The 258,055-nt window shown below is 44.4% G+C and overlaps 3 protein-coding genes, 2 long non-coding RNA genes and 1 other non-coding gene across 11 annotated transcripts; 4 read left to right on the top strand and 2 right to left on the bottom strand.

Moving 5' to 3' along the window:
* Window positions 1-24,885: 24,885 nt before the first annotated feature.
* Window positions 24,886-144,531, bottom strand: LOC120939985 (telomerase protein component 1-like). Of its 2 annotated transcripts, none has more exons than XM_040352481.1 (54): window positions 144,404-144,531; window positions 136,935-137,796; window positions 136,715-136,852; window positions 121,241-121,375; window positions 119,473-119,634; window positions 119,073-119,237; window positions 118,372-118,443; window positions 115,356-115,483; window positions 115,103-115,260; window positions 113,313-113,422; window positions 110,936-111,026; window positions 109,673-109,847; window positions 109,384-109,591; window positions 99,434-99,586; window positions 99,254-99,337; window positions 97,744-97,871; window positions 96,287-96,349; window positions 96,073-96,213; window positions 94,561-94,737; window positions 94,315-94,435; window positions 92,853-92,980; window positions 89,642-89,755; window positions 89,442-89,559; window positions 87,564-87,761; window positions 86,958-87,121; window positions 86,579-86,732; window positions 85,983-86,162; window positions 72,111-72,203; window positions 71,508-71,640; window positions 71,260-71,413; window positions 70,996-71,132; window positions 70,812-70,900; window positions 70,615-70,729; window positions 68,939-69,224; window positions 68,464-68,581; window positions 66,744-66,868; window positions 62,834-62,933; window positions 62,581-62,736; window positions 61,400-61,609; window positions 61,160-61,316; window positions 55,254-55,466; window positions 54,047-54,201; window positions 51,167-51,277; window positions 50,160-50,267; window positions 49,932-50,070; window positions 48,129-48,196; window positions 46,671-46,803; window positions 44,782-44,918; window positions 43,537-43,655; window positions 40,185-40,317; window positions 40,000-40,102; window positions 30,618-30,706; window positions 29,740-29,844; window positions 24,886-25,110 (listed from the first exon to the last, which is right to left on the bottom strand). In XM_040352481.1, exons 2-54 carry the CDS (start codon window positions 137,778-137,780, stop codon window positions 24,967-24,969), a joined length of 7,941 nt encoding a protein of 2,646 aa, XP_040208415.1. In that variant the 5' UTR covers window positions 137,781-137,796; window positions 144,404-144,531; the 3' UTR covers window positions 24,886-24,966. The 2 variants fall into 2 exon arrangements, with proteins under 2 accessions (XP_040208415.1, XP_040208424.1); XM_040352490.1 differs by having other exon boundaries at window positions 136,715-136,807.
* A 15,081-nt stretch (window positions 144,532-159,612) lies between these two features.
* Window positions 159,613-161,949, top strand: LOC120945373 (olfactory receptor 6C74-like). Its single transcript, XM_040359538.1, has 2 exons — window positions 159,613-159,940; window positions 160,955-161,949. Exons 1-2 carry the CDS (start codon window positions 159,613-159,615, stop codon window positions 161,920-161,922), a joined length of 1,296 nt encoding a protein of 431 aa, XP_040215472.1. The 3' UTR covers window positions 161,923-161,949.
* Window positions 161,950-192,225: 30,276 nt separating this feature from the next.
* On the top strand, window positions 192,226-208,212 carry HNRNPC (heterogeneous nuclear ribonucleoprotein C). 5 transcript variants are annotated; one of them, XM_040352451.1, is made up of 11 exons: window positions 192,226-192,437; window positions 199,126-199,155; window positions 200,320-200,428; window positions 202,193-202,439; window positions 202,627-202,696; window positions 202,888-202,935; window positions 203,058-203,209; window positions 203,619-203,696; window positions 204,903-205,013; window positions 205,785-205,921; window positions 207,942-208,212. In XM_040352451.1, exons 3-11 carry the CDS (start codon window positions 200,423-200,425, stop codon window positions 208,020-208,022), a joined length of 930 nt encoding a protein of 309 aa, XP_040208385.1. In that variant the 5' UTR covers window positions 192,226-192,437; window positions 199,126-199,155; window positions 200,320-200,422; the 3' UTR covers window positions 208,023-208,212. The 5 variants fall into 5 exon arrangements, with proteins under 5 accessions (XP_040208385.1, XP_040208394.1, XP_040208367.1 ...); XM_040352433.1 differs by having other exon boundaries at window positions 192,227-192,437; window positions 202,627-202,702; XM_040352460.1 differs by lacking the exon at window positions 200,320-200,428 and having other exon boundaries at window positions 202,627-202,702.
* Window positions 208,213-221,547: 13,335 nt separating this feature from the next.
* On the top strand, window positions 221,548-221,620 carry TRNAK-UUU. The gene has a single exon. It is a non-coding gene; the product is annotated as a tRNA-Lys (tRNA).
* A 14,060-nt stretch (window positions 221,621-235,680) lies between these two features.
* Window positions 235,681-236,724, bottom strand: LOC120924865. Its single transcript, XR_005746459.1, has 4 exons — window positions 236,632-236,724; window positions 236,311-236,469; window positions 236,068-236,183; window positions 235,681-235,838 (listed from the first exon to the last, which is right to left on the bottom strand). It is a non-coding gene; the product is annotated as an uncharacterized LOC120924865 (long non-coding RNA).
* Window positions 236,725-237,018: 294 nt separating this feature from the next.
* LOC120924864 lies at window positions 237,019-237,619 on the top strand. The gene is made up of 3 exons (XR_005746458.1): window positions 237,019-237,093; window positions 237,256-237,414; window positions 237,542-237,619. It is a non-coding gene; the product is annotated as an uncharacterized LOC120924864 (long non-coding RNA).
* Window positions 237,620-258,055: the final 20,436 nt, after the last annotated feature.

Here is a 258,055-nt window from a genome sequence, read left to right as displayed (position 1 = left end):
TTGCATCACAATGGCCCCCCCTTTTCTCCCTGCTCCGGCAAACCCGGTTGGACCTTCCCTGGTCCAGTAGGGTTGACGGGTTCAGAGCTTTTAGTCCGAGGTTAACTCCGTTTGGCGTGACTGACCTCCCTTGGCAACTGCTTCAGACTCAGGTATGCCACCGGGTCTTCAGATCACACGTCGGTCAGTCCCCAAGTCTTTGTGCGATCTGCAAAGTCACCAGAAGTCAGTGTGAAGATGGCGAATGGGTCTGTGCGCCGCCATCTAGGTGTCCCGCTATGGGAGGGGCAGGTTATGGCTCTGAAGTGACAATCACAGGAGATTCATAAAAAGAAAAAGTTATATTTGTTGAAGTGCTGTAGCACTGGTGCTCAGAGTCCGGGGGGGGGGGAGAGAGGGGACTCAGAGCCCCATAAGGTCAGCCACCCCCTGCTCCCTCCGCAGCCGCCGGTTCTCCTCTTTGAGCTTTTCCAGCTCCATCTCCAGTTCATGGAGCCTGGGGGGGTCAGCCCGCTGTGACCTCAGGTGGTTGTTCTCCTCCTCCATGCGGCTTATGCACTCCTCCAGCTCTATGTACTCACGGATCAGATCCTGCTTGCTCATGTCCTGCAGGCTTTCAACGTGGTCCTTCATCATCAGGAACTGGGTGGTGGTGTAAGGGGCCACCGGTGGGCCCTTGGCGAACATCTCGGCCCGCATCTGGGGCGCCCGCTGCGATTCCATCTCCTCCAGTCGCTTCTTCTCCTCCCAGGTCCGCTGGTTATATGACTTCCAGGACCTCTTCTTCTTGGAGGGTAGCTGGCGGTGCCTCTTTCTGCCCAGCTCCCTCCAAGGCCCCTCCGGCTCATGGCTGTCGCCCATGACCAGCTGACAATGGTGTTCCCTGTTGTCCGTAATAACAGATTGTACCATGAGGGCTTCGTAAGGGGTGCCCAATGGTTCTTCCTGACCCAGCTCCTGGGGATCCCAAGCCGAGTCTACACAATGGGCTGCTGCTGGTGGGCGGTACCCAGGTTGAGACCAATTTGACCTGGTGTTGTCATTCATGGGGCAATTCTGCTTGAAGTGACCCAACTGTTTGCACCGGAAGCAGCGTTGTTCGTTGTCCTCCTGGCATGGGTAGCGAGGGCTATATGTCATCGGTCTGTTAGGCGGTTGGTATCTAGCGGCTGGTGGGTGTGAGGGCGCCATTGGTTGTGGGGGTTGTACCCGTGGTGTGACCTGGTTTGTCTTGCGAGTATCCGCATATTCATCCGCCAACTTCGCGGCCTCTGGTAGAGTCATGGGCCTGCGATCTCTCACCCAATCCTTGACGTCCGTCTGGATGTGATTGTAAAATTGCTCCAGGAGCATTAGTTGCAAAATGTCCTCTGCGGTGGTGGCCTGGCTGCTGTTAGCCCAGTTAGAGGCCGACCGGGACAATTGGCATGCCCATTCCGCATAAGAGTCTTTCGTGGTTTTGCGTGAGTCCCTGAACTTCTGTCGGTGGGACTCTGGGGTTACTGCATAACGAGCCAGGAGCACTTCTTTAACCCGGGCGTAGCTATGAATATCCTGATCTGGCACGGTCCGGAAAGCATCAGAAGCTTTGCCTGACAGTTTGCCTGACAATATTGCAACCCAGTCTCCTCTAGCTATTCGGTGCAGGTTACATTGTCGCTCAAAATCCGCCAGGAAGTTATCAATCTCACAGTCCTTTTCATCAAAAGCTTTAAAAGCGCTAAACGGAATCTTCCTTGCGTCTGCTGTGCTGTACTCACTGTTCGTAGAAGGTGCGGCTGCTTGTTGGACTGCTGCCAGTTTTAACTGTAGTTCTGCGTCTCTTATTTGTTTATCCTTCTGTAGTTCTGCGTCCCTTATTTGTTTATCCTTCTGTAGCTCCGCGTCCCTTATTTGTTTATCCTTCTGTAGCTCTGCGTTTACTAACATGTCCATCACTTTCAGTACCACATCTGGCGTTGGGTTCGGGCCGAACCACGCTAGCTTCTCTCTTATTAGCTTGTTGGCTGGCGATTCCTCCTCCTGAATCACTGGTGTCTCCATCTCTTGTACTGCTGGCGTTGCTGCAATCCCGTCCTCCTGGTCTAGCTCCATTGATTCTGCTATGATGACCCGCTTGGTTTTGTTGCTAGCAATCCTTCCACGAACTTCCAGTAGTTCTTCCAGTGTCTGCTTGGAATCCGGGTGTGAAGGGGAATAGAAGGGAAAAATCCCACTGCTACCAACCAATTGTGACGGTATCGGTATGATATCCCCGTCAACGTTCCCTTCTTCCCATAACGAAAATCACCCCAATCTTCCACGAGGAGGGATATCCCTGGAATCGCCCAGAAAGCCACACATGAGACCAGCTTACTGCTTGAACAACACAGCCTTTAATGGTTTTTCTTCTCAGCTTTTTATACAGTCCAAGACATTGAAGCAACAATGAAATCTCCACCCAACCCAATCACACACTAAGGCTAATTACTAAAACATTCCAGACAGGTCGGCACCGACCGACAATTATCATGTCTAATCACTGCACATTCCTTACGCAACAAACCACCTTCACACACTTGAGTTTCCTAAGCAGACGTTTCGTCTGCTTCCAGTTTGACACCTATTAACACCTCGGAGAATCACTAGGTTGTAGACAGGGTTATCACACAATTAAAGGCCTTTCAAAAGCTAGCCTTATTTAACATATGAACAGTCCTTACAGAGAGAGATGAATCACACATAAAACACCTGTTACCTGTAACCAACAGCATTAAGTTAGCAGGGAGATCATTAGACTGAAGCATATAGGCAATTGCATCACAGTGAGTATCAGCAAGTTAATGTTCTATCCCTTTTTTACTGGGCTGCAGTAAGATCTAGTGCGTAAGAACACAAGTTTTCACAACGTCATTCGGGGTGATTTGCATGTCCAGTTACCATTACCATGCAGTAAAGTAAATTGCACACTTTTTGACAGAGTAGCGAGAAGATAAAAAGGGAAGTGGCGTAGCCAGAGATATTGCATCCATGCTTACATATCAGGTGAAATGGGTCAAGCATATGCTTGTTTTTATTTCACCTGACATTGCCGGGAATTGGTCTACTAAGTGTTCTCCCATGCTTTCTGAAAAGATAGAGGTCACAATCTACTATGGGCACCATGTCTGAAATAATGAGTACAAGGTTGGAAAGTTTAAAGAGTAACTCCACTTTTGTTGAGGGAAAAAAAAAACATTCCCCCCTTTTGTAATCTATGTACATTACAAGGATTTTAACGAACTTTGTGGCAGATTCCTACCTTTTTGTTATTCTGAAGAAATGCAGGGCACGAATGAGGAACATTGCAAGGTCTGCATCCCTTTTAGATGCGATTTCCTTAGTGCAGACTTCTGGGAAATACCGTGAGCCTATCACACAATGAGGAAATTATGTTTCTAGAGGGCGTTCTGTACACATTCTGTGTACAGAACACCTCCAGGTAGCCATATTGGATTGCATTGCATTTTACAGAAAATGTATAGAGCTGCAGGTTGAAAGGAAAAGGTAATTTTTAATAACATTCCATTACAATTTGAGCTGAGTTACAATTTGTACAGCGGGGCAAAAAAGTATTTAGTCAGCCACCAATTGTGCAAGTTCTCACACTTAAAAAGATGAGAGAAGCCTGTAATTGTCATCATAGGTATACCTCAACTATGAGAGACAAAATGTGGAAACAAATCCAGACAATCACATTGTCTGTCTGATTTGGAAAGAATTTATTTGCAAATTTTGGTGGAAAATAAGTATTTGGTCAATATCAAAAGTTCATCTCAATACTTTGTTATATATCCTTTGTTGGCAATGACAGAGGTCAATGTTTTGCGGCTGTCGCTGGGCAACATGGACTTTCAACTCCCTCCAAAGATTTTCTATGGGGTTGAGATCTGGAGACTGGCTAGGCCACTCCAGGACCTTGAAATGCTTCTTACAAAGCCACTCCTTCGTTGCCCGGGCGGTGTGTTTGGGATCATTGTCATGCTGAAAGACCCAGCCAAGTTTCATCTTCAATGCCCTTGCTGATGGGAGGAGGTTTGCACTCAAAATCTCACGATACATGGCCCCATTCATTCTTTCATGTACACAAATCAGTCTTCCTGTTCCCTTTGCAGAGAAAGAGCCCCAAAGCATGGTGTTTCCACCCCCATGCTTCACATTAGGTATGGTGTTCATTTGTTGCAACTCGGAATTCTCTCTCCTCCAAACACGATGAGTTGTGTTTCTACCAAACAGTTATACTTTGGTTTCATTTGACCATATGACATTTTCCCAATCCTCTTCTGGATCATCCAAATGCTCTCTAGCAAACCTCAGACTGGCCCGGACATGTACTGGCTTAAGTAGGGGGACATGTCTGGCACTGCAGGATCTGAGTCCCTGGTGGTGTAGTGTGTTATTGATGGTAGCCTTTGTTATGTTGATCCCAGCTCTCTGCAGGTCATTCACTAGGTCCCGCCGTGTGGTTCTGGGATTTTTGCTCACCGTTCTTGTTACCATTTTGACCCCACGGGGTGAAATCTTTCATGGAGCCCCAAATCGAGGGAGAGTATCAGTGGTCTTGTATGTCTTCCATTTTCTAACTATTGCTCCCACAGTTGATTTCTTCACACCAAGCTGCTTGCCTATTGCAGATTCAGTCCTCCCAGCCTGGTGCAGGTCTACAATTTTGTTTCTGGTGTCCTTTGACAGCTCTTTGGTCTTCACCATAGTGGAGTTTGGAGTGAGACTGTTTGAGGTTGTTATCAGTATAAAAGACACCTGTCCACAACCTCAAACAGGTGCCATTAATACAGGTAATGAGTGGAGGACAGAGGAGCCTTTTAACCACTTGCCGCCCGCCAATGACAGATTGACGGCGGCAAAGTGGTTGTAGAATCCTGACCGGACGTCATATGACGTCCGGCGATCGTTGTTGCAGGGTGTCAGTCTGACCACGTGATCAGCCGTGTCGAATCACGGCTGATCACGATGTAAACAGGAAGAGCCGTTGACGGCTCTTCCTCACTCGCGTCTGACAGACGCGATTAGAGGAAAGCCGAACGGCTGCTCTCCTGACAGGGGGGGGTTCGCGCTGATTGTTTATCAGCGCAGCCCCCCCCTCGGATCGCCACATGGACCACCAGGGAAGGGCAGATCCAAAAAAAAGGCTGTAAAAAAAAAAAAAAAAAGGCTGTTAAAAAAAAGGGCAGATCAAAAAAAAAGGCTGTAAAAAAAAAAAGCATTAAAAAAAAAAAAGATGCCAATCAGTGCCCACAAATGGGCACTGACTGGCAACATAGGTTAATCAGTGCCGCCCCAGTGTCCATCAGTGCCACCCCACAGTGCCCATCCATGCCCAGTACCCACCTATCAGTGCCACCCATAAGTAGCCATCAGTGCCGCCCATCAGTGCCGCCTATGTGTGCCCATCAGTGCCGCCTATGTGTGCCAATCAGTGCCGCATACAAGCGCCGCCAATCAGTGCCACCTCATCTGTGCCCGTCAGTACTACCTCATCGATGTCCATCAGTGCCATCTCATCGGTGCCCATCAGTGCTGCCATATCAGTGCCCGTAATTGAAAGAGAAAACTTACTTATTTACAAAAAAATTAACAGAAAAAAATAAAAACGTATTTTTTTTCAAAATTTTCAGTCTTTTTTTAGTTGTTGCGCAAAAAAAAAAATCGCAGAGGTGATCAAATACCACCAAAAGAAAGCTCTATTTGTGGGAAAAAAAGGACGCCAATTTTGTTTGGGTACAGTGTAGCATGACCGCGCAATTGTCATTCAAAGTGCGACAGTGCTGAAAGCTGAAAATTGGCTTGGGCGGGAAGATGTATACGTGCCCTGTATGGAAGTGGTTAAAGAAGATTATACAGGTCTGTGAGAGCCAGAAATCTTGCTTGTAGAGGTGACCAAATACTTATTTTCCACCTTAATTTGCAAATAAATGTTTTCCATATCAGACAATGTGATTGTCTGGATTTGTTTCCACATTTTGTCTCTCATAGTTGAGGTATACCTATGATGACAATTACAGGCCTCTCTCATCTTTTTAAGTGGGAGAACTTGCACAATTGGTGGCTGACTAAATACTTTTTTGCCCCACTGTATATGCTATATTATATACTTTTTTTATTATTTGCCATTTTGTTTCCCACAAAAGAGGAGTTGCCTATTAGACCAGGGCTCAAAATTTCAAGTGCTGAGCTACTATACTTGCCATCAGTTGCCCCGCCCAACCCCTACCATCTCCCGCCCCTAGACACGCCCTCATAAATCTCATGAAATTACACTTAAATGTTACTTATGTAGAATTAAGTAATAAATATTAACAACAACTTAATCCGTGCCCAAAAAAAAGAGATTTTTAATACAGCTTACCTGTAAAATCTTTTTCTTGGAGTACATCACGGGACACAGAGCGGCATTCATTACTATATGGGTTATATGGAGTACCTTCAGGTGTAGACACTGGCAATCTTCAAACAGGAAATGCCCCTCCCTATATAACCCCCTCCCATAGGAGGAGTACCTCAGTTTTGTAGCAAGCAGTATGCCTCCCAAAATGGTCCTCAAAAGAGGGGTGGGAGCTCTGTGTCCCGTGATGTACTCCAAGAAAAAGATTTTACAGGTAAGCTGTATTAAAAATCTCTTTTTCTTTATCGTTACATCACGGGACACAGAGCGGCATTCATTACTATATGGGATGTCCCAAAGCAATGCTTACAATGAGGGGAGGGAGAACATCTCCAAGACAAAAGGATTTAATTTAGAGATATACTCAAATCATAATAAATCCAACTTATTTGAGAAAAATCTTAAATTTTAAATTTAACTCAAAAAAAGAGGAGCCCCCGGAATCCGAGGGTCTCAAACTGCAGCCTGCAGCACTGCCTGCCCGAAGGCAGTATCAGTATTCCTTCTTACGTCCAACTTGTAGAATTTTGTAAATGTGTGGACAGAAGACCAGGTTGCCGCCTTGCAAACTTGAGCCATAGAGATCTGGTGGTGCGCTGCCCAGGAGGCGCCCATGGCTCTAGTAGAATGAGCCCTTAATGATACTGGAGGAGGCAACCCTTTCAAGCCGTAGGCCTGAGTGATCAATTGCTTAATCCACCTAGAAATGGTGGACTTTGCAGTTGCCTGCCCCTTCTTGGGCCCATCCGGTAGAATAAACAGGACATCTGTTTTCCGGATCTTCTCTGTAGCTTTAAGATAGGCCTTCATGGCCCTGACAATATCCAAGGTATGCAGCAACCCTTCCTTTCTGGAAGTAGGTTTAGGGAAGAAGGATGGTAATACCAAATCCTGGTTCAAATGAAAACTGGATATGACCTTCGGTAAGAAGGAAGGATGAGGGCGGAGAACGACCTTGTCCTTATGAAATATAAGATATGGTTCCTTACAGGATAAGGCTGCCAGTTCCGAAACTCTTCTTGCGGAAACTATGGCAACCAAAAACACCAACTTCCTTGTCAGTAGAACCAAAGGAACTTCAGCCAACGGCTCAAACGGTTGTTTCTGTAAACTCGACAGAACAAGATTTAAATCCCACGGACAAAGCGGGGATTTAACTGGAGGTTTAATACGTAAGACCCCTTGAAGGAAGGTCTTAACCAGCGAGTGGGTGGCCAGTGGCCGCTGAAACCACACTGACAGGGCAGAAATCTGTCCTTTGATTGTGCTTAATGCCAATCCTTTATCCACTCCTAGCTGGAGAAAACTTAAAACTCTATCTATGGTGAACTTGCGAGGAAGCCATAGCTTGGACTCGCACCAGCCTATATAGGCCTTCCAGACCCTGTGATAAATCACCCTAGAGACCGGTTTCCTGGCTCTGATTAGGGTAGAGATTACCTTCTGAGACAGACCTCTACCCCTGAGAATCAAGGATTCAGCTTCCAGGCCGTCAAATTTAGATGCCGTAAGGCAGGGTGGAGGATCGGACCTTGCGATAGCAGGTCTGGCCTTAGAGGCAGAGTCCAAGGGTTTCCCACTACCATCCTTAGGATTAGTGAGTACCAAGCCCTTCTGGGCCATGCTGGAGCTACCAGGATAACTGGTATGTGCTCCACCCGGATCCTGCGCAGCAGGCGGGGTAGTAACTGGAGCGGGGGAAACGCATAAAGAAGCTTGAACTGATGCCAAGGGCAAACCAGAGCATCGGTTCCGCAGGCCATCGGATCCCTTGAGCGGGACATGAACCTGTCTAGCTTCTTGTTGAGTCTCGATGCCATGATATCCACGTCCGGCACTCCCCATCTTTGGCAGAGTGCTTGAAAGACTTGTGGATGCAGAGACCATTCCCCCGGCCATAGAGTCTGGCGGCTTAAGAAGTCCGCCTGAAAGTTGTCCACTCCGGGAATGAATACTGCCGATATGCAGGGCACATGAGCCTCTGCCCATAAGAGAATCAAGCTCACTTCTCTCTGAGCGGCCTGACTCCTGGTCCCCCCTTGGTGATTTATGTATGCCACTGCCGTGGCATTGTCTGATTGAATTCTCACCGGGAGCCCCTGCAATTTCGACGTCCAAGCCCTGAGGGCTAGTCGAACAGCTCTGAGCTCCAAGATGTTGATGGGTAAAAGCTTCTCTGGCTTTGCCCAAATACCTTGGCGAGTGGAACCATCCACAATCGCTCCCCAGCCCGTCAGGCTGGCGTCTGTGGTCACTATCTTCCAAGCCACTGGGCTGAAAGATTTTCCCTTCAGTAGATTCTGAGGGTCTAACCACCAACACAGACTTTGCCGGACTCTTGATGAGAGAGGCAACGGGATATCCAAGGCCTGTGGCCTTCTGCTCCATGCTGACAGGATGGCTGCCTGCAGGATGCGAGTGTGGCTCTGGGCGTATGGCACCGCCTCGAAAGTAGCCACCATCTTGCCTAGTAATCTCATACATAGGCGAATAGTCGGTTTTTTCTTGCTTAGAACCAGTAGGATTAATTCCTTGATGGCTTTGACCTTCCTCAGAGGTAGGAACACCCCTTGTTGTTCCGTGTCTAATCTCATGCCGAGATATTCCAACTGCCTTGTGGGCTGGAATGTTGACTTTTCTTGATTTAGGACCCAGCCGAACCTCTCGAGGTATTGGACCGTGAGGGCCACTGCTCGTTCCAAGCCGGGAGATGAGTGGTCTATGACTAGGAGGTCGTCCAGGTATGCTAGGATCGTGACCCCTTGGATCCTTAGCTTGGCTAGGATTGGAGCTAGAACCTTCGTGAACACCCGGGGGGCCGTAGCCAACCCGAAGGGAAGCGCCACGAATTGGAAATGACGCGAAGCCACCATAAAGCGTAGATATCTTTGATGTGGCTGATAAATTGGAACATGAAGGTAGGCATCCTTTATGTCTATGGACGCCATGAAGTCGTCCTTTTGGAGTGTGGCAGCTGCTGACCGCACGGATTCCATCCGAAATGAGCGGACTTTTAAGTATGCATTTACCATCTTTAGGTCCAAAATTGGCCTGACATCTCCATTGGGCTTTAGGATGATGAATAGGTTGGAGTAGAAACCCAGCCCCTGTTCCAGGACTGGTACCTCTACTATTACTTCCTGGGAAAGTAGATGATCTAGAGCCGACCTTAATGCGGCTCTTTTCTCCAGATCGTTTGGAATCCTCGACTCCTGGAAATGAGGAGGAGGAAACCTTAGGAACTCTAGCTTGTAGCCTGTGGCCACGGAAGACCGTACCCACTCGTCGGGAATGTTGGCTTCCCAAATCTCCGAAAAGAGTCGCAGCCTTCCCCCCACCTTCGTGGGTGGGGGCGCCCCTTCATGAGGTAGACTTGGGGGCTGGTTTTGCTGGCTTGCGAAACCACTGCCTCTTGCCCCTAACAGCCTGTCCTCGTGATCTGCTGTTGAAGCCGAAGTTTTTTCTTGCAGGAGGCCGTCGATACTGCTTGGCATTAGAGGGCCCCTGCCCAGGGGAGGACTGTCGTTTAAACGCAGGTCCCTGAACCCTCTTCTTAGTTGGCAAGAGAGTACTCTTGCCGCTTGAAATGGTCTGAATGTATTTATCTAAGTCCTCTCCGAAGAGCCGTCCTCCATGGAAGGGAAACCCTGCCAGGAGCTTCTTGCATGGGGGCTCAGCCTCCCAGCTTTTTAACCATAATAGTCTTCTCATATGGATAAGGGATAATGATAAACGTGACGCTTGTTGGATAGAATCCTTGATTGCGTCTACCGTAAAACATATGGCCTTAGGGACATCCGAAAATTCTTCTGCCTGCTCGGCAGGAATAAGTTCAAGCATTTGCTTAAATTGATCCGATAAAGCTTGAGCGACTCCAATCGCAGCCACGGCTGGCTGTACTACTGCCCCTGCAGAAGTGAAGGAGTTCTTAAGTAGGGCTTCCAAGCGTCTATCAACTGGATCTTTGAAAACCTGTACGTTTTCTACAGGACATGTTAACGATTTGTTAACACATGAGATGGCTGCGTCTACTGCAGGAGAAGCCCATCTCTTGGAAAACTTTTCTTCCATAGGATATAAGACAGAAAATTTCTTAGGTGGAAAGAAAACCTTGTCTGGTTTGTTCCACTCTTGGAACAAGACTTCCTCCAATAGAGGATGGATCGGAAACACAGCACTGCTTTGAGGCGCCCTCAGTGAGCCCAAAGCTGAAACCGTGGATACCTGGAGATCTGGTACAGGTAGGTTGAATGCCTTATGGACCAAGTCCGTCAAGCCCTGAATCCACCAGCTCTCCCTCAGGGAGACTGCCCCAGACTCCTCTGTATCCGGATCTTCGATCCCTGAACCTACCTGGTCTCTGTCCAAGAGGTCCAATTCCCCAGAGGAAAGGACCTCCTCTTCCGAGGGTCCGCGCACGGGTGACGGAGATCTATTCCGCTTACTACCCCGCATGGCTGCGGCTATCATTTCTCCCATGCTTCTCCGCATCTCATTTAAAGAGGCGAGTAACACCTCCTCCGTGACCACCTTAGGGTTGGGTTGACTCGCGTCAGCTCTAGCCCCAGACCCCGATGGCCCCAAAGGCTCCCTGTGGGGAAAGCAGCGGCATAGCTCTATCCGAGACCTCAGATTCTGCGGGGGAATCCCCACCTTTTGTACCCTCTGCTCTTGATGCCATGGTACAATACCGAGGTACACCTGCTACTTATTGGTACCTGGGACTTATAATAGTTAAATGCCCAAACACCTGTTTGGGGAATAAAAAATGTTTCCTCTACCCTAGATGACACCTTCTTTTTTTTTTTTTTTTTTTTCAAAGAAAAACTTTTCTTCTTTTTTTTTTTTTTTTTTTTTTTTCAATCTAGGCAAGAAAAAACATTCTATCCCCCTGAGTAGTATTGCCAAAGAAAAGACTATGAGATGGAAAAGAAAACCAGCCTATTCCTAGGCTAAACCACAATCTTCTGAAGACTGTAGTATTCTTTCTGGCCACTGTGTGTCCTCAGCGCCCCGTGCTTCACTCCAGTCCTTCCTCCCTTAAGCCAGAGAAATGAATGAGCTGTGGCATCTAAGGAAGGGCCGCCCCTTCCTTTAAACCACTGACCCGCCCTTCCCCCCCAGCTAAAACGGCGCCAAATGCGTCTATAACACGCGCACCGCGCGCGCGCCCGCCGACGGGGGGGGGGGTTGGGAGGAAGGGCCTCTCTGTTCCTGCAGCCGCAGGGCTGGAGCACACGAGGAGGTCAGCGTTTTGCCTGCCTTGCAGGCATGAGGGAGAGGACTGGATAGAGCATCGCCTGGAGGCTTGCAGGTAAGCATAGCTCTCTGACACACACATACACTTGTACATAAAAGGCCCCACTCACAGCTTTTGCAACACTACCAGGGAGGTCACTTTTTATGGGGAAATATAACATATAGAGCCATCCTATCTTCATGATATGTGACTGGTTTGCCAGATGCAATGCATAACCTTTAGGCATGTCCCCTGTGACCTCCCAGAAAAAACTTGCTAAGAGCCAAGCCCCGCAGGTTTTTTCCCCTTACTTACCTGCTCCATGCCGCAGGACTTTGCCAAGCAAGAGGTCCAATCTTCCCCCATCTCCGTGGGGATGTCTAGACCTTCAGGCCCTGGGAACCTTCTTCTTCCATGAAGGATCCACTGTCCTGGGCCCATACAGCACCCTGGCAAACAGAAAACATTAGGCGCCCCAAAGGTTTTCTAAGTTCTGGGCCCAGGGTCCAGCTCTCTTAAAAAGAAAGCATTATGGGCTATACCCCAAGGGTTTGGGGTCCGGTTACTGACCACTTTAGCGCGCAGGCTTTTTTGGACAGAACCGGTAGCTCACCTAATCCCAAGGATGCGGAGGCAAGCTAAACCATGACTAACACCTAAGACACTGGCGTAAAAACTGAGGTACTCCTCCTATGGGAGGGGGTTATATAGGGAGGGGCATTTCCTGTTTGAAGATTGCCAGTGTCTACACCTGAAGGTACTCCATATAACCCATATAGTAATGAATGCCGCTCTGTGTCCCGTGATGTAACGATAAAGAAAGCAGCCTGCACATGTCCCCATTTTCCAGCCAGAGCCCCCCCCCCCCACCCACATTGCAGCCAGAGTCCCGTCCCCCCACCCACATTGCAGCCAGAGTCCCGTCCCCCCACCCACATTGCAGCCAGAGTCCCCCCCCCCACCCACATTGCAGCCAGAGTCCCCCCCCCACCCACATTGCAGCCAGAGTCCCCCCCCCCACCCACATTGCAGCCAGAGTCCCCCCCCCCCCCCACCCACATTGCAGCCAGAGTCCCCCCCCCCCACCCACATTGCAGCCAGAGTCCCCCCCCCACCCACATTGCAGCCAGAGTCCCCCCCAACCCCCACCCACATTGCAGCCAGTGTCCCCCCCCCCCCCCACACCCACATTGCAGCCAGAGTTCTTCCCTCCTGTGCTGGGTAGGAGAGGAGGAGCCGCCGCCGAATGGTTCAAACCGTTAAACATTACAGCTTTCAATTCAATAGCTGTGTTCCCTGCAGTGCGCGTCTTATACAGCCCCTTCCCTCTTGTCCAGGATTGGATGGGTGATCGGTCTATCAAAATTTACTCGCAAAATGCGAGCGGCGAGTGTAAATTTCGAGGGCTGCTTTAGACTATTTCACACCAAGGTGCTTTACAGACATTTTTGCGCTAAAAATAGCACCTGTAAAGCGCCTCTCAAGCTACTACAGTGTGAAAGTCCAAGAGCTTTCACACTGGGGCGGTGCGCTTGCAGGACAGGAAAAATAGTCCTGCAAGCATCATCTTTGGGGTGGTGCGGGAACGGTGTATACAGCGTTCCTCCACCGCCCCTGCCCATTGGAATTAATGGGCAGCGCTGCTGAAGTGCCGCAACACGGGTGCTTTTAACCCTTTATGTGGCCACTAACGGTGGTTCAAAGCGGCCGAATATCGCTGCTATAACAGCGCTAAAGTGGCTTTACTGCTACTGCCCACACTGCCCCAGTGTGAAAGAGTTCTTTAAAGTAGGGAAAAAAGAGGCTTTGATTGTGGCACAGATTATAACATCCACCTAAAGTTCCACTGTTTTGTACGTTTTATTAAGTCAGCTGCTGACTTTTAATAAACAGACACTTACCTGTCCCACGGTCCAGCAATGAGGCCCCTCTCCCCTCTGTGGCATGTCATTGATACTGGGGCCACACAGCTGTACCCTGTATTTGCGAGTGCTTGACCGAAAGTATCCGTACCTGTATTTCCTGGTGAAAAAAACGGTATCCGTGCAACCCTAATCCAGAGTGTCTGGATTAGTAAATAGTTGATTCTACCATCATATATGTTGACTTACTTATGGTTAATGGCAACGCAATAGCACCCAGGCCTGTGTATGCTGCGTTGCCAGTTTCAGCGCACATGCTCTACAAGATTTTCACGTCCTCCTTTTATTTATTTTTCCTCTGTAGAGTCCTTACGCGACTCTATCACTCGATGGGTGGCTCCAGCACATTGAATGATATGTCCTCCTACCACACATAACCTTTTGTGTCTGCTTGCAGGTGGCCCTAGCAATGGATGATTGATGGAGATTCCCTGCTAGCTAGTCATCTCTTTGCAGGCACAAGAAAACACACTACAATTGACATGCACGCTCCTTCCTCAAATCGTACAGTGCGGTAGGGAGCAAGTAAGATGTCATGTGACCATGGTATATGAAAGAGACAAAACAGTATTTGGGGGAGCCTTTTCATGTGTGCTTTATAGGTATGGTTTGTTATACTTCTGTATTTAATGAGGAACCATGTGTAGTCCGTTCATATGAGTTTATTTACAAACTAAGGCCCAGATTCAGATACAAATGTGTATCTTTAGGCGGGCGTAGCGTATCTCCTATACGCTATGCCGCCATAACTTTGAAAGGTGAGTATGGTATTCAGAAAGATTATGCGCCTGAAGTTACCGCGGCGTAGCGTATAAGGGCCGGCGTAAGCCCGCCTAATTCAAATGTTGAAGATGTGGGCGTATTTTATTTTAATAAAGTGTAACCCCCACATAAATGACGCTTGTAACGAACGGCGCATGCGTTTTCCGCGAACGTATCCCAGTGCGCATGCTCCAATGTAAGCCGCAAAGCCTCATTGGTTTAGACGTGAACGTAATTACGCAAAGCCCTATTCGCGAACGACTTGCGCAAACAACGCAAAATTAGACGCTGGCCTGACGTCCATACTTAACATTGGCTACGCCTCATATAGCAGGGGTAACTTTACGGCGGAAAAAGCCTTACGTAAACGACGTAAAAAAATGCGCCGGGCAGACGTACGTTTCTGAATCAGCGTATCTACCTAATTTACATATTCTACGTGTAAATCTCCGGAAGCGCCACCTAGCGGCCAGCGTAAATATGCAACCAAGATACAACGGCGTAAGAGACTTATGTCAGTCGTATCTTAGCCAAATTTCGGCGTATCTTGCTTTCTGAAATACAGAAAGGAGATATGCCGCGTAAATTCTAGGATGCGCCGGCATATCAATAAATACACCAACGTAAATTCTTTCTGAATCCGGGCCTAAGTCTGGACACTGCCTGATTCACAATGGAAATTGTACCCTTTCGATGTGCATTTTGTGCAAAGCGATTGGAGGGGGTAAAAGCATTTATTAGGATATCTTTTGCCATCTCCGTAGAGCGTGGAAAAGGAAAGTCTTTGGGCCTTAGGAACTTTAAAGGACCCAAAATTGGAGACAGTGCTCATAGAAATAACAGACTGATCTTCCAATTTTAGAGTGGTGTGAACTGTATAAAAAAGAAATGAAATGATCTCCTTTAATTTAGGAGTAATAACAGTAGACTGCGACTCCTCAGTGGTCAAATCATCAGTTAAGGACTGAAAAGACTCAGAATCGGGCTCTGCAACCGAAGGCAATTTGATCCATAAAGTTCTGTATAACTGGTAATTTTTTTTTAATAAAACTCAGATTAAAAAAAGGGCAGAGGAAACGACCACACCCAATGGAGCTAAAAAAAATAAGAGATCCAGTGACAAGATGGATAACACAATTCTAGACAGACTGAAGTTCCAGCACTTTCGATATTGCAGCTAAAAGGCCTGGTCAGAGTCTTTTTCATGGCCCAGGGAAGAGGTAGCCTTTAAATAGGAACCCATACCCCTGAAGGGTGGCACACAAAGCCTGCAGAGATGGGTGAAGATTGGGACTGTCTGTAAAAACAGCAGTTAACCCTGCAGCGGGGATAAGGTAAGGGGAAAAGGAGCCTAACTTTTATTAGGACCTTTTCCATTTTTTTTTAGAGAGAAGTGTCTTCTCAAGTTTGCCCACCGGAGGGAGTAAAGAGCTGAACTTACTCACCTTAAAGCGGAGATTCACCCTAATAACATTTATGTCAGACCAACTTCCTTATACTTGTAACAAGTACAGTCCGCATTTTTATTTTTTAGGCTATACGTACCTTGTAATCTATCTTTGCAACCCCGCTTCCGGGCGCTTCCCGCGGGAGCAGGCGTTTCTGTACCGAGGAGGAATGTCATCTGGGAGGTCGCCCAGATGATTGACGTCCGTTCCCCCCCCCCCCCCCCGGCGGAAAAGGCCCCGCCCCCCGTATTAGGCACACACGAGTCACGGCGTTTTCGAAAAAAGCCGAACGTGCAGAGCTGTGAAAATAAAAGACGAACCTTTACAACCCCTTTAAACCACAGACGTGTCAGACCCACAAGCACGCTTTCTGCTGCAGAGCTCTGCACCATACCGCTCTTCTCTTCCTAAAGATGGGATGAAAAACGCCAGGAAAGGCACAGGGAAGGTTCCCCATGCCTCCAGGCAGCCGCCCCAGCAGTCTAGGTCGCGGGGGTGCGCTTTAGCAATTAAAACCGGAAGTAGCGGGAGAGCGCACGCCGAGTTTGAAAATGGCGCCCAGACAGGAGCCAGAGGCAGCAAGAAAGACAGCAGCTCTCCCTCGGGACACAGCAGCTTCTTGGGAACACGTAAGCTATGTGGTTGGTGGGCATTACCAAAGAAAGACACCTACTCTTTGCATGAAACTGTGTTTAAAGCGGGGGTTCACCCTTAGAGGGCACTTTTCCCCCTTCGCTTCCTGCTCGTTATTACTAGGGGAATCGGCAATTTATTTTAAAATATGTGCAGTACTTACCCGTTTACGAGACGCATCCTCTCCGTCGCTTCCGGGTATGGGCTTCGGGAATGGGCGGTCCTTCTTGATTGACAGGTTTCCGAGAGGCTTCCGACGGTCGCATCCATCGCGTCACGATTTTCCGAAAGAAGCCGAACGTCGGTGCGCAGGCGCAGTATAGAGCCGCACCGACGTTCGGCTTCTTTCGGCTACGAGTGACGCGATGGATGCGACCGTCGGAAGCCTCTCGGAAGAATGTCAATCAAGAAGGAACGCCCGCTCCCGAAGACCCATACCCGGAAGCGACGGAAGAAGATACAGCTCGAAAACGGGTAAGTACTGCACCTATTTTAATATAAATAGCCGATTCCCCTAGACCGAACGAGCAGGAAGCTAAGGGGAGATTTTTTTTTTTTTTTTAAATGGGTGAACTCCCGCTTTAAGTTGCATACTTAACCACTTTAGCCCCGGGCCTGTTTTTCAGAGTCGGTGTTTACGAGACAAAACCATTTTTTTTTGCTAGAAAATTACTTAAAACCCCCAAACATTATATATTTTTTTTTTCTAACACCCTAGAGAATAAAATGGAAGTCATTGCAATACTTTTTGTCACACCGTATTTGCGCAGCGGTCTTACAAGCGCACTTTTTTTGGAAAAAATTCACTTTTTTAAATGAAAAAATAAGACAACAATAAATTTGGCCCAATTTTTTTATATATTGTGAAAGATAATGTTACGCCGAGTAAAATGATACCCAACATGTCACGCTTAAAAATTGCGCCCGCTCGTGGCATGGCGTCAAACTTTTACCCTTAAAAATCTTGATAGGCGACGTTTAAAAAATTCTATAGGTTGCATTTTTTGAGCTACAGAGTAGCTCTAGGGCTATAATTATTGCTCTCGCTCTAACGATCGTGGCGATACCTCACTTGTGTGGTTTGAATACCGTTTTCATATGCGGGCGCTACTCGCGTATGCGTTTGCTTCTGCGTGCGAGCTTGTCGGGACGGGGCGCTTTAAAAAAAATTTTTTTTGGTTTTCTTATTTCTTTTTATTGATTTTATTATTTTTTACACTGAAATAAAAAAAAATTATTACTTTTATTCCTATTACAAGGAATGTAAACATCCCTTGTAATAGAAAAAAGCATGACAGGTCCTCTTAAATATGAGATCTGGGGTCAAAAAGACCTCAGATCTCATATTTAGACTTAAAAGCAAGAAAAAAAAAAAAAAAGGAAAATTTGTCATTTAAAAAAATGACAACAAAAAAATTGTCTCTTTAAGAGGCTGGGCGGGACTGACGTTTTGACGTCACTTCCGCCCAGCAGAGCTATGAGGACGGGTGGGGGCCATCTTGCCCTCAGTCAAGTCCTCGCACACGAGCTGGCAGCATCCGATCTCCTCCGCCGCTACCGACGGCTCCGGTAAGCGGCGGAGGGCGCGGAAGAGGGGGGGCCCTCTCCCGCCACCGATAACGGCGATCGCGCAGAGACCGCCGTTATCGTTTACACGGCCGCCCACTGTAAAGATGGATACCTCAGTTGTGGCAGCAGCTGCTGCCGTTACTGAGATATCCATCTTTAAAAACAGGACGTACATATACAGTGGGCGGTCGGTAAGTGGTTAAGGACCCTTCAGAAAAGAGGTTGGAATCCTTATTGAAATCCTCCTTCCTGCTGGCAGGTGCAGTTGCACAACCTGCTGTAGCTGCAGTGGGTATGTGTCAGGTCCTCAAGGACTAGGTAAAGGAGGGACTTAAGGAGTTGTCTCCAGAACAGGCCAAGTTGTGGAAATTGTTTCCCAAGGCCTTGTGTTTTACAATAGATGCTACGAGAGATTCGATCCAGCAAGAATCTCGTCTTACACTCCAGTTGGTACATATGCGCAGAGTTCTTTGGTTAAAGCATTGTGGAAGTGCCATGCAAAAAGCTTCTAGCGAGTTTTCCTTGTCATAGTGAACGCCTCTTAGGGGAAGACTTGGGGAAATATATCCAAAAGATTTCCAGCGGAAAGTCTACGCTGTTACCAGAGAAAAGGAAAAACAAGCAACCTTGTTTTAAACGTTCTCTTTCCCCGGCTCCTGGTAAATCTACCTCCAGCCAGTGGCAACGGCATTTTTAGCCAGCCACAAAAGCCAAGGAAGAGCAGCCCCAGTGCGACAAACAGTGGGGTTCTAAGGCTATTAAGCAAAACCCCAAAACCTCTGTATTAAGAGGCGCCCCGCTCGGCCGAGTGGGGAGACGGCTTTGTCAGTTTTCCATGGTATGGCAGACAGAGATCCAGGACAGATGGGTGGTATCCACTGTATCCCTAGGGTACAAGCTGGAGTTCTGATAGATCCCATCTTCTCAGTTCCGAAGCTCAAGCCTCTCCAAACATCCTCTAAAAAGAGCACCCTTCTTCAAGGGATTGGATACCTTGCTGTCCCAAGGGGTGGTCACAGAAGTACCCTTAAGGGAGCAAGGTTCAGATTTTTATTCGAACCTCTTTGTGATGCCAAACAGTGACGTCAGAACTATTCTGGATCTGAGATCACTAAATCAGTTTCTAAACATTGGCCATTTCAGAATGGAAACTATTCGTTCAGTAGTCGCCACCCTACTAGGCGGAAACATTCATGGCGTCAATAGACATCAAGGATGCCTATTTACATGTGCCTATCCATCCCGCTCACAAAAGGTTCTTAAGGTTTGTGGTAGAGCATCAACACTTCCAATTTTGTGGCTCTGCCCTTCGGGGTAGCCACGCACCCCTAGTATTTACAAAAGTACTAGCCCCTCTGCTAGCAAATCTCAGAGCACAGGGCATAGTGATAACAGCCTATCTGGACGATCTGCTTGTGATGGATCAATCAGTGGTAGGGTAAGATCACACTGTATCCACTACAATAGGATACCTGGAGAAGTTAGGATGGTTGGTAAACCTACAAAAATCCTCACTACAAGCCCAAAGAAGGGTAGAGAGTATCTGGGCATGATCATAGATACAGCCCAAAGCCGTGTGTTTCTACCAGAGTCAAAGATCAAATCGCTAAGGGATCTGATCCACAAGGTCAAAGCAAAGAAGAGACCATCCTTTCGCCTTTGCATGAGGCTATTGGGGAAGATGGTAGCCTCCTTCGAGGCTGTCCCTTAGGCCCAGTTTCATTCGAGACTGCTTCAAGGCGATATTTTAGCTGCCTGGAATAGGAAGATCCAAGCTCTGGATTTACCCATGCGCCTGTCTTCACAGAAGGGAACTTGCAGAAGGGAAGATCCTTTCGCCCAATCACCTGGAAGGTGGTGTCAACGGATGCCAGCCTAACGGGCTGGGAAGCCGTATTGGAAGAGGCTTCAGCCCAGGGAACCTGGACAAAAGCCGAGAGAGACATACCCATCAACTTACTGGAGTTACGGGCAGTATACTTGGCCCTAAGAACTTGGACAAGCAGGTTACAGGGCCACCCGGTTCGGATTCAGTAAGACAATGCTACAGCTGTGGCTTACATCAATCGCCAGGGCACCCAGAAGGAGGTGAATCGCATTTTAAGATGGGCAGAGGAACATGTTCCTTGCCTTTCTGCAATTTTCATTCCAGGGGTAGAGAACTGCCAAGCAGACTATTTGAGTCGCCAGCAGTTATCACCAGGAGAGTGGTCTCTCCACCCCGAAATCTTTCAGGCCATTTGCCAGAGATGGGGGACCCCAAATGTAGATCTACTAGCCTCCAGGTTCAACAGGAAGTTGGACAATTTTGTGTCCAGGACAAAAGATCCTTTGGCTTATGGATCAGATGCACTGGTAGTGCCGTGGAATCAGTTTTCACTGATCTATGCCTTTCCACCAATCTCCCTTCTACAGAGGCTGATTTGCAGGATCAAGAGGGAAGGAATTCCGGTAAACTTAGTGGCCCCAGAAGACCCTGGTATGCCGAGATCATAAAAGATGGCAGTGGGAACACCGTGGAAGCTTCCGCTTTGTCACGATCTGTTGTCACAAGGTCCAGTATTCCATCCTTCCTTTCAAGGGCTAAATTTAACGGTTTGGCTGCCGAGACCCACATTCTGAAGAAGAGGGGGGATCTCGGGTCCGGTACTTTCTACAATTATTAACGCCAGAAAGCCAGCTTTCAGACAAATCTTCTACAGAGTATGGAAAACATATGTTTCATGGTGTAAAACCAACAAATGGACTCCTCAGATATGACATAAGTAGGATTCTTGCTTTTTGCCAGTTGGAGTGGATATGAAATTAGCCCTTAGTACTTAAATGTTCAAATATCAGCTCTATCAATCTTTCAAAGACCACTGGCGGGCTTTCATTCAGGGGGTACTGTGGATAAATCCACCAGTTAAGTCTCCCTTGTGCCCGTGGGATCTAAATCTAGTGCCATCAGTGGTGTTGCAGAGGCAACCCTTTGAACCTATTCGCCACATTCCGCCGATTTGTTTTAAGCAGGAAGTTGGCCTTTTTTATTGCTATCTCTTCGGCTAGAAGAGTATCTGAATTGGCAGCTCTTTCTGGTAAAGAGCCTTGTTTAGTTTGTCATAAAGACACAATTGTACTACGATCCCATCCTGCCTTTTTACCTAAGGTGGTGTCGGCTTTTCATTTAAATCAGGACATTCTCCTACCTTCTTTCTTTCCGAATCCGCAGACAGCAGAGGAAAAGTTGTTACACTCTCTAGACCTTGTGAGAGCTGTAATGGTGTATCTGCAGGCAACCGCTCAGTTACGTAAAGACAAATATTTTGTTTATTTTGCCGGATGGTCCCAAGAAGGGACAAGCAGCGCCAAGATCCACTATCTCCAGGTGGATCCGACAGACAATTTTTCAAGCCTATGGTTTAAAGAACAGAACTCCTCCTTTTTCTGTTAGGGCACACTCTACCAGGGCGATAAGTGCTTCATGGGCAGTGCACCACCAGGCTTCGGTGACTCAGATCTGTAAGGCTGCAACTTGGTCTTCAGTCCACACATTTTCTAAATTTTATCAGATAGATGTGAGGGGACATGAGAATGCCGCCTTTGGGCGAAGTGTGCTGCAGGGGGCAGTATAGAGCTTCTTGTCCATGTGGGTCTGCCTGATCTGTGTCTCCCCCTCTTCATATAGGGCATTGCTTTGGGACATCCCATTATGTAATGAATATGGCTCTGTGTCCCATGGCGTACGATCAAGAAAACAGAATTTTTATAACAGCTTACCTGTAAAATCCTTTTCTTGGAGTACATCATGGGACACATAGGGTCCCCCCCTTCTTAAAGGGAACCTTATTGCTTTGCTACAAAACTGAGGTACTCCCCTGATGGGAGGGGCTATATGGAAGGAAACTGTCTCTGATTGGTTGTGCCAGTGTCCAATCACCTCTGGTGACCATACAACCCATTATGTAATGAATATGGCTCGGTGTCCCGTGGTGTACTCCAAGAAAAGGATTTTACAGGCAAGCCGTTATAAAAATCCTGTTTTTCGTCTGGCGTGGTTCTGCCTTCCGGCTGGTGTGGTGCCGGAGGATTCCACCTTCTGGAAAGCACGCCTTTGATTAAAACCAATTGGATGAAACCTGTCAAGCGGGCAGATGCAAGCACACAGAGCCGCGGTTTTACACATGACAACTATATCCTGTAACTAATTGTAGGTGAACTACAATAAATTCGCTTTTTAAACGTGACAGGCTTCACTAGTGCTGCCTTTTTTCTTTTTATTTAGATATCTCTGACCTATTTTTTGCTTTTCTTCCTCTCCCTTCTATCTGTTTCCCCTTTTTTCAACCTTTTCGGTACTTTTTTTTTATGGGTCTAGTCGCCAAGGCCGTTCCCTTACTGCGATATCTTAAACCATAAAATTATTCATGGAATTTACCAAAATCAGAGGTCGCCCATCCAGAATTAGATAAAGTGGTTTCAAGTTGAATAGGTTATTCTTTTAGTGGATATTATGGGCCAAATCCTCAGCCAGGCGGCGTAACTTAACTTTCAGCAGTTAAGTTACACTGACTTAAAGTTTTTACCTAAGTGCCTGATCCACAAAGCACTTACGTAAAAATTTCAAGCCGTGTAAGTTAAGTGCCGCCGTCGTAAGGCGTTCCTCCTCTCCGGGGGGCGTTTACAATTTAAATGAGGCGCGCTCCCGCGCCGGCCGTACTGCGCATGCGTGTGACGTCATTTTCCCGACCCATCGCGCGAACGTAATTGACGCCGGGCGGCTTTGTGGATTGCGACGGGACACTAAAGTTGCGACGGGTGAAAAAAAGACGCGCCGGGAAAACAAATAATTTACAAAAAAAATGACAGCGTCGCTCAGCATGCATTCCTGAGAGGGAGAACTCCATGCCAATTTTCAACGAAAAAAACGGCATGGGTTCCCCCCCCCAGGAGCATACCAGGCCCTTAGGTCTGTTATGGGTTGTAAGGAGACCCCCCTCCGCCGCAAAATCGACGTAGGGGGTCCCCCTACAATCCATACCAGACCCGTATCCAAAGCACGCTACCCGGCCGGTCAGGAATGGGAGTGGGGACGAGCGAGCGTCCCCCCCCCCTCCTGAGCCGTGCCAGGCCGCATGCCCTCAACATGGGGGGGTTGGGTGCTCTGGGGCAGGGGGGCGCACTGCGGGCCCCCCCACCCCAGAGCACCCTGTCCCCATGTTGATGAGGACAGGACCTCTTCCCGACAACCCTTGCCGTTGGTTGTCGGGGTATGCGGGCAGAGGCTTATCGGAATCTGGGAGTCCCCTTTAATAAGGGGGCCCCCAGATACCGGCCCCCCACCCTAAGTGAATGGGGTGCACGTGGGTAGGCACCCACCACGCACCCACCACGTGGGTACCTGCCGGAGCATGATGGGACGGTGATGCCTATATAAATGTGATGCAAGGCGCGCTTCCATCATTACAGCGACAACAGGCGACGAGGCAACATCGGAAGAAAGGAAGAGAAGACCCTGACGCCACAGAAGACCGCGCCGGCTGCCTGTTTGAAATCGAGCTAACACACAAACATAGCAGGCAGCCAGCGCTGAAGAAGAAGGCACCGGAGAGCTGCAGAAGAACCGGGGTTCGCCGAGTCAACAGCGGAAGAGGGGAGAAGATGGAAGAAGCCCCCCGGAGTCCGGAGAAGCCCCCCCCGGAGAGCGGAAGAAGAAACCCCCCCCGGAGAGCGGAGAAGACCCCCGGAGAGTGGAAGAAGAAGCCCCCCCTGGTAATTGAGCTAATAACGAAGACAGGGGGGGCATCCCGAGCAGAATAATAAATTATTTTAAAAACCCTTGTGTTGTGTGTTTATTAACTTTTACTTTTTGCCTACAGGTGAATGGATAGGGGTACGATGTACCCCATATCCATTCACTTAGGGTGGGGGGCCGGTATCTGGGGGCCCCCTTATTAAAGGGGACTCCCAGATTCCGATAAGCCTCCGCCCGCATACCCCGACAACCAACGGCAAGGGTTGTCGGGAAGAGGTCCTGTCCTCATCAACATGGGGACAGGGTGCTCTGGGGTGGGGGGGCCCGCAGTGCGCCCCCCTGCCCCAGAGCACCCAACCCCCCCCCCATGTTGAGGGCATGCGGCCTGGCACGGCTCAGGAGGGGGGGGGACGCTCGCTCGTCCCCACTCCCATTCCTGACCGGCCGGGTAGCGTGCTTTGGATACGGGTCTGGTATGGATTGTAGGGGGACCCCCTACGTCAATTTTTCGGCGGAGGGGGGGTCTCCTTACAACCCATAACAGACCTACGGGCCTGGTATGCTCCTGGGGGGGAACCCATGCCGGTTTGGAATTTACAAATTGCCGTGGAGTTCTCCCTCGGGAATGCATACCAAATGCCGTCGCTTGAATGGGCCTTTACAAGGTGTGACTAACTTTACACTTTGTAAAAGCAGCCCTAGTTTTACACCAGGCAAACTAACACTTACGGCGAAAAAACTAGGCACAAAAGCTTTGAGGATCGCCCTAAGTGCTAATTTGCATACTAGCAGAGGCATTTCGACTCGAAATGCCCCCAGTGGCGGATGCGGTACTGCATCCTAAGATCCGGCAGTGTAAGTCCCTTACAGATGTCGGATCTTCTGCCTAACTTAGGAAAACTGCTTCTGAGGATCAGTTCCAAAGTTAGAACCAGAGATACGACGGCTTACGCCGGAGTATCTCTTCTGTGGATATGGCCCTATGTTTTTAACCATGCTGTGATGTGCCTTTTATCTCCCTTGTGTACCCGATTATTGGTTTTGCAAGTGGTTTTGTACAATTCCTTAATCTCTAAATAAAGAATTAAAAATAAAGGAAAAAAAGTTCAACATATTGTGGCTGGTCAACATTTGCAATATTTAAATGCGACTAACAGTGCTTGAAGACTTTTATTTTTATTCTTTTAAGTTTTTCAAATCGTACACGTGAAGAACTATTATATAGGTATATTGTGTTTCTAAACTTGCAAAGAAGTCAGCAAGTACATATTTCCATACTGATCCCCACAGGCAATGCGACATGCTACTGATGGAGTATCACACTGAGCTACAGGACAAGGGGACAGGCAGGTGACCGATCCTTCACAATTGAATATTCCCACCTGCAAAGATACAGAAAAAAAACACTGAATGTACGAAAGCAGTTTAAGTGATGTTAGCTATAGATTAGATGGTGTTTCATCCAACAGAACAGCAGTAATGGGCCTTTACATAACCTTTGTACATGATCGGCAGCCCTTGAATGTTTACAACAACCAAAGAATTTCAACTGGCTTGGAAATTTAAAATAATCTGATAATTTTCTAAGGATTGTTCATACAGAAAACTTACATAACCTTATTGTAATGGATATGAAGATACAGGTTATGTTCCAACCTTCAGTCATTGGACACTAGCATCATTGGTGATGGTCACGTCTGTGCAATCTGCACACATTTCTCTTTTCAGCTACTTTTCTCAACATTGTTGGAAAAATTTACTAGCTTTTTCCCTCCTGGCTCAATTTCTCTGGTACCCCCACGGTGTTCACATGCTTATTATTAGAGCACCCTCCCTGTGACAGCAGGTGAGGGTTACTCTCATCTGCAGCTGCTGTCTCGTTTAAGATTGTGTAGCTATGCAGGGCTCTGCCCTCAAAACTGCATTATTAATTTACAGTGATCTGTGAATACACGCTGTGTCAGACAGCTTGTATTTCTCAGTGGATTACGAGACTGCTAATCAGCACCCCCATAGTCTATTGATACTTCCTGCAGCTATGAAACTGACAGCCTGTACAGAGGTATGGGCACAGAGCTGTAGGCAGTATCTGATCTGGAGGAGCCTGACATTGACCATGATCCAAGGATTGTGGTGAAATGATCTGCAGGCTCCTGTGAGAAAAAAAAAACGCAAATGTTTCCCCCACAACATTATGTGCATTTATTATTTTTTTTCATAAAGGTGAACTTGGCCTTTTAATAACAGGTTAAAAAGAAAAACCTAAAAAAAAAATATGATGTGCAAGATTTTTTAGATAATGCCATATGCAGAGCACAGATCACACCTTTGATGTACATATGAATACAATAATGTTACCTCAACATTTCATATGCCTGATATGTGTCTGTTGTATCATGTCACCACTTATATAAAAAGAAAAACATTTTTTTTTTTTTTTTTTTTTTTTGCCTTTCATTTCTATTTTAAACTGAATGGGTTATGTTACAGGTTGAGGGTCACATATACTTTAATTTATTTTTATTTTTTTTAAATTCGTTTCTATGCTATAAGGAAAACAAGGCGGTAGAATTGAAACCAATAAGCCAAATAAAATAAAAGTTTTTGAAGGAGTTTGCTTTTTAAGATTCCTTTTATAATTTGTCAACTATCACTTGATTGCTGTTTTAGGTAGGGCATACCTTTTATTTTGTTTGAAGTAGTGTTTTTCACCTAAATGGGCAGCTGGTTTTAATTATAAAATAGTATTATATTAGTATTGTATTAGAGACCATAATGAATACTTATTAAAAAAAAAATTGATAACAAAGACATCAATTAAAAACATATATCAATATAAATATTAGAAGGTCTAATTAAAGGACCCACTAGAAAATATCAACGCTTTTCACACAGTTCTGTTTGACTATGGTGGTGGAATGTCCCTTGTGGCCACCTGGGTTGTGTCTCCTTTGGTGCTTTGTTTACTGAGCTTATCTCGCCTGTCCATTCAGTTTTTTGCTTTCTGTTTTGAGTTTCACCCTGGAGTGTACCCCTGAGTTAAGATGGCTCCCATGATGTCACTTCCAGTTTGGCAGCCATCTTGTTTCTGATTTCTGTGTCTATTTGCAACTGAGGCTTAGTTTATGATGGTGTGTGCAGTAAGTGTAGCCTTTTTCTTATAAGGAGAACTACATGCTGCATTGAGTGATTTGTATGGTCCCACCAATGGGGAGAGCACCCTCCCTAACTCAGACGACACTCTCCTCCCCTCTGGTTGGTTGTAGAAGGATTATGGGAAGGCCCAGGGAATATATATTGGAGACAACCTACCATGTGTCCAGAGCTTGGAGGTATGTGGTGGCTGCATACATGGATGGATGTTATATTGTATTGTCTTAATGGTGAGTTCTACATCTTCCCTATGTACCTTAGAAATTATATCAGTTAGTGTTGGCTCTGGCACACTTTTCTTTTTCTTGTGTTCCAGTGCCAAAAAATGCTCCTGTGATAGGATTGGAGGATGTATGAAATATGCTGTTCATCTGATGTGTAGCAGTTTTGAAGTGGAAGATATATGACATCCTATGACTTAGATTTGCTCCCAACCCATACATCTGAGATATGGGTATATATACCTGATTGCAGTGCTATCATACACATGTTTTATTGGGCAAGTTAAAACGTAGTACTTTATTTCAGCTCAACACCATTTTAAAGCTTCAGTGATATAAGGTATCTGAGGTTGAAGGTTACACTGGTGTAAGGCATCCAAGACTGGAAACTAAATGAAAGGCTGCTTTGAGCAAGCCATTTAGGTTGCTCAAATATAGGAGTGGCGGTGGTATTATGGTCCCTGAATGATATGTTTGTCACTGTATGCGTCAGACACCTGAATGATCTGATTTATTAATTTCAGCTGCTTGGAAATACCTGATGTCATTTGACCACTGCCTTTGACACTTGTGTAAGTTTTTGTGATTTTTTTTGTTTGTTTTTTATGTGCATATTGGTCAGCCCCCTCCTGTGGGATACGTATACTGATATTTTTTGATGTTGTAAAAATTCATATTTTGAGTGTTCAATTTGCATCACCTTATAAATCATCAGTTATATGATGTATTCATTCTATATTATATGTTTAATAGATAAAACTAACCAGTATATGGCATTTTATTCTATGAAGAAATCTGATGTCCTAAAAAACCTGCATAAGACAGTGAAACACGTTGATATTTTCTAGTGGATTTTTGCCATTATACCTTCTGATCTTGACCTGTAATGTTTTTAATTGATGTCTTTGTTAATAATTTTTATATATATCTCCAAGTATTATACTAGAGACCATCATGAATAATTGAAACGCCTGTTTGTTTCTGGCTCCGTTTCCTTGTTGTGGGCAGATGACCAGTGCCATTCTAGGTAAATCTATTTCTAAAGGTGCTATTGACATGACATTTTCACCACATGAAGGTAACAACCAATGTAATCCATACATACAAAGAAAGCAAAACAAATAGGGAAAACAGATGGCACGCATGAAGAAAGGGGAGGTGCAAAAAGGCATGGAAAACTAAGACACCAGCTAAAATCTATCAGTAATTAGAAAGCAATCCTGCCCCTTGTCAGTGCAAATTAATATCGGCTGGTTCAGTCTCAATTGATGGCCTATAAAAAGGTGTCACACAAAAAACATCTCATGGTGAGTAAAAGCAAAGAGCTCTCTCAAGACCTTTGTAACCTCATTAATGCTAAACATATTGATGCCATTGGTTACAGAAGGATTTCTAAACTTCTAAATGTTCCAGTGAGCACTGTTGAACCATAATCCAGAAGTGGAAAAAACATAATTTCACCATAAACCAACCATGACAAGCTCCTCACAAGATTTCTAGAGTGAAAAGAATTATCAGAAGTGTTGTCCAAGAGCCAAGGACCACCTGTGGAGGAGCTTCAGAAAGCTCTGGAATTAACAGGCACAATTGTTTTTAAAGAAAACAAAGTTATGGACTCCACTGCCATGGCCAGTATGCAAGCACCACGCAAGTCTCCATTGCTGAAGAAAAAACATGTTAAAGGTAGTTTAATGTTTGCTGCACAACATTTACACAAGCCTGTGAAATACCGAGAGAATACCTCAGTTTCAGGGTCTTGGCAATCTTCCTGTAGCCTAGGCCATCTTTATGTAGAGCAACAATTATCTTTTTTTCAGATCCTCAGAGTTCTTTGCCATGTTGAACTTCCAGTGACCAGTATGAGAGAGTGAGAGCGATAACACCAAATTTAACACACCTGCTAACGGTTCACATCTGAGAACTTGTAACACTAACGAGTCACATGACACTGGGGAGGGAAAATGGCTAATTACCCAATTTGGACATTTTCACTTAGGGGTATACTCCCTTTTTTTGCCAGCATTTTGGATATTAATGGCTGTGTGTTATTAATTTGGGGGGGGGACAGCAAATTTACACTGTTATACAAACTGTACACTCATTACTTTACATTGTAGCAAAGTGTAATTTCTTTAGTGTTGTCACATGAAAAGATATAATAAAATATTTACAAAAAATGTAAGCGTTTTTGTGCGCGTTCACTGGGTAAGTTGGAGTATTTGCCCAGTGTGGAGGGTTCTAAGGGACCCAATGCCTCCTGATTTATACTGTGCTAACTTGCCTAGCTGAGGGATGTAGGGTGTGGGTCTTTGGGCCTACCCTGAAGTCTAAAAAGGGAAGGATGACTGGCCATCAGGTTCCTTTCCCACTTACCTAGGGGAGGAAGTCTGTTTGGGAGAACCCTCCACCTAGTACTTGTTGGTTGGTCTTGGATGATGACAGGGAGCAGGGTTCATCAGGTCTTTTGGCTAGGTGAACCGGAGTGTGCCTAACACCTGTCGGGTGTCTTGCATCCCAGGGGGTCAGGAAGGGGTCCTACACCTTAGTGCATGTGTGTGTTCACAGATATTTTTTGGTGAATTTTAGTGTTATGTGTTTTTTGCGCACTGTTGGCTTGAAGAAAAAAAAAGTGCATACTTGTCTGAAGGGGTTACATCTCCAAATCTTGACACTGCGATCGGTGGATGCCGTAATCACCAAATCATTCATCATGTTCAAACAGGAAATAGAAGCTGAATGGATCTGTAAAACAGTAACCATGCAAAATACCAGTAAAAGACTGAGGATGATACAGCATGAATGACAATTATTTGCGTGTCAGGAGAATACAAAACAGTTTACAATTATAATGTATGTACACAACCACGGAAGAAAAAAAAACCCATCATTCTATGTAGTGAATGTAATCTGAATGAAGAGAGAGTGCTAGAGGTTTAGGGTTGACTCAACAAAATATGGGATCAGAATATATGGAAACGACTACAAACGATCTTGTGTACTGATAATATAATAGAGGAGAGTTCAGGGGCAGCTGAAAAAAATGCCCAACTGCTCCTAAGGTCCCTTTCACACTGGGGCGGTGGTGGCGTCGATGGTAAAGCGCCGCTATTTTTAGTGGCGCTTTACCATCAATTTTGCGGCGCTATTGGGGCACTAGCAGGGCGCTTTACCCCCAACCCTCCTCTAGTGGCAGAGAAAGGGTTAAAACCACCGCAAATCGCTTTACCGCTCAGGGCGCTTTGCAGGCGCTTTTTTGTGTGTTAAAGCGCCTGCAAAGTGACCCAGTGTGAAAGGGGTCTAAACGTCCGTTTACCAGCAACGGTTTACATAAGGCCTTAGAATGTCAACAATGGGATCAACCATATTTCTCTTAGACAAGTTTACGGTCAGTCAGTGGCCTCCATCATCCGTGCCCCTTATCGACTGTCTGTGACCTCCTCCCCCCTTGCAGATCAGCTGAATCTGAGTGTTCCACCATTCATGATAGTGCTGAGTATAGGACATGTTATGCTTACCTGTTTTTGCTCCCATTTCCCAGATGATGATTTTTGGCTTGACTGTCGTGGGCTTTGAAGCCACAAGGCTCCAGTAGAGTCAGACACACCTTCATAAAATACAAATATGTTAACAGCTGGAAACTATTATAAAAAAGTCAATCCCATGTTTAATTAATTGCAATTGCAGATGACATAAAGCAGTGGCATAACATCCTTACTTGATGTTTTCAACTTACAAGCCAATCTGAATGCACTGTTTTTTTGGGCAACTATGAATGAAGTTGAATGTTGATAAATGTAGATTATGCACCTGGGGCATTGCATCACACATACTAGGAGAACAGCTAGGATGTTCTCGAAGATTATAGACTAAGGCCCCTTTCACATGTGCGGACCGTATGTCCGCATTTTCATCCATCCGTTTGCAGATGAAAACGGGACATACATGGGTCCCTATGTGATTGCAGGTGTCAGCGGATGAACATCCGCTGACACCCGTAATCACCTGCCTCCGCAAAGCTCCGATTTTGCGGACGGAAGAAAATCCTATTTTTTTTCTTCCGTCCGCGGATCAGATGGACACGGACACACGGTCCGTGTTCATCCGATCCCCCCATAGGGGAGAGCGGAGAAAAGACAGGGCGGTCCCTGCACAGTGTGCGGGGACCGCCCTGTCAGCCGACGGCTCAGCAGGGATTTTACGGAGGATCCCTGCTGAGCTGACGGACACACTGAGGCGGATCATTACTGATCCGCCCCGTGTGAAAGGGCCCTTAAGAGAGAAGTTTGGGATTTAAAAAAACAATTATCACCTAGGTGGATCTAGCATCGATTTCCCCTCTGGTTCTGCTGAAGCAATGCGCTGCGAGGGGGGGGGGGGCTCAGCAGATCGCCGAGCCCCACTCAGAGCGCTGAGTCTTAGCCAGGTGCCGGTCAAGGTGGCTATCTGGGTGGATCCTGAGCCGGGACTGGCTGAGTTCTGCACTCATGTGACCTGTTTTAAGCCGACAGAGGGCTAATGCTGATGTCAATCAGGCGGTCCATGCTCGGGCTCCACCCAGGAGCCTGGATGGGCACTTGGCTCAGCCTCTCAGAGAGCTGCTGAGAGGTTGAGCCAGCCATTCCCTCCCCCTCCACAGCCCAGTGCTCCAGAGAGCAATGGAGGGGACAGAGAGAACTGAGTGATCAATGGTGTTTGATCGCTCAGTTCTCAGCCTTACAGCCAATGGGGGACAGATGCAGCATCAATCCGAGGTAAGTAGAATTACATTTGTTTTTTTTTTTAATCCAATACTTCTCTTTTAACATTTGTAAAGGTGGTATTGGGAGTAGTTGATCCATGGAATATCCGATTTTCCCCTGGGGAATCAGGAAGAAATGGAGAAAATTGGATTATGCTTTATTGGAGTTTTTTTCGCCTCTATCTGAATCAACTGTGGGTATAGGATTGTGTATATGAAGGTTTTCCATTTGTGTGTATTTTATATTTTCTTTCTTTAGGTTAAACTAGATGGACTTGGGTCTTTAACGAACAACTAGTACATATGTTTATGGCATCAGGATGTATTGCAATACATTTTGTTTTGGGACTTTCAGTGCTTGAAACAGATTATACTGCTAGCATTAAAACCTTAAAAGGAGTTGTAAAGAAAAAAAATGTTTTGCCTAAAATTAATGTTTGCAAGGTAGACAGACAGAATAGTGTAATGATTCTGTTAAAAAACGAGAATACCTATTAAATTCCTTCATCTATATCACCTCCGGCATTCTAGTTTCTGTTCTCATTCACTTCCTGGTTTGCGGCGCTCGTTCATGTAAGAACTACATTTCCCAGTATGCATTGCGGAACGCCCAGTAATTCACACCTCCTTGAAGTCTCTCACACGTAGAGAGCATCCTGCCGCACAGATGTAGTTCCCAGGAGGGGGTGAGCACGTTACTGACCACCGCAGTAAAGCCTCCCATCACGGTGGTGAGTAAAATCAGACAAGCAGGAAGTGAACAGAACAGAGAAGAAATAGAGCAACTTTTGAGCAAAAACTAACAATGAGGAAGTGAAAATAGGAATGTCTGCAGGTAAAGAATGCTTATTATGAAAAAAATATTCTTTACAACCCCTTTAAGCTCTAATATAAAACCTAACTCTACACTTTCTACTTATCCTGTCCTCTAATATTTAGACTGCTCTTAAAGTGGTTGTAAATCCTTACAGACCACTTGGCCCTACAGGTAAGCCTAGATTAAGGCTTACCTGTAGGTGCAAGAAATATCTCCTTAACCTACAAGGTTAAGGAGATATTTGCAGAAAAGTCTGCACCGATGTCTACGGCACATGCGCACCATAGACAACGGCCAGCAGTGATAAGTGGGCATAGCGTGAAGGGATACAGCCGCGGAATCGCCAGTGACCCGGCTCCTGCTTCAGGGGGGCAGTGCATGTAGAAGCCACTTGCCTGGGAGGGGCGAGCTAATGTGGGCGCACACCTCCCGCAGCTTGTGCAGGGTGTTTGCTGCCTGTGCCACGAGATTTCAGCCTTAGCTCTTCACGGCAGCCCACATCGCTTCCTTCCGGCTGCCTCTCTCACTAGCAATGCACACAGTGCATGCCGATGAACCCACCCCTACCACGCCTTCTCCGATCTGACACCTTATGAGTACACAGACAGGAAGAGGAGCCGAGATGCTGCTGTGCCGCTCATCTAAAAAAACCGGAGTTAGGCTTACCGGTAACTCTGTTTCTAGGAGTCTTCCAGGACAGCCTCTTGAGACCTTGGGCTCCTCCCTCCGGGACAGGAAACACGTACACCCTTTTCTTTAAAGGGCAGTCCTCCAGGTCTCCTCCTCAGTTTGCCAGAGAAATAACAGAAGACTCTGAAAGACACAATCTACACATCGTTAGATCATTACCACACTACCAGTTCCTAAATTGACACCGGGTGGGAAAAACTCCGGCTGTCCTGGAAGACTCCTAGAAACAGAGTTACCGGTAAGCCTAACTCCGGTTTTTCTCTAGTCGTCTTCCAGGACAGCCTCTTGAGATGATAAGCAAGAAACTTACTCTTTTTTAGGGTGGGACCACTGTCTGTAGGACCCTTCGTCCGAAGGCCTGATCTTTATCTGACATAAGGTCCAACCGATAATGTCTTGCAAAGGTTGAATAAGATGTCCAGGCTGCCGCCTTACAGATCTCTTCCGGGGAAGCTCCGGCTCTCTCTGCCCAAGAAACTGCAACTGCCCGGGTAGAGTGGGCTTTGACAATCGGTGGTTCTTTACCCCCTATCTGATAAGCCTCAGTAATTAACATCCTCAGCCATCTGGCTATAGAGGATTTAGACGTCCCGTAACCTTTACGGGTACCAGAAAAATTAACAAAAAGGGAATCACTATGTCTAAACTGCTTAGTGGCCTCTAAATAAAATAAAATATTTCTTTTAACGTCCAGTAGGGACAACAATTCCCCCTCATCATTCTCTGACAAGGAATGCAGAGTTGGTAGGATAATATCCTGAGTTCTGTGGAAGGTCGATGCCACTTTTGGCAAAAAATTTGGGTCCGTCCTAAGAATGACCCTATCATCCAAAACCTTCAGGAAGGGCTCTCTAATAGAGAGGGCCTGAAGATCACTAACTCTCCTAGCCGAGGTTATGGCGACTAGAAATGCTGTCTTTAATGTCACATGCTTCAGAGAAGATTCCTCCAGCGGCTCAAAAGGTTTGTTGGTGAGAGCTTTTAGTACCAGCGAGAGATCCCACGTAGGGCATGCTTTAACCCTAACGGGCTTGGATCTTGCCAGGCTTTTGAAAAAGTTTCTAACAAAGCGATCTTGCTGAAGGGGAGTCTCCAAAAAAATGCTTAAGGCCGCAGCCTGTACCTTGAGGGTGCTTATGGATAAGCCCAGTTCTACCCCAGCTTGCAGAAAATCCAGCACTGCTGGAATGTTAGTTTGGAAAGACCCTTGCTCCAACCTCCAGGAATTTAACTTTTTCCAGATCTTGGAGTAGATAGCCCTTGTCACTGGTTTGCGACATTCCAGTAGGGTTTTCACTACCCTATCTGAAAAGCCACAGGCTTTTAAGAGTTGTTCCTCAGAAACCAAACAGTTAATTTCATGCTCTTTATCCGAGGGTGAAGAACCGGACCTATGGACAGTAGGTCCTCTCTTTCCGGAAGTGACCAAGGTGGATATAGAGCCAGTCTCTTTAGGCTGGTGAACCAAGGCCGCTTCGGCCAAAACGGCGTGACCAGAATCAGGTCCGTGCATTCCCTGATAAACTTCTGAATTACCCTGGGAATTAATCTCACTGGGGGAAAGGCATATGCTAGGTTGAAATGCCAGGGATGGGCGAAGGCATTTATGCCCTTCGACCTGTCCTGATGGTGGATAGAGAAGAACACTGGAACTTTCTTGTTCCCTTCTGCTGCGAATAGGTCCACTTCTGGTAATCCCCAGAGAGACACTATTTGCTCGAACACAACCTGGTTCAGACACCACTCGTCCTGATTTACCGACTGTCTGCTGAGAAAGTCGGCCAGGGTATTTAGAGATCCCTTCAAGTGGACTGCCGAAAGGTATATCAAATTCTTCTCTGCCCAGCTTAGAATTTGTGTCGCCGTGGCCTGAAGGGCTGGACTTCTTGTGCCCCCTTGTTTGTTTAGGTAGGCTACCGTAGACGCATTGTCTGTTCTTACTTGTAGGTGTTGTCCTACTAGGCGACTCCCGAAAGTCTGTATGGCTCTTAGGACGGCCAACAGCTCCTTTTGGTTTGATGACTTTAGGACTTCTGAAGAGGACCATTGTCCCTGGGTCCAAGTCTCCTCTAAGTGGGCTCCCCAACCCTTTCCGCTGGCGTCGGTGGTCAGCACCAGGGCAGTTGGGGGTTGCCATGAGAACCCTCCCTCTAGGTTCTTTTTGGACCGCCACCACCACAGATCTCTTTTGATTCTGTCTGGGATAGGCATTGGAAGGTCCAACCCCTCCTTCCTGCCACTCCAATGTTTGAGCATAAGCCCCTGTAGGGGGCGTAGGTGGAACCGGGCCCAGGGCACCGCTGGGAAACAGGCTGACATGAGTCCCAAGACTCTCATCACCTCCCTGATGCTGGCTTCTAAATTTGTTTGAAGCTGTGCAATTGCTTGTTCCAATTTGTGGAATTTTTCCATTGGGAGAAAGGTCTTTCTTTCCACCGAGGAAATTCTGTATCCCAAATACATGACTTCTTGGGAAGGTACCAGTTGTGATTTGTCCTTGTTGACCAACCACCCTAAGGAGCTCAGGAAGGAAAGGGCCACCCTTAGGTCGCTCTCTAGTTGGGGACCTGATGGGGCTAAGAAAAAGAGGTCGTCTAAGTATGGAATCACTGTGATATTCCGTGTTCTCAGGTGCGCCAAGGCTTCTGCCAGCACTTTGGTGAAGATTCTTGGGGAGGACGACAGTCCAAAGGGGAGAGCCCTGAACTGGAAATGTTTGATTGTCGACCCCATCTTCACTGCCAACCTCAGAAATTTCTGACTTTCCGGGCGAATTGGGATATGCAGGTATGCGTCCCTCAGATCCACTGTGGCCATAAAGCAATTTGGAAAGATAAGATTGGTCACTGAAAAAATCTACTCCATTCTGAAGCGCTTGTACCTGACAAACTTGTTCAGGGGGCGCAAATTCAATATTAGTCTGTATTTCCCTGAGGGTTTTTTCACCACGAACACGTGTGAATACACTCCTAGACCCTTTTCTGCTAGGGGAACCTCCACCAAGACTCTCTGGTCTAATAAGTCTCCTATGAGGAGGCTTAAGGCTTCCGCTTTCTCCCGATCTTTTGGTAGTTGGGTGATTAGAAGTAATGGAGGGGGAGGGGACAGGAATTCTAGTCTGTAACCGTTTTTTATTATATCCAAAACAAACGGACTGACTGTAGACTTTGTCCATTGCAGGAGGAACTCCCCCAGTCTTCCTCCCACGGGGACCTGAATGTCACTGGGTTTTGGGGGTAGCCTGAGGAGGGTTGAACAAGATTCCCCCTCGATCTCGTCCTTTCTGGTTAGCCCAGTGTTTTTTAGGACGGTTATCGTCTTTTTGGTTCTGCTTGAACCCTCGAAAAAACTTTCTATTCCCATCTTTTTTCTTTCTCTCGGGAAAAGCTTTCTTTTTATCCTGCGTCCTTTCTAAAGCCTCTTGGAGGCCTGGACCAAACAAATGGTCCCCCGAAAAAGGCAAGCCGCAGAGTTTCAGTTTTGACGCTGCATCTCCGGTCCACGTCTTTAACCAGACTGACCTTCTGGCCGCATTAACCAGGGCAGCTGATCTAGCTGCCAGCTTCACTGATTCAGAAGAAGCATCAGCTAGAAAGCCTACAGCTTTCATAAGCAACGGGAAAGACTTTAAAATCTGTTGCCTAGAAGTACCCGCTGTAATGTGGGCTTGAAGCTGATTGAGCCAACATTCTAGATTCCTAGCCACGCACGTAGCCGCCAGAGCAGGTTTTAGTGCAATGGTGGAGGTATCCCATGCTCTTTTGAGTAGTATTTCACCCCTCTTGTCCATGGGATCCTTAAGACATCCAAGGTCGTCAAAGGCCAGGTTGGTTCTTTTAGAGACCTTGGCTAGGGGTGCATCAAGCTTGGGGATTTTGTTCCAGGGCTGTGATGCATTATCCTCAAAAGGGAATCTCCTTTTTAAATTCCCCGCAAAAAAGGGCCTTTTTTCTGGCTGCTCCCACTCCTGCAAGATAGCCTCTATTAGCGACTTGTGGACAGGGAAGACCTTGGTCTTTTGAGCACCGCACCCTTGGTATAACTGGTCGTGCTTTGATAACTGGACCGGTTCCTCTCGGATCTCTAAGGTTTCGTAGATAGCATTAAGCAAATCTCCTACGTCCTCTAGAGATAACTTATATCTTGTCCCCCTGGAGGAATCTTCCTCTACCTCTGAGCCCGATGCTGAGTCCATCTGGGAAGAGGCTTGGGACTGTGTGGACCCACCAGCCTCCTCTTCCTCCTGCTCAAACACTCCGGGAGTGGCTACCAAGGATGGTGCACTAGAGGCTTTATAAATTGGGGATGGCATTTGCACCCTATCCATCATCCCCCTAAAGGAGCTGAAGGTGGATGCCAATTCATCCCTGACAGATGTCAAAACTTTATGACATTCAGCAGTGGAGTCGTCCTTAACTAGACTGGCGATGCACTCAGCACATAGAGGCTTTTTCCAGCTAGAGCCTAACTTCTCCCCACACACAGCGCACTTTCTTTTTGGGGCCTGGACTGCTGTCTTGTCCTGAGCTTTGACCTGCAAGCAAACACATAGCCAAGCACAATCGTCAGAAAAGCCCCTATGACCACACACCCCTGTGAGATAGTCAGAAAATAGGTGCGGGGGAGTCCCTCCACCAAAGTTCCCCACCCAGGGAGGGAGAAGTGATAGTGGTCTGCTTCCAGACCTAATCCCCCAGAGTAAGGCAGAACGGCCTCGCCCCCTTACCTGGGAGATGCCGGAGCCGGTAGCCCTCGCTTCCTCCATCAGTCCCTGTGTTGTAACAGCGCTGCTGCCGTGTAACACTCCGCTCCGGAGCCTTCGTTCCTCTGCTGCGCCTGTTGACGGACGGGACCACATCCGACGGCGCCCCTTGATGACTCGTTCCTCTGACGCACTTCCGCCCGAGGAACGAATCTGCCCCGCCCCTCAGCGCCGCTCCGGAAGAAGGAAGTAAGTGCCGAGCGGCATGGCTAAGCCAGCGTCACTCGCCGCCGCCATGCTGAGTCCCCTGCTGTGGAAAATCCACGCGACCGAGGTCCAGGTACTGGGGATAGGGGGGAGGATTTTAAGCCCCAAGGGTCCCCGCTCTCCCCGAGCGTAAAGGACAGCAGCAGGAACTTGGTGACCTCCTCTTCCGACCAGGAACAGAGGGGTACCAAGGCAGAGAGGGAAGTCCAGCATTCTCTAGTCCCTTAACGTGCTCCTTCCCTTCTGGCAGGAAACACAAATAACTGAGGAGGAGACCTGGAGGACTGCCCTTTAAAGAAAAGGGTGTACGTGTTTCCTGTCCCGGAGGGAGGAGCCCAAGGTCTCAAGAGGCTGTCCTGGAAGACGACTAGAGAAAGTCTGTTTCTATTACACACACACACACTATAGACTGCGTTCCTGTGCGATTCACATGTTTTCCAGGTGCAGTACAATTTCAGCCCATTCGTTCGAATGGGCTGAAATTGTGCTGAACCACACCAAGAGTTATAAGATGCACAGGAACTGGATTGCATGGTATTACTGTACCGTACGATTCAATGCAGGTAAACGCATTACATTTGGGACCTGCATTTATGGTGTTATTAAGTTAACATTGACACCCACTTCAGATCACAACTGTTGTGCATTTTGAATGCAGTGCGAGAAACACACATGGAACACAGGTTTCCAGGAATCCAGAAGTGTGTGAGGGGGGGGGGGGCTATGTAATGTAAAGGGGTCCAGAGGTATGGGGGTTGTGTAATGGAAAGGGGTTCAGAGGTATGGGGGTTGTGTAATGGAAAGTGTTTCAGAGGTATGGGGGCTGTGTGGAGAAAACATTCAGAAAAACGGAAAATATTTTTTTTTGAAGGGGGGGGGGGGGGTGATACCATGTTTTACTGCACCAGGTGACACCAACCCTAGTGACACCACTGGCAGTAGAACATAGTAAGTGTGCCGATGCCAGTTACATGTATTCCTGTTTGGCACCAGCTACCCAATGACAAACCTCAGGTCAGTCTGCACCGTTTTTGCAGAGGGGGGGGGGCCTGGCCGCCTGGGAAAGCAGAGGGTGGAGGATTCTTCAGGGTTCCAGGCCGCAGTTCACGGAGGCGCTACATGTGACGTCACTTGGCCGCTAGCGGGGGTTAAATGCGCCCGCTAGCGGCTGAAATGCACCGCAAATCCACCCACAGCGTCCGTGGTATAAAAAAAAAAATTACGATTTTCTGATAAATTTTATTTTAGTTGTCATGATATAAAAATAATGAATGTGGAGGCCTTTTGGTGGGCGTGATTTTTTTTGTTGGGGGGGCAGCATTTCATTCTTGGGCCCAGGCAGCACAATGTCTTGGGCCGGCCATGCTTGGCCCCATTCATTACTACTGGAAAGCCCTAGTCCATATAACCGCTAAAGGCCAGTGGGGGTACAGCTCTTCATAGAAATGACAACTTGCATGCAAAGAATGAAGAGGACCATACAGGGATCATTTAAGAAGAACGGCTGTGTGGTTTTGGGCAGGGTCACATAGTGAGGATGACCGAAATGGGGACAGAGGTAAGTATAAGATCAGTAAAGCTACACTCAGTAGGGAGCATGCCTTAAAGCAAACCTGGTATCAAAAGGTATTTTGTTCTTTATACTTTACAATTTATCTGGTTATGTGAAAGTGGTTATCTTACCAAAATCTCTCTGTGATGCGGTAATAATACAACCAGGGTTTAGCTCCTCATCTGGAGGTTTGAAATTAGGATCTGGCAACAACGCATGAACAGCATGGATATCCTACAATGAATGAACAAACCTTAGTAAGTGAAAAGCACATAATAGCTCTTCATCTCCTTTATAATAAACTCAGCCAACTTACTTGCATTGATCCCGTTTTAGGCTCCATGAGGAACACTTTCCCTGACAATGTGTGAAGCTGCACCTTTTGTGAGCCATTGAAAATTGCAGACAGCACCAGGGACTCAATCTCCACACTGTAAGCCTTCTTTGCTCTGTAGGAGAAGAAACAGAATTCCAAGTGCATTTGCAGTAAGTTTAGGACAAGCAAACTATGCAGAGGCCAGCCTTAGCTGCTTCTTTTATTTATGAATAATTATACCAATAAATGTCTGAACTCTAAATTCATTTCAATAACCTAATGACACTGGCGCGGGTAAAGCACCAACTGATGAAACAAGGCGTAAAGTACTGTACAGCAAACTCTCCCAGAAAACTGTCAGTACACAATGGAAACAAGTCTCTTACAAAAGGTCTTGGTGGTGAGAAATTAGAAGTGTCACAGCACACTTTTGTAGTAAATGTGACTTTCACTTCTGGGTTTTCCATCACATCTAACAGGTGAAGACAAGAGTCTGGCCAAATGAGAAGACGCTCCAAATAGTATAGCACAGACCTAATGTTTTATTTAAAACCCCATAATAATGGCTCATAAAGGGAAAAAAAACACACCAAGGCATACAGCCATACTACTGCTATGGTATTAAAGCATGGAGACTCACATTTTCCCATGAAGAAGCCAGATTGAGCAAATCATGTGCCCAATATTATACAAGTAATTATACATTATAGAAGTATGTAAGTATTACACATATAGAAGAATGTCGCTAGTGTTGGTGCTTGTCTATTTTTGTGAGTATTATAAGTGCCAATTTTAGGTAATCTTAAATCTGAATTTTGGTCACAATCTATGCGTCACTGAGAATCCCGGGTGTTAAACATTTTTTACAAAGCTCTGATCATCTTGTAAAAGATAAGTTAGTCTCCGAGAATGGATTTTTTTTTTTTAAATTATTACCAGTACTTATCTAGCACTGTCAATTTACACAGCACTTTACACATATTGTACAGTCACATCAGTCCCTGCCCTCCATGAGCTTAAAATCCAAGGTCTCCATCTTACATTAATACATACACATACCAGGGCCAATTTGGATAGGAGCTAATTAACCTATATTAGCATGTCTTTGGAGTGTGGGAGGAAACCCACGCAGGCACAGGGAGAACATTCAAACTCCAGGCAGGTAGTCCTGTGATTGGGATTCAAACCAACAACCCTAGTGCTGCTAGGCTGTAGTGCTAACCACTTAGCCACTGTGCTGCCCAAATTACTTTACACCACTCCTTTGGGTGGAGGATTGCACAAGACATAGGGGGACATTCGTCAATAAAGTTGCAGCCATTGGGTCCATTAAAGTGTAGCAGTTTGGTAATCTTTCGTAAAAAAAAAATTGACAGATTTGATATAATGCAATAAATGTGTTGCACCAGATCTTTGTTTCCATTATGTTAAACTGACAGACTTGCACAAAAAAAAGCTCTCTGAAAACCATTTAAACAGTCATTATCTGATCACTGCATCTGTTTAAAAAGTAGTTCACATCACTTTCTAATTGTACAACAGATTGCTTTGTTAATCAAAGAATACAAGTATGCTGCGAAGGGCTTGGGACTGGAAAATAGGTGACCCAGACAACGTGGTTACAACACTCCAGCTAAACATGGCTCTTTGGTCCACAACAACTAAGCTGGCAAATGTTGTGGAATGGACAGTACCATGGGAAAATATTGTCGAATAAGCTTTTAAAGAGAAAAAAAATCAAGTCCTCGGAACTGACAACTGAGTCGCTGGAAGATCAAGATTCTCCCTGCAAGAGTGGGATGCAGGAATTTAATTGGTACAACCAGCCTTCTGAAGAAGATAGATGCAAGGGGTCATTTCTGCCTACAATTAATTAATTCCTTTTCAAATGAAGCAGAAAAAACATAGCAAATGGATACATTGGGTCTAAAAGGAAATACATTAAAGCGGAGTTCCAACCACAATTAGCATTTTTTAAATGTATGTCCTTTCATCCTGCGTTTTTATAATATAAATCTGGTCACTTACTATTTTACAATCCGCCGCCGATCCGCATAGATATTCAAAAAAGATAGTTTATAAAACTATATCTACACCGTTGTCATTTTGCTTGTGGGCATTGTGAAGCCTACAAGCACTTACTTCCTGGAAGTCTTGGATGGGGAGTGATAATTGGACAGCACACTGCATCCTGGGAAATGATGACACACATTTCCCAGGAGCATTAGAGGGAGATGATGTCAGAATCCTAGGTGGTTTCAAAGGCAGATTTCGTGGGACCGCATAGCAACAGGCATTTCCAGATGTTTCTTTTTTTTTTTTTAGTCGTAAGCTACAGTTTAAAGCAAAATAGTTTTTTTGATGGAACCTCCACTTTAAGATTAGACAGGAAGGTATGGAACTGAGAGTGGTGTACCTAAAACTCCAAAATTCACCACTGAGCCCTCAGGAAGATGCCCACCTGATGACTCCAATGACATACCTACCCTTCCTCTTTTTACCACACCAATCCTAACATTAAGACTGCAGATTTTTCATAGGGACTGACATACCCACAATCTAGCACTTGTAACAAATATGCAAATACAGGCAGGCATTTACAAACCAGGAAGTGGCACAGCACTTGCAATGGTCAGCCAGAAAAGGAGGATACTGTAATAACACGGTGCAATGTAGAGCACGGCTGCATGTATTAATGTCCCTTAGTTTTATAAATGCTCTTTGGCTTTCTTTGTACAAACTTTTTGTTGGGGGTAAATTATGTTTTTATTTGAGGGAAGCCAATTCAGACACTTTTTTGATTAATATTTATATTGACTTCATAATAAGTACACCTATTTCCAAAATATTCCAAGTTGTTAATAATTTAGGTATATCTCACACTAAACCTTTTTATTGAGTTTTGGATAGAGTAGGGAATGGTTAGAAATCGCTCTTGGTGTTCGTGTTATAACCTCGCTAGAGAGATTGTCCTCGCTTCCCGCCTCGGAGACAAGGTTGTCAGAAATCTCTCTAACTAGAACATGATGGATATAAAAGACATTTTTTATTTATTTTGTAGAATGATTAGGAGGGCCAGAACCCTTTGTTTTATTACGGTTGTGTCTTCATTTTAACTTTTTTCTTACTCCCTGCCACAATGACACGGTTGTCACCAATGCAGAAAGTGAATAGAAATATTCCCAATGGAGTACCGACTGTTAAACACTGACACTTATTCTAACTGTTCTATACTCTATCTAAAACAAAAAAAAACATTAAAATGTCAGTTTATAGTAGTGCATATGATAAACTATCCCAAACCATTCAAAGTCTCATTAATAGTTCATACCTTCATTAAATTATTACTGACCTTAAGCCACCACCTTTACAAGGAAACAGGAGCCAACGAGAAATGGTCAGATCATTGGAGATAATGCAGAATGAACGTTGTGTAGTAAATACCACTGAGGAAATACAAAGCTCTCCACACTGCAATACAAGCACAGGCATCAATCTAGTTAGTTTGTAGGACTTCTACTAAGTAGAGGTAGTCAGTCAGTGTTCATTAGCAAATGGGTTCAAATAAGTGTGTGTGAGTAAACATCTATTCCCAAACGGTATAATTTACTGCATTCGGAATGCAAAATCATTTAAACGGGGTTACCAGACCTCATAAACTTTATAGATATACAGTATATTAAAAATATCAGATGGCGACGCCTGCACCCTGAGAAAAGGGACACTCTATTATGAACATTATGAAAATGTCATATATTACTTAAAAAATATTTCAGAACAAATATTTCTGCCCTTAGACATGCCTGGTGGTTGAAAGAGATATTACCTGAATCTACAATAAGATACTCAATAGATCTTTCAGCCAATGGAAAAGAAGTTACACCTTCTGGGCTAGGCTTATTATAATTTCCTGAGCCTTTTGTCTGAAATTGTATTTAGGATCAGGCTAGATGCCATGGACTGATTCAATCAGACACACACCTTTGAAACTCGGAGGTCGCAAGAAGCAATTCCTCTTTAAAAGTAGCCATCTTGAAAGCCACGGCAGCTATTCTAAAAACTCTGGTAACCAGCAGCCATTTTGGAACGGCTAATTATGTGGTGTTGATTGTGATCTGAACTGATAAGGCAGGAATGTGAGTAAAGCTGGCCATAGATGGATTCAAGGTGGATGAAGGAATCCTGCCCACTCTGCTATTGTATTCTGACAGCAAGACTCTTTCACTGTCAGAATACACTGATCGGCACTGCACTGATCAGATCAACTCCTGAATGGGAACAACCACAGATGGATCAAAATTCTTCCGGTTCCTGATGAAGCAGCCAAATTTCAATCCATCTGTGGCCAGCTTTATGCCTCCTTTTTATTGAGTTGTGCGCGCACACCTCAGCTCCAGCTATTAAGAGCTCTAAAAGCACATTTTTTTCCCAATAAAGCGGTTAAAAATTTTGAAAATGTCTAGAGTTGCACAAGCTGGTAGTATTATACCTACTAAACTTTTTTTTTCTTTGGAATTGTACTTATTAATCCTAAACATGATAAAGAAATCACATTCAAACAATATATATTACCCATAAAGAAGAATGAATGGTTTACCTGCAGATTGAGAACAGCTTTCTGTTCTTTCCATACGATCAGATCCCCAAACTCTCCAGCTGATACCACCAGCTCCCCATCTGGAGACCATGTAATGGCAGACACTGCACCCTTGTGACGGATTCCTTTAAGACCTTCTGTGGAGTAACAAACGGCCAAATAAAGTTTGTGCAGTACCACTGTATAGATTATTTGTTTATTAACCACTTAAGGACCCGCTCACGACTATATACGTCCTTTTTTTAAAGATGGATATCTCGGTAACGGCAGCAGCTGCTGCCACAACCGAGATATCCATCTTTACTGTGAGTGGTCCTGTAAACGATAATGGTGGTCTCCGCGGCGGATATATATAATGTTTAGGGGTTTTAAGCAATTTTCTAGCAAAAAAAATGTTTTAGTTTTGTAAACGCCAAATCTGAAAAACAGCCAAGGTCCTTAAGTGGTTAACTCAACTCCGTTTATTAACATTTACGGTCTGTAATTCTGAAAAGCAAATTATACAAGCATACTTAAAAACTAAAGCCTAGTACACACACACACACACACACACACACACACACACACAATGATATTATGGGACAAATGATCATCTATTTTTATTTTTTTTGCATGCTAGTCTCCATATCAAATGCCAATAAGGTTACCAAAGTATGAAAATTCTCGTACGACAGAAAAAAAATAAAAAAAAGTGCTGTAATGTATTTGTATTGTATTTTAGGGTGAAAACTGTGCTGATTAAACGAAAATCGTATGATCTGGTATTGTACGAGAAAAACGTTTGTGTTTGTCCCTTTGGAAAATTTTGGACGACAACTGTGTACCAATGATCAGATTATCGTACGACCGCGTCTAAAGCGGAATCTGGTTTTCTCATCGTTTGTACAAGGCTTAACTTTTACTTTCTCTGTCAGCTAATTCACTTACAGCTATAATCTTTCGTATCACTTGTCCCTCCCTTTTAGATTGTAAGCTCTCACAAGCATGACCCTCTAATTCTGTTGTCTTGAACTGTTTTGTAATTATACGGTCTCCCTTTTTCTTCGTAAAAGCACTGCACAAACTGCTAGAGCTACATAAATTCTGTATAATAATATTCATTAAGTAATTGTGCAATAAGAGGAATGTTAAAGTGAAACTGAACTATATCTCAGCACCACAAACGAAAAAAGCGTTATTAAATTAATTCAAGTTTCAACGCAAACTCACTTACCCATCCATTTATCTATGTCTCCATTTTTTATTGTATTTAGAAATCACTTTGAACCTCCCCCAAAAACATTTCTAGCTGTAGCCATTTAGAGTAAGGGTAAATGAATCATGTAACATTTACTTCCTGGAATCCATCTGCCCTTTCTTAGGCATGCATACAGGGGTGTGCTTAGCTGAGAAAACCCCTCCTCCAAATAAAATAAAAAAAAAATGCCCATGAAGAATCTTATGATGGATTAAATCATTTTGGCCTAGGGCAGAAACCAGGAAGTAACAAAGGAAATGTAAAAAAAAAAAAGTTGAAATCAAATAAAAATAATATACCTTCCTATCTATTTACTAATGCTAGCAGCATAAAGATTAAAAATAGTAAAACGTTGATTGTGAGAATTTGATTTTGCATTACAATACATGCTATACAAGTTAAAAAATGCGCACATACATACATGTTAAGACTGGTCATACTTTTTTACTATTTTCTTGTACAATTCTCCTATAGATTTACCAAAACCCTATCATGTGAGGTCAGACCTAAACACTTTTAATTTGTATGCAATCAGACAGGCCCTTGCACTACATAGTTGGAAGGTAAATGTTAAAGGAAATTAAATAAGAAAACTGTACAATGTATGGCCAGCTTAAGGGAGAACAGAACCCAAAACAATTAAATATCATACCATCCCTGCATGGCTTTCCCCAAAGCCGAACTGAACCATCATGGGCAGCGGTAACTGAAACCTCATGTCTGGAATTTGTTGCAGATGTCATCACTGCGCCTCCATGACCATACAATGTCTGTATTTGCTCCATCTGTAAAACAAATCTGATATGAGGGAGTCCGATAACCTGTTGCCACGCAGCCTATGGCAGAATGGCGCAGAGGCCAGCCTCTCATGCCTCTGGGTGGACACCATAGGACGTCCTCCCGGATTGGGCTGCGTTGGGATCTGTCACCAACTGTGTCCACAGGACACAGCCGATGACTGATCACTGTACCGGCCTGCTGCGGGTACCATGTTACAGATGTAACCAATGACAGTTGTAAACAATGGATGGCTTCCTATTAAGCCATCCAATGCACCTGTGCAATGTGGTCAACTATGGTCAATCACAGCTAATTACAAAACAAACTGAATGAATCGATTTCATTCAGTAAAATGGCTGCATATAACAATTGTTATAAGCAAACAATGTGCAAAAAAAATACTGATCACTTACCCAGAGTAGTACAATGTTACTTTGGTAACATATTGCTCTGGTCAAAGTGTGTTAATTTGAAAAATTTTATTTAGTTTGCGTAAGTTGTCCGTGAATCGGGCTGGACGTAATTTACGTCCACGTCACAAAAAATGACGTCCTTGCGACGTCATTTAGCGCAAAGCACGGCGGGAAATTTAGGAACGGAGCATGCGCAGTTCGTTCGGTGTGGGGACGCGCTTCATTTAAATGAAACACGCCCCCTACTCGAAGATTTGAATTACGCTCCGTTACGCCGCCAGAGATAGACTACGCCGCCATAACTTACGGCGCAAATTCTTTCTGGATTCGAAGCAAACCAAAGTAAGTTACGGCGGCGTAGCGTATCTCAGATACGCTGCGCCGGGGCAGATCTTTGTGGATCTGCCCCATACTGTATAACTTCCCTACAGACTAAATAACATACACAGATTTGGGTTATTTTTACCAAAGAAATGTAGCAGAATAGATTATTTAGTTGCAAAATTTTATAAACAGAAACAAATAAAAACTTGTTTTTTTTTTATAATTTTCATTTTTTTTTTTTAGTTTATTTTGAAAATAAATAAATTAATAATAATACAAATAATATTTTATTTTATTTTTTTAGTTCATTTTGAAAAAAAATAAAAACCAAGTGGTGAAAAAATACCAAATAAAGCTCCATTTGTGTGAATTATAAAAATTTAATTTGGGTACAGCATTGCATGACCGCGCAATTGTCATTCAAAATGTGACAGCGCTGAAAGCTTAAAATTGGCCTGGGCAAGAAGGGGGTAAAAGTGCCTGTTATTGAAGTGGATAATCCTCACCACTGATCTATAACAATACATGTTAAACATTATTGGCTGAACTCCTTAGCAGGTTCTAGGCATGTGTGATGTGCTGAATTAGTATACCTGTAGAGGACTCCATTTTAAAACTGTGCCATCAGACCCAGCTGTACAAACCACGATATCAGCATCAGCTAAAATGAAAAAATCATAAAAATAAGTGAAAAGCACACTCCCGTTTCATGTAATTGACTATGGAGGGGGCTGAGAAAGTAGATGTCCAGAAAGCCAGTCTTGTGTTTACAAATGAGTTCTGCCATTAAAGGGAGCGTGTAGTGCATTTTCAGTTAACATGCATTTTTTAATTAATATTACAGCGTTTATGTAAATTTGTGTTTCGATTTTATATGACTTTCACATTTTAATATACTTACAATTTCATTTACTGTATTAAATATACATTTGTAGGTTTGCTCACAGTGACTCACTGGGATGCTGAAAAATTGCTGAGATAGGATCAGCTATATGGGGAAGTTAGTAGAGAAGCCCATAGAACTCCATTGTGAGAAGGAGCAGTAAAGCACTACAAGATAATAAGCATAGCCAGGCTAGGCAATGAGCAAGAATAATTGCCGCCATGTACATATATAATAATAAACCATATATTTAGAAACATAGGGCCAGATTCACAGAAGAGATACGAATGCGTATCTCTGATACACCGTCGTATCTCTCAGAGTATCTATGTGGCTGATTCATAGAATCAGTTACGCATAGATATCCATAAGATCCGACAGGTGTAATTGACTTACACCGTCGGATCTTAGGATGCAATACCTCGGCCGCCGCTGGGTGGAGTTTGCGTCGTTTTCCTGCGTCGGGTATGCTAATGAGCATTTACGGCGATCCACGACGGTTTTCGCGTTCGTTACGTCGTCGCTAGTAATTTTTTCCCGTCGCAAATTTACACCTGCTTTAACATGGCTTAACTTTAGTCGAGCCATGTTAAAGTATGGGCGTCGTTCCCGGGTCGAATTTCAATTTTTTTTTGTTTTGGCGTAAGACGTCTGGGAATACGAATGGACGCTACGCACGTCGCCGTTCTAAAAAATGACGTCACATCGCGCAAAGCACAGCGGGAATTTCCAAACTGAGCATGCGCAGTACGTCCGGCGCGGGAGCGCGCCTAATTTAAATGGTACACGCCCCATTTGAATTGGGCGGGATTGCGCCGGACGTGTTTACGATACACCGCCGCAAGTTTACAGGTAAGTGCTTTGTGGATCAGGCACTTACACTGAAAACTTGCGGCGGTGTAACGTAAACGGGTTACATTGCGCCGCCGCAAAGGTACGAGAATCTGGCCCCTAGTTTCTGAAATATTACAAAGAAAAACAATATTCTCGTTTAACTGAGCTTTGACACTAAGCTATAATCACAATGCACTTGATGGCAGTGCTGGGGGGACTACCATGATTTATGATCCCGTCACCCAGCCCCACAGTTGACTGGAGATAAAAAACAAAAAAGCAGCAAAAAAATAGCAAAAAACAGGAACTAGAAAGCTCCATATCCTAACTTCTAAGACACTAGGCAATAACTGAATTCAGTGTTGCATATGGAGTGTTTCGACACCACCAGAGGGTCGCCCCCTAGGCATGCTTTTAGTATAGGTTGCATCTGCTTCTGAAGGTGGCTGCAACAAACCTATCTGTTGAGAAGTAAAGCTCTGTCCTTCAAAGAACGAAAGGGAAAGATCAATGTGATCTTTTTAACATAGATAAAAACATTTTTGATAAAACCTTACAAGACAAAAGGCCCATCTTTTCAGCTCACAACACAGCAAAGCATGGTCAAGTTTATATACAAAACTCCTTTACTGTATAAACCAACAATATGAAAGTTCTGATCTTATTAATGGTGTCTTACCGCGACTATCTTTTGGCTCCCAGTAGGCTGCACTCTGAGTTATCTGGTTATGGTCAGTACGAATATTTGCAACCTCAAGGCCAGTAAGACTCCATACTTTTAGGTAGCCATCCCTACTGGTGGAGATGACACGTTCCCCCTTGTAAAAGGACAGAATAAACTTAGATCTGGCAAACAGAGCATCACTGAAAAGAAAAAGTGACCCAAAGATGCAAGAGGACTACGTACCATGCAAGCAACACTACTGACTGCACTCTGATGTCCAGCAAATGTTAGAATCTGCTTTCCCTGCTGAATGTCCCACAGACACAGAGATCCATCTCCAGAACCTGAGATCTGCCCCACAAAAGATGCTTTATGTTACACATCCTGAAGAAATACACTGGCGTATATACACATTTAATGGCCCGGATTCACAGTCAGCTTACGCCGACGTATCTATTGATACGCCGCGTAAGTTCTAAGATGTGCCGTCGTACCAAGATACGCCTGAATTCTGGCTCCATCCGACAGACGTAAGTCTCCTACGCCGTCGTATCTTGGGTGCATATTTACGCTGGCTGCTAGGGGCGCTACCGTTGATTTACGCGTTGAATATGTAAATGACCTAGATACGCCGATTCACAAACGTACTTGCGCCCGTCGCATTAAGCTAAGGCGTACGTCCGGCATAAGTTTACCCCTCATAAAGTAGGGGTAAGTCAGTTAAGGTATGGACGTCGGAACAGCCATCGGATTTTACGTCGTTTAGTAAGTCGTACGTGAATGGGGCTGGGCGTAAGTTACATTCACGTCGTACGCATTGAGCCGACGTATCTTAGGGAATATATGCGACGTGATTCTGAGCATGCGTGCGCATGCGACGTTCGATCGGCCATTCATTTACATGGGGTCACGGTTAATTTCAATACATCACGCCCACTACCTGCCTACTTTGAATTACGCGGGCTTACGCCGGCCCATTTACGGTACGCCGGCGTAAATATGGGAGCAAGTGCTTTGTGAATACTCAGCTTGCCTCTCAATGTTACGTCGGCGTAGCGCATATGAGATGCGCTACTCCGGCACAAAGATACGCCGCTGTCTCTGAATCCGGCCCAATATATCCACTAATTACACCAAGTTACACAGATATTGATCAGCAAAAGTACAAGCATACAGTAACACAGTAAAAGCTGAAGGATCATCTGTTATTTTCATGTCAACTCAAGTAAAAAAAAAAATCTGAACCTTACCAGCATACCACTGTCCGTCCAGGAACAGCCAGTCACCCAGTCCTTGTGACATGATAGAAGCGAGCGTGAAAGGATAGGTGGGTCCACCGACACATCCCAACAAAGCACAGACTACAAGAAAGCAAAAAATCAAAGCCATTTTTTTTACAAATGCCATTCGGCTTATATAATAACATATATACAGCAGCCCACAGTGATATAAGCCATCAGAAGTTTAACCACTTAGCCCCGGACCAATATGCTGCCTAAAGACCCAAGGTGTTTTTACAGTTCGGGACTGCGTCGCTTTAACAGACAATTGCGCGGTCGTGCAACGTGGCTCCCAAACAAAATTGGCTCCCTTTTTCCCCCACAAATAGAGCTTTCTTTTGGTGGTATTTGATCACCTCTGCGGTTTTAATTTTTTGCGCTATAAACAAAAATAGAGCGACAATTTTGAAAAAAATGCAATATTTTTTACTTTTTGCTATAATAAATATCCCCCAAAAACATATATAAATTTTTTTTTTTTTCCTCAGTTTAGGCCGATAGGTATTCTTCTACCTATTTTTGGTAAAAAAAATCGCAATAAGCGTTTATCGATTGGTTTGCGCAAAATTTATAGCGTTTACAAAATAGGGGATAGTTTTATTGCATTTTTATTATTTATTTATTTTTTACTACTAATGGCGGCGATCAGCGATTTTTTTCGTGACTGCGACATTATGGCGGACACTTCGGACAATTTTGACACATTTTTGGGACCATTGTCATTTTCACAGCAAAAAATGCATTTAAATTGCATTCTTTATTGTGAAAATGACAGTTGCAGTTTGGGAGTTAACCACAGGGGGCGCTGTAGGATTTAGTGTGTGTTTACAACTGTAGGGGGGTGTGGCTGTAGGAATGACGTCATCGATAGAGTCTCCCCTATAATGGGGATCACTCGATCGATGCAGCGCCATAGTGAAGCACGGGGAAGCCGTGTTTACATACGGCTCTCCCCGTTCTTCAGCTCCGGGGAGCGATCGCGATGGAGCGGCTATAAACAAATAGCTGCGCCGTCGTCCCGGATCGCTCCCCGAGGGAACCCGACCGCCGCGTGTAGCGGGGGGGGTCCCGATCGGACCCCCGACCCACGTCTAGGCAGGCACGTACAGGTACGTTGATGTGCCTGTCCGTGCCATTCTGCCGACGTATATCTACATGCGGCGGTCGGGAAGTGGTTAAAGAGAACATCCAAGAAACAAGTGAAAGCATTTAATGAACTGAATGACATGGCTGATATTCTGATCCGCTGGCGATAAAACTGATGTATGTGTTCTCACAGTTGTATGTTTCTATGCTGCTGTCATTTAGTAAACCTTCAATAAAATGTATTGAAACAAGTATTTAATGAACTAATATTACAAAAAGACTACACAATTGTACTAAAGTCTGAAGGTTCACTCAATTTTATTTAATCTGAGCTATGGGATTCCCTGTAGGATAAGCACACACGTTTCTACACTAGATGAGGCCAGCAAGAGTGTTCATCCTGAACTGTATGACTTCTATTCCCTCTGCTTTCTATGTCACCAATGACAGATTCCAAGGTGAGCTTGAATCTATTAGGCAGCCATGAGATGTACTGATCTTATTTTACAGGTTTTGTGTGTGTAAAAAGCAAGGCTGTTACCCCTCAGTACTGGGTTTCTAGCAACAAAAAAGGTGCAAATCACAAAGCTCCCTTAAATGCCCTCAAGGTGAATAGCCATTTTCTAGGTATTAGGTATTCTCCAATTAGAGTGATAAACAATTTTAAGGTGTTGTCAAGGCAAGTTGGCATGTTTAATGTCCTTCAAACGTATCTTTTTTCAAAAAGTAAATGCAGCTGGAAATCTGTATCTCTCATGCATTCTGCTAGACAACAGTTTGTGGGGGAAGGGGTTGGAACTGAGCAGGGCTTTTACATCAACCCCCTAGCTCCTGCAGATAGCAGAATATGTTGTCAATCTAAAGGGCCATTAGTGGAGTAAAAGGTGGATATATTCACCTATAGAGCCATCGCTTGTAGCAAGGTCTAAGCAGCTACAGCAGCAGCAAGGGGAAATACGTATCAGTGATTTCACTGCAGAAGAATGAGTGTGGTTCCCCAATCAAAATAATTTGTTTGCTCTACTATCAAAATCAAAAGATATTAACAAAATGTTCCAACAGAGAGACCAGTTGTATTGGTATAGGAAGCCTATATCAAAAATGCAATTATAAAGTTCGATCATAGTTCTGCTTAAACTATCCCTTAAAATGTTTCTTTAAAGCGGTGGTTCCCCCTAAAACAAATTTCTAACAATACATTCGTAAGACCCGTTACACTGTGGGTAGGCTGGCTTTTGTTTTGTTTTTTTAGTACATACCTCGATATCGGCATTTCGTCCCTTGGCGGTGGGCGTTCCTAGTTGATTGACGTTCCTCCGACGGGCGCATACTGCGCGTCACGACTTTCCGACAGAAGCCGAACGTCATTGCGCAGGCGCGGTATAGAGTCGGCTCTATACGGCGCCTGCGCAGCGACGTTCAGCTTCTTTCGGAAAGTCGTGACGTCACGTATGTGCCCGTCGGAGGAACGTCAATCAACTAGGAACGCCCACCGCCAAGGGACGAAACGCCGATATCGAGGTATGTACTAAAAAAACAAAACAAAAGCCAGCCTACCCGCAGTGTAACGGGTCTTACGAATGTATTGTTAGAAATTTGTTTTAGGGGGAACCACCCCTTTAACTCTTGACCCCCTTGCCCTCCAACATCCTACCCTTTACTCTAACCCTAACACTTAACATAACACTTAATATTCACTATGAAGCGGCAATACCCAAATACCGATAATAAAAAGAACTGGTCTGTGCGCTCATCTTTTCTTACCCGATCTTGCCCCCCAGTAACCAGCAGTCTTCCATCTGGGCTGAAAGAACAGCAAGTGATTGCTGCAGTGTGACCACGAAGAACAGACACAGGAGAGACTGTGGGATCAGATGCCAAGAGACTTTCCACTGACCAGAGACACACTGAAACATCCTCTAAAAAGTACGAAAAATAGTTTAATTAAACTTACAGTCAATGAAATGTTAAAGGTATAGTTCACCTTTACCAAAAAATGCAGATACTGCGTGCACGTAGATAAAAACGAACTGTGCAGCTTTGGTCAAAGTTGAATAATGCCCTTGGTATAGGTGTAGGTTATTTACGCACCTCCTAAAGCATGACTGAAAAACTTCCAGGAACCGCATCATCCCATCCTGCCTTGTTGCTAGGACTTTGATAAGAGTCACAGCTGTTAACCTCCACCATCACAGGAGCAAGCTCTCAAGTTTGCTCTGAGTTTAGAGATACTGCATCATGCCAGGGGAGAGAAAGCACCTTGTGAGGGGGTCAGATTCACAGAAAACATTTTACTTCTGTGATGGTGGAGGTGACCAGTAGGAGCTAGGAGTCTTAGACCCCTTTCACACTGAGGAGTTTTTCAGCCGGTTTAGCCAATGTTAGAACACTACCATTCTGGGCTGAATCCACACTGACAGCCAATAAGACAATAACTATTTAAAGTGGATGTAAACCCAATTCATGAAATTTGAGCTGGGCACATATATCTGCAGTATTTTGTTATCCCTCATCAAAGTCCCATAGCTCTCTCCTTACCCATTCCTCTGTTATCAGCCTGATAACTCCTAACAAATTCTCGGACACATCAGATAAAAGCAGCCTGAAATTTCTGTCAGGGGAGGTTGCTATAAATATATTAGCAAGGAGCTGGCCCTGTTACAAAACACCTCTGAGAGTCTCTGCCTGTGATGAGAGGGGGTGTGTGCCTTTCCTCCAATCAGCAATTTTAGCTATCTTGGCTGCATGCCCAGACATCACACTTTGTGTTAAACAGGAAGAGAAAATTGTCTAACATGTTCTTAACTTTAACAGTATATAAATGTGAAGACAACAGATATACATGTAAAACGTATGTAGGGAGATTTGGTTCATCCCTGTGTATCATCTGAGGCTGTTCACTTCACTGCGTGTATGGAGGGTTTACGTCCACTTTAAGAAAAGTCAAAAACTGTGTGCAGTCACTTCCTACCTGATGCTGAAGCCAGAAGCTTGGAGGAGAGAGCCAGGCCCAAAATAGAACGCTGGTGTCCAAGGAGTGTGAGCCGACAAGCACTCGGCCCTGGGAACACATTCCACACACGAACCAAGCTGTCCGAGCTGCCACTCACTAAAACACTGTCAGAAAGCCACACCAGGCTGCTCACAGCCACATCTGAAAACATGCACTGTGTCAAAAGATCCCCTGAAATAAAAGAAAGCATATAATTAAGAATTGCTTGAAGTTGTTGTAGACAACCAATAGATTAAAAAAATATGTAAACCCAACATTTCATATTTCTGATGTGTGCCTGCTATACAATTTTCTTGTATGAAAATGTATCCTGCTCTCTTTATATTGCTTCCTTTGTATGAACACCCTGATGTTCATTCCAGTCCCTCTGCTTTCCTATTAAAAACTGACCACACTTAACATGAGAGCATAGCGGGCAAATCTCTAGCTCTGCTGGGAACTCAACCTGCTCTCCTCCAATGATCACACACCTGCACAGCCATTCACAGGGAAGATCAGTGTCCAGTAGTTTCTCCTCCCCTAGCTCTAATGCAGTTGAGAACAGAGGGTTTGTGATCACTTATAAAAAGGAGGAAAACATTTTTTATTTTTTATATGTATACACAAATGTTTTTCCTTTCATTTCTGTTTTAAACTGAACAGGTTGTTTTACAAAGTGAGGGTTTACAATCAAATAACATAACTATGCTGCTAGTTTTAGGCAGGCATTAGGAAACAAAGCTTAGACACTTGACTGGAGCTCAAAAATTCCTTTTTGATGATAAAATGTTGCTATATATGGGCTCATTATTTATTCATGGAGAATTCAACTTCACTAATATGTCTTATTTAGTGATGACAGCTGTATCCTATCCTTCTCTATGCAATGCAGACAAATCATAGCTGGCGACATTGCAACACCCTGCCTTAAAGGGGTTGTAAAGGTTAAAAAAATAAATTCACTAAGACCCCTTTCACACTGAAGCGTTTTTACAGCGTTAAAAATAGCGCTATTAAAATGCTCTCCATGCATCTCAATGGACCCTTTCACACTGCAAGCACCATCTTTGGAGCAGCTTTTGTGTGCTGAAAAAAACGCTCCAAAAACGCCCCTCTCTATTGAAATGAATTGAAAGGGCTGTAAAAACACCTTACCCTTTCACACTGAGGCACTGCAAAAACGCCCTAAAACGTTAGGGTCTTAGCGGTGCTTTACCAGCACATTGGAATTGCAGATGAGGCTTCGCTCAAAAAACGCACAAAAAACGCCCCAGTGTGAAAGGGGCCTAACTAGCTTCCTTTATCTTAGTGCAGTCCTCCTTCACTTACCTCATCCTTCCATTTTGCTTTTAAATGTCCTTATTTCTTCTGAGAAATCCTCACTTCCTGTTCTTCTGTCTGTAACTACACACCGTAATGTGAGATTTTCTTCCTGGTGTGGAGAAAGCCTCTTAGGGGGGAGGGGCGAGCAGTTGTGTCAGGATGCCCACGAACACACAGCTCCTTTCTCTATCTGCAAAGTAGAGAGTGTCCTGACCCTCCTCCTCGCCCCCTCCTCCCTCAAGAGGCTTTCTCCACACCAGGAAGAAAGCCTCGCATTACTGTGTGGAGTTATAGACAGAAGAACAGGAAGTGAGGATTTCTCAGAAGAAATAAGGACGTTTAAAAGCAAAATAGAAGGATGAGGTAAGTGAAGGAGGACTGCACTAAGGTAAAGGAAGCTATTTAGGGAAAACATTTTTTACCTTTACAACCCCTTTAATACTCCTGATTTACTGATAGTAAATAAGCTATCTAACCTGTTAACGGGATATTCACTTATTGATGGGTAATACATGAAGGGACATTGCCCTATTTTGCCCCTGGCTTTGCAAAATAGTATGCCTTGTCTGATAGAGATTATATAATATATATATATTATACACACACACACATATATGTTATTAAATGGTATATATCACAAACATATATAACATACCGTATTTATCGGCGTATACCGCGCACTATTTTGCCCTGAAAATCAGGGCAAAATCGTGGGTGCGCGATATACGCCGATACCCGCTTTCCCGCCATGAGTTTGAATACTGCGCCCGCATATAGCGAGCGCAGTACACTCGTGAATCTTCGGCCAGTCTCGGCGCCTCTCCTACTGACGTCCTGAGCGTACAGGACGTCAGTGCGAGAGGCGCCCGAGCCTGCCCGAAGATTCACGAGTGTACTGCGCTCGCTATATGCGGGCGCAGTATTCAAAGTATTCAAAGTCGTGGCGGGAAACGAGCGGGAGGACGCCACCGAAGGACGCCGGACCCGCCGAAGATGGACACCGGACCCGCCGAAGATGGACACCGGACCCGCCGAAGATGGACACCGGACCCGCCGAAGATGGACGCCCGACCCGCCGAAGATGGACGCCCTACCCGCCGAAGATGGACGCCCGACCCGCCGAAGACGGACGCCGGACCCGCCGAAGAGGACACCCGACGAGGCCGCAGAAGGACGCCGGACCCGACGAGGCCGCAGATGGACGCCGCGCAAGACATCAAAACTGTAAGTACAAACAACAAAAAATCTTTTTTTCCCACAGGATTGGGGGCCACTTTGGGGGTGCGCGGTATACGCCAGAGCGCGTTATACCGCGATAAATACGGTAAATAAACATGTGGGCCGGGATTCAGAGAGATCGGCGCATCTTTAGATAGGCGTAGCGCATCTCATATGCGCTACACCGATGTAACATTGAAAAACAAGCTGAGTATTCACAAAGCATTTGCTCCCATATTTACGCCGGCTTAACGTAAATGGGCCGGCGTAAGCCCACGTAATTCAAAGTAGCAAGGTAGTGGGCGTGTTGTATTATAATGAAGCGGGGCCCTCATGTAAATGCATGGCCGAACGAACGTCGCATACGCGCGCATGCTCAGAATCACGTCGAATTTACTCCCTAAGATACGCGGGGTCCATTCATGCGACGTGAACGTACGACTTACGTAAACAACGTAAAATAAGACGGCTGTTCTGACGTTTCCGACGTCCATACCTTAACATGACTTACCCCTGCTTTATGAGGGGTAAACTTACGCCGGACGTACGCCTTACGTAAACGGCGTAGCTTACTGCGACGGGCGCAAGTACGTTCGTGAATCGGCGTATCTAGCTCATTTACATATTCGACGCGTAAATCAACGGAAGCGCCCCTAGCGGCCAGCGTAAATATGCACCCAAGATACGATGGCATAGGAGACTTGCGTCGGTCGTATCTTGCCAAAATTCAGGCGTATCTGCTTTCCTGTATAAGCGTATAGATACGACGGCGCACATTTGGACTTACGACGGCATATCTGGAGATACGTCGTCGTAAGTCCTTTCTGAATCCCGGCCATACTGTATATTATTGAATTATATATGTATTATATTATTGAATTATATACAGTATGTATTATAACAAACTCATTTTCTTCTGTTCAAAGTAACAGATACATTTTCAGAGTACAGACTGAATATACATAAACTGCTCTATAATGGTAATAAGCCAGCTAAATCTTAATAAATGCCGACAATGATTTTTTGAATTCATGGCTGGGGGGGGGGGGGGGGTGCTACCCACTACAAAGGGCATGTCCAAAGTCCGGCCCGCGTTCCGGTTTAATGTGGCCCGTAATTTGGATATATATCCACCAGGGCCACAAAATATATATATATACTGTATCAGCACTGCCTCGGAAGGGGGTGGGACGAGCGCCGTCAGATTACATACAGGAGAAGCTTTATCTCCTGGGCTGCCATTGGACGTCTGTTCTGTCTATGATTAGAGGCTGGACTTTGTATTAAAGAGGCCGCCATGTGAACAGGACATCCTCCTGTATGTAATCTGTTTGTGCTCGTCCTGTCCCCTCCGAGGTTGCAGATGGGCATCGATCAGGCTGCACCGATGACAATGGTGAGGCTGCATTTAGAGGCTGCATTCATGGCACATGTAAGGCTGCATTGATGGGCGCTAACCCTTATTTTGCTTTCCAGTTCTTTATTTAAAACACGTTTTTTTCTGAAACTTCCCTCAAAGTGAAGGTGCGTGTTATACGCCGATAAATACGGTATAACCAAATAACACGCCCAAGCTCAACCTTAGTCTTGAGCAGCGCTCTGGGATTCGCTGGGGCCGCAAAAGATATCTATCACCACAAAGGCAAGGTAATTCTTGTTGGGCAGTGTATTAGTGCTCGGATGAACACATTTAGACCGAATTTTAATGGTTCAAAGAATGTCAGGCAAAATGGTCGGCCCTCACGCACGTTCACTTCATCAAATCTGAAGACCAAGAAAAATATCAGACAGAACAGCTCGCAGGATTGTGAGAAAAGCAATTCAAAACCCACGTTTGACTGCACGATCCCTCCAGAAAGATCTGGCAGACACTGGAGTTGTGGTACACTATTCCACTATAAAGAGATACTTGTACAAATATGGTCTTCATGGAAGAGTCATCAGAAGAAAACCTCTTCTACGTCCTCACCACAAAAATCAGCGTTTGAACTTTGCAAATGAACATATAGACAAGCCTGATGCATTTTGGAAACAAGTTCTGTGGAACGATGAGGTTAAAATAGAACTTTTTGGCCGGAATGAGCAAAGGTACGTTTGGAGAAGAAAGGGCACAGAATTTAATGAAAAGAACCTCTGTCCAACTGTTAAGCATGGGGGTGGATCAATCATGCTTTGGGGTTGTATTGCAGCCAGTGGCACAGGGAACATTTCACGAGTAGAAGGAAAAAAGGATTCAATAAAATTTCAGCAAATTTTGGATGGTAACTTGATGCCATCTGTGAAAAAGCTGAAGTTAAAGAGAGGATGGCTTCTACAAATGGATAATGATCCTAAACACACCTCAAAATCCACGGGGGATTACATCATAATTGAAAATCTATGGATAGACCTTAAAAGAGCAGTGCGTGACAGACAGCCCAGAAATCTCAAAGAACTGGAAGGCCCCGTACACACGATAGAATCCATCCGCAGATAAATCCCAGCAAATGGGTTTCTGCGGATAGATCCTATGGTGTGTACACGCCAGCGGATCTGTTTCCGCGGAGAAATCTCCTCTGGGATGGATTCCAGCAGATCGAATATTTGTTGTGCTGCACAACATATCCATCTGCTGGAATCCATTCCAACGGATGGATCCGCTCGTCTGTACAGACTTACCGGATCCATTCGTCCAAAGGGATTCCCCGCACGCGTCGTAATGATTTGACGCATGCGTGGAATTCCTTATATGACAGCGTCGCGCCCGTCGCCGCGTCATAATCGCGGCGACGGCGCGAAACGTCATCGGCAGAGGATTTCCGCGCGGATTTCAATGCGATGGTGTGTACACTCCATCCCATCGAAATCAGCGGATATCTTTGAGAGGATTTATCCGTGGAAACGGTCCGCTGGACCGTATCTGCGGATAAATCCTCTCGTGTGTATGGGGCCGAAGACTTTTGTAAGGAAGAATGGGCAAAGATACCTCAAACAAGAATTGAAAGACTCTTGGCTGGCTACAAAAAGCGTTTACAAGCTGTGATACTTGCCAAAGGGGGCAGTACAAGATATTAACTCTGCAGGGTGCCCAAACTTTTGCAGACGCCATTTTTTTGTTTTCTGTAATTTTGAAAATGTAAATGATGGAAATAAAATCTAACTTTTTTTGACATATTATAAGAATGTCTAATCTGTAATTTGATGACTTTTGGAGATTTTTCCATCTTTCCTTGGCTTCGTTATGCACATTAATACAAATTTTTACCTGGGGTGCCCAAACTTTCGATCCCACTGTAAATAGATAACTATTGACTCAGAGGATATTATTTTTATTCTGATATACAAGTAAGCTTTGTCTCTCTTACCAGTAGCCACACTGTAGACACCAACAGAATCAGAATGATATCCAACAGCCAGCAGTTCTCTGTTGGGGGACAGGGCTAGAGAAAGCACTGGAGACTGTGCATTATTTACACAGGCACGTCCATGGAATCTTCCAAGACCTCCAGATGATACCTGTACCTGTATATAAAAACACACACACTTATTATATACCCTAAGATTCCATTCCTAAATTAATTGTGAATCAGAATGTGGTTCATTACCTTGCCATCCTCTCCTCCAGTTAGAAGGTATTCCCCATGATGCAGAAAGTTAGCAGTCAGAGCTGAGCCACTGTGAGCTCTAAATCTAGACAATTCAACTTGTGTTTCCCATGACCAAAGTGACACCCAGCCATCAAGGTAACCAGAGACAACAACACTGCCTTCCATGGAGAAGGACACCGTTCTTACTGAAGAGGAACCTTGCATAACCTAAAACAGATTAGGACCATGTTACCAATCTTTCATACATAGTTAATGACGCTGAATAGTGGTTTGATATGAAAACATTTATAGAGACATTAAAAAAAATAAAAAAAAAAATAAATGAAGCTGAATAGTATATACAATAGGTTTTTTCAGAAGAATTCATAAAGGGTGTCGTATAATTCCATTGGGGCACAAAAGTCTTGGTGCTTGCACCTGATTTATGTTCACAGAGGACAAAGATACATGAACTTATCTATGGCTGCACTGTGGAGTAGTGTCCACACTGGAAATCCCTTCCTCAGTGAATTCCCTCCCTGGCCACTGCATCCATCACACAGACAGGCACATGGCCAAGAAGTTTTGTACTGGGGTGGGTGAACCCCATCGGGTCCCTTTTCTTTTGATTGACCATGCACATCAGTGGGTGGCTCCATAGTGCTATTCAGTCCAATAGCCACTTTTGAATCCACCCTCTGACGTATGCTGTCAATCAAAATGAAAGCAGACCGGATCAGAAACTTGTCACTCAGTTCGCCATCAATCTCCGCCAACCCAGTGAGTGGCAAGTCATTTGACATCCCTTGTATCCTCATTTACCTTCTGACCGAGGAATCTCCTGGCTGACAGCTAAATGGGGCCGGGCATATAGCATGGTGTGTAAAGCTGTCACATACAAGAGAGCTTCCCAGCACAGACATGGCCCGCTCTAAGTACTGTTTCAACGCTGTGTGCCAGATCAGAGTTGGTCTTAATTACCACCAGATTCCTAACTGGTGGCAATTCGTTGTCACTGCCATAGTAAAAGGTTCTGAATAGGACAGTAGTAAGAATTATCTGAATTTGCCACAGGAGTCAGTAGTGGTACCAACATTGGCACAAATGCTTGTCTGAGTGAGGTGCAAATAGTTCATCGAAAAACTACCACCAGAAAAGGGCTGTTAGGAATGTTTTGAATGCCCCTAATTGTGACTTACTGCACTCCTTTTCCAGTTTTCCAATCGCACCACAGATATTTTCCCATCCCAGGAACCAACTGCTACTTCATGACCTCTGGGGTGAAACGCAGTACAGTTAAGGGGGCTGGAGAAAGTGGTAGAACTTAACAATGAATAGCGGCTGGTATCCCATGACTGAAAAAAAAAAAGAGAAAAGGAGAAGTGTAGTTAGAAAAAGTACTGTTCACATAACATATAGGACATGAAAATACATTAAATAAGACTTAGTCACCTTCAGCTGACAGTCTAGAGAGCAGGTGATTAGCTGTTTGTGATCTGCACTGATACAGCATCCTGTGACCTGTCGCCTATGTGCTTCAATTCTGTGTAAACTGAAAGAAAAAAAAAAAAGGATTACAAATCGCATTATGAACAACATACATTGCAATACACATTGGTATGTATTTATTTTTTGATGGCTGCCAGAGTTAAAGAGCCTGACAGGAAATATATACAATGGCCACAGCAGGTGTACTTATAAGTGATTCCAATAACCCCTGGACTTTTTTAATGTTATGAAGAATGCCACAGAAAGTTCTGGAAGAAACTAAGATGGACAAAAATGTCCAAATTCTCCCACATGGACAGGAGTTAGGAGAATATGGTGGGGAGATATTGCTATTGTAAGAATCCATGATATATAAGAAAGCAGAGAACTGTTCAGGTATTCTGACGGCTGGCATCATAGCTGTCAGAATACAATGGATGGCAGGGATTTGTCCAAACCCTCTATAAGCGTGGATGGAAGGACCTGTTCCATTTCTTTTGTTTAGTCCACGGTCAGTTTTAGATTGAGTTTATTCGATTTTCAGTCAATTTTAAAGGTTATGCAGGTTTTATGCAGGTATGTATAATAGTGAAACAAAAGTACTAAACAGCTCATTTACATTATTTTCAGTCCAGTAAATATAAAACATTGCATAGCAATGTTATTGACTTCTCTGGTTATTTGCCTTCCCTGGTTATGCCATCCCCCTTATTAAAGTGGAGGTTCACCCGGAAATAACAATTTTTAACCTTAGATGGATGCTCATTTTGTCTAGGGGAATCGGCTAGTTGTTTTAAAATCGAAGCAGTACTTACCTTTTTAGAGAGCGATCTTCTCCGCCGCTTCCGGGTATGGTCTGCGGGACTGGGCGTTCCTATTTTGATTGACAGTCTTCCGACAGGCTTCCGACGGTCGCATCCATCGCGTCACGATTTTCCGAAAGTAGCCGAACGTTGGTGTGCAGGCGCCGTATAGAGCCGCACCGACGTTCGGCTTCTTTCGGCTACTCGTGACGCGATGGATGCGACAGTCGGAAGCCTGTCGGAAGACTGTCAATCAAGAAGGAACGCCCGCTCCTGAAGACCCATACCCGGAAGCGGCGGAGAAGATCGCTCTCTACAACGGTAAGTACTGCTCGGATTTTAAAACAACTAGCCGATTCCCCTAGACAAAATGAGCATCAATCTACGGGTAAAACATTTTTTATGGGTGAACTCCCGCTTTAACATGTGAATAAAATATTTAACTCAAACCTGGTGAGTGGGGCCGGCAGGGTGTTGTACACAGCTTCCTGAAAACAGCACCCAGTACTCCTTTCAAGAGCCTGCACGCAGTGCTGGTTGTGGGGAGGAGTTATGTAAATATCAAAATGCCTTAAAGGGTAGTTGCCAGTCTGAACTGAAATCCACTAAATAAAGGGGCGGATCAGAGAAACTAAGGATGGGGAGGAAGAACCTAGATCATGCTAGATGATCTTCAGCCAGGATATAAAATAAGCTCTGACATGCTGTCAGATTTTTATTTTGGTCTGTGTGCAGATTTCCTCACTTTATGCCGGGTAAAATCGCGGTCAGCAGAACAGGAAGCACATGGAAATGTCACCAATGGTTTTCAGGGTAACAGTAGAAACCCAACAGGAGTTCTAATGCTATCCAACTGTATCCAAACCTAGAAAACGTTTTTGACTTGACTCACTCAGCACAGGAAAGGAGTCTCTGAAAAAAATTGCAAGACTGAATGTAAAGCTGCCCATAGATGGATTGAACACAAAACCTCCTGCGCTCTGGTGTTTCGCCAAACCGGGTACAGCAGTGTAGTCTAACGACAAAAATCAGAAGTCTTGCAGCCCTCCACAGAACAAAGGGTGTTCATATGGCTAAAACGAAACAGAAAATAAAGGAGGGCGCACCGACCTTGTGCATTACCACTAAAATTTATTAAAACAGAATAAAAAGCAATTGTCCTACTCACAAACAATCATAAGTAAACGCTTTTCAGACAACTGGACTGGACCTCGCGGCACCTGCCAGTGGAACTTCAGACATCTGAACGGCTGACGTGTTTCTGGGGCGTACCCCCTTCTTCAAAGCCTGGATAGTCCGTGATACCTCTCTCCTACTGCGTGTCATCCTTTTATTTAGGTGCATGTGTGTATGTATGGGCGTCTCCCGACGCTACTGCCCAATGACTGCAAGTCCCACCTTTATCACGGGGCACCCCCTAGCTTGGCTGCCACCCCAGATTGTCAGCCACGACTATGAAGGACAGATAGTGCCGGGGCAATCACCGCACCTCTGTACAATCCCCAGTCCCCCTGTCAGTGCACGACAAGTGGCAGGAGTCACCAGACCCACCAATACATTAAACGGTGATCACAGTTCCCAAAACCACAGACACCACCCAGTCATTGGCCAGTAGCGTCGGGAGACGCCCATACATACACGCACCTAAATAAAAGGATGACACGCAGTAGGAGAGAGGTATCATGGACTATCCAGGCTTTGAAGAAGGGGGTACGCCCCAGAAACGCGTCAGCCGTTCAGATGTCTGAAGTTCCACTGGTAGGTGCCGCGAGGTCCAGTCCAATTGTCTGAAAAGTGCTTACTTATGATTGTTTGTGAGTAGGACCATTGCTTTTTATTCTGTTTTAATACATTTTTAGTGGTAATGCACAAGGTTGGTGCACCCTCCTTTCTTTTCTGTTTCATAGATGGATTGGTCATTTTTGATCAGCCAGTGGGCTAAAAAAAATAAATAAAAAAAAATGATTCATCCATCTACACAAATATAGGTAGACAGAGCAAACCTCCCTGCTGTGCTATTCTATTCTGACAATGCGGACTCCTCCACTGTTAAAATACACTGGTCAGAGCTGTAGCCGATTAGCTGCATGTGGTGATCAAATGAAAAGTTTACAACAATCCTGTTCGAGAGAAGTCGATCGTTAGATTGACTCATCTGCATCAGAAACAGCCATAGATAGATCTAAATTTGGCCAGTCCTTGCTAAACTAGACAATTAAAAAAAAAAAAATGTCTTACTTGAGAGAAGTAAAGGGCGTTTTTGTAGTGCCTCAGTGTGAAAGGGTAAGGCGTTTTTACAACGCTTTCAATTGATTTCAATGGAGAGGAGCGTTTTTTTCAGCGCCCAAAAGCTGCTCCAAAGATGCTGTTGCAGGACTCAGTGTGAAAGGGTGCATTGAGATGCATGGAGAGCGTTTTATGAGCGTTTTAATAGCGATATTTTTAATGCTAAAACGCTGTAAAAACACTTCAGTGTGAAAGGGGTCTCTAATGGGGACAGAGAGATGGGAATCCCCCACCCTCGAAAGTAAAGATAAATAGACACGGGTATAGATTTGGGGTAATGATGATTTTTTAGATGGCCTAGGAGAATTAAGAGTATATGCTGTAGTATAGATTCATTTTTGTATTTAAGTGCATGTTAGAGGATAGATCCATTTGTGTACCTATATGTATTTTCTATGTATTTATGTGTACCTTAAGAATGTTTTTGTATTTTTATGAATGACTTGCAAATTGTTTTGCAAAGTATGCAAGATTTTGTATCTGTAAAAATTTATAAAAAACAATTTAAAATTAAATGAAAGTCTCTACCTATGAGGAGAGGGGGTGTGTGCCTTTCCTCCAATCAACTGACTTGGCTGTATGCCCAGGCTTCACTGCAGAGTGATAAAATCTCCTAACATGATCTGAACTTTCTAAACAGTATATAAAGCTGAAGAAAGCAGATATACATGTAAGACTTATGTAGGGAGATTTGTTTCATCTCTGTGCATCATTTGAGGCTGTTCATTTCACTGGGTATATGTGGGGTTTACATCCACTTTAAGAATCTTAGAAATAGTTCTTACCGACAGCCATCTGTTATATTCCAGATCTCCATTATTCCATCATAGGAGCCAATACAGAGTAATGCTTCAGAAATGAACGTACAGGTAGATACTCCGTCACAGCCACTGTACAGTGTTCTGACTTCCTGCAACACAACATAAAGGGGGTAGTAGTCTAATTAAACAAAACACTCCTTAGGGACACAGTATAGGGACACAAAAATGTCCACACCACTCTTCTAATCAAAAGGAAATGCTGGTGAGAATTTAAGTGGAAGTTTTAAATCCAATGCTAAACCTAGCCTCTGCCACATTCTAAGCCTATCTACCTGTAAACAAACCTTGCTGTACTTATCTATTCTGTAGCTGCCTCGGTTGGGTCTCCAGGGGCAGATGCTGTGTGCAGGAGAAAACAGACAACAGCAGGGAAATGAATTGGGAGCAACGCCATCCATGGAGTTACTCCCAAGGGGGGGTTCCGTTGTCGGCTGCTTCTCCTGCACACTCCCACACACTAAAGCTGCTGCTGACAGCTCAGCATGGGACCAGCCTGGAGCGGCTGCAGAACATACAAGTATAGAAATTTTTTCTTTACAGGGTTAGATAGATTAGGCTTAGAATGTGTCAGAGAGTAGGTTTAAAGTTAGGTTTACCTGCCATAGCATATGCAATGCTGTATTGCCAGTCGTGTGATTTACACACCTCTGCCACAATGCATTTCCAGGCAGGTAATTCACTTAGTCCTGCATTATTAATCCTGCCTTTATACCTCTAGCCTGATCATTATACAATAAATCCGCATCATCACCTCTGTCCAATGAGCCCATTCTGAAAGTAGTAATACTGATCAACAGCAGTAACTAAACCAGGATATACCTCTTCCTAAGGTGAGTGTAAAACACTCTCATGCCTAAGCCTATTTCTGACATTTGTTAAAATCAGTATTTTTTGATAGATTACTTAGAATTTTTAGCAATCATTGGAATATTTTATGTTTATTTCATGAATTAAAAAAAACTAAACAGTAAAGTTAGCCCAATTTTTTTGTATAATGTGAAAGATGATATTACACCGAGTAAATAGATACCCAACATGTCACAATTTGTCACAATTTGAAATTGCACACACTGGAATGGCGACAAACTACGGTACCTAAAAGAAACTCTATAAGTGACGCTTTCAAATTTGTTTACGGATACCAGGTTAGAGTTTACAGGGGAGGTTTCTTATATACAGGGACTGAACGTGTTAGTAATCATGTCTTACAAGCCTGATGCTAATTAAAGTGCATTTGCATAATTTAAATGAATCATTTCATTGTATAATTAAGAATGTTATTTGGGAATTTAAGTGCATCTATACTAAATTTATTCCAGCTTCCCAGACATTAGATGTGGTGGCTGCATTCGTTTTTTTTTTTTCAGATCCTTCACAACACATTTCTTATCCTAGGGTTACATTAACTCACTATGCAATATCTATGGAGAAGCAGGATTGTTACTATAGGACAGGAAAAATGTTTTACAATTACAAAGTACCTCTCACTCTCCTTATCTACACTGCAGGCTTTTTTTTTCACTTATCAAACAGATATAACAAAACACATTCAATAGTATTAACAGAACAAAAAGGTAGAAAACAACAGAGTTTGTTAGCATTTACTTACACTTTAATTTAATATTAAATGGTTGGACTAATCTGTTATAATGAATGTGGACAAAGAAAATGACAAATCCAATACCTCGCCACTATTTGTATACAGGATGTGAAGTGAACCATTACTGGTGCCCAGCACTGCCATGTCTCCGTTTGCACTCAGGCCAACACAACCCGGAGTAGAAGGAACATCCAACGATTTACTGAGAAAGAGAAGACAACTCTGATTTAAAATGACTAAAGCATAGCGATTAAGCAGACTATCCTTGCATTTTTTTAATTCTCTTTTTGCTCTAGGCTATACGCTCTTGTGAGTATTATCATCATCATCATCTGTTGTGGTGTGTGCGTGTACATATATTGTTTTGGAGGTTCTAGAGTTTAGAACCAGTAGCATGCAAAAAATAAAAATAAAATCTATCAATATTAGCAAATGTCATGTACAGAGTGTGCATGTTCTCCCCAGACTTTGTGATATGTACATGAGTAATATAATAAAATAAAGTTAAAAAAAGTTTAAAAAATACGAGAGAGAGAGAATGAGAGAGAGATTTTCAGACCTGGAACAGACATTGGTGGAGTTGGGTTTATTGTTCCATGCTGTGATGAGCTCAGATGCAGGGCTCTTGAAGTCAGCCAAAATCTCTTGTGCTTGAATGCACACTGGTGATGTATCAGGCTCGTTCAAAGCCAACTGATAAAACAGTGAAGGATTCTGGGTAAGAATATACAAGGATCGCTCAATAAACTCCTTGAATTCCCTTACAGGTGGCTCTGAAATTTCATTCGTTTCCATCTCATCCTGAGCAGCTGAGAGGGAGGACGTCTCCTCTGATATGGCAGTTTCTTAAATGTAAAAAAGACCAAGACAAAATTATTGGAAACATTTTAATCCCGTAGGCTATATTAAGTATTGCGTCACCATTAATAATATTTCTACCATCATCAGGCCCTTTCTTTAGGGCCTGATGATGGCCCTAAAGCCATCAAAAGGTCCTAAAGCCATAGTGTACTAAGTACACTAGGTAGTACCCCTTTAATACTTAATTATATAGTGCACCTGTTTCTATTCCCCTGGTGAAATAAACAAAAATTGTCACCCAGTGGCAAAATGGTCCCTAAGCAGCACAACAGAAAGACATACTACCCCAACATATGCTTCGAAATCTGTCTGTCGCTCCCGGGGGCTGTCTATGCTGAACATAGTGCCACCCCTTCTGCCTGCTGCTCTGCTGGAACCTGGACCACACTAAACCGACAGGTGGGTCAGCAAAGGCAACACAGATGGCAACTCCTCCATGCAATCTTTCTATCTTTCTATCTACCTTCCAACTTCTACATTATGCTGCCACACTGCCATCCAACTCACCCCCTGGTCAACACCTTTCTTTCCCCCCAATGTAACTGTGTCTACTTGCCAATCAACTCACCTTCCCAAATCACCCCCATGCCATCACACTTGTAGCATCTATTACCCACCTCCCCAGATGCCAACAGCAACCTACCTCACTCCCCCCTTATAGTGCTTTCCCCACAGCCCACCTTTTGATTTCACAGTGCCAGCTCCCAAATACAGTGCATCCCTTCCAGCTCACTGTCTCCATTTTACTGTCATACTCCCCTTTACTTCATCAATGCATCAGTTCCTCTAATTTCCCCTATACTGCCTCTGTCCCTCTTCATCTGCATACTACACCCAGCTCTGCTATACAAACTTACAAAGTTTTGGAACAGGCACACTTTTGCTAGTATGAATATAAGACAAACAGCGTAACAGACAGATAACCAACATTGGAGAAGGAGAGGGGAGCAACTGTGCATGTTTATATGCACATTTTAGCATATATAGTACATTATCATTTTAAATATATCAATTACCATTCAAGAAAATGGTATTGTGGTATTACTCTTTCCAGTATCTTGTATTTCACAACAAAGGAACTAATCTGCTTTCACTGTATGCCTTGCTGTGTACAGTCAGTTAGATGCTTTACTACTTACTGATAACCAAGTAAGGTACTGCTTTTCAGTATTGTGTAGTTCTGTGTAAGTGGCCACATGAACAGGTCCACTAATGCGGTTTTGGTGAAAGGAGGAAACACATTAATACAACTAGTGTTTGATAAAAAAAAAATTTTTTGCATGTAACCTTCTGTTGCAATGCCAGTTCTTCAAAAACAAGAAAGATAATGCAATAGAGAATAAATGATTTATTTTTTATTTTTAAATAACTCACCATATCTACTGTAAACTTGGCACAGGTGAGACAAGAGTCCTAGGACAGCATGTGCCTTCAGGAAAGGAATCGATATGAGGAGCTTACCCATAGTATGGAACTGCCTGCCACATAGCTGAAAGACAAAGTGCATGCTTACTTCCATAAATATTAGAACATGAATAACAGTAAAAAAAATTGCATACACTTTAGCATACCAGATGATGGGACAGCTCACTCAGACATTCAGCATGAAGTGCAGGTGAAGATTCAGGGTCTTCAGGAGAAGAAACCGCCCAAAAATGAGCTGTAGGGAACAAAGAACACATTAAGTGTTTAAAATGAGAGCCTTATTGTAAAAACACACCATTAAAGTACTAATACATGGTTTCAATCACCCACCAGCTATAAGAAGATGTACAGTGTGGACAACATCAGATTTTCCAAAGTAACGCTTCTCAACAGCTTCCCGCAACAGACAACTAGAGAGATGCAGCCTTGGCTCACTAGTCATGTTACGATTCCACAACCCAAGAACACTGTAAAGGGAAAAAATAACAAAAAAGGGCTAGAACAACATTATCTGGCTATAAAACACATATAAAAACAAGAACACCAAACAACATGACAGAACAATGACAGAAAATTAAGCCAAAGTCTCTGCACCTTTTCAGCCCTGTGAGAAGCAGAGAGAATGTGGCCATAGGAATATTGTTTGCATTAATGGCTGCGCTTAGCATTTCATCCCAACTTGCTGTGTACACAGAGTTTATTTGCTGCATAGAGCTCAGAATCCTTAGCAGATCTCTCTCCCAAAGTCCTGAAATAAATCACAAGAAAAAAAGTAAATAAACAAAGCAAACAAAAGCAAAAAAATCAGTTAGTAGTTAATAGTACAGCAAAAAAGATACTACCTTTTCGGGAGATGCAGATGGCTGTCAAAGCAATGCCAACATTGTTAGCTCCATGTTCTTCTTCCAGCATTTCAAGTCTCTTCTGAATAAGAGGTGGAAGGGTTGCTGGCAACTTCTGTATGTCATCAGACAGCTATGTAAGGAATTAGAATTATATGAGGAATGCCAACATAATATTGTTGCATAGGATTATGATATAAACACATAGCTGTAGTAGATTACAACATAGTCTGCCATTTTATAAATACCATCTACTACTGTGATAATAAAATATTGTCTGCTGGAAAAGGAAAGAGCCGGGGGGGGGGGGGGGGGGGGCACAGGACTGCTTGTCAGGCAATTAGGCATTAGCATACAATGCTACTGAAGTAATTGTACTAAAACATACTATTAATCATCATATCTATGCTTCTGAAATTGCCATCTACATATCACAAATCTATCCATAGCCTAAGCAATATGGGGACTGATGCATCACTGAGGCAGGTGAAACAGGGAAGTATATTGGTAAATTTACATTGATAAAATTAAGGGAAAAGTTTGTCAAGAAATGACTAGGCAAGAAAAAACAATGCTTATTAAGAAAATATATAGTTCACCAACCTTCTCGAAGACTGCACTCATTCGTAGTTCCTCGCAGGCCATGGTTAGATACAGAGGATCACGTGTTCCCTTCTTGATCATCAGGAGGCGCAACTGGATGAGTAGAGGTGCATAAATTGTCCAATTATTGAGCAATATGGTAAATGGTATATATTTTTGGTCAATATGACTGGCAATGCATGTACAAATTGGTCTAGAGGGCAATCCATGTAAGGTCAGCACAGTTTGGGATAAAGATGTAGGGGCATTTGAAGAGGATCAATGGGAAGTCATGCTACAGTCTGTGCAGTTCATCTCCTTAAATGTATCTCACCAGCTTTCCCAACTCTATAGCCTTCTAAGAGTCCATTACACCCCAGTTAAACTTCATGCCATGGGGCGAAGACAGGACTCAATCTACAGCAAAAATAAAAGAGATCACAAAGATCTTATTCACATGCTATGGCAATGTCCCAAGCTACACCAGTACTGGGAGTCGGTCGTAGACACCCTCAATTTAGTTTTGCAAAAGACAATAAAGCTAGAACCGAAGCAATGCATACCGGGTATACGAGGAGGATAACACATCAAATTGAGGCATTATACAAAGCACTACTTCAGGCTCACAATTTGATTCTCCAGTATGGGAAATCAAAGACCCCTCCAACCCAGGAGGAGTGGTTATGTGCTTTGTGGATTACCTTTCAATATGAGATTCGCAAAACTATGGGAGCCCTGGTTGGCCACCCTGGGTCTTACAATCCGAGATCTTCTGCTACACAGATTGTTATAATCCCTCTAAACGATCAGGTTAAACCCATACTTCCTTGGCTGACAGGGTCAAGATAGCTTGCACTCTGAGCTGAGATTTAACAAGGTCTCCATTTGCTGATACCATTACTCTGTATGAGCCGAATCAATGTTTGCATTTCATGTAATTTTTCCATGTACTGTAGACTGTTTTCATTAGGCAGTTGGTTGTATACACTAATTTTTTCCCCTGATATTTGTATTGCACTGTATGCTGGAAAGTTAAATAAATCTTATTTTCAGAATTAAAAAAAAAAAAATTGTACTTTGTTCCATAAGGCTTAGCTGACTGACCCATTCCGTGGATTGCTGTATTTTGCACTGGAGAAGGCAAAGAGATGGCCAGCAACTAAGGTTTTTAAAAAAAGCATGCATCAAGTTTCCATTGAAATGGCTTATTTGTTTTTGCAGATTCAACATACACTGACTAAGTGATAAGGATAGCAGTCTTGCAGATTTAAGTTTTCTTTACTTGTGCTCAATGACCTAAAATACTTTAGCAGCTATAAATATTGCATACACAGAGCTTAATATCTGCAAATTCAGAGTGATTGATAATAATGTGAAGTATGGTAGCTGCGCTGTGTTTTAAGGTATCTGATGATACTACAATGAACAATACAGATGAAAGTGAACAAACACCTATAATCTTGTAAAGATTTAACAGTGAAAATACAAAGTAAAATGGCTACTACATATACAAACACCAAAAATAGCATAAAATAAGTGGGGGAAAAAAAAAATGTGCAAAACTATCAAAAATCACACATGTGATAAAGTCATGTCCATAAATAAGGATCAAATCTAGCAGTTCAGTAATTCCTCCACAGAACAGTGTCTAGATAAAACACCTCCACCAAAATTGCAATGTGTACAAATGAAATCTTCAGTGATGATACCTCTGATGTGCTGGCAGCTCACCTCACAGCTGCTTACCCAAACAGCTAACTGAGATCCTGATCGCAGCTGGATGTGTGGGTTGAAAAAACACCTCCTCCTGACTCCTAAGACAGCTCTCTGCGGGTAAAGATTTGAGAAAATGCACTCACATGAATGAAAGGACAGCGGGCATAAATCCATGAGTGCCAAACTCGTATTCCCCTCAGAGTGTTAGCTATACAGGTGAAAGTGTGAGCTCATCCTCATACGTCCAAATGGCAAGGCTCAATGTATCATGGGAGCATTAAGAAGAGCGAAAAAGAGACCATAGCGTGACTCCATATAATGGATACATTTAATAAAAAAAACTCAGGTAGTGAAGTAGTGAAGTAGAATAAAACATCCACGAGCGCCGAAAACGTATTAAAACTTCAGACTCAGACTCTGTCTGTACCCGGTGCTCCAATCCCTACGTATCGTCACATCACGTGACTTATCAGGGGATAACGGTTATGCCCGCTGTCCTTTTATTCATGTGAGTGCATTTTCTCAAATCTTTACCTGTTCGAGGTACCCTCACAGTGTCACGCTATATGCATTGCATATATCTTCTCTTTTTCATGACACACATTGGCCGCTGAGAGCTGTCTTAGGAGTCAAGAGGAGGTGTTTTATCAGCCCACACATCCAGCTGCGATCAGGATCTCAGTTAGCTGTTTGGATAAGCAGCCGTGAGGTGAGCTGCCAGCACATCAGAGGTGTCATCACTGAAGATTTCATTTGTGCACATTGCAATTTTGGTGGAGGTGTTTTATCTAGACACTGTTCTGTGGAGGAATTGCTGGACTGCTAGATTTGATCCTTATTTATGAACAGGACTTCATCACATGTGTGATTTTTGGATAGTTTTGCCCATTTTTTTCCCCCCACTTATTTTATGCTAGTTTTGGTGTTTGTATATGAAGTAGCCATTTTACTTTGTATTTTCACTGTTAAATCTTTACAGGATTATAGGTGTTTGTTCACTTTCATCTGTATTGTTCATTGTAGTATCATCAGATACCCTAAAAAAAAAAAAATGTATTTCACAGTTTAAGTTTACCCACAATCCCTTTACTTCGCATTCCCTTTTCACTTTCACCTTCCCATTCCCTCCCCCACAGCGCAGCTACCATACTTCACATTATTATCACTTTTTCTGTTAGGATCAGATCCACAGGTGCTGCTGCAGTCCCCCCCCCCCCCAATCCATCAGACAGCGCCAGAGTTCTCTATTTCTATCTCAGAGGGATTGATGGTTATGTGTATGGGACACAGTAGACCTCGGCACATATGTTCCAACAATGCAGTGCATATACCGTGCATTCTTTGCATAAAATGGAGACATAATTTGCACTGGGTTGCAATACTATGGGCCTGATTTACTAAGCTATGTGCGCTGCGCTGGTTCATGCATTAATTAGTACTCCGGGTGGAGGCTTAATCAGGCGCATGAACCAGCGTAGCAGCCGGCGCATTGAAACTAATATGTAAAGCCGCGCCGAACTCCCTATAGAAGTCTATGGGAGAAATCAAAAGTGTTCATTTTAAAGGCTAATCTGCAAGTTTTGTCCTAAAAAGTGTTTGGGGACCTCAGTCCTGCCCCAGGGAACATGTATCAATGCTTTTTTTATTTTTTAAAACGGCCGTTTTTTCGGGAGCAGTGAAATTAATAATTCTTAAAGTGAAACAATAAAAGTGAAATATTCCTTTAAATTTCGTACCTAGGGGGGGTGTAATGTCAGCATGTGAAATAGCGCATTTTTCCCGCACTTAGAACTCCCCCTGCACAAAGTGACATTCTGAAGGAAAAAAGTCATTTAAAAATTCACACGCGGCTATAATGAATTGTCGGCTCTGACAATTCTAAAGGGATTCATTCATAAAACAAACAAAAAAATGTGTAGGGGTTCCCCCAAATTAAATTACCAGGCCCTTCAGGTCTGGAATGGATATTAAGGGGAACCCCGCCGTAAAAACCAAAAAAAAAAAAGACGTGCGGTTCCCGGCAAATATCCATTCCAGACCCTTCAGGTCTGGTGTGGATTTTAAGGGGAACTCCACCCCAAATTGAAAAAAAAAATGGCGTGGAGTCCCCCTAAAAATCCACACCAGACCCTTATCCGAGCACGTTGACCTGGCCGGCCGCAGAAAAGAGGGGGGGACAGAGTGCGGCCCCCCCCCCTCTCCTGAACCGCACCAGGCCACATGCCCTCAACATGGGGAGGATGTCCCCATGTTGATGGGGACAAGGGTCTCATCCCCACAACCCTTGCCCGGTGGTTGTGGGGGTATGCGGGCGGGAGGTTTATCAGAATCTGGAAGACCCCTTTAACAAAGGGGACCCCCAGATCCTGACCCCCCCCCTGTGTGAAATGGTAATGGGGTACATTGTACCTCTACCATTTCACCCCAAAAAAAATGTCAAAGTGATAAAAATGACAGTAGCCGGTTTTTGACAAATCTTTTAATAAAGTCTTCTTTTCTTCTTTCCTTCGGGGTTCTTCCGCTGCTTCTTCTCGTCCACATCTTGCCCGACGTCTTCTTCTATCTTCTCCGTCCGTCCTTCAGCCTTCTGGTCCCGCATCTTGTGTCTTCTGCGGTCTTCTTCTCGGTCCGCCAGCCTTCTCGTCCGCATCTTGTGTCTTCTCCGGACCCAGCGTTTGAATTTGAATTGGCCGTCGTCTTCCCGCTCCTGGGACCCGCCCCCCTCTGACGCCACAAGTAAACTCCTTAGAAGGTCATGTGCGTCAGAGGGGGGCGGGGTCACATGAGTGTGACACGGCGGGAACTTCTTCTCCGGGCGGCGCGATTGAAATTGAATTCCCCCGCTGTGTGACGCTCTGCGACCCCGCCCCCCTCTGACGCACATGACCTTCTAAGGAGTTTACTTGTGGCGTCAGAGGGGGGCGGGTCCCAGGAGCGGGAAAACGGCGGCCAATTACAATTCAAACGCAGGGGACGAGAAGGCGGCGGACCGAGAAGAAGACCGCAGAAGACCCAAGATGCGGACGAGGAGGCGGACGGAGAAGACAACGGGCAAGATGCGGGACCAGAAGGCGGAAGGACGGACTGAGAAGATAGAAGAAGACGTCGGGCAAGATGTGGACGAGAAGAAGCAGCGGAAGAACCCCGAAGGAAAGAAGAAAAGAAGACTTTATTAAAAGATTTGTCAAAAACCGGCTACTGTCATTTTTATCACTTTGACATTTTTTTTGGGGTGAAATGGTAGAGGTACAATGTACCCCATTACCATTTCACACAGGGGGGGGGTCAGGATCTGGGGGTCCCCTTTGTTAAAGGGGTCTTCCAGATTCTGATAAACCTCCCGCCCGCATACCCCCACAACCACCGGGCAAGGGTTGTGGGGATGAGACCCTTGTCCCCATCAACATGGGGACATCCTCCCCATGTTGAGGGCATGTGGCCTGGTGCGGTTCAGGAGAGGGGGGGGGCCGCACTCTGTCCCCCCCTCTTTTCTGCGGCCGGCCAGGTCAACGTGCTCGGATAAGGGTCTGGTGTGGATTTTTAGGGGGACTCCACGCCATTTTTTTTTTCAATTTGGGGTGGAGTTCCCCTTAAAATCCACACCAGACCTGAAGGGTCTGGAATGGATATTTGCCGGGAACCGCACGTCTTTTTTTTTTGGGGTTTTTACGGCGGGGTTCCCCTTAATATCCATTCCAGACCTGAAGGGCCTGGTAATTTAATTTGGAGGGACCCCCCTTTTTTTTTTTTGTTTTAATGAGCAATGACTCTATTCTTTATAGCCATGAGTACTTTAACCACTTGCCCACCGGGTTAATTCTGGCACTTCTCTCCTTCATGTGAAAATCACAATTTTTTGGCTAGAAAATTAATCAGAACCCCCAAACATTATATATTTTTTTTTAGCAGACATCCTAGGGAATAAAATGGCAGTCATTGCAATACTTTTTGTCACACCGTATTTGCGCAGCGGTCTTACAAGCGCACTTTTTTTGGATAAAAATCACTTTTTTGAATTAAAAAATAAGACAACAATACATTTTGCCCAATTTTTTTCTATATTGTGAAAGATAATGTTACGCCGAGTAAAATGATACCCAACATGTCACGCTTAAAAATTGCGCCCGCTCGTGGCATGGCGTCAAACTTTTACCCTTTAAAAAACTCGATAGGCGACGTTTAAAAAATTCTACAGGTTGCATTTTTTGAGTTGCAGAGTAGGTCTAGGGCTAGAATTATTGCTCTCACTCTAACGATCGCGGCGATACCTCACTTGTGTGGTTTGAATACTGTTTTCATATGCGGGCGCTACTCGCGTATGCGTTTGCTTCTGTGCGCGAGCTCGTCGCGACGGGGCGCTTTAAAATTTTTATTTGGGGTTTTCTTATTTATTTTTATTTAGTTTTATAATGTTTTACACTGAAATAAAAAAATAAAAAAAAAATGATCAGTTTTCTTCCTATTACAAGGAATGTAAACATCCCTTGTAATAGGACTAGTGTGTGACAGGTCCTCTTTATGGAGAGAGGCGGGGTCAATAAGGCTGGAAAGCATGGTATTGAAAAAAAAAAAAATAGATCTCATGCTTTCAGCTGCAATCATGTTCGTTCACCACAGTGGTGTAGTGTATAGCACTTTGACCTAGCAGCAAAAGAGTCGTTGGTTCGAATCCCGCCCGTGACAGCATCTGCATGGAGTTTGCATGTTCTCCCTGTGCCTGCGTGGGTTTCCTCCCACAATATAAAAACACGCTGTAAATCGGTTCCGGTCTAAATAAGCCCTAATATGCAGTAGTATATTAAGGTTTGGTTCTGCCCTAGGCCTGACTACATATCTGCACCTCCTAATAGAAAAATGACCCACCCCTTCCTGTCAAGGTCACACCCTGTTTTTGTATAACCCCGCCCAGTAATTTTCAGGGGACCCACACACTAGTTCTGGGGGGGCACTGGATTCCCTTAACCACTTCCATACCAGGCACTTACGCACCTTCCCGCCCAAGCCAATTTTCAGCTTTCAACACTGTCGCACTTTGAATGGCAATTGCGCGGTCATACAACACTGTACCCAAACAAAATTGGCGTCCTTTTTTCCCCACAAATAGAGCTTTCTTTTGTTGTTATTTGATCACCTCTGTGTTTTTTTTTTGCGCAACAACTAAAAAAAGACTGCAAATTTTGAAACAAAAAAACCTTTTTCTTTTTTTAGGTTAATTTTTTTGTAAATAAGTTTTTCTCTTTCAATTACGGGCACTGATATGGCGGCACTGATGGGCCCCGATGAGATGGCACTGATGGACATCGATGAGGTAGTACTGACGGCACAGATGAGGTGGCATTGATTGGCGGCGCTGCTATGCGGCACTGATGGGCACTCATAGGCGGCACTGATGGGCGGCACAGATGGGCGGCACTTATGGGTGGCACTGATGGATACTTATGGGCGGCACTTATGGGTGGCACTGATGGATACTTATGGGTGGCACAGGTGGGCACTGATAGGTGGGCACTGTGCATGGATGGGCACTGTGGGGTGGCACTGATTTTCCCAGTCAGTGCCCATTTGTGGGCACTGATTGGCATCTTTTTTCTTATTTTTTAATGCTTTTTGTTTTTTTGTTCTATAATTTTTTTTTTTTTGCACACCCTGGTGGTCCAGGGTGGGCATCCCTGGTGGTCCAGTGTGGTGATCCGAGGGGGGGCTGCGCTGATAAACAATCAGCGCGAACGCCCCCTGTCAGGAGAGCCGCCGATCGGCTCTCCTATACTCGCGTCTGTAAGACGCGAGTGAGGAAGAGCCATCGATGGCTCTTCCTGTTTACATCGTGATCAGCCGTGATTGGACACGGCTGATCACGTGGTAAAGAGTCTCCGTCTCCGTGAGAGACTCTTTACCGAGATCGGAGATGCAGGGTGTCAGACTGACACCCCGCATCACCGATCGCCGCGCTGCGTGCCCCCACAGGCGCGTGCGGCATGAAATCCTGCAGGACGTCCTGTCAGGATTGTGTAACCACTTCCCGGACGTAAATCGGCCATAGGCTGGGCGGGAAGTGGTTAATTTGCATAGTTTTTCTCTCACTTCCTGTTTGGCTATGGGGCAGGAAGTGAAGGCAAATCTCCCCAATTGGACACAGATAATCCAAAATAAACTGACAGGGCCTATAACCCTCCCTCACTCTATCCAAAATGAAAGAAAATAAAACTTGTTGATTATAGTTCTTGTCAGGGGCGGACTGACCATTGAGTCACTCGGGCACTGCCCGAGGGCCCCATGCCACTAGGGGGCCCCATCCGGGTTGCCAGGCTCAGTAAAACCAGGGACAGTATGTAAAAATCTGTGTTTTTTTTAGATCTGTCCCTGATATGTCCGAAAATGACATGCTTTTAATGTGAATATCCCAAGATTTTAGCTGCCCGCCTCTGCACTACCTCCTGGCGTGGTGGTCATCTGTAAGCCAGAGGGGCCCCATAATCTTCTATTGCCCAGGGGCCCCATGAGTTGTCAGTCCGCCCCTGGTTCTAGTTTAAGCACAAATTTCATAGAGTTTTATTGAGAGCCTTAAGAAAATATAACCATGCCAATAGGCCAGGATAGAGCGTTGCTAATATGTAGGAATGTGTGTTAGAGCACCCCACCCAATGTTAACTAAAAAATTATTAATTTGCAAATAAGTATTATCTGCTCATTTTTTTGGGGATGTCTGCACCCCTGATAGTGACAACATTTGTGAGGTGTCTTCACCCTTTCTAATTCATTCACTTCCTGTCACATAGCCAAACAGGAAGTGAGGGTAAAACCTTACTAATATCTTTTCTTGGGGACACAGAGATCAATCTAAATAGTTTCCCATTATGTAAATTGCACTCTAGCATTTTGCTGTGTACACCCCAAATTATTAGGGATCTTGGACTTTGGGGTCCATTTACTAAAGGCAAATCCACTCCTACAAGTGCAAAGCAAGGAAGAAAACAAAACAACTTTGCTTCTACAGGATTGGATGTTAAAACCATCAGTGCTTCCTCTCTGATTTTCAGCAACTATGCTTGTACTGCAGAGTGGCTTTGCCTTTACTAAACCCCAAACTAAATAATCATTTGGGGCAGGGATCCTCAAACTACGGCCCTCCAGCTGTTGTAGAACTACACATCCCATGAGGCCTTGTAATGCACTGACATTCACAGACATGACTAGGCATGATGGGAATTGTAGTTCCTGAACAACTGGAGGGCCGTAGTTTGAAGACCCATGATTTGGGGTGTACACAGCAGTGCTGGAGTGCAATTTGCTTAATGGGGACACTAGTTAGATTGACCGGTGTCCAAGAAATGACACTGGTAGGGTTTTAACCTCACTTCCTGTTCAGCTGTGTGACAGGAAGTGAAGCCAATTTTAAGAAAAGGGACACAAAGCTCAACACAAAAATAAAAAAACACAAAGCAGGGGTTCTAACACTCACTTGGCTTCCCTCAAACACCCACAATTTGAATAGGATTGCCTTGCGCTAGATTTAAGCACAGTGCTGTAAATCAGCACGTCAAGCCTGTCCACCAATAGCAAACCCCCCCCCCCACAGGCCATGTTTGCAGGTTTTCCTTCATCTTGCACATGTGCTTTAAAATAGTCTGGACAGCAATTCTTGATAAGAGAAATCCCCAAAACATGTCCTGTCGGGGGTACTTGAGGGCTGAGGACCACTGCAGAATAAATAAAATACTTACCAGTTTTTGTCTTTAAAGTCAGGGAGAATAAACATGGCAAACATTTCATGATTACACACCAGGAAAGAAGCTTAGACAAAAATCACACATAATTTGTTAGGCCCAAACCTAGTTCAGCTGCAGCTGTCAACATATGTAGCATGAAAAAGTAACAAAAGACAAACTTAACAATTTTAAAGTAATTTTTATTGGTCAACAAAACAAGGAAAGCAAAAAAAGACAAACAAACAAAAATACATTTCAAAATTCTAATTAACCATAGCTTTACACATTTTTCATAAAATAAGGCCACATAGACAAATACATCAAAGTGAACATTATTTAAAAATAAACCAAAACCATTGGCAAAATAAAACAAAACCCATGCAACAAACCACATTTGTGTTTAGCAACAGCATTTCTGCCAGCCTGCCCCTTCTGAGGGCAGCTGAGGAATGATCGATCCAAGCTTTTTATAACAGTGCTAGTAATGAAGCAATTGAAATCACATGACCAAATTGCAGTCTCTAGTTTGGGTGAGCTTGTAATTGGGCACACCTGCAATTAACCCAAACCACGCTCTATGAGCATCCAATGAGTGTTTTTCACCTTTTAAAAGGAAAGGATATTTTTTTTCTAAGTGTTTGAGCATGCTCAGTTCATCACACATGTAGGAACCAAGCTGCAATGGAATGAGAGCTTTTTTTTTTTGTTTCCCCTGATCTGATGCTTTCCAGCCTGAAGGGGAGGTGTTAAAGACAGAAGTAAACACGCACATTTAATAATCTATTTGTGTGAAAAAAAAGGTTGCCAATTTAGTTTGGGAGCCACGTCGCACGACTGCGCAATTGTCAGTTAAAGCGACGCCGCGCCGAATGACAAAAACTTGCCCGGTCATTGACCAGAAATATGGTCCGGGCTCAAGTGGTTAAAAATTAACAAAACACAAAAGTGAGCCCAATTTTTGGGGATAATGTGAAAGATGATGTTACACTGAGTAAATAGATACCTTACATGTCACGCTTTACTATTGGAAACACTCCTGCAATGGGGCCAAAATGAATTCCGTGAATATCCCCATAGGCGACCTTTTATTTTTTTTTCCAGGTTACCAGTTTATAGTTACAAAGAAAGTCTAGTGGTAAAAGTATTGCTCTCGCTCTAACGCACGCGTCAATACCTCACATGTGTGGTTTGAACGATGTTTATATATGTGGGCGGGACTTGCGTAAGTCCCGCCCACATATGTAAAAATTCTTTTTACTTTTTGCTATAATAAATATCCCCAAAAATATATATTCAAAAAACTAAAAAACCCCTCAGTTTAGGCCGATACGTATTCTACATCTTTTTGGTTCCAAAAAATCGCAAATAGCGTTTAGTGTTTGGTTTTTGCAAAAGGTATAGCGTCTACAAATTTTTTTTTTTTGTTGTTTTAACTAGTTATTGGGGCGATCAGCGATTTTTATCGGTACTGCGACATTATGGCGGACACATCGAACACTTTTTTGGAACCATTGGCATTTTTCAGCGATCAGTGCTGTAAAAAATGCATTGCTTACTCAAAAAATGCCACTGGCAGGGAAGGGGTTAACACTAGGTGCGAGGGAGGGGTTAAATATGTTCCCTGGGTGTGTTCTAACTGTAGGGGGGGGGGATGGGACTGACATGTGTAAATGACAGATCGCTGTTCATGAAGGGGAACTCCAGACCCCCCCAAAAAAAATAAGGTGGGTTCCCTCCAGGTGCATACCAGGCTCTTAGGCTTGGTCTGGAACATAAGGGGTTAAACCGGGGCCCAAAAAAATAGCGTGCCCCCCCCCCCCCCAAGATCCAAACCAAGCCCTTATCCCAGGCACGCAGTCTGGTCAGACAGGAATGGGGGTGGGGACGAGCGAGCGCCCCCCTCCCTCCTGAGCCATACCAGACCACATGCCCTCAACATGGGGGAGTGTGTGCTGTGGGGGAGGGGGGCACTGCCCCCCCACCCCAAAGCACTCTTGCCCCCATGTCGATAGGGACAAGAGCCTCTTCCCGACAACCCTGGCCGTTGGTTGTCGGGGTATGCGGGCGGAGAGCTTATCAGAATCTGAGAGACCCCTTTAATAAAGGGGTCCCCAGATTCCGGCCCCCCACCCTATGTGAATGAGTATGGGGTACATCGTACCTCTACCCATTCACATGGGGGAAATGTAAAGTAAAAAAAAAACACCACACAGAATAAAATATTTTATTAATCTGCTCCGGAGCCCCCCCTTTCTTCTTTAGCTCTCTTAGAAGGGGGGGTTTCTTCTCTCCCGATCTTCCGCCGGGACCCTGGGCTTCGGTGATTTCTGCCGGGGGAGGGCGCCATCCCTCGGTCCTCTCCGGAGCCTTCCGCCGGATGCCCCCACCCCATTTAAGCTCTTTTTCATTAGGGAGGGGCATCCGGACTTCGGGGTCTTCTGCCGGGGGATGGCGCCTATCCCCCGGTCTTTCCGGTGCCTTCCGCCAGGGTTCCGGTCTTCCTGGTCTTCTGCCGGGGGTGCGCCAACTCCCAGGTCTTTTCTCTGCTCCCTCTTCTGCCTGGCTCCCCCGCGGAGCCAGGGCTTTCTTCCGTCTTCTTTCTTCTCTCTTCCTTCTTCTGCCTGTCTCCTCCGGGAGCACAGGGCTTGTCTGCGCTGTCTTCTTCCTTCTCTTCCATTCGATGTTGACACGACGAGGTTCCGCGCTGACATGCCGTGTCAGCGGCGGGCATGGACTTATATAGGGTAATGCCACCATGTGACCTCAACCCATGTGACATCACATTCCCTGGGCATGATGGGAATGTGATGTCACATGGGTTGAGGTCACATGGTGGCATTGCCCTATATAAGTCCATGCCCACTGCTCAGACGGCATTCCAGCGCCGGACCTCGTCGTGTCAACATCCAATGGAAGAGAAGGGAGAAGACAGCGGAGACAAGCCCTGTGCTCCCGGAGGAGACAGGCAGAAGAAGGAAGAGAGAAGAAAGAAGACGGAAGAAAGCCCTGGCTCCGCGGGGGAGCCAGGCAGAAGAGGGAGCAGAGAAGACAGAAGAGAAAAGACCGGGGAGTTGGCGCACCCCCGGCAGAAGACCAGGAAGACCGGAACCCTGGCGGAAGGCACCGGAAAGACCGGGGGATAGGCGCCATCCCCCGGCAGAAGACCCCGAAGTCCGGATGCCCCTCCCTAATGAAAAAGAGCTTAAATGGGGTGGGGGCATCCGGCGGAAGGCTCCGGAGAGGACCGAGGGATGGCGCCCTCCCCCGGCAGAAATCACCGAAGCCCAGGGTCCCGGCGGAAGATCGGGAGAGAAGAAACCCCCCCTTCTAAGAGAGCTAAAGAAGAAAGGGGGGGCTCCGGAGCAGATTAATAAAATATTTTATTCTGTGTGGTGTTTTTTTTTTACTTTACATTTCCCCCATGTGAATGGGTAGAGGTACGATGTACCCCATACTCATTCACATAGGGTGGGGGTCCGGCATCTGGGGGCCCCCTTATTAAAGGGAGCTCGCAGATTCCGATTAGCCCCGCCCGCATACCCCGACAACCAACGGCAAGGGTTGTCGGGAAGAGGCTCTTGTCCCTATCGACATGGGGGCAAGAGTGCTTTGGGGTGGGGGGGCAGTGCCCCCCTCCCCCACAGCACACACTCCCCCATGTTGAGGGCATGCGGTCTGGTACGGCTCAGGAGGGGGGGGGGCCGCTCGCTCGTCCCCTCCCCCATTCCTGTCCGGGCCAGACTGCATGCTTGGGATGAGGGCTTGGTTTGGATCTGGGGGGGACCCCCGCGCCGAATCGGCGTGGGTTTAACCCCTCACGTTCCGGACCAAGCCTAAGAGCCTAATGTAGCCCTGAAGGGGGACCCGCGCCGATTTCAAGTTTGAAATTTGGCGCCGAGTTCCCCTTCAGGGCTGAAAACAGCTCGGAGATTCCCGTGCGCCGCGTCACGCAGCGCATTCACGGGTACGCCGCTTGGTATTTACCAAGATTTTCACGGCGTACTGACAGGGCGCACGGGAATCCCTGACTTTTCTCTCTGCGCATGCCCAGTATGCAAATGAACCTCCCGAGGTTCAGGCGCACTGTGCAAGCGTACGGGGATCTGTTTTCAAAAAACACTTTCCCTTTCAATTCGGCCCGCCAAACACTTCAAAACACATGTCACTTCACTTCCCCTGCATCCCCCCACCTCCCCCCTTAATAAACTCCCGCCCAAACCCCCGCAATTTATAGTTTAATGTGCCGTGCGCCAGGTCTGTACTGGTGCACAATGCACCCTCTCCTGGGCGCACGGAGCACATTAGTAACTAGGGAAATACACTGCACTAGCAGCGTATTTCTTTAGTAAATGGCCAAACGGCTGCTACTCCTGCTTTTACTCCATGAGTCATGGAGTAAAGGCTTGGTAAATCAGGCCCATAGACATTAAACACATTTTTAATGGTCAGTAGACATATAGGGTCATCATACCTGATTATTGAAAGCAGACTCTTCCAGCTTTTTACCATACAAAGCTAGTTTCCCTCTCACCAGTTCAGCCCGCTCACTTGGTTCCAGCCTTCCTAGAGTAATTGGTATGGTGTCCTTTCGCTTCCTCAAGGAAGAGCAGAGAGAGGAGCCTTCTGTCACACTGAGAACTAAATTCACTTTCTGTAAATAAAAAAGGTAAGCAACTTGTCTTTATAACAAATGTATTTTACAAAAAAAAAATTAAATGATAAAACTGACAAAACAAAAACATGCCCCTTTGATATTTTTTCATTAAAAACTAACCAAAAATGCTTACATCATGCTACAAATATTTAAAAAACAATAAATACCAAGCTCTTACCAATCTTACACCTATAAGTTTTACAGGCTGCCCAATATATCACAGAGAATAATGAGGTCTGACAGATCTGAATCTACCAGAGCCCATTTCAACTGCTGCACTGGTGAAACCAGTTGCAACTTATATCCCCTTTCGAGCTGGCATATGAATGTAGCCCATGCATACAGAGGGGTCCATATCTGTTCTTATAGGGAAATAGTTTCATTATTGGGAGCAGTAAGAAGGAATTGCGTACCTGAGGAAGGAGGTCAGGGATCCAATCAGATGTAAATTCACCTGCATGTCCACACAGCACATCCGCCCCATCAATTAATAAGATCAATGTGTCACTCCGCTTCAGTGAGCGAGATGTTAACTGAAGGAGAGCTTGGAACTCAGCAAGATGGGACCTGTGTCAAAAACAGTGTTTATTAATAATGTAAGTTATAGGTTGTTTACTACCTTTTGTTTTACAGTTTTTAATTTATACAGTCAAATTGCTAATTACTGCTGTGGCAAAAGAAAACAGATTTTGGACATAATAGCTATGCATAATTTAGGCTGACGTAAAACTGTGGAAGGCTGTTATCAAATGAGTACTTTGGGGACAATCTAATGTAAAGGGACCCCCAAACCTGTATGATGTGGGGTTACTGCTCCTTCTCTGCAGTCTCTGGTTCAGTTGCTTGCAGACACTGTTTAGCATAGACTCTGCTTCTGTTGCCCTTGTGGTTGCCTCCGTAAAATAATAAATCACTGAAGATGAAGCTGCTAGACTCAGTTCCTTCACAAGGTCAGCCTGCCAGAGATAATAAGAAATGTATGACTACAATACATACTATGAAAGAATCATTACTGTATTAGTATGATACTGTGGCATGTATTTTGTGATTTTATAATAAAAGCAATTAATTTTTGGAGTGCGGCTGTCCAGAATGTTTTCCCTTCATTTTGTGTCACACAAGAAACATCTCATGATTGGTAACAGCAAAAAGCTCTCTCAAGACCTTTGCAACCTTATTGTTGCTATACATACTGATGCTATTGGTTACAGAAGGATTTCTAAACTTCTGAATGTTCAGATGAGCACTGTTGGGGCCATAATCCAGTGGAAAGAACATCATTTCACCATAAACTGCCCATGACTAGAAGATGGTGACATGTTTAAATATATATTTTTACCAGCTGTATACAATGGTATATGATTCGGTAACTTACTAAGGAGGAGAAAAAAAACATACCATGAAGACAGTCTTCCCTTGGCTTGGCTCCCCAACCACCAGGAACAACTGTCCATTTGTTGAGGATGTACGCCTCTTCTCCAGGATCTCTGCACATACATTTGTTACCAATTTGCTTCTAGCAAAGGAACGTTGCTCATGCCACTCCTGGAAACCCTCCTGTGCCAGCTGTTCTTCGTCTTCAAATGCATTCGACTCCTTTTAAAACAACAGACAGAAGAATAGTAAGAAATGATGGATGGTTCACAAGGCAAATGGTAAGAATAATTAAAGTTGTCATATACAAATTATTTATGAGCCATATTAGATCACTTTATATGAAGATCTAAATAGCATATATTGTCTTATCAGTTAGGTGAGCTGTTCATTTCACAGTGTCTTGTGGCCCAATTGCATAATTTCAGGTATGCAGGATGTGAAATCTGGATTTAAAGTAAAGAAAAACCCTTACCTTGTAAAACAACCAATTCAATTTAAAATAGAAAAATAAGGCATACAATTTGTGTAACAAAATGTTTCAATTGTCACTTTCTAATGCACATATATATATATGTGTGTGATTTTTTTTTATGGATTTATGGTTTAGGGGGGAGGGATTTGTAGTTTACTTCATGTATATACATTCATTTTAAGAATATTTAAAATGTTCACACCTTCACCACTGGATTTTAGAGTGAAGGTACTGTGATATATAAATCTATTCACACCCCATTTAGAGAGAGAAAGGTGTAGCTCGCAATATAAGTTTTCGATTTTTTGATTCATTTTCAAGGAGGAGGTTTTTTGTAGTTCATTATATTGTAATATTTGTGACATAAGGCATGGTCACATTATTTATTAGGAATACTTAACTTATATCACCATCACATTATTTTATAGTATTTTTTTCATAGTTTTTCATCAGAAAAAACGACCGTGTGTACGCAGCATAAGACTTTCCCTAGGAATTTCTATTCAAAATTCTATCCATCTATGGCCAGTACAAGGAGGTGTATTGTAGTTCTCCTAAACAGATTTGAGTATACACATTATATATAGTGGCGCCACACCACCATCTATTCATTTCTTTTTAAATGCTGCTACATATTAGCATTTAAAAAAATATGAAGTTTCAAGTAGGGAATTATGAGTAATGATATTAGCTACATTATGATATTAATGTTATTATTAAATTTACACTGAAGTAGCATAAAGGAAACCCAGTACTTTTCAGTAATAGCCTTGCTAATGGACTCATTAAGGGTGCCCGTTGTCCATATGCAAAGCAACAACACCCCCCTACACAAGTCACACAGCAGTGTCTGGCTTAAAGGAGTTGTAAAGTTTCAAGGTTTTTCACCTTAATGCAGCAGCAATGGGGGTACTCGATACAAGAGGAGCAGCCAGGAGTACCACGGGGGTACCCCAGAAAAGAAGGGTCGGGGTCACTCTGTGCAAAACCCTTGCACAAAGCAGGAAAGTATGACAGGTTTGTAAAAAAAAAAAAAACAACACCTTTACAATCACTTTAATATGGCCGAAGATGGATAGAATTTTGAATAGAAATTCATAGGGGAAGTCTTAGAAAAATGTGTACAACATTTCTCAGAACATTCTAATGTAATTTGAAAGATTTTATTTACTTTTAACATTTGATTTTGGAATGAATAATACTGAATGAAAGCCACATACACTGTTAGAAATTTGTTCGCTCGAAAAAAATGATTCCATCCTGCTCCTTCAAATTTTCTCTTCACTGCAGTTGAAAGTCAACATCAATTTGACCCCACGAATGATTAGAAAGGCCAACAAACTTTCAAATAACCTTTTTTTAATAAAAATTTCCTACGAATCTATAACCAGCTTTACTTATTTTCTTTATTACAGTTGCTTACATACCTTGATAAAGTCTCTCTCAATCACTTGCCAGATATCTTCTAATACTCTAGATGCAAAATCTTCTAATGCAGTTATGTGTGGTTTCTCATTATGTTCTCCTCCCCACTGGCAAGAGTATCTGATAAACACCAAGACAACAGTAAGTACAGCCTGTACAATTTACATTCTAATCTGCATCCCTCTCCGAACATGAAACTTACAAGTAGCTGCTGACAGCTCGGTGTTTGGCTACTTTGTTCTTCAAGTTCTTCACATGCTTGGCAGCTTCTTGAGACTCTGCAGCAAAGTCTGGGAGCCAATGACTAGGAACAGACCTAATTAACAAGAACAGAGGACAGTGTATACTGGAATGAACAACAAACATGCTATCAGCAAGAATGGGCAATTACAAATGATAAAGGTTATAAAAAGAAAGCTGGCTCAGAAGGTATGTTATCCTACGAGACAGCAATAAGGATGAGCTCAGGAGTGTTCGCAAGTCCATGTGCCTGCGCCTGCCAGGAAGCTGACACTCCACAGCGCTAATCACAGGCAGTGAGACATTTCCCGATCGGTGGCTGCACCGATCGGGAAATGTCTCACTGCCCATGATTAGCGCTGCAGAGTGTCAGCTTCCTGTCAGGCGTGGGCACGTGGACTTGCAAAAACGCCTGAGCTCATCCTTAGACAGCCACTTCAATAGCTAGATATTCTCCAGAAGTCTTGTAGCCCAATTTGTTTTCCTATGGACCTTATAAAATTCAGGATGTGAAGACAAATCATATAATCTTGCAGCTCTATAGTAAATCTTCTGTGCAACCGCTTGCTTTATGGAGACTGGATTTTAGCGAATGACAAGATTATTCCAGCTTTTAACCTCCGTTAATTTTCAAGATATCACACATTACAGCTTCCTAGAACTGGAGATGTAAAATTTCCAGAAATTCTTAAGCCATGGGAAAGAAAAAAATAAATAATAATTATAATCATTAATAAAAATTCAGTGTGGAGTAGTTTTGTAAATTGAAAGTCATTTTGTATATAAAAGGTAATATGCTTTAAAGCGGAGCACCACCCTAAAGTGGAACTTCCGCTCATCGGAACCCTCCCCCCCCCGGTGTCACCTTTCATGGGGGAGGGGGGTGCAGATATCTGTCTAAGACAGGTATTTGCACCCACTTCCAGGAATACACTCTGCGGGGACCTGAGGGCAGTACGCCACTTCCCCCCCCACTTCCCCCCATCCCCCACATTGTGTTCTGGGAAATACACGGCTCCCAGAACACAGCAGGGACCAGTGAGGATGGCGCAGCACGACTCGCACATGCACAGTAGGGAACCGGGCAGTGAAGCCTCAACGTTTCACTTCCTGATCCCCTCACCGAGGATGGCGGTGGGGGCAGCCGAGAGACAAGCGATCGCTCGTCTTCTGCTGCTGACGTCGCTGGACTCCAGAACAGGTAAGTGTCTATTTATTAAAAGTCTGAGCAGCTGCAGTATTTGTAGCGGTTGGCTTTTAATATTTTTTACGGCGGAGCTCCGCTTTAAGTAAAAGTACAACTTGTTCAGTAAGTAAACTAAACTTGCTTTTTAAAATTATATATTTTATTACAAATGGAATAACAAGGACTTGTAAACTCACCGGAGCCCTTACATCCCTAGGCGGAGACGCGCTCTAGCTCTCTGCCCAGGGTTCTCGGCTCTTGATTGGATAGATTGCAGAGCAGCCATTGGCTCCCGCTGCTGTCAATCAAATCCAATGACGCGGGAGGACAGGGCCGAGTCTGGCATTCTGTGTCTATTTATGCAAATGCTGGACTCGGTAGCGCGCCTGCAATGTAACCCCCCAGGAGAGCGCTTCTCCTAGGGGGTTAACCGATGCGAGGAGGAGCCGTGAGAGCCGCCGGGGGACCCCAGAAGATGATGATCGGGGACACACTGCAAAACAAACTGCACAGTGGAGGCAAGTATATGTTTGTTATTATAAAAAAATAAAAAAAAGAAGAAAACAAGTGTTTACAAACCCTTTAAGTAAATTTCAACTATACATGAGGAAAAGTAACCACCCCAGCCCCTCTCTCATAATAATGTAAAAGCTTCCTGCCTGTATGCATTCTCCGTTATTACCAATGCTGATCCAGAAGCATATACTGCTCTTGCAAGAGCTTGATCAGTTTTTCTCCATTGTTTCTATAAATGATGGTGATGTGTATTTTTGGGAGGCCATAGTTTGTAACACTTCCTTACTTAAAGATGCTGCTGGTGAAAAAACACTTTGTGATGATCCAGAAGCAGCAGAGTTTTCTGGAATGAGAACTCTAGATGAAAAAGCTACTTGCACTTTCATTCTGGTCCTCATTATATTATCCCATAAAGTGTTTTTAGTGTCTTTAGGACACCTCTGGTGCCAGGATGTGTTTTGTCATCCTTGTAGCATTTGGAAAAAAAAAATTCTTCTCATAATATTTTCAAATGGCAGCTTTGCTCTCAGCAGAAATTGCACTGTGGAAATGTTTCCAAACTCTAGATGTTGGTCTCACCATTTAACTGAGAGGAGGAAACGAAAAACCAATTTACTGACCGGACTATAGCTAAACACTATGCTGTGATGGAGAACATTAATAGGAACCATTTAAAGGTTAAAAAAGATAAACTAATAACAAGATGGAGCCCACAAGCAAACTAAACTGGAGCCTTTCCCCTGCAGTGCCCCCCAGTGGCAGAAATGCATATTTCTCTTGTTTGAGAACTGCATTGAGAAATAGTGTTACTTTAACTGAACTGTATTCCAGGATTTACTTGCCTTCAGCTGAGAGAACTTTCAATAATTTAAGACTTTACTTAAAGTCTCAGAAATCTTTAAAGGGGTTGTAAAGGTTTGTTTTTTATTTTCTAAATAGGTTCCTTTAAGCTAGTGCATTGTTGGTTCACTTACCCTTTTCTTCGATTTCCCTTCTAAATGTTTTTTTTCTTTGTCTGAATTTCTCACTTCCTGTTCCTCCTCAGTAAGCCTGCCCCCAATCATCCGAGTCGTTCTGGCTGGGGGTTAGTCAGCCAAAACATGTTAGTGAGGAGGAACAGGAAGTGAGAAATTCAGACAAAGAAAACAAAGAAAAAAAATTTAGAAGGGAAATGGAAGGAAAAGGTAAGTGAACCCAATGCACTAGCTTAAAGGAACCTATTTAAAAAACAAACCTTTACAACCCCTTTAAGGTCTATCATAAATATATTATTTATCATTGTAAAAAGAACATATTCCACACTTTTTTCCAATTTTTGCGGGGGAAAAAAACAAAATACGGATCTGGAGAAAAAAAAAAAACGTTCTTTCCCAATTTTTGCATTTTTTTCCCAGGTCTTCCCATCTCTAACTTGAACACTAATGTAAATCTCCTTTGCTACTTCTTCAGTGCGTTTTTTTTTTTTTTTTACCCGAGAACATCTGGATTCCTGAAGTAGAATAAGGCCTTTGGGTGTCTATGCTTCTGGGTGTTACAACCCTGCAAAAACTGCATGGCTTCCAACTCTGTGACAGATCGCCCAGCTGGATATGTATGGACCTGAGAAGATATATAGTTTATGTCAAAGTTTTTATAGAAAACAGAACAGCAAGTAGGGTGATAATGTTTTCCTGGGTAAAACTAGAAAATGAAAGGCTCATGTCATGGAACACTAATACAAGTGGTGTTACCCACATTACATCATACCGCCGTTTTGTCCTGAAGCAAGTTTTCACATATGCTTCCTTCATGGCACTAAAAAAACACTAAGGGGCAGATCCACAAAGAGAGTACGCCGGCGTATCTACTGATACGCCGGCGTACTTTCAAATTTCCCGCGTCGTATCTTTGTTTTGAATCCTCAAAACAAGATACGACGGCATCTGGGTTAGATCCGACAGGCTTACGTCTTCATACGCCTTCGGATCTAAGATGCAATTCTTCGGCGTCCGCTGTGTGGCGTTCTCGTCGTAATCCGCGTCGAGTATGCAAATTAGCTATTTCTGACAATCCACGAACATACGAGCGGCCGTCGCATTCTTTTACGTCGTCTCTAGTTGGCTTTTTCCGGCGTATGGTTAAAGCTGCTATTTGGTGGCGTACGCAATATTAAGTATGGTCGTCGTTCCCGCGTACAATTTAAAAAAAAATAATTTGTTTGCGTAAGTCGTCCGTGAAATCGATATGGATGTAATTTACGTCCACATCAAAACAATGACGTCCTTGCAACGTCATTTAGCGCAATGCACAGCGGGAAATTTAGGGACGGTGCATGCGCAGTTCATTCGGTGCGGGGACACACTTCATTTAAATGAAACATGCCCCCTACTCGCCGATTTGAATTACGCGCCATTACGCCGCGAGTGATAGATTACGCCGCCGTAACTTACGGTGCAAATTCTTTCTGGATTTAAAGCAAACAAAAGTAAGTTACAGGGGCGTAGCGTATCTCAGATATGCTGCGCCGGGGCAGATCTTTGTGGATCTGCCCCTAAAATGCCAAATACAATTTCACCTGCTGTCAGAGACATCAAAGACATCATTGGCCTGGAGTCACAACAAATACTGTAATTTGGAATTCATAAAATTTAAATTGTATTTAATCTGAGCCCTTTTCATTTACCAATATTCTGTAATCTTAAACAGTACTATAGGTGGAACACCTGTTTTTTCATAAATCATATTTATGCAATGCAGAAAAAAAGATTTGAGGTCTCACAGACATATTTACAGATATAATATTTTTTTTCACTCAGTCAGTGTTTCATAATTGTAATTGATATTAATCTAGCACTTCATTGTCACTAGTGTCACATTTTAGCCTACAACCGTGCAGCTCTTCCTTTGACCAGAAAAAAAAGATGCGTTTCCATAGATCTAGTATTGGTACTTACCCATTCATACTCAGGAAGGTGAGGCACTGAATATGTTTTTGGAGTATATCCATATCTCTCTCCTAGGATGCCAATAAAGATTTGACTCCGAACAACTTCAGAAAGGCACAGAGACAACTGCCTACATTGATACAATAAAAAAATATTAAATCAGAGAACTTAATGCTTATTTTACTAGCATTAACACTTTCCTAAAATGCCGCTATATTTTATACTGTCTTTGCCTTTATTTTGTAGTGATCTAACCTGTCTTTCTTTGTTTCCTCTTCTGTAATTCCCCAGCGCAAATCAACTTCCTCCAGGGACAGGAAGTGAGAAGCAGCCCGGAGACGCAGCTGCGGCATCACCTGCCCAATTAAAATGTCTCTTTCTGAGTGCATATCACGAAACGTGGAGGAAATGAAAACCCGAACACTGCGCCACCTGAAATGAATAGGAAGAAGCCAACTTAGGTCATTTAACATTTTTCAAACACTAAAAGCATTCGCTTCTCCCACTGACTCTGTAAAAAAACTTTTGATTATCTAATACGTACTGATAATAGTGACCTTCAGGGGCCCAGTCCCCCTTCCTCCCAGCCAACTATCCTTCATCAATCCCTCCTTTTCCTTTCTTACCATCTGTACTCCTCCCTAGCCCAAACCCTACACCCTGTGCAGTTTTTGCATACCCAGTCTTTTCCAAATTAACATTAATTTATATGCTCGTCTCCCTCTTTTTTGACTGTCATTAAACCCATCCAACTATGCAGAGCCATCTCCTGTACCTCCCCACAATGGGTACTTGTATTGTCTTTTACCATCCAGTGGGCAATCTGTCTTACATCTGCATATGAAGCAGTATAAACCTAAAACCAAAAGTATAATATATTGCAGCTTACCAATCATATGTGGTGGCTGCATTAGCTTTATTTTTGTAGGCTTTTCTCCCTCTGTTTTCATCTGGCAATTGAGCCAATAACAGCTTCTGTAATAGCATTCCTCCCCTTTTTTTTTGTATATTAAACCACTTCAATACTGGGCATTTTCACTCCCTTCCTGCCCAGGCCATTTTTCAGCAATATTGCACTTTGAATGACAATTGTACGGTTATGCAACATGCTACCCATATGACATTTTTATAATTGTTTTGAGACAGATAGAGCTTTCTTTTGGTGGTATTTAATCAGCACTGAGTTTTATATTTTTTGCTTAAAAAAAATAAAAATAGACCGAAAATGTTGGGGAAAAGAAACAGTTATTTCCTTGTTTCTGTTATAAAATGATGTAAATAAGTAATTTTTCTTCTTCACTGATGTGCGCTGACGAGAGTGGACTGATGGGTACTGATAGGAGTCACTGATTGTTTACACTGTTATCAGTGCAGCCTATGTGCTGACAGGCTTGGAGGTTAACAGCTCTTCTTTCCTCCCACAGACACAGCGTGGAAGGAAAAGACTGCTGATAACCGGCAAGTCTGATTACATGTGATCAGCTGTGATTTGACACAGCTGATCACATGGTAAAGGACCACTGTGGCCCTTTACTCTGATCTGTGATCAGCTGTGTCCGAAGAACACAGGAGGCGCAGAGGAGGTGGGGCTCTGGAAGGACATCTATGGATGCCCTGCCAGAACTGGACAACCATGCTGTAGCCATCTTTTGGATATAGCAAGGTTGGGAAGTGGTTAAAGATGTAAGAACTGATCATATTTAAATATACTGTATATAGTCTCATCTAATTTGGACAGAAGGTGAACAGTGATTACATAAAGCTTACCTTTGTTTTGGAATTGTTGTGAGCAGACCCTGAGATGATTGACTCTTCTTGACCTTGTCTGGGTCTTCTGGAACCTTGAACCTTTCATTTACCTTCTCAACATGATCCAGGAGTCGGTCAGTACCCCTCTCTGACACATACCTAAAACAATAAAACTTAATAAATAATGGCTACATTAGAAATGGTGAAGTAACACAAAGACTATATAACTTACTTCAACACCTGTTCGGTGAAGCCACATAGTGTCACGTCTTTGCACTGCTCAATGGAGCCCTCACTGTGGGCAAACAAATAGGAATGTTTTAGTGATTAGAATAATTTGATCAGGATGTAAATAATCACATGCATACATCAAATGAGCCTTTAGTGAAGAGTCTGAAAATATGTGCTGAAAATTGAATTGTTAGCCAATTTGCACTACAAAAATTGCATCTCTGTTTCTTTGTAGCAGAAAACACAACCCTTTCCACTGTTCGAATGTATCCATTTACAGATATAAGGAACACAAACATTCACCTTATTTAAATATGTTTACATATTATCTCCTCTACCAAAGAAAGACATTAAAGAGCTCTACACTAAACCTGGCCATACATGGGTCAGTTTTTTTGTTGAAGCAAGAGATTGAATGACAAAAAAAGAAACGCACCCAATTTCCCCATCCACACATTACAACGTAGATACAGGAATCCTCCCCACTATGTCATTGCATCATGAGAGTCGAACATCCTCGTTGTCAGAATACACTGATCAGTGCTGCAACCGATTGGCTGTAAGTGCCAATCGAATTAAAAATTTCTAGCAGGATCGTTCATGATAATTCAAACGATAGATCTCATGAGTAGGAATGGCCATAGATGGAAAAAGTGGTGCGGTTCCTGCTGAACTGGTTGAATTATGGCCAGTCTAACAATGGGCTATTAATACACTCATGAAATTGTCTAAAACTGCATAACCTGCATAATAATTGTCCAGAGCATGAGGAAATAAGAATTAAAAGACACAACATTTAGCACTGTAAAGATAATGTTCTCTACACTATTATCTGCACAGAGCTTGAGAGAACATTCCCAACACTGCATTGTATACAGCAGGTTTACAGAACTCCAGTGTTTTTCATATTACAATTCTAGAACTTGCTATGCGATGGTAGCAAGCAGTTTAAATAAGAATTCCAGTCACATTGCTTTCATCCTAGATTGGTGGTGAGGAGTTACAACCTCCCTGTCCCTTCTGGGGTGTTCCAACTGCAATTTTTGTCCTTATGACCATTGTCACAGGTGTAGACATTGGTGAAGGAAAATCGAAAATGCTATTGTTGTCCCCAGCACATGAGTTGAGGAATTATCTTCCAGTGGAGACATGTGTCACAAATGAAACTTTCAAAAGGTGGGACTATTTCTGAAGCAAAAGGAAATCCACACAACAGCGACAGAAGGCAATAAAAAAAAAAAATCTGTCAGGTTTTCTAATCATTCCTTGATTTATGCAGAACAAACAAAAATCAGGGCTGGAGTTCTTGCAATGGCATGTTCAACTACAGACTAGAAGCAGAGAAGAAACTCTATGATGTTTGCTAAAATTCTTGCAATGTATCTAAACTCAGTTAAAGAATAGAAATGTCATAGAAGAAAATTAACATAAGCATTTTTTACATATTCATTTGTGTACCTCTTAAAGCCATGGGGCAGTACTGTCACACAGAGGCATTCCATATTCACAGCCCGCCGGTACTGCTTCAACACGGTTTGGAACTCTTCACTAGGTGGACTGTCTGTGAAAACCAGGATATTATCCACCTGTGTATTGAAAGAACACGTGTCTCCCAAAGTATGTAATGAGTATCATAGATGCCGATTTAGGTCATGGTTTTAAACACCATGCCCACATTAACATTTGACAAACATTATATGTGCTCCTGTGAAGAATATACCTTAATGCACTTACATCTAAACAATGGACTACTAATGACTACTTTCCGAATAATCAATGTGTTAATTTAAGATCCAATGTGGCCCACTGAAATATATTTACACTTGTAGACACAAATGGTCTTAAGAGTAGTTACCCATTACATGGACACTTGTTCTTCCTGGCTCTGCCTAAACTGTGCTCACATGCTGCAATGGCTGTAGCATGTGGGCAATGTTTATGCAGAACCTAAACTACAGTCCAAAAACTCTAGTGGCATAACAAACAGAAGTTGTCCTTGAAGTGGTAATCTTGATTTGAATGCCCGCCCACAGATTATCAGGATCTGAATTTGAATTCTGGAAGATTCTATGCAGCATCATGTGACCCAAATTTTAAGAAATTAGATCACTGATCTACTCTGTAAAACATTTATTTCTACAGATTTTATATTACTGCCTAATGCTGGAGCTCAGATTTAAAGATTAAAGCTAGAAAGATGTAGCTATAGCGCAGGTATGTATTTCGCTAAGACAGCCCTCAGACCTGTAGCAACAGATTTATAAGCAGAACTTGGATAATCCAAATGATGTTTCTCTGGTACATACAGTAAGAGAGCGAAGTTTGGCAACACTGGCCTGCTGAGATCAATAAATTGCTCATTATATGTAACATGCCACAAATTCAAAATAGGTGAATGAAATGAGTTCAAAGAAACACGAATGAGAATTTATTGTTTACCTTTGGAAACATGTTGCACCCTTTTTTAGGGTGGAACATGCGATATGGTTCAACGGTTGCAGCGCCTTCCCAATCCACTGCCTGTAGTGAAAGCGAGCCAGGGACCATCTCCCGAACTCACTGTCAGAATTAAAAAAACAAAAACAAACACACATGGTAGTGTGGGGCTCTGCCCACCCAGCCATGTCATTCATTCAGAGGGTTCTGTGAATGGGAAAATTACAAGTACAGACAGCCTTTGCAGCTATCAGCTTGTAGTTCTCAAAGAACTACCAGAGATCTAGATAGTTCACTGATGCTTCCTGCCAATGTTTTACTACCTGCCGTATGAGGTACAAACAGACAGCCTACACAAACAGTCTGCACGTGTCCTGCATTGCAGGTTCCTAAAAAAAACAAAAAACACATGCACATTTTTTTTACCTGCTTTTTAAAAAGCAAAACTATCCTATAATTTTCTATGTTTTACTTACAGAAACTTGCGTGATCAGTTACAGATGCAGCCATTACTTGACTTGCTTCTGCTTACCTTTGTTTGTTTTTTGAGAAGCTCCAACAGGTACTCTGCTTGAGGATCTCTCTCTTCATAGGGTAGGATTGGGCACTCTGCCGTCTTTAAAAGAAAATGAAAGAACTCTGTAAAAACCATCAATGACAGCTTAAAGGAAACATGTACTGGGAGAAATATAATAATGTATTTCTTCCTCACTGTTCTTTGTTCCTTGATCTCTTCCAGACGCTGAAGAAGAGGACTACTGGAGTGTTCCACCAAAGTATAATCATAATCGCTGCATAAGACAAGTTGAGCGCTTTCTGCTGTTTCTTTCACCATAAGACTCAACAGCAAACCCACATCCATAAGCTGCAGAGTAAAAATGATGTGATTAAGGCAAAGCAGATGAAAAAACATAGGATCAATGTGTATACTTATTCTATAAGAGCAATGCGAGATGTAGTAAACCTTAACACCCAAGTCCACCTTTTGCAAAAAATAGGATTTTTGTACTCACCGTAAAATCCCTTTCTCTGAGTTCATAGCCGGCACGGCATTCTTTGACATTAGGGTTATATCCGCTTTCACTAGGAGGTTATATCCGCTTTCACTAGGAGAGTTTTAGGCAGAAAAAAAGCACTTAAAGTGTTAACAAAGACAAACCTCAGTGCAGCTCCTCCCAGGGGGCATGGCCCCCCCGGTATAACCCACACCCTACTCTAGCAGCCTCAGTTCGTAACAAGCAGTACAAACAAAGGAGGGGTGGGTGCTGTGTCCGTCTATGAACTCAGAGAAATGGATTTTACGGCGAGTACAAAAATCCTATTTTCTCTTTCGTTCATAGACGGACACAGCATTCTTTGACATTAGGGACGTCCCAAAGCAGTGTAAAAAAAATTCGAGGGGTGGGAAAATAACACAGCAAAACAGGTTACACCCCAAACAAAACCGGGAGTTGCTCAACGGAGAAACTCCTACCATAAAACGCCGCCTGTAACATCTGCGGCCGAAGGAGGCATCAGAAGATGCACATACATCCACCTCGTAAGACCTTGAAAAAGTTTGGATCAACGACCAGGTCGCTGCCATATACCCCTGTAACACAGAGGCATGATGCCAGAAAAACCAAAGAGGCTCCGATCGCCCTGGTCGAATGCGCCGTAACCCAAAAGGGAGGCGCCAGCCCCTTCAGGGCATAGGCCTGAAGCACAATCCGTCGGATCCACCCCGCAAAAAAGAGTGGCCGACGAGACTACCAGGCCCCCTTGTAGGACCAGCCAGCGACAGTGAGTCCGACTTTCGGAACGGAATCGTAGCAGAGAAGTACACTCGTAGGGCCCGAATCACATACAGAGGATGTAAAAGAGGCCGCCTCCTTGCATTTCGGCCGAGGACACAAGGATGGAAGAACAATGTCCACATCAACGTGAAAATCCGAAACAACCTTGGGGAGAAAAGACGGCTGCGGCCGCAGCACCATCTCATCCTCATGGTTGACCAAGTAGGGAGCCTTGCAAGACAAGGCCGCCAGAACAGACAGACACTCGTCTGATCGAGGTAATCGCTACCAGAAAAAATTACAGTGGAGATGCCCACGCTGAGCCATGGCCACGTGACAACGCAGACCTTCCTGGGCTTGAACCCAGAGTCAAATGCATGAAGGGCAGGTACTCTAGCGCCGAGCTAAACCTGCTCCCTTTTTTGTGACAGTCAACAAAAAACCTCCCGAATGTCCACAAAGGGAGCATCCAGAAGAACCGAAAGGACTAAATACAAGTCCCATGGGGGTAGTGGAGGGGCCACATGCCAGACCCCCAGAACAGACGTACGCACCAAGGAGTGCGACGCCAAGGCTCAATGAAAGTAACCGCCGGAGCAGAAAAACTGACTCCTAACTGTACTGAAGGCGAGAGCCTGATCCACTCCCTGCTGTAAAAAACAGCAGAATCCTGGACACCACGTATGTACGAGAGTGCCATTTCATCTCCTCACACACAGAGATGCAGGCCCTCCACGTATGATGTAAAATCCTACGTGAGGTAGACTTCCGTGCAGGCAGCACGGTAGAGACCACCGAGCCCAATAGGCCTCGGACCTTCAGCCCCAGGCTCTCAACAGCCACGCCGCTAAGCCAGTGGCTGTAAAAACAGGGTGGAAAATCGGACCCTGTAACAGAAGATCAACCCCCAGGGGAAGACGCTAGGGGGCGTCTGCCACCAGACGCACCAGGTCCGCGTACCAGGAACGACGCGGCCAATCTGGGGCAATCAGGATTGACAGAATTCCCTCGGCTTCCACCCTGCGCAGCAGGCGAGGAAGAAGCTACCGAGGAGGGAAGGTTTAAAGTAGGCGACAGTGACCCCAAGGAGCCACCAATGCGCCTGACGCGTCAGCCCACGGGTCCCTTGACCTGGCCAAAAACATGGCACCTTCCGGTTGAGGCGGGACGCTAGCAGGTCCACGCCTGGAGTGCCCCACTTTCGGCACAGACACTGAAAACCCCTATGGGTGGAGAGACCACTCTCCTTGGTCTAGCGCAGTCCGACTTAGGAGTCGGCTCGCCAATTCCGTACTCCCGTAATGTACACGGCCGATAGAGCCAGAAACGGACCTTGCGGCCCAACAAAGGATGTGCGCGACCTCGTCGCTGCAACAGAACTCTGTGTGCCTCCCTGATGGTCGACGTACGCCACAGCGTTGTCGGACAGGGTCCTGAATGGTCGGCCCTGTAGATCCAGGGACCACCAGGCAAGGCAAAGCACGATCCAGAACACCGATTGGTAGGTGGGGACTCCACCGGAGTCCAGCGCCCCAGGGCTGACTGGGTGCCCCAAAAAACCCCTCCCCAACCCGGAGAGGCTGGCATCCGCCGCGACCACTGTCCAGTGACATGGCAGAAAACGACTTCCCGGCCTGAACCACCGGAAACGTCAGCCACCACACCAGGGACCAGTTGACTCAACTGAACCTGGTAATCCAGAGATGACGGAAGCTTGTCTGACAGCAGTTCCCTCTGTAGCACCCTGGTGTGGAATTGGGCATACGGAACCGCCTCGAAAGAGGCCACCGTCAGACCCAGAACCCTCATGCAGAATAGCAGAGATGACCACCACTAAGTCGACAACTGCTGCCCAGCAGATTGCAGAGTCTGAATTTTTTCCGTTAGGAGAAAAAAAACTCCCGCCCCGGCAGAACCCAGGACTAGTCCCAGGAATTCCAGTCCCTGAGACGGGACCAACACTGACTTCTGGACAAAAACAGAAGCCAGCCAAACTCTTGGAGAGTCTGACACGTGACAGACGCGGCTCCACCAATTCAGAGCTCGAAGAAGCTCGCAGGAGAATGTCGGCCAGACATCCCCAATAACAAACTACCGCTGCCAAAGCAGGGCCAGTATCGGGATGAGCACCTCGGTGAAAACCCGTGAGGGCGACACCAAGCCGAGCGGGAGGGCCACAAAATGAAAATGGTCCTCCCTGACCGCAAAGCCCAGAATCTCTGGTGCTTTGAGCATATGGGAACATGTAGGTACGCGTTCATGACATCCAAAGACGCCAGAAAAAACAAACAAGGGCCTGAGGCCCAGGATTGGACAGACCCCGTCCTCCTTTGGGGACTACAAAACAGATTGGAGAAAAAAACCCAGAGCCTGTTCCACGAAGGAACTGGCACAATCACTCCCCTGACCAGAAGATCCTGGACAGCCCCTGACAGAGCCACCCGGCGAGCCAGAGGATGGAGAGAAAAAAACCTGTCTGGTAGACAAGAGAGAAAACAATCTCGTACCCAGAGGAAACTACTTCGCAACCCCAACGGTCAGAGAGGAGAGACCTCAACCGAGCCGCGAATTTGCAGAGCCAGCCCCCCACCCGAGATGTGAGCGGAGGCGAACCTCCAAGCGGAAGCAGGCTTGCGGCACCAGGGGCGCCTGTGTCCTCAGTGGACGTCCTAGCCCCCGCACTTGGCGGGCGAAAACAAAACCGCATGGGGAATAGTAAATGAGGGCCCTTGCCTACAGTGAGGCACCTACCCTTTTTCAGATAGCGGGAGCAGAGTGCTCACACCGCCCGTGGCATCTTTTAAGATGACATTCAGAGACATACACCCCCACAGGGTAATACCACCAGGGACTACTCAAAAGACCGTCCGCAGACCAACCACCAGCCATACAAGGCAGGGCAGAAAACATGGCGCAGGCAGAGGCCCTGGAGAGCAAGGGGAGCATATACAGGGTCGACACACAGACAAATATCTGACCTAGTACCAACTAGTCGGTCAGGACCACGCAGGTCACAGAAGCATTCTGCGCCTCCAGCTCCCCGTCCGGGAAATGTCTGCGACACCAGAGTCCCGGCCAAAACCGGACTCACCGCCGCCCCCCACCGCTATGAATATGGGGCGACCACATCCACAGCACCCCCATTAGCGGGGTCCCCAAAAGCGGGAGCCCCTTCCACAGGTAACGTGGCAGCCGTGTATCAAAACAAGCTACCCAGCAGGGGGGGGGGGGACACAGACCGCAAAGTATTTTGTACCCTGCGACTGAACCCAATCCTTGCACAACATATTCCAGACATGGAAGCAAGGAAAAACACATATTGCGATGCGGGGCAGCACGGAACCCAAAAGGGACTGACACCACTGATGCCACCTGCCAAATCCACCATAGCTATGGTAACCGCAGTGTCAAGAGCCCCAACAACAGCACCATCAAGTGCTGACCCTGAAACAGGGCCATCCTCACAGTCCATGTGGTCTTCAGCCAGCAGCTACTGACAAAAAAACGGAACCAGAGCCAGACGCCTCAGCGAGGCCCGATTCCCTGTCAGAAAAAATAATAACATCCCAGAGGGAGGCAGAGGGGGGAATGAATTGTAACTCCCACATTCCTCCAACACCCCCATCCTGACCCAAACACCCCAGGGACTGCCAGCACAGCATCCCTGGAGGCCGCAGGAATAGGGACACCAAGGGTTAACATCCCCTAGTACTGGCAGGCTCCACAGGACATCCCCCCAGCCGCCACAGAGAACAGGGAAAACCCCCCCCCCCCAGAGGACTCACCGTCCGACCAGACCGCTGCTGCCGAGAGCCAAAAACGCTGCCCGTGCCGCGCCATTCAAAGGAAAAAATGCAGAGCCGCACGCGCCGACATCCTAGGCACAAGAGCTGTTCAAGATGGCCACCGATATGTCTGCGGGCTCCGAGAAAATGGCCGCTGCAATTACAACTGCGCCATATAACACCGCCGTCAGCGGCAAAATGGCGCCCGAAAACTGCGTTTTTTTTAAAGAAAAACACACAGCCAAGCCCAGTGACACATGCAGTACACAGGCCCACAGGACCCCCTCCGCACATATGGCAGCACATAAAAACACAGCACCCACAGCAGTAGCAGCTCCCAGGTCAGACTGAGCCCCCCAAGCGGGGCCCCCACCTCACGGCCGTCACCCAGAAACTGGGAAGGAGGGAGAGGAAAAAAGGGAGAGAGGAAAGCAGGGCAAACCCTCAGTCGACCTCCCCAGGGGAAAATTCCAGCCAGACCACTTACCTGAGCAAGAGGCCACTACTTACCCGTCCTGCGACTACCCGGCTGGAGGTATCCCAGACAGATCCAATGTCCGCTAAACGGCATGGCTGTCGGCCAGACACACCGTGACAAGGCCATAGAGACCGGTCATATGTGTGCCCTAGAACAAAAAGTTCCCCGGCCGCCCCTGGAGCAACGGGTCCTGTCGTGGACGTCCCAAAGCTGAGCTGAGGGCCGGCACACGCTCGATGGCCGAACATGGGGGGACTACAAGAGTCGAGGACCCAGCCTGTCACCCAGTCGGCTGTTGATAGAAGAATCACAGGATTCCAAAAATGCATGAACAAAATAATAAAAGCGAGAAAATCGCAAGAAAAAAGTCTCCAGAGTCCAGGAACTCCAGAGTGCCTGACTCTCCTGACGGTTAGGCAGGAAAAAACTGAGGCTGCTAGAGCAGGGTGTGGGTTATACCGGGGGGCCACGCCCCCTGGGAGGAGCTGCACTGAGGTTTGTGTTTGTTAACACTTTAAGTGCTTTTTTTCTGCCTAAAACTCTCCTAGTGAAAGCGGATATAACCTCCTAGTGAAAGCGGATATAACCCTAATGTCAAAAAATGCTGTGTCCGTCTATGAACGAAAGAGAAAAATAAATAAATGAATACAATAAATACAGCCATATGAATTAATACAAAAATTTTATTTATTCATGGGTGTTTCTGAAAGTAGTGGGTCTCTGTGCAAGACTAAGTTGGGCCCCTGGGAGGTGAATGATAAAATGTGGCGGCTGACCTCTGAGTCACTTACTACTCACCTCTGACCTATGGGTCACTTACTGCAGAGTATTGGGGTCAAAAATAAGAAGTGATGCAGAGTTCAGAGGTAGGTAGTGACACAGAGTTAAGCAGTAAGTGACCCTCTGTCTCACAGTATAAACAGCTATCCCCTGCTCTGCTTACCTCTGCTCTCCTTTTCCTTGGACTCTTTATAGCGCTCAGGAGCTCCAGCTCTTTTTCCCCCCCTTCTCCTACTCCCTGGTCCAGTAGGCAGGGCTAAATTACAGCTAACCGGGGGAGAAGAGCCGAAGTTGCAGTACCCCAAGTGTTGTGAGGAGTCCAGTGAGGAGTACAAAGGTAAACCAATACCCCTTCTGTGTCTCCACTGCAGCTGCACCCATCACAGGGAGTTACAAAAGAAACACTGTATGTTTATGTCGGGAAGGGGGCAGGTGCTAGAGTCGACACAGGGATTAGGGGGGGGGGGGGAAGGACTATGATTGGCTTACCAATCAAGTAATTCATAGCTCCATGTACTCCCCATGCTGGCCTTTAGCACCTGCCCCCTCCCCTGCATAAGCAAACACTGTTTCTACTGCAGGTGTCTGTGGAAAGGACAGTTGCAAAAGAGATACAGAATGGGAATGGAATAGTTTTCCCCACATTGGTTGTGCTATGTGGGAGGGCACAGTGGGCCCCACCTCCTTTGGATTACCACTAAGTGGAACGCGGGTAGAAATGGTCTGACTCTTGCAGACTAGCCCTTAAGACTGCTGGTCTGTACCAAGGTAGGGACCTTTGGTTACAGTGCCAGAGGAAAATGTCAAAGGGCTACAAGCATGGATGTCATCACGCTTCTTACAATCCCTTTGTTGCTGTGGCAGACTGGGGGTTAGAGTTTTTTCATTCACATATTCATGTAAAAGAATGACATGCCAATTTCAAATCTGACAAGAACAGAAAGAAGAACCCCCTGAATCTGTAAGGGGGCGGATGACCATTTGAGGGTGCCGAGCTGAGGAAGCATGAAACATGCTCAGAAAGGTGAACTTAGCCTGTAAGGCCTCATACACACGATAGGTTAACCAGAGGACAACGGTCTGAAGGACCGTTTTCATCGGTCAAAACTGATCGTGTGTGGGCCCCATAGGTTATTTAACCATAGGTTAAAAAAAAAGCCAACTTGCTTTAAAATTAACCTATGGATTCCTAACCGATAGGTCAAAACCGATCGTTAGTAGGCACGACCGTCGGTTAAAAATCCACGCATGCTCAGAATCAAGTCGACGCATGCTTGGAAGCATTGAACTTAATTTTTTTCAGCACGTCGTCGCGTTTTACGTCACCGCGTTCTGACACGATCGTTTTTTTAACCTATGGTGTGTAGGCGTGACGGACCATCAGCAAGATCCCATTGGTTCCAACAGGTTTTGACACTTTGCCCATGTGTGTGTTTTTATTTTACCTAAAGGTAAAACAAATGTAAATACACAAGCACAATTTTGCAACTTACTATCACAACTACTTTGTGCATTTAAGTGGATTATACCTTGTATATTTTCCAGGACAAATTGGGCTTTCTTTTGGTGGTAAATGGTAACCGATATCTACTGAATTTTGTTTTATTTTCATAGGAAGACTGACCCAAAATCATTAAAATATATATATATATATATATATATATATATATATATATATATATATATATATATATATATACACATACATATATATACACATACATACATACATACATACATACACACACACACACACAGTGCCTTGCGAAAGTATTCGGCCCCCTTGAACTTTGCAACCTTTTGCCACATTTCAGGCTTCAAACATAGAAAACATTGAAGAATCAACAACAAGTGGGACACAATCATGAAGTGGAACGAAATTTATTGGATATTTCAAACTTTTTTAACAAATAAAAAACTGATAAATTGGGCGTGCAAAATTATTCAGCACCCTTAAGTTAATACTTTGTAGCGCCACCTTTTGCTGCGATTTCAGCTGTAAGTCGCTTGGGGTATGTCTCTATCAGTTTTGCACATCGAGAGACTGAAATTTTTGCCCATTCCTCCTTGCAAAACAGCTCGAGCTCAGTGAGGTTAGATGGAGAGCATTTGTGAACAGCAGTTTTCAGTTCTTTCCACAGATTCTCGATTGGATTCAGGTCTGGACTTTGACTTGGCCATTCTAACACCTGGATATGTTTATTTGTGAACCATTCCATTGTAGATTTTGCTTTATGTTTTGGATCATTGTCTTGTTGGAAGACAAATCTCCGTCCCAGTCTCAGGTCTTTTGCAGATTCCACCAGGTTTTCTTCCAGAATGGTCCTGTATTTGGCTCCATCCATCTTCCCATCAATTTTAACCATCTTCCCTGTCCCTGCTGAAGAAAAGCAGGCCCAAACCATGATGCTGCCACCACCATGTTTGACAGTGGGGATGGTGTGTTCAGGGTGATGAGCTGTGTTGCTTTTACGCCAAACATAACGTTTTGCATTGTTGCCAAAAAGTTCGATTTTGGTTTCATCTGACCAGAGCACCTTCTTCCACATGTTTGGTGTGTCTCCCAGGTGGCTTGTGGCAAACTTTAAACAACACTTTTTATGGATATCTTTAAGAAATGGCTTTCTTCTTGCCACTCTTCCATAAAGGCCAGATTTGTGCAGTATACGACTGATTGTTCTCCTATGGACAGAGTCTCCCACCTCAGCTGTAGATCTCTGCAGTTCATCCAGAGTGATCATGGGCCTCTTGGCTGCATCTCTGATCAGTCTTCTCCTTGTATGAGCTGAAAGTTTAGAGGGACGGCCAGGTCTTCGTAGATTTGCAGTGGTCTGATACTCCTTCCATTTCAATATTATCGCTTGCACAGTGCTCCTTGGGATGTTTAAAGCTTAGGAAATCTCTTTGTATCCAAATCCGGCTCTAAACTTCTCCACAACAGTATCTCTGACCTGCCTGGTGTGTTCCTTGTTCTTCATGATGCTCTCTGTACTTTAAACGGACCTCTGAGACTATCACAGTGCAGGTGCATTTATACGGAAACTTGATTACACACAGGTGGATTCTATTTATCATCATTAGTCATTTAGGTCAACATTGGATCATTCAGAGATCCTCACTGAACTTCTGGAGAGAGTTTGCTGCACTGAAAGTAAAGGGGCTGAATAATTTCGCACGCCCAATTTTTCAGTTTTTTATTTGTTAAAAAAGTTTGAAATATCCAATAAATTTCGTTCCACTTTATGATTGTGTCCCACTTGTTGATTCTTCAAAAAAAAATTACAGTTTTATATCTTTATTATGTTTGAAGCCTGAAATGTGGCAAAAGGTCGCAAAGTTCAAGGGGGCCGAATACTTTCGCAAGGCACTGTGTGTGTATATATATTTTTTTTTTTTTTTTTTTTTATTTAGCTGTACATTTCATGTTACTATCATAACCTACCACCAAAGAACAACCCAAAATAAATTCTCATTGCAGCATTACCTGGAAATTGCAGCAAAGAGCAGGAAACTGTTTTACATTTTTTTGCTGAAACAGCTATAACTACTTTGACAATTGCAACAATTTTCAGCAAAAGTCCAGCTTGAAAGTCTGGGCAAGTCTGTATTGCCCAATGCTTTTGCAATATACATAGACTTGTGTTGTTATATGTACTTATTAGGGAATTTGCAGCACATAGCCCAAACAGTGGATTTGCATGTCAGGTGACAAACTGATATTTCAAGGGTTCCATCATATGGAAACAATCAGAAGCCCTTGTATGTTGGCCACACCTTGTATTTGCATAAGTATTATTTAAACAAGCGTTCCACTGAAGTCATTTTAATGTGTGAAGCAACTTACTGATGGTGAACTTCTAAAGGCATCTGCAGTTGTGGAAACAGCTAGTTCTTTTGCTCCATGGCATGGTAGATACATGCTATTACCAACATGCATCAGGATGACAGTACGCCCAGGAATGGGAGGGATGTTGTAAACGGCTGATATCCGAATAGATTCCTCCAGTGATTTCTTATAGCTCTGAAGGATATCCTCATCAAACGTTATCATTCTGCATCATAAATCGGCAAAGGAAACATAGTAAATATCATGAACTTAATTCACTTTCTGGTAATTGCTTTATTTTCCCCACCTGGCTTTTCTGATTGCCTCTTTCTCTCTTCTTAGCAGTTGATGAACAACGGGAACAGCCAAACATGCTCGGAGTTCATGCCGTTGGAAACGGTTGCGTGCAATCGCCGGAATATTCTTTCCTTCCCGGCGAAATATACGTCGGAGAAGGTCAGCATTGGAGGGGAATGGTTCTCCTGTGAGGGAAGAAGATTTACTAAGCTCTATTAACCCCTAACTTCAGCCAAAACATTTTATTTAGCTTTAGGCAGGTCAGAGCCTCTGTTGGGGTTTTATTGTAGTCTGTATCCTTGTTAGTAAGATCCTCCCTCACTTCTCATTAGGGAAGGCAGTGATGGCTTACTTCTTTAACACAGATACATACAAAAAATAGATTTTTAGTAGACTGGGGTAAACTTAGGACTGTGAATTCCTGCCACAGTGACATCTCCTTCCCCCATTTCTTGCCCTGTTGTCAATGGGTCAGGAAGACATTGAAAATAACAGACAAAGCTAAAAAAATTCTTCCAAGCATTAGCAAAACCACATAATGAAAAGTACAGTGTGTAACACATTTGTGCGCAAAAATAAGAAAACACCCTGACAATATTATATTTTTATAGCCAACTACATTGGAGCTTAGAGTACAAGGCCATCTCACCCAAGAAGAGGCACTGTGCCTTTTAAACTAACATTTATTTCCAATACCTCTCATTAAAATAACTTTCACTGCCCACAAAAGTACGACTTTAGAAGCCCTTTCACACTGACAGCATAGGGGCATCAGCGGTAAAGCTCCTCTAAAGGCCGTATATAGGGTTTAGCAGTGCCACCGAAGTGCCTCGGCAGGGGAGCTTTGCGGGCGATTTTAACTCCATATTCACCCACCTGCGGGGGTTAAAAGCGCCCACAAAGCTCCGCTACCAAGGCATATTGATTTCAAAGAAGCTGTTTGCAGGATTTTTTTTGGACGTCCTGCCAGCGCAACGCCCCAGTGTGAAAGCATTCTGGCTTTCACACTGGGATTGCAAATGAAGCTTTTTTTCAGGCGCTATTTTTAGAGCTAAAGCACCTGAACAACGCCTCCAGTGTGGAAAGGGGTCTAATAGTTTTTATCATCAGAACAGATTTCCCTCCATTATGTGTGTGTACTATCACTCATTCTGTGTTTTGATTCACAGCTGGAAATCCAAAGGGCAACGTTCTAGAAATGCTAGTAATATACAAATAAAAGAAAATTATAAAAGTACAAGACTAGTAAATCAAATGGACATAAACATCCCACCTGCTCTTTCAATTTGACGCTCCAGATCTTGAATGACTTTGTATGCAGAAAGGAAACGGAATGGGAAAAGGCGGCTTTGGATCACAGCGTGCTAAACAAAAAAACACCAAAATGTAAAAGCATGTTTATAGGATGGTTGCAGGTAGACATACACCACCAACAATACAATTGCATGATAGTTTTCAAACCTGGTGTCTCACAAAAGGAACATCTTAACCACTTGACCTACGGAAGATTTGCCCCCCTTCATGACCAGGCCACTGCAATATGGCACTGCGTTACTTTAACAATTGTGCGGTCATGTGACGCTATACCCAAATAAAATGTATGCAATTCTTTTCCCCACTAAGGCTTCTTTCGCACATGCGGATCAGTTTTTAGACATCTGCTTTCTCAGCGGGGATCACTCCGTTGATCCCCGCTGAGCCGACTGATGATTAGTCCGTCTCTGCACAGTGTGCATAAAACGGAACTGTCAGATCTCCGCGTTCCTCTATAGGGGATCGGATGAAAACGGACTGTCTGTCTGTTTTCATCCGATCCGATCAACCAGACGGATGAAAAATAGGGTTTGCATTCGTCAGACTTTTGCAGAGCGGATTGGGGGGATCGGATGTCAGCGGACATGTCACCGCTGACATCCGTCGCTCCATAGAGATGTATGGAGCGAGCGTTCAGGTCTGCCTGAAAAAACTGGCAGGCGGATCTGAACGATCCGCATGTGTGAAAAGGGCCAAATTTTGGTGGTATTTGATCACCACTGCGTTTTTTATTTTTTGCACTACAAACAAAATAAGATCAATAATTTTGAAAAAAGAAATAAAAAAAAAACACAATATTTTTCCGCTTTCTGCTATAAAACAAAAACAACAATCTAATTCCTTTATAAATTTAGGTCAATATGTATTCTGCTACATGCTTTTGGTAAAAAATCCCAATAAGTGTATATTGATTGGTTTACACGAACGTTACAGCGTCTACAAACTATGGGATATATACTGGAATTTTTATTTATTTATTTATTCTTTATACTAGTAATGGCGGCAACCAGCGATTTTATAGCAGGACTGCGTTATTGCAGCGAACAATCGGACATCTAACTGACACTTTTAGGGCACCAGTCACACTAATACAGGGATCAGAGCTAAAAATGTGCACTGTTACTGTACTAATGACTCTGGCTGGGAAGGGGTTAAACATCTAGGGCAATCAAAGGGTTAATGGTGTGCCTAGCCAGTGTTTAGGTTTACCATGTGTGCTGCTTTTTCTAGGGGAAGAGATGAATATGAGTCCCTGCTTTGTAGGAACACAGAATCCATCCCTTCCCCCCTGTCAAAAAGGAAATCTGCCTTGTTTATATAGGCAGAGCTCTGTTCTGAGTCTCTGACCGACGATCGGTAGGTGCTGATAGATATTGAGTGCCCAGCGCATCCGCAGATCGGCTTCTGCTGTGAATAATCATGGGATAAGTGCGCGATCATGTATATATACATAGCTGCCGCCCTTTAGCAGTAAAACTGCTATAGGGTGGTCAGTAAGTGGTTAAACAAATAAAATATAGCATACCCCCTTTTCTGTGTTTCTAATAACCATGATTTCGGCCTAGATCTAGTTCAGATGATGTAGTTAGCACAAATGGTCTGGCCTGTTAGAAATGGATCTCTCCACTGGCTTCTACGCTCCCAAATTCAAGATACTAAAAACAACATACAAAGCCATCCACAACTCCCCAAGCAACATCATCAGTCTTGTCTCAAGACGTCACCTAAATCGTCCTCTTCTCATCTTCCGAGACTTCCTGCTCTCTAGCTCCCTCGTCACCTCCAGAACTTCTCCAGAGCCCCTCTCCTCCTCTGGAACTCCCTACCCAAGTCTGTACATCAAATTTGTAACCCTACTCTGTCTTGTTTAGGCAATCCCTGAAAACTCATCTCTTCAGAGAAGCCTCTCCCCACCCTGCCTAACAAATTAACTTTTATTTTCTCCGTCAACTTATCTCTACATGGTTATAACCTCTTATATCACTAGCCCTTCCCTTTTAGATTGTAAGCTCTCATGAGCAGAGCCTTTCTAACCCTCTTATCCTGAATTGTAACTATACTGTCTTCATTTATATTATAAGGCCCTGGGGAAAATGTTGATGCCGACATAATAAAAATAAAATTGGTTATTTTCAGTTGAATTTATATTTATGTAAGCTGTAATGTTCTGTATCGTTACATCCTGATTACACTTGCTACTTTGTATTTTTGGTATTTTAGACTTGTTATGTTTGCTGCATAGACTTGTATATTTTTGCCCTTTAAAAAGCTAAAAAGTTTAAGATTACAGCTTACAAATGAGCACATCAAAATGAAAGGTTGAGGTAGAATAATACCTGATTGGTTAGCCGTGCATTCACTGCCGTATGATGCTTCTTACTAATACCTGCTTTTATCATATTTCTTAGATTCCTCAATAAAGCCATGAACGGGACTTTACGGTTGTCTGTGTGAGAAGAGAAAGAACAATATGAAGGAAACTAAAACCATGGCTAGCTGTAACTCGCCCAACATCTATTTTTTCCTGAACATAATAAACGAAAAACTCCATTATCCCCAAATCTTGCAAATTTGTATTTTATTAGTGCACTGGTGTAATAAAGTATCATGTAGGTATAAAACCAGTTAGGATTTCTACACGGTACTGGCTGACATACATTACAGATAGAGGTGTCGGATGAGGCAGGCCAGACCATTATAAACAATGCAAACAGTGTGCCTTTTTTTTCCTATTGCAATCCTTATCAATGTCAGTCTACTCTAGTGGATGGGAAGAGAGAGGGGAAAAACAACAAATTTTAGTCTGACAAAAAAAAAGGATGTTATTTTGTTTTTTTCTTAAGAATCATACTTACCTAGATGGATGCAGCACCCGTCCAAGGCTGCATCTGTCCCCTGTGCCTCTAACTCAACGCGATCAAACACAGCCAATCACACGGTTCTCACAGCTCCGCGAGCAGAGAGCTGGTGACTGTCAGTCTTAGCTCTCTGCTCTGCCTTCTCTTTGCTCACTGGAGCGCTGGACTGTGGAGGGGGTGGGGGCGGCCGACTTAGGCTCCCAGCGGCTTACCAAGAGCCTGACCAGGTGTCAGGCCCAGGATCCTGGACCGACTTCTGTGCTGTCAGCAGAGAGTGGACTTAAGCCCGCTCTCTGCCAAAAATTGGTCACAGGGGTGCAAAATTAACTGCACTCCTGTGATCCAAAGGAGACGTACAGCCAAACAAGCTTTGCCTGTACTTCTCCTTTAAGCTGGCCGTACACTATTATAATTTAATTTAAAACTTTTTATTTTTATTAAAGTTTGTTACATTTTCTACATTTCTAAAGGTCAAATCAATGTTTTGATTTTGACTGTAATGATAATAAAATTTGAAGAAGCAGGATGGAAACATATATTTTTGAACAAACATTTCGAACAGTGAATGTCGTTTTCCATTCCGGAGAATTTAATTACTCTAAAATTTAATTTTAAGTGCAAACATTTTTTGAAATACTTTCAAAGGACATTCGTCAAGTCAAAAAATGTGCTTTGAGAATTTTTTAATGAATGCTCATATGAATATTCATACAAATGTTGCCTCAAAATCCGCTAGTGTATGGCCTTAAAGGGGTTGTAAAGGCAGAAGGTTTTTTTATCTTTCTATGCATTAAGATAAAAAGCCTTCTGTGAGAAGCAGCCTACCTCAGGCCCCCTAATACTTACCTGAGCTCCATCTCTATCCAGCGATGTTTACTAGTGCCTCAGCCGTCCCGGACTCTCCCTTATGATTGTCTGAGAAACAGCAGCAGCGCCATTGGCTAACTGAATTTGACAGCAGTGGGAGCCAATTTAGGAGAGAGGGGGGCAGGGCCAAACCACAGCTCTGTGTCTGACTGGATACACAGAGCTGCAGCTCGGCTTGGGTGCCCCCATAGCAAGCTGCTTGCTGTGGGGGCACTCAACAGGAGGGAGGGGCCAGGAGCTCCAGCCAGGAAACGGAAGAAGAGGAGGATCTGGGCTGCTTTGTGCAACTGCACAGGGTAGGCATGTATAACTATTATATTTTAATAGAAAAAAAATTGAGACTTTACAATCACTTTACTCTGACTCTGCCCTTACCTGCAGTACTTTTGTGTGTTACTTACCTAGCAGACTCTCCCATACAGGGCCACTGTTGCCTTTCTGGCTCAGTTCTCTTTCCCAGGTCTCCGGCTGTTTAAGCTTCATTCTTTGCCCTGACAAATGTGACTGCCAGGGACCCTCAATACCACTACGTGAGAAGGATGTCAAGTCTTTAGGATACCTGTCCATACAATAAAGAAGCGATATGTTGAATTAAAATGAGTGATACAAATGAGATACAAATAGATTTTTAAAAACAGAAGAAAAACTGCTGACCTGCAACCGAGCAGGCTCATGACATGATAAGCTGGCTTAGATATATGTAATCTCTGAATTAAACTCTTCAAAGAGAATTTATCTTTTTTCTTTTTCTTCTCATTAGAAGCAGAATCTGCCTGATCGGGCTGAAAAGAGACACAACTTATTCACAGTATACATCGTTAGATATATAATTGTGTTAAGACAGTTACAAAGTTAGTCTGGTTGAAAAAAAGACAAGTCCATCTAATTCAACCAATAAAAGGGCAAAAAAAAAAAGTGCAATCCTACCTATAGTTGATCCAGAGGAAGGCAAAACAAAACCAGCAAAGCATGACCAATTTGCTCCAGCATGAGAAAAAATAGCAATCAGATATCCCCTGGATCAACTTTACCTATAATGTGTTAGTATTAATTTATATTATGTACATTTAGGAAAGAATCCAGGCCTTTTTAACCTCTTAAGACCCGGACCTCTAGGCAACTAAAGGACCTGGCCAGTTTTTGCGATTCGGCACTGCGTCGCTTTAACTGACAATTGCAGTCGTGCCACGTGGCTCCCAAACAAAATTGGCGTCCTTTTTCTCCCACAAATAGAGCTTTCTTTTGGTGGTATTTGATCACCTCTGCGGTTTTTATTTTTTGTGCTATAAACAAAAATATAGAGCCAATTTTGAAATAAATGCAATATTTTTTACTTTTTGCTATAATAAAAAAAATTTAGGCCGATACGTATTCTTCTACCTATTTTTGGTAAACAAAAAATCGCAATAATCGTTTATCGATTGGTTTGCGCAACATTTATAACGTTTACAATATAGGGGATAGTTTTATTTTTTTTATTTTTTTTACTACTAATGGCGATCAGCGATTTTTTTCGTGACTGCGACATTATGGCTGACATTTCGGAATTTTTTTACACATTTTTGGGACCATTGTCATTTTCACAGCAAAAAATGCATTAAAAATTCATGGTTTACTGTGAAAATGACAATTGCAGTTTGGGAGTTAACCACAAGGGGGCGCTGAAGGGGTTAAGTGCGACCTCATTTGTGTTTCTAACTGTAGGGGGGTGTGGCTGTAGGTGTGACGTCATTGATTGTGTTTCCCTATAAAAGGGAACACACGATCAATGACAGCGTCACAGTGAAGAGCGGGGAAGCTGTGTTTACACACAGCTCTCCCAGTTCTTCAGCTCCGGGGGCCGATCGCGGGACTCCAGCAGCAATCAGGTCCGCTTATCCTACGGAGCTTCGGACCGGGTCGCGGGCGCGCGCCCACGACTCACAGCTGGGCACTTAAAGAGGACGTACCTGTACGTGCTTGTGCCCAGCCGTGCCATTCTGCCGACGTATATGTGCAGGAGGCGGTCCTTAAGTGGTTAAAGAAATCTACTGAGCTGGACAGAACCAGCTCTTGAGGGAGTATATTCCACATTTTTACAGCTCTTCCATATTTGGTGATTAAGTCTCTCCTTGTCCTCTGTGATGACCTTAAAGTGAATAACTCAACACCAAATTCACTATATAGGCCACTTATGTATTTGTACATGTTGATCATATTCCCCCTTAATCTCCTCTTTTCAAAAGAGAATAAATTCAGTTTCTCTAATCTTTCCTCATAGTTGAGCTCCTCCATGCCTCTTATCAGTTTGGTTGCCCTTCTCTGCACTTTCTCCAGTTCCCCGATATCCTTTTTGTGAACTGGAGCCCAAAACGGAATTGCATATTCCAGATGAGGTCCTACTAATGATTTGTACAGGGGTAAAAAGATATCTCTCTCTATCTCTGGAGTCTATACCACTCTTAATATAAGAAAGGACTTTGCTTGCTTTGGGAACCACTGCTTGGCATTGCCTGATATTATTAAAGTGACACTAAACCTTTTTTTTTTTGTCTTTTAAATAACAAACATTTCATACTTACCTCCACTGTACAGTTCGTTTTGCACAGTGTGGTCCCGATCCTCGTCTTCTGGGGTCCCCTGAAGGCGCTCGCGACTCCTCCTCGCATCAGTAAACCCCCTGGGACATGCGCTCTCCCGAGGGGTTACCTTGAGGCCACGCTCCCGAGTCCAGCATTTGCGTCTATAGACACAGAATGCCAGACTTGGCCCGCCCCCTGATGTCCACATCATTTGGATTTGATTGACAGCAGCAGGAGCCAATGGCTGTGCTGCTTTCAATCTATCCAATCAAGAGCCGAGGACCCTGGGCAGAGATGAAGAAAGCGTCTCCGCCAAGGAATCAAAGGGCTCAGGTGAGTAAAACGGGGGGGGGCTGGGGGGCCGATCAGTGTCAGAAGTTTTTTCACCTTAATGCATAGGATGCATTAAGGTGAAAAACCACAAGGGTGTACAACCCCTTTAAAGGGGTTGTAAAGACAAAAATATTTTCCTCTTAAATTAAAGTCTGACAGTAGCTGATAAAGTAAAAAGTAATGTTTTGCATTATAACTAGTTTGATACCTGTTGAAATCGAGCTGTTTTATTCACCTCCATCACTCCTGAATCATTATTGTCACTGACTTCCTGGTTTGCGGTGCGCATTCATTCTTGCTACATCACGGCCTAATGGGAACTACAGTTCCCATTAGGCTTAGCCTCCATGCCTGTGAGGGATAAGAGAGCATCTTCACGCAGGGCTGTAGTCATAGGGAGGGGGTGAGCACATTCTGCTTTCCACCATGCAAAACAGCTCAGATGCTGGTGGAAAGCAAGAAGAGGAGTGACAGGAAATGGCATTTTCAAACCTGGATTACTGTACTTTGGAGGTCAAAAGGAAAAACGAGGTAAGTGATATTTAAATGCTCTAGCTTACAGCAATCAATTGATCTAATAAAAAACGAACCTTTAGTGTTCCTTTAAGCTTATGATCTATCAGAACACCCAGATCCTTCTCGACCATTGATTCCTACAGCTGTATTCACCTCTTATGTATGATGCATGAATATACTTAGCCCCCAAGTGCATAACTTTAAGTTTATCAACATTAAATCTCAGTTCATACATGGTAACATGCTGTGGAAGAACCAACCTGTTTCTGGAGAAGCTTTAAGGAAGACTCCACCGCTCTTAATTTTCTACCAAATTTCAAGACTTTAGAAACCTGAAAAAATAGATTTTTTTATGTGACCCATATACAAAAACTAGGAGCTCAAAGCACTGCAAAACTTCACCCTGCAGTCAAAAAGCACAGATCGGGTGCCAATGTTCCAAAAAAGCTCATCCGGGCTAAGTGACAGATAAAAAAAAAAGGTAAAAATGCTGCACACCAGAACCTGGCCACTGTATAGAAAAGGTGAAGCTACAATTTTAACCTAAACTCCTCCTTGATATGCTCCTCTGACATGTTTAGCCCTGCTTACGGGGCTTAATCGTTCCCTATGACAAGCCACATCTCTACCTTTCTATATATTGTCTGGGTTCCGTTGGCATTTAGCCAACATAAGAGAAAGTGGGCAAACACATATACAGTAATGACCTCTATGTGCCATTTCTTGGAAATATATACACCTCAACAGGTAAAGGGCAAGTATAGCCTAGTTTTATTGGGCACATAGTTTCAGGTAGTATTGCACTTTTAAAGTACCTTCCACATCTTTAATGTCCGTTTCCTAGCAAAACATTTGCAGTAAGAACACGCGTCCACAGCAAACGTACATGAATCTTAAAACATCCAGTAAATACGTTCTCACGCTAAGAAGCTGTAAAAATTTCCGACAAAAGCATTCTTACTTTGACTTCTTTCTCTTTCTTTTTCTTGGCATCACGCTTCCCTCTTTGTACACGTGTATTGTATTTTGCCAGCTGAAATTCACTAAATTCTTTGAACTTGAGTGCAAGAGCTCGGCGGAGACAATGTGGCAGGGAAGCCAGGTTATCTCCCTTTCCTGACAGACTCTAAGTCAAAAATCACACAGAAATAATGTTAAACCCACCAAAACTTCAATTCCAGACAGTTACTGGCAACTAATAAAAGCTTAATTAGCAATTAGTTCAACAAGCACCATTATATTATGTTTAAGAACAAGCATTATAAAAGTCTGAGTAGTTATTATATTGGTATTATAAAAAGACAATATAGACTTATATAAAAATAATAGATGAGAACTACATTAAGATGTCAAGGACATACCTGATACAATCGTGGTACTTCCATCCAATCACTTGGAAGCTGAACAGAAGGGGAAAAATACCTGCGCAGGTGTGGGCGACAGGCTGGCAGGAATGCAGCCACAGCTAGCAGGAAGTTTGCAGTGCTACGAATATTGAGTTCCTGGCGAGTGTACAATGCAATCTACAGTGCAAACAAAGTACATGTAAAAGGAAAAGAAAAAGCATTATTAGCCTAATATATATATATATACTTCCTGTGTCCCCCCTCTGTGCTGACCACGATAACCAGGGCTGAGACCTGACCACTGTGGGCATTGTATGTCCCTCCATCATCCACAGCTCTCCTCAAATCTCCTCTTTCCCCCTCATTCCCTTCCTGCCTGTCAGCTCCGTGTCTCTGCCCCCCCCCCCCCTTTAGTAAAAATAAAGTATTATAAATGGTCACTGGCAGCACCTCTATTATAGATAGGCATACCACACTGTATAAACCTTTTTAAAAACGGGAATGTAAATATCTTTTTAGAGAGATCTTCAGGCTGGTCACAACTCTCGGTTGGTCCCCAGGGCTACTGCAGGAGGGGCCAAGTTATGTGACCTCCTTGGCTGACGTCAGAGAGATCTCAGCCCCATCATGCAGTATACATGTATCGAAAGTGTTCAGCAGCCGCGAGTCATGTGACCGGCCTGAGCTCTAAAAAAGGTATTTACATGCCTCTCTATAATAGAGGGGCTGCCAGCCATTTAACAATTTGTGTTAACCACTTTAAGAATTCCTTATGCACCAAACTGTATAGCAGTTACCAAAAGTTAACGCAAGTATTTGGCCTACTTTATGGATATAATTGGTAAACACATAAGTATTCAGGGCCGGTTCCCACCATGAATTGCACAGGAAAGCGGTGTGCGTTCCTGTGTGATTCACATGCGATCAGAGTGCAGTGCAGTGCAATTTCAATTTAATTTAAATGAGCTGAAATCATGCTGGACCACACCAAAAAGTAGTGCATGTGCTACTTTAAAAATGCATAGCAACCAGATTGCATGTACTACTGTACCATGCAATCTGGTGCAGGAAAATGCACTGCATGTGTTTGAGGTGTCCTAATGTTAAAACTGACACCTGCTGCAGATCGCAAGTGCAGTGCATTTTGAACGTGGGTTGTTGAAACGTGCATGGAACATGGGTTTTCTGCATCATATACTTGTGTGAACTGGCTCTTATGCCGCGTACAAATGACGTTTTTTTGTGATGTGAATAATTACATTTTTTTTAAAGTAATTAAAAACGATTGTGTGTGGGCTCCAGAGCATTTTTCGCAACGTTAATAATAGCCTTTAAAATTTAGAGCATGCTCTAAATTTTCACGTCATTTTTCCACGTTGTCGTTTTTAACGTTGTAAAAAATGGTCGTGTGTAGGCTTTCACGACGTGAAAATAACGCGCATGCTCAGAAGCAAGTTACGAGACGAGAGCACTCGTTCTGGTAAAACTAGCGTTCGTAATGGAGATAGCACATTCATCACGCTGTAACAGACTGAAAAGCGCAAATCGTCTCTCACCAAACTTTTACTAACACAAAATCAGCATCCGAATGGAACTTCCCCTTTATAGTGCCGTCGTACGTGTTGTACGTCACCGCGCTTTGCTCTAGCATTTTTTTTTAATGATCGTGTGTGGGCAAGGCAGGCTTAACAATAATCGGGTTGAAAAAATAACGTTGTTTTTTTCTAGACCATTTAAAATGGTCGTGTGTACGCGGCATAATACCTTTTGCTGATCCTCTTACCTTCAGAACAAACTCTGGGTCCATTCTTGCTATGTCTTCACACAAGGTCTGAATTTCAACCCTGGTCAGATCTGAGGGGTCCGAGAAGGCTGGTGAATTGACCAATGAACAGCAAACTGCAGATATTAAAGCCATCTAGAAGAAAAGGCAAAGAAACATTTTTGCTGCAAAATAGGAAATGGACATTGAAAGGTCAGCGCATTATTTTTAAAGGGAAACTAGTTTGGGCCATTTTTTTATTTGCACTTTTTAATATGCAAGGTTTTAAATTTATGTTTTATTTCACCTTTGTACAATTTTAGGGATAATAGTTAAAACAAATTGACCTTAGGGTACACCTATATGACGTAGTTTGACCTTTTTCAGCAGCATAAGCCATTTACTGTACGTTTAAGGCTCCTAGTCTACGGAGTAGAAATGCACCATGTTTGTATATAAAAAAAATTGTAATATTAGACTTACACACACACTGCCTACAGCTGTTACCCGTACCCCTGTATGGACTGTTATTGGAGGTCTATAGGCATTGTGAATGAACTAAGAGTGAATGAACTGCAGGAGCGCTGATCAGTACAAACTAAGTCCATCTGCTGCTCATAGTTTATTCATTCACAGGACAGCGGATGCAAGGAGAAAAAGTGACAGCAGGGGCACCCTGCTGTAACAGGGAGGGGGCTATTGGAGAAAGAGGGGGCAGGAGCTGGAACATGTTGCATGTTTCCCCCTAAGGGCCAGTTCACACCATAGAAATGCAGTCCAGATACGTTCCAGATGAGTTTTAGATGTGTTCCAGTGCCTTTGGGATGCGTTTCCTCCTCTTTTTTCTTACATAAGGACATGTATGTTCCAGTGAGTTTTTGGTGCGTTTATGTACGTTATAGTGCGTTTTACAGCGTTCCAGGACAGTCCAGTGCAGGAAAAATGCAGCATGTTCTACTTTTTCTGGAACTGCAAGCACTGGTGTGAACTATGCCATTGAAAACCATGTAACCTACTTTCCATGCATTTTTGATGCAGAAAAAAAAAAACGCACTGGACTGCATGTGGTGTGAACTGGCCCTAAATTTTTCTGTAAGCCCAGGTTCACACTGACAGTGGGAATGAAATTTCTACTTTTCGTAATTTAAGCACAATATGCCCAAAACAGTGTAGGCTAGTTTACAGTGCAGAACATTTATTCAAGAGAACTTTCCACTTTAACAAATGTTATCTCAGGTATAATACTAGTATATTAAAAATAGTTAAAAACAAGCCCCCTCTCTTTGAGAAAGCCCTTTTGGGTAAGACATGTCAGGTGGAGCCTGATTGAGTGACGTCACCCCACACACCTATACTCTGTGGGCCAGATTCACTGAAAAAGTACGCCGGAGTATCTGCTCATACTCTGGCGTACTTTAAAATTTGCCGCGTCGTATCTTTATTTTGAATTAACAAAACAAAGATACGATGGCATTTGGCCAAAAAAAACGACAGGCGTACAGCTTCGTACGCCTTTGGATCTTAGGATGCAATACTTCGGCGCCCGCTGGGTGAAGTTTGGGCCGTTTTCAGCGTCGGGTATGCAAATTAGCTGTTTACGGCGATCCACGAAGATACGCGAGTTCGTCGCATTCTCTTACGTCGTCGCTTTTCCCGTCGCAAAGTTACGGCTGCTATTTAGGTGGTGTAAAAATAGACAGCCCATGTTAAAGTATGGCCGTCGTTCCCGCGTCGAATTTCAATTTTTTTTTATTTTGCGTAAGTCGTCCAGGAATACGAAAGGACGTAACGCACGTCGCCGTTCAAAACATTATGTCGGGGCGACGTCATTTCACGCAAAGCACGGCAGGAAATTCCAAAACGGAGCATGCACAGTACGTTCGGCGCGGGAACGCGCCTAATTTAAATGGTACACGCCCCATTTGAATTAGGCGGGCTTGCGCCGGACCGCTTTACGCTACGCCGCCGCAAGTTTACAGGCAAGTGCTTTGTGAATCAAGCACTTACGCTGAAAATTTGCGGCGGTGTAACGTAAACGCGATATGTTACGCCAACGTAAAAGTACATGAATCTGGCCCTGTGTACCTTACTTCTGCTAGTGTAAGTGAATTATCCCATTATTAAACATGTTTTAGTGCTTCCTATACTATGAGGCTAGTTACATCTCCAGTACTGAGATCTATTATATTTGGTAAGCAGCTTTGCATGTCTGGTTTCACTCAAACACTGGAGAACTTTACTTGAATTTTTTTTTGGTACTGTGAACACTTTTCTTCATTGGATATTGATTATTAATTGGGACTTTTATTTTGTGGGACCATGTTACCTACAAGTTTATTCATGTTTTGCTTGATTTAATTTTTGTGACCGAGTTACATATTTCCCGCACTTTTTTGGACATTTTGTTGCATACCGTATATTTTTATTGCATTGTTTGTTTATATTAGTAATAATATAAAGTAATAGTAACAGTTGTTCATTGATAGTATTGTGGTGTTGGAGGTCCTTAGAATTTCCGCAGACACTCGGTGGAGATAAAATTGTTGATACTAGGAATCACTTGTTTGAATTCTTAGTCTGCCTAGAGAATTACTCATATTTGTTTTAATGTACCATTCAGTATACAAAAAAAAAAAAAATGGTTCCACAAATGTTTGCCATTGGTAAAAAGGTTTTGTAGAGTTAAGAGCTTTTGTTATTGTGCCCAGTTTTTCAATATACAGCAAGGATTTCATTTCTTTTTTCTCCATAGTTAATTTGGGAGCAATAGGTGATGTCAAAGATTTTAACTACTTCAGCCTCAGAAGATTTTACCCCCTTCATTACTAAAGCACTTTTTACAATTTGGCACTGCTTCGTTTTAACTGACAATTGCGCAGTCATGCAATGCTGTACCTCATTTGCATCCTTTTTTTCCCCAAAAATAGAGCTTTCTTTTAGTAGCATTTGATCACCTCTGCAGTTTTTATTTTTTGCGCTATAAACAAAAAAAAGCAACAATTTTGAAAAAAAAAATATATATTTTTTTTACTTTTTGCTATAATAAATATCCCCCAAAACGTTCTAACTGTATGGGGATGTGACTGACTGGGGAGGAGACATATTGTTGTTCCTACTTAGTATGAAAAAACAATATGTCTCCTCTCCCCTGACAGAACAGAGAATTGTGCGTTTACACACAGAAATCCCTGTGCTGGCGCACGCGCCCTCTGGTGGCTCTTAAAGGGTACAATGTACCCATACAGGGTTCCGCCCAGGAGAGCCATTCTCCCAACGTATATCGGCATGAGCTGGTAGGCAAGCGGTTAATATGGTTCTGCGAGCCGTCAACAAACATAGTGAAGACTATGGTATTGTAACTGGTGTTAAGGATGTTGATGAGGAGGAAGGGCCAAAACATTCAAAAAGGCAGATCTTAGGATCTTTGTCGATTTGTATCCTCAATATACTGTAGTATTTATGTAGTTTAGAATTTGGTCCCAGAAGGTAGATATCTTGGCACATTCTTCGAAGTTGTGTGGGTCATATGGTGCCACACCAAGAACAAGTTAAGGCTGAGGGATCTGCATTATCAATCAAGATGGGCATGAAAGCTCGATGTACTAGCTTGAATTGTGTTTCACTCCAATTTTCGCTAGTTGTTAAACTGTACATTTTTTTTATATCCTCCAAGAAGTTTATCATCTAGTGCAGTGGTTCTCACCCTAACAGAAAAATTATTTTCGTAACGTGGGTTGTCAGCACCCAAGGCAAAAAGGGATTTTTAATACAGCTTACCTGTAAAATCCTTTTCTTGGAGTACATCACGGGACACAGAGCGGCATATTCATTACTATGTGGGTTATATGGAGTACCTTCAGGTGATGGACACTGGCAATCTCAAACAGGAAGTGCCCCTCCCTATATAACCCCCTCCCATAGGAGGAGTACCTCAGTTTTGTAGCAAGCAGTATGCCTCCCAAAATGTTCCCCAAAAGAGGGGTGGGAGCTCTGTGTCCCGTGATGTACTCCAAGAAAAGGATTTTACAGGTAAGCTGTATTAAAAATCCCTTTTTCTTTCTCGTACATCACGGGACACAGAGCGGCATATTCATTACTATGTGGGATGTCCCAAAGCAATGCTTTTAATGAGGGGAGGGAGACATCTTCCCAAGACAAAGGATTTAATTTAGAGGTATACTCAAATAATAAATCCAACTTAGTCGAGAAAAATTAAACTTAAATTTTAACTCAAGGGTGCCCCCGATTCTGAGGGTCTTAAATTGCAGCCTGCAGCACTGCCTGCCCAAAGGCTGTATCAGTATTCCTTCTTACGTCCACCTGGTAAAATTTAGTAAACGTGTGGACTGAAGACCAGGTTGCTGCTTTGCATACTTGAGCCATAGAGATCTGATGGTGTGCTGCCCAGGAGGCGCCCATGGCCCTGGTAGAATGAGCCTTTACTGACAAAGGAGGAGGCAACCTCTTCAAGCCGTAGGCCTGAGTAATTAACTGTTTAATCCATCTCGAGATGGTGGATTTTGCAGCTGCCTGCCCTTTCTTGGGCCCATCCGGTAGAATGAACAACACATCTGTTTTCCGAATCTTCTCTGTAGCTTTAAGATAGGCCTTCATGGCCCTGACAATATCCAAGGTATGCAGCAACCCTTCCTTTCTGGAAGTAGGCTTCGGAAAGAAGGATGGTAGTACCAAATCCTGGTTCAGGTGAAAACTGGATATAACCTTTGGTAGAAAGGAAGGATGAGGACGGAGAACCACCTTGTCCTTATGCAAAATAAGATATGGCTCCTTACAAGATAAGGCTGCCAATTCTGACACTCTTCTGGCGGAAACTATTGCAACCAGAAATACCAACTTCCTTGTCAGTAAAACCAAAGGAATCTCAGCCAACGGCTCAAAAGGTTGTTTCTGCAGAGTTGACAGAACAAGATTTAAATCCCACGGACAAAGTGGTGACTTAACCGGAGGATTAATATGTAAGACCCCCTGTATGAAGGTCTTAACCAGCGAGTGGGTGGCCAACGGCCTCTGAAACCACACTGACAAAGCTGAAATCTGTCCTTTGATTGTGCTTAATGCCAGGCCTTTATCCACTCCTAGCTGGAGAAAACGTAACACTCGATCAATGGTATACTTGCGGGAAAGCCATTTCTTGGACTCACACCAGCCTACGTAGGCCTTCCAGACCCTGTAATAAATCACCCTGGAGACCGGCTTTCTAGCCCTGATCAGGGTAGAGATTACCTGCCTAGACAGCCCTCTACCCCTGAGAATCAGGGATTCAGCCGCCAGGCCGTCAAATTTAGACGTCGTAATGCAGGGTGGAGGATCGGTCTTGCGAGAGTAGGTCTGGCCGTAGAGGAAGCGTCCAAGGGTCTCCCACTGCCATCTTTAGGATTAGTGAGTACCATGCCCTCCTGGGCCATGCTGGAGCTACCAGGATGACTGGTTTGTGCTCCACCCTGATCCTGCGTAACAGGCGGGGTAGCAACTGTAGCGGGGGAAAGGCATATAGGAGTTTGAACTGATGCCAAGGGCAAACCAACGCATCGGCTCCGCAGGCCATAGGGTCCCGAGTCCGGGACATGAACCTGTCTAGCTTCTTGTTGAATCTCGATGCCATGACATCCACGTCCGGCATCCCCCACATCTGGCAGATTACCTGAAAAATTTGCGGATGCAGAGACCATTCCCCTGGCGACAGAGTCTGACGACTCAAGAAGTCCGCCTGCAGGTTGTCCACCCCGGGAATGAATATTGCCGATATGCAGGGCACATGAGCTTCTGCCCACAGGAAAATCAAGCTCACCTCTCTCTGAGCTGCCTGACTCTTGGTCCCCCCTTGGTGGTTTATATATGCCACAGCTGTGGCATTGTCCGATTGTATCCTCACCGGGAACCCCTGCAATTTGGCTGTCCAAGCCTCGAGGGCTAGCCGAGCAGCCCTGAGCTCCAAGATATTGATGGGCAACTGCCTCTCCGCCTGTGCCCAAGTACCTTGGCGAGTGCAACCATCCAAGATCGCTCCCCAGCCCCTCGGGCTGGCATCTGTGGTCACTATCTTCCAGGCCACGGGGCTGAAAGATTTTCCCTTCAGTAGATTCTGAGGATTTAACCACCAGCACAGACTTTGCCGAACTCTTGATGAGAGTGGCAAAGGAAATTCCAAGGCCTGTGGCCTCTTGCTCCATGCTGACAGAATGGCTGCCTGTAGGATGCGAGTGTGGCCTTGAGCGTAAGGTACCGCCTCGAACGTGGCCACTAGCTTGCCTAGTAGTCGCATACATAGGCGAATAGTTGGTTCTCTTTTGCTTAGAACCAGATGTATCAAGTCTTTGATGGCCTCGACCTTTACCAGAGGCAGGAACACTCTTTGCTGCTCTGTGTCTAATGTCATGCCGAGGTATTCCAACCGTCTTGTGGGTTGGAATGCTGATTTTTCTCGGTTTAGGATCCAACCGAACCTTTCGAGGTACTGGACCGTGAGGGCCACTGCTCGTTCCAGGCAAGGAGACGAGTGATCTATGACTAGGAGGTCGTCCAGGTAGGCTAGGACCGTGACCCCTTGGATCCTTAGACTGGCTAGGATCGGAGCTAGGATCTTCGTGAATACCCGGGGGGCCGTAGCCAGCCCGAAAGGGAGCGCCACAAATTGGAAATGACGCTGGGCCACCGTGAAGCGGAGAAATCTTTGATGTGGCTGAAAAATTGGCACATGAAGGTAAGCATCCTTTATGTCTATGGACGCCAGAAAGTCGTCCTTCTGGAGTGCGGCGGCTGCAGACCGAACAGATTCCATCCGGAAAGAACGAACCCTTAGGTAAACGTTTAAACCCTTTAGGTCCAAAATTGGCCTGACATCGCCGTTAGGCTTTGGAACGGTAAACAGATTGGAGTAGAACCCTAGCCCTTGCTCTTGGGCTGGTACCTCTACTATCACGCCCTGGCAAAGCAGATGATCCAATGCCGCCAGTAAAGAGGCCTTTTTTGTTGGATCGTTCGGTACCCTTGACTCCTGATAATGAGGTGGAGGAAACTCTAGAAACTCTAATCTGTAGCCTGTGGCCACGGAAGACCGGACCCATCTGTTGGGGATATCGGCTTCCCAAACCTCCGCAAAAAGACGAAGCCTTCCCCCCACCTTTGTGGGTGGGGGCGCCCCTTCATAAGGCAGATTTAGGGGCTGGCTTTGCTGGCTTACGATACCACTGCTTCTTGCCCCCAGAGGCCTGTCCCTGCGACTTATTGCTAAAGTTTGATCTCGCAGGAGGCCGTCGATACTGCCTGGAATTGGAGGGCCCCGGAATAGGGGAGAGCTGCCTTTTGAACGCAGGTCCCCGAAACTTCTTTTTGACTGGTAAAAGGGTACTTTTGCCACTCGATATAGTCTGAATATATTTATCTAGATCCTCTCCGAAGAGTCGACCTCCATGGAAGGGAAAACCTGCCAGAAGTTTTTTGCATGGGGGCTCAGCCGCCCAGTTCTTTAACCATAAGAGCCTTCTCATGTGTACTAAAAATAGTGACAAACGAGACGCCTGCTGAATGGAGTCCTTTATAGCATCCACCGCAAAGCACAGGGCTCTAGGAATATCCGATAATTCTTCTGCCTGCTGGGCAGGAATGTCTTTAAGCATCTGTTTTGTCTGGTCTGTTAACGCCTGACAAACCCCAATAGCAGCCACTGCTGGCTGTATCACTGCACCTGCCGTAGCAAAGGATGCCTTTAAAAGTGTCTCAAAACGCTTATCCACCGGTTCTTTAAACACCGGGCAAGTTAAAGATTTATTTACACAAGAGATGGCGGCATCCACAGCTGGGAGAGCCCACTTCTTGGAAAATTTTTCTTCCATAGGGTAGATGATGGAAAATCTTTTAGGTGGTAAAAAGATTCTATCTGGTCGTATCCAATCCTGAAAGATCAGTTCCTCTAAAAGAGGATGGACCGGAAAAACAGCGTTGCTCAAAGGCGCTTTCAATGAACCTAAGGATGATACCGCCGAAGCCTGAGGCTCTGGTAAGGGCAACTTAAATGCCAGGCGGACCATGTCTGTCAATGACTGAATCCACAAACTTTCTGCCTGGGAGGCCGAGACTGGCTCCTCATAAGTAGACTCCTCATTCCCTGAACCCTCATGGTCCTGGTCTGAATGATTTTCCTGAGCTTCTAATTCTCCACGGGAGAGAACCTCAGCATCTGGGGGTACACCCCCAGGTGACGGAGACCTAGTCCGCTTCTTGCCCGACATGGAATTGACTATCATAGTTGCCAATCTCTTCTCTAGTCCCCCTAAGGAAAGGGCTAGCATTTCCTCTGTGACAAACACAGGGTTGGGTGGATCTGATCTAGCCTCAGCACCAGACGCCCCTAATGGCTCAACCAAGGCACCCACTACTGGAATAATTTGTGGGGAGAGTACAGGCATATCCCGACTCGAACCTTCAGAATCTGAGGGGGAACCCTTTTGTCCTCTGGCACCTCTTGCCATTTCCCCTGATCCTGATGCTTTGGAAGCCATGGTACAATACCGAGGTACCCCTACTTACAACAACCAACTGATGTAGGTAGGAGAAAAAACTATGCGGTTTTAAGGGGACAGTAGTGAACAACTAATGCCCAAAAAACCCAATGGGGAGACCAGTATGTGTTCCCCCTTTTTCTTGTCTTTTTTTTTTCAATTATGCATATATTTTTTTTTTTTTTAATTTTTTGGGATTTTTGGATCCTGAGTCCCTTTTCCCCCTTTTCAATGGAATCACATTGTCTCCCCACAAGAGAAATTGCAAGAATCCACCTGCTGTAAGGAATTGTTTAGGCTAGATTGAAAAGCTAGTTCTGTTTGTCAGAACTGCAATACTCCCTTGCGCCACCGGGTGCCACTGTGCATCAGGCTTGCACTGCTGCCGCTCTGTGTCCTCCTCTCCTGAGCTCAGAAACAAACTGAGCTAATACAGCATAGAGGAAGGGCCGCCCCTTCCTCTTATGAGATCCAACGTCCCGCCCCCCCCCCCTCTGAAAAACGGCGCGAATTTCGTTTTTTTTTTATATATATATATATATCGCTGTGCACGCGCCCGCGCGCGTGCCCGTGTCACGGGGGGGGCCATGGTGGAGGCAGCATGCTGCAGAGACGCTGGAGAAATGGACAGGACACAGAGGAAACATCCGCACGGCACCCGGCCAGGTAAGAACTTCCAGGTAGGCCCAGACACCTCCCTAGTTCAGGGTAAAGAGTAGGCACACACTAATACCCCACCTAGCGCCCAGCCATATAGAACCTGCAACACATAGACCAGGGAGATCACACATATGGGGAGTAACAACACAGACCATCCTGTCTTACACAGACATAGTGGCCCCAGACTGCCAATGCAGGAGCATACTCAGGCAAACTCCCCCAAAAGATCCCCCTGGAGAGCCTGCTGACGAACCAAGTCCCGCAGGCCCCCCCTTCTTACCTGCTCCATGCCGCAGGACCTTGCACAGCAAGTGGTCCAATCTTCCCCCATCTCCGTGGGTGGCGTCTAGACCTTCAGGCCCTGGGGTCCTTTGAAGGAACCCACTGTCCTGGACCCATATAGCATCCTGGCAAACAGGGACTTTAGGCACCCCAAAAGGTTCTAAGTCCTGGGCCCAGGATCCAGCTCTCTGAAAGAGAAGCATTATGGGCAAAACCCCCTAGTTAGGGGCCTGGGTACTGTCCACTTTGGCTCTGAGGCACCTTGGACAGATCCGGTTAGCCTGCCTTGATCCCAAGGATGTGGAGGCAAAGCTATTCCATGACCAACACCTAAGACACTGGCGAAAAAACTGAGGTACTCCTCCTATGGGAGGGGGTTATATAGGGAGGGGCACTTCCTGTTTGAGATTGCCAGTGTCCATCACCTGAAGGTACTCCATATAACCCACATAGTAATGAATATGCCGCTCTGTGTCCCGTGATGTACGAGAAAGAAACAAGTCATTTGCACTCTTAACCCACGGACATTCAGCGCTCCGAGTCCCCTCCACTTGTACAGTATTAAAACCCCTTATGGTACATTTAAGGATGTACCACTCTCTCTTTGTTCTCCTTTCTTTCCCTTTTATCTCTCTCTATCCTAATTTATTAAATTTTTTCCCCCCACCCCCCTCTCTAGCCGTCTTTCTTGTTCTTTCTCTTCCTTTTTCTTTGTTCATCCCCCTCTTTTCCTCTCCCTTCCATGTATTCTCTATTTTTATTCCCGCTCCTACTTCTTGGTGGGGGGGTGGGATGCGTTGCAATACTGGCGGGGAGTTGGGATGAGTGGCAATGCTGGGGGGAGTTCTGATCAGCCAACTTAGGTGCTCTTGATCAAGGTCATCTGTTGATCTTGGAACTGTAGTGGGGACTTTTAATTGCAACTATAATCACAGGTAGTGTTACACACTGCGTCTCTGGCTTCACTGTGCCTCTGACTTTGTGGTGTCTCATAGCAGTGACACCTATGCTGAAATTAGGAGATGGGGTCTCCTCCAGCCCCTCCCACTTCACATTCCTCACCAGTGAGCTGACCTCTAGTCTCTGTCCCTCAGCCATGCCGTGAACAGGATGGGCGGCTGTGAAGAGGCTGAGTGGGCGGCCGCGGGTTCCAGGGACAGCCCTGCTGGGCGGCCACAAAAAGGCTGAGAGAGCGGTGCAGGCTTCAGGAACAACCCAGGATTCGGTGACCCCTGGCAAATCATCATTCGACCCCCGAGGGGGTCCCGACCCTCAGGCTGAGAACCACTGATCTAGTGCCTCGTTTGGAAATTCCTTGGTCCATCCTTTTAATAGCAAGTGTCTCTATGATGCAGTTAATTAATAGTTTGATGGAGAATACATGTCAGATATTGAGTATCTTTGCCGTTGTACTGCATGGTCTATTAGGAGATTGCTGAGAAAGATCTTTTGTTTTGAACTATAACAAGACTTATATAGATATTTTTAGTCATTTGGTTGTAATAGTATGCATGGTCTTCTGATAGTTAAAATTCTGTAGATAACCCTCTAAAATATGTTATTTAATTTTGATGGTCTTGATGGTAAATGGACATCACTGTTTGTATTCCTTTTGCTATCCATATGTTGGAAACTTTGGCATTGGTTGCCCCAACCATTTTCGAGTTTCCATGCAAAGGAAAAATATTTACAGATCATTAATGGCAATTTTAGAGATCTCTTATTGTACGCCAGGCGACAAGGGTGTCCCGTAAAAGTAGATTACTTTGTAGCTAACTAGGCTTGAGGAGATTGTAGTTGTATTATTGCACTTGCGACAGAGAATTGAGTACTTTCCATGATACTTTTTTTATTTGCACTAACATACAATGTTTCAGGACAAGCTTTTTTTGGGTACGTCCCCTTCTTCAAGGTCCCAGAGGATGAATTTGCACAGACACACAATCAAGGAAGCTAGTAGGGACATCATTTCTCACAATCATACTACAATGTAGAACACCTAATGCCACATACAGACGGTCGTTTTTTGTGATGAAAAAAAACGACGTTTTAAAAAACGTCATTTAAAATGATAGTGTGTGGGCAAAACGTTGTTTTATGTCTTCAAAAAAACGACAAAAAAAATTCGAACATGCTTGAATTTTTTGTGTCGTTTTTCAAAACGTTGTTTTTTACTTCACATAAATTGACCGTGTGTAGCAAAATACGACGTTTAAAACGACGTTTTTACACCCGCGCATGCCCAGAAGCTAGTTATGAAGCAAGCTTCAATGGAAAAAAGTGGTGAAACGTAACCTCGCCTTGCTAGAGCATTGTGAAAAAAGGATGGTGTGTAGGCAACTTCGTCTTTGAAAATGATGTTTCAAAAACGTCGTTTTATTTCATGATTTAAAACGTAGTTTTTTTTTCATCACAAAAAACGACCGTCTGTACGTGGCATTAATGTTTTAGTTCTGAAAGGGAATTTCAGAACTATCCAGGAAAGGAAAACTTTTGAACCAAGAATGATACTTCTATTTGACACAAAAAATATAATATTGTTTTATGGCCCACTCTGTGACTATCATCCCCCCTGTCTATAGCTCTCCCTCTGTTTTATCTCACAAGCTATGCTAGCTTTATTACCCTTGCCATGTACATTTGTTTGTGTGTGTGTGTGTGTGTGTGTGTGCGCGCGTGTTTTTTTTTCCCCCCCCCCCCCCCCTTTCCCTTTCACATTCAGCTAAAACTTTTGTGAATCAGTACTGCTGGGATCTTGAAAAAGGGGACATACCCCGAAAGCTTGTCCTAAAAAATTGTGTTAGTGCAAATAAAAAAAAAGTATCACGGACAGGACTTAAAGCAGAGGTCCGCCAAATATATATATATATATATATTTTTAAAGTCAGCAGCTACAAATACTGCAGCTGCTGACTTTTAAAATAAGGACACTTACCTGTCCAGGGCGCCCGCGATGTCAGCACCTGAGGCCGACCCGTCCCTCGGATACTGCTAAATTTATTTTATGATCTTTTACCTGTTATGGGACTGCCTGCTTCTCCAACCCATTGAGCGCTGGATTGTTTGGTTTAGTACTGTTTTGATCCGTATCCTCCAGTTATGGTTTTTATCCAGCTGCACTAGGCTTCCAATCTATAACATTTCTCAAAAAACATGCCAGATTATAAATCCTAATCTTAGAAAAGACCTAATCATCCTTCACTCTCTCTGAGGTATAGCTTGTATTGTGAAATGGAGAGGTGTGAGATCCCCTAGCCACACCCTATTGGATAGGAGTGGCTGAGGGGAAAGTGGGCGTTTTTTTTGGCCAGTTGGGGGCTGGCCTATGGTCTGGCGTCTCCACACATGCTCACTTGTGTGTATAAATATTTGAGAGCTTCTACATGAGGGAGCAACTACGGACCACCAAGGCTCTGATGAAGGAGGTTCGCCTCTGAAACGCGTAAGCCATATCGCCGGTCTGATGCCATCTGACCCGAGCTGTCACTGTGTTCGTTTGGCGATGCTGTGTACCAGTTCTATTGTCTGTTAAGCGCTGTTTACAACTCCTTTTGTGAGTATGACCATTGTTTTAATCAATTCAATAAAATCGATTGGAAGACTCACCCATGCTTCCAACTCTGATATAATTTTAGAAATAAGTGGTGGGCAATTAAAAAAAAAAAAAATAGTGATGAGGGCTCTCTTCCTATTTTTTTCCCTGGGTATGTGATACAGTTGTGCTCATAAATTTACATAACCTGGCAGAATTTATGATTTCTTGGGCATTTTTCAGAAAATATGAATGATAACACAAAAACGTTTCTTTTACTCATGGTTAGAATTTGGCTGAAGCCATTTATTATCAATAAACTGTATTTACTCATTTTGAAATCATAAGAACAGAAACTACCCAAATGACCCTGTTTAAAAGTTTACATACCCAACATTTTAATACCATGTATTTCCCCCTTTAACATCAATGACAGCTTGAAGTCTTGTGGTATTTGTGGATGAGGATCTTTATCTTTTCAGATGGTAAAGCTGCCCATTCCTCTTGGCAAAATTGCTGTTAATTCTTGGGCTGTCTTGCATGAACTGATATCGAGGTCAGGAAACCGAGATGGCCACTCCAGAACCTTCACTTTATTCTGCTGTAGCCAATGACAGGCCGGCTTGGCCTTGTGTTTTGGAACATTGTCATGTTGGAATGTCCAAGTATGTCCCATGCGCAGCCTCCTGGCTGATGAATGCAAATGTTCCTCCAGTATTTTTGATAACATACTGCATTCATCTTGCCATCAATTTTGACCAAATTTCCTATGCCTTTGTAGCTCACACATCCCCAAAACATCAGAGATCCACCTCCATGTTTCACAGTAGGAATGGTGCACCTTTCATTATAGGCCTAGTTGACTCTTCTCCAAATGAAGCATTTATGGTTGTGACCAAAAAGCTACATTTTGGTCTCATCACTCCAAATTACTTTGTGCCAGAAGGTTTGAGGCTTGTCGCTGTGCTGTTTGGCGTATTGTAAGCGGGATACTTTGTGGCATTTACATAGTAATGATTTTCTTCTGGCGACTCGACCATGCAGCCCATCTTTCTTCAAGTGCATCTTGAAACAGCCACACCACATGTTTTCAAAGAGTCCTGTATTTCACCTGAAGTTAATTGTGGGTTTTTCTTTGCATCCCAAACTATTTTCCTGGCAGTTGTGGCTGAAATTTTAGTTGGTCTACCTGACCGTGGTTTGGTTTCAACAGAACCCCTCATTTTCCACTTCTTAATTAGAGTTTTAACACTGCTGATTGACATTCTCAATTCCTTTGATATCTTTTAATATCCCTTTCCTGTTTTATACAGTTCAACTACCTTTTCCCACAGATCCTTTGACAATTTTTTTGCTTTCCCCATGACTGAGAATACAGAAATGTCAGTGCAGCACTAGATGAAAGATGCAAGGGTCTGTCAGGAGTCCAGAAACTCATTGACCTTTTATATACACACACACCAATTACAAGCAAAGAGATCACAGGTGAGGATGGTTACCTTTAATAGCCATTCAGGCTGGGTTCACACTTGTCCGACAAACGCCCCTACATTGGGAGCTAATGTAGCATGACGTGTGAAAATCAATGTTTCCCTATGAGAGCTGTCTTAACTGGTCCTACACAAGTCGGTCCTACTTTAAAAATGCTCCCTGTACTACTTTGGTCCTACATTGATCCTACTTCAGCCCATTGAATATCATTGAAGTCGGACCAAAGTAGGAGCCTTGTCCTAACGATCCGACTTTTGACATCTGACATGTGATTACAGCAGCAGTAAAAGGAATTTATCTCACTCTGGGATTGTTTTGAGTGGTCAAAGAACAAGTCAGACTATCACAAAGTCGGATCAAAGTAGTATCCTGTTCATGAAAGTAGGATGGATGTAGGACCAATGTAGGATCAATGTAGGACCAATGTAGGACCAAAGTATTAGCGCAAAGTAGGATGAAAGTCGTGTAGTATAGTGTGAACCCAGCCTCAAACCCCTTTGTATCAACTTGTGTGCATGTTATCGGGCCAAAATCACCAGGGTATGTAAAGTTTTGATCAGAGTCATTTGGGAAGTTTCTGTTGTCATTATACATATAAAAAAAGAGTAAATACAGTTGATTGATAATAAATGGCTTCAGAAAAACACCAACCATTAGTGAAAGAAAAGTTTTTGTGTTATCATTCATATTCTCTGAAAATCGGCCAAGAAATCATATTCTGCCAGAGTACGTAAACTTATGAGCACAACTGTATTTTGAATAGCTATTTTAAATGTAAGTCGATGCCCCTACTGATTATGTACTTAAATTGCAAAATTTGGCTTTTAGAACTATATTTGCACTTTATATATTTTTGCACCTTTTTGAGTCATGTTTATATCACATTGATGCCATTTCTTAATTTTTATTTATTCATATGGTTGATTTATTGGGTGAGCACATCTGTCTGTCTTTCTTAAATACTTGTACATTTAAATGGAAGATGCCATACATGATTAACTGACCACTGACCTTCTTTTTTTTGAGAAGAGTCTCTGATTTTTGGCTCTTGAGAGCTTCAGATGCCTCCTCCACAGATTTTTCCTGTGCAGATGGTTCACTATCCTGTGCAGATGAAGTAGGTTTCAATAAACCGTTTTCCATGACAAACTGTTGGATAAAAGCAAAAATGTATAGACATAGTATACATTAAAAGAGACTAAATTGTGTGCACTATGCCTGCAGCTTGTACCTCTGTATCTGAAGACTCCGACTCTCCCTCAGATGAATTTACCAATATATTATCTTCTGGCAAGTCATCTTCCTGTGACTCAAAAACTTCAATTTTGTCTTGTCCAAACTCTAGAGTAGACTGTACATTTGAAGCTGAGTTTAGGGGTTCAGTTTTAGGAGCAAAAGAAGATTTAAGGCTAAGGCCTACACCAGAGGAAACAGCAGATACTGAGGTCACTGCCTGTTTCGCTGAATTTGAAGGATTAGAAATATCAAACTGGTTATTAACACAGAAGCTATGATCGCCTGCTGAATCAGCAAACACTGAGGATCGCAAAGTTGTGTTTTTTTGGGACAATAAACGATTAAAGGTTTGATTTTCAGTAGACAAAGGTGTTCCACCAGAAGACAGAAAAGAGGAAGACGTTATTGCACAATTAGGGGAAAGGGAAACATTAGAGGTAAGTGCAGAAAAGGCTGTATCTAAATCTGAAGGTTTGTTGGATATCAGAAAATTTGTAGACATCAGAGATGAGTTTAATAAGACTGAAGGTGAAATGGATGTTGACAATTTATTAGTTAAATGGGATTGAGAAGACAGGGAAAGAAGAGGATTGCTGGTTGATAAAAGTTTTGAGGACAGATTTGAATCAGTGGTCAGAATTGAGTTAGTAGTCATAGTGGATTTGTTTTCCATGGAAAACTTTAGCAACTTATTTTTAGGGCCACAAAATTCTGTGCAAGGCTGACTAGCAGTGCCTATGCGATCAACACCAGGCAAAGTCAAAGCCAGTTTGCAGCGAGGCTGCTTTCCTCCACGTAATCCAGTGTTCTCCGATTGAAGGCCAGGACCAGGTAAAGGCATGATGGCAGTGCTGAACCTACAACAAAAAATAAGTACTTGATAAGGTAAAAGTCTCATATAGCACATTTGCAGTAATGCAGAGCTCAACCACACTTGTATTTATTTTTCAAATGTTTTACACTGGCCTCACCACCTCTCAAAGATAAAAACTCTGACTCTCACTATGCTCATGTGTGAATGGGGCCTTATTAGTGTTTGTCATTTGATAAAAAGGCTCTGTCCAGGACTCATTATTACTGTTTGGATCAAACCCGACAGGAGGCAGGCACTGCACACTGCCAATCATAGGCAGCGTGTGTATGTACAGCTGCCAGTCAGGAAATGCCTTACTGCCTACGATTGGCAGTGGGTGCAGTTATGGCTTGCTGGCGGGTTTGTTCCGAACATGCCCGAGCCCATCACTATTACCTACATGTGTAAAACATGGGTACAATTAATTGTTATTTACGCTTTTAAGCAAACTATAGATCATGTTTTCATGTCCATGAGGTTGCAGTTTTGCCTCCAGAAGTCATGCATTTAAATCTTATCCGTTTACCTGTGATTTTTAGGCGGATATGAATAATGACAATGATACATGTAACCGTATGCACAACCACAGCTCCAAAGGACATGGTGTAAGGAGTTTGGTGTGAAGCAACTTGAGTGGCCAGCAGCGGGTTCTGATGTCAACCATATTAAACATCTTTGGAATGAATGGCAATTGCAAGTCAAGTCTTCCAATTCTACATCAGTACTTGGTCTCTTAAAGTGGTGAATGCTCAAGGTTTTTTACCTTCATGCATTCAATGTATGAAGGTAAGAAACCTTCTGTGTGCAACACCCCCTAGCCCCCCCAATACTTACCTGAGCCACATCTGGATCCAGCTATGTGCACAGAGCAGCGGCTCTCTTTCTCCTCATTGGCTGAAACGTTAGTGGGAGCTGCTTGCTATGGGGGTACTTGGCAGAATGGAGAGGCCAGAAGCATCAGCAAGGGACCCGAGAGGAGGATCGGAGCTGCCCTGTGCAAAACCACTGCACAGAGCAGGCAAGTATGACATGTTTGGTATTTTGTTTTTAATTTACCTTTAATATCACTTTAAAGCGGAGCTCCACCCCAAAGTGGAACTTCCGCTCATCGGATTCCTCCCCCCCTCCGGTGCCACAATTGGCACCTTTTGTGGGGGGACAGGATACCTGTCTTTGACAGGTATCCTTTCCCACTTACAGAGTCCGGCCGTGGCGTTGCCGCAGGGCTTCCTCCTCTTCCTCCCCTGGCCGCTGGGCTAATAGGAGAGAGGAGCAGGGCCTCGCACATGCGCAGTAGGGTTTCTCGGAGTGAAGCCGAAAGGCTACACTGCCGGGTTCCCTTACCCGCCATGGCGGCGGCAGTGTAGCCTTTCGGCTTCATGCTGGGAACCCTACTGCTGACATCGAGGGACAGCAGGACAGGCAAGTGTCCATTTATTAAAAGCCAGCAGCTGCAGTATGTGTAGCTGCTGGCTTTTATTTTATTTTTTTCCCTGGACCTCCTCTTTAAAATACTTTTTGGCTGAGCGAAAACAAATTCCCACAAACTTCAGACTCCACAATCCTGTGGAAAGCCTCTAGTCCACATTACTGCCCGATTTTGGCTAAAATAAAGATCTTTTTTTTTTTCTTAGAATAAAGATCACGATTCTCACAGTGTAACATCTTCTTTCACATTATACAAAAAAAATGGGCTAAATTTACTGTTAAATTTTTTTTAATTCATTAAAAAGTGTATTTAAAAAAAAATATGCATTTGAAAGACCGCTGAGCAAATACAGTGTGGTGTAGATATTGCAACAACCACAAAAAAAATTATAAAAAATGATATCATGTTTGGGTGTTCCAAGTAATTTTCTAGCAGAAAATAATGATTTTTACTTGTAAGCAACAAATGTCAGAAAAGGTTTGGTCTTTAAATGGTTAAATACATGCCGGAGTTCTTTCGTTTGATGAAAGAACGAAAAGATACTTGGTTTCTACTTATACACTGGTGTGATTAAACTTTTTCCAGCTGCGAGAACTCTCTGAACTTGCTAGAAAGAATCATGACATGCTGTTTTGAAACTCGAGAAGGGAAAAAGATGACAATTTTGATAACGATTAATCGTGCAGCTCTACTGCCCATACTTTTGAAATGGGATGTAAAAAAAAAAAAAAAAATCTTACATGGGTGTGATAGTCAAGTGGCTTTAAACTTTTAGCTGTATAGTGTATGTGGAATAGGTTTAGTACAATGTTAAATTAAAGTAACAGACAATTATGTCATAAATCTTAGTGTAGTTCTCAGTTTCTCGAGCACCGACGGGTCAGTGCCTACAGCAGAAAACAAAATTTACATCTACAGTCTTCATTGTCTGCCCATTATCGAATGTTTGCAGGTAAATCCAAAAGCAAAAGGGTAGACGAGGGACTACAAAGAAAACGAGAAGGCGCAGATATGACACCAATTGTATGTACACACACAGTATCTCACAAAAGTAAGTACATCATTTTTGTAAATATTTTATTATATCTCTTTATGCAACACTGAAGAAATGACACTTTGCTACAATGTAAAGTAGTGAGTGTACAGCGTGTATAACAGTGTAAATTTGCTGTCCCTTTAAAATAACTCAACACACAGCCATTAATGTCTAAACGCTGGCAACAAAAGTGAGTACACCCCAAGTGAAAATGTCCAAATTGGGCTCAAAGTTAGAGCTGGGCGATTTTCTCCTCCAAAAAAATCTGCGATTTAAAAAAAAAAAACATGATTCACGATTCAAATCGAGTTTTTTTTTTTTTTGATTGACACTGCGGTCCTGAGGTGCAGCCTCGCCTAAAAACTCCTGACGGCAGCTCCTCAGGACCGGCGCGGTGTCAAAAATAAATATAGATTTGCTGAAAATCTTTATCTATTTGACCTTGCAACTCGATTCAAATCGATTTTTTCCCCCAGCCCTAGTCAAAGTGTCAATATTTTGTGTGGCCACCATTATTTTCCAGCACTGCCTTAACCCTCTTGGGCATGGAGGTCACCAGAGATTCACAGGTTGCCACTGGAATCCTCTTTCACTTCTCCATGACGACATCACGGAGCTCGTGGATGTTAGAGACCTTGCGCTCCTCCACTTTCCCTTTGAGGATGCCCCACAGATGCTCAATAGGGTTTAGGTTTGGAGACATGCTTGGCCAGTCCACCACCTTTACCCTCAGCTTCTTTAGCAAGGCAGTGGTTGTCATGTTGGAATACTGCCCTGTGGCCCAGTCTCTGAAGGAAGGGGATCATGCTCAATATCTCATAGTACATGTTGGCATTCATGGCTCCCTCAATGAACTGTATATATCTTGGTCTCATCAGACCACAGGACATGGTTCCAGTAATCCATGTCCTTAGTTTGCTTGTCTTCAGCAAACAGTTTTAAGGCTTTCTTTTGCATCATCTTTGGAAGAGGCTCCCTTCTGGGACAACAGCCATGCAGACCAATTTGATGCAGTGTGTGTCATATGGTCTGAGCACTGACAGGCTGACCCCCCAACCCTTCAACCTCTGCAGCAATGCTGTCAGCACTCAAACGTCCACTTCCCAAAGACAACCTCTGAATATGACACTGAGTACGTGCACTCAACTTCTTTGGTCAACCATGGCGAGGCCTGTTCTGAGTGGAACCTGTCCTGTTAAACCGCTGTATGGTCTTGGCCACAGTACTGCAGCTTTGTTTCTGGATCTTGGCAATCTTCTTATAGCCTAGGCCATCTTTATGCGGGAAAATTATATTAAAAAGGATGAGGCGCTAGTGATGTTCAGTGATTCAAAAATGCAAATACAAATAAATAGCAAGCTAAAACTCCATATATGATAAAGCCCAACACCAAATTGTGACGCTCAAAATCGGATTCCTAGTTCTTCACCACAAGTGCTCAAGAGATGGGTGGCCACTTTTTACAGGAAGGTCAAACAGCATTCTGGAATACCAATTGATTCTACTGACAGCACAGTTCCACTCCACTGGCCCGTCGAGATGAAACTAGGATGGGAAAAATTACTCCGCAAGAGACAGTGGGTGGTCTCATAGTGTAGTACTTTTAATAGATAAAAGCAAATGACAACAAGAAATGCCGATTACACTCAAATGTTACAGTGTCGATCCGGGCAAAAGGTGTAATCAGCATGTGCAAGTCGGGTAGTCCTAAAGGGATAGCGTGAAGTCAGCGTGTCTCCTGAAGATGCAGACTTCACGCTATCCCTTTAGGACTAGGCGACTTGCACATGCAAGGGGCCAGTGGAGTGGAACCAGTGTCACCTGTCAGTGGAATCAATTTGTATTCCAGAAGTGCTGTTTGAACTTCTTGTAAAAAGGGGTCATAATTCTCTGGTTAATGGTCACCCATCTTTTAAAGGGGTTGTAAAGGTAAAAAAAAAATCCTAAATAGCTTCCTTTACCTTAGTGCAGTCCTCCTTCACTTACCTCATCCTTCCATTTTGATTTTAAATGTCCTTATTTCTTCTGAGAAATCCTCACTTCCAGTTCTTCTGTCTGTAACTCCACACAGTAATGTGAGGCTTTCTCCCTGGTGTGGAGTGTCACGCTCGCCCCCTCCCCTGGAATACAGGAGAGTCAGGACGCTCTCTACGTTGCAGATAGAGAAAGGAGCTGTGTGTTAGTGGGCATCCTGACTCTCCTGTAGTCCAAGGGAGGGGGCGAGTACGACACTCCACACCAGGGAGAAAGCCTCACATTACTGTGTGGAGTTACAGACAGAAGAACAGGAAGTGTGGATTTCTCAGAAGAAATAAGGACATTTAAAAGCAAAATGGAAGGATGAGGTAAGTGAAGGAGGACTGCACTAAGGTAAAGGAAGCTATTTAGGAAAAAAAAAAAATGTACAACCCCTTTAAGCACTTGCGGTGAAGAACTAGGAATCCGATTTTGAGCGTCACAATTTGATGTTCACTGAACATCACTAGCACCTCATCCTTTAAAGGGGTTGTAAACCTTCATGTTTTTTCACCTAAACATCTGCTACTTACCGCCTCCCCAGCCCCCCTGTTTACTTACCTGAGCCATCGAAAGTCGCGTGTCGAGAACTCGCTTGCTTCTCGGCCCGGTCTTCTTGGCTCTTCATTGGATAGATTGATAGCAGCGCAGCCATCGGCTCGCGCTGCTGTCAATCAACTCCAATGACTAGTGATGAGCTCCGGCGTGTTCGCACCGTGCACGTGCAGAGCCCGCCAGGAAGTCTGCATGGCGCTGCGATAATCACAGGCAGGGAGACATATTCCCGATGCTCAGCTGCAGAGATCGGGAAATGTCTCCCTCCTTGTGGTTAACGCAGCGCCATGCAGACTTGCACGAACTGCACGAACGCGCCGGAGCTCATCCCTACCAATGGCACGAGGGCCGGGGGGCAGGGCCGAGTCCAGGATGCCGACTACCAAAAGTAACTCAAAAGGACAGGGAAGAGCTAAAGCAGGCCCCTGGCCTTTTACCAAAAAGACATACACCTAGAGCTGCACAATTAATCGTTAAAAGATATGTTGATCTCGATACAACCCCCAATGCTGATTCTTTCATATAACAAGTGGAGAGACTTTATCTGCTCACTCAGCTGTCAAAAGATAATGCTTCCTTCTTAGATCAAAGGGGTGTGTGTAAAAAAAAAAAAAAAACGGGCAGTCTGCCAAGTTTGTAACAACATGAAACATTGTAACTAACTTGCTTCTTAGAGCAAACTTAAAGTCCAATTTCTGACACTTGTTTCTTAAGTTAAAATCAATAGCAGGGCAGCGATCAGTATGTGATCTGAAAGACAGCGATCACTCAGGTATGCAATACATATTAATAAAAAATACTTTAAAGTGATTGTAAAGCTTATTTTTTTTTTATAACAAACATGTCATAAAATGGTTTTACATAGAGTGGGCCAGAACCTTCTCTTCTGGGGTCCCCCACTAGTCCTCTTCTTCTCCTTCTTGCCCTCATAGTAAACCACTTGCTATGGGGAAAGACACGCAGGCACGATCCTGAGCCGGGCTGTGTGCATCCATAGACACACATAGCACAGCTTGGCTCCATTCCCTCCTTACTGGATCTGATTGACAGCGACAAAAGCCAATGGCTCCCAGTGCTGCCTCTGTGGAGTGAGAAACAGGAGAAGATCTGATAAAGATGTGCACAGCGCTGGCTCCGATACGTGTTTATTGGGGGAGCAACAAAAGTGTTTTTTTTTTTGTTTTTTTTACCTTAATGCAGAGAATGCATTAAAATTAAAAAAAAATAAAAAAACTTTTGCCTTTATAAGCACTGTAATAACTGAGAATCTAAACTTACTAAATATAGTTGACATGATCAGTTTTCAGTGTGAAAGTTTCTAGATATGGAAAGTGTACCGAGCATACTAATGGTGACACTTCAGAGCCCAGCCCAGTGACAACTGGACAGATCAAGGCGCGCCACTATTACACAGTTCTGCCAGTAGATGGCGGCAGGGGTCACATTCACTGCCATCAATAACAGCGCTTCGAGGGGATAAAATGCCCGGGCTGTCTGCTTACTGCCTGCTCCGCACAAGGCTGATCTGGCCCCTCTGTCTCTACCAACCTGACTTCAGCTGCTATGAGATATTACCTGCTTTATACGAGCTTTCCTTATAAGAGGCTTGTTCCACAATGGAGAGCAATGATTCGGCTTCTCGTGCTCAGATTACCAGCTGACTGGATCGCCTATAGTTACTCTTCCTACTTCCTGCTTTCCTAACCACCAATCACAGACCTGATAGCTGACACCAGTGATCGAACGTCGCAGTAACAGGACCCTATGAGGAAGTGTTTGACTTCACTTCAGGGATAAAAGAAGTGACACATCCAGATTACTCATGTACCAAAATATCTAAAACTACAGGCAAACAGTAGCAATCACAATGTAAAAGTTGCTAACCATTACAACGGAATAGTCACACTTTATTCATGTATACAATACTTGGTAATCCTGCCAGTCCACATCCCTACTTCTCTAGGGTGGCAACACTGTAGTGTTGACTCCCAGGCTTGCCACCCATTCTGAATTATCGTGCAGTAGGATCATCCAGGTTGGCATGCTGTGTCATGTATGGACTATATAACAGACACAGTTTGTCCCACGTTTCCTGCCTCCTTCCTAACTCCAATGGGTGGCATGAGGTGTCCCTCACTGTGAGGGCGGCCCCTGTGACACAGGTGGCCAGGGGGCAGTAAAACAGGTGCTATTTTAACACCACCCACCTACAACCTACCATGCAGCTGGAGGTGGCTGTACACAAGCTACAGCCAGAATGCTCTGCATCACAGGTGCAGCAAATTTAATGCAGCCAGGCCCAGTCGCGACAAGGCAAGCAAACCAAGCAATTGCTTGGGACCCCGAGCTGGCCTGGGGCCCCAAGCAGGGCCCTTGCTGCACTTCCTATAAATGCTGCAGCCGCCTGAGCGCTCTATAGAGAGCCTCGGGCGGCTGCAGCACTGCTGCCTCTCTCATCACTTCTTCCCCTTCCCTGTTGCATGGCCGAGCTCCTCTTCCTTCCTCCTGTCAGTCCGGCCGGGTACCGCGCGGTACAGGAGATTCAGTTTCCTGTTCCCAGCCGGACTGACAGGAAGTGCACACTGAGTGTTGGGGGGACTCCATGTCCATTTTGCTTGGGAATCCCATGTTCCTTTAAACGGCCCTGAATGCAGCTTGTTGAGTTGACGGGTGTCACAGCTTGTTAATAGGGCCACGCTCATGGTTGCAGCAAGAAAAAAAAAAAACAGGCATTCAGGTGGCAGACTTTACTGCTGCACCTCTTAAATACGATTCAAGACAGATCGCTTTTTAGAAGACAGGTGCTGGGGAGGCGATATGTTGCCTGCTCACAACCTGCTTTAACTCTTAAAATGTTGACATTTGGTGGTGGTGGTACCGCCTGCCAAAGGCAACATGCATATTCATTTTTGTCATGGCTGCAAAGCATACTGGATTACAGTATTCAGCCCCTCCCTTCTCGCTGCCTCCCATCTTCTCTCACTTCCCTCTCGCTCTCTCCCATCTTCTCTCTCCCCCTCTCGCTCTCTCCCATCTTTTCTCTCCCCCTCTCACTCCCTCCACCTCTTGTCTTGTGCCCTCTCTCTCCTTACTAACATCCCCTCTCTTTCCCTTTTGCACTCTCTCTCTCCCCCTTTCTATCACCCCCCCTTGCTATATCCCCTCTTCCTTTCCCCCCCCTCTTACAAACCCCTCTCCCCCTTGCTCTCCCTCTCCTCATCTTGCTATCCCCCTCTCTTCCCCACTTGTAATCCCCCCTCTCTTCCCCTCTTGCTATCCCCTCTCTCTCTCTCTCCCCTCTTGCTATCTCCTCTCTCTCACCCCTCTTGCTATCTCCTCTCTATCTCCCCTCTTGCTATCTCCTCTCCCCCCTTGCTATCTCCTCTTTCTCTTCCCCTCTTGCTATCCCCCCTCTCTTCCCCTCTTGTAATCACCCCTTCTCTCCCCCTCTTGCTATCTCCTCTTTCTCTCCCCTCTTGCTATCTCCGCTCTCTCTCCCCTATTTCTATCTCCTTGTTCTCTCTCTCCCCCTCTTGCTATCCCCCTCTCTCCCTTTCTTGCTATCTCCTTTCTCTCTCCCCTCTTGCTATCTCCTCTCTCTCTTCCTTTTTTCTATCTCCTCTTTCTCTCCCTCTCCCTCTTGCTATGTATCCCCCCCTTTATATCTCCTCTTTCTCTCTCCCCCCTCTTACTATCCCCCTCCCTTCTCCTCTCCCCCTCCCCCTCTTGCTATCTCCTCTCTCTCGCCCTTCTTGTTATCTTTTCTCTCTCCCCCTCTTTCTCTCTCTCCCCTCTTGCTATCTCTTCTCTCCCTCTCCCCCTCTTTCTCTCTCTCCCCCTCTTTCTATCTCCCCTCTCTCTCTCCTATCTTTCTATTTCCTCTTTCTCTCTCCCCCCCTCTTACTATCCCCCCTCTCTTCCCCTCTTGTAATCCCCCACTCTACCCCTCTTGCTATCTCCTCTCTCTCTCTCTCGCCCCTCTTGCTATTTCCTTTCTCTCTCCCCTCTTGCTATCTCTTCTCTCCCTCTCCCCCCTCTTTCTCTCTCTCTCCCCCTCTTGCTATCTCCCCTCTCTCTCTCCCCTCCTTTTATCTCCTCTTTCTCTCTCTCTCCCCCTTGCTATCTCCTCTCTCCCGACTTTCTATCTCCTCTTTTTCTCTCTCCCCCTCTTACTAACCCCCTTCCCCTCTTGTAATCCCCCACTCTCCCCCTCTTGCTATCAACTCTCTCTCTCGCCCCTCTTGCTATCTCCTCTCTCTCGCCCCTCTCTTTCTCTCTCTCCCCTCTTGCTATCTCTTCTCTCCCTCTCCCCCTCTTTCTCTCTTTCTCCCCCTCTTGCTATCTCCTCTCTCTCTCCCCTCTTTCTCTCTCTCCCCCCCCCCTTGCTATCTCCTCTCTCCCACTGTATATCTCCTCTTGCTATCTCCTCTCTCCCACTGTATATCTCCTCTTTCTCTCTCTCCCCCTCTTACTAACCCCCCTTCCCCTCTTGTAATCACCCCTCTCTCTCTCTCTCCCCTCTTGCTATCTCCTCACTCTCTCCCCTCTTCCTCTCTCTCCCCTCTTGCTATCTCCTCTCTCTATCTCTTCCCCTTTCTCTCTCCCCCCCTATTGCTATCTCCTCTCTCTCTCCCCTCTTTCTATCTCCTCTTTCACTCTCTCCCCCTCTTACCATCCCCCCTCTCTTCCCCTCTTGCTATCTCCTCTCTCTCCCCCCCACTTGCTATCTCCTCTCTCTCTCCCCTTTTTCTCTCCCCCCCCTCTTGCTATCCCCTCTTCTCTTTCCCTCTTGTAAACCCCCCCCCTCTTTCTCTCTTTCTCCCTATTGCTATTCCCTCCTCTCTTTCCCTCTTGTAAACCCCCCTCTCTCTCCCCCTCTTGCTATCCCCTCCACTCTTCCCCTCTTGTAACCCCCCTCTCTCTCTTCCCCTCCTCTCTCTCCCTCTATACCCCTCTCGCTCTTTCTCTCCCCCCTCTAGATATCCCCCCCACACACACACACTTTATTCCCCCTCCCCCACACCCATACACTCTCTCTCCTCACTCGCCCTCTTTTGCTCACTCCCCACCCTATTTCTCTCACACCTTGAGAGAGGTAACCTGGGTTTATCTACCCAGATGAATGCAGCCTCACACTTGGAGCAACTAGAAAACAATTATTTTAGATATGCCCTGTTCCCACCACAACATAAACATTGCCTTCCATTGTAACAACACAAGGCACCACCCCTCTGTACAACAGACACCAGTCCACTCGCTAAAATGGCTAATTTCAGCAAGCGTCTGGTGTGAACAAGGCGTAAATACAGTTCAGCATGGCATGACACTATTAGCTCTTCCCCTGTCTGCCCCTTAGGTGGCAGCTCTAGCCACACTATGCAGGTGCATCCTAAGAAAGAAGGAAGAAATTGACTGCACACCGATGTGATTGAAGTCCATTTATTGAGTATTCAATGCAAACAATGATACACACCACGGTTGCAGTAGCTGGAGCTGCAAGAGCGTTCCCGCTGGCCCAGCGGACTCGATGTCTGCCGGCGACCCGTGATCGCGGTGTACAGAGGCAGAACAGATTCAGAACGGGGAAAGGGGATCGAGGTAAACACTTGATCGCCCCCTAGTGTTAACCTCTTTCCTGCCCGTGTCATTTGTGATTAGTGGATTTTTATAGTACTGATCAATGTAATAATGTCACTGGTCTCGAAAAAGTGTTATTTAGGGTCAGATTTGTCCGCCGCAATGTCACAATTCCACCAAAATCGCAGATCGCCGCCATTACCAGTAAAAACAATAAAAAATAAATAAAAGTCCCTAAATTTATCCCACAGTTTGCTGACGCGATAACTTTTGACCAAACCAATCAATATATACATATTGTGATTTTTTTTGCCAAGAATATGTAAAAGAATATATATCGGCCTAAACTGATGAATAAATTCGTTTTTTATATATTTTTGGGGGATATATATTATAGCAGAAAGTAAAAAAAATAGTTATTTTTTTCAAAATTGGCACTATTTTTTTGTTTATTGTGCAAAAAATAAAAACCACAGAGGTGGTCAAATACCATCAAAGGAAAGCTCTATTTGTGGGGGAAAAAAACGTAAATTATGTTTGGGTATAGCATCACACGACCCCGCAATTGTCATTTAAAGCAACGCAGTGCTGTATCGCAAAAAATGGCCTGGTCAGGAAGTGGCTGAAGTGGCTAAATAGCCCCCCCCCCCCCCGCACACAGCTGTGTCCACAGGTGTGGGTAGGTATCAGTAGACACGCCACCTGTCCCAATTACATATAGAGCTGCATATTCAGAACCAGATGGGGGAAGGAAAATTACACACTTTGGGGTTGATTTACCAAAGCCAGATCCACTCTACACTACAACTGCACTGCAAATGCCCTTGGAAGTGCAGTCGCTGTAGATCTGAGGGGAAGATCTGAAATGAGGTGAAGCTCTGCTGATTTTATCATCCAATCATGTACAATTATAAATGCTGTTTTTTTTATTTTCCTTGCCTGTCCCCCTCAGATCTCCAATGACTGCACTTCCAAGTGCACTTTTAGGTGCAAAGTGGATTTGCCTTTAGTAAATAAACCCCATTGTTTAATTTTGTTTAACAAAAATCTAAAGAAAAGGATTTAACTTGAAGTATCAAATGCACATCAATAGAAGCTGATCACCCCCTACCAATCTGAAAACGCCCATATGCAAATAAATACCAACAGACAATTAACCATGACAGTACATGTAAAACCATCAAATATATATAAATATAACCATATAAAGACATTTGAACAAAAAAAGAACTATACAGTAGCATATATATATATATATATATATATATATATATATATATATATACAGGGCTCAAAATTTCAAGTCCTGAGCTACTAGCCAGGCCTCAAGAGTTACTCGCCACCAGTTGCCCCACCTAATTCATACACTGCCCTGCGCCTAATTGCACCCGTAAACACGCCCTCGTAGATTATCTCATGGAATGACAATGTTTTATGCAGAATCAAGTTACAAAATTAAATATTACCAACAACATTTTAACAAAATGGGACAGGGCACTGGGGGCAAACCAGAGGGACAGGGCACTGGGGGCAGATCAGAGGGACAGGGCACTGGGGGCAGACCAGAGGGACAGGGCACTGGGGGCAGACCAGAGGGACAGGGCACTAGAACTGGGTCTCTTCCCCATTCTCTTGCTGTCTCCTCTGCAACTCCCATCCATCCATCCTCTCTCTCTCTCCCATTCATCTCATCAGGAGTCTGTGTGTGCGGCTCCATGCTTGCATGTCCCCACTTCCCCCTTTAATTCAGGCTGGCAGAGAGGAGAGGAGCTGCAGCACAGCGGGAGGGATTACAATCCAGCGCTGAGATCCACACAACTGCACAGCCATTGACACCATAGCACAGCGCACACTGACAGCGCACAGCACACATTGAGACCAGTCTGTTCACAGTGCTCAGGCTAAACTGTTGGACACTTACATGGAATTGTAAGGAGAGCACCTGTGTACTGCTCTGCCTGTGCGCGGCTCACCAGACTACTTTTCCCGAGCATGCACCTTTCCTCTTCCGCCGCCAATCTCATCGGGACTCTTAAGTGTAGGCACAGATTGGAGGGAGATTGGTAATGCAGCCCTGGCATCACTCGCCCCCAGCTTAAATCCACTCGCCAAATGCTAGTAGGCGAGTGGAAATTTTGAGGGCCGTATATATATATATAATAAAAGGACAAACTTCAATTGATACACAAAAAGGAAAGGAAAATAAGACCAAAAATTGCATATAAAATCATGAATAATCCTCTGTATATAGAGAAAAATCATGAGTGCACATATCAGCATCATATACTAAAATAAGCCAAATGTGTTTTTAGAAGCATGGAGAGCATAAGAAGCTTGGACAGTGGTTAGATAAATAATTATAACCTTTAGTTCTTAAACTACTGGGTAATTTAAAAGATACCAATCATTTGCTGCAGGTAGTAAATAATTTGAAATGGGCAGACAATTTCTCCCGGCTAACCTGTGATGTATGCAGCTTGCAATCTTTAATACCTCATCATCTAGCTATAGAGGCGATCTCATTCTATCTAGAACTTTTGACTGAACTATCTGTGGAGCATTGTTTGTTTATTTTGGATATTTTGAAGTTTCTTCTCTTTCATAACTTTTTAACAGTCGATGGGGGGTTCTATCTCCAAAACATGTGGTGCTGCGATGGGGGCAAAGTTTTCACCTTCCCTTGCCAACCCACATGGGTCCTGCATCTTTGGATCAGAGAACCCCTTAGACCTCTCATTAAACTATATCTCAGGTACATAGACGATCTATTGATAGTTATGGAGGATGGTGTTGCACACCTAGATTCCTTTCTTGTGTTCCTAAATTCTAACAACAAAAATCTGTCATTTACAGGACAGGGGGACAACATAAGCATCTGTTATTTAGATGTGACCTTGATTGGAAAGTAATCGGGTGTCAACACTTCCCTCTACAGAAAGCCTTTATAGGGTAATACCCTCCTTTTTGCCCAATCAGGCCATCCGTTGGCCAATTTATGAGAGTCAGGCCCCGTACACACGACCGAGTTTCTCGTCAGAATTCAGCCAGAAACTCGGTTGGAGCTGGATTCTGCCGAGAAACTCGGTCGTGTGTACACTTTTCAGCGAGGAAGCCGACGAGGAACTCGTCGGGCCGAAAAGAGAACATGTTCTCTATTTCCTCGTTGTTCAATGAGGAAAGTCGGCCCGCCGAGATCCTCGGCGGCTTCCACACTGAACTCGACGAGGAACTCGATGTGTTTGGCACGTCGAGTTCCTCGGTCGTGTGTACGGGGCCTTAGACTTATCTGTAGCAATGATACTACTTTTGAATATAAAGCTTACCCGAGATGGATGCTCAACAGAGTGCTGTCTAATGCAAGGGGGAAGAGGAGTAGATTTATTATCTAAAAAGAATCCCAGCAGGGTCAGCAATCTGAATAAAACTAGAGAGCAAGATCACAGACTCACTATTTCTACCCCCTTTAGTGCAGAATTTGACTCCATTAGGAATATTATTCTTAAACGACTACCGATTTTATGTACTGAGAAGATTTGAGCAGAGATTCTAAAGAAGGGCCTGAATGTGGTATCTCGTTGGGCACCTACCCTGGGACGCTCCCTGTCCCCCAATTTCTTTAATAAGAAACCAATTAACCACTTCAATACCAGGCATTTTCACCCCTTCCTGCCCAGGCCAATTTTCAGCTTTCAGCACTGTCACGTTTCGAATGACAATTGCTCGTGCACAGCTTTTCCCCGCGCCTGATCCATCACCACTCCAAAGATGCGGCTAGCAGGACTTTTTTTTACCGTCCTGCTAGCGCAACGCTCCAGTGTGAAAGCCCTTGGGCTTTCACACTGGAGACAATGGTGCAGCTGTTTGAGGGTAGAATGCAGGCGCTATTTTTAATGCTATAGCGCCTGTGAAAGGGGTCTTAAAGTCAGAGATAAAATTAGGGTCCCAAAGAGAGGTGGAGATGCCTTTCGCCTGCTGTGCCACAGAGATGTATTCTGGATATTCCATCTCCAGACTCGCTTCCCTTTGGGTTTGACCTTTGAATAGGATGTGAGTCATTTTTATGAATAGGTCCCGGCCCATCCCTGTGGCCCAGCAGCATACATCTTTTATGCAGGTGGTTTATAATACACTCTATTTTGCTTTGTTTTTGCCTTTTGCTCCTTGTTTGTTTACTAGTTCATTCTTCCATCCCTTCCAGTATCTGTATTTGTGTTTTTTTTTATGGAGATCATTTATGAATCCATATACCATTTTGGTGTAATGATCTGGAGGGTGGGAGTTCACATGTATGGTACACACATACATGGCATGGCATTGCCGCCATGTCTGGATCAGTGTGAGATAGTCATGTTTACAATTTGTTATTTACAAATGAGTCCTTCCATTGGTTCTTTTATAACCTTAAGACCTACCGTATTCCTTTTTTTAAATCTTTCAGGTAAATGTAATATATGATGCTGATATGTGCATTTTTCTCTATATACAGAAGATTATTCATGATTTTATATGCAATTTTTGGTCTTTTTTTCCTTTTTGTGTATCATTTGAGGTGTGTCCTTTTATTATATATACATGTATAATACTTTTTCTTCTCTATTGTTCAAATGTCTTTGTATGGTTATATTTATATATGTTTGATAGTTCTACATGTACTAGTCAATTGTCTGTTGGTATTTATTTGCATATGGGCGTTTTCAGATGGGTAGGGGGTGATCAGCTTCTATTGATGTGCATATGATACTTCAAATTAAATCTTTTTCTTTTGCTTATCGTTAAACAAAATGAGATAAGGTGTGTAATTTTCCTTCCCCCTTATCTGGTTCTGAATATGCAGCTCAATATGTAATTGGGACAGGTGGTGTGTCTACTGATACCCACCCACACCTGTGGACAAGGGTGAGTGGGGGGCTATTTAACCACTTGCCTACAGGGCACTTACTTATTTTTTAGCTTTCAGCGCTGTCGCACTTTGAATGACAATTGCGTGGACATGCTATACTGTACCCAAATTAAGTTGGTGGTATTTAATCACTGCTGGGTTTTTTTATATAAAAAAAATGAAAAAAACATTTTATTTACTGATAGGCTGAACTGGTGAGCATTGAAGAAGTGGCAGTTATGGGCACTGATTAGGTGGCACTGATGAGGACGCACTAATATGCCACACTTATGGGCACTGATAGGTGGCACGCACTGATGAGCATTGATTGGTGGCACTGATGGGCACTGTTAGGTGGCACTGGTGGACACTGATAGGCGTCATAAATAGGCGGTGCTGATGAACATTGATGGATGGCACTGATGGGCATTGATGGACAGCAGTGATGGGCATTGAGGGCAGCACTGATAGGCGGGACTGATAGCCAGCTCTCACTGGCATCACTAATGGGCACTGATTGGGGACACTTGTAGGCAGTGGTGGGCACTGATTGCTGGCACTGGAGGGTACTGATTGCTGGCACTGGTGGGCAATGGTGGGCACTGATTGGTGACACTGTTGTCTCTGTAATGTAATCAGGGCCCTGATTACATGTTTTGTTGCCACACAATTTCCCCCAATCTACTGTGCACAGCAGAGAGGACAGGACCTGTCATCCCACTGCTCAGCGGGATCAGCAGAGCGATCCACCCGCTGTGCAAGCAAAATACGCAAGACGAAGATATACGTTCGGCTTCTTTCGGCAACTCGTGACGCGCTGTATGCGCCGGTCGGAAGAACGTCAATCACTTACCCTGTGAATAGGAACGCTCACTCCCGCGGGGAATCCGGGGAGAAAATACAGATAAAACGGTATGTACAAAAAAAAAGACCAGCATAATGTCTGTGTCACAGGTCAGCTCATGTGTTTAGGGTGAACCCCCGCTTTAATATGACATTACCCTGAGCGCTCCAACATAAGCATTGGGCCCCAACAAGCTGGCCAGTGGAAAAATGGGAAATAATATTACAGACTGCTGTTGTTGTGGTGTAGTATACACCTGCATTAAATATTCCCCACCCAGCCTGGTGTGTCAGAGGAACAGAGGAATCAACACATCACAGGGCTCTTTCAGGGGTAAGTGCTACACTGTGAAGAGTGTTCTACAATGGGCAGAAAGGTCCTAAACATTTTGTATCAAATTTTGGAATGTTTAAATGTTGAAGTTACAAATTTAAGCACTTTTTAAAAATTGCAAATAGCCAGTGAAATATAATTTTTTTGAAAAAAATCTAATTACCACTATATGAATAGGCCCTTGGAGTTAATTGGTAAAATAAAAACGTTGGACCAAAAATTAACCTCAGTGCTAAGGGCCAATAAAACACAGACCCAATTTTTTTTTTAGTTAATGATCTATTTGTACTATGAGATATTGTTTTTGTTCTGACAGTTGCCCCTGGGTAAACGGCAATTAGCAATAAATGGCCCCCAAGGCACCTAAAAAAGAATATAAGCTTACATCAAACATATATTGGTAATGAACAATCTAGTTCTGTAAGGTATGTGTATGTTGCTATCCCATATTTAGAATTCAGTTTGTATACATTTATTTAGTTCTTCATAAAGGTTCACAGTGTTGGAAACATATGTGACTTGTTAAGCAAAAAGGTTCAACTAATACATTTCATCGGGGTAGACTTCCATAGACCACCATTTGCCAGGCTACGGGCCAGTTGCACTTTAAATTTCAGTTCAGCGATATGGACTTTAGTTCTGAAAAATTGTCATAGTCACTTACCAGTTTAAAGGCAAGTATTCTGTTCTAAATCTGATATCTCATATCAAGAGATTTAATTATCATTATGAAATTTCAACAACTGTAAAATTTACAGGAAAATTGACCTGTTGAAATGCCTAAAGCACACCTTTAACTTGTTTTTAACTTATTTTTAACTTCTTAGCATCACTTTTTCCTCCCTTAGTATTTAAAAAAAAGCAAATAGTTTTTTTTTTTGTTTTTGTTTTTTCTAAATATCTTATACTTTCATCTCCCCCTTCACACTTCCCCCCTTCTTGCCTAGGTGAGAATGACACTTCCCCCGCCACCTACAGTCTCGGAGATCCATATCATGCATCCTGAAAGGCTGTAGGCATGTAAGTCCAAGGCATTGCGAGAATATAACGCAACCTTGCGCTGACTTTGCTGACCGAGGAGCTATCCGAAAATAATAGCTGGCTCCTAATATACCAACCAGGGGCCAAATTGGCAGCCCAGGACTAGCGAGACGGGGTGGGGACTTCAGCTGTCAGTAAAACATGGACTGGTAAGTCTTTTTTCATTTTATGTCATAACAGTTATTGTAGTGCCCTAAAATTTATTTGGCAGATAGGTAAAAGGTCCTCTTTAATATCAGGAGATAAGCACAGAGAAATCAACTTGTCGGAACAATAAAAATGTTGTTACTAATGCATATGCTCTACTCATGCCCATTATTCATTATTGAATGATTTCTACAGATACTGTATTTTAAAGTGCTTGAGTAATCAATTCTAAACCTGTAGCCAGTGTTGCTATAGCTGCCTTAAACACTTCAGTACAGGGCACTTTCACCCCCTTCCTGTCCAGGCCAATTTTCAGCTTTCAGCGCTGTCACTTTTTTAATGACATTGTGTGTAACGTGTACCTATGCAACATGTACCCAGCTCTCTTTTGGCAGTATTTAATCACCACTGGGTTTTGTTTTTTGCTAAATAAGTAAAAAAAACATGTTGTCACCTTTTTTGGGAAAATTAAGAAATTACAAAAATGTAATGTTTTTCACAATATTTTTTTTTTTTTTTTACATTCTGTCACAAGTTCAGTACAGGGTCATCATATAATTGGTGTGGTGGTGATCAGGAACACTGACTGGTGACAATATGTAAAACATTAAAATAAATTAACATATATATTAAAAAAAAATTAAATTTCCTTTTCTTTTTTATTACATTTTTTCTTTTATTTATAAATTTTTTTTACAATTTTTTTTTCAACACATTGTGACCAGGGCAATACTCTGTGAAAGTGGTCAGGACTTTTTTTTTTACACATTATGATTGCTTATACCAGTGAATTTCATTGGTATAAGCAAGCATTTTTACTTAATGAAGCCGTTTCATTCAGTGGAGTATTGCTGGCCACAGCTAATCACATGGTACAGATGGGCTGTGATTGGCCCTGTCTGTATAATGTGATCACTGTGACTAGGAACACAATTGCACACAATGGAAGGCATGAAAGGAAGCCATGCATTGTTTACAATTGTCATGTGATCTGCAGTGATTGGTCACAACGATCACATAGTACCAGAAGCGGGCCACTACAGTGAGCTGTCATTGGCTGTGTCCTGTGGACCCAGCCGGTAAAAGATCGTGGCCGCACACCTACGCGAGAGGTGTGTCATATGACGTCCACCCAGAACGATGAAAGTCCTGCCCAGGCATCATTTTGCAATAGGCCAGGTGGGAAGTGGTTAAAGTGTAAGGTGACTAATGTTAGTGAAAAAAAATTACACAATGTATTCTGTCACTAGCATTAATACAGCCATTTTTTGTTTTTCAGAGGTGGGGGTGTGGAGACTTCCAATGACGACACCTGTTCCAGTGACAGCCTTCTAAGAGGCCGTTTACCTTCATAAAGATTTCCTATTACTATCTGCTGTGTCTTTGAAACAAAGTCTCATATAAACACAATGTTCAACTTGGTGTCCCCTCACTTCTTTAGATTATATGAATTTGTATACATTATATTTTGCAGTACCAAATAAAGTTATGCCCATGTACGGCCAACCTGACTCCTGTGTAACTGGTCAAAAATAACAGTAGATGACACTAGTGGTGGATGTAGGCTCTCTCAAAACGCAAAGTACTGTGCAGTTCCTACCAGTGGTGGATGACGTAACCAGCAACAGGTGAGCAGATAACGTAACAAATCACAGTCAAGAACATAGTAATATTCAGATAAAAAAGGTCAAATGGCTACCCGAAAGAATCCTAATGTCTGCAGAAAATTATGTAATGCCACGTACACACGACCGTTTTTCGGGTTCTAAAAAATGTCATTTTAAGGGTCTAGAAAAAACGACGTTTTTTTCAACCCGATCATTAAAACGGCCTTGCCTACACACGATCGTGAAAAAAAAATGCTCTAGCAAAGCATGGTGACGAACCTTTAAAACATTGTGAAAAAATATAGCATGTTCGAAATTTTTAATGGCCATTTTTTAGATCGTGAAAAATGCTCTGAAGCCCACACACGACCATTTTTAAAGACATAAAAAAAACTTAATTTTTTAGAACCCGAAAAACGGTCGTGTGTACGCGGCATAAGTGTTATCTTTAGCCTGCCCTACACATAAATGTTGATATATGATGGTAAAAAGGTAAAGGAGTGGATTTACTAAATAGTAATTTTGCTTGCACATGATTGGATGATGGAAGTTAGCAGAGATTCTGCTCATTTACTAAGCTCTGGAGCAACTGCTCTTGCAGAGTACAAAAACCAATAGATGCGCAGTGCTTAATGGAGGTATTTTATTAAAAATATAAACATATAAATAGTTTATACAAAAGGGGTAAACAAGAACCGAATGTCCTTCAGGTATGAGAAATGTCAAAACAATAGTCCATATAAGAGAATCTTTTCCCTCTCCCTCTGTGATAGGCAGTAATCAGTTCCTATATATTTTAGAGCAACAACCCATGCATAGGAGAAAACCTATCAACATATAATTGGCAGTAGTCTTATCTCGCCGGATGCAGTAATTGAAAGCATAAAATTAAATAATCCATCCAGCATCACCACGTGCATAGGGACATCTTCACGTGTGAGCCTTCGCCCAAATACGCATACCAGAAATACATTTTGTATGAGCATCAATCCCTGACAGGAACATAAACCTCTTCAGTGGATGTTGCAGGATAAATGGGAATGATATCCAGATCACCACACTCGATAAAAAAAGCTCACCAGACACCAGCCAGGAGCAAGAAGTCAGCAAATGGGCCTTTCGTGATGCCCGTGGTGCACGTTTAGGAGAAATTCATAGTACCTACAACTAAGTCTTATTATAGGCTTACCTGTAGGTAAAACTCCAGAACATGAGCATGGAGAAGAGTCACCTGGAACCCACCCCGTGGGTCACAATAACCATGGATGCCAGCGATATAGACTGGGGCACCCTCTGCCTATCAGAGATAGCACAGGGCAGATGGAACTTCCCTGCTCATGGGATAGTCTTGAACGTTCTGGAGCTCCGTGCAGCGTTCCAAGTATTACAGGTCTTCTGTCACCTAACATCAGGGTCTCTGGTGATGCTCAGATTGGCGCTACTCAGTTTCTGGGATCCAATTCCCCTGCCTTTCAAACCAGACCTACTGTCTAGGGCGCTACCTTACATCCATGCCCAGCTCACTTGCACTTGAAGGCCTAGTTCTTATGCCGCATACACGCCATCACTTTATGTGATGAAAAAAACTGACATTTTCTGTGAAGTAAAAAACTACGTTTTTGAAACTTCAATTTTCAAAGACGAAGTTGCCTACACACCATCTTTTTTTCACAATGCTCTAGCAAAGCGAGGTTACGTTCACCACGTTTTTCCATTGAAGCTCGCTTCATAAGTAGCTTCTGGGCATGCGCTTGTGTAAAAACGTTGTTTTAAACGTCGTTTTTTGCTACACACGGTCAATTTCTGTGAAGTAAAAAACAACGTTTTGAAAAACGACACATGAAATTGAAGCATGCTTCAATTTTTTTTTGTCGTTTTTTACAAGACATAAAACAAAGTTTTCCCCCACACACGGTCATTTAAAGTTTTTCATTTTTTCATCACATAAAGTGATGGTGTGTACGCGACATCACAGTCGTGCCTAGATTTGGTCCTGTCATTCAGTTCTCTCCGGTTACAAGTTTAAGCCATATCAGTGTTCACTTGAGTGTTCTGTGCCAGATATGCGCTTATTCTCCAGTTCCTCAGCGGGGCAGTGAGGCTTAGGCCCCAGAGGAAACCAAGATTCCCCAAATGGGATCTTCTGTTGGTTCTAGACTTCTTCTCAGGGCTCCAGTCAAGTCGTGACAAGCCACGCTCAATCAAGGAACTTGCTCTCAAAACTGTCTCCTTGGTAGCTATAACATCAGCAAAGAGAGTATCCAAGATCTGCGCTTTGGGCTCGAAAGAACCATTTCTAACCTTCTTCCCGGACAGAGTAGGCCTAGTTCCCATGCTGGGATTAACCCTAAAGGTCATGTCTGGGTTTTATGAGAACCAGGAGATTGTTCTCCCCACGTTTAGATCAGTCGAAGACTCCGATGTCCACCCACTTGACGTGGGAAACACCATGAAGCAATATCTGGAGGCCACGGCTCCATTTCGACAGTCTGATTACTTATTTGTCCTTTCACAGAAGAATAAGAGAATGTGGGCCTCACCTAGGTCCATTGCTGCTTGGATCATTCAGGCCATCCAGTGGGCTTACAAAGAGAAGGGCTTGGCACCTCCGGAGGCAGTGACTGCGCACTCAACCAGAAGTGTCAATACATCCTGGGAAGCCTTTACAGCATGTTGCTCTCGAGGTGATCTGCAGGGCAGCTTTCTGGTCTTCAATCAATACGTTTATGACTCATTACTGTGTGGAACCAGCTGCCTTATCCTCTGTTAATTTTGATTTACAAATCCTGTAGGTTAACGGCATCATATAAAAAAAAATTGTTGCTCAGCATCTGCCCACCGGGATGTGTATGGCGAGTTTTTTCTCAAACGTATGCTGCAATAGGGTCTGTCAGGAAAACAGAAAAAAATACAAAAAAAACACTTACTGTAATTTTCCTTTCCTGATGGACACCATGGCAGCAGGAGTCCCCTCCCAGTGTCTGAGTAGGCTAGTTACAGAACCCAGCTGCTGGCTCAGAGCAAAGATTTATGGGAGTAGGGTCCTATAGGGTAGGAGAGGAGGCGAGTCTAAACCCAAACGTATGCTGCCATGGAGTCCACCAGGAAAATACAATTTTCCATTTTTTTCAGTGTTTTTAAGCTTTTAGCAAAGCTAGAACATTTTTACAGCTGAAAAACTCCTCTTAAAACCCACTAGTTCTGGGGGGTTTTTCCAGCCAGAAAATGCCCCTGCCAAAAAATGCTGATTACAGCTAAGACCCCATTCACACCTAAGCGACAAAACGCCCGACGCGGGACGCTTCTGTCGCTAGAGGGGAGAATTCCCATTGCCGTCTATGGAGATAGTTCACATCTCATAGACGCGCAACGCCTGTCGCCTGAAAAAAAGTCCCAGACCCATTTTTTCACGCGACAGGCGCGTTTTCCCATAGACAGCAATGGGAATACTTTAGGAAAAAAAATAATCGCGGCAAATCTGCAGCTACACGCGAACGCGGCTGTCGCTTAGGTGTGAATGCAGCCTTAGTGTGCAGGGACACATAGGATAACATGAACGCCAACAACAGCAGCTGTAAAAACATCCAGTGTGCATAAGGCCTAAAGTGTGGGCTGGAGTTTGGCTTCAATTTGTTAGTGTATCTAAATCTGCCAACACATTACATAACACTATACTACTTCACGTCTCTTCATTACAGGATCATCATCACAGAAAAGAAACGGATATTTCAAAATGTACAGTAACCACACTTTAGTAAAAAGTTTTATTCTCTTAGGTTTCTCTCTTGACAGAAGCACTCAGTTGTTTTTATTTGTCTTTTTTCTAAGTATTTACTCTATGACTTTAATGTCCAACCTGCTAATAATAACCCTGGTGACATTCCAGAGATCACTTCACAAACCAATGTATTTTTTCATTGGAAATTTCTCTTTCCTTGAAGTGTGGTACACAACAGTTACTGTCCCCAAAATGCTAACAGGCTTAGGCACGGGAAATAAAACTATCTCCACCAGGGACTGCATTTCCCAGTTCTACTTTCTGTTCTTCCTCGGAGCCACACAACATTTTCTATTGACCATAATGGCCTATGATCGATTCTTGGCCATCTGTTACCCACTACGTTACACCACCTTAATGAGTAGATCTATCTGTGGAAAACTTGCAGCTATGTCTTGGTTTGCTGGCTGCTTATCCATCTCTCTGCCCGCTGTTATGATGACACGGTTAGTGTTCTGTGGTCCAAACACAATAGACCATTTCTTCTGTGACTTCAGTCCTCTACTTCAGTTGTCCTGTACAGACACTTGGCTGAATGAGATAATCTTTTCTGCAGTAGCTTGGGCGGTTATTCTTGGATGTTTCACCTTCACATGTATGTCCTATGTTTCTGTGATCATTACTATCTTAAGGATACCATCTTCTCTTGGCCGCCAAAAGGCATTTTCCACTTGTGCATCTCATCTTGCCGTTGTTGGCATATTTTTTGGGACAGTTATTTTTATGTATATACGTCCAAAAGCAAAAAAATCTTCCCCAGTTGACAAAGTAGTGTCTGTATTTTATTCTGTTATTGTTCCCCTTCTCAACCCTATGATCTACAGCCTGCGAAACAAAGAAATTAAAAATGCACTGGTTAGAGCTATATCCAAGTTAAAAGGAATATAACTGCCATATGCCATTTTTTACATGAAAAATTACTTAATTACAACATAATGGAAAATATATTATCTGTTATTAATACACAATACACAAATATATTAGCTGTTATTAATACAGCAAGATCACACTTTGTCCATTGTTTGCACTTCCTGCATATTGTATTATGAAGAGGAAATCAGTACATATTGCATATTAAATGGACGTTCCACTGAAGCACTGGAAAACCTGAAAAAGAGGAGTCCTACACCCTGGTGACTTTTCAAATATTGAACCTTCACTTTAGAGCATCAATGGTCCTATAACAAAAGGGCTTAAGCAGAACTCCACCTAAAATTAACACAATAAATATGAATAGCCCAAATTAATAAAATCAACTTTCGCTGCAAATATTCATCTTCCGTCCAGAGCTTCCCACAGTATTTTTTCAGCCAAAAGATTTCTTTCATTTTATGGCCAGCATTCAAACCTTGTCATATGAGCTCCAGTAACTGAAAAGTAGACAGAGAAGCAGTGCAGTGATGGGGAATATTTCCCTAATATTCTGCCTTCTCCTCCTATCAACATGTTTCTTGTCTGCATATGAACCTATTGACTCCTTATACTGCTTCTCTCTCTCATACTCTCCAGCCCTGCTGTACGGAGACAGGATAAGGCTGACAGCAGGTCAAATTCAGGTACTTACACTGCTTGCATTTTAAAAATGAATTTAATGATGTATTAAAGCAGTTCTAAAGGCTGCAGTTTTTTTTTTTTACCTTACTGCTTTCTCTGCATTAAAGTGGATGTAAACCCAGTCTCATCCTTTCTAAACTACTGCCATAGTGCTGATCTATAAGGATATACATGCCTCCTGCATGTATCCTTACCTGTCAAATGTCTCTCCTCTGTCTGTTATGAGACCTGAAAAACTGCAGATTCTGTGGGTGGATCTGTTGTCTGGAGCTCGGTGGGTGGAGTTGTGATGTCAGTAGACTCTCTGCCCACCTCTACACTCCCCCTTGTCAACATGCATTTTTCCTGTGTATTTCTTACACTGAATTCTGCTATGATCACTAACATCCAGTCAAAATCCAGAAAAGTAACCACATGACTTCAGAAAAGGAGTGGGGTGGGAATTAAAAAAATAATGCCTGCCTGAAGCTAGTGCATGAGATATGTAAATAACCTGTCATTCACAGCAAGGGAGCGGAATGGACCAAGGTTTTTCTCTGTAAGTCTGTTTTATTTCACTGAACAATAAACGAGGATTGCTCAGAGCTGGATTAACTCTGTGTGGCAAGACTGGGCACAGATGCTAGGAAATCTTATACACTACATTGTGACATCAAAAAATAAAAATAAAAATTTGGGGTTTACATCCACTTTAAGGTAAAAAACCTTTTGAGTACAGTTTACCCCCAGACACCCCCCCTTATACTTACCTGAGCCTGATCTCAATCCAGCGCTGTGCAGAAGAGCAGAGGCTCTATCGGCTCTCTCTCTACTTGAAGGCTCTGAGACAGGAGTGGAAACCATTGGCAAGTGGTTTGCCATAATTGGCACTAGGCAGAGGGGGGGGGAGCCAGTGGAGACCTCAGAGGAGGGCTGCTCTGTGCAAAACCATTGAAAAGAGAAGGTAAGTATGACATGTTTGTTATTAAAAAATAAATAAAAAATCTTGGGTTTAAAATCACTTTAATAATTACAGAGCTGCATTATTTTTTTTTAATAACTGCCTGGAATTCAGCTTTAACTGAGTGGCTTTTCTCTTATGCAGGGAGAAATCTGACAAAGGAGCCTTGGAAACAATCTACCAAATGCAACAATTCTAAAAGGCAATACCCCTTATGTTGTGTATAACAAACAGATGGAGGAAACCTACCGCTAGACTGGTTCAATTAATATGGTAGGGTGTCTTGATTATTTTTTTATTTAAATGTTTTCTTGTCTGTATTTGAAGGAATACACAGCCCACTTCATTTCACTATCAATAAGAATCATTGTACAAAATGTGTAAACGTGTTTTAATTTATTTTTAATAAACCTCAATTTTTTATGGAAGATAGAGGTCATGTGTTTCACTTTTTGGATTCCATATTTAAGGCGAGTGTAGTTTCAAAAACAACTGCATATTGGTAGGTGTATTCTGTAGTACCAGAATGCAAGTATAAATAAGGTACATTTTTCCAAAAATAAGCATGCTTTGTGCATCCTGGGTCTGGTTTCGTTTTTAAATGTACCTATCATCATATCTATGTAGTCAATTAGGAGGTAAGACAGGGGGGGTCTATTTCAAGTTGGCTCATATAGCCAATAAAGGCCCACATTACAACATGATGTATCTATGGTTTTTCTTAAGGGCACACAAGTTAATTTCTTTGAGCAAATTAAAAAACCCAGTGCCCCTTCTCAATGAACTCACATAGCAGTGCACCGCAGCTTACAAACGACAACCATCTGCGCATTGTGGTAAGGTGCATTGGCATAAAAGCGTTAGGTCTGGTCTGAGATGCAAGGAGGTGCATTGACAGCCCATTTACATTCCACCATAGACATGGGCGTCCGCTCCATAGGGCAAGGGGGGTCAATTGCCCCCCCCCCTGGAAGTCAGAGTGGACTGCACTTTTCAGGCTTCACATGGATGCATTCCACACACACACACACCATATCTTATTAAAAAATATTATTTTTAATAATGTGGAATACTTTCTATGTAGAACCTGAAAAGTCCCAGTATATTCCTGACATTGTCATGAGTATAAAGAGACATACAGAATACAGCCCACCTCCAGGAAAGGGAAAATTCCACCCTTGCACTGCTGGGGGGAAATTACCACTTGTACTTCTATGTTTCCATGTTCCAGCCAGCCACACTGCTCTCCTCCTCAACCCAAAGCCTCAGCATCATTGTATACCATACAGGAACATTAACCCTGTATGGTACAATGAGGATGTTGGAGTGCCACCACAGCCTGTCAAAACTTTCACAGAAGCTGCAGGGGACCAGTCACAGCGATTAAGGGAATCAGCAAAAGTTCTGACACCATCCATCCTATTCGGCTGCTAGGGGGGGGGGGGGGGGGTTTAAACCCGAGCTAGTGGTCAAAGACAGGGTTAAATGTGACTGTGTATTGCCGCTGCCGAAGCGCCCCCCCCTTGAAAAAATGTCAGTGGACGCCCATGACCATAGATTCTGTGCATTGGGATGACTGCATACACAGAAGAGACATCATCCCACACCAGCCAATGAAGATGGTCACAGCCTGGCACCAAGATAAAGAAACAAACATCCACATGTACATTGCTACAAGTAGAAATGGAAAATAGCTGAAAATTTTAATAATTTTGCTTAACCACGTCCCCTCTGGAGCAATTTATTCTTTATTTTTTGTACACAATAAAATCTGCATTTTTGCCCAAAAAAAACTTAAAGCCCCAGAATATTATATACTTTTTTGAAAGCAGAGGCCCTGTAGAATAACAAGATGGTGTTACAATTTTTATACCATTATGTTTATGCAGCCGTTTATGAAATCAATATTTTTAGTAAAAAATACACTAAGATTAATGCACTTTTTTCACATGTGTGTGTGTGTGTTGACAGGCCTTTCCAAAATGTCTTATTTCTTATTTTTATTCATAATATTTACATATTGTATCAAGTTTTTAGCCCCTTCATGACCACAGCATTTTTGTTATTCAGCACTGTGCTAACTTAAAGTGGAGTTCCACCCAAAAGTGAAACTTCCGCTTTGAGCACTCCTCGCCCCCTTACATGCCACATTTGGCATGTAATTTTTTTGGGGGGGGGGGAGTGGGTGACTACTTTAAAGAATGACTTCCTGTCCCACTTCCTCCTTCTGCCTACGGGCCACCTAGGCGACTCCTCTACTCCCCTAGTTGGCCCCTCCCACTCTTCAATCTTCTGGGACAGGTCCCAGAAGGTTGCCTGCCCACTGGGAGAGCGCAGCGTGACTCACACATGCGCAGTATGCGCCCAGCTGTGAAGACGCAAACTGTCATGGTCGGGTGCCCACAGTTTCAATGGAGGCGCCGAAGAAAAGAAGAGGGAGAGGACCGTGGAACAGGTGAGTGTCTGTTTATTAAAAGTCAGCAGCTAAACTTTTTGTAGCTGCTGACTTTTAATTAACATAAAAAGCCTGGAACTCTGCTTTAAGGCCCGGTTCACATAGGTCGCATGATGTGTACAAATCAATGGTTCCCTAAGAGAGCCATCCTAACTGGTCCGACACACGTTGGTCAGACTTTGAAAAAGGTTCCTGCACTACTTTGGTCCGACTTTGGTCCGTTTTCAGCCCATTCAATATCACTGAAGTCGGATCAAAGTCTGATCCTCGTCCTAACCATCTGACATGTGACATCCGGTGATTACAGCAGCAGTAAAAAAAAATTATGTTACACTGGGATTGTTTTGATTGGTCAAAGGACAAGTCTGACTAGCTCAAAGTTGAAGCAGGACCGATTCAGGACTGATGTCGCAGGGCAAATTCGGATTGACAGTCCTACAACAGTCTTGTCGTACTGGTGTGAACCCGGCCTAGCTGGCAATTGCTCAGTCATGCAACACTGTAGAGCTTTCTTTTTATAGTATTTAATCACCTTTGGCCCGGATTCAGGTAGAATTGCGCTATTTTTACGGAGGCGCAGGGCAACGTTTTTGCGCTGCCCTCGATTCACGGAGCTGAAGCTATGTAAATTGCGCGGGCGCCCCGGCAAAATGCCCGGCGCAAGCGCGCGCAATTTAAATGATCCCGTAGGGGGCGGGAATCATTTAAATTAGGCGCGTTCCCGCGCCGATCGTAGAGCGCATGCTCCGTCTGGAAACTTTCCCGACGTGCATTGCGGCAAATGACGTCGCAAGGACGTCATTTGCTTCGAAGTGAACGTGAATGGCGTCCAGCGCCATTCACGATTCACTTACGCAAACTACGTAAAATTCAAATTTCACGATGCGGGAACGACGGGTATACGTAACATTGGCTGCCCCTGCTAATAGCTAATAGCAGGGGCAGCCTTATGCAAAAACCGCCATACGGAAACAACGTAAATTGCGTACGCAGGGCTCGCGCAACGTTGTGCATCGGTGTTAGTATGCAATTTGCATACTATACGCTGAGCACAACGGGAACGCCACCTAGCGGCCATCGCAAGAATGCAGCCTAAGATATGCGGGCATAAGAGCCTTATGCCGCGCAGATCTTAGGCTGCAGTCGGCGTAACGAGGTTCCTGAATCAGGAGCATTCGTTACGCCGGGGCAAGTAAGCAATTGCGCTGTGTAACCTATGGTTACACAGGCGCAATTGCTTCTTGAATCCAGGCTATTGTTTTTTTTAAATAATGTTTTTGCTATATAAACAAAAAAATACAGAATTTTTCTTAGTTTCTGTTATTCTATTTTGCAAACAAATTGTATTTTTTCATTAGTTTAAGACAAAATGTAGTCTGCTATATTTCTTTGGTAAAAATAGTGTGAAAGTTATATAGTCCACAAACTATGGTATATATCTGAAAATTTTGTTTAAATATTTTTATTGGTATTTCAGAAAAAATCATATAATAAAGCAATACATATGTAAAAATACATCAAGACAAACAGTAGATGAAATGGAGTGGATCTACAATATCCACAGAACAGCATATGCCATTTAAATATATATCATATTATCATATCAATGGATCAATATCTGAAAATGTATCAATGAATTGACAGCCTCTTATTTCTTGATGCTTTAAAATGCCAGGAAATTACAATGCCCCCCCCCCCCCCCCCCCATGATCCCTTTTTGGAAAGCAGACAGTCCAAGGTATTTATTAAGAGGCATGGCATGAGGAAAATGGAAAATTAAGAAATTAGGTATACTTTTTTTTTCACATTGTTTTTTTTACATATTGACACCAGAGCAGTACAGCATTATCATATGGCTAGTGTGACCGGAATACTGACTGGTGACAGTTATTCAGTTTTTAACTTCTTTTTTTAATATTTTTTTTCTCTTACATCCTGTAATCACTATTGTGATTACAGGATGTGACATTGTACTACACTGGGGGGTGATCAAGGATTTATTTTTATTTTTTTTACACCAGACACAGTTGTCACAGGATCACACCGCCGCAACTAACATTCACCAGCACACCATGGATCATCAAATATCGTCTGAAGCTTTTCCTGCAGAAAGATCACATCACAAAGGACTAAGTGGAATGTTTCAGAGCCACACAGGACCCCTTCTTCAGGCATGTACAGATACATTGCCGTGCCTTGGGGATGCTGCTCGCCAGCAGTTAATGTAGTGCTGGCAGGTGGCAAGTGGTTAATTTACTTTTTCATTTAATTGTATTGCTATCACTAGGCCCCTATGTAATAGCATTGGGCAGGTGACCGGTACCATTTGTGGAGATATCAGAGGTCCTGCCCTCTGCTTCAATGGATCAAACACAGAACTGTGCTTGAACCCCTGTATACCTGACTTTTTAGCTAACAACTGTGAACCTGAACAATACTCCCGGGTTCACACTCAGCAGAGGAGATTGGGCGTTGTTGTTCCCTGATCTCCTCCCACTCAACATTCTGAAGCAGTTTATTTTTGTGTAAGTAAAGGTTTTATAAAGACCTGTTGATCCTGGTAGTTTTTGTTTTCTCTCAGGCATTTTTAAAAGGGTGACCAGCAGCTGTCAGTTCTGCAGGATGGTGGTCTCCCTGTGCTTTTATCCAATCTGATACAGTCAATGCCAATGCTGGTTGATTTACATTTGCTCCGAGTTTTAAGCAGGGATTGGACTGCATCTTTTTTGTTTGGACAGCTTGGTACTGTATAATACAGCTAGTGAAAAAATACAGGGAGGGGGACTCATAAAAAAAAACACTGCTGTGTTTATGCTAGTGACAGATTGCATCATATATGTCATATTCTTTAATTGTGCCTCTAGTTATACATTAACCCATTTACTGGCATGTATATCACCCAGTGCCGGCCCAAGACATTGTGCTGCCTGGGACCAAGAATGAAATGCTGCCCCCCCCCCCCAAAAAAAAAAAATCACGTCATGGCTCTATACATGTGATAAAGACAAAATTGCTTAAGGAAAGCAACCAATGGTCGGACTTTATAGGCAACACAGACAGGAATAGCAAAAAATATATAATTTTATTACAAAGTATTTACATAAAACAACATTAAAAAGAAAACCATACAAGATGTCAGGTATGTATGTTGCCTATAAATGTCCCCTATACGTCTACGCGTTTTACCATGAGGCTTCTTCAGGACAGACAAGAGAGGAAAATAGTCAAAGTCATCCGAACTACATAGGCATAGGCATAGATATATCCTGTACACAGGCTGTCTCCGGGGGGGAAAAGCTGCTATCCTATCTGCCATAATGAGTAATTACATTGTACCGGGGACACGCACGGGGACGGGGCGGTATTAGGATCATAAGAATTTGTGGGTAGAGTAGGAGGGAGCGGCAATGCAGAGGGCTGGAGAGGCCAAGTTCCGATCGGAGCCGAGAGCTAGGGGTAACAGATTCCGACGGGCAACCATTCTTGGCACAACAGGTTCCTCAGAGGGAGCGGCGCCTGCCTTTCTCACTCGCAGACTGCTCCTCTCCGGCTGTGAGTGACCTCACAGGCAGCGCAGTGGGCTGTCTGGCAGGCGGCAGAATGCTGCCCCCCTAAAAGTGCTGCCTGGTACCCATGGTACCACCCGGTCCCATCATAGGGCCGGCCCTGATATCACCAGAAAACTGCTTAAAGCGGGCCCGCTCTGTAACCCATCCACTTCAGTCTCTGAGTCTATGGGTTTGATTTGCTGAAGGTAAATAAATTATGCACTTTGCAAAGGAAGTTGCTTTTTTTCAAGAAAATTATCCTCAGAACAGTGAATGCATTTTTTTTCTTTCCACTTGCACATTATTTGGTATTCTTTGCAAAGTAAAATGTTGCTGTATTTGTAGCAAGGTCCCAGGTATCCTTTGGTCTAATGAGAACCTCCAAGGCCAGAGATAGCTGACATCTTTCTGTATATGGTGGGTTGCATGGCATAGTGGGTGTGATGCAAGGTAGATTGATTGGTCAAAAGACACTTCTTGGATGCAAAAGAGATTTTATTTATCTTAACAGAACTTATGGAGAGAGGGTAATGCCTCGTACACACGAGCGGTTTTCCCGTCGGAAAAAAAACACGGATGGAATTATTCCTCCTCCTACTGACCCGAGGTGCAATATACCGTATTTATCGGCATATAACACACACAGGCGTCTAACACGCAACCTAACTTTAAGAGGGAACTTTCAGGAAAAAAACTATCCACAGCCCCCTGCGTATAAAACGCAGGCACAGTTTACCCTCTATTTTCAGGGTAAAAAAGTGAGTGTTATACGCCAATAAATACAGTAATTGTTTTACTCCCACAGACCACCAAACCTGAGACATTGGGGTTGATTTACTAAAGGAAAAAGACTCCAGAGCTTAGTAAATTAGGTAAGGCTTCACTTCGCAAAGAATACCCAATTACGTGCAAGGGAAAATAAATGCATTTTTGCTTGCACATGATTGGATGATGGAAGTCAGCAGAGCTTCTGCTCATTTACTAATCTCTGGAGCAAGTGCACTTAGTAAATCAACCCCAATGTCTACTCCAAATGGTCACAGTCCAGCCCTCCTAAAGTCTGATGGACAGTAAACCAGCCCTTTTTCAGAAAGTTTAGAGTCTCCGGCTCTATAAAATCACTTTATAAGTATATGTTCAAATTACAGCCATCTAGTGCCCAGGACTGCCCACAAGGGGTTGTAAAGGTAAATGTTTTTTCACCTTAATGCATTCTATGCATTAAGGTGAAAACACATCAGAGTATTAGCTGCCCCCCAGCCCCCCCGATTACTTACCTGAACCCTCGAAAGTCCCCTGCCGTGAAAGCAATGCAGCCATTGGCTTGCCCAGCTGTCAATCACATCCAATGATGCGGCGCACCAGGGGGCGGGGCCGAGTGATACAGTGAGAAGCTATGTCCGCCGGCTGTATCACAGGAGCGCGCCCACAAGCACTCGACACCATGCAAGCTCGCATTAAGGTGTTGAGTCCTTGCGGGGGAGCCGAGACAGCCGCCGAGGGACCCCAGAAGACTAGGTTCAGGGCCAATCTGTGCAAAACGAGCTGCACAGTGGAGGCAAGTATAACAAGTTTGTTATTTAAAAAAAAAAAAAAAAAACCTTTAGTGATCCTTTAATAATTGTGATTGTCGGCTAACAGGCCACCAGTCACATATATTCATAAAAGTTACATTACTCCCCCATGCTGCTGTAGTCATTCCCAGGGAATATAACAAAAAAGCAGTGGCCAGTGAGCATCTGTAGTAGCATGGAACACCTTTATGAATGGATGTGACCACGTGTTTACAGATCTCCTGCAAAGAAAGGCCTTGTTAACAAGGGCGGCACTGTTTACCGACCCTCCACAAAGGGAGGTAGAACAGTAGCTGCCAGGCATTCAGGAGGCAATACTGCCATATTCCTGAATGTCTATTTGCATTATTGAAAGAAAGTTTCAGTCAAATGGGGATTTTGCATAGAAATACAATGCCAGGTGTCATGTTTAACAGTGATACTGCCTGCTTCCGTGACCTGCTGTATAACTTTTAAACATTTTGGCTGTGGCAATACACATTGCCCTTCCTCCCCCAGCCGCCATTGCACAGTAGGTGGGCGGAGAAAGTGGCCCAACAAAGCCTTCAGAAGTGCTCATGCATAGTGTTGAAAATAAGGCTTGGAGACACCACAAAATTACTTTTATAATTCAAATTTGTGGAGCTAATACTGAGTAGTCATGATCAGAAATTCATCAGATCTGTGCATCCAGCACAGAAATACAGAAATTATGTGGGCGCTATATCCTCCAAGAAGAGAAAAAATATTCCACTGGCATACAGACAGTCTGTAAAGGTTTTTTTTTTTTTTTTTAAAAGCCTATGGCGTGTAAACACACATAAAGAGTGTTCACAAAAACGTGCAACGGGTGCAACATCAAGTGGTCCTCCTGTGAAGAAAGGACCCAAAACTCTGATCCCCCGGGACGAGGTACTGTGGTCCGAGCAACCGAAGCCGACACGGACCCAACTTCCTCGGAGGGACTGCCGAAACAGAACCCTCCCAGACAGTCTGTAAAGGTGGGGTAAGGATCTCACGCCAAAATATATATATATAAAAAAATGTAATAATAAAAAAGCTGCTCCCCAAAAAATTTAAATAAGAATAAGATGTGGAAATGTGGGTAGGGGGCGCTGATAAACAAACATGAAAATCCAAAAGAACAGTGAACATGTAAAAGTGTATAAAATCACAATAAAGTGCATGTGCAATAAAGTGCCAAGAAGAAAAATGTGCAATAATGCTAAAGAGACGTGATCTCATCCAAAAAATGAGTGTGCAAAAAACGCACACAGAGAAAGTCCATAGAATAAATAAATTAAATAACTAGTGTCCATATGATCCTGGTTGTCACTGTGCATATGATGAGATAAAATAAGATGATAAGCAGGTTTCCACCTTCACCGATCTATATCACCCAAAGTGCATAAAGGATGGCCCCTTACCGCATGGAGTTGACCTAATTCGCTAGAAAGAGGTCAATTACAGCTTGTTGTCACCATTGGACAATAAATAGGCACCTGAGATTCCTGCTGGTCAGCTGATTAGAGCGTCATAAGGGTATAAACACAGAGAGATACTGCCATAGCATGATACCGTTTATTAAAATGTTAAAAACAGACACATAATGCCGAGTGGAGGCTTACTTGGATAGTGGAAGCGCTTCCTGATGACGACATATTGAAACGTACGTCGAGGCGGCACGCAGACCACGCACAGCATCTCCCTGTCCGGCTGGCCTCTCAGTTCTGCGAGGTGGAGCGCACGCTGCAGATCTTTCCAGCGCGGACTTCGCTCTCTATTGTGATCGTTTCCCACGATCTTCTTTCTGATTGACAAGCCTAAAGCCTCAGTGCCGGGATGCGGGCACTATCCAAGTAAGCCTCCACTCGGCATTGTGTCTGTTTTTAACATTTTAATAAACGGTATCATGCTATGGCAGTATCTCTCTGTGTTTATACCCTTATGACGCTCTAATCAGCTGACCAGCAGGAATCTCAGGTGCCTATTTATTGTCCAATGGTGACAACAAGCTGTAATTGACCTCGTTCTAGCGAATTAGGTCAACTCCATGCGATAAGGGGCCATCCTTTATGCACTTTGGGTGATATAGATCGGTGAAGGTGGAAACCTGCTTATCATCTTATTTTATCTCATCATATGCACAGTGACAACCAGGATCATATGGACACTAGTTATTCAATTTATTTATTCTATGGACTTTCTCTGTGTGTGTTTTTTGCACACTCATTTTTTGGATGAGATCACGTCTCTTTAGCATTATTGCACATTTTTCTTCTTGGCACTCTATTGCACATGCACTTTATTGTGATTTTATACACTTTTACATGTTCACTGTTCTTTTGGATTTTCATGTTTGTTTATCAGCGCCCCCTACCCACATTTCCAAGTCTGTAAAGGTGCTCAACCCAAATGTAAGTTAAGCTTATCAGATTCAATTATGGCAAACTGTATCAGAGAGGTAGGTCAGTCTGTACATATGGTAAGTTTATGGAGAAAGCAGCTGCCAATGACGTTCTGGGCTCCTATCCACAGATCTCTTTGGCTTGTGTCCTGTGCATTACCTTTCAATATTATGAGGGAGATCATGGAAGACACTCAGAGAACTGCCACTGCAATCTTCACAAGTGGCTGTTCTCCTTGTACCCAAAACCATTGACTTGGATGGAAAAACATGTTTCAATATTTATTAAAACAACAAGGAATACAACAGTCAAAAAAGAAATCACTGGTATGAGAAAGCACAAACTCAATGCTATTGCAAACAGGTTGTGTAGTGATGTCGCACACAAAACTCTGCAGTACATTTTGCTGTATTGTACATCATGCAGGGACTTATGTGTGGATGTTGCTTTGCGACTTAAAGTGGAATTAAATCTCTGCAAAAAAAATAAAAATATTAAAATGGACCCCAGGAGCATTCTCATAATTTGCTAGCATGAAAAGCATATTAGACTTACCAGACTAGTGACCCCTCCAGCGCTGCTCTGTCAGTGCTCCTGTTGGTCACAAACTTTTCTAACTTCTCCGAGTATCCCTTCCAGGTTCTGACTCTTTGACTGCTTGGTTGGCTGGAGCTGCGATGATGTCACTCTCACGCATGCGCACAGGAGCCATATAGAGCCATGTCGGTTGAGCTGCAAATGTGTGGCTCAGTGTAAGGCAGGGAGAATGGTTTATGACAGAAGAGACCGAAAGGGTCTCAGTTGCCATAAAAATCCTAGGCCGAACTGAGAGATCATATGACTGCTGATCACCCAGTTCTTGGTCAACTCTGAATAGAAAATGGTGACTGTCAGTCACCGCTGTCTGCTCTTCCCCTCCAGCACTCACTGGAGCATTGGGCTGGAGAGGAGGTGGGTGCAGTTGGCTTAAATCTTGATTGAGCGCTAAGAGAAAGAGACAGCTGTCAATCATGCAGCGGCTGGATCCTGGCTGGTTCTGGGTCACAGGAGAGCACAAGTAAGTGCACTCCTGTGACCCACAAGATAAATAAGGCCCAAAACTCTTTGGCCATACTTATCGTTTAATATACACACTAATTGAAGTGTTACTAAACCCAGGATGCTGCATTCACTATATCTGGTCTCCCACAGTACACAGAACATGGAAATACAATTATTTTAGTAAAGAGATGGATTGGGGACAGTAAAAGAAGGGGAGGATCAGAGAAGACAGTATCAAACAGCCTTTTTTCACAATACGGAGGATTAACACCTTAGGTTTCACAGTGAGTATAACAAGCATGCTTTACTGAATATACAGACCGATTTTACTGTTGTGGGTTTAGTAACATTTTAATGCTCACTTTCATTAATTCTCATTCAAACTCAAACTCGTTCAAGCAAACACACCCATCCATCCATCCACGTCTTTATGTTTTATTTTGTTGAGAAATCAATTTCAAAAACACTCTCTAGCATTTTTAGCCATTACCATCCTGAGTATGAATAATGAACAGATGAATAATGTAGCATTTACTTCCTGACATCTATCTGCCCTTAGTTCAGACATGCAGGTAGGAGGACATGTATAGATGAGAAAGCCCCTCCTCCCAACACCTAGATAAAAGAAAAGAAAAAATGCCCATGAAGACTCATGGAACTGTATGTATGACATCATTTTGGCCTAGGTCAAGAACTAGGAAGCAAGAAATGTAAAAAAAAAACAACAACGTTAAAAGAAACAGGACATTGGGAATGTTCTTGTATAAGAGCAGGGATTTTAGGTGCCAATAACTCAAGTCAAAATCATATGCTAAAATTAAATCAGTTTATTTATATCATGTTAAAAAGTAAAGAAAAAATGCAAACATGGAAATAATTCATGCTTGATATCCATAAGGTAAATTTGTTACAGTTGCTTGACATTGTGTAACAATCCTGACATGTTTCACCATCTGATAGGCTTCCTCAGGGCATGTATGCTAACACATCTGAACAGGTAAATCAAATACAGAGGTAAGTATATGTACATGAAAATTGTACATCCATGTTAATATACAATTGTATTTATATAGTAGTTTGACAGGTTTAACAGAGTTTAATCATACAGGGATATCAAAATCAATAAAGTAAACACAAAGATTGTTATGGGGCATCTTACCAAGGTTGGCAAATGGTTGCAATAACACATAATCCACAAGGATTGTTCAAACAGGGGTTAAAATCCACATTTTACACTAGAGAGAAAGGAGAAGACATGGTATCCCTCCATATGGGCCAAGATGAAAGCTGGTGTACAGTTAGCTGCAGGAGGGGCAATCGAAACAGGCTGAGAACTGGAAAATGGAGGTAAATTGCATAAGGCTCACTTAAAGCGGGGGTTCACCCTATTAATAAAAAAAAAAACAAAAACATTTTTTTCCTCTAGCATACAATGAGGCATAGTAGCGCGAGCTACAGTATGCCTGTATTTATTTTTTTAGTCCGGTACTCACTGTGCAATCCTAGCGAGACGATTCCGACTCCTGGGCGTTCCTATCCAGAGGCAGCATGATTGACGGCCGGCTATGGCGCGTCACGCTTCTCCGGAAATAGCCGAAATAGGACTTGGCGCTTCACGGCGCCTGCGCATAGTCTGTGCGCAGGCGCCGTGAAGAGCCGAGACCTACTCCGGCTATCTTCGGGGAGCGTGACGTGCCATAGCCGGCCGTCAATCATGCTCCCTCTGGATAGGAACGCCCATTCCCCGCGGGGAGTCGGAATCGTCTCGCTAGGATTGCACTGTGAGTACCGGACTAAAAAAATAAATACAGGCATACTGTAGCTCGCGCTACTATGCCTAATTTAATGATGGAAAGTTGTCAATAAGGGTGAACCACCGCTTTAATACTCAATTAATTTGCATATAGCAAGAGGTAAATAACTCTCGAATATGCCTCGTACACACGGCCGGACTTTCCGATAAAAAAAGTCCTACAGGCTTTTTTTCGGGCAAAGTCCGGCCGTGTGTAGCCTTCATCTGACTTTTTTTGTCGGAAGTCCGACGAACCTTAGATAGAGAACCTGTTCTCTTTCTTTCCGTCAGACTTCCGACGGACTCACAGCAGACCTTTGCACGGTCAAAAGTCTGACCGTGAGTACAAGGCATAAGAGAAAACCAACAAATGCACACATTTAGGAGAGATAACTATAGTAGGTGCAGTATATACAACTGTAGTAAGGTCTAAACACAGACCCAACAAGAAGCCATAGTTTTTAAACACCCCTCACTTGGAGAGTTTGATCCCAGAGATACCTTCAGAGGTAATAAAGCAGATTGTACTGATACACTAAAAAGATAAGGCAGTAAAAAATAGATGTATAAGGTACTTCAATTAGTCTGTTAGATAAGGAGTGCCTCCCGCCAACACTATCAAACGCCGGGACTCACTCCTAATATACTTCTGTTTCAAGTCGTTTTTTGGAAATAAGTGAAACATGATCTTGGATGCGTTGAAAGAAAGCACTCTTTGTCTTTCCAACATAGAACGCACCACAGTTGCATTGCATGAGGTATACAACACCCACAGTCTGGCAATTAGCAGAGAACTGTGGTGTGTATATACGGCTATTGAGTAATCTGATGGTGTCGGTATGCGGGAGGAAACTACAAAAACTGCACCTGCCACAAGGAGATGTACTCTTTTTGGGCAGGGGCAGTTTGCCACCCACTTATACAAATATAGTGACTTTGCACCAGTTGATCCTTTAAAGATTTGGGGCCAAATCCTCAAAAGAGATACGACGGAGTAACTGCTGTTACTCCGTCGTATCCCTGGTCCTAACTATGGAACTGATCCACAGAATCAGTTTCCCATAGTTAGGACGAAGATCCGACATGTGTAATTGAATTACACTGTCGGATCTTAGGATGCAGTACCGCATCCGCCGCTGGGGGCATTTTGCGTCGAAATGCCGCCTCGGGTATGCAAATTAGGACTTACGGAGATCCACGAAGCTTTTCAGCTTCGTTTTTTTTCTCCGTAAGTTTTATTTTGCAAACGCAAAATTAGGGCTGCTTTTACAAGGTGTAAACTGTTTACACCTTGTAAAAACACACCTTTCTTGCTCGCGACGCGATTTATTTAAATTAAAAAAAAAAAAAATGGCGCCGTATCTTTTTTTTTACCCAACGCAACTTTATTGTCCCGTCGCAATCCACAAAGCTCGACGTAACGTAATTTCGCGCTATGCACGTCGGGAAAATGACGTCACGAGCATGCGCGGGAGCGCGCCTCATTTAAATGGTAATCGCCCCCTGGAGAAGAGGAACGCCTTGCGCCGGCTGGATTTAAGTTACACCGCTCAAAATTTCTAGGTAAGTGCTTTGTGGATCGGGCACTTAGTTAGAGATTTTGCGGCGGTGTAACTTAAATGGAAAAAGTTACGTTGCGCCAGGTTTTTGAGGATTAGGCCCTTAGATCTCTTAACCACTTACTTACTGGGCACATATACCCCCTTCCTGCCCAGGCGAAATTTCAGCTTTCGGCACTGCGTCGCTTTAACTGACAATTGTGCGGTCGTGCGACGTGGCTCCCAAACAAAATTGACGTCCTTTTTTTCCCACAAATAGAGATTTCTTTTGGTGGTATTTGATCATCTCTGCAGTTTTTATTTTTTGCACTATAAACAAATAAAGAGCGACAATTTTGAAAAAAACACTATTGGGCAGATCCACAAAGAAGTTACGACGGCGTATTTATTGATACGCCGCGTAACTTCTATTTTGCCCCAGCGTATCTTTGTTTTGTATCCACAAAACAAGATACGCCTGAAGCTGCGCTAGATCCAACTGGCGTACGTCTCAGTACGCCATCGGATCTAAGGTGCATATTTACACTGGCCGCTAGGTGGCGCTTCCGTCGAATTCTGCGTCGAGTATGCAAATTAGTTAGATACGCGAATCCACGTATTTTGTAAACGCTATAAATTTTGCGCAAACAGGGGCGTTGCTAGGTGGCAAAAAGACCAGGGGCTTCAGCCCGAAGCCAAGCTGGCACCGGGGGGGGGGGGTAGCGCGGTCGAAGGAGTGGCGCGGCGCAGGGTGACCTACCTGACACATACCCTGACCTAAGTGAGTGTGTGTGTCAGTACACACTGACATAACCTGCATACACTAACACGACCAGACTCCACTGACCAGACTCCACTGACCACTGACCAGACTCCACTGACCACTGACCAGACTCCACTGACCACCAGACTACACTGACCACTGACCAGACTACACTGACCAGACTAACCAGACTCCACTGACCAGACTCCACTGACCAGACTAACCAGACTCCACTGACCAGACTAACCAGACTCCACTGACCAGACTCCACTGACCACTGACCAGACTCCACTGACCAGACTAACCAGACACCACTGACCAGACTCCACTGACCAGACTAACCAGACTCCACTGACCAGACTACACTGACCAGACTAACCAGACTCCACTGACCAGACTACACTGACCACTGAGACCAGACTACACTGACCACTGAGACCAGACTACACTGACCAGACTCCACTGACCACACTACACTGACCAGACTCCACTGACCACTGACAACACTACACTGACCACTGACCAGACTCCACTGACCACTGAGACCAGACTACACTGACCACTGAGACCAGACTACACTGACCACTGAGACCAGACTACACTGACCACTGAGACCAGACTCCACTGACCACTGAGACCAGACTCCACTGACCAGACTCCACTGACCAGACTACACTGACCACTGACCAGACTCCACTGACCACTGACCAGACTCCACTGACCACTGACCAGACTCCACTGACCAGACTACACTGACCACTGACCAGACTACACTGACCACTGACCAGACTACACTGACCACTGACCATACGCCACTGACCACACTACACTGACCATACGCCACTGACCAGACTCCACTGACCAGACTCCACTGACCACTGACAACACTACACTGACCACTGACCAGACTCCACTGACCACTGAGACCAGACTACACTGACCACTGAGACCAGACTCCACTGACCAGACTCCACTGACCAGACTACACTGACCACTGACCAGACTCCACTGACCACTGACCAGACTCCACTGACCACTGACCAGACTCCACTGACCAGACTCCACTGACCAGACTACACTGACCACTGACCAGACTCCACTGACCACACTACACTGACCACACTACACTGACCATACGCCAGACTACACTGACCAGACTACACTGACCACTGACCAGACTCCACTGACCTGTGACCAGACTCCACTGACCTGTGACCAGACTCCACTGACCTGTCTACACTGACCAGTGACCTGTCTACACTGACCTGTCTACACTGACCGGTGACCTGTCTACACTGACCGGTGACCTGTCTACACTGACCGGTGACCTGTCTACACTGACCGGTGACCTGTCTACACTGACCAGTGACCTGACTACACTGACCAGTGACCTGAATACACTGACCAGTGACCTGACTACACTGACCTGACTACACTGACCTGTGACCTGACTACACTGACCTGTGACCCGACTACACTGACCTGTGACACGACTACACTGACCTGTGACCTGACTACACTGACCTGTGACCTGACTACACTGACCTACATACACAATCACTGGGTGGCCTACCTCAGCCGTGGTACAGATGCAGCCAGGACTCGAGGAGGAAAGGAGAGCCGATCAGCGATGAGGCGAGCTGGGATGTGGGGTGCAGGCAGCGCTGTCAGGGCCAATTTGCCTGGGGTGACCATGACCCTGTACATATCACCCTCCGGAGCCGAGGAGGAGAGCCGCATTATGACGCGCCGGGCGGCATTGTAATTGCCGCCTTCTGAGCTTGCAGAGCCTATGATAGACGTCACACGTCCCGCGGTCCCGGATTGGACGAGTGGGACGTCCATCATAGGCGCTGCAGGTTCCAGAAGGCGGGACCTGCTGTGTCTCTTCGAGCAAGCTTCGGGTCCGTGCTCGGTGGCGCTCGGGTGCTCAGGGCTACTAATGATCTTCGGCATGCCCGAGACTCGGGGCTTTTCGACCACACATTCGGGGCTCCAGCCTCCTTAGCCCACCCCTAACGACGCGCCTGTGCGCAAACCAACTGATAAACGCTTATTGCGATTTTTTTTACCAAAAATAGGTAGAAGAATACGTATGGGCCTAAACTGAGGACATTTTTTTTTATATATATATATATTTTTGGGGATATTTATTATAGCAAAAAGTAAAAATATTGAATTTTTTTTCAAAATTGTAGCTCTGTTTTTGTTTATAGCGCAAAAAATAAAAACTGCAGAGGTGATCAAATACCACCAAAAGAAAGCTCTATTTGTGGGGGAAAAAAAACGCCAATTTTGTTTGAGAGCCACGTTGCAATTGTCTGTTAAAGCGACACAGTGCCGAATCGCAAAACCTGGCCGGGTCCTTTAGCTGCCTAAAGGTCCGGGTCTTAAGTGGTTAAAGGAACCTATTTAGAAAATAAAAAACAAACCTTTACAACCCCTTTAATCTGCAGGGATTTCCTCTCACTTCCAGTTTGGCTAGTTTGGCTATGAGACAGGAAGATAAGGGAAATCTCTGAAATGGGACACAGATGATAACAAAAATCTGAGAGACGTTACAACCCTTCCTTGCTCTATCCAAAATGAAAAAAAAAGTTTGCCTATAGTTCTACTTTAATAACTATTCTACCAAAATTAGCGTGTGCTGTAAATTGTCTCCAGCATTGCTCCTGTGTCTTCTTGCCGGAGGCTGCCATTTTGCTGAAGCCCTGAGCCCCTGAACAGCAGTAAATCTTTAGGCTGTCAGCTGATCGGACTCTACAAATGCCCTAAAATAGAAAGCAAATGAGCATGTGCAGAGCAGGATGAGAGTGTATTAGTGGATTTTTTAACAGTACAGGCACTTATTTTTTTATGTTTTACATAGCTATACCTTCAAAAGGGGCCAGCCTGAAGTGATGTAGCAAGACTTAAATTTCGGACTAAAGTTCAACTTTAAGATGACCTGTACTCTGTACCTTTAGCTCATTGGGAAAAATAGGCACACTTACGAAATTGTTGCACGCTTTGATACATTTTTAAACAATTGCGAAATACCAGTGGAAGCACTGCTAATATTAACACCCACATCTACAGACTGGCATCAGAATCACAGATGGCTGTCTCTGTTTTAATTTTGGATGACTCTCTCTCTCTTTTGATGTGGCAGAGAAAAAGGATTTACTTATGTCATGGAAATTTAAGGTTCAGGAATGGAAGTTGAGCCCAATCTTTAATCAATAGAACATCTATTATAGCAGATTCAGATACAGACACCAATATAATGTAGCCTGTTCTTATTTAATCAGCAAAAAGAAAGAGCTTATACACATGTGTATTGAAAAAAGAACAATAGAACAATAGCTGAATATTTACACAATAATAGGCTGTACACCAAGAGCCTGTAGTCTCATACACATGATGAAAAAAACGGACGAAAAATTCCGCTTTTGACACGATTGTACTGTAAGCTGATCATTGGTACACAGCTGCCGTACAAAATTTTCCAAAGGGAAAAAAAATTGAAAGTTTTTCTCGTTTCAATCAGTACAGTTTTGTCCAAAAATACACTACAAACACATTACAGCATTTCCGATTTTTTTTCTGACATACGAAAATGTTTGTACTTTATTCGCATTTGATATGGAGCAAAAAAACAAAAAAACAAAACAAAGGATCAGCTGTCGGATAATCTCATTCTGTGTGCTTAAGCTTGCAATCACACCAGGGTGGATAAAAATCAATGATTTAAAAAAAAAAAAAAAATTATATTTAAATTTGATTTTTTTTTTATTTAAAATCGATTTTTTTTATTTTTATCAAATGTATTTTTAATAAAATGCTTTTGGAGTAGAAATCTATCTAAATATAGTTTTCTATTTAAGATACATTAATAATTTAGTTTATTCGGCATGGAATGGAGCCTAGTTATGTAGCAGGAGGCTATATATTCTGCAATATTTACATTTTTGGTAAACTCATTCAAGGAATCCAAGCTCTGCAAGCTGAGATAACATGCACTGCATTGATGCACTCACACAATTTGACAGTAACGTGAGATAAAACAAAGTTCAGGAATATTCCTTTATCCCATTGTTTTGCAAATCTATGTACATTACAAACTGTATGATTGAATTGGTTCCGATATCGCTGTTTTACTAACCTGACAGCTTATTATTCTAAATAGGAAACCTTCATTTTGTTTGCAAATATTAAAGATTCTAACTACCAGCAAGAATGAGTCCTTACATTTAAAGAGCACCTGTCATTTCAGATCCATCATGGCAGCGGCTGTTAGTGGGCATCCACTCACCTGCTGCCGCCACGTCCCTCACCATGTTGTGTCACTGCCACATCACCAACCGTCCCATTAAAGTGAAATGGGCTGTTGGTGAGTCAACAGCGGGTCAGAGGAGGAGCCGCTGTGGGAGAGAAATGACAGTTAATTTTTTTAAATTATGATTTAAATCAAGTTGATTTAAAGGCGTTGTAAAGGTTTGTCTTTTATTTTCTAAATAGGTTCCTTTAAGCTAGTGCAATGTTGGTTCACTTACCTTTTCTTTCGATTTCCCTTATAAATGTTTTCTTTTCTTTGTTTGAATTTCTCACTTCCTGTTTCTCCTCAGTAAGCTTTCCACCATCATCCGAGCGGTGGAAAGTCATTTAGAACAGCTTACTGAGGAGGAAGTGAGAAATTCAGACAAAAAAAAAAACATTTAGAAGGGAAATGGAAGGAAAAGGTAAGTGAATCAACAATGCACTAGCTTAAAGGAACCTATTTAGAAAATAAAAAACAAACCTTTACAAACCCTTTAAATCAAGCCTTTTTACTAATGATTTAAATCATGATTTCAATTGTGATTTAAATCAAATTGATTTAAATTAGGGTGACCAGACATCCCCAGTTTCAGGGGACAGTCCCCTGATTGAGGACACTGTCCCCGGACCAAGTCTGTCCCTGGTTTTGTCCCCAGATTGGATTTAATAGGGGGCAATTTCAAAGACAGTCAGTGCAGAATTAAAATAAAAAGATTATAATTACACACCCCCGCTCCTCCGTGCCTACTAGCATAGGGGGGTTGTATTTTTCCCATTATCTGTGCCCCCTTTCTGATGATCATGTTCTGGTCGGAGCGGTGTCACAATTGACACCTTTCAGGGGGAGGGGGGTTTGCACCCACTTCCGGCCACACGCTACGGGCGAAAGATGGGTTTTTCTGACTTCCCGTCTGTCGCCCGTTGTGTGCTGGGAACACTCGGCTCCCAGCACACATCGTGTGAGCCAATCGGCGGGCGCAGCGCGACTCGCGCATGCGCCGTAGGGAACCGGGCAGTGAAGCCGCAGCGCTTCACTTCCTGGTTCCGTCAGCGTGGATGGCGGGGGGAGCAGCAGTGAGACGAGCGATCGCTCGTGCTCTGCTGCGATCAGCGCTGGACTCCAGGACAGGCAAGTGCCCTAATATTAAAAGTCAGCAGCTGCAGTATTTGTAGCTGCTGGCTTTTAATATTTTTTTCCCCATGGCACATCCGCTTTAAATCAAATCCACCCTTATTCTCACTAGTGCAGAGAGTGAGCAAAGTATATTTCTGGTGATTTCTGCGTTTTTATTTTTTTACATTTTTGCACGCATAAAGCGTTTTACTGGGCTAGGCAGGGGGACTGTTTTAGAGAAATAGAGCAGTTCTTCAAGCACGAAAATGCATGAAAACCTGTCACACATTTACAGGCACTCCTGTTGAAGTCCATGGGGCCAAAAATGCCTAACTATGGTGAAAATATAGCATATGGCCTTCTTTGAGCATAGGGCGTCGAGCTTCAAGCAACTAAGCATTGAAATGTAAACAGGCACAATTACAAACAATGGGATGTGTGTGTGGAGCATAGTCGGGTGTAGAGAAACACACTACAAGGCACTGAAGTATGAATTTGGGTTAACAGAAATAGGATATACAAAATACTAGGGCTTCATTCATTCAATACTTAGAATGACAGAGTGCAAGGAAATGGTGTACTCCCGAGCCTTAGGGCTCGTTGACACTTGCAGCCAGAGGGGCAGTAAAAATTAAGGTGGTTGAGCAGCAGTTTTACCAGCCCCTGACCTGCAAAGGCAGCAGAATAGGGTAGTACACATGCTGAAGGTGCAGGAAAGATGATACCGCCTGTCACATTTGGTGGGCAATCAATTCATATGAATCGAGCTGCTTTGCAACCACCCTGGTTGAGGTGCAGCGGTGTGGGCTTTTAGGGCAGGTTCACACTGGCAGGAAAACTGCTGCGTTTAGCATATCGTTTTGCATGCTTTTAAACTAGGGTTGCCACCTTTTCTTCAGGTCAAAACGCAAAAAACTTTAGCAGCACACAGCAATTTTTTTTATAGTATAAACTATACATATATTTTGCAATTAAATAACATTTCTAATCATATGATGTTAAAGTGGTTGTAAACCCACATTTTTGACCTTTGCCTACAGGTAAGCCTATAATAAGGCTTACCTGTAGGTATAAAGAATATCTCCTAAACCTGTACGGTTTAGGAGATATTCCCCTCGCAATGCGCCGCTGATTGCAGCGGCGCATGCGCAGGGGGGATCCTCGGCTGAAGGGCCGGCCCCGCCGACCCATGCCGGAAAGGAAATCTCCCGCGCGCATGCGTGGGAGTGACGTCATCGCCGCTCCAGCCAATCACAGCGCTGGAGCGGCGATACCCGGAAGAAACGCCAAGGCTCGGCTCGGCGTGGACCAGGTAAGTTACCTACCTCGTTCCGAGGTAAGTATTTCATAATGAGCTAATATGCGGTGCATATTAGCTCATTATGTCTTTTTCCTTGCAGGTGTAAAAAAAAAAAAAAAAATATTATATGCGGGTTTACAACCGCTTTAATCACAAGAGTCCCCCTTTACATCAGAGTCCTAAGAGTTCCCCTTTTACATCTGAATCTGCAGATTTCCCTTACACTGTAAGGGGGGACTCTGCAGACTCTGATGTAAGGAAGGGCTCTGGGGGCTCTAACATAAAGGATGCTTTGGGAACCCTGATTTAAAGGGGAAACACTGAATACTCTGATGTAAGAGGGAACATTGTGGCCTCTGGTGGGAACTCTGATGTAAGGGGTGCTCTGAGAACCCCGATTTATCTTAGTATACTCACTCAAAGGCAGGAAAGCGAAGCAGGGGGGGGGGGGGGGGACTTCAGTCAGAGACAGGGACGGATGGTGTGCTCACTCATCCCTTTGCAGTCAGTACCTCTCATCCAGATGTATCTGAGGATGCTGGACTTCAAATTTACGGCCCCCCACTTTTCTTTTCTAAGGCACAGCGCCAGGGATGGGAGTGTGGGCAGGAGCAGAAAGAAGAGGAGCAGATCGCGCAGTCTCTACTCTCCCATCTGTATGTGGGGGGAATTGTTAGTGTTGGCTTTGGGCAGTCTGAAAGAGAGTGTAAAGCCTTGTACACACAATCGGATTTCCATCGGACAAATCCGTGGATTTTTGTCCAAAGGGCGTTGGCCGTGAACTTGTTCTGCATACAGACGGCAGAACTTTTTCAGCTAACATTCACGAAACTACATGGTTTTTCTGCTCTTTAGCGCCACCCTCTGGGCAACTCCTGCTAATGTTGTCTTATGGTTAACATTGTTTCGGAGCATGCGTGTTTGTACTTTGGATTTTGAGTCTGAAGGACTTGTGTACACACGATCGGATAATCCGACGGAACACATTTGTTGTCGGACAATTTGAGAGCATGGCCTTTCAACATTTGTTGTCGGAAATTCCGACAATTGTCCGATGGAGCATACAAACGGTCGGATTATCCGACAAAACACGTCCATCACACAATCGTTGCAGACACTCTCGGCTTAGACAACTGGACGCAGCAACCCTGCTGGGAGGCCATAGTCCAGTCTGAATAATGTGTCCGGGTTTCAGGCAGAAAGATGTGTCTGGGTTTTAGGCAGTTTGAAAACCCAGACAAATGATTCCAAACCCAAACTGTCCTGGTGAATCCCTGACAGGTGGCAACCCTATTCTAAACACAGCGTTAAAGTAATAAACTAATCCTTGCACACAGCATGCAAAAATGTGCCTATGTTTGAAAAAAATTGAAGACATATCTGTGTTCATTAATAAAAAGATATGCAGATTTTATAGGTGTACGTGCATAAACCTGTGTAATTGTGCAGAAACACATCTATGCATAAGCCATTAGAAGAATTGTGTGTTTCCATCTAAATGCACGTACTTTAGGCACGCCATTTATGCAGGATCTTCTGCTAGCTTTTCCAGCAATAACCTGTATGTTGTGCAGAAACTACACATGTGCACATTAAAGGGTTAAAATTAGGTCCTGAGGTGCAAACCCCCCCCCCCCCCCAATGCTGCTTGAATGTCAACTGCTCCTTTCAGGGGGGTGGCAAGGAGTGTCACAAATATAAACGAGTACCTTAGTGAATAGTGCATGCGCATGTCTTTTGAAAGTTACCATAAACAGGTCTGATCATTTGTTTCTGAACCCCTCCCCTTTGTGTATGGCCATCTTAGGCAGCAATTGTCCCACTCCATGATTACCCAGTGTAAACAAAGAGAAAAGACTTGCAAAATATCTTCTGCTAAAAACAAAAAAACAACAACATTTTTTTCCCAAAAATGATCTAAAGTTCCACTATATGGCCCATGTCACCATGGGACTTGCTAACAGACCACTTCCTGGTTGCTATGGAAGTGGGACCACTAAAATGTCGCTGTTTTCTAACAGCATCTCAGGCCAGCCAGAGAATGATTCCATTAAGACCCCTTTCACACTAAAGCAGTTTTCATGCATTTTAGCGCTAGAAATAGCGCCTGAAAACCACCTCCCATTCATTTCAGTATGTCTTTTCACACTGGGGCGGTGCGCTTGCAGGACATTAGGAAAAGTCCGGCAAGCAGCATCTTTGGAGCGCTGTATACAGCGCTCCCAAAACGCCCTGCCCATTGAAATGAATGGGCAGCGCTTCCAAAGCGATTCAGAAGCGCTGCACTATGTGCGTTTTTAACCCCTTTTGGATTAAAAGCGCCCCACTAGCATCCGAAAAGCAATACTCTAGACAAAACAGTTCTTATTGCTGCCCACGTCCACATCGGGGAGATTCACATCTCTGTGGGCACTAGTGACCATTATAATCATGAAGGAATGTATGGGAATATTCAAAAGTTTAGGCCCCATTCACACCAGAGTGTTTTGTAGCTCGAAAACTCCCTTGTCCATTAAAGTGAATGGGCAGCGCTTCCAAAGCGCCTGAAAAAGCGATTTGGAAGTGCCGCAACACGACCGGTTTTTACCCCTTCTTTGGGGTTAAAAGCGCCCTAATAGCGGCTGAAAAGCAGCACAAAAGCACTGCTAAAACAAATGATAAATGAATAAATTCTGATGCGCTCGTATTAACTCATGTGCAATGTGAATCGTACATATACAATCAAGCAAAAAAACCTGGTGAAGAAACTCTTAATGAGTAGATCATGAAAAAGTCCTGATGATTGAATCAGCCAGTCTGCAGTGATCCTTCCCCAATTGCCAAGATCTCACTTCAATGTGATCAGGTTACAAAAACCTCCAGCAAGCGATCAGATGTTTCCAGTTTCATTCAATGACATGTAAAAGAGGAGGAAAGGAAACATAGCGCAATATTGTACCATATAGATGTGGATAAAGGCTGCACTAAGGCCCCTTTCAGACTGGGGCGGGAGCTGCGGTGGCGGTATAACGCCGCTAAAAATAGCGGCGCTATACCGCCGGAATTGCCGCGGGTATCAGCCGCTAGCGGTGCGGTATTAACCCCCGCTAGCGGCCGATAAAGAGTTAATACCGCCCGCAATGCGCCTCTATAGAGGCGCATTGCGGGCGGTATTGCCGCGGTTTCCCATTGTTTTCAATGGGAAGGAGCGGTGAAGGAGCGGTATACATGCCGCTCCTCTCACCGCTCCAAAGATGCTGCTGACAGGAGATTTTTTTGTCTCCCGCCAGCGCATCGCCTCAGTGTGAAAGCCCTCGGGCTTTCACATTGAGTCTGCAGTGAAGGAGTTTTTCAGGCGCGATAGCAGCGCTATTTTTAGCGCTGTACCGCCTGAAAAACTCCTCAATGTGAAAGGGGCCTTAGTGCACTCACGTATCCTTGCTTATGTTATAGACAGGGTATATTGCAGCTCAGTTTAAATGGACTCCTCACTCAGGATAGACATCTGATGGTCCGTCACTGTAGGCTCCTCCCCCACATGTATCGTCACTCGTCACGTGACTTAGTCATGGGTATTCAATTTTTTGTGCGGTTTCTTGGAGATTATTTGTTAGTAGCGCTGTAGTCCTTTTCACTAAGGATGAGCTCCAGCGTGTTCGCACAGTCCATGTGCAGAGCCCGCCAGGAAGTCGGCACCGCGCTGTGCTAATCACAGGCAGTGAGACATTTCCCGATCTCTGCAGCTGAGCATGGAGAGATGTCTCCCTGCCTGTGATTGGCACAACGCGGTGCAGACTTCCTGGTGGGCTCTGCACATGGACTGTGCGAACAGGCCGGAGCTCATCCTTGCTTTTCACTGCTAAAACAAGCGGTACTTTAGTGCTAACGGCCGGCGCTCGCAGTGTAAAAGGGGTCTAGGCAAAAACTTTTGTTTTAGATTTTTCAACAGAGTTTAGAAAGGTTAGATCCTGTGTCAAGTTCCTATTGCTGCCCACGTCGGGGAGATTCACGTCTCTGCAGCCATTATCCCCAAGGGAAGTATGTGAATATTCAAAGGTTTAGGCCCCATTCACACCAGAGTGTTTTGTAGCTCCATAACGCTCCACATCCAAAATCCCATGGTTTTCAGTTGTGGCAGGTCATACCTGAGTGTAGCGTGACTTGAAAAAGTACATGACCTTTTTTTTGAGCTCCAAATTTAAAGCCTTTTTGTCTTGGAACTTTGCATTGACACCCACTGGAGCTCGTGAGGGAAGTGCGTTTGGAACGCAGTGCGGGAAACATACAGGGAACGTGGATTTACCAGACCGCGTACCAATGTGTACAGGCCCTGAGAAAGTTACCCTGCTTCACTATCCCGGGCTGCATAGGCCTGCCTCACAGATTTAGGGTCTTTCACACTAGAATGTGGTGAGGTAAATCCACTTTCTTGTGTGGCTTGCTGCATCGCATTCCAGTTGCACTGCCCTTGCAATCTGCTGCAGTTATCAGTGCAAACCTCAAACGCAGGTTGCAAAAACTAAAGGGGGGGGGGGGTTGAAACCATGTTTTACACCATCAGGTGACACCACTGCACATCTGCACCCACTAGGGTTGCCACCCGTTCGGGTTTCACCCGGACAGTACGGGTTTTGAAACATGTGCCCGGGTCTCAGTTTTTGCCATTCTAGCATTTCAGTACTTTCACCCCCCCCCCCCCTCCACCTCACCATACACTATACATACAGTCTACACCCCCCCCATACACCATATATACAGTTCTGCCACCCCCCTCTCATATACCATCCATCCATATAGTTCTCCCCCCCCCCATACACCATCCATATATACAGTTCTCCCCCCCATATATACAGTTCTCCCCCATACACATCCATATATACAGCCCCCCCATATATACAGTTCTCCCCCTATATATACAGCCCCCCCATATATACAGTTCTCCCCCATACACATCCATATATACAGCCCCCCATACATATATACAGTTCTCCCCCCCCCCTCATATATACAGTTCTCCCCTCCATACACCATCCATATATACAGCCCCCCCATATATACAGTTCTCCCTTCCATACACCATCCATATATACAGCCCCCCCCCCCATACATATATACAGTTCTCCCCCCCCCCCATATATACAGTTCTCCCCTCCATACACCATCCATATATACAGCCCCCCCTATATATACAGTTCTCCCCCCCCATACATACAGTTCTCCCCTCCATACACCATCCATATATATAGCCACCCCCATATATACAATTCCCCCCCCCCCATAAACCATCCATATAGGTAGTTCTCACCGGGTGACACCGTCCACTGCCCCACTGACACCGTCCACTACCCCACTGACACCGTCCACTGCCCCACTGACACCGTCCACTGCCCCACTGACACCATCCACTACCCCACTGACACCGTCCACTGCCCCACTGACACCGTCCACTACCCCACTGACACCGTCCACTGCCCCACTGGCTAACAGTGTCCATTTTTAAGGTAGGCTAGTTTCATATTTTAACTGACATTTATTTTATTAATCGAATCATATTTTATGGTAACACTAATGCTTTTGTTTTATTTAACCATGGCCCCTTTAAGTCCCCCCACTGTTAATGCAATTTGGCCACAGCCACTGTTCACCGTAGCACACCTCTCTTTTGTAAAGCAAGAAGATAGCAAAAACCTATAGTACAGTACAGAAGATAGCAAAAAACGGCAGGGGTGTTAAAGTGGTTGTAAACTCTTTTTTTGACTTTTACCTACAGGTAAGCCTAAAATAAGGCTTACCTGTAGGTAAGGAGAATATCTCCTAAACCTGTACAGTTTAAGAGATATTCCCCCCTGCAATGCGCCGCTGATTGCAGCGGCGCATGCGCAGGGGGGATTCTCGGCTAAAGGATGCCGGACCTTGCCGAATTTAAATCTCCCGCGCGCATGCGCGGGAGTGACGACATCACCGCTCCAGCCAATCACAGCGCTGGATCGGCGATACCCGGAAGACACGCCAGGCAAGAGGACATCTCGCTCGGCGTGGACCAGGTAAGTTCCCCTCACCTCGTTCCGAGGTAAGTATTTCATAATGAGCTAATATGCGGTGCATATTAGCTCATTATGGCTTTTCCTTTGCAGGAGTAAAAAAACAAATAAAATTTATGCGGGTTTACAACCGCTTTAACCCTCCCGTACTCGATCCAAAACAAAACCATTTTGGCTTTATGTAGAATTTCTGCTCTCCTCTGTGATTAGGCTAGCAGCTGAATGGTTCATGTGACCAGGACAGCATGTCTGCAACAGACTGCTGCTTAGGATTGCCACCTCATCCCTTCAAGCCCCCAAATTACACAGGTTCTGAGGCTAATTTATTGCAGATAGGAAACCCAGTGAGTTTAATTACCACCTTAATCAACCACCGAACCTGTGTAATTAATATGTGTTCGATTTAAAAGGATGAGGCTACAAAATAGCTTATATGACTTGGCTGTAACCAGCCCCTGCAATGTTCTGGAACTGTATACAGCAGCCATGCGCAGAAACACAAGCATGGCTGACAAACGACCGTCCTAATGAATGTACCTTCATGGCGGCCAGGAAAAAAAAACCCGCGTATACGCCTGCACACAATAGGCTGCTCACAAGCCCGCTGAAACCACTCAGCAAGCTACTTGCCAATTAGGTTACTACGCCCTACTTTGCCTTCTCCATAGCAACCCACCCACGTCACTTCGCTAAAGAAAAGCCGGTTCCCATCCTTTGTTCTGATTGGTTGACTTTGTTTCCAAGGAGACCATTCTCCCACTTAAGACCCGCCCTTTACTTTTTATTGGCGCGGCTCCGCCCGTCGCGCTGTAATTGGTCGCTGTGCCGTCCAGTCCCCTTTCGAGTAGTCTTGCGCCTCTGATTACGTCTATCTCTTGGTGAGCTGCGCAGGACGTTCACTCACCGCCATTTTGTGCCAGAGAAGGAACAGTCGCCTCCGTCGTCGTCCTCCTTTAGTCGGTGCTCCCTTGTTTATTTATTACCCCATTTCTTCCGCGTTCCTTGGTGTAAAGTCACCGTCGTCGTTGTCGCCGCCGCGTCAAGCATTTAAGGCAGGTTAATAACCTAAAGAAAAGAGGTAAGTGGACCGCGCCGGCAGTATGTGAAAATGGCCACCTAGGGAGAGGCCGCAGTGTAGGCCTGAACGTCTGCGACGCATCCTATGAGCGCTTCTCATGTGTCTGTAGAATGTCCGAGCCCGCCATTTCCCATTCATCGAGATCATATTTTTTGTATTGTTGTTTTTTTTCCCCCGTCTAGTATTTCCTTTTAACCCCTTCCTGACCTAGCGATTTTAGAAGCCATGTGCGGCAGCACTTCCTACTCGTACATTACAATGGGATGGCTCCCAGGATCACACGTTCATGTGCTTTTTTTCCATTACATTTGTTCCTTTTCTTGTATATCCCCCCCCACCGTTCCTTACATTGCTACAGTCCTCTTTGTAAAACTGTTTGAAGGGATCAGCTATGCTCCCATACATTAGGGCCCATATGTAACTGTGTGTCCCAGGCACTAGCAAGTGTTTCTCGTTGGCTTAAAGCTGGATGCACACTATACCATTTTCTTTAGTATGTCCACTCCCCCCCCCCCCTTCAGATTTATCAAAACCATATAATTAAAAAAAAAAAAAAATCTGTATGCAATCGGGTAGGCCCTTGCACAAAATGTTTTTGTAAATCTTAAATCGGACACCAAAAGTTGTATAGTGTGTATGGGATCTTTATCTGTTTTGGCCTGCATCCTTATACATAGCCTTGCTTTCCCATGTGCTGAATTGCTAGATCTAATCTTTAAAGCTGTATTAAACCATACATGTAATATAGGGCAGCTTACTAATCACTAGATGTGATGGCTGTCCCCCCCCCCCCCCTCAATTTTACCTGGCCAGTAACCCCTCCTGTAATATGGTGGCTACACTCTAGATGAGAGGGCATCTTTGTCTGTCTTGGGGGAGGGGACTGTTAGGCCTCATGCACACAGGATGTCTTGTAAACCTTCCTAAAAGCCTTTCCTCCTGGCAGCAGTTTGACTGAAAAAAAACACCCGATGCTTGTAAGGCTACACTATAAGTTGGAAAAATGCTGGATGAAAAATGTTCATTAGAGCCCTTTCCCACTGGGGTGTCGGTGCTAGCGGGGTGCTTTTAACCCCCCCCCCAGCATCCAAAAAAGGGGTTAAAAGCGGTTTGATGGCACTGCCCAATTAATTTCAATGGACAGGAGTGGTGTATACACTGCTCCTACAGCGCCTCAAAAATGTGTCTGGCAGGACTTTTTTTTTTTTTTTTTTTACTGTCCTGCCAGTGCACCGCTGGAGTGAATGGAGCCGCTCCTTCAGGGTGCTATTTTTATCGTTATATTGCCTTAGTGTTAAAGGGGTCTAACAGTGTTTTATGTTCCAGCAGTTAGAAGCGTTTAGCTTTTTTTTTTCCTGCTGGCAAATTGCTCCCAAAAACACGCTCCTACCGTAGATGCTGACTCTTCAAAAATGCTTCTAAAGTAGTGTGCATGGACACATAGGATAACACTGTTTGCTTCTAGAAGCAGAATAAAATGCTCAAAAGCTTCTGCTAGAAGGGTTTTTCTTTAAGCTAGTGTGCATGGAGCCTACAAGAGTGTAAAGCAAGCATTTAGCCGTGTTTATAGGCATCAGGTGCAATTCAGTTCATTGTCCAGACTAATAATTCTGGCGATTTAAATAAATTACCACTTTGAGAAGTATAGCCAAAGCTCGTTTGGCTGTACTTTTGCCCTCCGTCCAGTTAGTAATAAAATGGCATATAAGGGATTAAAGAGGAAGTAAACTCTTGTGGACCCACACACACAAAAAAAACCCTGCAAGGCAAAGGCCTAATGAGCTAGTATGCATAGCATACTAGCTCACTATGATTTACTTGCCTTAGATCAAAGCCATCCTCGTCTCCCCCTCCAGCCGCAGACCTCTCTCCCAGGGTTACATCTGGGTTTCGCGGCTCCGGCTCTATAATTGACTGGATACGTAGGTAACGGGACGCAGACTGATGCAGTGTACATAGGTACCATTGCGTCAGTTTGCTCTAGTGCGCATGGCACATGCAGGGGGGACATCTAAACTGTGCAGGTTGCGGAGATATCCTGGTTATCCTAGCCTTATTGTAAGCTTACCTGTAGCATAAAGTGGTTGTAAAGGGTTTATACATTAAAGTGAGTCTTTATAAATATAAAACACGCCCTAAGCATTTTCAAAGACTCACTTTAACGTGTAAACCCTTTACAACCACTTTATGTAAGCTTACAATAAGGCTTACCTGTAGCTACCCAAGATATCTCCTAAACCTGCACAGTTTAGGAGATGTGCCAATGTCATTGGCACATGCGCACTGGGGCAAACTGAGGCAATGTCAGTCTGTGTGCCGTCACCAAATCTGTGCACTTCATACATATCTGTTTAGATTTATGTGAGTCTCAATAAAATGAAGTTACCAGCAGTGTTCTACATGTGCTTCGTTCACTCCATATACAGACGGAAGCCTGTTCTGGGACAATTCATACTATTGCACTGAATGGCACCGTAACACCATTTTGCTCTGTTTTTTTGGTATGTAGAACTCATTAACATGATGATGTAGTGCAGTGGTATGAGTTGGCTCTTAAAGTTTACTTTCCGAGCCTGAAGCCACTTCAGGCTCGGAAAGATTCTCTTGAAGGGTTTGTATAGTTATTTATGGTACTTTCAATCAAATTGGGCATTAACAATATTTAGAGGTTAAAAGCAATGACATTTTTAAACTTGATTATGCGTACCCTGGAACATGCAACAGGCTTTCCCCTTTCCTTTTTGGTGTGAAGGACACTGTACTGTCTTTCCATCTACTACCTAGATACCAAAATTATGGGTCCTAATACTAAGGGACCTTTTACACGGTTAGTCCGATCAGGTCTGCTTGTCAGTTTTTCAGGCGGACGTGATCAGACCCTCCATTCACCCCTATAGAGCGACGGATGTCACCAGTTACCTGTCTGCTGGCACCCGCTGCTATCTTGTCTGCCAAATACAGATGGCTGGTGACCCGATTTTATATCCGCTTGGCAGATCGGATGAAAATGAACAGACGGTCTGTTTTCATCTGATTTCTCCATCGAGGAGAGTGGGACTGTGACAGGTCCATCTCTGCACAGTGAGTGGAGATGAACCTGTCATCTGCCTGGTCAGCAGAGCTATCTCTCGCCGAGCGGACCACCTGTGTGAAAGGACCCTTACACTGGCAGGATGATTGTCAGAGGCTAAGTTCCAGAGACTGTTGGAACAATAGAAATTATCAGAAAAAAGGGTAGCGGGTAACATCTCCAAATGCCATAATACACATTTCAGTTGTAATACTCTCCTAATTATTATGCATATAAGTGTAAATTGCTATATTTTTTTAATGATTTGACCCTCAAAGAAAAGGATTGGGGGGGGGGGGGGGGATTATCCGGTAAGCATTTTTAAACTGCCTCTTAGGTGTTTGTTCTTCCTCACTGTTTTTTTTTTTTTTTGTTCTTCCCCTCTCGTGACTACGTGACTGAATAGGTTAAGTGTGACCTCATATGTGTTTCTAACTGTAGGGGGCGGGGCTGGACGTGTGACGTCATTGATCGCATTTCCCTATATCGGGGAACAGACGATCAATGACAGCGCCACAGTGAAGAATGGGGAAGCTGTGTTTACACACAGCTCTCCCCGTTCTTCAGCACCTGGGACCGATCACGGGACTCCGGCGGAGATCGGGTTCCGCGGTCATGGAGCTCCGGGGCACGCGCCTGCGACCCACGGCTGGTCACTTAAAGAGCAGGTACGTGCTTGTGCCCAGCCGTGCCATTCTGCCGTCGTATATGTGCAGGAGGTGGTCCTTAAGTGGTTAAAGTGGATGTAAACCCGCACATATACCCTGTGAAATGAACAGCCTGAGATGAAACAAACCTCTGTACATAAGTTCTACGTGTATTTCTGCTGTCTTCAGCTTTATATATTCTTTAGAATGTGCACATCGTGTTACAGATTTTCTTTTTCTGTTATACACTGAGTGTGAAGTCTGGGCATACAGCCATGACAGCTGATTGGAGGAAAGGCGCACACACCCCCATAGGAAGAGAATTGCAGAGCTGTTTTGTGAATAGTTTAGTTCTCTGCTAAATCCATTTATAGCAACCTCTCAGACACAAATTTTAGATCATCTTGTGTCAGAAGTTATCATGCTGATAACAGAGGAATGGAGCAGGAGAAAGTTATGGGACTTAGTGCTTTGATGAGCGATAAGAAAACACTGCGCCCAGCTCGAATTTCATGAATCGGGTTTACATCCACTTCAATGCAGGATGGTAAGAAATACCCAGCGTTTAGCATGAATTTAATGTGGAGTTCCACCCAAAAATGGAAATTCCGCTTTAAGTTTAGGTGACCCCCTGACACGCCACATTTTGCATGTCATTTTTTGGGGGGGGGGCGGCTTATCCTGTTTTGACAGGCACCCAGCTCTCCCACTTCTTCCCTGCTGCTGGAAGGAAGATCACCTCTTCCTCCCTGCAATCTTCTCGGACATGTCACAGAAGATTGCCCGGCCAATCTCGGCACGGCTCTCGCAAAGCGCCTGGCTGTAAAGCAACAGCCGGGCGCCCACAGTAACAATGCCGGCATCGCGGAGAGGAGCGGGGTTCTGTGCGCCCGCATTGCTGGGCCATGGGAAAGGTAAGTATCTGATTAAAACGTCAGCAGCTACACTTTTTGTAGATGCTGACGTTTAAATGGGTGTAACTCTGCTTTAACCGCTTAACCGCTTAACCCCGGACCATTTTGCAGCTAAATGCCCAGGACAGATTTTGCGATTCGGGACTGCGTCGCTTTAACAGACAATTGCGCGGTCGTGCGACGTGGCTCCCAAACAAAATTGGCGTCCTTTTTCCCCCACAAATAGAGCTTTCTTTTGGTGGTATTTGATCACCTGCGGTTTTTATTTTTTGCGCTATAAACAAAAATAGAGCGACAGTTTTGAAAAAAATTCAATATTTTTTGCTATAATAAAAATCCCCCAAAAACATATATAAAATTTTTTTTTTTCCTCAGTTTAGGCCGATACGTATTCTTCTACCTATTTTTGGTAAAAAGAATTGCAATAAGCGTTTATCGATTGGTTTGCGCAAGATTTATAGTGTTTACAAAATAGGGGATAGTTTTATTGCATTTTTATTAATTATTTTTTTTTTTACTACTATTAGCGGCGATCAGCGATTTTTTTCCGTGACTGCGACATTATGGCGGACACTTCGGACAATTTTGACACATTTTTGGGACCATTGTCATTTTCACAGCAAAAAATGCATTTAAATTGCATTCTTTATTGTGAAAATGACAGTTGCAGTTTGGGAGTTAACCACAGGGGGCGCTGTAGGAGTTAAGGATCACTGTGTGTGTGTGTTTACAACTGTAGGGGGGTGTGGCTGTAGGATGGACGTCATCGATCGAGTCTCCCTATATAAGGGATCACTCGATCGATGCGCCGCCACAGTGAAGCACGGGGAAGCCGTGTTTACATACGGCTCTCCCCGTTCTTCAGCTCCGGGGAGCGACTATAAACGAATAGCCGCGCCGTCGTCCCGGATCGCTCCCCGAGGGGACCCGACCGCCGCACGCAGCGGAGGGGGTCCCGATCGGACCCCCCACCCGCTAGAAGGCAAGGGCGTATATATACGCCCTTGTGCCTGTCCGTGCCATTGTGCGGACGTATATAGGCGTGCGGCGGTCGTTAAGTGGTTAAAGGTGTTGTAAAGGTAAAAAAAATATTTTCCCTAAATGGCTTCCTTTACCTTAGTTCAGTCCTCATCCTTTCATTTTTGCTCTTAAATGTCCTTATTTCTTCTGAGAAATCCTCACTTCCTGTTCTTCTGTCTGTAACTACACACCGTAATGCAAGCCTTTCTCCCTGGTGAAGCTTGACTTTACAAGTTGAAGGTGATTGGTTACCATGCACATCTGTTCTTGTTTTAGTAAATTCCCTGCAATGTGTATAGTGCCTGTCAGAAGTGGTATTACTTTTTTATTGGAGCACTATAACTAATCTGTGTGTGATCTGTTCACCTACCTTCTGTGCATTTTTGCTATTTTATGTTGGTGTAAAAGTAACCTGTACTGTTGGTTGGATTTTTTTTGCACATATGTTTGAGTGGTGGAAATGATACATGTTTGGCTTGTTTCTTCTACCCCAGTATTCATCATTCCAGTTTCCCTCAATCTGAAACTATTCTCCCCTTCTCCTTTCCACAGGACAGAGATCTGAGCAGTTCTCCAACCCCCCCCCCCCCCCTCCTTTCCTGACGAATTGAGATGATAGCCACCTCATTGCCCATCATTTAGTCTTTCAAAGTGCACATGTAGCAGTTCAATTACTTTTTTATGTGAACGGAATCTAAATTGTTATACAACAGTGAGGCTGCATTAAATACAAGCCAAATCATTTAAAATTAAATTTTTATTGGGCACAGAAGCACAAAATGCTGCACTTGTCAAGTGCTTTGAACAGCCTTTCACCTCCTCCCCTCTTCCCACCCTCCCTCTCCCATCCCTTCAGTGCAGAATTTTTGGGGTGTGTAACCTGATGGTGATAATGACGCTTTGACATGACATGCTACTTTTTTTTTTTTTTTTTTTAAAGAATGGCTAGAATTTTTAAATGGACTTTTTAAAGTACTCTACATTTTTTTCTGATTTGGATGATTTTCATAATTTTTTCCCCTTTTTTATTTTCACAGCGAAGAATTTTTTTTGAAACGTCAACTACAGTAAGTCTCGATTTTCATCTGTTTTTAAAAATTGTTTTTTTTTTTATTTTTTTTTTTTTTTTTTTTTTTTTTTCAAAACCATTTTCCTACCTTACTGGTCTCCTTTTTAACATTGCTGTATTTCTGAATATTTTTTTTTTAGTTTTTTTATAGTTTTTGTTTTTATATTTATATGTATAAATGTTGGTACTGATGCTGATTTTTCTCAATGTTTTTTATTTTTTTTTATTTTTATTTTTTTCTGGTGGGGGGGGGGTTGGATTGGGAAGGAGTCTTTCTATACATATTTTTGGTCCAGGGCATACATTTTTCTCCCTGTTGCCAATGTGATGTCAGTATTTTTCTTGCTTTGTTTAAAGCTAGAATTAAACTGCATATAAGGTTTTGGATTTGTCAATAGTAATACTGTTGGAACCCTTTGCAATGTTTTCCTACTGTGCATTACCACTTGTGGGCAGTGGAATTTTTTACAGTTGCCAGTTAATGTCCCTTCATTTAGGCCCCTTCCCTGCCACCACCACCCCCCCCCCCCTCCCATTCCACATCCGTTCCTTTGCCCCACCGCTGACAACCAGCATCAAAGAAGGGAGCAGGACCTCTGGCATTCCATTCCTCTGGCGCATGGTAAGGCCTGGTTATTGAAGGTAAAATGAACTGCATTCAGCTCCTTGTATACATCATGTGGATGTATAATTGTATTTTAGTGTAACTGAGTTTCATAGTTGCTAGCTGTGCTAGGACCATCAAAATCAGATTTTACCTGAAGCACTGCTGCAAGTGAAAACTGATCTTGCCTTATTCAGATATAGTTGTACCCCACATGCAGTATTATATCAAAATGCATGGGCTTGGTCCAGCTCAATCAAAACGTTTGCATTGATTTTTCAGACTTGCTTAGATATACTGAACAAGTCAGATTCCTGCATGAAAGTCATGTGGGCGCTATAAGCCATTTGATTTATTAAAAATGGCTTTTGGTGAGAGTTCCTTCAAACAGGTCTTGGGGGAGGGAGCTGTGGTGGTTTTAAGGGTTATAACTGAAGCTGGAGTGGCCAAAAACTATTTTTGTACATTTTAGCACAGTAAAAATAGCCGCCCTCTAACTAATGAAGTGTGTGCCATCTCTGGCTTCTGCATCGTTTGTTAAAACTTACTTTTTTTCAGCCCGTAGTCACCTGTTGGCGCTAAACATCCAGACGTAGGACAGAGGCCCCACCTTTTCCATTCAGAAGAAGCCTTGTTTACTTTTCATAGGCTTGCTGTAAACATGGAGGTAACTAATTTTACTGTGCAAATGTAATCAAAATATTGTTTTTGACGTACTTTAGATTTTAAGTGGTTGTAAACCCTTGCATATACCCAATAAAGTGACTAACCAGAGACAAAACAAATACTTCTACATGAGTTGTACCTGTTTATATGCAGCAATCTCTTCTCTACAGCCGTTCAAACTGGATAATTTATACAGCCTGTCTTAGCTTTCAGAAAGCAGGGGCAGTGAGCCGAGGTTACTCTGCAGTGCTTGGTGAGAAGAGCGGATTGGAGAGAAGTGACCCCCACCACACAGGAACAGAGCTGTGACTCAATCACATACTGTGTGCAGGAGCTCGCTCCCCTGTCACCTTTTATTTCTTGGTGTCAGAGTACACACTATAGAAGGATATGCTTTGTTCATACTTCATGTTAGAGGTTTACAACCACTTTAAAGCGTACTTCCACTTTTGCAGCCAAATTGAAATAACACCTACTTTATATTTGTTACATGTCCCCACAGAGCATAACGTAAAAAAAAAAAACATATTTACAAAATGGAAATGCGCTAAGGCTGGCCATGCATAAAATCATGTTTGTGTGTGGGGGTTTTTTTTTCTGGATTTGATTTCCCCTATCCACACACTCAATGTGAATGGGGGAATCCCTTCCTATGCACTTTTGTGTTCTGATGGAAGAGACTTTCCCGCTGTCGCGATACAATAATCGGTGCTGCCGACTAGAGCCGACGGCACTGATCGTTCAGGAAAAACCCAAGACTGTGCACCAGTTTTAGATTTACTTACAACCAGCTTGCCATACATGGATCGAAACACCCTAATTCTGGCCATACACTATAGTAGATTTTTGGGCGAAAATATTCGTACAAACATTCATATGAAAATTCTCTACGTTCAGTTGACCATAGTGCCGAGTGCATGCTATAACAGACTTGCTCAGTTTTTTTCAGTCTAGCATCGTTCATGCTTCTGTGATGGTAGAGGGCAGTGACATAAATATGCTGAACAGATTCTCCCCTGCGAAGGACTGCAGAAAGTGCAATCCCATTGAGAAAGTTTTTTTATCAAATTTGCAAGGTGTTTTTTTTTTTTTTTTTTTTTCGCATCCCCCAGAGGTTTACACAGATCTGGGAACTGCTGCGGGTGTCAATGTAAAGTTAACGACACCCCCCAGATAGTTTTGCAGATCACAGCGCTAACTGAGATGGTGCAGGGATCGGATTGCATAGGTGTGAACACCCATGTGATATGATTCCAGTGCGGACCAAAAAAGGGTTTTAATGCGATTTCAGCCACACAAACTGGTTGAAATTGCATTTGCTCCAAAATGGTGCTGGACCCTTTTTTGGTACGCAACTACTTATGGGGACCATGTGGATATTAATTTTGCTTTGTGCAGAAGTATTATGTTTTATAAGAACATTTAATGTATACACATACAGGTTGCATGGACTTTTTATGCACAATTTGAGTTTTTAGAAGCACATTTAATGCATATACATACAGATATGTGCCAATTTTGATTTGCATGTATATATTTATCGTGATATACTCTTTATAGTACAAACTTTATCTGGTGTCAGGACGTAGTGCTAGCAGCTACACGTATAAACAGGTTTTTCCCACGCGCGGATTCCTTTTTTTTTTTTTTTCACATTTTTGTTTTGGGTGTATGCTTTTTAATTTTTGACAACTTCGTTTTTTTTTTTTTTTTTGGTTGTTTCCTATGTTTCATAATAGTTTGTCCTCTCCTCTACTTTGTTTAGGACATGATGGCCAGCAACATCACTAATAAAACAGATCCCCGTTCTTTGAACTCCCGAGTGTTTATTGGGAACCTAAACACGTTAGTGGTGAAGAAAGCAGACGTAGAAGCAATCTTTTCTAAATATGGAAAAATTGTGGGCTGCTCCGTACACAAGGGTTTTGCATTTGTACAATACAACAATGAGCGCACTGCCCGTACAGCTGTAGCGGGTGAAGATGGACGCATGATAGCTGGGCAAGTCCTGGGTAAGGGACTTAAAAGTTTGTTTGTTAAGTAAAAATTCCGATTATCAAAATTTGAGGATTTTAGTCCTACAAAAATTGTGTTATTTTGGGTTACAGCTTACTTAATGTTTATTTGCTTCTTACCCACTTGTACATTTAACTTTTTTTTTCTTTTTTTTTCCCCCCCTCTAACATGCTCTCATTTTAGATATTAACCTTGCTGCTGAGCCCAAAGTAAACAGAGGAAAAGGAGGAATGAAAAGATCAGCAGCTGATATGTATGGGTAAATTCTTTTTATTTTTTTTCACAAATTTATAGTGTCTGTAAAAAAGTAGCATTGACCTTACTTTGTAAAAGACCATGTGCTTCCCTTTTTTTTACTTTACGATGGCCCGGTTAGGATACATGTATCCCCTTGCACTTTTTTTCTTCAATAGAAGTTTAATTATTATTATTTTTTTCTACTAGGTCTTCATTTGAACTGGACTATGATTTTCAGCGAGACTACTATGATGGGTAAATATGTACCAATAAACTGTGGAAGCGAAACTCTCTTCAAACAATGTAACCCACGTTAAACGCTCAGGCTCTTTCTACTTCTACTAACAATGCTAATGATGAATTCTTATTGTTTACAGATATTCTGCAGCCAGAGTACCCCCACCACCACCTATTGCCCGAGCTGTGGTACCTTCAAAACGTCAGAGGGTTTCTGGTAACACTTCACGCCGTGGAAAGAGCTTTAACTCCAAGAGTGGTCAGCGGGGTGGATCATCCAAGTCTACCAGATGTAAGTTTCTTATCAAGGTTTATAAGATGAGCGCCAGTTTAGAACAGAAATTAAGTGTTTGTCTTTTCTAACAAAATACTGTTTATCCACTTGCATATTGGACAAATCATAGTCGTAAAGATGGATTTGAATTTAAGTGCTTGCTTCTTATGATGTGATTTATCTGTGTTTTGGATTACATTTCCTGCTTGCTATTATCCAACTAGCTCAATGGAGGGTATGTTCTTCTAAAACAAATTTTCCATCTGCTAAGCGTATTGTTTAAAGCAGTCTAAAAGTAAAAGGCACAAGGTGTTTAAAAAAAATATATATGCAGTTTTGACGATCCTGTACATACATGCTATTATATGCAGTTAGTTCTGTGCTTGTTAGAGATTCACTTTTTTTTTTTTTTTTTTGTTTTGTTTAGTGAAGGGAGATGATGATCTTCAGACAATTAAAAAGGATGTCAGTCAGATCAAACAGAGAGTAGACTCTCTTCTGGAAGGTAAAAAACCTGTGTGCACAGCCCACCCTAATACTTAGCTGAGCCCCCTCTCGATCCAGCGATTCAACAAGAGCCTTGCTTCTCCCAGGACTCGCGCTCCTGATTTGGTTTTGGCAGCAGTGGGAGCTATTGTCTCCCACTGCTGTCAATCACAGTTGGTGAGCCAATCGGGGGGCTGTGCCACGGCACGCTGCTTGGGAGTGCCCCTTTGCAAGCTGCTTGCTATGGGAGGCACCTGGCAGGAAGGAGGAGCACCGGCATGGGACCCGAAAGAGAATCTGAACTGCTCTGTGCAAAACCTGTGCACAGATCAGTTAAGTATACATTTTTTTTTATTTTAAATAACAATCACTGTACTGCATTATAAGGGTAAAAAAGCTTCTGTATGCAGCTTGCCTGAGCCAGGTGTCGATCCAGCACTGCACAGGGGCAGCGTTGGAGTTCCTCTCCTCATTGGCACAGACATAGCAGCGGGAGGATGGAGTGGAGCCAAGCTGCAATGGACACACAGAGCGCAGTTCAGAAACGGGCCTGCATGAGTGCACCATAGGGCCCTTTCACACGGGGCGGATCAGTAATGATCCGTGTGGCCGTCAGCTCAGCGGGGATCCTCCGTAAAATCCCAGCTGAGCCGTCGGCTGACAGGGCGGTCCCCGCACACTGTGCAGGGACCGCCCTGTCTTTTCTCCGCTCTCCCCTATGGGATGATCGGATTAACATGGACCGTGTGTCCGTGTTCATCCGATCCGCAGACGGAAGAAAAAATAGGATTTTCTTCCGTCCGCAAAATCGGAGCTATGCGGGTGATTACAGGTGTCAGCGGATGGTAATCCTCTGACACCCGCAATCACATAGGGACCAATGTATGTCCCGTTTTCATCCGCAAACGGATGGATGAAAATGCGGACATACAGTCCGCACATGTCAAAGGGGCCATAGCACGTGGTGGTTGGAGCAAGAAGAGCAACTGGGTGACACCAGAGGAGGATTGGGACTGCTCTGTGTAAAACCATTGCACAGAGCAGGTAAGTATACTATGTTGACAAAATTATAATTTTAATAGCAGCATATATCATTTAACAGATTCTTTGATAAATTACCACCAGTTTTGACGATACTGCATATAATAGCATGTATGTACAGGTAGTTGTTCTGTGCTTGTTAGATATTCACTTTTTTGTTTTTGTTTTTGTTTTTTTTGTTTAGTGAAGGGAGATGATCTTCAGACCGTTAAAAAGGAGCTCAGTCAGATAAAACAGAGAGTAGACTCTCTTCTGGAAAGCTTAGAGCGAATTGAACATGAGCAATCTAAACCAGGTGAGTAATATCTTGGTTGTTTGTGATATCTTGCAATACAATTATCAATTTCAGTATACTGATGACCTGACCTTCTCCTTCCATCTGCACATTCTGACCCAATTTTATTTTTGGGCCTTTTTACCACTACCAGCCTTGATGTCTTTTTGGTGGCTGTTACAATATAGTCTATACAGATACTTTCTGGGAGCACAGACACATTTTCATGCTACAACCTCTTTTGAACCAGTGCTTTTTATGTAGTTAGAAATATACAGTGCTTTGAGGCTGGTTAAGGGCATCTCCTTGAATCTGCAATTCTGTGACTATATTACCATTGTAAAAAGGAATGGGCACTTCAGACATTAACTGCATTTTCTCAGGATGGTTAATTGCCTGTTTAAAAAAAAAAGCTCAATATAGATTGCTTGGCATGCACAGATTAATGTGCAAATCATGATTGATGACTGCTATGCGGACCCTTTTCTGAAAGTGCTAGTTGCCTGACTTGCATGTTACCCTCTTGCTTCAGCACTTTGAATCAATTACTTATAACAAGTATGCAGGTAAGAACTTTGGACTTCTGATCTGCATGCTTGTACTGGGTAGGTAACAGAAAAATATTAGAGGATCAGTCTGTGTTCAACAGTTACCTGATTCAACACATTTGTCATTACAGCTTTGGTGTACAGTGTTTTGGTTGGTCTGCATTTTGCTTTGAATATTGAGGAGAACCTTGACACACAATTGTAAATGGGCAAGATTAAGATTTTTATTTTGTTTTTTTTATAGAGACAAAAGTGGATGAAGAGCAGAGTAGCAGCTCTGTGAAGAAGGAAGAAACAAGTGTTAAAATGGTTCCAGAGGAAGGAGGAGATTCTGGCGAAGAGGGAGATTTACTTGATGATGATGAGCAGGGAGAAGACACGGTAGGCACTTGTGTAATTAAAAATAATGTACTGTATTTATTGGGGTATAGCGCGCACACCTAAAGTTGGCCAGAAATTCCTGTGGAAAAAAGGATTTTGTACTTACAGTTTTGGTGTCTTGCGCGGGTGTCCATCGGCGGCTTCGGGTGTCCTCTTCGTCGGGTCCAGCGTCCTCGCTCATTTCCCGCGCCGAGTTTGAATACTGCGCCGGCATATACCGATCGCAGTACACTCGGGCAGGCTCGGCTACTGTCGCGCTCACGTCCAGGACGTGAGCGCGGGTGGAGCCGAGACTGCCCGACTATACACGAGTGTACTGCGCTCGTATATGCCGGCGCAGTATTCAAACTCGGCGCGGGAAAGCAGGTATCGGCGTATATCGCGCACCCACGATTTTGCCCTGATTTTCAGGGCAAAAAAGTGCGCGGTATACGCCGATAAATATGGTATATAGATTTGGTTTGTCTAATCAGTAAAAATGTGTTCTATAATTTTAGTCTTTAATGTCCTGACGTTTCTCAGATGGCTTGTTGCCCATTTTAGCTGCAGATAATGGTGTACACACACACACAGCCTCCATTCAAGAAGCATTACTTTTCTTAAAGTGGTGAAAAACTTGGAAGAAAACCTTTTTTTTTTTTTTTTTTTCTTTAAATGCTCCCATGCAGGTTAATGGAATAATGTGCTGGTAGGCACCACCTACTAGCACGTTGTGACCTACTTGCCTTACAAACAGCCCTCCAGCGGCCCATTGTCAACTGTTCCTGGTAGGATCCCGTGTACATGGGATGCTTCTAAATGTACATTCAGAGGCATTTGGATGCTTTTTTTTCAACTGCCCCTAAACTCATTCAATGTTATTTTATGTGACCATGTACACAGTCTAGTTTTTATTGTCATTTTTAGGCACTTGCGTTTAACAGCGTTTCTCGTAACCCGTGTTTAGCAGTGTTTGGTTTATAGGCGTTTTTTTTTTCGTTTTTGGCCATTTTGAAATGCAGCATGTAAACTCAGAAAATCTGGTTACTATCTGTCAAGTTAATTATTTTGGAGCAGTTGTAAAAAAGTCCAGTGTAAATGGAGCCATAGTTCCATCTTTTGGGTTTGAGCTTCTTGTCTGAGTTGCGATGGCATCACTCCTAGAAGTTAGCACACTCCCAGAAGTTACCAAAGAGGCCTGGAGCTCCCTGCATTTAATGCACACTCTGTTCCGTGAGTGTAGCGCATACTTGCGCACATGCACCAGTATCACTAAATGGCACATGCTCAAGCCGTTTTTAAAGGCGCCTACAGGTAAGTCTTAGCTGTGGGGGCAAAAGTCAAATTTTTTACTTTACCACTTTAGATTGTGTATTTTTAATTATGTCAACTATTTTCAGTACACAGTGGATGGATAGCTCTTGGGCCTCATGTACGCTGCTGGTAAACAGGCGTTTGCCAAGCAGTTAGGCTTTCTCTTTTTTTTTTTTTTTTTTTTTTCTGTTCTTATCAGTACATGTACACAGGGTTGTTTCTAGGCAGTTGAGTTTAGAGGTTTTTTCTGGAACCCCAAAAAATGCGTTCAGAAGATGTTTAGAGGCATTTAAAGTGCCAAACGCAGCAACTCATGCTTGGCAGCGTTTCGTTTACCGACGTTTTTAATTTTAACTTGAAAAAAAATGTCAATGCTTCTAGAAGCAAATGTGGCTAAACGGCTGTTTCTAGCTGTCAAGTTATTCATTCAGGAGAGGTTGAACAATATCCATGTACAGGAATCCTTGGCGATGGATTTTAAATAATGTAGAATAAAGAAATGATTAAGAAGTCCAGCTGCCAGCGTGTGCCACAGACCTAAACTAATTATGCATATGCAACCTTCCAGATGATTCAGTCTGTCCACTATTGGCTATCCAAATGTGGGACTTTTTCAAAAGCGTTTTAAAGGGAAAAAAAAAAAATGTTTTATTGTAGAATGTATGCAATAAAATCTGTATGGCATTTGAAACTTTTTTTTTTTTTTTTTTTTATCCTTGTCAATCAGCTTGAAGAAATTAAAGATGGTGACAAAGAAACAGAGGAGGGAGAAGATGAGGGGGACAGCGCAAACGAGGAAGACTCTTAAGCGTTCTAAATGCCCAACAATCCCTTTCTGCCTATTGTGTATAGTTGGCTCATAGCTCCACCCATTAACATCCTCCACACCACCAGCTCTTTAAGCCTGTTTATTATGCACCCTGCATTTCCTCTGCCGCCTCTTCATTTTGATACCTATTTGTGACTTCTAGAATAAAAGTGTATTGTTTTTACCTGTCTTGCAGTCTTTTTGCTTTATCTATAAATTTTTGCAGCAGTTGAGTTGGGTGCATGTTACTTGCATCAGTAGATGACCATAAGGGTGTGTCCTGTGTAAATAAACCTTCATTTGCCGACAGGTAACTAACTTTCAAATGAAAGATCTTGCTTTAAATTTTCAGTTTTATGTTAATAAAGATTATATCTCTATTCAGAAATTAAGTGTATTTCATGTACATTTTGCTCCTAGGTGTGTCTGAATATATGATTGAAGTGGAACTTTAGTTAAATTCCTTCCTGCTAGATCACTTCAGGCTGGCTCCTTTTGCAGGTATCGCCATGTAAAACATTAAGGCCTGTATCACACTAGTGCAGTGCGAATTTCAGCTCTCTTATCTCTGCAGAGAGATAAGAGAAGTGTTCAGCAGATTAGCAATGTTTTAGATGTGAATTTGGAGACCTGGGAGAAGTTCCAGGTGAGAGGAGAGTGGGGGAGAATTGTATTGAGCTGAATGAGAGAAATTCCTGTAGAGAACTGAACACATCTGCGATTTAGATGCGTACCCATAGAAGATAATGGGACTGAATTCGCACCTGAGCCGCACTGCAAGACATAAAAACCGCACACGATTTGGAGGCAATGCGCAGTGCGGATGCATCGCACATATGTGAACCAGCCTCATTGAAAACAATGCATTTTGAAATGTCCTGCGAATTACATGCGGTTTAAGCCGCACTCAATTCGCATAGGTGTGAACCTGGCCTCAGTGTCTATACTGTTTAAAGTTCAGTAATACACTCACCCTGCTTTGCACGTGCTCTGTTTTTAGGCACTGCCGAGCTTGTACAGGCCGATCTGCTAACAGCCTTAAAGCTGAGTCCCGCCCCTTTAAAAAAAATGAAGTCCGCAATTACACCCTCCTATCCTTTACAGCCAACGAAGCTGCTTCTGTTTTGTCTGCAACTGCCATAGTGCTGCACATGTGATCAGTTATGATACCAGCCATTTTATAGTGACAGTTTGGTTGAGGACACAAGGAAATTTGGCAATCCCAGCATTCAGGAATGTAATTTTTTTGAAGACATTAAATCGATGGGTTTAGTTCCACTTTGTGATTTACTGCTGTTCAGGGGCTTTGGGCATCAGCAAAATGGCAGCCAGAAGAAACGAACAATGCTGGAGGCAATTTACAGCACACACTATGTTCTTTCGTTCATAGACGGACACAGCCTTCATTGACCTTAGGGTTATGCTTCTTCCTACCAGGAGATTTAGGCAGAATTCTACAGCACTTAAGGTGTTAAACTTTCCTTCATGCTGCTCCTCCCAGGGGGCGTGGCTCCCCCAGGCATAACCCACACCCTGCTCTAGCAGCTTCAGTTTGTTTTCTGCCTAACCGACAGGAGAGTCAGGCTCTCTCTCTGGATTCCTGGACTCGAGTTTTTTCTTGCGATTTTTCTCGCTTTTTATTATTTTGTTCCTGCATTTTTGAATCCTGCGATTCTTCTATCAACAGCCGGCTGGGTCCTCGACCCTTGTAGTCTCCCCAGGTTCGGCCTTCGAGCGTGTGCCGGCCCTCAGCTCAGCTTTGGGATGTCCACGACAGGCCCCGTTGCTCCAGGGGCGGCTGGGGAACTTCGGTTCTAGGGCACGCATATGACCGGTCTTTATGGCCTTGTCACAGTGTGTCTGGCCGACAGCCATGCCGTTCGGACGTTGGTTCTGTCTGGGATACCTCCAGCCGGGTAGTCGCAGGACAGGTAAGTAGTGGCCCCTTAGGTAAGTGGTCTGGCTGGAATTTTCCCTTGGGAGGTAGACAGGGTTTTTCCCTGCTTTCCTCTCTCCCTTATTCCTCTCCCACCTTCCCCCTTTGGGTGACGGCTGTACGGGGTTTTTTTTTCTGGGGCTCATTTTCACTTGTCCGTGGTATGGCGGGGGCTGTTTTGTGTCACTGCAGGGGACTGTGGTGGACGTTTCTGGACATTTTTCTGTGTGATGTATTTTGTGTGCTGACAGTTTGGGTACACTGTCTTTTTAAATCTGCGCCACGGCGGCCATTTTGCCGGAGCCGTGATTGCATTGTTCGGCGGCCATTTTCTTGTGGCCAGCGCTGTTTTCAGCTCTAGTTTGACCTCTTGTGGCCGTTTTGGCGGGGAAAAAAGACCGCAAATCCTCTGAGGGGACAGACGCAGCGCTGCAGCTTCTTAGCACACACTTGTCCTTCACAGACCGCGCTGTACCGGGGGGTTGGTGAGTCCCAGGGCCCCATACTGTTTCTAGCGGCCGGGAGGTGACCTGTGGGGGACTTTTTTCCTGCCCTTGGCAGTGGGGGTGACACAGCAGCTACACTATGGAGCCTGAATCAGGCCCCTCATTCCTAACGATGCCGGAGTTAACCCTTAACGCCCCTTCCCCTGCCACATCTGTTGAGGCGGTGTCGGCTGTCCTGGAGTCCTTTCCCACCAGGTTTGAAGCAGCCAGTGCGCGGTTGGGGGGTAAAAAGCGCCCCCCCCCTCAACCTGCTTCTGGGGACATCTCTGATGCTGAATCTGAAAATGCTATTTCTGGTTCTGTAATGTCAGAGGATGCGGGCTTATCCCACATGGACAGCGAGGATGACTCTGCTGCGGAGTCAGCTGACAAGGAATTTATTGGAGCTCTTATTACGGCGGTGCGTGAGACTCTAAAATTAGAGGATGTGGCGGAGACACCAGCGGTGTCGGTCCCTTTTGGATTCCGCAAACCACCGCGTACCGCTAAAGTATTCCCCTGTGTTCCTTATTTGGACAATATGTTGTATAAGGAATGGGATACACCGCAAAAAGTTCTTACTGTTCCTAAAAGCTTTGCTACCCGTTACCCCCCTTGAGGAGGACTTCTTGAAAAAGTGGGTCTCTCCTCCGTCAGTGGACCTTCCTGTGTCCAGACTGAGCAAGGCTACTACGTTGCCTGTGGAGGGGGCTCCTGCTTTCAAGGACCCCGCTGATAGAGTGGAGGCCGTGGCCCGCTCCCTGTTCTCGGTAGTGGGTTCGGCGGTGAGGCCGGCTCTGGCCGGAGCCCTGGTGGCACAGACGCTAACTGAAAGGGCAAAGCTCCTGCTGCAGGAGCTGGAGGTCCAAGGTGCTTCCGAGTCCTCTAGGGACCTGGCTGAACAGTTGGTTCAGGGTCAAAAGTTTCTCTGCGAGGCGGCCATGGATTCGATACCTTTGCTTTCCAGGGCTTCCGTCTACGCAGTGGTTCTGCGCCGCTTTGTGTGGCTGAAATGCTGGTCGGCTAACCAGTCCCCAAAAAAGGCCTTGGTGGATTTGCCCTTTAAGGGCGAACGGCTTTTTGGGGCGTCCCTTAATGACATTAAGGATGCCACGGGTGGTAAGCGCAGCGCATGTTGCTCCCACAGTCTGGGATGGGTAAGGAACCTCGACGCAAGCAAGGTCCTACTTTTACTACCCCCTAAGCGTTTTTTTCGTGCGCCCAGCACTTCGGGAAAAGGTCCGCAAGGTGCTAAAGCCCCTGCTGCCGGGCGTAAGCGCCCCTGGTTCAACAAAACCAACAAGCCTGCGGACAAACCTGCTTCCGCATAAAGGTCTGCCCCCGCTCGGGTGGGGGGGACGACTTCACGGATCGGTGGAATTCTCTTCTATCCGACCGTTGGGTTTGCGAAGTGGTTGCCTCGGGGTACAAGATCGTTTCTTTCTTGTCCCCCAAACAGATTTTTTTTCCCTCCAGCTTCCTCCGGATTGTCGGCTAGCCCTGTCCGGGGCTGTCCAGGATTTTCTGGACAGGGGGGTGGTTGCGCCGGTTCCCTCGCAGGAACGGTTTCAGGGGTTCTACTCCAATCTGTTCGTGGTCCCCAAGAAGGGAGGGCTTCGCCCTATCCTGGACCTAAAGGCCCTCAACTCCTTTGTCAAAGTGCAAAGGTTCAGGATGGATCGGTCCGATCGATCATAGCGGCCCTCCACCAGGGGGACTTTATGGCGTCCTTGGACATCATGGACGCATACCTGCATGTTCCCATTTGCACAAAACACCAAAGGTATCTGCGTTTTGCGATCGGGGAGGATCACTATCAATTTGTGGCCCTCCCATTCGGTCTGGCTTCGGCGCCACGGGTTTTCACCAAGGTGCTCGCTCCGATCCTGGCCTTGCTAAGGCAGCGAGGGATCGCTATCGTGGGATACCTGGACGACCTCCCGAGAGCTTCTTCAGGCTCAGAGTTAGGACGTGTCCATCACGTGTCGGACTCTCCAAGAGTTCGGCTGGATTCTGGATCTCAAAGTCAGTGTTGGTTCCGTCCCAGAGACTAGAACACCTGGGGCTGGTTTTGGATTCGGGGGAGGAACACTCGCCTCCCATCGGAAAAACTGGAGACCCTGCAATCTGCAGTGAGACAGTTGTCGACCCAGAAGTGGTCATCTCTTCGCTTCTGCATGAGGGTTCTGGGTTTGATGGTGGCCTCCTTCGAGGCGGTTCCGTATGCCCAATTCCACACCAGGGTACTACAGAAGGAGATTCTGTCATGTTGGAACAGGGTCCCATCTTCTCTGGATCGCCAGATTCGGTTGAGCCATCTGGCCAAGTCTTCCCTGGCGTGGTGGCTGACGTCTCCGGTGCTTCGGTCCGGGATGTCTTTTCTTCCGTGCCACTGGACAGTGGTCACGACGGATGCCAGCCTCTTCGGCTGGGGGGGGGCGTCTGGGGCACCCAGTCAGCCCAGGGGTGCTGGACTCGGGAGGAGTCTTGCCTGCCGATCAATATCCTTGAGCTCCGAGCAATCAAGCTGTGCCTTGCCAGGTGGTCCCTGGAACTGCAGGGCCATCCTGTCAGGATCCAGTCCGACAACGCCACGTCCGTGGCATACGTCAATCATCAGGGCGGCACAAGGAGCTCGGCTGCAGCGACGGAGGTCGCTCACATACTTCGGTGGGCCGAAAGGTCTGTTCCGGCTCTGTCGGCCGTATACATTCTGGGGGTTCAGAATTGGCAAGCCGATTTCCTAAGTCGCACGACCCTGGATCAAGGGGAGTGGTCTCTCCACCCGGAGGTGTTTCAGAGCCTGTGCCAAAAATGGGGCACTCCAGACGTGGACCTTCTGGCGTCCCGTCTCAATCGGAAGGTGCCACGGTTCGTGGCCAGGTCAAAAGACCCGTGGGCAGACGCGTTGGTGGCTCCCTGGGGTCGCTATCGCCTGATTTACGCCTTCCCTCCTCTAAGGCTCCTCCCTCGCCTGCTGCGCAGGGTGGAAGCCGAAGGGATTCCAACGATCCTGATTTCCCCAGACTGGCCACGTCGCTCTTGGTACGCGGACCTGGTACGTCTGGTTGCAGACGCCCCCTGGCGTTTGCCTCTGAGAGAAGATCTCCTGTCTCAGGGTCCGATCTTCCATCCTGCTTTACGGTCACTGGCTTTAACGGCGTGGCTGTTGAGAGCCAGGTACTGAAGGACCGGGGCCTGTCGGGCCCGGTGATCTCTACCATGCTGCGTGCACGGAAGTCCACTTCTCGGAAAATTTACCATCGTACATGGAAAGCGTATGTCTCTATGTGTGAGGAGCTGAAGTGGCACCCCCGTACTTACGTGGTGTCCCAGATCCTGCTGTTCCTACAGCGGGAAGTGGACCAGGCTCTTGCCTTGAGTACGATCAAGAGTCAGATTTCTGCTCTGGCTGTTTATTTTCAGCGTCCCTTGGCAGCGCACTCTTTGGTTCGCACGTTTGTGCAGGGGGTCCGGCATGTGGCCCCCCCGGTGCGCCCTCCGCTGCCTTCTTGGGACTTGAATTTGGTCCTCTCGGCGCTTCAGCGTGCCCCCTTTGAGGACATTCGGGAGATCCCTTTGCTGACTTTGTCGCAGAAGGTGGTCTTTCTGGTAGCTATTACCTCTATCAGACGGGTGTCTGAATTGGCGGCCTTGTCTTGCAAGGCCCCCTACTTGGTCATCCATCAGGATAAGGCGGTGCTGCGCCTGCAGCCCTCTTTTCTTCCGAAGGTCGTTTCGAGGACATTGTTCTTCCATCCTTATGTCCTCAGCCGAAAAACCAGAAGGAGGCCACTTTACATTCTCTGGATGTGGTTCGGGCCCTTCGAGTTTACTTGTCGGCGACAGCTCCGTTCCGGAAGTCGGACCCGCTGTTCGTGTCTGTGTCCGGTCCCAGTAAGGGCCTGGCAGTCTCGTCGGCCAACAATTCAAGGTGGATCCGACAGGTTGTGCTTCAGGCCTATGCCCTGAAGGGGCGGGCGCCTTCCTTTCGGGTCACGGCGCATTCGACCAGGGCGTCCTGGGCTTTCCGACATCAAGCCTCTGTGTTACAGGTGTGTAAGGCTGCGACCTGGTCGTCGGTCCACACTTTTTCAAAGTTTTATAAGGTGGATGTGAGTGCATCTTCTGATGCCTCCTTCGGCCGCAGGGTGTTACAGGCGGCAGTTTAAGGTTGGAGTTCCTCCGTTGAGTAACTCCGGTTTTGTTTGGGGTGTAACCTGTTTTTCCTGTGTTGTGTTTCCCACCCCTCGAATTTTTTTGACACTGCTTGGGGACGTCCCTAAGGTCAATGAAGGCTGTGTCCGTCTATGAACGAAAGAGAAAAAAGGATTTTTGTACTCGCCGTAAAATCCATTTCTCTGAGTTCATAGATGGACACAGCACCCACCCCTCCTTGGTTTGTACTGCTTGTTACGAACTGAAGCTGCTAGAGCAGGGTGTGGGTTATGCCTGGGGGAGCGGCATGAAGGAAAGTTTTTAACACCTTAAGTGCTGTAGAATTCTGCCTAAATCTCCTGGTAGGAAGAAGCATAACCCTAAGGTCAATGAAGGCTGTGTCCGTCTATGAACTCAGAGAAATGGATTTTACGGTGAGTACAAAAATCCTTTTTTTTTTCTTCTCCCAGGACAACTTAAAGCAGAGTTCCACCCAAAAATGGAGCGTCTGCGTTTCGTAACCCCCCAGTGTCACATTTGCCACCTTTCAGGGGGAGCCAGATACCTGTGTAATAGTTATTTTGCTCCCATTTCTGGGCATAGATACCTGAGCCACCCGCCCAGAAAACGTCAATGACCAGTGGGATAGCGCAGCACAAGTGGGAGCCAGGAAGTGAAGCTGCAAGGCTTCACTTCCTGATCACCCTTACCGAAGATAGCGGCGGCAGCAGCAGCAGCAGAGAGCTGAGCGGTGTTTGGGTGAGGGGTGAAGTACGACCTCGATGTGACCCCGTTGTTCGTCCTAACTCAGTACAGTGCCGGAGACCACTCTGAACCATTAAATGCACACTGAGACCGATTCAAAGAGTGATCTAATAATGTATCTTTATTCATGGCTTTATATAATATTTCTACAAGCGAAAAGATAATTCAAAGGTTAACCTGGTCATACATCCGGTGGAAGTGCTAATATGGTCAGAGTATAACAACAAGGTCATATTTTCATAACAATAAGTGAAATGCGTCCCTAATACAGAATCTTGTCTACAAACTCCAAAACAATAAGATAAGCTTTAAAGGTCAATAACAAGCTATGTTCTATAAACAAAACAGTTACTTAGGTTAGTGTGAGAGAGGAATAATGTCTTGACGGAGATGGATCTAAGATGGATACTTATTTCTAAAATGGAGTCACAATGGCTCATATCCTTTCAATCGCCTCTTAATTCATAAAATGAATTTTACATATATATGGTGACCTAGCTTACATATACATATGGGGTAATACACCTGTAGCGCCCCCTTACTTTCAGTATGGGCACTACGCTAAAGTTAGTGGGGAAATGGGAGAGTTTATTAAGCTCCTATTCACAATTTGTTACATTTTGGGCTGCTGTCATCTCAGAACTGTCCTGTAGGTCAGTCTGCGTTCCAGGGGTGTGTTACCACTCCTGGGCGGCAGTTGGCGCTAGAGGGGGTCTGGCGGACTCACCTTCCCCATCAGCCAATCAGAGGAGTGGTTTCCCTCGCTGGGCATGCTGGAAGAGGTTATATCTGGGGCAGCAGCCTTGGCTTGAGGCCTTCTTCCGCGGGGTTCGAGTTCCAGGTGCAGCACCCACCTTCAGGGTGTGCGCATCCCTGGACCTCGCCGCTGTGGCCTATCCAGCCGAATTTGCGCACCATGCAGAGCTTCATCCTGACATAAAGAGGGGCCCCGGTGACTGGCTGGGGCCAAAACCTCTCCTAAGAGGATCCTAAGCCGAGAGCTGCACGGTGGGGGATCGGCTTCTGCGGGGGTAGCGCTGCACACCTAGTAATACAGAGAATTACAACTTGTACGCGATTTCCTCATTATTCATTTTTTATAACCTTTTATTTTTTTCATAATTTTTTTGCTTTCATTTTTTTGTTTTCATTTTCTCTGCTGTGCCTTTAATCCAGGGCGAGCGCACTACACTTATTTTGTTTAGGTATTCCTCCACTCCCCGTGGTTCCTGTAGCCATGTGACAACTGCTTGCATTCTAAGCCTCGTTGTCACATTTGCCTAGATTGACAGGTAGAGCCGACGTGCGGCGCCCTACGTCATTGATTACATGACGACGGCGGCCGCACAACGGCGTCTCCCTGAGTGTCTTCCCGCATCCCGGGCGCATGCGCGGGATGCATGGCGGGATATGATTGGCTGATGGGGATCTCATTGAATCGTGTGACACATCAGCTGTGCGATCGCAAGCACAACGGTAGGTAGACTGTCGGCACCCACATCCCGGGTGCATGTGTGAGGTGATTGGCTGAAGGTGATCTCACTGAATTGTGTAACACAACAGCTGTGCGATCGTTATTGCGATCGCAAGCACAGCGGGGGGTAGACTGTCGGCACCCCATGCTACTCTTCATACACACTGCTGCAGTTCTGGCAATTCATGAGCAGCTGATAATAAGTAGCTACTTACACGTTTATGATCAACAAAGGTTCCTGATTGAGGGGAGGAGGTGATTGGTTTGGGTGGGTTTTACTTTCACATGATTTCATTGGTGACAGTTTTCTATATATATCCTTGTGTTGCATTATGTTTGTATCTTTTGCCTGACGAAGAGGTCCTGTGCGACCTCGAAACGTTGCTGTTTTAAACGCTTTTATGCATTAAAGAATTTTTGGAAGTTTTTCTAAATGATCCTTGGTGTGCTGGCGAATATGTCTACATTATGCCTTAAAGGGGCGGGCACCTCCCTTTCCTGTCACGGCACATTCCACCAGGGCAATTGGTGCCTCCTGGGCTTTCCGACATCAAGCGTCTGTTTCCCAGGTGTGTAAGCCGGCGACCTGGTCATCCGTTCACACTTTCACAAAATTTTACAAGGTTGATGTGAGTGCATCTGCGGATGCTTCCTTCATCCGCAAGGTTTTTCAGGCAGCTGTTTAAGGTTTCCAACTCTTCCGTTGAGGAGCTCTGGTTGTTTGGGTGGAGTTGTTTTTGCTTGGGTACGTCCCTAAGGTCAAGATTTAAAGTGCTGTGTCCGTCAATGAACGAAAGAGAAAATAGGATTTTTGTACTCACCGTAAACTCTGAAGCTCATTGACGGACACAGCACTCACCCCTACTTTTTCCCAAGTTGTCTTTCAGGACTGCACCTTGAGAGATAGTGACTCCACCCTCACCCACAGGAAACACCTTCTACTTCCTCCAGATCTTTAAAGGGAAGCGCCTCCCTAACATACCTCAGTTGTTGTGTTTCCTCCGGCCTGGAGGGAACATCTTCTGTGAGGGGAGTAAGATATCTCAGGTGTTCCTGGGAGACGGCTTCCCTCCTACCTTTTCTCCAGTTGAGACCGTGTGTCCTCCCGTACTAACCGAACGGCAGCAGTAGTTTTCGGGCTCCTCTTCCCCCTTTGTGCTCGGCGAGAGCCAGAAACACTCGGTGACCTGGAAGGAATGGCGGTCGCGCGCGCATCGCTGCCATTTTTGGCGTGGCCAGGATGGAACAGCAGGTTGCCGGGTTAGCGCGAACGTCTTTTTCGGCGTGACCGCAGGGGGAAGAGGGAGGACAGAGGCTGGGGCCTTTTTCAGTTTCTGGTCCGGTGCAGCGGCACTATTGGAGTCCGGAAACGGTGTGTGAGCCACTGTGAAGCGCTGTTCATGTGCAATAGAGGTCGCAGAAGTTACAGCGGTGGGACAGGCACAGGCACCAGCAGGGCCAGGTAGGAGGCAGCAGTTTAAGTCTGCCTGTGTTTTTTTCCTTACCTGTATCTTTTTTGCTTTCCGGTCTCCTTTTTTCTAATCCCCCTAGTGGCAAGGGGCCTGTCTGGGCAATGGATTGGGCACATTTCTTTCCTAGTGCACCTATGTGGGGGGGGGGGGTCCATTTATTGGGACTGGGTCTCATTAAGGATTCCCCTGCTTTCTTTATTCTCCCCAGGTAGATGGGCGAGAACTGTAGGAAGGCTCTATGCAGCACATGCATTGCTTATTTTGTTCAGGAGGAATCAACCCCTATGTAGGACAGCTGATTACTTCCGTAAAGAAAGAACTCTTTGCCACGATTCAAACTTTTCGTGACTCTTAGTTTCCCTTCCACAACTCGGGCCTTCACCTCTCAGGAAAGGTCACTCCCATGTTCCTTCTAGTGAGGATTCAGAGGGTCGGGGTTTATCCCTGGGGGAGGTGTGTGGTTGCTTAGAACCATTTTTTTTCAGTAAGGTTCTAAGCAACTAGTAAGGTACTAGTAATTTGGCAAGGAGCGGGTTAAATGCATCCGACATCATGCAATGTTAAGATGCTGTTTGCTTGGATAAGACCAGGTTATTTATCCCACTGCCTTATCTTTGCTGAGAGGATGCCTCTCCCTATCGGGTTAGAGTGAGTTTGGGCACTCCCACTTGCCCTATTTAAAATCAGAGTCAGTGCCGTGTAGCCACGCCCTCTGAAGACGTGAGCCAATCACGAAACGCGTCAGGGCGTGGCTACACGTCATGCTTCTTCCACTACACACAGCGTTCACACTGAACTGGGAGCCTGTCAGCTGGAGCTGAGCTGACTGTGCACCTAGAGCGGACGAGAGCTGCAGTTCACTACGTTTGATGTGCTGTATTTTATCTTCAACATTTGTAAGCATATATATATTTTTATGGGGCATGGTTCTCAATAAAAAACAGTATTACACTATATGTCTTTTCACTTGCCTTACATGAAACACTCCCTCATTTATGACCTATACCAAACCTACTGAGATACGGTGACAACAGGAGGAAGGAGATATTTTTGGAAGATTGAGGAGACTTTTAGGCTGGGTTCACACTACTACACTACTTTCATCCTACTTTGCTCTGCTACATTGGTCCTACATTTATCCTACATTGGTCCTACATCCATCCTACTTTCATGAACAGGATACTACTTTGGTCCGACTTCAATGATATTCAATGGGCCTGAAGTAGGATCAATGTAGGACCAAAAGTAGTACAGGGAGCATTTTCAAAGTCGGACCGACTTGTGTAGGACGCTACAACACGCTCTCATAGGGAAACATTGAACACAGAGCAAAGTAGGATGAAAGTAGTGTAGTAGTGTGAACCCAGCCCAAAGGCAATCCATTGAAAGGAATCCCAGTATGAGCAAGGAGTTCTTAATGCTGAACACACCATAGGCATCTGGTGAGTAGAACTCCTAAGGGAGACCCGGTATGAAGATTATTTTACAATTGGAAGTTTCAAGGATTTTATGAAATACATCGGTTTAAGAGACTTTTTACAGTTTTTTCTGTGAATGGACTTGATTCATTTTATTCCTTTTGGTTTACATGATTTTATATTTAAACCTATTTCATTTTGTGGTCATACACATTGCATTCATCCTCACTCAGTGAGACTAATTTAGCAGAAGGTTAATTACAGATTTAATTAGTCACCTTAGCGCTGTTAGTGCTTCTATTCAGAGACACATTGCTTTTCATTTCTTACCCTATTATAACAGCTGCTTGTCTGTAAAACTATTGATTATTACACATATTCCACCACGTCCATAGAGCGCTAGGATCAGTTTTTATCCTTTGGATACCTTCTGATATTTTTTTTAAAGGTTCTAAGTTTATATGTCCGCGGGTATGCAGATCTGAGTGAGCAAAGCGCAGGACATGTCCGATCTACTCAGTTATTTCTGACGCCAATGGGCAGACAGAGCTGGCAGAATCCAGAAAAAGAGCCTTTTTCTCGAAAACCCATAAAGGGCGATTTTCTTTTGAGGAGATCCCTTTACAGTGTGGCTCAGGTGTCCGGGTCCTCTGATCTACCTTTTTGAGGTCTTGGGGGTTCTAAAAGACCCTATGGACAAACGCATGGATCATATTTTTTCCAAAAAGAGCCCATGGCAGTCGATCAGGAAATTGAAACCCGCTATGGCCACGACATTTGTAGCCAGAAACTTAGAGGGTTGAACTATCCACTTAATGGTGGTAGATTCACCTAAACAAGGACTCCTTTTCCGCCCTATCCTCTGCAGTGGTTTATTTAGCTGATGCTTCAGCTGAAACAATTAAGAGGTTGAGAGGCCACAGCCTTGATTTAATTAGAAGGGCGTGGTGGTTAAAGCGGGGGTTCACCCTTAGAGGGCACTTTTTCCCCTTAGCTTCCTGCTCGTTTTCTCTAGGGGAATCGGCTATTTGTATTAAAATATGTGCAGTACTTACCCGTTTTCGAGCTGCATCTTCTTCCGTCGCTTCCGGGTATGGGCTTCGGGAATGGGCGTTCCTTCTTGATTGACAGTCTTCCGAGAGGCTTCCGACGGTCGCATCCATCGCGTCACGATTTTCCGAAAGAAGCCGAACGTCGGTGCGCAGGCGCAGTATAGAGCCGCACCGACGTTCGGCTTCTTTCGGCTACGAGTGACGCGATGGATGCGACCGTCGGAAGCCTCTCGGAAGAATGTCAATCAAGAAGGAACGCCCGCTCCCGAAGACCCATACCCGGAAGCGACGGAAGAAGATGCAGCTCGAAAACGGGTAAGTACGGCTCATATTTTAATACAAATAGCCGATTCCCCTAGACCGAACGAGCAGGAATCTAGGGGAAGAAAACATTTTTTTTTAGAAATGGGTGAACTCCCGCTTTAAAGACCTGAGGCCAGGTGATGCAGCTTCTGAAAAGCAGAATTCTCTCTTTGGGAGATCTTTTTTTGGGCCGGAACTAGGAAGCATCCTAGACAGGTCAGCTGAAAGGAAAAATCTTCCCAAAAAAAGCCCAAGGAGGCAGGAAGAGTTGGACTGCGCAGCAAGCCAAAGGGAAAGGGGGAATTCTCTCCCATCTTCCTACGCAAGCCGAGAAATCCCAAGGACTCAGCCGTGCGGGTAGGCGGAGGCCTTCAAAGGTTCCTTCCGCAGTGATCAGTGGTAACATCCAGTCAGTACATTCTGATCACTCTTGCCCAGGGTTATGTCATAGAGTTCTCGAGAGCCTGGATAGCTCAGTCGGTAGAGCATCAGATTTTTAATCTGAGGGTCCAGGGTTCAGGTCCCTGTTCGGGCACTGCCTTTCAACTGCCTGTGAGGTCCTTGAACTGAAGATAGGGCAGTCGTTATGCACGTCTGCTAGGAATGTTCACTGGACTAAAGAGTTGAAATGTCCTATGGGATGGGACGCCAACTCTCCCCTCTAAGCTCTCGCAATCTGCGCCAGAATTAAAGAGGGGATTCCAACTTGTTTAGAAACCCCTCCAAGAGAGGTTTTGTTGATTACAAATGATGAAAAATAAAATAAAAAAATAAAAAAAGGACACAGTTAAAAACCCTGGCCATGCAGTCTCATTAAGAGAGCTGATTCAACAGACTGGGATGCTATTCTCACTTATTCCTGGTAGAGAAGCCTACAGGAAAGTTCAGAATGAGCTTAAACTTGAAGCCTCTAAACAAATCTGTCAGATACAGAAAGTTCAAGATGGATTCAACTTCTTTTGGTCAAGAATCTATTGATGCCAGACTGTTTTATGGCATCTTGAGGGGACGTGTACCTGTGCATCCCTACCTCCCCTCAGTCCAGAGGGTTGGCAGTAAAGTGTAGTGGGAGTGGTTCGTCACCTTAAATTCAGGGCGCTCTCTTATTCGGACTGTCATCATCGCCTCATATTTCTTTCACCAAGGTGGTGGCGGAAGCCCTAGCCCCGCTTCGTCTACAGGGTATTGCAGTTTGGCTTACCTAGATGACCTATTTTTTTCTTCACCCCATGGAAAGATATGTTACCGAACGACCTATTCAGGGCGAGAAGTTACTCGGAATCACTGGGCTGGATTATTATCCTTCAGGTATCATCCCTAGTTCCATCTCAAGAAGTCCGTTTACTTGGGTTACCAGGTAGATTCGGTAAACCGGAAAATGTTTCTCCCACAGGAGAAAAAGGGCCAGGTTTTCAGGACACAGCGTTGCCCTGTGCACACCCGCCCTCCCGAGCCCCCCGCGGCCACCCCATAAGGACAGACTGCGCCCGACCCCGACTATGGCACGTGGCCCTCTCCCCCGTTGGGGACAAGACAGTCTAACCAGCCGATGGCTATAAGGCAGGTGATGTTGGCACTAGGAGTTCTGACGTCAACAATGCCATTCATTCTATGAGCAAGACTACATTTCAGGTGCCTACAGGCCTTTCCCCTGAGATCATGGGGTCGCGATCTCAGTTCCCTGGACTCTCAGATAAAATCCCATCGCAAGGGAGGAGATCTCTCTAGGGGTGGAAAAGATCAGGAGAGCCTTCAAAGGGTCTGGAGTGGTCCTTTCCAGTGAAGCGATCCTCGGACTGGGGAGAGCTAAAGGCGATTGCATTGGCTCTAACAGAGTTGTTCCGGGTCTACTAAATCACCATGTTCAGGTGTCAACGGACTATGCCACAGCAGTGGTATACCTAAACAGACAAGGGGGCGCAAGAAGCAGACCTTTGCAGATTCTTGTGGCAAAAGCTCTTCTCTGAGCGGGAAAGATTTTGCGGTCCCCATAAGCGATACTCTTAAAGTCCCTGTACAGGGTAGCGCATTACCTGAGCTGACATCAGGTTTGGGAAGCAGAGTGGTCTCTGAACCCGGAGATCTGTTGTGGAAATTTCCAACAAGTGGGGTTATCCAGAGGTGGACCTGTTTGCCTCAAGGGGAAAATTCTCAGGTTTTTGCAATTCTTTTCCAAAAACAGACTGGACGGGTCCGTAGGAATTGACGCTCTGACGCATCCTTGGTGGTTTCACCTGTGCCTCTCGTTCCCCCCCGTTCCAGTTAATCCCCCCTAGTGCTAAGGAGGATTCAGAGAGAAAAGGTACCGGTCATCTTGATCGCCCCGTACTGGCCCAAGAGAGCTTGGTCCTCGACGGTCCTAAGAATGGCGGCCAGGCCATGTTGGCATCTACCTCTTAGACAGGATCTGTCAGTACAGTGCCCTGTATGCCATACAGATGGGTCCAGTCTCTCCCTTGCAGCCTGGCATCTGAAAGGCAACTCCTAAAAGAAGAAAGGGTTCTCAGACCGTTTAGTTTCTACTCTACTGGAAAGCAGGTAGAAAGTGACGAGGATTTTAGGCACAAAGGCGTGAAAGATGTATACGGCCTGGTGTAACTCGTCTAACCAAGACCCTATCGAGCTTGGGTTAATTTTAGAATTCTTTCAGGAGAGAGCAGATAAAGGTCTGGCGGTCAGTACATTAAAAGTACAAATATCTGCTTCGATAGTGTTCCTAGAGGACCACTGGTAGCTCGGTCTCTTCTAAGCCCTTTCGAGGCCTAGAACGGCTCAAATCAGGGGTTCTCGTAACAAAATCTTTTGCAAGTATTAGGATCTATGGCAGGAAAGCCATATGGAACTTTTATAAGACGCATCTCTTAGAGATCTTACCTTACAGCTTATTCCTGGTCGCTATAATTTCAGCGGGCAGGATCAGGGTATTCCATACTCTGTCTATAAGGGAACCTTATCCGTCTTTATTCTTGGATTGAATTGTCCTAAAAACAGATTAAAAATGTTCCTAGGGCAGCAGTTAATCGTTCCAGGATATTGTGCTGCCTACTTTCTGTGCAAATCCCTCAGGGGAGAAAGATTTTTATTTGATATATATATAAAAAAAAGAGGCTTTGTTATGCTATATCAAAATAACAAAGTGCCTCAGACGCGTTCTATTTGTTCTTTTTTTGGGTTGCCAAGCTTTAAAAGGTACCTTGGCTAGGTGGTGGAAATTATCCATTCAAGAAGCCTTCTCTCATGCGGATGTGGTGCCACCAGTAGGAATCGGTGCTCAGTCAACAAGAGCACTTGCAGCCACATGGGCAGAGAGAGCTGATGCCACCCCTAAGCAAATGGGCAAAGCAGCGAGATGGTTAAGCTTCCGCACCTTGGTGCGGCAATACAGTTTGGACCTCACATCTGCCAATGACCTGCATTCGGCAGAAGAGTCCTACAGGCTGTTGCCCCACCCTAAAGTTAAGTCTCTGTTATCCTCTCAAGGTGCTGTCCTTAAAGACGACTTGGGAAAATTCAAGTTAGACCTACCGGTAACTTGTTTTCCAGAAGTCTTTCAGGACAGCAACGACCCGCTCCCAATTGGTTTAATGTACCATGCTGTGACTAACGTATGTGTTTATATGTTCCAGCTGGGGCCGGAGGTTCTCTGAGACAACTGAGGTATGTTAGGGAGGCGCCTCCCTTTAAAGATCTGGAGGAAGTAGAAGGTGTTTCCTGTGGGTGAGGGTGGAGTCACTATCTCTCAAGGTGCTGTCCTGAAAGACTTCTGGAAAACAAGTTACCGGTAAGTCTAACTTGAATTTTCTGTTTGTACTGCTTTTTGACGAACTGAGCTGCTGGATGCAGTGTGAGGGGTTATAGCCAGTGGGACTGCCCCCTGGCCAGTACTGTGCAGTTTTGCTGTTTTTACATGTTCTGCCTAGTCCTCTCCTGAAGGTGGTGATATATCCCTAAGGTCAAGATTTAAAGTGCTGTGTTCATCAATGAACTTCAGAGAAAAGTCCTATTTTTGCGGGGAGCGTTTCCATTGTCCTGGTGCGCCAGGTCCTTCAAAAGTGTGATAGGTAGTCATGAAATTAGATGTGTAAAGTATGTCTCTAGAACACCTGACGGTGCTCCCTGTGTGCTGGGCCTCTGTATGTGGCCAGGCTGTAAAAAAGTCTCACATGTGGTATAGCCATACTTAGAAGGAGTAGCAGAATGTGTTTTGGGGTGTAATTGTAAATATGCTTATGCCATGTGATAAAAATAACCTGTTAACCATTTCAACCCAGAAAGGATTTACCCATTAAATGACCAGGCAATTTTTTGACATATGGCATTGCGTCGCTTTAACTGACAATTGCGCTGTCGTGCGACGCTGTACCCAAACATATTTGATGTCCCGTTTCCCCCCAGAAATAGGGCTTTCTTTTGGTGGTATTTGATCACCTCTGCAGTTTTTATTTTTTGCACTATAAACAAAAAAATATTTTTACTTTTTGCTATAATAAATAACCCCAAAAAAATAAATCGGGAAAAAAAAATGTCTTCATCAGTTTAGACAAATATGTATTCTACATATTTTTGGTAAAAAAATCGCAATAAGCGTATATATTGATTGGTTTGCGCAAAACTTATAATTTCTACAAAATAGGGGATCTATTTATGGAGTTTTATTTTTGTTATTGTTTTTACTGGTAATGGCGGCGATCTGTGATTTTTAGTGGAACTGCGGCGGACAAATCTGACCCCAAATGACACTTTTTGGGGACCAGTGACATTATTACATTGATCATTTCTGAATTTTCGAATTTCCCAAATTCAAATTTCCCAAATTCGGAAATGTGAAAATTCTAGATTTCGGAAGTTCCACGTTTCGGAAATTAGAAAATTTTAATTTCGGAAATTAGAAAAATTTGAATTTCGGAAATTAGAAAATTTTGGTAAATCGAAAATTTGAAAATCTAAAATTCAGAATTCAGAACAGGGAGAAATCCTGGTTCTCTCCTCTTGTGCTGCCAACAGCAGGTAACTAAGGCTATTATTACGTTATACAATCTTCTTTTTCAATTTTTACCAAAACCCTATAATGTGAGCTCAAACCTAAACACTTTCAATTTGTATGCAATCAGGAAGGCCCTTGCACTGCATAATTGAAGGTAAATCTAAAGGATATTGAATAAGAAAATTGTATAATGTATGGCCAGCTTAACTCTATTTTTATGAATAACAAGGCTTCCTCTGGCTGAGGTGAAGAGGCTGCCAGATGATGTCATAATCTCCATCATGACCAAGAAGTGGAAGCTTTGTATTTATTCATAAAGATACAAGGGGTGTTATTTACTAAAGGCAAACCCACTTTGCACTACAAGTGCACTTGGGAGTGCAGTCGCTGTAGATCCAAGGGGGACATGCAAGGAAAATAAAAAACAGCTATTTTGCTTGTACATGATTGGATGATAAAATCAGCAGAGCTTCCCCTCATTTCAGATCTTCCCCTCAGATCTACAGCGACTGCACTTCCAATTGCACTTTCAAGTGCACTTGCGTTGCATTTGTAGTGCAAAGTGGATTTGCCTTTAGTAAATAACCCCCAAGGCCTCCTGTGAATGGCTGAGCAGCACTCAATCAGCCAAATGGATTTTGTTGCAGGAATGAAATGGGAAGTCCCTGTACCGCTGCTGGAGCACAGTGCAGTATATTCTATGTAGCTAATGCTTTGTAAAGTTTATATAGCACTGATAGCAGGTGCATGTATTAGTAAAGGAAATAGTTCATAAGGACCAACTTGGTCCAAACAGCTATATTAAATGAAAGCTGGCGTTAGGCTTTAAATACAGGAGCTCCCTCTAGTGGTTAATCTGCAAATCTATATTTAAATATTTTTTTTTTTTTTACATCTGTTGTTTGAAAATCAAGTATAGCATGTTTTTTATTTTTGTTTTTGTTTATTTTTAAGTTTCTTACAATGGTTTTTAGGCTTCTTTTTGTTTTTTGTTTCCTATCCTGCGCTGATGCACCTCACTGGAGTAAAGTGAGCAGTGCTGTTGTTTCTATGCTCTATGTGTACTTATGTTCCCATAGAGCTGAATTTGTCTTCATGAAGATGTGTGTAGTGCATAATGAGGCAAGAAAGGGTGGCTACGTTCACATACACAAGGTTGGCATGGAGAATGCATAGTTGCCAACATTTAAAAAAATTAATCCGGGACATTTTTTGCATGTAGGTGTAGCCTTGTTATAATTAGGGGGCAGGGCGTTCGCTGTGGGCGTGGCATATCGTAATACGGAAAATGCGGCATGCAGGATAGTGGGCGTGGCTCGGAAGAGGGTGTGTTTAGAGTCTGAGATGAATGGAATAGAGGGAGAAAGTGAGAAATAAAGAAAGAGAGAGAGAGAAAGAAAGAAAGAAAGAGAGAGAGAAAGATAGATAGAGAGAGAGAGAAAGAAAGAGGGATGGAGAGACAGCAGTCCCAGATCCTTCACTACAATAGAAAAATGTGTATTCCAGAAAGTTTAACAAATCAGCAGATAAAGATACTCCAAACACCTGATGTTAGCACTTCAATCATCCCGGCACCATAGTTGTTATGGTGTCAGTGTGATTGAAGTGCATTATTTCTATTATTACATTGTAATATAGGATGCAATTATTCAACTCACCATAATGCTGAATCAGTGGAAGCCCTGAGCGTGTCACCTGCCACGTTGCCTGCCACCAGATGCCATCAGGTGCCCCCAGCAGAGTCCATCTTTACATCAGGTGCCCCCAGCAGAGTCCGTCCTTACATCAGGCATTCCCAGCGGAGTCCCTCCTTACATCAGGCATTCCCAGTGGAGTCCCTCCATACATCAGGCATTCCCAGCGGAGTCCCTCCTTACATCAGGCATTCCCAGCGGAGTCCCCCCTTACATCAGGCATTGCCAGCTGAGTCCCTCCTTACATCAGGCATTGCCAGCTGAGTCCCCCCTTACATCAGGCATTCGCAGTGGAGTCCCTCCTTACATTGGGCATTCCCAGCGGAGTCCATCCCTACATAAGGCATTCCCAGCGGCGTCCTTCTATATATCAGGCATTCCCAGCAGAATACAGACCCCCCCTCCAGGAGTACAGACCCCCCCTCCAGGAGTACAGACCCCCCCTCCAGGAGTACAGACTCCCCCCTCCAGAAGTACAGACCCCCCTCCAGGAGTACAGGACCCCCCCTCCAGGAGTACAGACCCCCCCTCCAGGAGTACAGACTTCCCCCCTCCAGAAGTACAGACCCCCCCCTCCAGGAGTACAGGACCCCCCCTCCAGGAGTACAGACCCCCCAATTCATGCACTGTGGACGTGCAGCCACCCGGAGAGTTACTTGCTCAAACTTTCACTTATTCTCCGGGCGGCACGACAATCCGAGGCACTGGCAGCCAGTGAGAGTGATACAGCAGACTCTCACTCTCAGTATAGCGCGGCGCCGGGATGGTCAGTGTGTTCGTCTCCGCGCCATTTTACAGAAACAAGAGGGGTGGAGCCTGGGTGGCAAGAAAGCGGCCAATAGAAATGGAGCTCCATTTCTATTGCAGTGACTTTCATTGCCACCCAGGCTCCGCCTCTGGTCTTCTGTAAAATGGCGACGAAAAAAACGGGACAAAAACGATTTCCCCGGACATTCCATGGGATTCGATAAGACCGGGACAACGTTCTATATCCCGTGAATGTCCCGGTGAAATTCGGGACAGTTGGCAAGTATGAGAATGAATGTATCCACCCTAGAAAATGATGTTTGACAAAAGCAGAAAAAAATCTTGCATTTGAGAGATGAAACAAGGGAAGAAAGAGATAGAAAGCACATTCTACTTATATTTAAACATCTTACTTTTATCTTATTTTATAAAAAAATTGTGTCACTAGTACAACAATAAAATTATGCAAGCATTTCAAATTGTGAAGGCTACACAAAATTAATTTTAAAACTGAAGTTTAATTTGTTTGGTATTTCCTATGCAGCACCAAGGACATAACTCGAAGTTGGTCCCATGTCCAGATGGCTGCTGTACAGGGGCGGACTGACCATTGAGTCACTCGGGCACTGCCCGAGGGCCCCATTTCACTAGGGGGCCCCATCAGGGTTGCCAGGCTCAGTAAAACCAGGGACAGTATGTAAAAATCTATGTTTTGTTTACATCTGTCCCTGATATGCCCGAAACCGACATGCTTTTAACCACTTGAGACTCGCGCTATTGACAAAAGACGTCAACAGCGCGGTTCTCAGGTGCCAAGTGGACATCTTTGGACGTCATTTGAAATGCATTACCCGCGTGCGCCACTGGGGGGTGCATGGCGGGTAACCACTGTGCCGCCACATCGCTGGGGACCCGATGCGTGTACCTGGCGGCCGCGATGTCCGCCGGGTACACGCGATCGTCGGGAACACAGCCGGTAACAGCAGGGACGTGGAGCTCTGTGTGTAAACACAGAGCTCCACGTGCTGTCAGAGGAGAGGAGACCGATCTGTGTCTCTTGTACATAGGGACACAGCATCGGTCACCTCCCCTAGTCACCCCCCTCCCCCCACACAGTTAGAACACACCCAGGCTACACAGTTAACCCCTTCCTCACCCCCTAGTGTTAACCCCTTCCCTGCCAGTCACATTTATACAGTAATTAGTGCATTTTTATAGCACTGATCGCTGTATAAATGTGAATGGTCCCAAATTTTTTTGTTACAAAAATACGTAGAAAAATACGTATTGGCCTTAACTGAGAACATTTAAAAAAAAAAAATGGGAGATTTATTATAGCAACAAGTAAAAAAAATATATATTTATTTTAAATTGTCGCTCTTTTTTTGTTTATAGCGCAAAAAATAAAAACCGCAGAGGTGATCAAATACCACCAAAATAAAGCTCTATTTGTGGGGAAAAAAGGACGTAAATTTTGTTTGGGAGCCACGTCGCACGACCGCGCAAATGTCAGTTAAAGCGACGCAGTGCCGGAAGCTGAAATTTCGCCTGGGAACGAAGGGGGTTTATGTGCCCAGTAAGCAAGTGGTTAATGTGAAAATCCCGAGATTTTAGCTGTCCCGCCTCTGCACTGCCTCCTGGCGTGGTGGCCATCTGTAAGCCCAGGGGCCCCATAATCTTCTATTGCCCGGGGGCCCCATGAGTTGTCAGTCCGCCCCTGCTGCTGTATAGTATAGAAAAATTCTCCCCACTGGGTCCTCCCCACAGCGCTGTTGGTGTAAAAGATTTGTGCCGCTCTTCTGCCTCTTCCATTTATGGAACTCGTAGCATTCTTTACCAGAATGCAAAGAGTTCTGTGATTGAAGGAGGTGGATTATGTCATTCAGCTGCCCGTCCTGCATTCAAATGTTTTTACGTTCACCCTACTTTTTTTTTTTTTTTTTGCAATGCCATGATTTCCACACAGTCCTTTTTGTTTTGCTTCAAAGCAGTGCATTTAACTGATGATAGCAGACTGAGAAGCAATGTGTATCACTCCCTAGTTTTCATTCCGTAAACTATTTATTCAAACTCCCAAGTATACAGCTGAATATTAGATTAGTCTTTCACAGTCTTTTTTCCTTGAAGACCAAGCTTTTTTGGCCATACTTCTCCTGTGGGTCAAATGAGTACCCTTACCTTTGTCCTCCTGTGACCCAGTTTCAGATTATAGTGGACTATTGTCCACTATACAGTAGGTTACAGTGCTGAGCAGCTCCAGGCTTTGGATCTCAACTACCGTATATTGTTGAGATCCACCAGCTGCCTGATTGAAAGCAGGCTCCACCTCTTAAGGCATGACTGAACTGGAGCCAGCCACTACCACCCCTTTCTAGCCCAGCACTCCAGTGAGCGCCGGTGATCTGCCGATATGGTTCCGGCTATCGTGGAACCTCGGCCGGCATCCAGGGCGACGTGGATTTCGAGGAAAGTGGCTAGTCGGCCTCACGTCCTCGCTTCGCTCGGACAGCTCACTCCGCTCGCTCGGCCTCCTGGCTCTTTTTTTAACATCCTCCAATCCACGGGGATGTTAAAGAATGAGCCTGGATGCCGGGCGAGGTTCGGAGATTTCCGTCGGCAAGTTTGCGCCTGCGCAGTCCTTGAAGGAACTTCCCCGTTAGGGGAACCTTAAGGACAAGTCACCGGAAAATCAGAGCAGAGAGTGGACCAATAGCTGGCCGATCAGCAGTCATGTGGTCATTCAGTTCTTGGTCTTAGACCTGACGTGGGGCAGCTGCAGCATCACACAGATGCTGCAACAGAGATGGATGGATGTTTGTTTTCTAAAACCATACTTCTGTAAAGCTTTTTCTATGAATTGTGATTTGCTAATGTGTTGAATTTCTCGTACAGGCTTCATATTTGCATATGTGTGTCAGTCATTTGAGTGCCAAGGTGGCCATACACATACTGTAACTCCTCTTTAATGCTGGGACCCACTAGTTTGCCCATTGATTTACCACATGGACAGAACAGGCATGTGTCCTTAATTACTTCCTCCTGCTACAAAAGGGTAAGGATCAGTTCCATCACCCAGAGGATCTTTCACCATCATCTTAGAACAGCTTTCCTCAACAGAGGCTATGGCAAAGTGCTTAAAAGTTATCCCAAACTGCCTAAAAAATATCAACAAGCTGGTGGGTGGTTTAATATCTGCCTTTTTTTGTTGAACAAAGCCACAGGTTTTTATTGTGCAGAATTAAAACTTTGGGTACTGTGAAAGCAAGATGCTGGTGTCCTAACAACTAATGATGTCAGTTGATAAGGAGCATGTTGACCACCTGAACAGCCCCCTTGTTTGCTCCACTCTTTCAGCACTGGGGTCACATTAGCTATGTGAGGGAGAGAAACTGAGGGAGAAGATGCTGGAATAGTAGTCAGTACAACTGTTCAAAGGTATACAGTATTTGCTTTGTATAAAGAAGCCATTCTCACACAAGAGATGCTCTGATGGGAAGAAAAGTAAAGGGGGCCAGGCCGAACTTTCCACAGGCAGATACTTTAACTGCTTGCCGACCAGTGCGCGACTATATACATCGACAGCATGGCACGGACAGGCAGAAGGACGTATATATACATCCCCTTTAAGAAGCTGGCATTGTGGGCGCGCGTGCCAGGAGCTCCGTGAATCCGACCGTGGGTCCCACGGACTCGATGTCCGGGGGAATACCCGTGATCAGTCACAGTGAGGAAGAAAGGGGAGATGCTGAAGTAAACAAGCATCTCCCCACTCTGCCTAGTGACAATGACAGTGATCACCGCTTTCTGTAATCGGAAGCGGTGATCACTGTCTTGTCACACGGAGCCCATCCCCCCTACAGTAAGAATCACTCCCTAGGGAACACTTAACCCCTACAGCGCCACCTAGTGGTTAACCCCTTCACTGCCGGTGTCATTTTCACAGTAATCAGTGCATTTTTATAGCACTGATCGCTGTAAAAATGACAATGGTCCTAAAAATGTGTCAAAAGTGTCCGATGTGTCCTCCATAATGTCGCAGACATGATGAAAATCGCTGATCGCCACCATTACTAGTAAAAAAAAAATATTAACACAAATGCCATAAAACTATCCCCTATTTTGTAGACGCTATAACTGTTGCGCAAACTGATCAATACACGCTTATTGCGTTTTTTTTTACCAAAAATATGTAGAAGAATACGTATCGGCCTAAACTGAGGGAACATTTTTTTTAATATATATATATATATATTTTTTTTTTTGGGGGGGGATATTTATTATAGCAAAAAGTAAGAAATATTGAATTTTTTTGAGGTGATCAAATACCACCAAAAGAAAGCTCTATTTGTGGGAAAAAAAGGGACTCAATTTTGTTTGGGAGCCACGTCTCACGACCGCGCAATTGTCAGTTAAAGCGCCGCAGTGCCGAATCGCAAAAAAGTGGCCCGGTCATTGACCAGCAAAATGGTCAAAATGAGCTTAAGTGGTTAAAGGCTAAGTTCACCTTTCAAGCAGAATTTCACTTTTCATATTAAATAGAAGAAGCCTTTTCTGCCCAAGCCATCCCAATGTGCTGTTTTCTCACTTAGTCAATGGAAGCTTTGAATTTGCACCTCTCTGTTTATAAATTTATAAAAAAACATTGGAGCCCATCACTTCCTGTAGCATCATGTGACCATCCAGGAAACTTCATATGCCATCATGCAATGCCTTTCTGCAATACAGAATAGGGTGCCTTTACCTCTCTTGAACACGCCTCCCTCATCACCATACCACATCTTCTTTATTTCCACCCACTTTACTACGTCTTCCTTTACCCACTTACTGACCACCCTATAGCACTTTTACTGCTACAGGGTGGCAGCTCTGCGCTGGATCACATATATGTGATTCAGCACTTCTACTAGTGGGGGGACACCCCAGCAGGGCCGGTCTCCAATTGAATAGACAATTATTCAATTTGTGATGTAAACAAATATGGCCACTATAGGAGCCAAGCCTCGATATGGGAAATGCACTCCAAGCCTCAATATGATAGTAGATCAACCAAAGGATAATACTCATGATTCACATCACTTCCCGCTGGTTATTAACCAGGCCTCGATATGGGAAATGCACTTTAAGCCTCGATATAATAGTGGATCAACAAAAGGATGATATTCGTGACTCACAACACTTCCCGCTGGTTATTAACCAAGCCTCGGAGTCCTAAAATATGGCCATCACTGTGCTCCAAGACTCGCTTCCAAGTCCGTGTGCCATGCAATGCAACGCAGACAGATGGGGGAATCTAGGGCGCAGATAAAAGTTACATACATTAAAAATTAACTAAAAAATCTATAAAGGATTATATGAAAATCCCTCAGACTAAAATCAAAAAATTTGGTGAGTAATGAATCAAGATATTTTGGATATATATCCAAAAAATATTTATAAAAATAATGATGATGATGATGATGATGATGATGAATAAAAACAAAAAATAAGGGTAAAACAAAAAAAGGGGGGCCGAATTTGAATTGGAGCGAAGCCACCTGCTGGATGTATGTACAAAGGTTAGCCATTAGATGAAACAATGACAATATGTAGCAGAATTCGGATGGGACACCTAAAAATATAAAGCGTTACTAATGAAAGCATTAATGTCCCATTCCACATTCATGCCATGGGGACTATAGGATTTAATTTCATAAATCCATTTGGTCTCCAATTTGGAAACACCCTTTTTCAGTGATCCCCCTCTCCATGGTGCTTCATATTTGTCAATAGCCACAAATAGGGTGCCAGAAGGGTCCCCATTGTGGCAACGTGCATAGTGTTTAGGGACACTGTATTCTCCTTCCTATTACGAATATTTTTAATGTGTTCGTTAATAGGAATGGAAAAAGAGCGAATTGTCCTACCTATATACTGTTTGCCACATGGGCAGACTAAAAGGTATACCACGTTTGTAGATGCACAGGTAATAACATATTTCATTGCATAGCACTTAGAGGTACTTGTCGACTAAAATGTATCAATCTTTCTACCTCTAAAACTATTAATTTTGCAAACTAGGCACCTCCTGCAAGGAAAGAAACCTTTACAATCATGGAAAAAGGACAGTTTACTGGGAGGATCCAAGACATTGGGAGCTAACCTAGATTGTCATGAAGGAACACCTCTATAGATGACATTGGGTCTATCAGGTAGAAGTGGACCGAGAAGTCGTCGTTCTTTGGTACCACCCAATGTTTGTTCATAATCAATCTAATTTGTTTATGTTGAGTAGACTAAGAAGTGATCAAGACCCATTTTGATCTATCCTGATTATTGTTATTAATCCCTTTATCTAAGAGGAGGTCCTCTTTTGGGGTACATTATTAATTTCCTCATCTAAGTGTGCTTATGTGTATCCTTTCTGAGTAAAATGATTTTTCAGAACTAATGCTTGTTATGTATAATCTGCAATCTTAGAAACTGGCTGCGAGGAACGGAGCACAGCCAGGACTTGTGAGGACATCTCTCTACAGGTATATATGAGTTCCTGGCAGGAGATTTAAAATGGGTGTCGTCAACCACTTCAATCTCAAGGTCCAAAAAACGAATACTTTTAGATTTTTATTAGAAAAGATAAGGATATACCTCTTTCGTTATGAATTAATTCTGTCATAAGAGTCAAGGGATAATTGACCGCCCTTCCAGAGGAGGATATATATTTAACGCATAACAAACAATGGGATCTGTCATGGGCATAGGCAACATTCTCCTCCCATTTGGCCATAAAAAGACTCACCAAACTGGGGGCAAATTTGGCACCCATAGCTATACCCTCTGTTTGAATGTAAAACTTACTGTTAAACCAAAAATAGTTTCGAGCAGTGGCAAACAAAAGTAAATTCATAATAAATTAGTTTTGATTTTGTAAAATATTCTGTTTTGACAGAAAATATGAGACAGCTTCATAGTCGAATTCATGAGAAATGCAGGTATATAAAAACATTACATTAACTGTAGCTAATAGTATTTATATGGACAAACAGATCCTCAGATTGAAAAAGCACCTCATCCCATTAATGGTATGTATAAAAAGAGGGAAATAGGGTACCTGAGGACCCTGGGACTATTATGCGGTGCAAATGGATTGTGAAAGACACAATGTTTTTTAGAAAAATAGAAAAGATTTTTTAATAAAATATTTTTAGATAATACAAAAACATATATAGAAATCAATACAAGACCAGCTGAAGTGTATAACATGGAAACTTCAGTTCACATAACAATTTGTTGCAGTTCTCTCTACATGTTTCGCTCGTGAGAGCTTCTTCAGGAGTGATGTTAGAACTGAACTGTAATGGATCAAAAAAGAAATCAATATACAGCAATGGTCATTTGCGAAAGCAATAATGAATACAATTCTGTAAAATTTGTATAAATTAACAAAACATTTTTTGTGATATGAAATTTTAAAGATATAAGTATCCAAAGAAAATAATAAAGTGGACAATCAATATTAACAATATAGCAGTTCCTAATTATCAAATATTTCAGCAGAAGGGAAGCGCAACAAGAACTTACCTCAACTTGTCAAATTAAAAGTAAAAACACATCAAAATGAGTCAATCAAGTGGATGGAAAACCTTGTTCGGATCATCCTAAGAAGATCATTTCAAGATTGATGCACCAAAGAGTCCCTGAAAACCATAATCAATATAAAGCTCTTTATACTTGAGTCATTGTGGGGATGAACTCTCAAGAAAATTTCATAAAAGAAAAATTCAAAAAGATAGGTTCATCATTATAGAGAATAATCATATTTACCTTTTAGGATTTTATACAAAAAGCTGAATCAATTAAACTGACATAAATCAGTGGGCCTGAGTAACCAAAAGCAACCACTAGATGGCCTCCATTGCGATGATGTATATGGCCTCACAGTACAAGGAACCTGAGTTTCTATTGATATGTAAGAAATTCAATCTAATGAGAAAGAAAAACAAAGAAACCAACAATCAATCAGTCTCACTGTTTCTCCCCAATTTGTAGGGTTAAATTAGTTAACAATAGACTCTGCTCAAAGAACCAAAGGTGTTTAAGAAAAAACACCTGTTTGAACAGAGAAAAAACAATTAAAGGACATACCACTTGGTGTTGCAATGGTCCGTGTTTTCCAGAGCCTGCAGCATGTGTGCTGCCTCTTGATTGTTCAAATGCAGACTGACATTTGTGGCTAGCACAGCCACGCTTTATATTTCACAGCAGAGCGGGTGCCAGCCAATGGCATCCGCTCTGATGGGGACACATGACCTCCCTATTGTTCCCATGATGCCTTTCCCAGCTGGGTGTCAGCTGATATGTCAGTGGGTGTGTGAAATATCAGATAGACTTGAAGACCATGCCGCCATCTTGGATATGGATAAGTCTATCTGATATTTCACACACCCACTGACATATCAGCTGACACCCAGCTGGGAAAGGCATCATGGGAACAATAGGGAGGTCATGTGTCCCCATCAGAGCGGATGTCAGTCTGCATTTGAACAATCAAGAGGCAGCACACATGCTGCAGGCTCTGGAAAACACGGACCATTGCAACACCAAGTGGTATGTCCTTTAATTGTTTTTTCTTTGTTCAAACAGGTGTTTTTTCTTAAACACCTTTGGTTCTTTGAGCAGAGTCTATTATTAACTAATTTAACCCTACAAATTGGGGAGGAACAGTGAGACTGATTGATTGTTGGTTTCTTTGTTTTTCTTTCTCATTAGATTGAATTTCTTACATATCAATAGAAACTCAGGTTCCTTGTACTGTGAGGCCATATACATCATCGCAATGGAGGCCATCTAGTGGTTGCTTTTGGTTACTCAGGCCCACTGATTTATGTCAGTTTAATTGATTCAGCTTTTTGTATAAAATCCTAAAAGGTAAATATGATTATTCTCTATAATGATGAACCTATCTTTTTGAATTTTTCTTTTATGAAATTTTCTTGAGAGTTCATCCCCACAATGACTCAAGTATAAAGAGCTTTATATTGATTATGGTTTTCAGGGACTCTTTGGTGCATCAATCTTGAAATGATCTTCTTAGGATGATCCGAACAAGGTTTTCCATCCGCTTGATCGACTCATTTTGATGTGTTTTTACTAGGGCTGTGCGTTAAACGCGATATTAACGGCGTTAACGCAAACCCATGTTAACGCCGTCAATATTTTTATCGCGCGATTAACGCAGGAGCCCTCGGGGTGGACATGCAGAGTGTGCAGCGGCGCGGCACGGCTTACCTTTTCGCTGGATTCACAGGCAAGTTACTCACCTTGTCCCTGGATCCAGCGATGCCACCCCGCTGTGTGATCGAGCGGGTCCTCCTTGCTTGGCAGGTCCTCCTTGCTTGGCGGGTCCTCCTTGCTTGGCGGGTCCTCCTCGCTTGGCGGGTCCTCCTTGCTTGGCGGGTCCTCCTCGCTCGGCGGGTCCTCCTCGCTCGATTCACAGTGCCTGTGTGCCGCCGAGCTCCGTTCCCTGCGACGTTACGACGCACAGGAGCGGAGAACGGCGCCAAATTTAAAAAAGTAAACAAACACAATACACACAGTATACTGTAATCTTATAGATTACAGTACTGTATGTAAAAAATACACACCCCCCTTGTCCCTAGTGGTCTGCCCAGTGTCCTACATGTTCTTTTATAAAATAAAAACTATTCTTTCTGCCTGAAAAACTGTAGATTGTCCAAAGTGTCCCTTTATGTCAAAAATGGTTTTAGATCAGCTAGAAAACAGCGATAATAAATTATAATCACTTGCAGAATTGTGCGATATTTGTGGGGAAATTCGTCATAAATTAGAGCGATTAATCGTGAGTTAACTATGACATTAATGCGATTAATCGCGATTAAAAATTTTAATCGTTTGACAGCACTAGTTTTTACTTTTAATTTGACAAGTTGAGGTAAGTTCTTGTTGCGCTTCCCTTCTGCTGAAATATTTGATAATTAGGAACTGCTATATTGTTAATATTGATTGTCCACTTTATTATTTTCTTTGGATACTTATATCTTTAAAATTTCATATCACAAAAAATGTTTTGTTAATTTATACAAATTTTACAGAATTGTATTCATTATTGCTTTCGCAAATGACCATTGCTGTATATTGATTTCTTTTTTGATCCATTACAGTTCAGTTCTAACATCACTCCTGAAGAAGCTCTCACGAGCGAAACATGTAGAGAGAACTGCAACAAATTGTTATGTGAACTGAAGTTTCCATGTTATACACTTCAGCTGGTCTTGTATTGATTTCTATATATGTTTTTGTATTATCTAAAAATATTTTATTAAAAAATCTTTTCTATTTTTCTAAAAACCATTGTGTCTTTCACAATCCATTTGCACCGCATAATAGTCCCAGGGTCCTCAGGTACCCTATTTCCCTCTTTTTATATGTAGCTAATAGTACACCCTCTTCGACATTGATCTCACTCAGGAGTTTTATTACATCCTTAGTGTCCTTCAGGAAGGAGGGTACTTTTTTAACAATTGGTTGAAGATAAAAATCAATATACCTCCCAATCCTAGCTGTAACTGAGTCAATCCCACTGATAATGGGACGGTCCGGGGGATGGAAAGGATCTTTATGGACCTTGGGAAGATAGTATATTGTAAGAATCCTGGTTGCAATAGGGACTAGATAGTTATTTTCTTTCTTGTCTAAAATATACTTTTTATGACCTTTAATAATAAGTTTAGTCCAGAAATACATGAGAATTGTGGGTGATTACCAGTCAGGTTATGTTTTTAGTTGGCAAATAAATTAGGTTACTCCCATGGTAACAAATTCACAGAATTACACTAACCATGGGATGAATGAACATAGATCAGAACTAAATGAAAACCACCCTCCATGGATAGATGCCAAAAAGCAGGATAGGACCATTCCTAGAACCTATCCAACCCATCAAATGCAGGTCCAATGGCAGTGTCACGTACCTGGTACAGAGCAGAGCCTGACGTGCGGGGAGTGGCAACTCTTGCTCCTCTGACTCCGGAACCCCTGATAGAGCAGACAGGGAGCGCAAGAGTTCAGAGTCGCACAAGCGCCTGGTATGGTGCTGTGCAGGTCTGCGGTGGTTTCCTGAAGACCCCGAAGATGCTGTGCAGGAACTGCGGAGATGCTGGGAAGATCAGACAGCAGAAGACAGGAGCTTGGTGCAGATGGCTGGAAGCAGGCAGCAGGTGGGAGGTGTACTGTAGTACAGATGCTGGCGGAGTCAGGCAGGCCGGGTCAAACACAGGCGGGCGGATCAGGTACAGAGAGGAGGCAGAGGCAGGGTCGTGATTTAAGCCGGGTCGGTAACAGGCGGGCAGCAGACCATTGGAAGGAGGAGGCAGGAGCGGAGTCAGACAGGCCAGAGGTCAGGGCAGGCGGAGATCAGAAGGGTCCAAAGGTAAGCCGGGTTCACAGGTGCAGGAGACAATCAGGTAACAGAAGTCGGGTAAGGTAACAGGAAAGCTGTTGACTGAGCAGCAAGAGGCTATGGGATGAGCCCCATTAAATAGCCCAACTGGCGCCAAAATGGCGTCATCACGTGGCCGCGCGCCGCTATTGCGCGCACCCGCTGGTGCGCTATTGCCGCGATTGTGCGCTGATGCGCGATTAGCGCCACCTAGTGGTCGGGCAGGTCCATGACAGGCAGTAATGTTATGTGTTAGAAAATGACATCACTTTGCCCATTTCCTTACGTAGCGCCCTTGTCCCGGACTGGCTAAATTTAAATATATGGCTTTGCTGTAGGAAGGTGAGCTGCAATTTATGTTTTAGGCCTGCTCAGGGTTTTCCTTAAACCTGTTGATTGATTGCTGCTGTCTGCTGCTGGAACAATATTCCAGCAATTGAGTGGGAGGGCCAACCACTGGGTTTATGCATACCTCCCAACTTTGAGATGGGAACGAGAGACACCTATTAGCAAAAGTATGTAAGCATAGGGCATATAACCTGGCTCACCACCTTAAAGGAGAACTATACAAAAATTCATTATTAGGTAAACCCACAAGTCTGTTTTTTTATCACTACTATTCCTTTATGCTGGCTTTTGAAATTTACAAATGCAGCAAATGCATTAGAAATAGGATGAAAGGTTTAGCACTGGCAACACTTTTTGAAAGATAAAAAGTGTTTTTTTATACAACTATATAGATCAGACCAAAATCAAAAACAAATGAGGAGGAAAGAGGGACAATCGAGGAGGAAAGAGGGACAGAAGGACAGTCTCTTGAAATCAAGGACCATTGAGAACTATGCTCTTAAAACTATAGTTAGGACCACAGTATACAGAGGAGCCTTGACATAGGCACTGGGGCTTCCACATATATTTGCAAATGTGTCCAACTAAAACTTACTGCAACTGTAGCATAAATTGTTAGATAGGGTCAGTTTTTTTTTTTTGCAGGCTAGCTGGAAGGTGTTTTAGGAAATTATTTTCTGTTTGTTGTGCATTGCCTTGCCATACGCACCTTACTACAAAGGATATTTTTTTCATGAAGCTGTCCAAGTTTCTCATGTGCTTTGAGTATCCTGCACCCTGGCTGAGTATTGCAATAAGCTGACCAAACTGGAAACTGAGTTTGTCGGTGTGCTATTGGGACTGGAAACAAGGCAGCAACCCTCTGAACAGGTAAGGGGGACCAAGTAAATTTTATACAGCCGTAAGAGGGATCATGGTGACCTGATCCACCTACTGTGGAGATGTCCGAAGCTTCACCCCTATTGGGTGGGGGTAGTGGACACCATTAATAGGGTGTTCAAGATATCAATGCCTATTGACCCGAAACGGTGCTTGCTTCTTATTTTGGAAGACCTGGAATGGGAGGAGGTTACTAGAGTGGCGGTCATTAGATCTTTATTCCTAGCTCGGAAACTTATAATGTCTCATTGGATAGCGGAGGAACCTCCCAGTATGAAGGAGTGGATCAATATAATGGGGGAAATGCTCTGAAAGGAGAAGGTGATCTACCAACATAGAGGATGCTCCCAGAAGTTTGAGAAGCTGTGGGGCGGGTGGCTAGATGTACCGGGCTTGGCCCCGGTGGACCTGGTCACGGGTAGAATACTCGGTTGAGCAAAGCAACTTGAACCTTGGTCGGTCACGGTGGACGGCCTCTGGATTATGGGTGACGTTCCTGGGAGGTGGGGGAGACCGGGTGGGGTCGGGGGGAGTGGAATTAACCATGTATGTGGGCGGCGAAGTGTTATGGTTTACAGCTGCTGAAATTTGTATTGGAATGTAATCTGATGCTTGATGCCTGAAAATTTTCTCGATGTATGTAAGTTTTTACCAGTGCTTCAATAAACTTTTCTTTTGGATAAAAATTTTTTTTTTATACAGCCCCTTTGGGGGTCATTGCTCCACTTAGACTCTATTACATCTGTAACGGCTACCCAGCTAGGGAGAGGGTCTCAGCCGTTGGAGAAGTTCTTTTCCCTGGCAAGCTGCGATATGCAAGTACCGCCGGTATCCCCGTCCCATAGATCCAGAGAGAGAGAGAGAATTCCCCTTCCCGAACGAGACAAGGCTACGTTGAAGGGTCAAACAAGACTGACTTTTATTGCACATTTCACCTCGCTTTTTATATGGTTACAAACTTACATGAACAATGACACACTCCGCCCCCCCCGTCACACACATACTTTGAAATAATGACATTCCCTTGAATCAATCAGTCTCTAGACGTTCGGCTCCAACCTTATATTTAACATGACTTGATCAGACAATAGAATTCAATTAACCTTTAAAACAATTATACACTCCCACATAACAGCCTCCGTATGTTGAGTGGATTAACTACACAAAGGAGAGTCCATTAGCTATGCAAAGGGAATATTAGCATTCAGCAGTGAAAAAGTCCCTTGTATAATTAACCCTTTGAGCTCAGAATACAAGTCATGCAGTCTTCTGTAGGCAGAATAGTTCATAGGTCTGTTACACTACTCCCCTTTTGTGGAAAACTCCGGCAGACCCGGATTGATCCTTTTCGGGTCAACTTGGGGATGTCCGGTCTGCTGTTAAGGTAAAAGTTCCGTTTGCCTGGACAGTCCGTCGGCATTCCCATTGGCTTACCAGGTCGGTAGCTGATGGTGAAGGTGAATAATGTAATTCAGTTCTGGAACAGTCACTTGCTTTGCTCTCTCAATGGCTCCCAAAACCTGTTGCTGATGCTCTTGGGACAGATACGGCACCACCTGGATGCAAATCCCATTTAATCTTTTGACAATTTCCGCCTGTTTGTGCATTTCAATGTTCAAGCCACGGGACATCTCATAATACATGACATAGTGTCATTGCATCTCTGATTTCTCACTGGCCAACTTGTCACATTCCCATTTTAGACTGTGATATTGTGCCGGATCTACAGTACATGTCGGGGAAGGTAGTCTTACCCGGGTCTCAGCAGCAAGCGAGTTGATTCCAGCAACGCGGGTGGTCACGGGACAAGCAGCAGCAGGTGTAGGTAAATAAGCCGAAGTCAGAGGGGAGGTAGGTTGTCCATGTTACCAACTGTGGTCTTTCCTGACCCGGCTCCACAGTCTAAGTGCACCCGGGCAGTGGGTACGCGAAATACAGCACCCCCTGCGACCCGGACGGCAACTGTGCGAGTGGACACGTTCTCTGGCTTTACCAGATGTTTTTGAATCAGAGTGATAGTAGTCCCGGAATCTCTTAGGCCTTGTGCTACTTGTCCATTCACCCGTACCTCTTGACGGTGATGCTGACGGTTATCCGGAGAGGTAGCTTGTATTGGGTCTGCCTCATACCAAATTCCCAGGCATTCCTCAGGGCCCCCCTCGGTCTCCAGGCAGTGGGCCGCAGAGGGACGTGATGGAGTGACCTCTGTGTTGGGTGTTGTGCGTCTCCAGTTGTTATCTGTAGCTCTCAAAGGGCAATAACGAGCAATATGTCCCGTGTCGCTGCAGTGATGGCACGTCACCCTAGGCAAATCCCGAAAGGTAGTTGATAGGCCCCTGAGGACGTGGTGGGACTGGAGCCCGAAACTCTGGGCGTGGGGTGACGGTTGGAGTACGCGGTTCTACCTTCTGAGCCAACCGCGTAGTACCCTGGCTTACTTTCCTTGTCTCCGCGTACTCATCTGCTAGCCGAGCCGCCTCGTTTAAGTTAGCGGGATGGCGATCTCGTACCCAGTCTTGTATGTCTGCGGCCAGGTCTTGGAAGAAATGTTCCATTAGGAACAGCTGCAATACTTCCTCCCCGGTGTTGGCCTTGCACCCTTGGACCCAAAGGGATGCCACCCTTTGTAACTGGTTGGCCCATTCCATGTGGGAGTCCACAGCCTTCTTCTTGGACTCCCGGAAGCGCCGGCGGTAGGCTTCTGGCGTTACGGCATATCGGGTTAGCAGCGCCTTTTTAACTTGCTGGTATTGTAAAATATCCTCTGGAGCGAGAGCCCAAAAGGCTTCATTGGCTTTGCCCGACAATTTCCCCGACAAAATAGTGACCCATTGGTCTGGTGGTACCTGGTGTAGTGAGCACTGCCTCTCAAAATCCGCCAAATATCCATCGATTTCCTCCTCACTTTCTACAAAAGCTTTAAATACAGTGAACGGTATTTTCTTTCCTGTAGCCACGGGTGGGGGGGTAGGAACTGCAGGTGTAATGGGCTGTCTCGCTCTTACCAGTTCCAGTTCTTGTCCCCTCTTCGTTTGTATCTCCTCCCTTGCTTCCCGGAACAGCTGGTTGATTAGTTCCACGGACGTTTCTGGATACAAGCATAATCTCCGCTGTACAATCCCAGTAATTACATCTTCCTCGCTGACAGGTGCAAGGGGCTCCGTTCCTTCCATGGATCCATCCATTTCGTCCAGCTCCAGCAGGTCAGCTATCAGCTCCCTCCGTGGTCTGTTGCTGGCGCTCCTACCACGACTCTCTAATAAATCTTTTAGTGTGGATCTTTTCAGCCTGGCGTACTGAGACTCCATTCAGCACTTGCTCTTTGGATAAAAGGACCATCCCAGTGCTGCCAACCAATGTAACGGCTACCCAGCTAGGGAGAGGGTCTCAGCCGTTGGAGAAGTCCTTTTCCCTGGCAAGCTGCGATATGCAAGTACCGCCGGTATCCCCGTCCCATAGATCCAGAGAGAGAGAGAGAATTCCCCTTCCCGAACGAGACAAGGCTACGTTGAAGGGTCAAACAAGACTGACTTTTATTGCACATTTCACCTCGCTTTTTATATGGTTACAAACTTACATGAACAATGACACTCTCCGCCCCCCCCCTTCACACACATACTTTGAAATAATGACATTCCCTTGAATCAATCAGTCTCTAGACGTTCGGCTCCAACCTTATATTTAACATGACTTGATCAGACAATAGAATTCAATTAACCTTTAAAACAATTATACACTCCCACATAACAGCCTCCGTATGTTGAGTGGATTAACTACACAAAGGAGAGTCCATTAGCTATGCAAAGGGAATATTAGCATTCAGCAGTGAAAAAGTCCCTTGTATAATTAACCATTTGAGCTCAGAATACAAGTCATGCAGTCCTCTGTAGGCAGAATAGTTCATAGGTCTGTTACAACATCATTGCCACACCCCTCAGGGGAATCATCGAGATAGCCTGGGTTTACAGAACAATGTTTATACCCATTGGAAAAAAACATCAGCCTTTTTGAATTGCAACACTGTTGGTGTGATCATGTTCTGCCCATGTGGTGCTTATTACATGGGCACAACAAAATAGGAATTTCGGGAACATATTTAGGATCATACCCATCGGAACCATATACTCACCTATAGGTAACATTAAAGAGATTCATCTTCGCCCCTCTTCCTTTCGAGGGCTGCAAACTCCGGCTCATGTGACTGGCTGGAGTCGCGTGACGTTACTCCTGCACACTGCTAGGGGAAGAAACGTCACAGAGGGCCGTTTGTTCACTGCGCATGCACCGATGACATCATCGGCACAATACACAGAAAATGTCTCCTAAACGGCGCATGTTTAGGACATATTTTCAGTACATATTAGGTAAGCCTTATTATAGGTTTACCTATAAGTAAAAATAGGTCAGGGGGGTTTACAACCACTTTAATATTATGTTCCTAATTAGGCTTTATGGCATGTGGGGGTGACTGAAATAAGACTATTTTACAAAAATAAGGTGGATCTTTAATATAAAAGCCACTATCCCCCAGCCTAAATGAGGGTATAAGTTATGAACCCTTTTAATTTATTGTGCGCTTTGAATGAATGTCCCTGATTTGAATAATATATTGTATCACATTCTGTATACGTTATTTTTGTTTTTATATTTTCAGAGGAGAGGTGTTTTCAGCTAAGCACACCCTCTTGGTTAACTGTACTCCACACAGCCACTGTTACATTTAAAATCTGCTCTGTCAGGATCCTCTTGCACAGCCACATAATTTATTCATTGAGATCTGTGAATTAATAAATTACAAGTCTTGTCTTCCACTGCTGCAGATAGACTTATATTTTTGACTGTATGTTAATCGGCACACTTGTAGTCCATTGATTCTCCCTTCAGGTTTCTAACTTAAAGCCAATACTGAAGTTGTAGGGAGAGTGTGCGGGAGCCTAACATTGCACCTGTGATCCACTGATTGTGGGCGAAATGCTTTGCAGGCTTCTGTTAAAAATAAATAAATAAATGCACATTTTTTTTCCTGCAAACACATGCATTTATTATTATTATTTTTTTAAAGTTGCACTTAGCCTTTAAGTTTCCTGCATTTCAGGACACAGGCTGGTTCAGAAAGCCACACCTTATTTTCACACAACTTGTGAAAGGACACAAGAAGTAACAGCAGTTCATACATAACTTTTGTTTGTCTGATTTGCATCTCCAACTCCATGTTTTCTCTACTCTTCTCCATCCCCTCACACCGACAGTCCACACTTGGTGCCTGTCCCTCCCAGCCATAATCTGCTCCCTGTGTGCTTTCTCGAACCTGCTGTTTAGGGTCTTCTTCTTCTGCCTTACTTGTCTCCTCCACAAACCTGTTTTTCTTGCTGCATTTTTATCCCAGCTCTTTTGCTCTCTACACTTGGCTCAATTCCAATGGCGCGTTGTTGTCACATGCTGCCTTTCAAATGTTTACTTCTGACCTGCAGCCTTATCATAATGCCAATATGGCATTATCCTCTAATTTACTTCTAAACAGTGGGACCATTGGCAGAGGTTTAATTTTACTTTGGCTACAATTGGCTAGGAGGGATGAGCTCAGGTTTGTTCAGATACTAGTCCAAACCTACCAGAGCTATCCCGCCAGGGTACTGTCACTACAGACTGCCAATCATAGGCGGTGGAGATGTTCCCCACCCCTTGTATAGGTGATTGCCAATGTGCCCTGACAGCAGGATAGCTCAGGTGGGGTTAGACTAGTACCTGAACACACCTCTATTGTCTAGGATGAAGGCAAAGAAGCTATTCCCTTTTGTGATGTGGAATCCTTTCATAACCTGCTGGACCTTATTACTGATAGTTAACTGCAGAAGGCAATATGTGCTCTATGCCAACTTAAAGTGTATAAAGTGTATCTGAATCATAGACATGCGCAGAGGGGGGGGGGGGTGGTTTGTTGGTGTGCCTGGGCACAACCTAATCGCTGCGTGCTGTGACAATTCCCTCTATTGGCTGGACTTCCACCTGTGTTGCATTCCCAGAATAAAGAGTGGGGGAAGTGGCTAGTAAATACGCAAATTACCGGCCCTTTCCTTTTCTAAATGAATGCAGTGAACACACTGAGTGTTTACTATGCTTCAGTTTGTGAATGTACAGGAAGTTGCTCGGCACACAGCAATATCCCGCTCATTCACTGTCCAGTGCAGCTGAGGCTACAGAGAAAGGCATGCATGTTTAAGCTTTGGGGCGCAAACCCTAATGCAATAGGCTGTGCACACCTATGATCTGAATTGAAATAAAACATGTAATATATTGCAGTTTACTAATACTTACATGTGGTGTCTGCATTCATTTTCTTTTTTCAAGCTTCTCCTTTATTTTTACCTAATGATTCTGCCAGCATCACACTTCCCTACAGTAACCCCTCGTCTTCTCTTCTTTATGACTTAGAGAGAAGGAGTTCTACAGTCCTGCAGAGATAGTTGGGAATAATGTAAATTATGACTCATTCACATGGGCACTTACCTCTGTACACAACAGGAAATAAAATAAAATGAGCTCTTAGATGGTCGTCACTAGAACAAGTCGGAAGAATTCCCCTCAATTCCTGGCTCTGTGACAAATTACTGTTGGTCCTCCTAAGGATTGATCTCCCTAACAGGGAGAAACTTGACAGGGGTATTTACCCAAAACTTCTCTACACAAAACTAAAAAAAAGTTTGGCCATTACAGTTGGGCCGAAAACACCTTGGTTCGGTTTGCGCCAGAACTCTTCAACATCGCAAAAGTTCGGGCCCAAACTCTAAACCCTATTAAAGTCTATGGGACTCAAACTTGAAAAATCAAAATTGCCTATTTTGAAGGGTTATATGCAAGATATTGTCCATAAAAAGTGTACGAGGTCCGGGTACTGCCCTGGGGGACATGTATCAATGCATTTTTTAAAAAAAAGATAATTTTTACAGGAGCAGTGATTTTAATAATGCTTAAAGTGAAACAATAAAAATGTCCTTTAAATATAGTGCCTGATAGGTCCACTTAGTCTGCCTGTAAAGTTGCGCATCTGTACCATGTATAGAACATGCTGCAGCAAAACTGCAACAAAAATACATTTACATTTCCAGCAATGCAATACCATTGCTGGCAATAGATTTTTTTTTTAAATAACCCAGCTCATTCGGTCTGGTATGGATTTTAACCACTTAACGACCTGCCCATAGACAAAATACGTCTACAGGGCGGTTTGTTAACTCTGGGAGGGCGTACATTGACGTCCTCCCAGAATCGCGCTCCCGCGCGCCCCCTGGAGCGCGCACACGGGATTGTCCGTGACCCGGCGCGTCACGGATCGCGGTAAATTGCCACTGATAGCGGGCGTTTACCACGTGATTGATCCGTCCAATGACAGAGCGATCACATGTAAACAAACCAACGCCATTTGATGATGCCGGTTCCTCCCTCCTCTCTCTGTACCGATCGGTACAGTGTGAAAGGAGAGAGTGGGTGTCAGCAGCGCTGTGGGCTGGATTTGTGACTATTGTAGTCACAAATCCAGCCATCCCTGCTCAGCCATCCCTGCAATACCCTGTGAAATACTCTGCAATACCCTGTGCAATACTCTGCAATACCCCTGCGCAATACTCTGCAATACCCCCACACAATACTCTGCAATACCCCCTCCGCAATACTCTGCAATACCCCTGCCAGTACTCTGCAATACCCCCACACAAAACTCTGCAATACCCCTGCCAGTACTCTGCAATACCCCTGCACAATACTCTGCAATACCCCTGCACAATACTCTGCAATACCCCCGCACAATACTCTGCAATACCCCCGCACAATACTCTGCAATACCCCCACACAATACTCTGAAATACCCCCGCACAATACTCTGCAATACCCCCGCACAATACTCTGCAATACCCCTGCCAGTACTCTGCAATACCCCCCGCACAATACTCTGCAATACCCCCGCACAATACTCTGCAATACCCCTGCCAGTACTCTGAAATACCCCCCAACAATACTCTGCAATACCCCCGCACAATACTCTGCAATACCCCCGCACAATACTCTGCAATACCCCCGCACAATACTCTGAAATACCCCCGCACAATACTCTGCAATACCCGGCCAATACCTGCCCGCCGGCCGCCATATGACGTCCTTGACTTTGTGCAGGGATATCTGAATGGTGCCTGCAGCTGCAGCTTAGTAATACAGTCTTCAGAGTCTGAAGTTTTAATATGAGTTCGGCGCTCGTGGATGTTTTATTCTACTTTACTACCTGAATGTGAGTTTTTTATCTGTTTTTTAGAAAATGTATCCATTATATGGAGTCACGCTATGGTCTCTTTTTCACTCTTCCTAATGCTCCTATGATACATTGAGCCTTGCCATTTGGACATATGAGGATCAGATCACACTCTCACCTGTATAGCTGACACTCTGAGGGGAATGCGAGCAGTGTTGTAAGTAACGGCGTTTAAATAAACGCTGTTACCTAACACAGCCCCTTTTGAGGGTAACTAGTAATCTACCAGATTACTATTCCCCTCTCGGCAACGCCGTTCCCATTACTTGGGCGGCGTTACCGTAAATTACATTTACCGCGTGCGGGGGGGGCGGCAGAGGGGGTCATGTCAGCTGAATTAAACAATGAATTCACTGGTTGCTATGGCCGCCCCGCGTGTAGCAACCAGTGACGTCACACGCAGAGACTCGGAGCAGAGGGAGGCAGCTGACCGAGGGAACAGTTCTGTCTGAACTGCGCTCTCCAACTCGACTCCACCCACGACCCACCTCCTCTCCTCTCCTCCTCCGGCAGCAGCAGCAGCAGCAGCGGAGAGAGCAGCACCGGGGGGCGATCGGCAGCTGTGTGATGATGTCCGTGGGATGTCCCTCCAGCCAGCACAGTTCCGTGTCAGTGTACACAATCGAGAGGGGGAGGGGCCTCTGACCCGTGCAGGCACCAAATTCAATGCACAAGTTTGTCCCTCTGTTTGTACACTCCATACATGCTCGGGTCAGAGGCCCCTCCCCTCTCCATTGTATACACTCAGGAAGTGAGCTGTGCTGGCTGGAGGGACATCCTGCAGATATCACAAAGGAAAGAATGGCTGCTGTTTCTTGCATTTTTAGACTTCTAATGTAAGGTAAGCCCAACACTGCCCCCCACCTGTGACACTGACCCCCCCACCTGTGACACTGACCCCCCCACCTGTGACACTGGCTCCCCCCACCTGTGACACTGACCCCCCACCTGTGACACTGGCTCCCCCCACCTGTGACACTGGCTTCCCCCACCTGATGCCCCCACCTGTGCCCCACCTGTGACACTGCCCCCCTGCCTGTGACACTGACCCCCCCACCTGTGACACTAACCCCCCACCTGTTACACTGACCACCCCACCTGTGACACTGGCTTCCCCCACCTGATGCCCCCACCTGTGCCCCACCTGTGACACTGTTCCCCACCTGTGACACTGCCCCCCGCCTGTGGCACTGCTTCCCCGCCTGTGACACTGGCCCCCTCACCTGTGCCCCCATCTGTGACACTGCTCCCCCGCCTGTGACACTGCCCCCCCACCTGTGCCTCTGCCTGTGACACTGTTCCCCACCTGTGACACTGTCCCCCCGCCTGTGACACTGCTGCCCCACTGATACCCCCCACCACCATTACTGCCACTGATACCCCCCACCACCATTACTGCCACTGATATTCCCCACACCACCACCACCATCACCACTAGTGAGACTGATACACCCCCCCCACACCGCCACTAGTACCACTGATAACACCCCCACCACTAATCCCCCCCACACCACCACCACTGATCCCATCCAGCAACCACCATCCCTGCCACTGATCCCACCCCCACCACTACCACCCATCCCATCTTCCCCCAACCACCACCCTCACCACTGATCCCATCCTCCCACCACCACTGCCACTCATTTCATCCAATGCCCCCCCAACCACCACCCTTGCCACTGATCCTATTCTCCCACCACCTCTGCCACTCATCCCATTCAATCACCTCAACCACCACCATTGCCACTCATCCCATCCCCCCACCACCGCTTCCACTCATCCCATCTCTCCCTCACCGCTGCCACTGATCCTATCCCCACCCAACCACCACTGGTGCAAATCACGAGTAATTTTTTTTTTTTTGGTGGGGGGGGGGGGGAAGGAACCAAGAAGAGAAGACCGGCGCTGGCTGATGTCTGCCTCACCAGACCAGAGTGACAGTCCAGATTAAAAGGTTAGTAAAGCAAATTAAACTGGTGATGATCAGGTGACAAATGGCAGCTTCTGATGGGGCACAGTGTCACAGTCGCAGCAACAATTGATGGGCACACTCACACTGGCAGCATTTGATCATGGGGCACAGTAGCGGCAATTGATTGGCACGCTGACACTCTGATGGGGCACAGTAGCGGCAATTGATTGGCACACTGGCACTCTGATGGGGCACAGTAGCGGCAATTGATTGCCACACTGACACTCTGATGGGGCACAGTAGCGGCAATTGATTGGCACACTGACACTCTGATGGGGCACAGTAGCGGCAATTGATTGGCACACTGGCACTCTGATGGGGCACAGTGGCGGCAATTTATAGGCACACTCACACTGGCAGCATTTGATCATGGGGTATTGCTGGACATGTGGAGCGGAGGTGGAGTGTGATGATATTGATATTGTACAGTATTGCTGGGCATGTGGACTGTGATGATGATATTGTACAGTATTGCTGGGCTGCCCACCAGCAATACTGTACAATATCATTCATCACACTCCACCTCCACATGCCCAGCAATACTGTACAATATCAATATCATCACACTCCAACGTGATTGCATTGTAGAATATTAAAAAAAAAGTCAGTTACTTTTCTGAGTAACTGACGGAGAAGAAACTTTAACTTAAAGTTCTTCAGTAAAGTTGACTGCTGAATCCAAATTGATTTCAAAAAGATGTATTTAATATACAAGCAAGCTTCCAGAAAACTCTTAAAAGCTTGGAGAACAGTGTGTATACATTGTCATACATTCAAAATATCTGTTCTACTGAGTCCCAGACCCTCTAAGCAATTTATACACTTTCAAAGGGGAGGTATTCTGATTGTGGCTACATTCAGAAGACAAATGGTCATTTAGCTTCTACATGTCACTTCCAAATTCTCTGGGAAAAACCCAGAGATTAGCCTTTTCACAGCTAAAGGTGTGAATGGCTTTTGTTCAGGGATAGGATGTTGAATGGTCACATCCCATGCCTGATACATCAAAATATAGGCTTTTACACATGCTTTGACAATCGTGAATAAATGTTTGATTAAATAAATGGCTATTCCATTTACCCGATCAGTAACTAATTACTTTGCCAATGAAGTAACTGAGTCACTAACTCAATTACTTTTTCGGACAAGTAATTTGTAACTGTAACTAATTACTTTTTTAAAGAAAGATGAGCAACACTGAATACGAGTTTGGCACTCGTGGATTTATGCCCGCTGTCCTTACATTTGTGTGAGTACATTTTCTCAAATCTTTACCCGTTCGAGGTACCCTCACAGTGTCACGCTATATGCATTGCATATATCTTCTCTTTTCCATGACACACATTGGCCGCTGAGAGCTGTCTTAGGAGTCAGGAGGTGGTGTTATATCAGCCCACACATCCAGCTGCGATCAGTATCTCTGTTAGCTGTTTGGGCAAGCAGCCGTGAGGTGAGCTGCCAGCACACTCAAAGGTGTCATCATCACGGAAGATTTCACTGCACATTGCATTTTGGGTGGAGGTGTTTTATTTAGACACTGTTCTGTGGAGGAATTACCGGACTGCTAGATTTGATCCTTATTTATGGACAGGACTTTATCACGTGTGATTTTTGTTAGTTTTGCACTTTTTCTTCCACTTATTTTATGCTAGTTTTGGTGTTTGTATATGTAGTAGCCATTTTACTATGTATTTTCACTGTTAAATCTTTACAGGGTTATAGGTGTTTGTTCACTTTCATCTGTATTGTTCATTGTAGTATCATCAGATACCTTTTTTGTTTCTCTCACTGTTAAGTTCACCCACGATCCCTTTACTTTGCATTCCCTTTTCACTTCCACCTTCTCATTCCCTCCCCCACAGCGCAGCTACCATACTTCACATTATTATCACTTTTTCTGTTAGGATCAGATCCACAGGTGCTGCTGCAGTTCCCCCCCCCCCCCCCAATTCCCTTAATTTGCAGGGATTTCTTCTCACTTCCTGTTTGGCTATGGGACAGGAAGTGAAGGGAGATCTCCACATTGGAACAAAGATGGCGGGAAAAAAAAAATCTGACAGGGGTTATAACTCTCCCATGCTCTATCTAAAAGGAAAAAAAAAAGTTTTGCCTATTGTTCTACTTTAAAGGAAAACAAATGTTTGCATTAGAACCACTTTATATCTCCAACTTTAGCATCAACAGCACTTGGTTGCCAGCTTTAAACGGTGATTTTTTTTTAAATGATTAAAAAAATAGTGACACTGTATGGAATGAGGCATTGTCAAATAATGAGTAATTTCCACAGTAAATTAGATATACCGTGAAGTTTAAAATAATTACAGTATATGTACCATTTTTGTAATACAAAATCCAAAACAGTACAAAGGAGCGCCACTGCCATCTATTGACAAAAGCAGTTATTTCAACTTGTTGACAACAGGTGGAATAGTTAAATGTTTTTATGTCAAGCAGTGTATGTGCTTGCCAGTAAGGAAGTTGATCTTGTTTGCACTAACTTATTGAGAACCAGTGAAGTAAGCACCCACATTAGGTGTTTATTCGTAGATCTACCCTGCTGATAACCATTCTTCCAAATGAATTCTCATTGCAATCTGCAGTGTTTCACAAATGTTTCTAATTATGCCTTTCATTATATTTTAATTAAGGCTCTCTTTTGGTTTATAACATTCGTTTTTACTTCTTTTTTTTTTAACTTGAATTCATATACTGAAAGGTATGCAGATGAAATGGATTTATTTTCACTGTCATGACCACTAATGTAGGGCGGGGTGGGAGAGTTAACGTTCACTGCCACGATCACCAACGCAGAAGGCAAGGGGGTTAACTTTCACTGTCATGACCACCAATTGGGAGGGGGGGGGGGTTTAATAGAGCTGGCACAAATGATGAGGACTATTATTGTGGCCACTGACACCACTGTTGGGGGTTATTATTGCATCTATTGACACCAATGTTGGGGCTATTATTACACTCACTGAGACCAATGTGGGGGGTTATTATTGTGGCCACTGACACCAATGCGGGGGGTTATTATTGTGTACACTGACACCAATGCTAGGGGTTATTATTGCACCTACTGACACCAGTGTTGGAGATTATTATTCCATCCACGGACACCAATTATAGTGGGTTATTACTGTGTTCACAGACACCAGTGTTGAGGGTTATAATTGCACTCATAGGGGGTTATTATGGCACCATTGATGGAGGTTATTGTTGCTGGGGGTTATTGTACTCCAACTTCTTCAATGTATTGAGATATGCTGCAAAAAAAGTGCAGCAGGTTTGACATTTTTGAGTGTTGAGGGGCATTTTATGAAGCCAAGATCAAGAACACGGGGACATGACTGTAAACTTGCAGGAGGAAATTAAACGCATCTTAAGGCCCCGTACACACGATACGAAAATCGGATGGAAAAATTAGTACGACGAGCTGTCTGCTGATTTTCGGATCATTAGTATTGGTTTTCGGGCAAAAAAAATCGGAAGAGCAAGACTACGCATGCTCAGAAACAAAAGAATACATGAAAAACTATTCAATACATCACTTATGACATTGTATTCTGTCGTACGAAAAATTTCATATGGTGAGTAACCTCTTCACTTTCGACATGAGATTAGCATACAACAAAAAAATGGACGAACGGTCTTCTGAAAATCTGATCGTGTGTACGAGGCTTTAGAGTAGAGTTGATGCTTAAAAAAGTAAGTGGATTCAGACGTGCTTGGACAAACACCAAATACAAAAACATGTATAAATAAAAAATAGGACAGACTCGTTGGGCCACTTTTTTCTGCCATCACATTTCTGTTTCTATGTAGACCTTTTCTATGTTTCTATATATGTGTAAAATCCCTGCCAGTCCCTCAGCATGGTCAGTTCTCTTGCTGTGCTGGGAGCTCTCGTTCAATGATCAGACTTGTACTGTCACCCCCATGATGAATGCAGATGTCAGACTCATGCCCTTTTCACCAACTCGTGACAAAGGACAGACCAATCTCGCACCGCATTGTTACTTCTGTAACAGTGCCACTCCCAGCTGCACCCTGCACAAAGATTTTCTAGCTTGTAGGACCACAATCAAAGTGCCAGCAGCCTGAGAATGATTGTCACTGGGTTAAGTACCACTGGCCAGGGTTGTGGGGAGGAGGCCCTTGTCCCCATCAACATGGAGACAATGTGCTTTGAGGGGAGCAGAGCCCCCTCTGCCACAAAGTACCCTCCAAGTTGAGGGCATGTGGCCTAGTATGGTTCAGGAGGGGGGTGGGTTTGCTTGCCCCCCCACTTTGCTGGGCTGCATGTTCAGATAAGGGTCTGGTATGGATTTGGGGGGCACCATGCCATTTTTGTTTACATTTTGGAGTGGGGTACCCCTCAAAATCCATACCAGACCCCATTCAATTGCTAGCAATTATTTTTTTATTATTTTATTTTTTTATGTTCAGCTGTCATTGGGGAACCCTACTGACAGCTAATGACTCATTGCTTGTTAAGGATGCAGCAGCCCCCTGCTCCTTAACAATCGGCTATTTACAGTTTGTCAAGGGAAAAAAAATGCAACATGCAAAAAGCATGCAAAAAACGCATACAAATCTAAAATGCACCAGAAAACCACATAGATGTGAACCTAGCCCACAAAACCATATCAGGAAATCGATCTGTATGGAATATTTCTAGAGAGTAAGGATATTATTTAGTTTCTCTTTAAATGTGGTTGCTGTTTACATTCCCTGATATATTGATGATGATGACGACAAGAGAGAACAGTTCCAATTTTTGGTATGAGATACGATAATCAATATATGGGCCAAGCAATGACTAAAAATGTAAAGGCCTTTTTCAAATATATTTTCAGGGAAATGTTGCAATAATAAATTAAAACCTATAATCTCTGAAATAACTATTAAAGCGTTTGTTACCCCAACATTACATACTCCTGATATGTGCCTGCTGTACCATGTACTTGTATGAGAAAGTATCCTGTCCTCTTTTGTGTGAAATCCCAGGTGTTCCTGACAGCCCCTCCGCTTACCTATGAAAAACTGACCACACTAAGCATGAGAGCACACTATGGTCAGTTCTTTAGTTATGCTGGGAACTCAGTGGGGTAGATTCAGATAGATTAGCAGATCTTTAGATCCGCGTAATCTATCTGATTTACGATCCGCCGGCGCAAGTTTTTGAGGCTAGTGCTGTATTCAGAAAGCACTTACCTCAAAACTTGCGGTGGCGTATCGTAAATCCCCCGGCGGAATTCAAATTCCGCAGCTAGGGGGCGTCTACAATTTAAATCAGGCGCGTCCCCGCGCCGATCCAACAGCGCATGCGCATCCGCGATTTTTCCCAGCGTGCATTGCTCCAAATGACGCCGCTAGGACGTCATTGGTTTCGGCGTGAGCGTAACTTGCGTCCGGCCGCATTCTGAATCGACTTACGCAAACGACGTAAAAATTCAAAGCTCGGCGTGGGAACGACGGCCATACTTAACATAGGATACCCCTCACATAGCAGGGGTAACTATACGCCGGAAAAAGCCGAACGCAAGCGACGTAAATAAAAAAACGACGGGCGGGCGTTTCTGAATCGGCGGAACTCCTCATTTGCATATTAGTCGCGTACAAAAGACGAAACGCCACCTAGCGGCCAGCGGGAGATTGCAGCCTAAGATCCGACGGTGTAAGTCACTTACACCTGTCGGATCTTAGGGAGATCTATGCGGAAACTGATTCTATGAATCAGCCGCATAGATCCGACCGTCGGAACTCAGAGATACGACGGCGTATCAGGAGATACACTGTCGTATGTCTATCTGAATCCGGGCCAGTGTACTCACCTCCAATGATCATACTTGTCCTGACACTCTCCCACTGCACAGCCATTCATTGGGAAGCATTGGCTTTCACTCTCCCACTGCACAGCCATTCACTGGGAAGCATTGCCTTTCATTTATGTTTTAAACGGAATGGCTTGTTTTACAAGGTGATAGTTTACAATCACTTTAGGAAGCTGGGTCTTCATTCTCCTGCTCAGGATAGGAGAGAACCCTTTGATGCTCCAGCCTCTGTGATCTACAATGATGGGGCAGACTGTTAGGGGAAATGCTGCCATAGATACTTGTGCACTTCTAACCAACCAGTCTCAGTAGTTTTGCTCACAGATAAGGAGTCCAGGTTAAGGTTAAAAACCCAACAGCTGCAAATCATTTAAAAGGGCGATGCACCATGTGCAATATAACTCTGTGTTTTGTGTTAAAGAGATGGTCGGATCTCTGGAGAACCTTGTTAATATAGTCTGAGTAATGAAAGGGTTAGTTAGAGCTTTGTGGGTAGCTAAGCACTCCCTAAAGGTTGTTGCAAAAACATTTTTTTAAAGGTCAAGTCTGATTCTCCTAGCGCTAAGCCTTTTCTGTCCTTTCCAAATCCCCCACCTTTGGGTCCCAAGCCATTAATTAGCAGTTAATGAGCATTCTCTTGCAAGCTGTTTGGCAAGGAAAACAAAAAGTCCACAGTGCCAAAGTGGTGGGGGTGTTGAGCGCCCCTGATCGTTGCCCGGTTCAGAAATGAGAGAGCTCCTGGCAGGGAGAGCTCTGTAAACAGTTTAATTTAAATC

This window comes from Rana temporaria, chromosome 1, assembly GCF_905171775.1.
Source record: "Rana temporaria chromosome 1, aRanTem1.1, whole genome shotgun sequence".
NCBI lineage: Eukaryota > Metazoa > Chordata > Amphibia > Anura > Ranidae > Rana > Rana temporaria.
Note: the sequence above shows the minus strand (reverse complement) of the source record. Positions and strands in the feature narration are given on the sequence as shown.

Coding starts and splice junctions, on each gene's coding strand:
- LOC120939985 (XM_040352481.1), bottom strand. CDS start 137,780: ATGCCTTTACCTGGTCCTGGCCTTCAATCGGAGAACACTGGATTACGT. Junction 51,278..54,046: donor TTACTGGGGGGCAAGATCGG/GTAAGAAAAGAT, acceptor GCTTTCTTGTAG/TCTGTGCTTTGTTGGGATGT. Junction 48,197..49,931: donor GGAGCCAAAAGATAGTCGCG/GTAAGACACCAT, acceptor TTTTCATTTTAG/CTGATGCTGATATCGTGGTT.
- LOC120945373 (XM_040359538.1), top strand. CDS start 159,613: ATGTCTGGGTTTTATGAGAACCAGGAGATTGTTCTCCCCACGTTTAGA. Junction 159,941..160,954: donor TACAGCATGTTGCTCTCGAG/GTGATCTGCAGG, acceptor TCTTCATTACAG/GATCATCATCACAGAAAAGA.
- HNRNPC (XM_040352433.1), top strand. Junction 202,936..203,057: donor CAGCGAGACTACTATGATGG/GTAAATATGTAC, acceptor TATTGTTTACAG/ATATTCTGCAGCCAGAGTAC. Junction 203,210..203,618: donor ATCATCCAAGTCTACCAGAT/GTAAGTTTCTTA, acceptor TGTTTTGTTTAG/TGAAGGGAGATGATGATCTT.